Raw genomic sequence first — 224,498 nt, forward strand, 5'->3', positions numbered from 1 at the left:
ATATCCATAAAATTATAGAGTTTTTCAGACATTCTAACATTAAATGCAAAACTGACATGACCTTATACTGCTGTAGCTTTGGTGTGTAGTGTTTAAAGATATGCAACTCCAGTAAATTATCATTTATGTTATGCAAAAAATTCATGCTATGTATACTTGTATAGTTTTAACATTTTGATTGTAAATCATGACATTTGTATCAGTGGTTTTATGGTTCCTATACCAGTGAAATAACTATCACTTACAGATTACTATATGATATTCTGGCTGTGGTTCAGTTCTTATCATACCAACAGATACGTGTGTGCCTCAATGGCTCATATTCAAGTTTCTTACCCATGCATTTTATCAGGCATACCACAAGGAAGCATCCTGGGTCCTTTATTTTTTCTGGTTTACTATACTCTATTTTAATACATTTTCTTTTACAATGCAAAATGCTATAAGCCTACCCTAGATTCTCTCCAACTTCAACAAGATCTTGACACTACAAACAACACTCACTGAGACCTAGGCATTATCTTATCTACAGACCTCTCTATCAAGCACTGTATATCAGAGAATGTGATTAGGGATTATGGAGGTTGGCACTAGGAGGAGGATAAGGTTATATGAGCTTGATTTTTCATCGTTAGATGTTGCTTCAGTATGTCATTGACAGGTGCCTTTTGGCATTGTCTCTATGTGTTATGCTGTCTGTCTCCACTAGGTAGCTTTATCTAGTATCACAGGGGTACTTATATGCATTATAATTAAAAAATGTATTTTTTGCATAAAATACAGCAATTTGCTGAGTTTTGATTCATCAAAATATTGAAAGTCTCTCAGCATTGGGGACTGTACCCCCAGACCCTGCTTCTGGTACCTCACTACTGCTGTTGGAACCCCCTTTCAGAAAATCCTGGCTACTCCCCTGTAACATTCACCCCCAGCTGCACTATATACACTTCTCAGTCTGGGATCATAGTTATTGAAAACTTCCTGAACCTGAAACCTCCTCTGAGAATTTATAGATCTGCCACTGCAATAGGTTTGAAGCCAAAGCACCAGTAATGAATTATAATTTTGTGGATTATTTCAAAACAGGTATAGCATTTCATCTTTGGAATGGCAGATACAAAATAACAGTGTACAGGCTAAGTAGCACAGGTAAAATTAAACTCACACATGAACACTGGAATTTTTCCCTTATAATGTACCAGAGCTTTAAATAAAATCTTCTTGGATGTTCTGTATAGTAGAGTAGTAGTTTGTTTTTATTTATCAATACTGTGAAACTTCACAAATAGAAGGTTATACACAGTTAAAGTTTAGCTATTAATTGCAAAGTAATGATAACGTAGTGTGGATTTGAGCTGGTCAAGTGTCTGCAATTTTGACTGTTGTATTAGAGTATTCCAATTTTGCTTCAAAAGCATGTTTTTCCTATTAACCATCATTAAAGTGCTGATTGATACAACAATATTATAATTGCATTATTATATGCATCATTCTGTAAGTGCTGACTATATTATACTAGCAACAAGTGCGTACTGTAATATTATAAAAGAAAAATGGAAGTGTTATAAATTCATAAAGTTATACCACATTACAGCTACAGCAGTAAAAAGGCATGGGCAAGAGACTACTCTTGCCGAAGACGAACATAATCTGACTCCTCTACAGTCACACCATAACCACTTTCTTCACTAACTTTCCTTTTATTACTATTCATCTCCTCAGCAGTCACAACATAACCACTTTCTTCACTAACTTTCCTTTTATTACTATTCATCTCCTCAGCAGTCACAATATAACCATTTTCTTCACTAACTTTCCTTTTATTACTATTCATCTCCTCAGCAGTCACAATATAACCATTTTCTTCACTAACTTTCCTTTTATTACTATTTATCACCTCTGCAATAACAGCATTATCACTTTCTTCAAAAAATTTCTTTTGAATACTTTTTGGGGTGGTTTCCTGATAAGCTGGATTGGTACTAAGAATTATATCTTCGTAATTGACTAGCTCATCATACAGATGTAATGAGTCTCCATCTGCCTGATCAGTTTCATAAAAAACTGGGTTATGTTTGATTGTGGGTGCTTTAGTCATCTTGTTTACTCTTGGTGTACTACCAGATGTTGGTTTCCTTCTGCAATATACAGTAACCACTATTATCACCACTGTCAGCAGTGTGGTAACTAGGGCAACCATAATTCCTATTATCAGTCCAGTATTGGAAGCTGAAAAAGCATATGTATACAAAAGTAGTAGCACTTTGTTTAAACAAGTATACAGCATAAGTAATGATAATTTATATACAAAGACTTATAACACATTGTCAAACATCAAATTACAGTTGGTATGCTGGAGTGATTGCATTTATAAACCTTTTGTAGCTTGGGATTGTTTATTTATTGCAAGCACAATTCTACTAGCAACACATAAGCCTGTAAATACAGGGAATTAAACCAGAACCTTGACACACTAAAACTCTATTAAACATAGAAAAAAATCCCAGATTGTTTGCATTACAGCATTATTAATATCTATCTACACCAAAACACATGAGTGAGGTATAATAAATAACACAATAACTTCTATTTAAAGTACTTTGTGTTCACGAGATCAAAGCAAAAAGAGTGCTCTATTTTCCATAATGTGCTATATTTTCCATTTGCGTCACAATGGTACAGTTATGGAAAATAAAGAACAGTTATGCATTGATTGGAAAATAAATACGAAAACAAGATCACGTGTGTAACATTTCTAATCACCTAAAGTAGCCAAAAAGATACTATTTGCTTGTATTACTACCACAACTGTACTACATAGACACTTACTGATTGTCTGATGACTGAAAACCGACGCGGTTTGAATTCACGAAATGAACGCTCCAAACAAAACAACAAGACAGCACTCTAAACCAGTTAAAGCACCACTACGCTTGTACAATATGAAAATAAAAGCACTCGGGCATGGTCCCGAGCCTGTCTCTCGCCCACACCCTCGTGCTGTTATTTCCATATTGTACACGTGGCAGTGCTTTAACTAGTATGTATGGGTTAGGAACCCAGCTCAAGGTTCTTCATGCAAGGTTTTAGAAATTGAGATGACGCCACGGTTTCCAAAATTATAAAGAACCAATCACTTGGTTTCTAACCAACTTAAAACATGGCTTGGTGTTTTATTTTAACTGCATCATATTTTTAAAACCTACAATCATAAACAAGTTTTCAAAATTAGGGTTAAGTACATTTTGCTAAATTCTACACAATGAATGTGCTTGAAGTCTGAAAGATTACTTAACAGGTTTCTAGCCAACTCAAGGAGGTTTCTAATATGTTTCTTAGTGATATTAGAGACCTCATTAAATATCAAAGATCAAAGTATACTATGCGTGCCATGTTTAAATGAAAGATAGTACCATCACAAGAACACATAACAAGCTATTAAATTTTAATGATTAAGTGACATTCCATGGTAACAACATAATGATTCCTTACATTGAGAGCTACTAGCTGCACCGCCATCTGGTATTAATTCAAAAATTCCTATAAGACACACAACTTTAACACTATGAACATGTATCATACCATAATCATGGTAGTACTGTATAGTAACTTATTCTTTTGTCAAAATTCCCTGTTGTATGCTACATGAAGCTGCACTTATAAAATAATTCCATGGTTGCACTTGTATTTGCTTGGATAAGTGATCACACAAAGAGGGCTATTAGCCTGGTATGGGTTGGGAATTGTTACATACATACAGTATTAGCTGTAATATGGGTATTCAGGCTTTTTCTGCACTCAGGCCTCAGTCTCTGGAATGTCAGGTATAAATATCAAGCAAAGCTCTCATGCCCCTGTTACAACTATTATATAAATAATAATATTACATATTATATATGGTATGCCCCATACATAGATTGTTACATAACAAATTCTGACAACTATTATAGTATTAAAAAACCCAATATTATTACATTTACCCACTTTCAGTGTGAAATATCCACACTCCAGGTACCCCTACATTGCTGGTCTCATCAATGTTAACAATTTCTGGAGTTCGTGATCCAGGAATCATAATAGACTTAACGCCATCACCAGCATTAATACCTGCTAGAGCTTCATTTCCACCAAGTCCAATAACTCCACCAGACAAATCACCAGTAGTCCATTGTATTCTCCCATGAGCGTATAAGAATATTACAAATGACTTGTATCCATTAGTAGCTAGTACACACTGAAATGTGTTTGTCTGTAGCAAAAGTAATACAGATTAATAATGTGCATGGTGAGGAAATGATAATTTTAGGTAGCTGTATAAATTTCAATGTATAAGTGGTAAAATAAAATATTTTTATGTAGTGTATAGCTGAGAAGGACCCATTGAGTAGTGCAGTGAAGGAAGTTGGTGCTGCTAACTAGTCTGTACTCAATGAGTAGTGCAAAAAACAACAGTTCTACTATATTTAAAAGGTAGCAGGTGATATTACCAATAAAGCTCTTTCAAAACTCCATTCACCAGTAAAACCACTGATTCTTGCCAAGCCATGCCCTTCTGAAACCACCATTCCAGCTCTCCACACTACCCAGAAATGATGTCTGTTAAAACCCATCTACTGTAGCACTATAACATGACCAGATTTTCCAAAACCGTCCAAATTGCACATCAGGCAAAATCAAACTACCACCACCAGTGGATAGCTACACTAACGCACTACCAGATCTATAGGAACATAATATATACATATGTACATAATTAGCTAGCTATATAGATACAGTGTACATTGAGCACATCTTTGCACTTATAAAAATGTATGTAGAGTCTACTAAGGATGGATTCAGTGTTTATTCTAGGGCTGTTAGGGGGGAAATTTCCACCTCTAAAATCTCAGACTCACCCCCTAAAATTGTGAGTGACACTTAAGGTTGAGCTTGTTTTTTAAATGACACCCAAAATTTATCAAAATGCCCTCAGATTCAATCTCAGAGTGTTTTAGTATGTAAAATTTTCCCAGGTTAAAAATTGCAAATGCAACCTTAAAATGCTCTCAGATTTAGTATCAGATCATTAAATTTTTTTAAATCTCCTAGGTTACATAACTACATATATAACCAACAAAAATTCCTACTGACGTGATGGCTATTCAAGACCTAAGAGCCCAAGTTTCTTAGTTTTTTTTCTAAATAGCATGCTTAACTGTCAAAATGTGTGTCCCCTGGCATGCACAGCCAGCAAATATACCCACCGATTTAATCTCAGAAAGCCTCAGTGATTTAAAAAAATTCCATAACCACAAATATTCATTTCAAATATAGCCTAAGTTTCTTGGAAAACATCCATCCATGCAAACCTTTTAATTTGTTAGTGCTTGGTGGTATCATACAATAATGGTCAATACATTATCTCACACAATTTTTTTATTCAACAGTTTCAGCAAATGTAGTGTTTTAGTGCACTACTAATAGAATAATTGTGTACATGAAGTGTACATGGTTGTCCTAAAAATATTACATCATTATGTTATCACTACTACACTCATGCATCAACCATAGCACTGCACCCAAACACACTAAAATCAAAATCAACACTCATGACACAGTCTTAAATGACTAACCAGTTAATTACTATTTCAACCTTTTATGTAATTGTGAACTTGGACAACTATATGTAGGCTTTCACCTGGTCACCCCCCAAATTCCTGATTCTCCCCCCCCAAACAAGAAATCCTAGAATAAACACTGGATGGATTTGCACGCTGTGCCACATAGCAGTAATTAGTTGCATGGAAGTATAAAGTTCTGTAGTTGTGCTCACCCATCTCTGAATGTCTGGCTACCCCACTGATGATTCTTGTATTTCTTAGGCCTCTCTAATGTGGAAAACTACATCATTATGTATTTCCAGCACTTCTTACTTGTTTTGCTAAATAATGTGCTCAAAGTTTATTTTATTGTTGAGCATTAATTAATATTAATTGCAATGTCTCAAGGACACTAGCATACATGTGTGACTGTTATTTTATATCATAGTGACTGTTCTACTAGAGTATCTCAATCTCTAGTTGCCCTTCCTACACTAAGAAAATACTAATACTGTGTTTGACTGTTCTATTAGAGTACCGCAATAATTATCTTAATGAAAAATATGCTAATCCTTAGTGTCCATTTTTCAAGAACTCACAGCATTTTGCTCATTGTTGAGGCATTGCTTGTACCAGCCTATTTTTTTTCCAAAAGTTCTACTGGCAAGATTGGCTCATCCCTAGGCTTTTCACCTCAGTTTGCATATTGTTATGAACTCTTCATATGTATTACCTTGTCAGTACCTCCTTCATAATACCCAACAGCATACCATGTTGCAATAAACAAGTTTGTTATCTCAAAGTCTTCAGACATATTAAGCAGTACTCTTATTTCACTGCTTGCTCTGGCAAGGAGACTAGGATCAGTAGTTTCATGATAAAACACTTGTCCTGTTCCTCCGATGTCAACATCAGCCCAGTATGGTGCAATAAATCGGTGCATTGCGAATGGAAGTTTAGTAGGAGAATGATCATTAAAAGTGTTATTAAAACTAATGACTCCATTGTCCCCAACCTATTAAATCAATAAAGTTTAATGCCATTTTTACACATGAATTAATATACCATTACATGTAAAATATGAAGGTACATACAGTATGCATTGAATATGCTGTGCATGTGTGACTATATTTTAGAAAAGCAGCCTTTAAGGTTACGGAAGTTTTAAAATGCGTGGGCGGAACAAATTACAAAACCTGCTTTAACCCAAGCAGGGATAAATAATTTCAACAACTGTGTTGTGTTAGCAATACAACTAATTGTGTTTGTTTGTTTTTACTACAGAATAACGACTGTTCTTGGGTGTGTGGTCCACAGCAGAGCGATGTTTTATAAAAACGCGCCGCCAAAAACCAGACTAACAGATTACTGAATCCTTATAATTTCAACACAAGTGATTAAACAACTAAAATATCTAGGTCCTGTGGAAGCGATTTTTTAAGTTAGTGGTTGTATAGACGTTTTATTGAAGTTTTAGTAGTTTTTCGAGTGAAACAAACTCTTTGAAGGCTTGTATCTGAGTCACTGGGAAGAAACACGCCAAAAACGCTTCCACAGGACCTAATAAATTTAATATACAGTATCACTATGCCCCAGAAATGCCAATACAGCCTACAGCTTTTGCTGTACTTTGCGGCGGAAAAACATGGTAGTGACAGCTGGAACTGAGCGATGTACGGGCTGGCTTACTTGTGTTACTACAACAATTGTAGTGTTCCACCTGCCTCAAACTAAACTGTAGCTACATAAAAACATTAAATATGAAGGGCTTCACCTTCATTTGAAACTTTTCACGCTGCTAGACTGGTTTTATGATCTTCTCAAAAAGAATCGATAGGCATTCAAAATTTTGAATGATTGCCCGTGACTATACTGTAACCTTAATAATAGTGCTTATTCACTGTTGCAATAGTGTAAAAATTATTCCGTTGGCTGTTCTATCAGAGTAAGTGACTGCTCTGTTAGAGTATCTTGATTTCAACTACGTGAATTTGTATATTATGCCAATTATGCTCTTGAATCACTTCAAAATGCCAGAATAATTCCCAATTCTTTTACCTCATCATTATGCTCATAATTATGCAGGCATAATTCCCGGACTTTTACCGATAATTGGTACCTGCCGATAATTGGCGACTTATGCTATACTGCTTATTGGTTATAGTACTATATAGCGTATTGCATGATGTACATATGCACATACTGTATGTCTGTTAATCTTATGTACAGTATATCACTATAGCATGCATATATACATACACGTACGTAAATTCTGCTTATCCACTCATCATTAAATATAAAGTATCCTGACAAATCTAGTCCATCTGAGACAGCATCATTTTCCACTCTTAATGAATTATCATTTTGAGAATATCCAAAAGGGTAAAACTGTATCAACATTAATATGTATGCAATACTAATGAAACTAGTGGCTTGCACATTTACAATCATACAATGCTACTGCATGCTTGAATATTATTATTGATGATATTAAACTGTAACATAATGACAACTATATTTAAAGAATGTTGAATGAAAGAGATCAAATGAAAAGCATTACTTTAGTGTAGGTTAGAGACCTAGCACAAGGATCTTTGTGGATTTTAAAAACCTTGCTTTGCTTGGTTTTTAAAATCCACAAAGATCCGAGGGCGTGGTCTCTAACCGACTTAGAAAATGTATGTATTATACATATATATATATATATATATATATATATACCATCTTTGATATTGCTTTTTTCATACAAGCCTATATTTTGGAAGGCTGCACCTTTTTTCACAGCTAGGCTGTTTTGGATTAGATATCATTTCTTTTTGAATTTGTACAGTATATGCGAGCTTTTGTCTATCTTTCCACAGGTAAGTAGAAGAACTAGATTTTAAAATTATTTTGATGTAACTTCAAAAAAAGGTGTTACAGTACACCTATTGTCATGTACACATGTAGAATTTACTATTCCCTAAGGGAGTACTGTAGTGTGTGTGAATACCAAGATTGCTATTTTACTCCTCGTTAATAATGGAGTATTTGTGTACACCTTTGCAAAGTGAAACCCACCATCAGATGCTTCTATTGATAATTAAATTATAAGTACATTTTATACTCTAGTACTTTCAAATCACAAAAGCTCTATGCTATGATGGTCAGCCTATTTGCATACTGATTTATAAGCTGTTTCTGTCAGTAGTTTACCATGCAGATGTGTTAAATTGTCTTTAAGTGTTCAATTCTTTTTATTAGGTTATAATTAGGTAATCCAAAGGCTGCAGCACAAGTTGTTGATGGACCTTCAGTGCTGGTCACTGTAAAGCTTTAATAATAGCAATATTATTGTTCTTGTAATTTTTGAATTGCTTGTAACTTTGTACCATTTTTACCAATCTGTACACAAAATTTAATAGAGCTATAATATGCTCTTCATACCCTCAAATTTTCGTAATTTTTGTAAATGTTGCACAAAAAAACTAACAGAAGAAGATAAAGAAAAATATGAAAAAAATAAGATGAACTTTGAATGTGTGTATCAAAAAATGGCTAGACCCATTTTGCTTAATTTGGTATGGAGATATCCCATGATGCATGGATGTTATGTTATCTTGGTTCCTGTAAAATACTGTACATACTTACATACTTATGTCTGGACTCATTGGTTTTCCTTGGCTACACAACACTCAATTGTGTGTCCTGATCATACCAAACTGTAAAATAATTTCCTTACTTATATGCTAAAGCATTGCTGTGAGTGCTATACAGATAATAAAACACAAGGCATGTGGACAAGATGCTAATAAAGCACGTGAGAAGCCAAGTATTTGCCAAGTGCTCTTTTAGTATTGAGGCTAGGGCTGCACCAATTCTAGTATCGGTATTGGTATCGGGCCAATACTGCTGTTTTCATGAAGTATCGGAATCGGCCATTATATTGTTGCAGATACCGATTCTTATCACGTGCGAGAATAAAATAACGTTCGTTTATACTTGCTTATTTTACTAGCACAGTGGATGCCTAAAAGCATCAAGTATAACACTATAGCTAACTACCAGCAAAATTACTGATCTATGCATGCTGAAACCTATACGTGTGAAAACGCTTTACTGAGAAAAAGATCAATATACTCTAATAGAACAGTCAATAACTCTAATAGAGCAATCAGGTAGAAGTGACTGTTTCAGTATTAGAATATTTTGTTTTTGTAAGCACCACTATGATATTATCTACACTTCTCCAGAAGAATACTTGAATATCCACTGGTTTGCATTTCAGTGACTTCCTTCTTTGTGAATCTTGATTGGCTACTTCATTATAAACATGAACCATACTGAAAAAAATGTGTACAAGAATACCATGAAATACACTATATAACAAATGTGTGCACTATATCTATGAAGTAGCTACTTTAAGGTACTTGGTATCGGTACTTGTACTTGCAGATACTTCCCAGCTGAGTACTTGGTATTTGAAGTATCAGTAAAAAGTGGAATTGGTGCAGCCCTAATTGAGGCCAAGCGCCAAGTGCTTTATTATCATACAGTACGATAGTACTTTACATTAGGGATCATGCAGGTTTGGATTTTTCTGGCCAAAATATCACACAAGAACCAGCTTCACAATACCATCCTGGTAGCTTGGCAGTATTGGTTAGGTATAACCAAGCCCAAAAGTGCCTTCAGTATGACCTTAAATGCTTTCAATAAATTGTAGAGAATTTGAAAAAAAATGGAATTTCTACTGATGACTGACTGACTACCTGATTGCCTGATGCGCTCAGAAAAGCATAACTCAATAACAGTTAAGGCTACGAGCTTGATTTTTTACTGTTCGACCTCATTTCAGCCTGACAGTTCCTTTGGTATATATACCGCTGTATGCACATACAATGCACACATCATGGACTTACCTTTGTCCTCCTTTGTGTCCCATTTCTTTTTACTGACAGCCCAAGGTGTTCATTTGTGGTAGTGCAATGGCTTCCCTACATTTGTAAGCTGGAATCATCCATATTTTCAGTGGTGACTGGATTGATTGCAGAGGTGCTTCTCTTACTGTTCTTCATTTGTAATGCTGCACAATAGGATGACCATAGCTGAAAGTGAAGCAAAACGGCCACTTCACTTTCGAGCCATTAATTGATAGTTGGGGCACAAGTTCAGTCAAAAACATTACCTCTGACACTATTCTTTCTTTTGATGCGATATGGACGGGTCATAATAATGTTACAAAAAAGTAAACATAAAAGTATAGGGAAAAATTAACAATTTTAAGTTCGAATAGGGATCATATTATATAGAAAAGTAGGGAAACAAGAGAGGTTGCCTACACCTGCAGATATACTAGTGGACATTTAATCCCTACCTCAGTCATGGGTACAGATTGAATTAGGGATTTAGTGTCCACTAGTATAATCTGCAAGTGTAGGCGGCTTCCCTTGTTTCCTTACTTTTTCTCTGATCCCTAATCGAACTTAAAATTCTTAATTTTGTCTGTATAGCATGAACAAGGTGATGCTTTGATATATAAATTTTATGAAACTTCCTAGTGGATTGAAAGTCAGTACATAAAATTCATTGACATGGCACCTTGGTTGTACACTTACATGTGTTAATGGTAGTCCAGTTAATAATCCAGGTGCACATTATTACTATGTAGTATTTAAGCTTCCTTGCAGGCCTGTGTAATAATCGTAAACCTCAGTAATTTTCTGTGGACTAAGCTGTTGATTACTGAGTTCTGGTAAAATGTTTTCCGTGCCCAGATGGCCTGAGGGTTGCTGACAACAAAACTTCTGGTGCCTGTATTTTAATTACTGTCATATCAGTACGTACTTTATTAAGCTTTGAAGTACAGTTGGTGGGCTATAAAGTATGGTACACCTCAAATGTACTTTATAAAAAATCAAGTACACATTTTTGTTGGATGTTACCCACACAAAGTTCTGTAATAATACATACATAGAAATGCATACAGTATAACGAAATTATGTAGATATTTATACATACATGTATGTGAATTACCTCATATTCACAAGTATATATACTTGACTGGCATACACCTGCGAAAAGATAGAAAAGGATTAAATCAACACATGCTGTAAATAGACACAGTATAGTGTCAATCATATGCTACTTTTAATTTAAAGGCAACTAAATGTATTGCTCTTTGCAGGCATCTAACAACATGAGGTCGTGTAGCAGTAATCTCATTCAAGCTATTCTACTTATCCAACAATAGATGTATGTATCACCATCTGACAGGGTATATCCTATCCATTGAGACTGAATAGAGATCTGTGTGTGAAAGTACTAGGGTTTGACATGTTCTAGATTCTAGAACCACTCAATATAATTATGCTGACTTGTTTCATACTTTTATTATCAGCAATCTTTATTTCCCATATTTCAAGATTTCAAAACTATTTTACACTTCAGTAGTGTATATGGACTATGGACCTTATCTGCAATGATGTCAAAGCACAAAATGGTGGCCAATAGTGTGGACACTTTTGTACAGAAGGTAATGGGAGAGATGGCGGTTCACTATGTAAACGTTTAGCAAGGGGCAAGGTGAGGCATACATTAGGCCTGAGCCTAATATGCTCAAAAATTTACCTATTATTCTTTCCAGAATATCCCAAAATTTTCTCCTATTATTCTTTTTTTATTCTTGTATCTAACCTATTATTCCATAATAATGCTGATTTAGTTTCTGTGGCTATAGTCGCTTAGTTCTCAAGATGCTGATATAAGAAGTAGTTTTACCAGAATTAATTAATAGCTAGCCATAAATGAAGCATTCAACTTTACACATAATTGTTATAGCCATTACAACAGGCTTAAAATGCTATTGGGAGTAATAATTAAAGAGTTTTCAATTATCAGTGTTTTAACTACATGCTATATAAGTTTAGTGGATAATAATATTTATATGTTTGTTGAAAAACTTAAAAAAATACACTGGTATAAGATGTACAAGTTTCAGAATTGCAGATAATCCTGCAGTTAACCCCTTATGCTGTCTGCAGATTGTTAACATGAAACAATCTGACTGCTCTATTAGAGTATTTGAGCGTTTTATTAGAGTATATCGATCTTTTAGAGGCCTTCAGCCCCTTTCAACCAGCACTTGTATAATAATGCCAGCTATCTATCATTCTTAGTAGCTTAGTTCGTTCTTCTAGCCAATCAAGAAGAGGCACGCCCCTTAATTCCATTGATTATTCCCGTGACCGTCGATAATTCTAAAATCATTCCTGTAACCATCCTATTATTTCGGAATTATTCTCATGAAATTGGTGACCTATTATTCTCAAAAGTATGCCGGCATATTAGGCGCAGGCCTAGCATACATACTTAATCACAAGACAAATGCATGCGGTTTTGCATTGATACCAAAGCTTAAGTTTGGTTTCGTCTGGTGAGACTATTTCACATTGCCACATCACACTCTTACCTTTATTATCCAGTAGTTCCATGTTGTGAAATCCGCAAACAAAGCTCATTTTAGTGACTACATACATACGAAGTGCCCACACCAAACACGGCCATTTTATCAATTTTGATGTCATTGCGGATAAGGTCCATTGAGATTGCATATACTGTAGGTGTTTAGAGTTTTTTATTTATAATTTAAACAACCATACCTTTAATAAACTTCCAAAGGAGATTCTATAAAATAATCATGTTTTGACTAAAACTACCTTTCAAAGGTGATTTTAAGAGGGGCATTGCCTTCTCCTGGTGAAAAGAAATTTGAATATATTTGAGAACAGTTGCAACATTATTAATAATATTGCAAATATAGCCATGATTATTTTTTGTGTTTTAGCGTCAACTTAAAATTATATACATAATTCCTTTGTAACAGCTTGTAGATGAAACAGCTGCTGCACCCCTTGAAATTCAACTTAAAAATTAAAATATATTGCAGCATTTACTCTGTGGTCTCTGTATGACAGCTATTAGCTATTACTTCTGCTACAGACTGATAATGATGCACATTTATTAAATTAAATTCAGGAAAGATGATAATCAAATTTAGTCTCAAAATGCGATTTTTTTTTGTGGAGGTATGCCCCTGACCCCTCTAGATTAAAGCACGCTCTGCATGCTGATACTCTGTACCAATTATACAATTGTATTAATCAGTTCTCAATATTATAAACCCCCACTATACATCCCCCTGGTAGATCAACCACTGATTTATGGTTAAAGCTGAGACATTTAATTCACGCATCTGGTGATGGTCTCCCTAATTTCTTTACTTTTATTTTATTATAATGGTCCTTACTAGGTTACAAAATTTCTAAGATTCTTCCACTTGTTATTAATACATGTTGTGATTCCATATAGCTAACAGAAAATACAGCTAATAAATTCTCAATAGTTCAATATTTGGTCAGTGAGTCAGCCAGCCACCCAATTGGTCATTCAGTGAGTCTGTCCATCTGTTTGTTTAGCCATCAGTCAGTCAGTCAGTCAGTCAGTCAGTCAGTCAGTCAGTCAGTCAGTCAGTCAGTCAGTCAGTCAGTCAGTCAGTCAGTCAGTCAGTCAGTCAGTCAGTCAGTCAGTCAGTCAGTCAGTCAGTCAGTCAGTCAGTCAGTCAGTCAGTCATTTAGTCAGTCAGTCAGTCAGTCAGTCTCAGTTAAATATGAAGTAAACAAGTGCAGATATCTACTGTACATTTAAAAATTGGTTCTGCAATTATATAAAAATCATGTCAGATACACTAAAACAGATTTTTGATGGCTTTACAATCTAATGTACGTACAATCTGAGGAGCCAAGAAATTAACTACAGGAATTACAAAAAAATATAAATCAGCTATATATGAATTTAGTGACCACACATACAGTATGTACATATAAAATCAATGTAGGCATGTGTCTATTATACTGGAATAATAATCCAGAGATAATAGGTAGTGAAAAGGATCAAGGAATATTCGGATGAAGTCTAGTACAAAATTATAAATTTTGCTGTCGTGGCGGTATTGGAATTTAGTGCCCCAGTACATTATCTAGAAAAAATATCATGGTGTTACAATTTTATCATGAAACGTATTATAGATGACTGTTATATTAGAGTAGTTGACTGTTCTATTAGGGTATTTCGATCTTTTACAACAAATTTGGACATCCAAGTACCAGGCACTTGTTCCCAGTAGCACCTTGCGATTGTTTGTGGTGCAATATAATAATATTCTAGCCTCTAAAGAGCTGTCACAAACCTTTATCATAGATGAAAACCGTGGTAGTTCTATTGATATCATATGTTCATTTTACTGAAATCTAGATATCGTTTCATTGGAATACCATGGTATTAACTATAATACCGAGATACCGCCCAGCCCTAAGGCAAAGCATAGAAGACAACCCCTCATTGGAATCAGAACAGGCACAAGCCACAGGTGGGTTTGTTATTGTGGCATGAAATGATGACTGTTGTGCTTTATTTTGGCCTCTAGCTTGTGACTGTGGTACGGCTGGAAGACAGGCCAAAAATCAAGTAGTTTTTTTAAAATTCATTATTTGGCCTTCTGTGTTTTCTCACTTTTAATGCTGGATTTGATTATATGACTAGATTTGCAAAAAAGGGGTCTTCCGATGCCACACACATCTAATTTTATGAATGTGACCGGATTTGTGAAAGGGATTTTCCACACACATCCAGTTTATCAACTTTGACAATCCATAACTTGAGGTTGAATAAAGCTATTGACTTGAAATTCAGTTATGAGTGAGCACAACATAGCATAACAATTGGAGAAAAAGTCAGGTTTGCACATTTCTAAATTATGATCTTCCAATTGGATGTGTGTGGAAGACTCCTTTTTGCAAATCCGGTCACGAATTTGGGATATCATAACTTTAGTGTTCAAGAAACAAAAATACTCTATCTTTATCTATTCAGCTATGTTAGTGCTCACTACTTACCAAATTTCAAGTTGATAGTTATTAATTAATGAAGTTACGAATGGTTAAATTTGGTAAATTTGGAACACCCCTATTTGTAAATCTGGTGACAATTATGCACTAAGGCTATTCCACAAAGGCGATATTCATAGCTTATGATATTTCTATGATGGGTTTCATGGCAGAATTTTTGCAGGCTCAGATCATTTGGGTATTAAACAATTTGATATATATTTGCCAAATGTACACTATTATGTAGCAGATTTTGACAATTAAAAAGTTTAATAGTGACAGGAACCTGCAATTACATTCACACACTTTCTCCAATTACAAACATCCATACTCCAGGTATCCCTACATTACTGGTCTCATCAATGTTAATGATTTCTGGAGTGAGTGATCCAGGAATAGTGTAGGAGGTTAAACCATTATTAATTCCTGCCAGAGCTTCCACTCCACCAAGACCATTTACACCACCATTATGATTACCAGTGGTCCATTGTATTCTGCCATAGGCATATAAGAATATCACAAATGATTTATGGCCATTAGTGGCTAGTACACACTGGAATGTGTTTGTCTGTAGCAAAAGTACAATAATACAGATTGATACTGTGTTAAAGGAAAATGGTAGTTTTATGTATCTGCATAAAATAGTGAGTTATAAGTGGTGAAACAAAATATTTTTATGTGGTTAGAGCTGAGAAAGAGGTACAGACACACATTGAGTAGTATAGCCAAGGATGTTGGTGCTACTTGATAGTCTATACTCGCTGTTTAACAGGAAGATTTTCATGCATACATAGCCAGATTCAAAGGATACAGTAGTTCTATTTCCACTGACTTTAAACAATACAACTGCTAGACTAGAACAATCCCATTTTGTATTTTTTGTGATAGAAAATAAATTCTCTTCAGTCATTTTCACTATTAAGGCATACAATTGAGGGCTTTGCAGAAGCAAATGGGATTTCTAAAAGAATGTGTAAAATTGTATAATCAGCATCACGATAATTTATTTTATTTTGTTTTTGCACAAAAGTTCTGCAAATGTAGATTTTGCTGTAAGTAAATGTATTTGCAACTACAACTTATACTTGCCTATGCCATTGAGAGTTGTTAGTACTAACAGTATATATGCGCATAAAACTTATTTTTAGTGTATATATTTGTAAAGGCCCAGCCAGGAATGATCGGTGACAGATCCAAGGGGGTTCCAAGGAGCTCTCCTTTTGGAAGAGCCTTATTTGTAATATCACTTGCGGTGAGCATGTGCTTGCCCAAATGTTCCCTTGACAATGGTGCCTACTCTTTATTGCTGTAATTAAGAATATTACATGCATCAGAAGAAAATTACTGGGGAATTCTATATGGAAGTAGGCTATTCACATCAGTACACATGATTATTTGGTATTACCTTGTCAGTACCTTCTGCATAATACCCAACAGTATCCCATGTTGCAATAAACAAGTTTGTTATCTCAAAGTCTTCAGACATATTAAATGGTGCTCTTATTTCACTGCTTGCTCTGGCAAGGAGACTAGGATCAGTGGTTTCACGATAGAACACTTGTCCTGTTCCTCTGATATCAACATCAGCCCAGTATGGTGCAACAAATTTGTGCATTGCAAATGGAAGCTCATTAGGAAAAAACCATTAAAAGCAGCATTAAAACTGATAACCCCATTGTCACCAACCTATACAGGTACCATATACAGTGTATATATATATGTTATATCAAGGCACACAGTAGTGTTTTGTGCAGCCTAAAAAGCTAAAATGCCACACAGTGAGCATATTGACAGGAAGAAAATTTCACACAAATGTAGTTCTGTGATCCCTTAACTGATAGCAACTAATTTTATTGTAGAGTTGCCTGCCAGGTAGGGGAGTCCACATACTAAATTTGAAGTAAACCACTCCAGCCATTTCTGAGATATGAGCAGTCAAGGTTTAGTTATTTTTCTTGCTTTTTCTTCTTTTGCACACTTTGCAAAATCCGCCATAAAACACAAATGCATATTCCTGTCAAGCTGAAATTTGGCACATTTAAAGGAGTTATTAAAGCAAATTTCAGTACCTATTATGGTGGGAATCCTATCAACATTCATGGAGTTACAGTATAACCAATTGTTTGTGTAATATTAGATCAAACTTCTTTCACACTTACAGAGTAAACCACTTCAAGAAATCATCTTAAAATTGGCTGTAGTTAGAGTAACCATTGTAGGAGTGCCTTTTTGGTGGTTTAAAAGCAATCAAGATTAAGACCACAAAGATACAATGTAAAAAAAACCAACAGTGTGTAATGATCACGTGATCAAGTTTTGTTAATAAAACACTTTTGCCTACTAGGCAAACCACTTATAAGAAGAGCTTTAAAACTGGCATAATTATTGTAGAACAACCTTTCAGTGGTTTAGAAGAATTATCACTGAGTTATATTGCGAAAACCAACTACATATAACAAATGCATCAAGACATCCTATTAGAACATTCAGTAAGTGGCAAGTCATCCTGCACTACAATCAAGTCACTATATTAGAGAGTTCAGCCACAAACAAGTAACCCTGTAGAGATATCAGCTATGGACAGTCATCCTGTAGACATATCAGCTTCAATAAAGTCACCATGTTGAGAGATCAGCCACAAACAATTCACCCTGTAGAGAATTCAGCTACATACAAGTCACCATGTAGAGAGTTTAGTCACAAACAAGTCACCCTGTAGACACATCAGCTACTATCAAGTTACCATGTATAGAGTTCCGCTACAAACAAGTCACTGTAGAGAGTTCAGCCATAAAACAAATAACCCTAAAAATTTTCAGCTACGGACAAGTCACCCTGGAGACAGATCAATTGGCCACAATCAAGTCAACATGTAGAGAGTTCAACTATAAACAAATCACCCTGTAGAGTGTTTGGTGTTGTAAAAGTCACTACACATAACACCCTGTACAGGGTTCAGCTGCGTGAAAGTTCACCCAAATAGATAGTACATGATAATCATTTTATTCTGTTTCAAAGTTATAACAGACACACAGATTCACAAAAGTAGTAGTCTTTTTATTGTTCAATGGTTCCTGTAATAAAGAAAAAACAACATGAAAGGAAGCTGGCCATAGGCCAGCTTTTGGGCTTATTATTACAAAAACAAGTGATGTCTGTAGTAAAAATAACCAAGCTGTAAAAAGGGGTTGTGGCACTTAAAAAACCAAAATGAAAAAAGTGAACTCAAAAGTGGTGGCTGCAATGATGCTAATGCCAATCTTTTTTTTATGATGACGGTGTGATCATTAAAAATGATTGGCCCATTTCTTAGCTGCCATCTTTGATTTCACAACTTGTTTCATCCTGGCCGCTTTGAAGGACTGTACCCTTTTTTGCATCTTGGCTGTTTTGGTACAGTACAGTATATTATCGTATTTATTCATTTATTAATAATTTAAGCCATTACATGTAAAACATGAAAGTGATAACAGAGTATGTAATCAATACAAGTATAAGGAAAAAAATGGGAATTTTAAGTTTGATTAGGGATCATAGAAAAGGTACGTAAACAAGGGAGATTGCCTGCACCTGCAGATATACTGGTGGACATTTACTCCCTACTTCTATGCCCATGACTGAAGTAGGGATTAAATGTCCACTTATCTGCAAGTGTAGGTGACCTCCCTTGTTTTCATACTTTTTTTATATGATCCCTAATTAAACATAAAATTTTTTTCTTATACTTGTTTACTCTTTTGTAACATGATTATTACTGATGAGCACATGCATACTGTGTCAAAGAAAGAATGGCACCAGAAATAATACATGGCCCAATATGAATTACAGACTCAAAAGTGAAGTAACCATTATGCTTCACTTTCAGCAATGTTCAAGGAGAAGTGCCTCTGCAATCAATCCAGTCATCACAGAAAATATGAATGATTCTAGCTTACATATTTAGGGAAGCCATCACATACACTACCGCAAATTGACACCTTGGTCTGTCAGCAAAAATAAATGGGACATAAAGGAGGACAAAGGTAAGTCCATGATATGCATATTGTACATACTGCAGTATGCCTAAAGGCACCTGTCAGGCTGAAATGACATCAAACAGTGAAAAATCAAGCCTGTAGCCTTAGCCGTTATTGAGTTACATTTGTCTGAAGGCATTAGTAAGTTAGTAAGTAAATAAGTTAGCTAGCAAGTCAGTCAGTCAGTCAGTCAGTCAGTCAGTCAGTCAGTCAGTCAGTCAGTCAGTCAGTCAGTCAGTCAGTCAGTCAGTCAGTCAGTCAGTCAGTCAGTCAGTCAGTCAGTCAGTCAGTCAGTCAGTCAGTCAGTCAGTCAGTCAGTCAGTCAGTCAGTCAGTCAGTCAGTCAGTCAGTCAGTCAGTCAGTCAGTCAGTCAGTCAGTCAGTCAGTCAGTCAGTCAGTCAGTCAGTCAGTCAGTCAGTCAGTCAGTCAGTCAGTCAGTCAGTCAGTCAGTCAGTCAGTCAGTCAGTCAGTCAGTCAGTCAGTCAGTCAGTCAGTCAGTCAGTCAGTCAGTCAGTCAGTCAGTCAGTCAGTCAGTCAGTCAGTCAGTCAGTCAGTCAGTCAGTCAGTCAGTCAGTCAGTCAGTCAGTCAGTCAGTCAGTCAGTCAGTCAGTCAGTCAGTCAGTCAGTCAGTCAGTCAGTCAGTCAGTCAGTCAGTCAGTCAGTCAGTCATGTACTATATATACTAATGTGTGATATATGCACATTCTGGACAAACATTATACATACACCTGTATCCTATATACCATGCATTATAGCATGCATGCATGCACATACATAAATTCTGCTTATCCATTCATCATTAAATACAAAGTATCCTGACAAATCTATTTCATCTGAGACAGTATCATCTTCCACTCTTAATGTGTTATCATTTTGAGAATATCCAAAAGGGTAAAACTGTATCAAACATGTATGAAAAAAGGAAAAATAACTAGTGACCTGCACATTTTTTACAATACTTTATGTTTGAATGAGATTTTAAACTGTAAGATAATGAAAATGTCATGTGGAAAATTTCAGTTAAATATTTTAATTAAAGTTGTTGTGTGGTTTAGGACTATTAAAGTGGCGATAAAGCAATGACGCACACAAGAAGCCATAGCAAATACATATGATGTAACATATCATATACTATGCAATTTCTGGTAAATCAGGCAGGGCTAATTAGGTGCTACACCATAATAAACTTACCAAGCATAAGGCATGAGTAACAGGTGAGTTGTTAGCGAAAACGCGAAAACAACAAGCAGCTGCTGTTACACAGTTCAGGTGGAATGTAACTCACCTTTACAACAAATTAACAACCTTGACAATGTGAAAACAAGTGCCGCGAATAATTATTATTTGTTTCAATTCACCTTACAGCCTGTTACAAACATGATCTTTTCTTTGTAGATATGGGTTGAACAGCCACGAAACTTCTTATGAGAATGGTAAGCAGTAGTGCCTAAATAATTCTACGTATCAGTATATCATATATTCATTCTGTGGCTTCTTCGCTTGGTGAGAACGGTGAAACAAGGCTCTCATCATCTGCTTGTAAATGCCATATATTACGACTTGTAAATCGCTTCCACTTATTGATACGTAGAATGATTCTTGTAATAGTATGCTTTCATCATGTGAAGTATTGGAGCTAAAACTTGAGGTTATTGAGAAATAACGTGTCTTCTATGGTCCACTAAGTACCACCGATTTCTTGCTTTGAGAGCAATTCTACACTTTATACTCTCTACGAATGATAGATTCCTATATGTGTAGTTTACTTGCATGCAAAATTAAGTACTAGCTTTCAATATGTCTTAAAATTGCGACCATGTTGAGATACAGCAGATTGTTGTCAAGAATACGCATTATTGCTTTAGTGCCACCTTAAGGAGTTTAAAGGGGACATTGGAAACAGCTGAAATTGAAAACTGAAACTGAAAACTAAAATTGGCCAAAATTTCATATTAACAGGTACCTCTTAACAAAGACCACCTCTATAATAAGACCGACTCTAATAAAACCACTTCATTGTAGTAGTTATTTCAAGTAGGTCAACAAATATGGCTAAGGTGTACTCATTATGTAATAAAGTATCAATCAATCAGTCAGTCAGTACTTAAAGTTAAAATGACAGCTGTGGGGTTGTACAAAAGGATATACTACAGTATCTTACTATGTCAAGACCTAAAGTCCATGGTCATGTCACAAATGAAAATGGAGTAATTGCATGCATAATTTACTCTGCTGATACTGGATTGATAATGGATTTCTTATGAATTGTGCATGATTTAAGAGTCGCATAGTTAAATTAATGATTTTAGACTTTGTGTCTTGGTAATAGTTAGACACTAGTAATAGGCATCTTTGAGAATTTAAAAACCTTGAGGTGATGTCAATAACTACCTGCGCCTTGGTAATTATTGATGTCACCTCAGGTTTTTAAATCTTCAAAGATACCTATCATGAGTGTCTAACTATTATCAAGTCGTAAAGTCCAACACGCAACATGCACAATTCATGAGAAATCCATTACCGAATCCAGTATCAGTGGAGTAAATTATGCATGCAATTGCTCCACTTTTATTTGTGACATGACCATGGACTTTAGGTCTTGGCATGGTAAGATAGTACATTGTTTTGTACAACTGCAGCTGTCATTTTAACTTTTAAGTACTGACTACTTGATTGATACTTTATTACATTATGAGTACACCTTAGCCATATTTGTTGGACCTACTTGAAATAACTACTATAATGAGGTGGCCATATTAGAGGAGGTCTTATTATAGAGGTGGTCTTATTACAGAGACGATCTTTGTTAAGAGGTACTTGTTAATATGAAGTTTTGACCAATTTTACTTTTTCAGTTTCAGTAGTTTTCAATTTCAGCTGTTTCCAATGTCCCAGTTTAAAGTCCTAAAAGGGTAAGCCTTATTTTATTAATAGTGGTTATTTTGTTATTTGTAATGTGGGTGTGGTCTGTTTCAAAAACATGCCAAAGTACTTGTGAATAAGCCACTGTATAGCACTCGTTTTCAACCAAACTTAAAGCCTCAACTCCTTTATATAATCATCTGGCTGAGCTTCATTCAGATGTACAGTAGCATGGACAAGTGGGCTACATTGTGAATGTAGCCCAGGTGGCTCTTTTGGTCCACTCATGAATTGTGTTATATCAAGACACACGGTAGTGTGTCGTGCGGCCCAAGAAGCCGGCGTGCCACCCGTGAGTATATTAACAGGAAGAAAGAAAACACATTTTCACACCTATGTAGCTCTGTGATCCTTTATCCGATTGGAACCAAATTTGCTAGACAGATGCCGGCCAGCAAGGGGAGTCTACACGCCAAATATGAAGAAAATCGCTCCAGCCATTTCCGAGATACGAGCGTACAAAATTTCGTTTTAATTTCTTCGTTTTTTCTTCTTATTCTTCTTCTACTTCTTCATTTCGCACACTTCGCAAAATCCGCCATAAAACATGAATGCGTGCTCAGATCGGGCTGAAATGTGGCACACTTAAAGGGCTCATTAAGGCAGATCTCTGTACCAACTTTGGTAGGAATCCGATGAACGTTCACGGATTTATGACCAATTATTTACGTAAAACAACTTTCAAACAAGTGGGGCGATGATTACTCTGTTGTCATGGGGTGGTTAAGGTGCTGTCTATCTTTTTCTCTCTTGCGGTCCTCCATACAATGCATCCGCGGAGCCCGCTCATCCATCGGTCACTATGTTAAGACTCCCCCAATTGTGGAGCTGATTCGGGCAGAGTCTCAGTTTGCCGTGGACTAAGAAAGTCCCGGTTTGTCCAGCACAGGCCATTTATGTGCTGGGGGTGGTAGGCAAGGGCAGTCCATCAAGCCCGGGTAAAAAAAAAAAAAAAAAAAAAAATTATTTACGTAAAATAAGGTCGAAGGTCTGTCACACCTACAGCGTAAATCCCTTTGAGGAATCAGTTGAAAATTGCTATGTAGATGGAGCAACCATCGCAGGAGTGCCTTTTTGTGGTTTGAAAGGAATCGGGATAAAGACCACGGAGATATGACACAAAACCTGACCTGTATCAAAATTACGCGATCGATTTTTATGAATAAAAATACTATTAGTTTTCTTGTCTATCAGGCAAACCGCTTAGAGCAAAGAGTCAGTGTGTAGCTGGAATAATCATCATAGAAAGTCCTTGCAGTAGTACAGAAGAATCGGATTACAAACCACTGAGTTATCATTCGAAAGGCAACTACGTGTAGCAAATGCGAGATCGAGATACTCTAATAGAACAGTCACCCTAATAAAGCATTCAGCTGCATTTATAATTTACTCAATTATATTACATTGCAAGTTATTCTGTAGGGAATTCAGCTACAAACAAGTCACCCTGTAGTTAGATCAGCCAGAAGAAGGTACCTAATAGAGAGTTCAACTACAAAGAAACCATCATGTAGAGAGTTCAGCTCAAACAAATTGCCCTGTAGAGAGATCAGCTAGAAGAAGTTACCTTGTAGAGAGTTCAGTTACAAAGAAACAATCATGCAAAGAGTTCAGCTGCAAACAAATCACCCAGTAGAATGTTCCGCTACGAACAGATCACACTGTAGAGAGTTCAGCTAGAAGAAGTCACCTTGTAGAGAGTTCAGCTGCAAATAAATCACCCTGTAGAGAATTCAGCTACAAAAAAATCACCCTGTAGAAAGATCAGCTAGAAGAAGTTACCTTGTAGAGAGTTCAGCTACAAAGAAACCACCATGCAGCTGCAAACAAATCACCTGTAGAGAGTTCAGCTAGAAACAAGTCACCCTGTAGAGAGATCAGCTAGAAACAAGTCACACTGTATAGAGTTCAGCTAGAAGAAGTCACATTGTAGAGAGTTCAGCTACAATGAAACTCCCATGTAGAGAGTTCAGCTGCAAACAAATCACCCTGTAGAGAACTCAGCTACAAACAAATATGCCCTGTAAAAAGATCAGCTAGAAGAAGTTACCTTGTAGAGAGTTCAGCTACAACGAAACCACCCTGTAGAGAGTTCAGCTACAAACAAATCACCTGTAGAGAGTTCAGCTAGAAACAAGTCACCCTGTAGAGAGATCAGCTAGAAACAAGTCACTTTGTAGAGAGTTCAGCTAGAAGAAGTCACATTGTAGAGAGTTCAGCTACAAAGAAACCACCATGTAGAGAGTTCAGCTGCAAACAAATCACCCAGTAGAAAGTTCAGCTATGAACAGATCACCCTGTAGGGAGATCAGCTAGAAACAAGTCACCCTGTAGAGAGTTCGCCTAGAAGAAATTACCTTGTAGAGAGTTCAGCTACAAAGAAACCACCATGTAGAGAGTTCAGCTGCAAACAAATCACCCAGTAGAAAGTTCAGCTATGAACAGATCACCCTGTTGAGAGTTCAGTTAGAAACAAATCATCCTGTAGAGAGTTCAGCTATGAAAAGATCACGCTGTAGAGAGTTCAGCTAGAAGAAGTCACCTTTTAGAGAGTTCAGCTACAAAGCAACCACCATGTAGAGAGTTCAGCTGCAAACACATCATCCTGTAGAGAATCCAGCTACAAACAAATTGCCCTGTAGAGAGACCAGCTAGAAACAAGTCACACTGTAGACAGATCAGCTAGAAGAAGTTACCTTGTAGAGAGTTCAGCTGCAAACAAATCACCCTGTAGAGAATTCAACTACAAACAGATAACCCTGCAGAGAGTTCAGCTAGAGTCAAGTCACATTGTAGAGAGAATCCTGTAAAGAGTTCATCTACGTACAAGCAGATCACCCTGTAGAGAGTTCAGCTACATTTCAAGTCACCCAGTAGAGAGGTCAACTGCAAATTATCCTGTGGGGATTAATTGACATGTAATAAATATATGCTCTCTTTTTATATTATGAACTCTTGATATATGCATTATATATATAATTTGTACATTTACTGATAAAATGAGAATGAGTTAAAGTATTTATATTATCTGCTTCATCTTTCTTTTTCCTGTGGTAAAGAAAAATATTTAGGTTAAAAAGCCCCAAAGCTGGCCATAGGCTGGCTTTGGGGTATACAAATACAAAAAAAGTGAAATCTAATCAAAAACAGCCAAGCTGTAAAAAAAAGGAGTGCGGCCCTTGAAAAGGCTATGGTGAAAAAAGATGTGAAATCCAAGGTGGCAGCCAAGAAATAGCTGTGATGGTAGGTTAATGGTAAAAATTTTAATAACGACAATTCAGGTGAATTTTGTGCCAATTGACCAAGGGGCACCAAATTCACCTGAAGTGTTGTTATTAAAATTTTTACCATTAACCTACCATCACAGCCATTTCTTGGCCGCCACCTTGGATTTCACATCTTTTTTCACCATAGCCTTTTCAAGGACCGCACTCCTTTTTTTACAGCTTGGCTGTTTTTGATTAGATCAAGACACACGATAGTGTGTCGTGCGGCCCAAGAAGCCGGCGCGCCACACCGTGAGTATATTAACAGGAAGAAAGAAAACGCAATTTGCACACCTATGTAGCTCTGTGATCCCTTATCCGATTGAAACCACATTTGCTGGAGACGTGCCGCCCAGTTAGGGTAGTCTACATACCAAATTTGAAGAAAATCGCTCCAGCCATTTCCGAGATACGAGCGAACAAAATTTCGTTTTAATTTCTTCGTTTTTTTCTTCTTCATCTTCTTCATTTCGCACACTTCGCAAAATTCGCCATAAAACACGAATGCGTGCTCGGATTTGGCTGAAATTTGGCACACTTAAAGGGCTCATTAAGGCGGATCTCCGTACCAACTTTGGTAGGAATCCGATGAACAATCACGGAGTTATGACCGATTATTTGCGTACAATAAGGTCGAAGGTCTGTCACGCCTACAGGGTAAACGCCTTGGAGGAATCAGTTGAAAATTGATATGTAGATGGAGCAACCATCGTAGGAGTGCCTTTTTGTGGTTTGAAAGGAATCGGGATAAAGACCATGGAGATATGACACGAAACCCAACCTGTATCAAAATTACGCGATCGATTTTTATGAATAAAAAAACTATTAGTTTTCGTATCTACCAGGCAAACCGCTTAGAGCAACGAGCTGAAAATCAGTATGTAGCTGGAATAATCATCATAGAAAGTCCTTGCAGTAGTACAGAAGAATCGGATTACAAATCACCGAGTTATGATTCGAAAGGCAACTAGGTGCAGCAAATGCGAGATCGAGATACTCTAATAGAACAGTCACCCTAATAAAGCATTCAGCTGCATTTACAATTTACTCAATTATATTACATTGTAAGTTATTCTGTAGGGAATTCAGCTACAAACAAGTCACCCTGTAGTCAGATCAGCTAGAAGAAGGTACCTAATAGAGAGTTCAGCTACAAATAAGCCATCATGTAGAGAGTTCAGCTCAAATACATCACCCTGTAGAGAATTCAGCTACAAACAAATTGCCCTGTAGAGAGATCAGCTAGAAGAAGTTACCTTGTAGAGAGTTCAGTTACAAAGAAACAATCATGCAAAGAGTTTAGCTACAAACAAATCACCCAGTAAAAAGTTCCACTATGAACAGATCACACTGTAGAGAGTTCAGTTAGAAACAAGTCATCCTGTAGAGAGATCAGCTAGAAGAAGTCACCTTGTAGAGAGTTCAGTTACAAAGAAACAATCATGCAAAGAGTTTAGCTGCAAACAAATCACCCATTAGAAAGTTCCGCTATTAACAGATCACACTGTAGAGAGTTCAGTTAGAAACAAGTCATCCTGTAGAGAGTTCAGCTAGAAGAAGTCACATTGTAGAGAGTTCAGCTACAAAGAAACTACCATGTAGAGAGTTCAGCTGCAAACAAATCGCCCTGTAGAGAATTCAGCTACAAACAAATTACCCTGTAAAAAGATCAGCAAGAAGAAGTTACCTTGCAGAGAGTTCAGCTACAAACAAATCACCCTGTAGATAGTTCAGCTACAAACAAGTCACCCTGTAGAGAGATCAGCTAGAAACAAGTCATCCTGTAGAGAGTTCAGCTAGAAGAAGTTACATTGTAGAGAGTTCAGCTACAAAGAAACTACCATGTAGAGAATTCAGCTACAAACAAATCACCCTGTAGAAAGGTCAGCTAGAAGAAGTTACCTTGTAGAGAGTTCAGCTACAAAAAAATCACCCTGTAGAGAGTTCAGCTACAAACAAGTCACCCTGTAGAGAGATCAGCTAGAAACAAGCCACCCGTAGAGAGTTCAGCTAGAAGAAGTTACATTGTAGAGAGTTCAGCTACAAAGAAGCTACCATGTAGAGAGTTCAGCTGCAAACAAATCGCCCTGTAGAGAATTCAGCTACAAACAAATCACCCTGTAGAAAGGTCAGCTAGAAGAAGTCACCTTGTAGAGAGTTCAGCTATAAACAAATCACCCTGTAGAGAGTTCAGCTACAAATAAGTCACCATGTAGAGAGTTCAGCTAGAAGGAGTTACATTGTAGAGAGTTCAGCTACAAAGAAACTACCATGTAGATAGTTCAGCTACAAAGAAACTACCATGTAGAGAGTTCAGCTGCAAATAAATCACCCTGTAGAGAATTCAGCTACAAACAAATCACCCTGTAGAAAGATCAGCTAGAAGACGTTACCTTGTAGAGAGTTCAGCTACAAACAAATCACCCTGTAGAGAGTTCAGCTACAAAGAAACTACCATATAGAGAGTTCAGCTACAAACAAATCGCCCTGTAGAGAATTCAGCTGCAAACAAATTACCCTGTAGAAAGGTCAGCTAGAAGAAGTTACCTTGTAGAGAGTTCAGCTACAAACAAATCACCCTGTAGAGAGTTCAACTAGAAACAAGCCACCCGTAGAGAGTTCAGCTAGAAGAAGTTACTTTGTAGAGAGTTCAGCTACAAACAAATCACCCTGTAGAGAGTTCAGCTACAAATAAGTCACCCTGTAGAGAGATCAGCTAGAAACAAGTCATCCTGTAGAGAGTTCAGCTAGAAGAAGTTACATTGTAGAGAGTTCAGCTACAAAGAAACTACCATGTAGAGAATTCAGCTAGAAACAAATCACCCTGTAGAAAGGTCAGCTAGAAGAAGTTACCTTGTAGAGAGTTCAGCTACAAACAAATCACCCTGTAGAGAGTTCAGCTAGAAACAAGTCACCCTGTAGAGAGATCAGCTAGAAACAAGCCACCCGTAGAGAGTTCAGCTAGAAGAAGTTATATTGTAGAAAGTTCAGCTACAAACAAGTCACTATGTAGAGAGTTCAGCTAGAAGAAGTTACCTTGTAGAGAGTTCAGCTACAAACAAATCACCCTGTAGAGAGTTCAGCTACAAACAAGTCACCATGTAGAGAGATCAGCTAGAAACAAGTCATCCTGTAGAGAGTTCAGCTAGAAGAAGTTACCTTGTAGAGAGTTCAGCTACAAACAAATCACCCTGTAGACAGTTTAGCTACAAACAAGTCACCCTGTAGAGAGATCAGCTAGAAACAAGTCATCCTGTAGAGAGTTCAGCTAGAAGAAGTTACATTGTAGAGAGTTCAGCTACAAAGAAACTACCATGTAGAGAATTCAGCTACAAACAAATCACCCTGTAGAAAGGTCAGCTAGAAGAAGTTACCTTGTAGAGAGTTCAGCTACAAACAAATCACCCTGTAGATAGTTCAGCTACAAACAAGTCACCCTGTAGAGAGATCAGCTAGAAACAAGCCACCCGTAGAGAGTTCAGCTAGAAGAAGTTACATTGTAGAGAGTTCAGCTACAAAGAAGCTACCATGTAGAGAGTTCAGCTGCAAACAAATCGCCCTGTAGAGAATTCAGCTACAAACAAATCACCCTGTAGAAAGGTCAGCTAGAAGAAGTTACCTTGTAGAGAGTTCAGCTACAAACAAATCACCCTGTAGAGAGTTCAGCTGCAAATAAGTCACCCTGTAGAGAGTTCATCTAGAAGAAGTTACATTGTAGAGATTTCAGCTACAAAGAAATCACCCTGTAGAGAGTTCAGCTAGAAACAAGTTACCCTGTAGAGAAATCAACTAGAAACAAGCTACCCGTAGAAAGTTCAGCTAGAATAAGTTACACTGTAGAGAGTTCAGCTACAAAGAAACTACCATTTAGAGAGTTCAGCTGCAAACAAATTGCCCTGTAGAGAATTCAGCTACAAACAAATCACCCTGTAGAAAGATCAGCTAGAGAGTTCAGCTACAAACAAATCACCCTGTAGAGAGTTCAGCTACAAATAAGTCACCCTGTAGAGAGATCAGCTAGAAACAAGTCATCCTGTAGAGAGTTCAGCTAGAAGAAGTTACATTGTAGAGAGTTCAGCTACAAAGAAACTACCATGTAGAGAGTTTAGCTGCAAACAAATCGCCCTGTAGAGAATTCAGCTACAAACAAATCACCCTGTAGAAAGATCAGCTAGAAGAAGTTACCTTGTAGAGAGTTCAGCTACAAACAAATCACCTTGTAGAGAGTTCAGCTACAAACAAGTCACCCTGTAGAGAGATCAGCTAGAAACAAGCCACCCGTAGAGAGTTTAGCTAGAAGAAGTTACATTGTAGAGAGTTCAGCAGTTTAGCTGCAAACAAATCGCCCTGTAGAGAATTCAGCTACAAACAAATCACCCTGTAGAAAGATCAGCTAGAAGAAGTTACCTTGTAGAGAGTTCAGCTACAAACAAATCACCCTGTAGAGAGTTCAGCTACAAACAAGTTATCCGGTAGAAGGATCAGCTAAAAGGATCACCTTGCAGAGAGGTCAGCTACAAAGAAATCACCCTGCTTCATCTTTTCTTCTTCCTGTAGTAAAGAAAAAAATGAAAGGTTAAAAAGCCCTAAAGCCGGCCATAGGCCGGCTTTGGGGTATACAAATGCAAAAAGAAGTGAAATCTAATCCAAAACAGCCAAGCTGTAAAAAAAGAGTGCGGCCCTGAGAAAGGCTATGGTGAAAAAAGATGTGAAATCCAAGGTGGCGGCCAAGAAATGGCTGTGATGGTAGGTTAATGGTAAAAATTTTAATAACAACAATTCAGTGAATTTGGTGCCGCTTGGTCTTGGCACAAAATTCACTTGAATTGTCATTATTAAAATTTTTACCATTAACCTACCATCACAGCCATTTCTTGGCCGCCACCTTGGATTTCACATCTTTTTCCACCATAGCCTTTCTCAGGGCCGCACTCTTTTTTTACAGCTTGGCTGTTTTGGATTAGATATGATATTACATTGGCAAAGTGAAACAAAAAAGTCCTCTCTATTATCCATATAGTACAGTTAAGGTGTGAACTGTACTTTATACACTAGTGATATGTACTGTCAGGATGCAAACCATTATAACTACACACAAGGATATTATGTAATGTATATAATTAATTTTGAAGTACAAAGTATGGATGAAATTACATACGTACTTGTTGCTGTAGGCATATGACCAATGAACGTTACACAATAAAGCATAGACATGAATGCAATTCTTGGCAGTCTAGAGGAATTGCCTTCAGGAGAAATAGATCTGAAATACTATTGTAGACTTTTCATTATCCAACTGTTGTTACAAAGAAGTTAGCAGCAACTTAAAAAAGCTGACTTTAGAGTGATTGCAGTATCCATGATGAGAAGATTTCATACCAGTACATTTATGTCAATTTTCATAATTACTGTATTCTCTTGAAATTTTATAGTTTTTGTACCCATACAAAAACAGCTTGGCTGTACAAAACAGGTGCATCCACGTAAAAGTAACTGGTACATGACTAAAAGAGCTGATATCCAAGAATGAATGTTAATACAACTAACTATACGTATGAAAATTTAACAATGATCCTTTTCATTGACATGTGTAGTCTTGCTACATTAGATTTTTGTAAAAAAATAATATTGTTAATCATATTGACTTCATTCTTGGCTGCACCAGATTTCAGCTCTTTCAGTCACCAGCTATTTGTATTTATGTGGATGTGCCCATTTTGGTCAGACCCTGTAGAATTTTCAGCTATGAATAAGTCACCCTGATCACCTGCACCCTGTAGAGAGTCCAGCCATAAACAAGTTACCCTGTAGGGAGTTTAGTAACAAAGTCACCCTGTAGAAATTTCAGCTATCAATGAGTCACCCTGTAGAGTTCAGCTATATTACAAGTCACCCTGTAGAAAGATCAGCTACAATCAAGCCACCATGTAGAGAGTTCAGCTACAATCAATTCACCCTGTAGAGCATTCAGCCATGTAAAAGTCACCCTGTAGATAGTTCAGCTATACAAACACCCTGAGCAAGGGCATGATAATCATTTTATTCAGTTTCAAATTATAAAATAGACACATACTGTAGTTGTACACCATACCCTTTTTCTTTTTCAACAATTCCTATAGTAAAGAAAAATTAAAAGGAAGCCTCAAAGCTGGATTGGAGTTTGCAATTACAAAAAGAAGTGACATCTATACCAAAACAGCCAAGTTGTGAAAAAGGGGTGTGGTTCTCCAAAAAAGCCAGGATGAAAAGTTGGGAAATAAAAAGTAGTCAAGAAATAGCTGCAATGATGTTAATGCCAATCATTTTTTAATAAAATAAATAATGATGGGTGGTCATTAAAAATGATTAGCATTAGCATCATAATAGCCATTTCTTGGTCACCACCTTTGATTTCAAAACCTTTTTCATCCTGGCCTTTTTGGATGGCCACACTCTTTATCACAGCTTGGGTGTTTTGGTATAGTATAGTAAACATGTACAGAATTATGTATGCGTACATACAAAATATGTAACCTGGTCTTACAAAACCAGTCATGCTATAAGACTGGTTTTGTCAGACTGGGCCACATGTAGTAGTGTTACCATACCTCAAATTCACAAGTGTGTATATTTGACTGGCATACATCTGAGAAGAGATGCAAATGGGTTAATCCAACATCTACTGTGTCAAGACACATAACATAGTGTGTAGTGTGATCAAGGAAATTGGTATGTCACATTATGTGTCATTAACAAGAAGAACAATATAATTATAATTCTCCACACACTAGTACATAGCTTCATTACCCTTAATTGGAATTAAGCAAATCATACATTAATATTTATTTATTGAAACTTCACAGCATAAAAGTTGAAGGTCTACAGGACTCAACGATCCTGTAGCCTGAAAAACAGATATACGTACATATGGTACGTGCATGAGTGATTTACAAGTTAATTGTGTTGAGTCATTGATCATAGTTAATTTTGTTGAAAGTGTGGAAGTTTGTTGAAGCTGGAATGGCTGAACATCGATAACAGGGACAAACAGTATGAAAGATGTACTGTAAAATTAGGGTTAAAGTTGATTAAGAATTCTTCCCAGAGATCATTCTTTATTCTTTAGGCAAACAATTTCTTTTCCCTTCTTATCACTAAAAGTAGTTCTGGGTAGAGTATATGGTATTGTCTATGCTTACAAAATTTTCTATGAATTTCCCATCATATACGTACAGCCAAATAATAGCACTATACATGTATATAGATTAATGCATGGAGTATACAGAAAGTAATACACAGCTGACTGATGAGAGGTAATTTTAGAATATGCAAGTTGGATGGAGTATTTACAAATAATAATTGTGAGGAAGTACATATCAAAAGATGTACATACATGTGTAAAGATACATAGACACACATGTACAAATTATTCTGTGTTTTTCGTATTAACGTATTTTATTGTAATTACCATATAGTCATGTATTTAAATGGTTCTAATACAATATACGGTCAGTGATTTTCTCTCTAAGTGTGACTGAATCCTCATCCCTCAACAATCAGTTTGCAGTAGTGTGAGATGACATTGATTATACAGGTATGTAACTAAAAGATTTTTTGTGCTAGTCAGTGTAAAGTATTAAAAGGGCACTACTTTAATAATTCTCAACTGACTGAGTGTGTTTATCTATATTAATGTATCAATGTAGAATCAGATTTACTCCAGCTATTGTAATAACGTTTGCCGCCTTGTTGGAGTATGTATATTGATTGTAGTTTTCACCACAAGCTGATGGTGCTGCCGCACAACAAAGGGATAACCATAATGCTTTTTTCTGTTTCTTATTAATAAATGGTTTTTATACAGTACGGTAGGTATCCATATGTAGATAATTAATTTTCCAACAATGAAACATCCTAATTAAGAAGTGTCTAATACCACTGTGTCTATTCTCTATGAAGGAAAACAATGGCAACAATGGAAAAAAAAGAGATTCAATCAATAGAGGTTGGCTGAAACTCTAAAAAGGTACATACTCTATGGTGTAGGTTGTGGTGTGTTTCCTAGGATCCCACATTCATTATTGTCATGCAAGTTGGCAAAATCAGAGGCAAATGAAAAGCATTTGGCCATTGTTAGTGGCCTTTAATGGTCTTTAGGTTTTTACTGCAAATACTTCATAGTGGTTAACCGCAGTAAAATTTGTGTTGATTTTATCTCACATGTTTTCTTTTTGTCCAGTAACTCTACATATTATTGTACTACCATGGAACAAGAACAAACTGCATATCTTAAGATGGTGTGCAGTAAATCCCCCATTACTGTTGAGTCGTTGTGCCGGGCACATTGTGCAGCGCACATTCTATAATGCAAGTAAATTCGTCACCAATGACAGGAGTCCAAAATGTCTTTGTAAATGTGGTTACCATGTATATCAGTGTTTAACAATGCTTATCCTCTTCCAACACGTACAGTATCAAGTAATTGAAATAAGACCTTTGCCAATTTTATTTTCATGGAAAGCTGCAGTCACAGAAATTTGTGTTGTGCTCTTAGGAATTGTGATAAATAATTGTGACTGGGTCTGCAAAAATAGGGCATGTGGACACATGATTTTTGACTACTTTTTCACACTTTCATCAGTCATAACTTTTTGTATCATTATGCTATGGCAATGCAATTTTTAGCTATTAGTAAGCATTTAATTGACGTTATGATGCAAGTTACAGTATGCAAATATTCTGTCCCAGTACTGAGTATTACCCACAAATTTTATTACCTACCCATGGGTAATTTACACCCCTAGGGCAGGTAAATTCAAAGAAGTTTGCAACTAATAAAAGTAATCATAACTTCAGAATGTATCACCTACTGTATTAGCTTCAAATAAAATTCAAGTTATTTTTGTTCATCAAAACCTTTTAGTTGATACCATGTTTTAACAAGTTAATTAATGCCCCAAACGAGGCAAAAGACAAAAATGATCAATTTTCAGTGCAATAATGGCCATAAAAGTCACCAAAGGTTAAATCTGTGTTAAATGTGCTGCTATATTGTAATTCAATAATGGATATACAGGGCTACAGACTTGACATTTTTACTGTTAGACATTGCTGCAGCCTGACAGGTGCTTTTTGACATACTGCACTAATACATATCATGCATGTATCATGGGCTTACACGTGTACCTTTGTCCTCCTTTGTATCCCATTTATTACTTTTTTGCTCCATGAAAGTGTGAATTTGTAATCAGAGTTGGGGCAACTAGTTACTTTTGTAACTACAAGTTATGTAAAATCAGTTATTTTAAAAGTAACTAGTAATATAACTAATTACAAGCTTTGTAACTTGTAACTAGGAGTAACTCTCTGAAAAGTAACCAGGTTACAATTACAATAGTTACATTGTAACTATAGGTACTTATGCTTTAAAAGCAAGAACACTTCAATTTTTGTGCTACAGCCGCATTAAGTAGACACTTTCTGTGTACTGTTCTTCATGATTCAGCTTCAGTAACAAAAGTAGGTAACAATTGAAACTGTGCTGAAATGGCAACAGAATTATTATTTTCAGAAAGTACACATACATATGTATAGTTCTCTTATTCCTTTGCTAAAGTATATTTGGGGAAAATAATCATGTTACAAAAGTTAACAAACAAGCATAATTTATTTATGAAAATAAATAGATACTTAGTTATATTTTAAAAAGTAAATTACATCAGATTAAAGTAACAAGTAATTAGTTACTTTTCTGAAGTACGTAACTACCTCAACTCTGTAATGGTATGTAATGACTTGTCTCTGCTAACTATCATGAATTATGGTCCATATTTTTCATAGTACGATCTGGAGTGATTGCAGAGGCACTTATTATACTGTTCTGCTGTTGACAGGCTGAACATAACTGCAAATAAAGAATAATGATAATCATTTTTTATGGAATAATATTACTCCATCTAACAACATTAAACAAGAAAACACTTACAGGTGGCTGAATATAAAATTTTAAAAAAAAATTACTGAAATCTGATTTTTTTTCTGCCAGCCTGCTTGCCAGCCTGACCGCAGTTGCAAGGCTGGAGATCAAATGAAGCAGTGCACTGCCACCACTTTATGCCACAATAATAAACTTACCAGTGGCATGTACTTTTTAGGTTCCAATGAGTGTATGCCCTGTGTGCCTCATCTTTTCTTTTATCTTCAATCAGACTGGTTGTCGTCTTCTTCATGCAATGAAACCATATCAAAGTGTTAATTTTCTATATCAACACTTTCCTTGAGCAGCATATTCAGATGCCACACACTTATTTAAAGCACTTATGCTTGGTAGATAGCTGTAACTTCATGATAGGTTCAAGGCCACACACATTAATGATCTTGGTTGATTATTCCTGGTTGGTTGATAACGAATGAGCACCTCTTAACAATCTATTTACCCTATCATGATGATCACATCCCCTTGTTATTAGTCTAGCTGTATTCATAATGCTAGCACAGTGAAAAATATGAAATAGTGACACACCCTCTCATACGTGAAAGGCTGACTTAAGATACTCTAATAAAAATTAAGTAGGGATCCAAATGATAAAAGTAGTGAAACAAGAGATGAATGATGGTATTACAGCATAGCTTGGAGGGAAAATCCCTACAATTCCCTACTTTGGCACTGAACAAAACAGTAATTGTTACAACATGCAAATGCAGACATTTTCCCACTGAGCTATGCTGTAATACCATCATTTGTGACCCAGTCTGAGAAAACCGGTCTTATCGCCCATGTCAGCAGATTCGATTTTTCACCCAGGACACACAGCTACATAATAAAGTGTCTAATTCCACATTTAAAATCAGCTAGACTTGAGTGGTCTGGTTTTGCTGGCTGCTTTTCCCGAGCCCAGTGGCGATCCGTACGTGTGGCGTGGGGCCTTAATGGAGCTGTGGTCAGCCTGTGAATGACTGTATGTGGCGGCACAGCTCTGTGGTGTTGAATAACTACCTCTGCTGTGAATTTCCTTTCATTTTAGCCAGTTTTGAGATCTCAATAGCTCAAAACTTGGCCTAATTCATCCCTTGGCCTTCCTTTCAATTTTTGAACACCATCTTGCCTGCCTTCCAGGGCCCCCGCCTCCCACCCAATTTGCAGCTCGCCTGATACAGTCAACCTCGGTTTAAAAACTATCTAAAATGGCGGGAAACTTAGTTGTTGGCTACTTGCACAGTGGATGCTCTGGAAGGTAAGGAATTGGTGTAAAACGTGTGAAAATTTGGTACACATAGCTTCAACCATTAGCAAGCTACAACACACTAAATGCTTAAAACCGGCATTTCTCGATACTTTTAAATAGGCGATAAGCCCGGTTTTGTCAGACTGGGTCACATTTATGTATTGTCCCACTACTTTTTATCACTTGGTTCTCTGTTGTAAGTTTCAGTATACTAGTATATTCAATTAGGGATCATGTTCTACCTATAGAATAGAAAGTAATGAAACAAGGAAGGTCACCTACAACTGCAGGCACAGTAATAAATAGTACATGTAAGCACAGTAAGGATTGATTTCTAAACTACAAATTTTGCATTAATGAAATACAATGTGTATATGTGGTACCTGTACAACTCTTCAACCAGCCAGGGTGGCCATATCCTCGAACAAAATCAAATCCATACACTATAGCATTCATTAGAGCTCTATTATTAGAATGACGTAATTGAATCAGTCCTTGTGTCACATTAATTTGTGTAGCATAAGCTTCAGTGATATTGTTTCTTACAATAGGGATCCAATTATATGATACAAGTGAACTGTTCATGCCTCCAGCTGTTAAAAAGATTGCTTCAGGTTGATGATATTCTGGAAACACAATGATATTAATGTGGTGATCATATAAATCAAAAAAGAGTTGGATAGTGGATGATGTAATTATGTTGGTATAATGACTAGCAGGTGGTACTAGTGTCATCATTGGACCTCCCTCGTAATCTTCAAGATAATAATTGCTAAACTGAACTACCAAAATTTTTTTAGTTGAATGAATCACACAAAAGTCCAGATTAGTTAATGTTGCAATGCTATAGTCACCAGCATCTAAGGAATAGTTTCTTTGTGTGGTACTACAGTACAATTGACAATCCGTGTCATTTTCAGCTGCAATTATTTTAATAGTGTATCTATCTTGACCAATTAAGGGAGCAAAATAGTATACCTCACCCCACAATTCGGTTGGCAACATTTGTTCCACTAGAAAATCACAAAATGCCACAACAGTTGGTATTGATCCACATTCATGTCCACTGAACACAGACATTGCTTTATTAGCAACAACTTTTGTCCCTGTCATATCTGTACCTGCTTCTGAAGCAGTAATGTATACGATATCTAGTCTATTAATCTGATAAGAGTAAACTATTCCTTCAGTAAGTGAAGTCCAGTTAGCAGTGTTGTTAATCTTAATGCTAGCATTTACTGGAACTGTCAAAGTAAACATTGTTTCATCTCCTGTGCCAACTAATACTACTGAAGTATCAGCACTTAAAAAATCACCCATGATAGATACTGCATAATACACATATTCTTCAAGGCTTAAATCCACTTTGAATAGAGACAAAAATGTCCCAGTGTTGAAAATATTGTTGTCGCTGTTCATTTGACCTATCAAAGTCACTTTTTCACTACTAGTTTTTATGTAGATTCCTTCCTTGTAGTCATTTTGATACGCATTTGGGTAAGAACGTGATATTCCAGTAAGATTAACAGGTAAATTCAAAAACACACTACCATTGAAACTACCCTCAAAGTGGTATCCTGTAACTGGTGCATCGATTGTATAATTTACGACTTCAGGTTCATTTGTCAGTAAAAGAACAGAACTCTGAGCTTCAAGATTTGGAATTAATCCCAAATAGAATTCTGCATCATTTGCACTACATTCTGTGTAAATAATAAAAATATAAACCTTTGGCCATACCAAATTTATCTTATGTTTCATGGAGTGTTTGCCCTCTATGCTGTAGTAGTGACTGGGTAGGTCAAAAAACAAACAAAAATGTATATCATTTCAGCTGCAACTGACTGCTCTATTAGAGTATCTCAATATTTATATACAAGTGCAGGTGTGTTAAAGTTCTTCTGAAATAAAGTAAGAGAGCTCCATTTTCCTTCCCTTAGCTATTACATCTCTTACTACTTGCACAATATTTAAGGGTCTACAGCCATATTTGCAGTTTTTTAAAGAGAACACATTATTTATTTTGCATTTATTTTTTTAATTTGCCAAAACACTGATGCATCGCATCTGTGAATCATAAGATAAATATGTCATGGCCTTTAGTATGTACTGCAACTGGTATAATTAGCATACATCATATCTATACATAATTATCTAGACCAAAATTATGCATAAGTACTGCAACTGGGTTTGCAGGCATGTGTGACAAACTACACTTAATCACATAACAGGCCATATTTCAATACTGGGATAAATTATCTCCACTCTGTAGCTTGTATTATGAAGCTAATTGAATGTTTAATAAGGGCTAAAAATCATGTAGCCATAGCGTGATGTCATAAAAGGTTGTGAGTCACAAAAGTCAGGGCAAATTTCATATGCCAATACACATGCCCTGCTTTCACAGGTCTGATCGCAACTAATGAACACTAGTCTACTTTCATTTGTGAACAATAGCATATTATGTGGTTGAAATTACATTTGAGAAATTCAAACAAGTATACTGCAATATGTGTACGCATAATGATGGCAAACTATTAACCTACAATATTGCTGCTCTTTACAGTTAGCAATGTACAACCAACTATGATGAGTGCTATGTATGTAACTGAAACATCAATGAAAAAGGCTAGAATTTGACCTTGGTGATGCAATAAATGGTACTGCAGAGGCAGTTCTAGGGAGTTACAAGGGTGCCATGGAATCCCCATTTTGGAAAAGCTTTGACCACTTTTGGGTGAACCATTTGAAAGATATTCTACTGACCAAGCAAATCTCATTCACTGTAAATGGCCTCTCTTTGGGAATCACCTAAAACTACTTCTCCAGTCAAGTGTGTTAAGCACCTTTAAAAATAATAGAATGATGTTTATAAATGCTTTGTTAAGGCTTCAGGTCTTTCTGTAGAACCCCAGAATGGTGAGATTTATCTAAGAAAAAAACATTGTCTGTCAATTTCAAAATTCTGATATACCACAGCAAGCTAGACAAATGGCTGTAGTGGCATGCCTCAAAGTGGAATTCCCCTTGTCTGGGTCTGCCACTGTGGTGATGTTTGATGCACACAGCCATACTAGTTGATTGCTAATTTTATGAACAGTTTTTCTCAAGCAGATACTTTAGCAGGCACTTGTAGTGTTTCTGTGACTGGTCATGTCCACCATTCAGGTTGAAGCACTTTCTCCTTTACAGGGCTGATATAACCACTGTACAGCACATACACAAACACTCATTCAGAGGTTTTAGGGTTAGGCCACACCCAATTTAAGTAAACACAACAAAAATAGTTTTAACATGTAAGAACACCAGACCTTCAATACAACCTGTAAACAACCTCCATTTTTGGAATGAAGGTCTATTTTTTGTACCTCGAAGCTTGCTTATTACTTACACACCTGGGTGTATATGCATACACTCGAAAATGCACATGAGCCTCCACCTGTAGCCATTCTTTTATTTTTGATTGATCATGCTCAATATTAACTTGTCTAGTTTGCTCAGAATAAATTACACCTGGACATGGACTTACTTTTATAAAACTACTTGTGCTTGAATTAGCTATTCTATTACCAGCTTAGTTACTCAGGCAACCAACTAAAATTAACAACGTCAACAAGGAAGTGTGAAAAAAAATTCCTTTTTGCTATATCTGTGGTCAGTTTCCTTGGAATCCATACATAAACAAAAACATGGAATATGGATTTCACACCTTGGTGATAGTAACCTTTGTGGTGGTATGCATTTATGAATAAGTAGTTGACTACAGTATATACATGTAATATAAAATAATTAGTTTGATTAGGGATCATAGAAAGAAACAAGTAAGGTTGCCTACACCTGCAGATATACTAGTGAACATTCAATCAATCATTTCTGATTAGTTAGTTAAATTTAGGAAGCTGGCTAGATCAGAAACCTATAAGTGACATCATGCAACCTACAATAACTTGTTTACATAATAAATCAACCAGTTATAACATCATCATCAGTGATTTAGAAAAGAACGCACAGTTACATAATAGCATGGCAGCTATTAAAGTTATGCATGTGTAAAAACAGCACTAACCTTGACATTCAGCATGATTTATTATTGCCAGTAAACTCCCCAGCAGTATTAGCTGCATCAATCTGCTAAGCTACATGTGACAAGGTTAACATACGTGTATACATAACAGTGGTCAACAGCTGAATCTGACTCATGGGACATAATATAATTGACACACGATGTCACACATTAGATACTGTATGCAATTGTGACAGACATTTGGAAAATCACCAGTAAACAATGAAATTTAATGCAGGGCTGCTAAAAGTAGAAAGTACTTCACTTTTTTCTTGTAACACAAGGTGCATAAATAACACTAGACATTCAACAAAGACAATTTCATTTGAGATATCAAATGGACCCATGTGGTTATATATAATAAGTTGGCATGAACCTGATAACATAGGCCACTACACAATATTCATAGGATTTTCAGAGCATGGCACTCTAATCATAGGCTACACAGTAGCTGTTATCTGTGAATAAATTACAGGTCAGATTTTACTGGTAAAATCAGTGCTTAGTTAAACCCTGTAGCTACTGACTCCATCATGAGCAGCTCCAGGAATTTTGGTGATTAGTTTCCAAATTTGTACTACACATGGTGTGGCATGCCGGATTCTTTGGCCACATGACACACTACCATGTGTCTTGATCTCAAGTTTTCTGGAAGCATCCATGTCCTCAGATGCCTTTTTATATATAAATCTATAATTTTCAGGAACCCTTTTTAAAATCCTAAAATTTGCCACTGCTGCAGGCATGGAGCAGGCCAAACAGTTAAAGGGGTGGGGCAATGTTAAGTTGGAAGCATGCAATAGACATGAATGTGATTCTAGAGGAGAGGTGGTGTTACGGAATGCCCCCAGGAAATTTTTCACATTTTAACAGTCTGAGTGATAGGATTTTAGACCATTTTCACCACATTGTTACTGCAACTTCCAGTTTTGAGAAATATAAATTTGTGACCCGGTCTGCGAAAAGGGCTCTTATAGCCTTTCCAATTGCATATATATGGTAACCCATAACTTGACTGGTGAATACGGTACAAGCCTACAATTTGGTCACTCAACAACCCTAACCTGGCAGTAGCTGTGGGTGTAATTACATGGTGATAGCGTTAGTAGATTAGGAGTTACGATTAGCCAAACATGGATAATTGGAAAGGCTATAAGAGCCCTTTTCGCAGACCGGGTCACATTTGACTGTTCTATTAGAATGGCTAACTGCATTTTTAGAGTATGTCAATTTGAACCATTGTAAATCAAAACAAAATATATTCTCCATGGTCACTGACAAGTTTTCAGGTTTTCTTTCCCAATCAAGCAACAAAAAAGTTGCCCCACGTGCATCTTTAGCTGGTTTTGAAAAACAATGTCTTCAGCATCTTATAAAGTGTACTAACCAGCTGGCTACTTGCTAACTCTGTCTCTTTCACCTGAGACCAGGTCTGTTAGGCAACAATAATTACGCACAAAATATCACAGCTACCTGAGGCTGAGTTTAACATATTATGTAGGGTCCGCAATCTGAAAAAATCAGCTTTTACAAATTGACCCCCCTACTATTCAAGAATGTTTATTGTAGTATCCCATTGCTAAATCCACCATGAAACCAGAGGCATGATTATTGTCTTCGCAGAAGTATCATTTTAGTATCTGATGCGATGAAAAATTTATTTTAAAATTTCTGTGCTCCATGCAAAGGACCAGATGAAACTTGCTTCTTAGCCAGATCATATCCAGAGTTGTAACAGTTGTAGTTAAAAAGTACACTGAGCAAAGAGTTGCTGGGTGCCTGGCACAGGGTTGCTTTCTACAAAACTAACAAAGAAATACAAATATTTGATTTCAAGCTTCCCTACCAATCAGCAAACTCTTCCTTATAGTGTTTCGATATAGTTGGATGCATGGTCTGTCTATGCTGTTAATCTGGAAAATATTTGAGGCTTCTCACCAAGTGTCAAAATCTTCTGCAGCATTAAAAAATTAGATCACACTTTTTAGCCGTTTCCAGTGCTTCTGCAGCCACAACAGTGGTCAATTATTGACTATAACTATGGTAAAAAATGTCCCTGGACGTTTGATAGCAGCGGTTCTCAATTATTATTTCATTCACAGCTTCCATGTGTAGTTATAAGGCTATGATCACAGGAGGCAGCTAAATCGTCCAAATTTGACTTCCCCTCTCATGCTCCACAGCAGTTTCAAATCTTTAGTAGATCACCCTACATCACCATCATGTTGTAAAATATCCCAAAACAAACTGACAAAGCACAATATCTTTCATTTTCAATTCGAGCTAGGTGGAGCTGCTGGTGTACATCATATGAAATTACAAAAACACCAACTGCTACTAGTACCAAACGTTTTGGACCATCATTTATCATACAAAATTGGGTGACTAGTGTGGCATCAGAAGTACTGGAAAGGACTTTGGCACCATTGAGAGAATCCCATGAAATGATGCATGAAAATTTTGATGCTTTTAGCCCAGATGGTGAGAAGTGTCAGATCCTTTCCAGACTAACAGCTTAAATAGACTATGCATCCAACCTTATCACATCACTATGAGGAGGAGTTGTCTTGGCAGGTAGGGTGGCTTGACTTCAAAAATTTGTGTTCTGTTTTCTAATTTTAACCTTGTGCCTGGAACCCAGTGAATAATTTTAATTTGCTTATTACTGTGTGTACTTCTTAACTACAATAACTCTAGATAATACTTAGCTAAGTAGGAAGTTTTATCTGGTCCTTTGAGTGGAACAATTTTAAAAACAAATTTTGCATTTTGCGAGATACTAAAATTGATATTTCTGTGAAGACAACAATTGTGTCTCTGGTTTCATGGTGGACCTAGCTATGGAATACTACAATGAACATCCCACTGCAACGGTAGGGGGATTGATTTGTAAAAGTTGATTTTTCAGATTGCGGACCCTAAGGCAGGAAAACTAGAATACTTGTTTCTCATCCACATATTTTGAAATTTGTACATGGGCGTATTATCACTCATTATTGAAGAAATTATCAACAGGTTATCTATTATTATTATAAGGCCAGGCAAACTTAAATAATTGTTTCTCACTACTTCCCACTTCCCACATCCCTTTTACCCCACTGCCTCTAATTTCATTATTGCTGTTATCAATCACATGCACACGTATTTTGATGCTAAGAAGGCTGGATATCATTTTTACAGCACAGCAAATGTCACTTGCACGTCAAAACTGTGGTAAAACATAAGTACTAGTTTTAAAAGGCTTTAGCTAACCTTTATAGTAGCAGACAGCTTGATTTGGAGTATTTTCTTTAATAATAAATACTGAAAAACGACCTCCCACCCATATGGAAATCCGAATTTTTGCAACAAGTAATCAAGTTTGCCAGGCCTATATGTTAGCTAAGATTTCTATAAGCTAATGCTTACGTTTTACTGCCTTTGTTGAGCAGTAATACAATTCCTAGATCCTGTGCTGTACAACAATGGCCAGTCTTCCCAGCATCAAATTACATGCGCACATGACAAATATCTGCAATCATGAAATTTGAGGTGGTGGAGTAAAAAAAAAATGGGTATCACTCTTTTCACCCTATTTCATGTCCCTATAAAACTTAGACAAATAAGGTAACCAAAACGGAAAAAAATGTAATCCTGATCCAGGTTCAAACCTGGGACAACCAGTGTGATAGCCCAGTATGCTACCAGATGTGCTACTGCTGCTAGCTCCCTTGCTTCTGGCCTTTCTTTTCTATCTTATATAAATGTGTCTCAAGAAGTAAGCTGTATTATTATTATTATTATTATTATTTATTGTTAATCAGCAGGACCCTCCAGGGGTATAATGCTGATGTGCAATTACATGTGTACAATTTCAATTAGTTATAATTACTTAACTATATAAGTATGTACAATTATGACAAGTTACTTAATTATATACATATGTACAATTACAATAATAAACTATAAAAATATATACAATTACGATAAGTTACTTAGTACATAGTAAGGAGAACCCAAGGGGTAGGTAACGAGCTAAAATTGTCTACGAAATTTCAAAGATGACTGCATCTTTCAGAAATATGACTACCCATATTTCATCTTTCAAGACAAATTTCAGTTCAAGCATCTCCGTAAAATTCAGTAATTCTAAAATTAGTAAATCCGTAAATTATAGACTAAGTAAAATTCTGTTAATTTTTGTTACATCTTTTCGATTGTCAAATTTCAATTTTAAAACTGCACAAATTTCAGGCAATATGTCATCTTTCAGAAATGATTTCAGAGGTGATCTACGAAATTTCAGGTCGTTACCTACCCCTCGGAAGAACCTAACCCTAAAGGTGAAGAAGAAACCGAAAGTGAACCCTAACCCTAACGCTAATACTACTTGTCGCATCCCCTAAAGTATACTACTCGTGGCAACTACTATACGTGTCCACTAAAGTGGACTACTCGCGCGAGGAGTCCGACACTTTGTGAAATCTCGTACGCTCCCTGCAGAAATCAAGCATCTAACTTCCGTGTTTCTCTGTAAATTGGAGAAGATATTCCGTAAGCTATAGCTTGCGTGGGTGGAAGTCAGCAGAAATCAACGTGGAAATCAGAAATCATGGTAGAAATCTGGAATCTCGTACGCTCTTCATTTCCGAAGTGTCGGACCCCTCGTACTCGCAGCAACTACTAGACGCGTGCCCTAAAGTCAGAGAGAGAGAGAGAGAGCAACCACAGTAGGAAGTCTGGATGCGTTTGAGCTTAATATTACGCCATGAAAGTGGTGAAAAGAGTAAAAACCGGTAAAAAATGAGGGTGGGGAAGAGAAACAATTAATCAAATTTGCTTGGCCTATTACATAGGTGTGACTAAAGGATGTTCGTCCTTTCACTTTTCCCCAGAGCGCTCGCCTTGGTGGTGAAGCAACGTGCTACTGACCGGTGATACCCTTTCTCGTATAATTCGATCGCGATAATTCTGTAAACTAATTGTTGTGTATATACGGAGAAAGTACAAGGAGAGAATGAGGTGGTTGCCAATCTCCCTCGTTAATTATTTCTCGTTAATTATCTATGGTTCAGCAGAATAGCTACTCCTGTGAAAATCCAACTTTTCACAGGAACATGCCTGACATCGCACGTGGTCTGTAGACGAAAGTACTGAATGTCGGATATAGCTAGCTAGCTCGACTTATCATGTGACTGGCAGTAAATACTGAACCCTACAGTTAGCACAAGCGTACAATCAATCTAGAACTTACGTTCATTGCGTTAGCTATGAGCTATCTGCAGCGAGCAATCCACAATACGAAAACCATATACTGAAAGTGAAATATGATTGGTATTTCCCAGAATTCGTTTAATTACGGGGTCACGGGTTCAACTTACAGATCAACCGGGCCTGCGAAAATAGGCACAAACTTCACCCCGGCACAAAACCGCTTACCTCTCAGTACAGGAATAGAATATCTGTATATCACATAACCGATTAAATATTTAACAAGGGCCACTGAAAATTGCAATCATGTATGGTCATAGATAAGCATGATACCATAAAGTCATGAGTCATGAAAGTTTAGGTTAATTTTATGTGCCCACATGCCCTATTTTCGCAGGCCCAGTCAAGTTAATGTTACTGTGTGTAAAATAGTTGTACAGCAACCTATGGCCAATGGGGTAAGTGGAATTCCTCCGGTCTCATCAAATGTTAATGACTTCTGCATGGGGAGAGAGACATTTGTCTACTCCTTGTTTTTCAACTCCTAGTAATCATTCACCAACTCCTACGGGGATTTAGAGAAGACGTGAAAAGGATACAGGAGGTACGTAGAACATGGCTCATTCACACCTTTAATTTTGTCTACAACAGAACTGAATGGATAGCTAAATGATGAATCTTGTGCTTTTTATAAATACTTTTTCTTCCTTGCTGTGTAGCTGTGTGAGAAGTGGTCTGAAGCATACAGTATGCTATTGTGATGGGGCGGCTTTGTTGTCACACTGTTGTGTCCTGCCATCAGATGTGTGAGAGGTTCTTGCTCTTCTGCAGGAAGTTTTTGTCTATCAGTGTTGACGAATTCAGTCAAGGCTGGATTGACTACATTAGTTTTGTGACTGAATTTTGTTTTGTGTAAATTATATTGTATTGCTTTTGATCACAGTGATAGTACAAAAAAAAGTTATGTTATTTATCATAACCCTTGTTCTAAAGGCACTGTATCTTGGGTACGATTACACAAGTATAAGCCTCCTCTATCCAACGAAAACAAATTAAATTGATGCTAAAGTGTTGACAGGTTTCACTTTTACAACAGATGGGTAGAAAATGGCAACATGTGCAAAAGAAAATCCATTGGAGAACCTATCATGACATTCACATTCTAATTAAACAGTGCTACCATGACAATCACAAATAGTCAATTGTAGTCCAGTAGACAGCAAGGTAAAGTTTCCAAAATGGTCTATAGTTTATATTAAAGCAATATTCCACCTGCTGGATAGATGTAAGCATTTGCCATAGCAACCATGCAAATTTAAATATATATAGCTGCATAATAGCCATGCCAATTTTGCAAAAAATAGCAACAAATTTTTACTTTAAAATCTTTCCTTCTGCCTCCTATTTGCTATGCAATATTCCTACTGCGCTCAAGATACCATAATGGAAATGCACAGCAGGGATATATTATATTATAATTATATTATAACACTTCTTATTGTTTTAGATTTAATATTGTGCACTACTCCTGGACTCCAGCTTGTTTCAGTTCTTTTTTTGACATGCTATGATCCCTACTCTAGTTGAAAATTCCAAATTTTTCGTGTCCTTATTAAGTTTAAAGTCCCCTGAGGATTAAGTACTGAGTAGTCCTTACAAGTTTGTATGCATGCAGGCATATATCATACAATTGGTTTCCAATCATTCTAGGCCTTGACTGCACTAGTTTATAGTCTGTATAAAGGTTTTTAATGCTTACCATTACAAATCATGATGTTCTACTTGGACTTGAATTTGATTGAATGCTGGGTGTGACTTGGACCTACCCAAAATAAATGCCCGATCTCATATAATGGCTCTATTCATTTATAGGCCAGGTCAAAACTGCTGATAGCCAGGAAAAGCATTACAAGGAAATATGATATGTATCAATAAATTGTTACTGTAACATAATTATGTGACTGGATTTGCAAAAAGGTACCCTTTCCACACAGTTTACATGCTCGCGGAAATATTATAACACTTGAATCCTTGTACTGATTAAGTTGCTCGTTATATCACAATGTAGCCAGATACTGTAGTTTCACTCATGGAAAATTTCATACAGTTATATGCAATTATAAGAACGTTATGGAGCTTCACAGTATTATGAATCAAGAACTGTTCAAAAAGCACCTCTGCAATCAAAGTAGCCACTATGAAAAATATGAGTGATTTCCGTTACAAAGGGTAGTCATCACATGCTATTGTCAAATCAACACTTTTTGCTGTCAGCAAAGATGAATGGGACACAAAGGAGGACACTGGTAAGTCCATGAAGATTGAAGAATGCATTGTACGTACTGCGGTATACCAAAAGGCACCTCTTGGGCCGAAGTGACGTCGAACAGTGAAAAAATCAAGCCCATAGCCTTAGCTGTTTAATATCTAGTTACACTTGTCTGAAGGCACCAGTCAGTCAGTCAGTTAGGTTACACAGTCAAGTCAGTCACTAGGAAATTCTGTTTAAAAAAAGAATCCATAGCAACTTGTTGAAAGGACTTAGGGTCGATGTGAAGGCTTGTTTGGGCTTGGTTTTACCTAACCAATACTGCTTCATCGCCAGGGAAATGAGTACCAACATTCAGTACAGCACAACAATTTATCATGTAAAGAATTGGTTTCTCATGGATGGATCTACAGAGGGTACATGAACCCTCTTGGAAGTTTTATAAAATGATATATTCTAATAGAGCAGTCACGTATACTCTAATAGACCATTCACGACAGATCTATTAATGGATAAGGAACTTTATTGTTGGAAATGATGTATAGAATGTTGAATTCAGGGTTTTTTCATTGAGGAAGGATTGCTGTATTTCTAAACCAGATATTAAATATAGGTGATGCAACACTGAGTGTGCGCTTCTTGGCAACTATTTTTGGTCATGCATGGGAATAGATAGATCTCATGTATTTATATTATGCACTTGGGTGTATAAGATCCTTGATACACTTTTAATTGTAGTTAGAAGTCATAAAAACCTTATAATTCATTCCATTTTGTCATGCCTGTGTGTGTAGGTCTACTAGCTACTGTACGTAGCTCAGCAGCTGTGTCCCAAGGATTATACAAATATTGTTATTAACTATCACATTAATTCATCCATGAAATATAGGAATCTGTTGAGTTTTCAATCATTAAAATACTCCAAGTCTCTCAGCAGCTGGGGATGTTCCCCCAGACCCCTGATGCCAATATCTTTGTTAGGAAAAATATAATGGTCCTGTACTCTAATAAAGCATTGAAATTTCTATATTTCAATAAACTATAACAACACAGCTTAAGATATTGCCTGTAAACTTCTAAAAGTTTCTGTGTGTGTGTGTGTGTGTGTGTGTGGGGGGGGGGGGGGGGGGGTACATTGATAGCCCCCAGAATGGCATCCAAATTATGTTGTATCCTACAAACTCCACTATAAATAGCTAATTTTGTCCTCCTCCTCTGATCCCCTAGACACACTTTAGCCAGATTTACCTCCTCTGGTTAAGTCTGCTATTAAACTTGGCCCAAATTTCTGGCCTTTTTGAGCCTATTTTACAGCTTGGCTGTTTTGATATAGATATCGATTCTTTTTGTAACTGGAAGCCCCAAAGCTGGTCTATAGTTGGCTTCAAGGCTACCTTTTAATCTTCTTACTAGATACTCTTCTCTATACAGTCATGCAATTCAAACGCTGATGAAAAGATTAGCAGTTTAGCATTCATGTGGGAATTATTAGACTGTGGTTTGTAGTAGGATTTGAATCATGCTATGATTGTGTGGGGTGTGAGCATGATCCTATCCGGCTTTGATCATTACCACAAGAGACTAAGGTTTTACATCGCACTAAACTTGCTATGCATGACACTACACAGTCACATGCAACACCACATGAGTTATAACTGTCAGTAATTGACAGTGGAAGGAAATCAATGTCACTCATGAGAATGGGGCAAATATTTTGGCTGATTCACTACAGTGTACTTCTTGTCTGCTCTGTATTGTTCATGTTACCCAATTCTCTGCCACAAATTAGAATTTATGCAACATGTCACAGTCATTTCACAGTAACGATCTACCAATCAAGTGTGTGCTCATGACTGACCAGTCGTAGGTACATTGTCCATTTCCTAAATTACTTCACACAATAAATTGCATTGTGAATGAGGAAAGAATAGACCATTCGCAAGTGTTTTCTTCCACTACTTATTTCTAATACGGTATCGTATTGTCAGTTGGTTTGAGTCCATTAATATGCTTTAAAATTTACCCACTACACAGTATATGCTTTATGTAATTACCAGCAAAATCCACCAATTATGCATAATAGTTTTATGCCATTTCATTTGGCATATGCTACAATTTTTTAAGTGAAACACTATACCAAAGCTACAACTGTTACATATCTGCTGCAGAATGCATAATTTTAGTAATGATAATATGCACCTGACAATAACATGCTACTCTATCATCAATAAAAGCATCGTAATATTATAACTCAACTTAGTGGACTTTAGAATTGAAATGAGCATATGAGAAATTATTTGTATTAATTCTTACTACAGTGATTGATATAGCATGTTCAATGGGTCAAGTAGCTATGTAATTTCATTACAACTTCATATAGTATTTGTAGGTCTTGAAAGATTCTGCCCATCAGTATTATGCATGCATATGGTGCTTTTGCCTTCCTAGTATGCCAGAAATCAGTTATGCTGAGTCAATAGTATTTCATTTTATAATTTTATTTGATCATTCTCTCCGACTGCTTTATTAAAGTAGTATAGAGAGTTTTCGACTGCTCTATTATGCAAATGACAGATTTTCATACTGTTAATGCTTTCATAATTGCTCCAAAATGCTAGTATACATAATGCTTGATTTCCTCAATCCTCACATACCTAATATGCCAGATTTTATAAAACCAATCCAAATCACACATCAGGAAAAATCAAACTAACACCACCAGAGGATAGCTACACTATTGTACTAGCTACTAGTTTTAACTCTCAGTATTACTCAAACTACTGTACTTGAGGCTGGTTTTAACAGACATCTTTTCTAGGTGGTGTGGAGAGCTCGAATGGTGGTTTCAGGCCTTGTGAAGGACCTGGCTTGGCAAGAATCAGTGGGTTACTGGTGGATGGCCTGATAATGTTGGCGAAACGTTTTTTCGGTTGATTTGTTGCATATCAGCTTCTAAGAAGCCAGCACGGCCCTGTAATCTTGTATCTGGACTTCAATCGTGGTCTGCCTCCATTTTGAAGTCTACTTCTTGCCCACCCTGCCACCCCGCCACCCCACCTCCCTGGCTTGTTGGCCAAACGTTGTTTCAGTTGATTTTGCTACGCATCAGCCACTAAGAAGCCAGCACAGCCCTTTGATATCTCGTATCTGGACTTAATCACGGTCTGCCACCATTTTGAAGTCTATCTCTTGCCCACCCTCCTCCTCTTTGTGAGCATGCATTCATGATATTACTTTGTTCGTCCAACTGCTCAGATTTTCTATCTTATTTTGCAGGAAACTCTACAAGCAGCTACAAGTACTGGAAGTGGTCTGAAAGGTAACAGATTCATACACTACCTCTTGTGTGAATTTCACATGTGTGCTAGTTATCCTTCGCAAGTTAAACCATTTATCTCGAAACTTCAAATGTGCGATTTGGAACATTTTCCCAAAATTCAGCCACGTATTTTCAAAATGGCACATCTCTACAAATGCATAATTGGGATCATGGTTATATTCTGTAATTCAAACTTTTTTTCAAAAATTCTATAATGCTCTAAAACTTATGAATACACAATTCTCAAAATTATACCATGTGGAATTCAGCTTCATGTGAATGTTTTATTCTTGTGTATGCATGCATGTAATAATAGTATACACAAAATCTGATGTGATTACTGCTACGGTGTAGCTAAGGATCACAGTAACCTTTCTTGTAATTTTCTCCATGTATCACCAACAGCATTTACTACCTGTAATACATCTACTGGTACTAATCATTGTGCATTTATATCACTTTAATTTATGACAGATGCAGAGTCATGCTTCACAGATAATGGTAATAATGACAAGATAGCATTTGCTCAGAAGGATGTACTACAGGACAACCTACTCTACTAGCTGCTGACTTGATTTATTTACATGCGTACATACAGTGTACTGCTACTATATTACTCTAGATAAAAGCACATGCATAACATAGCATGCTCAATCAAAACCACATACACAATTGTCATTGATTTTAGACATTGAATAAATAATGTTCTTGCATGTTTTCCAGATTGCAGAATTATTAATGTTGTCTGTACCTAAAGTTGCATAATTATGTTCATTAGTCTCACATGTTATATCAGATGGATGTTAATTTGGTAGGTTATACAGGACTCCAGTGCATGATGGGCAAGAGCTTAGAGCATACAGTACTTATTGGGAAGGCAAGATCAATATAATATACAGACGGGCTACTATTGATTATCTCATACCTCTATCTGTGATGAGCTCACTGAACACATCATACACCATTCCATCAGGATCTGCCTAAATCAAAGCAACTTATTAATTGAAAACCAAAATGGTTTCAGAATTAATCATTCATGCATAACTCAACTGCTTATACTTTGACAGAAGACAAAATATTATCATGTGCCCTAGACCAAATTAATATTGCGCTTATCATCCTATTAGATTTCTCCCAAGGCTTTTGATACAATTCCACACAAACAACTGCTAACCAAACTAAAATATTAAGAAAATAATAGTAGTACATAAATATTGGGTCCAAACCAGCATCAGTTCTCTCTGGGGCACACACTAATACTCCTATTATGCATAAATTTGATATTACTGAAGACAATAATGGAACAACTCTGCTACTCTGTTGATGACTGTCTGCTTTACAACAACAGACTTCAAGATTTGAATAGGCTGTCTGAATGGGCATTGGCTGGGCAGATATCTGTAAATCAAGTTCATAATACACTGTACATTGACTGTCACACTACATACTTTACAGTCACACTCTAAATTTATCTTGAACGTTAAATCACTATTATCCTGGTCACCACACATTTGAAAATGTTGGTACCAAATCATCCAGTGCTACATTTTTTTTGAAAAGTCTAGTGCACACCAGGCATAAATTTCCAGTTTTATAATCAATTGCTTCAGTGTGCAATGGAGCAAGATTCTGTAATACATACAGTGGCTGACTACAGCTAAGTGCTAAGTCTAGTTTATGTATAAGCGGTAAGCCAATGATACAGTTACACTATAACTACAGCAATATGATTAACAGAAAAAAGTGTGTACAAAAGTACAATACTACAATGCAATAAAGCATTATTTTTATATACATTGGTGTGCAACCTTACATATGCAACACCATATCCATCTAAGTTAACAATCACATTAAAACTAATTAGCCAGCTCTAGTCAGTTGCACTACAGGTTCAAATCAATAAAACCTTCATCAGATTTTCCTGTTCATGAAGAGTACGAACTTGTGTTTGTAGAGAAAATGATACATGGGCTATGGATGCTTGTTTACAATGCAGCAAAAAATAAAATTTACAATCATCATTAATTACTTTATTGGAAATGCCTTCTTCTTTGCAGACAGCTAGCAATATAGGAAAGGCTCTGCACCTTGATGGATTTATCTTAAGACAGTGAACAGAATTTAGGCTTGAGCCAATTATGCTTTGAAAATTTCCTGTTATGCTTTTGAGCAGTGCTCAAAAATCCAGCCTATTATGCTCAAAATTATGGTTTCAAAATCAAGATTTTGCTCTAGAGTTGGCTGAATTTTAGAGTGTATCAGCCCTTCCTGACTGCTGTATTAGAGTATCTATTTATTTTAGTTTATCTACCACTGTAAAATCGCGTGACACGAAGTGTGACTAGGGTCTTCCTCTACTGACCAAGAAGGGTGCAAGACACTGGATTAACGTTTTTCACGATTTTCATGTGTCATTTGTACTGTAAAAATTTAGTAGTGAATTGCTCTGCCACAATACTCACTACTTTTAAGTAGTGACGTTCACTACTTTTTGTAGTGAACGTCACTACTTTTTGCAGTGAACGTCACTACTTGGTGATCAATGTAGTGACGTTCACTACAAAATTAGTAGTGAACGTCACTACACAAAAATAGTGAGTATTGTGGCAGACATTAGTAGTGACGTTCACTACATTTAGTAGTGACGTTCACTAGTTAGTTTTTACTGTGTATATTTGTATTGCTATAAGGTAGGTGCTGGTATTGTGGGTTGCTCAGAGGGTTAGCTAAATCCTGCAGATTTAGGAAGAAATGGATGGTACTACTTCAGATCTAGTCTCGCGCAGCCAGACCACTATTTCTCCCAACGGCGCTTATCGATATCCTCCAACGACGCTTATCGAAATTTCGAGCAGGCGCTTATCGATATCCTCCAACGGCGCTTATCGATATCCTCCAACGGCGCTTATCGATATCCTCAACGGCGCTTATCGATTAGAGATTATAAGCGCCTGCTCGAAATTTCGAGCAGGCGCTTATAATCTCTAATCGATAAGCGCCGTGGGGAGAAATAGTGGTCTGGCTGCGCGAGACTACTTCAGATCAACATAGACAGTGATCATTATTATTAGTAATAATAATTAGCAAAGCCCTGTAAGGGTAACACGCTAATGTACAAATACACAATTATAAATTTAATAGTAAAGTGGATAGGGATTCTTTAAATTGTTCAAGAGTCAAGCCAGTAATGTTGCTAATAGGGAGATTGTTCCATTATAAGCCAACCACAAATCCAATTAAGAGATACCATAATTATGTGACCGAATTTTGGAAAATCAACCATATGTAGGGACCCGCCTATTATGCTCAAAATTTTACCTATTAGCTATGTTATGCTGCACTGCTAAATTTTTTTTAACCTATTATAGGGTCTGCAACGCGAAAAATCGATATCCTCCAATCAACTATCCAACTATTGCCATGTGTTAGGCTAAGTGTAATTTGAATAACACCAACGTGGCAGCCAAGTTTGTCGCTTTCTTCTGGTAGAAAATGATACAAATGTCTTAAAATCATGTGATTTTTCGTTACAGCGGTTCGTATGGTTCTTCGTATGCCACGATATTCACTCTCTCAAGTAGTCTATCATCAACTCAAAGTATCGGTGGTCTTATTTTATTGGTCAGTTTCTGGTGGCAGCACGATCTGTGCGACTTTTTGGCGACGAACAAAATGTTTCTTCCTCTGGAGCACAGGACAAGTAGAGCAGCAATTGCGCCGTGGGTCAGCAATCACCAGTACTAGGTAAAGTACCTACATGCGGTGTATGGTTATAGCTAATTGAAGCTTGTTAGCCATCTGGCTGAGCCATTTAGCTATAGACGGGTTGCCTATTTAGGGCGTGTCCCTTGTGTAACGCGAGAAAACGCGACTTTCCGTTTTACGCATGATTACAATGTTGGTCAAGAAGTCAATAAAAAACCCATTTTTAAAAATAGTTTGACAAACGTTTTGATTCTTCAAAGGTACAAGGTGAGTTAAAATCATCCAGTCTATCATTCTAAGTAGTAACAAAGTCTTACAAAGAATGTTTTCAGCGAGTTTTATCGCTTTCCAAAAACCCGAGATTGAGAGAAAATCATCTTCTCGTTCAGCTTTCACCTTACACGCTGGATATGTTATAGCTCGAACCTTTCTCTATAATATACTTTCTGTTCTGAAGGCTGGCTAACTCTTGCTTGCTAAAGTTAACCGAAACGTTCATTTTCTCCATTAGCCGTAATACATTTTTGACTTAGCGAACTCGGAAAGTATGTGGAAAATTTACGGTAAAACGACCACGCCTTAAAAAGGCAACCCGTCTATATGCTGAAATTCGGCCAAAACGACGAGATTTTTGCATACAAATACCAGAATGGTTGATACATCAATGAGACAGTCTCCAACAGCAAGGATACGAAGCTTATAAACACCTAAAAATACGGCTATCTCGCCCAGTAAACGCAAAGAACAATCCAATGCATGAAATAAATAGGCACTCACGTGATCGAAATTCAAATCGCGGAAATACCCATGAAACTGCTTTCCTTTCTGAACAGGGACCATGCAGTGTGCTCCTTTTGTGAAGATTAGTGTTAATTGTTCACTCAGGCGTGGTCTGGGCCAGTGCAGGTGTGTGATGACATCATAGCCTAGGCTAGGTTAAGTCAATAATCAATCAATCAATCATCATCAATAATGAGTTTTACAGTGAACAGCACTGAAAGTCTGACACTGCAACATGTGCTGCAGCCTTTGGATTACCTAACCTGACAAACAGGATTACTTGTTGATCACGTTTAACAGGCTGCATTACCTGTTACTTGTGGATTCGAGCCAAATATAGCATTCAGCGGTTCGCGGTTAGTGTCTCTCGACCACACTCTCGTATTACATTTTCCGTATTGCACTAGCTGCGGTGTTTAACTAAATATAGTACGTATGTAAGTTTCCGCCTTCAGTTGTTTTCATGAGCTAGAGTACTCGTCGACGTTGGCCATGCACGTAAGTTCTGATTGTGAAGTAATTTAGTGACTACTGTAACTTATAGAGTAGCTGTACTAGCATTATGAGGCAGCAGGTATTAGGGACTTTTGTGGATATCCTCACATTTTTTCGTCATTAACGCTCCTTTATGTAGGGATGTCAAACGGATTTTTAAGAGTGCCGACAAGCATCTGTAGAACTAGAAAATTTCTGTAGATTGATACATAGGTTTGCCACGTTTGCTTTTGTATTGCTAAAATCCAGTAGCTAAATATTGTTAAATAAACAAATGGGCGGTTATCCAGGCTTCTCTATTGAGCAAAACCAAAACAAGTGACGTAGTCTATGGGTAAGGCAACACTTTGTATTACCCTATTGATAAACTGGAACGCTGTTCTGCGTGGCGATTGACGAAACTACTGTGCTGTCATCTTCCATACATTTTCTAAGTCTATATAATATTATACACTTTCTAAGGAAGGATCTAACATTGGTGAGGGTCCGCAATTCTAAAAATCAATCCCACTAGCTACTGTTTTGGCGTAGTAGAGCAACCGTCATGTAGCTACTTTCGGACGCGATATTTCCTAGCAACAATACTCAACCAATTATTAGCTACACCGTTTATTATGAAGACCTATACAGTATGACTATAGCCTCCATCTATAAAATATCAAAGGATTTGGTTAGCTATATAGTGTGGTTGCAGCACAGCAAAATTTAATTGTAATGGTCGCTCGTCAGACATTTAATTAAGCTCGAAGATCGCCCACTATTATATATATGCTACACAGCATCATGGGCGAGCCTTAGCTTGACTGTCCGTATTCGTTACGTAAACTTTTGGTAAAGGTTGGACGTACGGTTGAACAAACACTACCATGGGGCGGCTCGCTACGGCTCGCCAATGATTTCTGTTTTTCATCCGCGCCCGCATGTATCAAGACGTGTCGTGTCGTGCGGTCCAAGAATCCGGCGCGCCACACCATGAGTGTATTGAAAGGAAGTTCGCACATATGTAGCTCCTTGTTCCCTCGTCCGATTGGAACCAAATTTTGTTACAATAGTGCCCGCTAGGTAGGGGAGTCTTACATACTAAATCTGAACAAAATGGCCCCAGCCATTTTCGAGATACGAGCGGCCAAAAAAAGTTTCGTTATAGAAAAAGGAATACCAAGTCTGAATTTGATCGACTGGGAGTTTGTTGTTTTTACAGCACAATTGAGCTAAGTGTATTAGGTCACTACCTATCACCTTCTTTGTCATCCCTTCAAAACTATATTAATTTTGTCGATGTGACCACCATGATATCTAAGTCAAGCTGCAGGAGAATTCTTGACTTGGCAGCTTCAGTATCTATTTCTGCTTCCAGAAGAATATTTTTGACTAAGGATTGCTCTGAATGGACTCTTGAATGTTGTAATTTTTCCTTGCCACATCCACTCTTGGGGCATAGCTCCGTGAGTGGTAGTGTGTGTCCGAGGACTCACCTCACGTTATTGTTGTTGTAACACTCAATAAAATTATGGTCTTTCTCTCTTGTAAAATAAGATTGAACTTCTGTCACACCCACAGGGTAAACCCCTTGAAGGGATGAGTTGAAAATTGCTATATATGTAGATGGAGTAGTAACCATTGTAGGAGTGCCTGTTTGTGGTTTGATAGGAATTGAGATAAAAACCATGGAGATATGACACAAAACCCACTGTGTACAACTACGCGATCGCGAGTTTTGTGAATAAAAAACTATTAGTTTTCATGCCTACCAAGCAAACCGCTTAGAAGAATGAAATGAAAACCAGTAGCTATGAAGGTGTAATAATCATCATAGAAAGTCCTTGCAGTAGTATAGAAGAATCGGAGTAAAAGCGACTGAGTTATAATGCGAAATCCAACTACGTGTAGCAAGTGCGTGATCAAGTATAATAGTACAGTCACCCTATTTACTACTGGAGATTTTGTCCATGAAAATCCAATGAAAAATGTTCAACTTGTGAAAAGTAAAGTGTACATTGGGTGGCCCCAATGAAATTTTGTTTTCACAGCATTTTAATTATTATTATAATAATTGCAGGACTCTGAAAGTGTACACATGCAATATGCTAAGTACTATAATAGGTATAAATAATTAAGTATAGTTAGGTAAAAATTAATTAAGTAGTAAGTAAGTTAGTTAATAGTTATACCACGGCTGCAAGGGATTTTGCTGATATATACACCTGAGGGCTGCAGGTGTACGTATATGTCAGCAAAATCCCAAGCAGCCATGGTATAAGTGATATAATTGTGACCAAATTTTGGAAAATCACCCATACGGGTGCATTTGACACTTAAAATATTTAATGACCAAATAACAAGCTTTATAGTGCAAATCTACTTTTTGATGGTTGTAAGCCATTTTCAATACCTTAAATTACTAGAAAATTCTAGAAATATTTTTATAACTCTCCTCTGCTCATAATAGTAGCCCACTAAACATGAAAATTCTAATTATTTCATGCACGCCCATATGGGTGATTTTCCAAAATTCAGTCACGTATATCACTTGGGGTGCACTCATCTAATAGGTGAAAAAACTACCGAGAACTCATCCCGTTTGTTTTATACAGTAGCATCTGAAGATCGATTGTGGTTTTAATAATGTGGGCTAATAACGTTGTCCATATGTTAAAACGTCATTAATACGTTACCATACTTTAACATGCAATGTTAGAAAACTTGCAGTTGTGGGATGGAGTTTATATTGTTATCATTTTTGTACTAAGTTAAGCCAACTAACTTCGCTATTGGGACAGTAAGTAAGTTATTATATTAAGTTAAGTACTTAGGACTGTAAGTTACTAACCTATTTCAACGTAGCAGTGGTAGCTTTGCTGTTCATTGGTCTGTTCAAAGGCTGATATGTGGTGGGTAGAAATACGTATCCATGATTGCCCAAACAATTATTTTGTGCCTTAATTAACAACCAACTAGTCTATCTTAGCAAATATACTCAGCTTAGCAACCACTACAAAAATGAGTCCACAATACAAAGTTCTATGTCGCTCAATATAACGAGTCAAAGCGCATTGTTTCTTTGAACTGGCTGGGTATCAAAGTCATTGAAAAACTGCTTTCCCATGATATTACCTGGGAAATATGCGAGTTAAACTCCGAGCGGCACCTTTGAATGCCCACACTAAAGTGGTATATTTATTGATCAAATCATCATTAACAGAGTTGAAGTTTCCAATTTAACAATTTGATCCAGCATGCTGTTCCATAATCTAGTGGTGGCCTGAAAGAAACTAAAGTTATGAACGTTTATCCCTGAAATTGGTATCTGATATCACCTGTCATAGCCTCCAGTGATAGATGTAAGTGGGAATAATTCAGATGGTAAATCGAGCATTACAAGTCCTTTGAGAATCTTATAAAACATGATCAGTCTGTTTACTTTTCTTCTTACTTCTAGGCTATAGGCCAGTTAAGATGGTTAAGGATACTAGTTATACACTACTCATATAGCCATAGTTAAAAACTATAAACCTAGCTGTGCATCATTGAATTTGGAAATTAATAAAAAAGTCAATGAAAATTCCACGAAAAGCAATTTTACAGAGTTTTCAGTAGTAGTTTTTCATTGGGTTTTCATTCAGAGTGATATTGTCCTATGAAAATGCTATGAAAATAAACATTTCATTGGGGCCACCCAATGAAAACTTTCATTTTCAAAGGCCGAACATTTTTTCATTGGATTTTCATGGAAAAAAAATCTCCAGTAGTGATTAGAACATTCAGTTGGTATGCAGTTCAAATTACTTACATAATTTAAATAGTTTGTTTATTGTGTTTTATTATTACAAAAATGATGGTTTTCATTCATTTGATGCTGTGTTGGATAAAAAAACACATGAAAAGAAGTGATATCCATAGCCTACCAGCAAAATACACTGTAGGATAAGCTGGATGCTGCCTGCATGGAGAGTTCAGCTACAAACAAATCACACTGTCAGGAGTTCAACTACACATAAGTAACCCAGTGGAGAGTTCAGCTACAAACAAGTTATATGGTGAGACTAACAAGTCACCCAGTAGAGAATTTGTAACTGAACTCTACCAGTGACTAGTTTCTAGTTGATTTCTCTACAGGATGGTTTGTTTGTATAGTAGCTGAACTCTCTACAGGTAACTTGTTTCCCTGCAGCTACAAAAAAATCACAAAGTAGAGAATTCAGTTACAAACAGTCACACTGTGGAGAGTTTAGCGTATCTTGTAGAGAACTCAGCTACAATCAAGTTATCTGTACAGAGTTCAGCTGCAAACAAGTCATCCAGTAGAGAGTTCAGCTGCAAACAAGCCATCCTGTAGAGAGTCCAGCTACAAGTAAGTCACCCAGTAGAGAATTCAGCTACAAACAACTCATACAGTAGAGAGTTCAGCTAAACCATGTAGGGAGTTCAGCTACAAACTAATCCCTCTCTAGAGAGTTCAGCTACAAGTATAGGTCTCCCAGTAGAGAGTTCAGGTACAAACAGGTCACCCTGTAGAGAGTTTGGCTACAAAAAAATTACTCTCTGGAGAGTCATCTACAAACAAGTCACGCAGTAGAGAGTTCATGCAAACAAGCCATCCTCTAGAGAGTTAAACTAATCACCGTGTAGAGACTTCAGCTACAAACCAATCTCTCTGTGGAGAGTTCAGCTACACACAAATCTACTGTAGAAAGTTCAGCTATTAGCTAGTCACCAGGTAGAAAATTCAGTTACAAACAAGTCACCTAGTAGAGAGTTCAGCTATATACTTTTGTAGCTAAGTAGATAAAAGTAACTATAAGCTACTTTGAAATAAGGATTAATTGTCCAAATTTGTAACAAGTTGATACTGTTGGCCTGTTGAGAAAAGTTCATTTGCATAAAAGTTTGTACAATTATGAAAAATGTGTGTTTAAATCCACAACTGCTTTACATCTTGTTTGTCTCTCCAGTAGTAAAGAAAAAAATAAGAATGCCCCAAAGCTTGCCTATGGCCTGCTTTGGCGTATACAAATGCAAAAAGAAGTGATATCTAATCCAAAACAGCCAAGCTGTAAAAAAGGGTGCTGCCCCCATAAAATCATGGTGAAAAAATGTGAAATCGAATTTGGCGGCCAAGAAATGTCTGTGATGGTAGGTAAATGGGAAAAATTGTAAAAAATAATGACAATTGAGGTGAATTTGTTGCTGAGTCCTAGTGAAACTTGGAGGAGGCAGTGCAAATTCACCTGAATTGTCGTTACTAAAATTTTTGCCATTACCTACCATCACAGCCATTTCTTGGCCGCTAACTTGGATTTCACATCTTTTTTCACCAGGGGCCACCTTTCTTTACAACATGGCTGTTTTGGATTAGATTTTTACTTCCACGTGTATTTCCCCATTATTAAAATATTAACAATTATTTCATCTAATTAACCAAATATTTAGGATGTGCAGTTCAGTTTTCAAGATTGCTGCATTCATACAGTAGTTTTGTGCATTATAGCTAAGAGATTGTGAAAGATTTGTGCAATGAAGTTTACAAGCAAGAAGTTGATCCTCGAATGGAACTGATGGTGTGATGAAGGTAGCTACATCTAAACTGAGACAATAGTTGCCAAACTAGCTATGTTGAGTTAGCTAAGTTAGTAATTGCCTGTTATGCAGAGAGTATCAGGCCCTGGAGAGTATAGAGAAAATATAAGTCTAGCTACAGTAGCTTATAGTATATTGCGGCAAGTACTATGAATAATGGATAATGGTAATGACCACTTTACATTTGGAATTTTCTGATGAAAAACCACAAAATACCAAATAGTGGCCATACTTGTTAAGGATACTTTCACTAAAAAGATCAGTGTACTTTAATAGAACAGTCAGCTACTCTAATGGAACACTCGAAGTACTTAGGTGCACCTTAATAAAAATGAAAATAAACTTGTCCCATCAGGTAATCGAACCTACGACCTTCAGCAAAGTACATGTTCTACACCTCTCTATTACACGTTCACAGACTCTCTTTCAACCAATTGTTTGATTTCAGAATTTCTGCTACCAATCCAGTCCTAAGTGCCTTCAGCAACCTTTTTAAATGTCCTATAGAATGATCATAATTGCTAGCTACCTAGTTTGACTTCACCTCTCATGTTCCACATCTTTACTAGATTACCCTACAACACCATTATGTTGCAAAATATCCAAAAATAAACCACGAAACCTTTTATTTTTGAATCAAGCTATGCAGGCGGAGCAGCTGGTATACTTCATCATATAAAATCACAAAACCACCGACTGCCACTGCTGCTAAATGCTTTGGACCATCATTTATCATCATTCTAAATATAAGTAGGCGACCAATGTGGCATCAAAAATTCTGGAAAGGACTAAAGAGTCATTAAAAGAATCTTGCATCATAAAGCATGAAATTTTAGTTGGCATTTCTTGTTTTGGCTGGTATGGCAGCTTAAATTCAAAATTTCATGTCTTGCATATTTTATGCCTACAAGCTACAATAACTCTAGATAGGGTCTGGCTAATTAGAGTGCAAAATTTTAAAAGTAAATTTTGTATCTTTTGAGGTACTGAAAGCAATAATTATTTCTGTGAAGACAACAATTGTGTCTCTAGTTTTATGGTGGAGTATTAATGGGTTATTATGATAAACATCTCACAATGGTAGGGGAATTGATTTAGGATCCTAACATTTGGGACTTACACACACCGTGACACACATCTAGCTACTCTAATCATGAGGAAACTCACCAGAAGAGCACTACCTTGATGAGGATCCTGGGCTATATTAATTTTACAACTATCTGTATTCATTGTTTTTCATACAAGCATCCATGATATACAGCTAGTGGTTAAGAAATCAAACAGTGAGATACCACGATATAGTATGTACATAATTATGTATGTATACATACAGTACATGTGTTGACATGTATGTTACCGCTCAAATGCAACATCATCTCGCAGGAGTGTAAGCAATTTAAAAGCTCGGTGATTAAAGGACGTGGCATCCATTTTGTTCGTGAGTGCTCATCCCATTTCGTTTGGGATGAGTACTCGTGATTGAAGCAGGTACCGCACCCTTCAATTAGTGAGTTTTGTAATTGCTCGCACTCTTGCAAGACAACGTTGCATTTGTCAATGAGTGGTACTGTACTCCACCTAGTTGCCTAAACTGCCTGCAGGATGCTCCAACTCATTATTGTGCCCTTTAAAAATGAAATTTACGGGGGAAAATCCATAATTTTTTGTGGGGTTTTGACATTCCTATTAATATGTAGCAAAAAGTACTGTGAAAATATGGGTTATACCAAAAACATTGCAATACTTATTTTTTTTTGTAAAGATAAGCCTAGCTAATGGAACTACTAACGGGGGTCGGGGAATCTACTACATGAGCATACAAAATGGTATGTGCAAGGGTTGCCATGTTTGAAATTAGATTAAAAATGTGTCCATAAAAAAGTCTTGTTAGTCTTGGTAGACAGAGATAAATCAATTGGGGGTAGGGAATTCTGATGTTCTGAACATGATTCATTTTACCACTTGTGGAAAACCTTTTATAAGTAAATAATTTAATTGTTGAAAGTAATTTTTTTTCTTTTAATGGCCACTAGCCCAGGACCTTCAGTATCCCCAATTACCATTGATTGTAATTATCATATAGTTCTATGCAGTACTGTAAAATCATAATCAAATTAAATCAAAGCTGAAACTGATGAGATGAATTCAAGCTGCACGTACATGTTTCTAGCTATATGCAATTTAGCCAAGTTTTCCACTTGTGTGAACACTCTGCATGGCAACTTGTAAATGTAAGAAACACCATTAGTTTCAAACTTAAATTTGAACTATTTGGCTGGTTGAAATCAAGCTCACCAACTTCTGGTAGTAGTGAAGATAGCATGTAGAAGAGGGCATGGCTTAAACATTGCAATTTATAATATCATTAGAGAGCTGAAATATTGTCCCACAATCGGGTCATTGACCACACCATGCTCTACTGTGTAATTTTCTGCTCTAAAAATGATTAATGTGATTATGTGAATAAAACTCATAGATATTAGGATAGATGTACTACAGTATTAGGTGCCTAAACCTTAGAGGTATTTTTCTGGAATAGCATAATACACTGCATGGATTAAAAATTTGTGTCTCAAATGGACCTATAGCAGTTTGGTATGGAATTTGAGTCATGCTAATCAAAGAATCCCACTACTTGCTAGCTATTCATATTTCAAATTTCAAGTCAATACTTAATTGTTTCATGAAGTATAAAGAATTTAAATACAAGAGTAATTTCCGAATGTATGTAACTATACTTGCAAACAGAAATTTACTAAAAATCTATATTACAGTAGGTCCCTTTTTGTATGCCCCTTACTTATACAGGATTAGTCTTGTGCCCTGCATGACTCCTTTTTTTCTTTTGTGTGGTGTGCAGATTACTATTGCAGTATAGCTACATAGCTACAGTATAGCTGTCTCACTTTGTAGGTCAATATCTATAATAGCTGCTAAATACAATTGGTGAATAATTTAATTGAATAATTGAATAATTGCTGGTAATAGCTCCTATAATTTTACTGCACACTTTATGTATGTAGGTACCTAATTGTAAACCAGTGGTGATTCTAGACCTGACCTACAGGGTGGGGCAAGTAGGGAACAGCATGACTATTGTTGTTTGGCAGTTGTAGAATTTCAGGGGGGTCTGGGGGTTGCACCCCCAGAAGCTGCAGAATTTTTACAATTTGAAGGCTTGAAAACAGCCTAAAATTTATGTTAAAAACATAAAAAATGCTAAAAATAACAGTGCCAATCTATACTACTGCAACTTCCCCAAAAGATTTTTAAAAAGTTATTTTTCAGTAAGGGGGGCCAGGGTGGGCCCCCCTTTAGAATCGCCTATGCTGTAAACATACAGTAGATCTTTACAGTAAGCTAGTTCCATTTGCTATATTTTTTGTGAATAGTCTAGCTACATGGCTATATGATAGGGCGTGCCAAATGGAGTAACATACAGTGACTATATACCAGCTATGTAGCTACAGTAACAATTGCATAGTGGAACATTTTACCATAAAAAGACACTTTGTGTAGGTGATATGGAGCATACAACACTAGCAAATCAAGTAAACCCATATTTTTGTTTATTACTCGCATTTACAGTAGTGGGCTAGCTCAGGATAGCCTAAAATAGCTGTAGATGCTATTGTGAGCTTGTACTATTATACAGTGTAATACTGTGGTACTATAGCATAAACTATAATATGTATGTATATTAATTGTGCTTATAGAAGTGTCCTTCACTTTCCCACATGGTGTATATGCATTATACACATTTTGTTACTATGTCACATGTAGGTAAGTAGATCAAAAGTATTGCAGCTTATACTGTTGGGGAGTTTACTGGAAATAATACATCATGTAGAATGCCAAGGTTAGTGTTATTTACAGTACTTAATACCATGATATCATGTAGTAATGAAGCTATATTCTATTTTATTGTTCTATACCACTAAAATGATATTATTCTATTAACTGGTTGATTATGCAAATTAGTTATTTTAGTTAAATAATTATTTTCTGATTGCTGGTTAATACTTGTAGGTAGGGAAGAGAAAAATAACATTAATTATCTAGATCACTTTTTATGACTATTGCATTGATAATATACATATATATCTGGTACTGTAGATTAACCCACGAGAAAATAATGCAATTTTCTCAGCCCTTATCATAATGGTTGTAGCTTACCAAAGTATGACTTACTGGAAGTAAGTACTGTGCATGTAACTACATCCTACATACCTGGTATGACTGTAATATCATACAGTACGATAGTACTGTATAGTAGGGACCACAAAGGAGTAGGCGTGGCCCACGAAATAACATCACCCAAAAACCAGCCTCAATTTTCCCAGATGACAATGAGGCAGTATTGGTTAGGTAAAACTAAGCCCAAACAAGCTTTCAGATCGACCCGAAACGCTTTCAACAAGTTGCAACGGAATTTTAAAAAAAAATTATCTAAATGGAATTTTCTAGTGACTGACTGACTGACTGAGTAACTGACTGATACCTTCAGACAAACGTAACTCGATAATAGCTAAGGCTACGGGCTTGATGTTTCACTGTTTGATGTCGCTTTGGCCCGAGAGGTGCCTTTTGGCATACCGCAGTACGTGCAATGCATTCTTCATGGACTTACCAGTGTCCTCCTTTGTGTCCCATTCATCTTTGCTGACAGCAAAAAGTGTTGATTTGGTGGTAGCATGTGATGGCTTCCCTTCATAATGGAAATCGTCCGTATTTTTCATAGTGGCTACTTTGACTGCAGAGGTGCTTTTCGAACAGTTGTTGATTTGTGCTGCTGTGTAACGGGTTGAACATAGCCGACAATGAAGCGTAATGGATACTTCACTTTTCAGACGATAATTGATATAACAGGAGTGCGAGGCACCATTTCTTTCATTTGGTATGCGGGGATTGCAGAGGTGCTTTTCGAACAGTTCTTGATCCAAAATGCTGTGCAACAGGTTGAACATAGCTGACAACGAAGTGTAATGGACACTTCACATTTCAGACAATAAATTGATATACTGTAGCTGTGGCGTGTGGCGCCATTTCAGATGTGGTATGCGTGGGCTCACCGGTCGTAATAATTATTTGCAAAAAAAGTTAACAAACAAGCACACAAAAAATTGGAATTTCAACTAGAATAGGGACCATAGCACATTGATAAAAAATACTGAAACAAGTTGGAGTAGTCCATATATTAAATCACAGTAAAACAATAAGAAGTGTTAAATCCCTACTGTGCATTTCCATTATGGTATATTGAGCACAGTAGGAATATAACACTTCTTATTGTTTTACTGTGATTTAATATCATGGACTACTCCAACTTGTCTCAGTACTTTTTATCAATGTGCTATGGTCCCTACTCTAGTTGAAAATTCCAATTTTGTGTACTTGTATAGGTATGAGGCATTGATAACTAGTTGTTAATCATCACTGTTTAAATTAAGGCACATTGACTACCATCATATCATTCTATGAACATTACGTAAAATAATGACATCATATTATATATATTTTAAATGTCCGTATAAGCTAGTCCTATTATGTCATGTGGTGAAATCCTTTTTAAATAAATACTTACCACAATAGTCACTATCACCAAGGTGTGAAATTCTGGATAAAAAGATTTAATGCCTTATCAAGCGGTTGCAGAAGCTATCACAGCTAAAATGATATTTATTGTAGAGGCACGTAACATGCTTTGATGCACAGGAGAATCAATTTTGGTCCATTGTGAACTGGAGAGTAGCAATTTATATAATTTGATTGCTAAAGGTTAGTATACGTAATGAATGATCTCTTTAGTAATAAACCTGGTTTTAGACTTTAACTTCATTGAAAGATTTAATTACTTTTGATTTTTGAAAGCTGGCTGGTTATCAGAAACTGGTGAAACTCCCCTAGAACCACACTTGAGTCATTGGTTACTATTGTGGTTATGTCATACAAGGAAATATGAGGTAACTTCTACCACAACACCAAAGATGGTCTCAATTTGATGTTTTCCTGCTTTCCTTAACATCTTGTCTGGACCTCTGGCTATTGTTCTTGCACAATAAAATTATGTTGTTGCCTATATTTTGTGATTATTAACCACATTTAAAATAATTATTATCTCAACACCTACAGTAAAGTACTCCCAAACAAAATTTTTCTATCAAGTGTATGTCCTCCTGAGTTTGATGCTAACAAGATTATCATCTTCTTATTTGTTTAGCAATAACTCCCCATATCTTTTAAAATTCCCATGCCTTGATTAAATCCAACAGAAGTACTTGTGAGGGTGAACTTTTGTTGGGCAGTACCATATTATGTAATGTATGTTTTTACAATGATCCACATCAATACTGCATAATGTAGTGGTGGTGTCTGCCTAATCCTCATAACAATTCCAAAATAGTAATGATAAGGTGTACGGAATAAGGTATCATTAATAGCACAATTAAAGAGACTGCACAACCCATGTAACTACATATTTAAAGTCATGTTTCACTGTATCAGGAGAATACACTGGGTTTTGTCATAATAATTATCCTCTGGCAGGTCACTTGGATCACGTTTTGTTTGGGTCATCTGGCTTCATAGAATATCTGAGTCTGACCAGTCTGGATCACATGATATATATAAATAATGAACGTTATTGTAGATGTAATGATGAAATTTTGGGTGTACATGCTCTAGAATTTTATGAGGAGCCACATCCACCTATTGGAAATGTGTGTTGCTGTCTGTGCATATACTATATAGCACAAAATTTTGGAATGGGAAATTTTTGACAAAATGGACAACCAAGGATTTGACAAGCAAAATTTTGGCGAATTAACTACTCATTACTCACAAGTAGAAGGGAAAATTAGGCATTTTTAGTTGGATTAATGATTAAAGAAAAAAGTAGTGAAACAAGGGAATAGCTAAAAAGTAGTGAAACAAAACAAGTTGTCTATACCTGCAGATATATTAGTGGTCATTTCTTAATCCCTATACTTCAGTCTATAACCATAACTGAATTGTATATCTGCAGACATAGACAACCTCTCTTGCTTCACTACTTTTTAACTATTCCCTTGTTTCACTCCTTTTTTTCTTTTGATCCCTAATCTAACTTAATTTTCCTTCTACTTGTTTGTTTACTTATTTACAACATAATTATGACTACTCAACCCACACATACCACATCAAAAGTAAGAATACGTCATGCAGGCATGCCATAAAATTAATTTTGCATCTGAATGTGCACCCCAACTATCATTTACTGAAACGTGAAGTGGCCATTATACTTAATTTTCAGCTATGTTCCAGTTGTTTGCTGGTTTTGTGGCTATCAATTGCATGAAGATAACAATAGTTTATGGCTTCACTGAATTTTATTCCGTGGCTTACTACTGTTTACACTGGACTAATAATGCTAATAACTGGCTTCTTTCAAAGAATTCATGGCCTATATCAGCTCTTGCTCAACTCCGTTCAATGCACTAATACACCGTCATCTTGAAAGTAATTGATTTAAAGTATCGGTTGGTATCCAGCATTTATAGCTTTACCGATACAAGTCCGATACCACCGAAATAGGGGGTAGCACTAATTTCACAATGCTTGATGCCTTTTGTGACTTTAAATTAAAAACTTGTAAAAAATAAAAAAATATTAAAATGTGAAAATTCTGAGCTTGATCCCGGGACATTTCATAATGAATTAGAGCCATAACCACTGTATCACCGCTGCCAGCTGCCAGAAACCTGAATTTTAGATGTACTTAAATACAAGATAATATAAAAATAGTGATCTAGCATGTATTAAAGAATATGGCTGAACCCAAACCCTACCCGTAACTGGATTTATACTGAACCCAAACCCTAACCCTAATTTTTGACTACTGATTGTGAGAAATCATTCTTTAGATAGTAGAGGGCACTAAAGTGCCCTGTACTATCTTGAAACCTTGTGAAATAATTGTGGTATAATATATCAATATATATGCGTGGGGGTGCCCACGGGCATGAAATGTTGTGAAAGTAGTGTAAACCGAAACAGGGCCAATACCGATACTAGTATCAGTATCGGTGCATCACTAGTACTGTATGATAGCTATTACAGAATTAAAAGAAATAGAAGGGGTATTTTTGACAAATGAAGTCTAACTTGTTAATGGAGTTCTGTTCTATACTACTCTAGCACCATGGTGCAGGTGTCCTACATACATGGTGCATCACCTTAATACTCTCTGATATTGACAAATTATCTCCCTGTGTGTATTATTATATGGAAAGCCTTATGAACTTATGTACAGAAAAATACCGCGTGTATGGGTTGTATTAACTGTGTATCCATTGAAACAAAATCAGTCCCTTCCCCAAACATAGGGTCCGCAATCCGAAAAATCAACTTTCACAAATCGATCCCCCTACCATTGTGGGATGTTCATTGTAGTATCCCATTGTTAGATCCACCATGAAACCGGAGGCACGATTGTTGTCTTCACAGAAATATCGATTTTAGTATTCCGTGAGATCCAAAAATTATTTTTTAAATTTCGTGCTCCACACAAAGAACAGGACAAAACTTGCTGCTTAGCTAGATATTATCTAGAGTTAATGTAGTTAAAAAATACGCACTGTAATAAGCAAATTATTCTCTGGGTTCCCAGCACAGGGTTGCTTTCTCTCAAAAAGCAGAAAACGAAACATGAATTTTCGAATTCAAACTGCCCTACCAGCCAAGACGAGAAAAGCCAACTCTTCCTCATAGTGATGTGATAGGGTTGGATGCATAGTCTGTCTATGCTGTTAGTCTGGAAAGGATCTGAGACTTCTCACCATCTGGGCGAAGAACGTCAAAATTTTCGTGCGTCATTTCAAGGGATTCTCTCAATGGTACCAAACTGCTTTCCAGTACTTCTGAAGCCACACTGGTCACTTGATTTTGTTTAGAATGATGATAATGATGGTTCAATACGTTTGGTAGTAGTAGCAGTTGGTGTTTCTGTGATTTCATATGATGCAGTATACCAGCAGCTCACCACTGGAGCTCCACCCAGCTCGAATAAAAAATTACAGATTTTGTGCTTTTTTCGGTTTGTTTTGGGATGTTTTGCAGCATAATGGTGATGTGGGGTGATCTAGTGAAGATTTGAAGCTGCTGTGGAGCGTGAGAGGTGAAGTCAGATTTGGACGATTTTGCTGCTTCCTTGATGCATAGCTTAGAGCGAGGCGTAGAAGCTGTGGATGAAATAATAATTGATAACCGCTGCTACCAAACGATCGGAGACACATTTTCCATAATTTTAGTTAATAATTTATGATTGTTGTGGCTGCAGAAGCGCTGGAAATAGGTAGAAAGCTCGGTACAATTCTTTGATACCTCAGAAATATTTGACGCTCGTCACCCAGATGGTGAGAAGTCTCAGATCTTTTCTAAACTAACAGCATAGACAGACTATACACCCAACCATATTGAAACACTATGAGGAAGAGTTGGTTTCTCTTGCCCTGGGTGGTAGGGCAGTTTGAATTCGAAACTTCGTATTTCTTTGTCTGTTTTTTCAAAGAAAGCAACCCTGTGTCAGGCACCCAGCAAATCATTTACTTATTTCTGTGTGTACTTTTGAACTACAACAACTATGCATACGATTGGCTAAGTAGCAAGTTTCATCCTGTCCTTTGTGTGGAGCATGAAATTTTAAAAATAAATTTTGCATCTTGCGAGATACCGAAAACGATATTTCTGTGAAGACAACAATCGTGCCTCCGGTTTCATGGTGGATCTAGCAATGAGATACTACAATGGACATTCCACAATGGTAGGGGGATTGATTTGTAGAAATTGATTTTTCGGATTGCGGACCCTACCAAACAGCGTGGAAACCGGGTCGGGTCATCCTGGTCAGACCAGCTTTAAAAAGTATCCAGGTCTGACCTAGTCTGGTACATCGCAGACCCTATCCGCTAGGGCTTATCGCTTCGCTTATAATCTCTAACCGATAAGCCCCAGCGGATAGGATCTGCAATTATTATTATTATTATTATTATTATTATTGATTAGCAAAACCCATTGGGTAAATCGCTAATGTACAAAAACAAAATTTTAGTGTCTATGCAATGTACCAAACTAGGATCACGTGTTAATCAAATTGTTTAGTTGGACGGTACGGAAGTGTATACACGCGTCATAGTCAATTCCTGATGCAACTCAGCTTCTTTCGTGAGCCACGCCCACTTTTGGACAACTGCTTTCAACCATACGTGCAGCCACGCCCATTTATCGGTGATATTAAAGTCTACAGATATGCACGAAACCATGCTCATAGCTGCCTACTGGTTTATGTGGAGCCACACCTACTAATCGATTGCTATTGTACGGTAGGGAATATATAATCTATAGTACGAGATAGGTCAAGGTCAGCTTCTTTCATGAGCCATGCCCACTTTATATCGGGAATGTGTCCTACTTTTTAAAATTATGGTGTGTTAGGTACAGGGCCGCCCAGAGAAATTAAGGGGCCCAGGGCAAAGAGTTAAAGTGGGGCCCTTGACCAAAGTTGTAAGGTGAAGACCAAAAAAAAAAGAAAAAGAAAAGGTCACAACCTGCTGGCAATGACAATAACTACCCATCACCAACCATATCTCCTTATCTATAAGCTTGCTACACTGCTCCTCTGAAGAATACTGTGACTGCTCTATTAGAGTATTTAGATCTGACTGCTCTATTAGAGTATATCGATCTTTTAAACAGGTATTCAGGGGGCCCTTCATGGGGCCTCCTGGGGCCCCTTTCAGGCTGGGGCCCGGGGCAAAATGCCCCAGTTGCCCCCCCCCCCCCCCACCCTGTGGGCGGCCCTGGTTAGGTATGCACAAAGCCACACCTACAGTACTTACAGGAAACGTATCTTTTTTTTGCAAACCGATGTGGAAACATGCCCACTGACTACCATTGTTAAGCAAAGACACCCTCGTACTTAAGGCGCTAGTCGGCACTCAAAACGGAGCAGTTGGCACACGCCTCACTTTAAAGTAATCTGGGTTACATCCGGGTCTGACCCGGGTCAGCGGGTCATCCGGGTCAACAGTAGTGACCCGGTTTCAACGATGTCCCCAAAGCCCGCCCCCAGGACTAGGAGACCATCTTTTAAGAAAATGTACCTCTTGTTCCTGAGATGTTTATCAGCAAATGTACTAGTGCAAGCTTGATTTACGGGTCTCACGCCGAAATGATCTATCTGCTCAAGCAGACTTGCTTTGTGATCAACTGTCTCCACAATTGCGACGTGCCTTTGAAGCTACATCATAGCGTGGCACGTCGTGTTGGTTAACGACGCTACCTATTGCTGAACATGGGTTTGCCTAAGCAAGGGGGAGTTTCATGATGCCCTGTGTTTAAGATTTGGATGGCAACCTGTTAGCTTGCCTCATACATGTGTTTGTGGTAAACCCTTTTGTGTGGAGCATGCCTTTACTTGTCCCTGTGGCGGGTTTCCATCTATCTGCCACAATGAAGTCAGGGATTTAATTGCAAGTCTGTTGAGTGAGGTGTGCAGTGATGTTGGTTTTGAGCCTGCTCTCCAGCCTCTTGATGGTGAGCCTTTGCAATTTGCTACTGCCAATAGTGAAGATGGTGCCCGTCTTGATGTTGTTGCCAGGGATTTTTGGGGTCGACATAGGCAGCGTGCATTTTTCAACGTCAAGGTTTTCAACCCTTTTGTGCACTCTTATTTTCGCTCCCATTTTTCCAGATGTTACCAGCTTCATGAACGTGAAAAAAAGATGGGCATATGATGAGCATGTTAGAAAGGTTGAGAGAGCTTGCTTTTCACCATTGGTGTTTGCGGCTACTGTTGGCATGGGGCCCACTGCTACAACAGTTTTCAGGAAGCTTGCTTCAATGTTGGCTGAGAAGCATAGCATTAATTACAGCAAATGCTTATTCTGGCTGCGATGTAGGCTTTGCTTTTCATTGTTAAAATCTGAAGTGATGTGTTTGAGGGGTCATCGCTCTTCAGTTGGCTGTCCATCAATCAGTAATATTGATCTGGCCTACTCCGAGGGTCACTTGGAGTTTAGTGGCCTTGTTTGATTGCTGGTATTTCCAGCTGTCCAGCACTTTAACATCTAGTGCTGGGGGTGGTGGCAAGGGCAGTCCATCTAGCCCAGGAAAAAAAAAGACTATTGTACATTGGAAATGGGTTTATATAACCAATCACATTAAAAATATAATAATATGAAAAAAAAGAACATTTTTGTATGGTATGGGATTATGGGTTATTCTATCAGGGAAGGAAATGCACAGATTTCAAGGAGTTTTTTGTGTGATAGACTCGAGTCCAGCTTTCCCAACTCCAAGAGTAGCTCTTCCATCCCAAGACTAGCTTTGGTGTGATAGTGCAGGGTTTAACTAGGATTGTTAAGATGGCCTTAGAAACCCCTGTGGCTTCAAAGTTGGGAACCCCCAAGCATTTTTTCTCCTTTCTCCAACTTTTCAAACACACCTCATGTAGCTAAAGCCTTTGAGCAGGCTGTAGGACCAGGTGTCCAACAGACCTTCAACACTTGTGCTGTAAAGCATTAATAAATAAACTAGTGTCCATTTGGTTCTACTTGGGGTACTTAGAGATAATGAGTTACTCCTAACATGAAAATAACAAGGAGAAAACATCCTGACCACCTGGTTGACTCCTGTAAGCGTTTAAGCATAAATCGGATGGCTGCAGGTTCAAGGCTACCTAGGTCGAGTCATGGATTTTTTCTCCTTTCTCCAACTTTTCAAACACACCTTATGTAGCTAAAGTCTTTGAGCAGGCTGTAGGACCAGGTGTCCTACAGACCTTCAGCACCTGTGTTGTAAAGCATTAATAAATAAATAAATTTTGGCCTCAAGCCTCATGCAATCAGGAGCTATGATTTGTGGCTGATCGTATCACTAATCCTATTGCATAATCATATAGGAACTCAGTGGTGTATCCAGGGGGGGGCACAGGGGGCACATGTCCCCCCTTCCTTCATTCTTTTCAAAAAAAAATACATATAAAATCGAGATACTCTAATAGAGCAGTCACTCTAATAAAGCATTCAGTGTAGCTTAACTATGAAGCCATCTTAATATAGTAAGCACATTTAGAAAAGGGCAGCCACTATTGCTGTGACCAATTTTTTTTTTTCTTTTTTTTTGCTCTTCGATTTTTCAACAAAGTGCACACCCCTTCCAAACTCTGGATCCGCCCCTGGAACTCTATCTGGATACCTACCAAACAACCACCATCACTGGACTACGGTTGACAAGTGAACAATATAAATGACTGATTGTGGTACTATTATTTACTGATCAACATTAAAGTGCAAATGAATCATCAAATTCATCAAAAATATTCTTCAGGAAAACTTTTGCACTAGCCATTCCCACTTATATGCAACAACACCCAATTCTAATAAGTAATCATGGTGTAGTATCGTGCACACTATACTTTCCTACAGACAATAATACACAATTTTCATACTTATTTGTAGCCACACCAACTTACACTACCGTATAGTCTAACCTAAATATTTTGAGGAGTAAATTTTTCAAGGTTGAGCAATGTAAATTTTTTGCAGATTTGCAAACACTCCTAAAATGTATTAGACTATATGTGACCAGATCTGCATGAATCACATGTGTTTGCACAAGTCTAATTTTACAGTAGAATGCTAAAACGCAATGGGTGGAGCATTTACGAAATCGTAAAAAAATTCCATAAAATTTTTAAGCGCTTGTTTCACAATGAAGGAAGGTGATAACACCAGAAACCTTGGTAGCATTGCGATTCCCAAAGCAAGAGGAGTTCCAAAATCTTTGCTCCGTGTCAGTACTCACAAGGAGATGAAAGTTATGAGCGTTAGCCTGCCTTACATTGGACGAGTGGTTTATTATTGTTTTTATTTGCCTTTGCCCTGGTCATAGGAAGGACTAACTTACCCAACAATGGATCCGCCTGTTCATGAAGAATCCGATAGTGTAAGTTGCATCTTGGTAGAGGACTGCATTTCTAAGTTATGATTGTTTAATTAATTGCCTGTAGTCAATTTTCTGTATTGTAACTGTACAAATCGATTTTTCTGTTGTTGCCATTTGTAGCACTGTAACTTCAAACGTTTTTGGCTTCTAGAGCTGAAACTTCAGTTGACCATCCCTTTGGTTGTTTAGATTAAGAAAACATAATAAAATGGAATTTGAAAAATGTGCTAAGATATGGGGTTCTTGCAGATCTGGTCACTTATGGAGATCTAAATATTTCAAGGATAAAAGTTTCGCTGTTAACTCCCAAAACCACAAAATAAGCAAAATTTCCCCTCTAAATATTTAAGCTATATGGTATCAATTGTTGATTACTTGTGTTTACAATTTGGTCAGTCGGGACACACAGTAATGTGCCAAGTAAAGCTAGACTAAGTGCAGACGAGTAACAGACAAGTGTGTATTTTACAGGAACCAAGAAAATGCTGTTTTCATGCAACATGAAAATGTCATTTCATTTCGTGTTCCTGGTTTACTGAAATTGTTAAACCAGGCGTGCGAAATTGTTTTCATAAAGGCTGTTGATATCTAGCCAGTCATTGCTGTTTAGAAAAAAATCATGACATGAGAAGTATAAGAAATGAAGAAAAAAAAGATTGACACAACTGAGGTTCAAACCCGGACATCCAGGTTTGGAGTACCCACACCATACCACTGTACCACTGGTGCTTGCTGGCTACTCCTCTTGTTTTTGTACTATTAAAAGTTACAATTATAAAATACTATATAGTCTAACCCATACCTTAACCCTAACCTAATGGCTAAAAACCGTGCCCTAATCCTATTTGCACATCTTCCTAATCCTAAGAGCACTGTTCCTAATCCTAGAAGTGGTGTTCCTAATCCTAGGAGCGCTTTTCCTAATCCTAGCAGTGCTGTTCCTAATCCTAGGGGCGCTGTTCCTAATCCTAGAGGGCACTGTTCCTAATCCTACAACCATGTTTCTTAACTAGAGGGTCGAATTCCTAATGTTTATACAACAAATGACTGGCAAAATAAATATTTTACATCATGACTGGCTAAATATCCACTTTGTTTCATAAAAGTGTGTGTGTACCTACTGTATCTACCTGTTCACCCACGTGAGCAAAATCATTAAATAATGGTAAAAGCAGCTTTTACGTAAGAAGTAAAAGCAAAAATGTGACCCGGTCTGCGAAAAGGGGTTTTACAGCCTTTCCAATTTGTAAAGTTTGACTACTCATACCTCTTCATGTTTTCAACCTGTCACCTTCATATTACACCTAGCCATAGTGCTATGGTAGGGGTATATGGAGACTAAGTTTCAGGGTGATACCACATACACAAGTCAAGTTACAGGTTGCCAAGTAAATGCAATTGAAAAGGCTATAAGACCCCTTTTCGCAGACCGGGTCACAAATGGAATCTGTATTAAACTTCCACACAAGTAAACTTTGCTCTGAGGTGGTTTCTTTTCAGCAGTCTGAAATATGGGTGTGGCAACTCTCCTCAGACTTTGTGAATTACCTTCCCTTCGGGTTTTACAGGTGTTTAACAACTGAAAAACAATGGTGCAGGCCTCAAAGGCTACCAGGAATAGCCTATCCCTTCGAGTTGAAAGGGGCGTATCCACTACGTATGCAAACGAAAATGAAGAACAGCTTTGAGCAGTGGTGGATCTAGAAATTCTCAGACGGGGTTTCAGATTTATACATCTGGGATATTCTTACGTGGGCATTAGTGGAAGTCGCTTGACAAGTGTGCAAAACTCAGCATTTGAAGCATGCTCCAACTAGGAGGGTCTGAGGCATACCCCCACAGGAATTTTTTTTTTAAATTAGTCTTTTGAGATTGAATTTGGTAACACTTAAACACTATTATTGCTGCATGGTGTTATTTTATTATCCAACTGTAGCAGTGGCAATTCTAAAAGTTGACATTCAGAGGGCAAAGCAAACCAACTGAATGCCACCCACCGGAAAATTTGGACATTTTAGCCTTATTTGGTGCTGAACTTGTTGAACAAACATTGTAAGTGATCATGTTGAAAGAAAGCTCATTATTCAGTACCAGTCTCTAGAAGTGCAAGAAAGGCACAGCATAAATAATATTAAATTATAAATGTAGCAGTGTGATTGCATGCATCCTGTAAGGCTGTAATAATAATAATCCAGAAAACTCCTGATTTCATTCCACTTTGGAATGACGTAGTTTATAGGCATAGGTTCTTCTAGGCCTACTGATAGAAATAAGTTTTGGAGAATTTTTCAGAATAGTTGCCAGGGCAGATCCAGACTTTCAAAAATTGGGGTTCCACTCTGGAACATGGTAATTGCCGGTAGCTTCAGTCTAGCTAGCTAGCTAGTAATATTTGATACAAAAATAATCACTCTCCAGCAATGTTTCACTGTTAGATCTTACCATTATACTGTATGAAAGCCTATAGAAAATGCAAGTGAAACCTTTAGAATTAGCGGTAATTAGCTTTAAACCATTAAAACAGTAATTATTTAGAGGCACTTATTGCATATGAAGAGCCTGCCTGCCAACTACTGATAGGGCTGATGCGAAGATGGCATCAAATGAATTAACTAGGTCATTAGCTATTATTATAGTGAACATGAATTACGCACTTGGCTGCTGGTCTCAGGGGTGGTGGAGCAGGTCAAAGAATGAGGGGACTAACTTTGACAGTAAAATTTACACAATGGAGTATGAAGCATACAACAGATATGAACGCTATCTCCATGGGGATCTGGGGGCTGATTTTATAAGATCTGAGAGAGTATTTTAAACTATTTCACTATGTTAATTGTTGTAAATAAATTTAGTAGTTACTTACAAATTTTAAAGCAAATGTAAAGTGACTGATCTATTAGAGTATTGTGATCTTTTCTTCCAAACACTGTCCCATAACAGTGTGTGTGTGTGCGTGTGTGTGTGTGTGTGTGTTCTAAACTGATTTCAAGCATGTGCCTTGTTTTTCAGAGGGGTTTCAGCTGAAACCATTGCAACCCCTGCTCCCCCCCAGCCCCCCCTGTATCTGCTACTGCTGAGGTTTTGTCAAGAGAATTTGTGGGAAAAACACGATAGTCAATCTATAAAACAGTTTAGAAGATACCTCTGCGCGTAATATTGTTAAAAGCGAATTTTTTAACAAGCGCTTCCTTAGTAGTGCATATGGCAATGTAATTGAAGAATTACGAATATTTCATGAATTACGAAATCCGAGAATTACACACTAATAATAATTATGTATTATTGCCCAACCAAAAACCTACAGTAATATATAGTTGGTTAATTCCTAGCTAGCTGCATGGTGCCTGGTTTTTACTATTGTTATCAAGACTCATGGTAGTCAGTTGCGTGGTCAAGAAACTACGCCCATATAAAAGAAGCATGGCTACTACTGTGAGTTATTAATTTTATGTGTAGGGTCAGTTTTGCAATATTAGTCCTGGATTATGCAACATCTCTCAATAGATTTGTATGACGTTACGTGATAAAAAGTCATACAACTAACTACAAAATGAGAACATTGAATCTTAATCATTCAACTGTGATCTATACATTCACCCTTGCTACATCCTAAATTAAGTCTTTGTAATTCTAATTGGCTGGCAATTTGGCCGCCTTTTTTTCTTTACACTGAATATTGAAAAAGGTGGCCAAATTACCAGCCAATTAGAGTTACAAAGAATTAATTTAGGATGTAGCAAGGGTGAATGTATAGAACACAGTTGAATGATTAAGATTCAACGTTGCAAGTTAATAATTGGAGTTAGCTGTATTAACCTAACTTTTATTCTTGGCCACTTCAGATATCAGCTGTTTTGGTTTCCGATTACTTTTATTTGCCTGTTTTACAGCCAAGGTGCTCTTTGGTAATCATAGTCAGTTGTAGTAACATTATTGATTCTTGGCCGCTCTAGATATCAGCTCTTTCAGTTACCTATTAATTTAATTTCATGGAGTGTTTTTCTACAGCTTATCTGTTTTTACGTGGGGTTACAGATACTTGTAGATTCTTGGATGCGTCTTTTTTTACAGCAAAGGTGTTTTTTTTGGGGGGGGGGATTACTATTACTATAGCACTTTTTAGAAGTAGCACAACATCAACTTGTTTATTTAGCCATGCCCACCTTATGCTTCTGCAAGAAATGCACCAGTGCTAAAAGAACACCTCAGAATATATTCCAGAGTTTCGTTCCCAGACATTAAAATATCAACTGCAAACCAGATCAAGCCACATGTTCAGATTAACTGAATTGTTCTGTAATACAGATACCTACAAGTACTCCTTAATGTCATCACCAAGATCATGGAGCTCTTTGCTACACCACATTGTCGAATGCACCACAACAGAATCTTTCAAATTATCATTACAAAACTATTACGATGGACTTCATAGTTAGCTATATTTGTGATGATCTTCATTTTTGAAATTTTCACAATAAAAATATGGTACAGAAACTGGCAAATAAATACCTTGCATGTGTTAAACTGCTTTTTTAAACTTATACCAAGGATGTTTTGTTGGCACACTGTATTTTTAGCTCCAACAAGAAGTAGATGCATGGAAAGTGAAAAAAGGAAGTAATAATAAGCAACCACCTGACCATCCTTATAGGTTGCCCACCACAAATATTATCCTAAAAATGAGAGAATTTCCTTTTTATACCTTATATGGGCACACAAAGTTGCCGACATTCCGCTACTTTACGCACCCATATAAGGTAGAGAAAGGAACACCTTATAATTTTTATGGTGGTATTTGTGGTGGGCCACCTAGACTAACATACGCATAGGGAAGATCAGGAGGTTGCTTCTCGTTACTTCATTGTTTTCACTTTCCATACATCTCCTTCTTGTAGTAGTTAAAATACAATGTGCCAACGAAATATCCTTGGTATTGGCTTAAAAGTACAGTTTTACACATGCAAGTATGTATTTACCAGTTTCTGTACTTTATCATTAGGGAGTTTCTTGCAGAAGCACAAAATATACTGGTTCAAAACCATTTTATGGTCATTGATAGCTAATGAACACAGGTCTATTATATATAAATTTGAAAAAAACTGGGCATTGTTTCTGGTATTAAAAGTCATTGGATAGGTTTGTTCGAACATTGCATTTATCAGAGCAAGCATACTATTAGCTGCAACTCTCATGCTGCCTTTATGGAGGATAACTGCTGCTTAGTGTAGGCTACTTTGTGGTATAATAACCTAAGCTGTTGGATTTCTATGAAGTAAGTGGCAGCTGTTCGAAAATCATATTGCCCGATAATTGATAGTTCACTCTAGTATGGTGTCTATTACTACAATATATAGCTAGCCTTGTATTCTCTTCCTGTTCTGGTAAATTATAAACAGGCTTCAGCATGTATGTACATGTAGGCTAAGCTATATAACTCTTGCTATTAGTCAATCTAGTCTTCATGCAGCACTTATCAATTGATAATTATGAGTACCTAACTGCAGGAGGGTCTGGTATAGTTCGAATAGCAAAGTTGTTCTGACAGCCTGAGCTTTTTCAGAATGATAATGAAACACCTGGTTAACTTTCATCACAACCATGTCATGTTGCGGGTTGTTAGCAAATTTCTTTCTCTGTTTACAGTAATCCACCAGTCCGCAATATGATGTGGTGTAATGAAAGTTAACCAGGTGTTTCATTATCACCCTGAAAAAGCTCAGGGTGTCAGAACAACTTTACTATCCAAATTATTCCAGACCCTCTTGCAGTTAGGCGTTTATAATTATCAATCGGTAAGCACCATGCAAAGAGTAGGGTCTGGCCACGTGAGACTATAGTCAATCTTCAGCTAGTAAGTCATGAGTAGCAACTAGTCATGCTTGATTATCATAACCATTAGGAGTGTGGTTGCCATACTGGTTTGTTAAAGTGTGGCTAGATCATTGGGGAATGGTCATCATACTCCGTTTTCATTGATAAATCTACTGTAATTCAACCTATCGTGTAGCTACAGGTAGAACTGAGTGTCTAGTACCGTTTACAGTAGTGTAAGCACTTCAAATAACTTCGTAACATCTCCTCAAGAATAGTGTTGATATGAAAATGTAATGCCTTAATTAAATATGGTTTCGTTGCATGAAGATGAGGAGCAGCATAATCGAAGATAAAAAGTGAAGGTAAAGCAGACACTCATAAGAACTCCGAAAGGAACATCCTAGATGTGAGTTACGTAGGTATTGTGGCATAAAATTGTGGTTGTACAATGCATTGTTTAGCCTCTAGCCTTGTGAATGTGGTCAGGCAGACAGTTATGCAAGCAGGTAACGATTTTGGTGATTTTTATGAATTCATATTTGTGCTTTTGTAATGGTTTTCTTGTTATATTTGACGTTAGTTAGTAAGACTCTTTCTTTAAGAAGTCGCATTGATAATAACAACGTTGTGGTAGGTTCCCAACATTTCCTACTAACCGCACTATCATACTGTTTGATAACCTTTTCTTTATACAAAGGGTACTTGACAAATTAATAGCTATGCTGAATTTCAAGTATAAAATTGAGTGTAATTATTCATTTACCAGCTTTCCAGCCCAACTCTTTAATTTAAAAAGAATGGTGTACTGTTCTGAATTGAGGCTCAGCCAAATGTACACAGTAAAGTGGTCACAGTCTTTCCCTGTGTATTGGCAAAGGTAAGGCTTAATGAACCCTGGTGCCAGGCCTTTGTGTACTAGCTGTATGAGTCACATTCAAGCTAGTTTAGATGTGCAGGTACAGTATAATTTTGCGTCATTCTTTAGACAAACAGTGAATTTGAATTTCACAAGTGCTATCCAAACAAGTAGAATACAGTGACTCACAAGCCTTGCATTATAGTTACAACTCTACTTTACTTGCCACCCAAACATGTACCCACAAGTATCAAATTTAATTATAATTTAATAAATGTGTGAATATTCCGTAAAGACATAAATTAATATAGATTAGAAACATTATTCTCAGTGTCATTCTTTACTAGATGTAGTCAACAGCATTATGACTAGGGACTACTATTTCGGATACTTTGATAATTTTCAGAATGAAACACCCTCTATTATGTTAATTACCCAAGATACACAATTTGTATTCTACTTAATTGAAGCTCCAGGAGTGGGATACTTTGCAAGCGGTAATTTCACTAACAATCAAGAAATTATTGTCAACCTTCCTACCACTCTGGTGGCAACATCACATAATGATCAGGATAAAGGAATTCATTTGATGATTAGAAGTGATACGGTGACTGTAATTGGCCAGAATTTGAGACCTCCGGGTAATAGCATTGATACATTCCTTTGCTTGCCAATTGTAGATTTGTGTGTTTCAGAATATGTGTACTATGGGATATCTGTACCTAGGACAACACGTTACAGAGCTACCTTCTTGAGTGCAGTTTTAGTAATTGGTACAGAAAATAACACAATGATGAAGTTGACAGTCACACAACCAATCACTATTAGTGTTACTAGTTCTACAGTTAATCTCACTGCTGGTATACAGTACTCATTTATGATCAGGAGGCTCCAAACCGTGTTGATTGAATCCCTTGATGACTTAACTGGTACTAAAATTGTCACAGATAAACCAGTATCTGTGCTCAGTGGTCATGAGTGTGGTAATGTACCAGGACATTTGGGTAATTGTGATCACCTAGTGGAACAAATTCCACCCACCACATTATGGGGTAGAGTATATTATACTGCACCATTAGCCACCAGAAGGTCATATACTATTAAAATACTGGCAGCATTCAACTCCACTGTTGTTGACATTTGCTGTAACAATACAAGGGAGTCTTATAATATTGGTGAAGGAGAGTCTGTTAACAAAACGTTAATGCTACAAGAATATTGTGCAATTTATTCAAATAAACATGTGTTAATGGCTCAGTTTAGTCATGGATATCGGGATGATGATGTTACTGGTGATCCAATGATGATACTAGTACCAGCCACAAATCAGTACAGCAATAAATTTCAGTCCTCTACACTTCAAGGTATATCTGGCTACACACACTATATTAACATCATAGTGTTAGCGCAGTATTATCAACCTGACATGATTTACCTGATATCAGGAGGAGTGAACAGGTCATTAGACACACATCAATGGGTACCAATTATGGTCAATAATGTTGCTGAAGCTTATGGTATACATGTGAATATATCAGAGGGTGTGACTGAAATAACCCATGGCAATACTGCGGCTTTGATGAGTACAATAGTGTATGGATTCTCTCCATCCTTTGCTTATGGCCATTCTGATATTCCTTTGAGCCATCCAGGTAGTTGTATTAATGATGAGGGGTTCAACACTTCGAGAAATCTTGCATACCACTCAGACAAAATCTGAATCTGCCCTTAATGTCCAGTAATCCTGAAGATTTCTGGATATCTGAGAGATTGATCTCACCTCCCACACATTAAATTTGAATCCAAGGTCTAAAATTGCAGAAATCATACAATGGTGATTTCCAGAAATCAGTGAAATAATAGTGATTTCAATATCTCACGTGCTATTTCAGAAGTGGTGGATCCCTTGATTATTTATATAGTTATTTAATAATTTGCCATAATTATTTACATAATATTATGTATATGTGCTAATAATTATGCAACCTGGTTATAGAGCAGGTGCAAAGGGCAGACATTCGTTGTTACCCCAAAAAGGCATATCCCAGATATAAGTTAGGCATTTTTACATAAAAATTAACGGTGGTTCTACAATTAACAGTGTTTAGGCAGACAGTGAGGCAGGCAGACAGTGAGGCAGGCAGACAGTGAGGCAGGCAGACCAAAAATTGGCTTTTGGAATTTTTAAAAATTCTATATTTTTGTGCTCCTGTAATTGTTGTCTTCCTTTAAATGCTATATGCTAGTTAGACTGAAACATAAAGGTGCATGCTTTTTGTTGCATATGATTATTCTATGATTATTATTAATGACAGTCTTTTGGCGGGTGCCCTAGGTTTGGGGGACAGTACTACCATACTGTTTGATGGATCCTTGATGTAATTGCACTAATTTGCTTTGAAAGCTTAGCTTATAAGTAAAGTAGCCATGTTTGTTTGCAACAAAAATACAACACTGAAATAGAATGAAATAAAACTTATTTCAAATAGCCATTATTTGAATGTGACTGGGTATGCATATTGTGTACCTAAAATATGCCTAGCTTCACATCTCATAATGTCTTATTATGTCATTATGCTAAGGTCACACAATTGCTAAACATGTGATTAGTTTTGTAATACGCGTTATACAGGATGCAGAATTCTTGTACTGTGATATCATCCCTATTTTGTATTTTGTGCCCACATGGCTGGGTTACATAGGCTGGGTTACATTTGTATTTCATTTATGTGCAGTTCATGATAGCATTTTAAAGCCGGTAAATAGTGGAGTAGATTGACTGTAATACTGATTATTTTTTACAGCTCTAATGAATGCAAGGAATATAACAACTAAACCTGGTTTCACTAATGTTTCACTGATGTGGCTGCCACCTATACAAACTGGTGAAAATGTATTCTATACTTTTAGAGTTCAAGTTACAGCCACGGGTGTATTGGTTACAAGTGGAATGACAACACAGCAGAATGTTACTATTTCTCACTTAAATGAATTCACAAACTACACAGTTACAGTACTAACAACAGAAAATAGTACACTTTTTTGCCGTCCAGTTTCCATCAAATTTATGACTTTCCAAAGAGGTATGTTATACTCTTTGTTGATCACTGTTGCACTGTTTTTATTTTTCATTTTGTGATGTTATACAGTATATACACAACTATCTGTGCATGTATTGCTAAGTTTGGTATGTGAAATAATGAAGATACCTTTGTCTATAGTGAATCCCTTACTTATAAATCACTAAAAAAACTTGCTTACAATTACTGTATATGCTGTTATGTATTTAACCAACCACTATGAAAGAGCATATGTGATCAGGAATGTGAAAATAGGGCATGTGGGAACAAAAAGTTTTCAAACTTTCATGACTTATACCTTTGTATGCCATCATGCTATGGTCGTGCAGTTTGGAACCCTTATTCAACGTTTCATTGGCTTTACAACACACAAGTTACAGAATGCAAATATTCTATTTCCATACTGAGATATGACCTGTTGTGTGACAACATGTAGTTTGTGCTCATGTGCCCTATTTTTTGCAGGCCCAGTCACATTTAGCCCGAGAAGTATATATGAGGGTACTTATGATATTACCACAATAACTGAGTAAAATATGTCATTTTGTTAGTATGATTTGTTTTGCCAAAGTTACATTGCATGTTAGACTCAGCTACATATGACATGTGACTCTTTCATTAGAGCAAATTACTGCACTGTATTAGAGTAACTCAATAAAGGAGTTACAAAACCAACTTCAGCCTGCTAGTCCTCCTTTTATTATGTGTATTTATACTATAAACTGCAGTACAGTCCACTTATAAGTTCACAATAACACATGTGGCCACCTGTGGTGCCATGCAGCCATGCCATATGTGATATGCAGCCATGCTGATTGTGCTGTGCAGCCATGCTGGGTGTGCGAAGCACAAACATTGCATGTGCCACTGTGCCATGTTGCCCATGTGGCAACGTTCCACGTGTGGAAGCACCCCTGCTCACTGTGTTTACAACCCTGGTCACAGCTATCTCAAGCAAAATTTGTCCAGATGATATTAAGCTACTGTATAAATTTTATGTGTCAGCATGTTATTTTTTAAGCTATAGGGTGATAACTTCGCTTTAGCATTCCCTTTCATCATTGGTGTGGTCATAGGCCAAGCATTCCTACAATGATGAAGGAGACCTCAACTTATCAAGCTGCAGTTCTTATAGCTAAACAATATCACAGTATTATAATTTACCATCATAATTGCACCTTAGCTACTACCATGAGGCCAACTTTCTATTAATTTTTCAACTGACTAAAATCACAAGAAAATGTTAGCCAAGACGATCATTAGCTACACATAATCCAGTACAGTACATGTAACTGGTGGCTATTCTACATTGTTGAACTGTGAATTAAGAATGCATGGTGGTCTGGGTTGTACATGAACTCTGATCTCCATTCGCTGGTAGCTGTAAGTGATTCAGAACTTTGACCTTATGAATAATAATTATTTGTAAGAAATTTCGACCTTACAAGTAGTACTGTAGCAAAGTAAACTTTTACCCATGTATGGTATTTGTGATCATGCATACTTCATGAACGGTACAATTAAAATCGATTGTCACTATTTTATATATCATGGAGAGCTTGATTTGCAGTCTCGAGACAATGCTAGTCCTGTTGCAGCCTTGATGAACACATTAAAACTTAACCCATACATAGCCAGGTAGTTACTGTATGTACACTATACTTAAAGTACAACATGCCTAATAACAATACCATGACACACACATGGAGCTGGTGCATGTGAAGGCCATGCTCTTTTCTGTGCAACATGGAAATTTCATTATCTACACGTGGCTCTGCTTTTGCCCACGAATGGTTCTGCCTTTTATCAGCCTTTACCCATGTATGGTTGCATCTTTTCCCATGTGTGGCTCTAACACTTGGCTATGCCTTTTCCCATGCATGGATATGCCTCTGGGCTGTGCCTTTACCCATGCAGAAAATGCATGGTGCCATGCACAAAATGCCACATGTGTGTGAACTAAATTACTGTATAAGTGATCTCTACTGTATGGTAGTAGCCTTAATGTACAAGGGCGTTTCACTCATAATTCAAGAAATAATTTAATTGTGATAATTCATGGTGAGGGGTCCTCAATTCTTTTGAAATCTTGTACAGTATGTAGAGATTTCAAAATCAAATTGTAGACCCCTATTCATGGCACAACCTTTAAGTATGTAGCTACAATGCAGGTAATGATCAACTTTGCATAAACATTATTATCTTTCCTCATTTTTATCCACCTGTAATCAATCTTCATTCACTGCACATGATAGCAAGGAACAATAAAGTAGGTCACACATCTTTTTCTAACTATTTCACACCCTACAAATGTGGAGTGGCATTGCCAGTAGCAGCAAAGGAGTCACAAATAAGTAAGGTAAAGATTGTATCTATTGGTAGCTACAGAAGTTATCATGTACATTGCTGCTATTGTTCTCGCAGTCATGTAAATTGAAAAACTTGATCAAAAAACATATACGTAGCATAGAAAAATAGCGAAAGCTGGATTTGAACCCTGGACCTCCAGACCTATGAATGGTAACAGTATACTACTGCTACCTGCTACCAACCTTCCTTGGTTTCTACCTCTTGTATATATAAGTGCAGGTCAAGAAGAACAATAATTTTAAGAAGGAACCTACAACCGGAGAGGAAAAAACAAAGTTGGTACATATCTAAGTCTGAAATTAAGCCTGTTAAGCATAATGACGTCTTTCACTCTCTGTTTGAAGAGACGTTATTGGTAAGTTTGAGAAGAGATACTGGTAGGGTTGATTATCATACACCCTGCTGTAGCTGTACAAAAGGGAAGGTTTTGGTGAGTTCAAGTTAACCTAGGGTTGGAGGGTATGAAGCCATGCCAAAGGAGTGGATAGCTAAAACACTACCCCAGCATTCAGATACTGGAGCAATAATATTCCTATCATGCACATGAGAAGTAAGATATTTTTGTGTCCATCAAAAAGCCAGCAGATTGTGCTGCCATCAGAAAATGACTGACAAAATTAGTCCTACATAGTTGATAACAATTAACTGCACAATCTTGAGAGTGAATATAAATACATAGGAAGAAAACTACAAAACACTGCAGTTAATGATTACATAATTTTAAGGTACTTCTATAATTTTCTACTAGAAGGAAGTAGATTAGAAGGTTGAAAGGTATTGATTTTTTTACATTGCAAATTCTAACAGGTTTTAGTTTTATTAGTGTACAGTCAGGTTTCTGGAAACCCCTTTTGAAAATAAAAATATGAAGTTACATACAGCAGCAATTGCAGGTCAGCAGTTACAGAATAACTGTGTGCAGAGTATGTAAAAACTGTTAGTTATTTGGCTGAGCCATAAGTGAGCAAAAATGTCAATACAATTTCAGCAAATAATTTCCAGAGTGAGTGCTGAATCAGTGGAAAAATCTCCAGTAGCAAGGAAATGATGATAATACATATCTAACAATACAACTAACTTACCCAGATCATACAGTACTATCCCAGTAGTACTGTGTAGTAGGGATCATGAAGTTTGCGCTTATCTAGTCAATATTATGTATCAACAACTGAATGGGTATTAAGTATCATGAATCGTAAGATTACAGTTGTGTCCACTTGTAAATTGCTGTTCATATTGCCCAGCTCACATGTCCGCAAAAAAGCAGTGTATTAAAACAGCTCAGTGTACGAAACATAGAAATATCATTCTGGACAGGAGAAATTGGCTTCTCCACATTAATTTTGTTCTGAGCTGCCACCATTGGGGCCACATGAGATTGTCTGCTTGCACATGCAAAACGTTAGTGTGTGCACACTGTGCAAACATTGCATTATTATTAAATAATTAACTTCAGTTTATGACATGTTAAAGAGTGGGGAGTAAGGTACACATTACATGAATGTTAAAGGGAGTATATTGTAGTTCTGTACCATAGCACCTTCATTTGACAAGCCTATGCACACACCCACACCAAGGTGTTAGCAGCACCTCACATGAGACCAAGAAACCTTGATACTGAAACATCAAAATAACAAACAAAATAGTGCTTAACTGTGTACATGGCAGAGCCTTAAATCAAAATGCATGTTTAGTGCTGAGTACTTTTTGCGACTTACTAAATTTCTGCCAGGCTGCATTGCAGCAGTGCAAAGAAGGAAGCACTTTAGATCTACTTGAAATGCATCCATACTAACAAACTTGAATGAAGCACCCACCAGCAGTGACCTATCAAAAAACTTGTATGAGGTGTCCACACTGTACTGACTAGCTGTGTGCATTATTAAAATTAATTAACATTAGCAACATTGCAGCCATTTCTTGGCTGCCACCTATGATATAACAATATGTTTTTCCTCCAGGGTTTAGAAAGCCCTCCCTTTTCTACAATTTGCGTGGATATACTTTTATTACTATGAAGTTGTCTGCATAGGGCCATACAGTGATACAGTAAAATACTGTACCACATACTTGTGACTAGCCCCATGATGTCAAGATTATTGTGGGATTTGAACTGATCCAGACTCTTTTTTCTCTCCCTACCCAATGACAAAGAGAAAAAGCAGTCTGGCCACATAAGGCTTTAAAAGGCTTTACAGCACAATGCTTTACAGCACAAGTGCTGAAGGTCTGTAGGACACCTGGTTCTACAGCCTGTTTAGAGTTGTTACATAAAGTGTGTTTGAAAAGGTGGAGAAAGGAGAAAAACTCCATGACTGGACCTGGGAAGTCTTGAACCTGCAGCCATCTGATTAACGTTCGAATAAGACTATCCTTCAAACAGTTTATCCTTAGGCATGACAACAAATCATTTTTACTTTTTCAAAAATCATGCATATCTTTTAGATCACATATTTTTGAGGGCTGCTAATAGAACACACCTAGAATGTTCTAGAACAACCTAGAATTTCCATTAGCAGATCTGTGAAATCATAGCATTTACCAAGAAGCAGAATTTTCATTTATAAAATAGAAGTTAAGTGAGGTAAATAGTCAAGATAGCAGTGATTCAGTGGTTAAGGATGTGGGTGTTAGGTATGGCGGTCCCTGGTTTTAACCCTGGTAAGTATTTTTCGATACTTTTGTGCATCTTTTTTAGTAAACGCAGAATACGGAATTGCAGAATAAACAAAACTCATCTTTTGCAGATTGTACAACTAGTTGTATACTCTATAGTAATCGTACTTTATTTACCTTGTGACAGTTCTGCATGGCATGCCACGGCGATGAATAAACAGCAGCTGGACAAGCATTAAATAGGACGAGTACACAACCAATCATCCTAGAACGATCTACGTTCGCTAAACTTACTATATATACTTCTTAATTGATATTGCTACAAAGCACTAAAACCTAGTTCTATTCTTAGGTCAAACTAGCTGGCCTTCACCTGCATGCGACCAAATTTATTAAAGTCATACTATCGAGTTAGTGGAGTGCAGTGGTTGTGTGTTGTCTTAAAATGGATTTCAACTCTTCAGGTTTGAATCAACAGTATATATAAGCAAGTTTAGCGAAGGTAGATCGTTCTAGGATGATTGGTTGTGTGATCATCTTATTTAATGCATGCCTAGCTGCTGTTTATCCATTGCCATGGCGTGCCATACAGAGATGTTACAAGGTAAATGAAGTACGACTACTATAGAGCATAGAGTATATAACTAGTTGTACAATCTGCAAAAGATAAGTTTTGCTTATTCTGTTATTCCGCAATTCTGTTATTCCATATTCCGCATTTTACTAATTCCCTCTTTTTTACCCTAAGGTGACTGCTCTATTAGAGTATTTCAATCTTAAAATTTTACACTTGTTTAGTTTTTGCTTTATAACTCTTTAGCTGTAACTTCATTGTTTTTCAAACTATCAAAAAGACACTGCTATGATGATAAGCCTGTGTATACACCGATTTTCAAGATATTCCAATGCTAGGTTTACCCTGTTGTAGCCATGGCAAAAACATGACAAATGCTTTTATATGATTACACATTCATAATTCCAAGGATATTCGTAGCAAACTTAGAATGTTGATATTCACATCTCATTTGCGCCAATGTTAATGGCAACCAAGTTACATGTTTGTATACAGTATATACATTTTAAACAATTTTTGTAAGGTGTGCGAATAGAAATTGAAGACAACATAGACACCCTATGGCTTAAGAAGAAAAAAATCAAAAATTTGAATGTTCATATCTCATAAGTGGCTTGAGCAAATTATCTGTGTGGCCTACTCTGTCTAGCAGACAGCTATAATACAAAAATTATGTGTTTTGGAGAAGAGGCCATGGAGCTACGCATGTGTGAAAATGCCATTTTCTTTCATGCTGTCAATACCCATGGTGTGGTGCACCGATTTCTTGGCCACACAACACACTACCATGTGTCTTGATAGCACAAAGCACACTATAGCTTTGTAGTCATATTTTTATACTGACAGTCATTTAAGAACTATCACTTTAAGTACATGATCCACTTCTGCAATTTAATGTTACAGTTGTTCCAGAAATTTTATTTGAGATTGGTGATTCAACTGATGAGGGAAGGGATTTGGCAAGTTTCACATGTCAAGCTACTGGTAAACCAGTTCCAAGCATCAGTTGGTACTTTAATGGTGTTATGATAAATGTGTCAGATACAAGCAAGTACATGATAATGTCAACATCAATAAACACAACTACTACTGAGAACACACTAACAGTGTACAATGTAACATCAAGTGATGTGGGAACTTACACTTGTAATGCTACCAACACTTTAGGTAGTGCTACCAGTCATGGTAAGGGTGAACTTCTGTTCAATATAATTATTCAATTCACAATACTATTGTATGTACAATTCAGGTTGTTTGGCTGGTATGGATTATCGGACATGTGGTTATCAAGTAAGTTGTAATGACCTCAGGAGCACTGACAATTGTATCAATGTAACTTGTGAGAGTGGATGTTTCTGCAGTAATGGAAATGTATTAGAGGATGGAGTCTGTATACATCCACACATATGTCCAAGTAAGAATCTTAATACTGTAGTAGTTTACTGTGTACCATTGGTTTATACTTTATCTTTTAGTTCCACCAAGTATCACTGATCCAATGAACAATATCACAATAGTTATCACTGAAGGAGACACTACCACAATTACATGTGAAGCATTAGGTTATCCTCCACCAACAATAGTATGGAGTAAGACTAATGGAGCTTTAAGTGATAGAGTATCAATGAGTGATAGTGTTAGTGTTCCTGTTAGAAGTGGAAATGTGACAAGTGTCAGTGTAAACTTGACATGGACAAATTCTTACAGAGAAGACACAGGATCATACAAGTGTACTGCTAGTAACAGTATTGGTAATGATACTGGAAATTTCAGCATTACTGTACAGTGTAAGTGCATGTACAGTTGATTTCTAACCATTTTACCTGTTATGTATGTATCATACTTCAGCTTCACACAATTAAAATTTATAACTGTGAATTACTACTGTGCTATATGGATAATTACAATATCTAGTCACATTATTTTTAAACTACAAAAAGTAGAGGTCACAACAAAAGATTCATTACAATATCCTAGATAGTTGATAGCTACAAATTTAGCTTTTTTTCCACGACTAATCACTCAATGGAATGCTTTGCCAAGTGATACTGTCTCTAGAGCAATTTTCAACACCCATACACCAGTGATCACTTTACTTAATTAATTATTTACTGTAACTAATTACTTATTTACTCAGTACAAATCACTAATCATTGTAGCTTATGCATATGAGTTTTACAATTATCATACAGTACGATAGTACTGTATACGTAGTAGGGATGATGGGCATGGCCCATGATAAAATATCACCCAAAAACCTGCCTCGATTTTTCTTCACAATGACATGACAGTATTGGTTGGATAAAATCAAGCCCAAAGGTACCTTCAGATCGACCTGAAACGTATACTACAGAATTTTAAAAGATATTTATTTGATGGAATTTTCTACTGCCTGCCTGATGTGCTCAGTCAAGCATAGCAGAAAACTGGGTACAGCTACTGTACTTCTTCCACAAAAAGGTTTCAAATTCACTTAAGAAGAAACCTTTGGCATATTGATAAATGCTATTGTCTTGCCTTTTATCCTGCTATGCTGATCAGATCCTATCAACACCTGCTTTAAACTACACAGTTATTCCTAATGATGTTGTATCTGTCACACTATCATTCAGTATTAACAAGGTATGTAATGGGAAGGGAGAGTGTCAAACTACACTATATGCTGTGAAAATGAACCCGTAAAGTCCTATGGCATCATTCAAACCCTTGGTTCAAATGACTCGGTGATTTGTGTTGATTGGTGACTACTTATAAGTGCAGTGGGCACACTTTGTATATGTGACTACTGAGTGAAAGAATAGTGTACTCGAGAAAAATATGGTGTATTACGCAGAGGAACTCGCCATAAAAAGAGAAATACACAAGCAGCTAGCCTGGAAAACAAACATCGAGGTTTCATCATGGTCGAGCAAGGTCGAGATTTCATTTGATATTTCATCATGGTCGCCATCCAAAGCCTTGACAATTCTACTAGCTAAAGCGACATGTCTAGATGCAGTGTTGGGGGTAACGCATTACTTATGTAATGTGTTATGTAATAATTATTACTTTTGTGGTAACCAAGTAATATAACAACATATGCTTCGAAAACCAGTAATACTAGTGGGGCAAAAAAATTATTAATTTTCAACAAGTAGAATAGGGATCAAAGATTTGATTTTGAAAAAAACTGCGTAAACAAGAAGTAATAGGGATGATAATCCACAAAATTCTATGCATCATCAGTTCAAAGCAAGTTATTTGAATAGTGTACACTCAATTTGCGATTCCTATTTCAACATTTTAACCACAAGTTGAAATAGGAATTGCAAATTGAGTGTACACTATTCAAATAACTTGCTTTGAACTGATGATGCATAGAATTTTGTGGATTATCATCCCTATTACTTCTTGTTTACGCATTTTTTTTCAAAATCAAATCTTTGATCCCTATTCTACTTGTTGAAAATTAATAATTTTTTTGCCCCACTAGTTTCATGATTTTTTTCATGTCCATGCACATGGACTACTTCTTAAATATACGTTCAACAGTACATGATTGTTTAATAAAGAAACCCATTGTAATATCAACTGGCAATAAACAATTACATAAATAAGTTTAATAAACAATTACATAATTAAGTTTAATCATTGTCCTCTTCCTCTTCCTCAACACGAGTAAAACACACGCTTGACAAAACGTGGTCGACTCCAATTAAAGTGCTGAGTATACGGAGTATCCCGCTTTTTATTTTTCAATCGCGTACGAAAGGGACACACCCCTTTTCAATTCGAAATTTACCAGTGTGTTCCAATAGCTTACAAGCCTTGTTATGTCGACTCTTAGCTGGTAAACAGCTGAAGAATATAATAGAAAGTATACACGAAAGGCGTACAGTAATAGTTTAAGTGACGAGGTGCGGGCCACACCCCCTTCACTGTCTCGTAATGAAGGAAGTCTAAAACCCGAGTTTCAGTGAACAATAGTTATGTTTAATGTTTAGTGTGATACAACTTGATGCATTTTAGTCCTGTGAGCTAAAGCAATGGAATTTTAAACAATTCTATATTATCATCTGTATGGCTTCTCGATCAAATGGCGTCTCGAAGAGTGATTCTTGCTCTATATCTCGCAATCGCATTAGAGAGGGAAGATTTTAATACCACACAGACCTGGGTACGAATGTTTTTTAAATACGCCATACGTTTTTAGGGCTGATATCTACTTCCTACGAGCTGTAGGCGCGCGAAACAAGAAAGAAAGAAAGAAGAAAGAAGAAGATGGAGAATCTAACCATTTTCAAAATTTTAAAAAACACCTAAAACCATTTCCCTTACTTTTAATACTTGTTGGCTAGTGTTGTAAACACAAAAGAAAGGTCTAGAATGTTAAAATCTAAAGCCCGGAAGGCTGCTTTTGGCGTGCGTTCTATTAGAGTGTTTTGAAAAATTTCTGCCTGATCCCTATTATGTACCACTACCGTGGTACATGATACCACTACCGTGGTACATGATAACTCAAGTTACTTCACTTACAAATGTAACATGTTACCTATTAAGTAATGAAGTTACTGTAATGAGTCTAACATTAAGTAATTTTATTACTACAAGTAACGAAGTTACTAATCTAGCACCTAGCCACAACAAAGTAATGAAGCCACCTCAAATTAATGAATGAAGCTTATTTGCCATCTTCTTAAGATTATAACCAAGGTTTACACATTGTCCAACAACACAATCATGTCACGTGATAAGGTGGTAGTTGCAAACGTAAGGCTGTGGACACAAAGTAATATAATATGTAATATTATTATAGTTACTTTATTTTATGGGTAATATGTAACTGTAACTAAATAGTTCAGTTGCAAGTAATATGTAATATAATTATACGAGTTACTAACAAACAGAATAGTGCTTAACTGTGTACATGGCACAGCCTTAAATCAAAACGCATGTTTAGTGCTGAGTACTTTTTGCGACTTACTAAATTTCTGCCAGGCTGCATTGTGCAGCAGTGCAAAGAAGGAAGCACTTTTTGAAATGCATCCATACTAACAAACTTGAATGAAGCACCCTCCAGCAGTGACCTATCAAAAAACTTGTATGAGGTGTCCACACTGTACTGAATAGCTGTGTGCATTATTAAAATTAATGAACATTAACAACATCGCAGCCATTTCTTGGCTGCCACCTATGATATAACAATATGTTTTTCCTCCAGAGTTTAGAAAGCCCTCCCTTTTCTACAGTTTGCGTGGATATACTTTTATTACTATGAAGTTGTCTGCATAGGGCCATACAGTGATACCGTAAAATACTGTACCACATACTTGTGATATAGCCCCATGATGTCAAGATGATTGTGGGATTTGAACTGTTCCAGACTCTTTTTTTCTCCCTACCCAATGACAAAGAGAAAAAGCAGTCTGGCCACATAAGGCTTTAAAAGGCTTTACAGCACAAGTGCTGAAGGTCTGTAGGACACCTGGTCCTACAGCCTGTTTAGAGTTGTTACATAAGTGTGTTTGAAAAGGTGGAGAAAAGAGAAAATATCCATGACTGGACCTGGGCAGTCTTGAACCTGCAGCCATCTGATTAACGTTCGAATAAGACTATCCTTCAAACAGTTTATCCTTAGGCATGACAACAAATCGTTTTTACTTTTTCAAAAATCATGCATAACTCCTCAACATGTACAAAAATTGGTTTATAAATGTGCTGTTTTATGCTTTACCACTCTCTAAATTTAAAGTAAATCAAATAAAACATGTGCAAGTTCCAGCATTTTTTCTAAGTGGTACAAAAGAAGACCAAGAGGAAGATAGTGAAAAATATGAAGAAAAATGAACTTTGAAGGTGCATATCTTTTAGATCACATATTTTTGAGGGCTTCTAATAGAACACACCTAGAATGTTCTAGAACAACCTTAGCTAGAATTTCCATTAGCAGATCTATGAAATCATATAGTATTTACCAAGAAGCAGAATTTTCATTTATAAAGTAGAAGTTAAGTGAGGTAAATAGTCAAGATAGCAGTGATTCAGTGGTTAAGGATGTGGGTGTTAGGTATGGAGGTCCCTGGTTTTAACCCTGGTAAGTCGTGTATTTTTCAATACTTTTGTGCATCTTTTTTAGTAAAACGCGGAATACGGAATTGCGGAATAGGCAAAACTCATCTTTTGCAGATTGTACAACTAGTTGTATACTCTATAGTAATCGTACTTTATTTACCTTGTGACAGCTCTGCATGGCACGCCACGGCGATGAATAAACAGCAGCTGGGCGAGCATTAAATAGGACGAGTACACAACCAATCATCCTAGAACGATCTACATTCGCTAAATTTACTATATATACTTCTTAATTGATATTGCTACAAAGCAATAAAACCTAGTTCTATTCTTAGGTCAAACTAGCTGGCCTTCACCTGCATCCAACCGAATTTATTAGAGTCACACTATCAAGTTAGTGGATTGCAGTGGTTGTGTGTTGTCTTTAAATGGATTTCAACTCTTTAGGTTTGAATCAACAGTATATATAAGCAAGTTTAGCGAAGGTAATGTTCTAGGATGATTGGTTGTGGGATCATCCTATTTAATGCATGTCTAGTTGCTGCTTATCCATTGCCGTGGCGTGCCATGCAGAGCTGTTACAAGGTAAATGAAGTACGATTACTATAGAGCATAGAGTATATAACTAGTTGTACAATCTGCAAAAGATAAGTTTTGCTTATTCTGTTATTCCGTTATTCCATATTCCGCATTTTACTAATTCCCTCTTTTTTACCCTAAGGTGACTGCTCTATTAGAGTATTTCGATCTTAAAATTTTATACTTGTTTAGTTTTTGCTTTATAACTCTTTAGCTGTAACTTCATTGTTTTTCAAACTATCAAAAAGACACTGCTATGATGATAAGTCTGTGTATACACCGATTTTCAAGATATTCCAATGCTAGATTTATCCTGTTGTAGACATGGCAAAAACATGACAAACGTTTTTATATGATTACACATTCATAATTCCAAGGATATTCGTAGCAAACTTAGAATGTTGATATTCACATCTCATTTGCACCAATGTTAATGGCAACCAAGTTACATGTTTGTATACAGTATATACATTTTAAACAATTTTTGCAAGGTGTGCGAATAGAAATTGAAAACACCATAGACACCCTATGGTTTAAGAAGAAAAAAAATCAAAAATTTGAATGTTCATATCTCACAAGTGGCTTGAGCAAATTATCTGTGTGGCCTACTCTGTCTGGCAGACAGCTATAATGCAAAAATGATGTGTTTTGGAGAAGAGGCCACGGAGCTACGCATGTGTGAAAATGCCAATTTCTTTCTTGCTGTCAATACCCATGGTGTGGTGCATCGATTTCTTGGCCACACAACACACTACCATGTGTCTTGATAGCACAAAGCACACTATAGCTTTGTAATCATATTTTTATACTGACAGTCATTAAGAACTATCACTTTATTAATAAGTGCATGATCCACTTCTGCAATTTAACGTTACAGTTGTTCCAGAAATTTTATTTGAGATTGGTGATTCAACTGATGAGGGAAGGGATTTGGCAAATTTCACATGTCAAGCTACTGGTAAACCAGTTCCAAGCATCAGTTGGTACTTTAATGTTGTTATGATAAATGTGTCAGATACAAGCAAGTACATGATAATGTCAACATCATTAAACACAACTACTACTGAGAACACACTAACAGTGTACAATGTAACATCATCTGATGTGGGAACTTACACTTGTAATGCTACCAACACTTTAGGTAGTGCTACCAGTCATGGTAAGGGTGAACTTTTGTTCAATATAATTATTCAATTCACAATACTATTGTATGTACAATTCAGGTTGTTTGGCTGGTATGGATTATCGGACATGTGGTTATCAAGTAAGTTGTGATGACCTCAGGAGCACTGACAATTGTACCAATGTAACTTGTGAGAGTGGATGTTTCTGCAGTAATGGAAATGTATTAGAGGATGGAGTCTGTATACATCCACACATATGTCCAAGTAAGAATCTTAATGCTGTAGTAGTTTACTGTGTACCATTGGTTTATACTTTATCTTTTAGTTCCACCAAGTATCACTGATCCAATTAACAATATCACAATAGTTGTCACTGAAGGAGACACTACCACAATTACATGTGAAGCATTAGGTTATCCTCCACCAACAATAGTATGGAGTAAGACTAATGGAGCTTTAAGTGATAGAGTATCAGTGAGTGATAGTGTTAGTGTTCCTACTGGAAGTGGAAATGTGACAAGTGTCAGTGTAAACTTGACATGGACAAATTCTTACAGAGAAGACACAGGATCATACAAGTGTACTGCTAGTAACAATGTTGGTAATGATACTGGAAATATCAGCATTACTGTTCAGTGTAAGTGCATGTACAGTTGACTTCTAACCATTTTACCTGTTATGTATGTATCATACTTCAGCTTCACACAATTAAAAACTGTGAATTACTACTGTGCTATATGGATAATTACAATATCTAGTCACATTATTTTTAAACTACAAAAAGTAGAGGTCACAACAAAAGATTCATTACAATATCCTAGATAGTTGATAGCTACAAATTTAGCTTTTTTTCCATGACTAATCACTCAATGGAATGCTTTGCCAAGTGATACTGTCTCTAGAGCAATTTTCAACACCCATACACCAGTGATCACTTTACTTAATTAATTATTTACTGTAAAATTTACTTAGTACAAATCACTAATCATTGTAACTCATGCATATGAGTTTTACAATTATCATACAGTACGATAGTACTGTATATGTAGTAGGGATGATGGGCATGGCCCATGATAAAATATCACCCAAATCCTGCCTCGATTTTTCTTCACAATGACATGACAGTATTGGTTGGATAAAATCAAGCCCAAAGGTGCCTTCAGATCAACCTGACACGTATGCTACAGAATTTTAAAAGATATTTATTCGACGGAATTTTCTACTGCCTGCCTGATGTGTTCAGTCAGGCATAGCAGAAAACTGGGTACAGCTACTGTACTTCTTCCACAAAAAGGTTTCAAATTCACTTCAGATGAAACCTTTGGCATATTGATAAATGCTATTGTCTTGCCTTTTATCTTGGTATGCTGATCAGATCCTATCAGCACCTGCTTAAAACTACACAATTACTCCTAAGGACGTTGCATCTGTCACACTTTCATTCAGTATTAACAAGAGTATGTAATGGGGAGGGAGAGTGTCAAACTACAGGTAATATGTAACTGTAACTAAATAGTTCAGTTGCAAGTAATATGTAATATAATTATAATGAGTTACTTTTAAAAAGTAGCTGCCCCAACACTGTCTAGATGGAATTTCAGCCATTGCGATTCCATACGAGCCACCCGTTAAAACATTTAAGGTGTTAAATCCAAGCAATCAACAGCGGTTAGGTTTACAAGAAGAAACAAAGGTATGTGGGTTACTTTACGAGCTCATTTTTCACAGCCTAAAGCACAGTTCAACACTCTCCCTCCCCTTTATATTATACTCTTGGTATTAATTATAATTGACAAGTGTGGAATGTTACATAGCCTTTATACTGATAGCTGCTGTACTTTCTGCAGTATTTTGATGACTTCAACACCCTCACATCTTAGGCCACTATTTAATGATTTTCTGTTTTTCATCAGCGCCAGCATGTATTTGTACTGCCACACATATTTCCCCATTATTAAAGGTTTAAACATTATTTCATCTGATTAACCAAATATTGAGGATGTGCAGTTCAGTTTTCAAAATTGCTTCACTCATACAGTAGCTACCTTGTGCATTGTAGCCAAGAGAATGTGAAGGATTGGTGCAATGAAGTTTACAAGTAAGAAGTTGATCCTCGAGTGGAACTGATCACAAGACGAAGGACAACTATACGTAGCTACATTTAATGGGCAAACTAGCTATGTTGAGTTAGCTATGTTAGAAAATTGCCTGCTATGCAGCGAGTATCATAGTGTAGAGGTATGAAAATAAGTCTTGCTGGCTATTTTATGCAAGCAGTAGGGATAATAGGTAATAGTAATGACCCACCCGTCCGCACTCTACATTTGGAATTTTCTGATGAAAAACAGAAAATCACCAAATAGTGGCCTTATAGAGTTCGTATTGTTAAGTATACGTATATGCAATAAGAGTGGGTTGTTATTTCAGCAAATTGCAATTTCATAGACTTCCTTCTTTAGTCAATGTCTTGCATCTGTTGTATTCTTGTGATCAATATGCATCGCTACAGAAAGTATAACAATCCAATTAAATATGTCACATAAAACACAGCTCAGGCTCGCCCCAACATGCCTTAGCATCTACCTAGTTATGCAATATAATAGTGCGTGATGTTTACGCCCGTGGACACATGTTGTAGACGTCGCAGTGCTGAGTGAGCTGTCCAATATCATCAGAGACAAGTGTTTGTTTTTAGCAAAGTTAACCCTACTTGCATCTCTGAATGTTCGCTGTGACCAACACTGTTCACTATAGGCATGGATCTAGATGAGAAAGTTGCACTCTTAATGATGTTTCACTGTTAAAATCTTACCAGTTAGGCCTTTAGAAACATAACTGAAGCCTTTAACAGTTGTTGTAATAGCTTTAGAAGATAAAGACTATAATTATTTTTAGAGGCGCCTATCACAGAAAAATGATAACATTTCAAGTGATTTTTGTAATAAATGTTTCTTGGACTGAGAACTGATTTTAGTTTTATTAAATTGAAGAAAAACTTGTGAGCAGTCACAGTCAGGCGTTTGCTATTGCTAAAGGGGGTTCCATTTGAGCCCCCGCAGGATCCGCCCTTGCATTAATCGCTTCTCTTGCTTGCTCCAGACTGATAACATTCTTTCATGAGTTTTTTTGTGTTTCTTCACATGATGCATCAAGCAAACCACATATAACTACAATACCATGTACATAAACAAACATGAGTGAACCTTGTGTTAAGTTAGACAGCTTGACGAACTTCTAAATGAATACAGTTTAGCAATAATATGTGGTGTGTTATACTTTTAGCTAATCGGCAGATTTTCTGACTACTTGCATATACCTGTATAATTATATTGCTATCAGTAACTATAATTGTGTAATATTGTGACCAGTTTTGTGAAAAGGGGTCTTCCCATGCACACATCCAGTCTGCCAACTTTATAGCTTCAGACAGATGGAAACTAATGACTTCAAATCTGGTCAATAGTTAGCACCAACATTGCTAAATGGATGAAAAATTTTAGGGCCATTATACAGCTCCTATATGGATGAGTGCTAAAGACCTATATTAATTTGCAATATTATACAGTGCGTTCAGTATTCATGAACTTGCAGAAAAAGTTCACATACAAGTACAAGAAAAATTAGGAATTTTACACTAGAGTAGGGACAATGTAGTAACAAAATAAAAAGTACTGGATTGGAGTAGTATGTAATGTCCGATTGCTGTAAAACAATAAAAAGCAAATATATATCACTACTGTGCATTTTAATCTTAGGGATATTTGCTTCTTATTGTTTTACAGCAATTGGACATTACTTACTATTCCAATCCAGCTTGCTTCAGTACTTTTCTATCATGGTACTACATTGTCTCTACTCTAGTTTAAAATTCCTTATACTTGTTAAATATAATATAATAAATTACTCGTTCGCTGTATGTCATTTTGTTTATAGTTGCACCAGAGATTTTCTCAGACATTATTGATTTGAGTGGTGAAAGAACAGACTTAGCAAATTTTACATGTCAAGCTACTGGTGAACCAGTTCCAGAAATCTCTTGGTACTTTAATGGAACTATAATAGATGAATTGGATACAAGCAAGTACATGATAATGTCAACATCAATAAATACAACTACTGCTGAGAGCATGCTAACAGTGTACAATGTAACAATAGCTGATATGGATGCTTATACTTGTGATGCTGCTAGTATGGTTGGCAGTGACTTAAGCTATGGTAAATAATCTAACAAGCTATAATAAGTAACAAGATTTTACGTAGACTTTTTTTAACTACAAAATTTAATGTGAAGAAACAAAGCAATATAACAATTTAGTACATGACAAGTGACCACAGCTAGATACTGTATATAGGTATAGATATCAGCCATAATAAAATCAACACACATGATAGTGTGCCATGCAGTCCAAGTAGCCAATGCAACAGAAAACATTGTAGCCAAATTGTAGCAATTTTCATGTGTACATAACTCCATGTTCCCTTCCACTCATAGGTCCATATCAAGATACATGGTAGTGTGTCGTGTGCATGTGGTCAAGGAAGCTGGCACGCCACACCACTGTCCAATAATGTGATTTCACACATATAATATGCTCTGTACTGCCTTTATGAAACCAGTCAAATTTTGCTATGAAAATGTCCTCTACCTTCAGCAGTCAACATACCAAATTTGAGTACAATCGTGCCAGGCATTACCGAGATATGAACCTTCAAAAAATTGGCTTAGTTCTTTTATTATTTTCTTTCTTATTTTTCTTTGTCTATTTGCACACTTACAAAAGCTGCCATAACCCAAACATTTTATCCAACTGCCTTGAGATGTGGCACGCAGAATGGGGTTTATAGGCACATCTTAGTACCAAACAATCAAGGAGACATTAGCAATTATTGACAAAAAATAACACCAATATTTTGTCAAGCCCACAGGATAAGCCACTTATGGGAAGACCTTTCTGTGGTTTAGAAGAATTGGAATTAAAGCCATTGAGTTAGGCCATCATTGTATTATTCCTTGTTTCCTGTCACTGCCCACATCAATTTTTAGGTGTCCACGCCAAATTTTAATTTGATTATAGATTACGTGAATGCGCTCAGAATGACAAAGTGTCAAGCTAAATGTGATAGCTGTGCATATAAACATAACAGAAAGGTAACTAAAGGTTTGAGTGTCTTCACTCTTGTTCAACATGGTGCCATAGTCTTTGCACCTTTGAGGATTGAAATATTCTAATAGAACAGTCAAATACAATATACAATAAATAAATTAACTTAACTCATTATTTCTGTCTTATCAGCTATTTTGGTACTAGGGTGATAAATTACCAAAAAATCTTAAATTCCCGGTGGTAACCTGGAAATATTTCATTAAATAATTTTAAATTAGCTGTAGATAATTATTTTCTGATTTAAGATTTATGTCTCATATGTTTGCAGGAGTAGAATATCTTAGTTACTGGCATGAGTCTGAGGCAAAGCCAAGGACGAGTGTTGATAACTAAGATATTCTGCAAATGCTGTGATATATAACTGGCTTATTTCCAAGCAAAAGACTAGTACTTTTATGGTTTCACATACAGCCAAGGAAAGCTGTTAATATCTACCACTGCTGTGATATAACTGGATAAAAGGTTGTGGGCACTTATTATATGACTTCATATTCACCTTGCATAAACAGGCTATGCTGACACTGTATTTTGATTGCCAACATTACACATTTCACGTTTAACACCTTACCAGACAATATGGTACTGGGCACTACCATATTGTCCAAGTAAATCCTTTGAATTATGATATAATTAATCTTCTTGTATTTGTTATATCTATTGCATGTATGTAAATGAACAGATGTACAGGATTTTCAGTCTCAAAATTGACTTAATGATAATCATACACTCAAATAGAGATAAGGACATAATAGACTCTTTCCAAAAATACGTCACTGCTTAGCAACACCTTTCCAACATTTTGATTGGGGCCACAGTCAATAATCACAATTGCGCTACATAGAAATATGGTGGTGGAAACAGCTCGAGCAGAGTAGTATTGTTAAAGGACAGGCCATAGAAGTCTTTGAGGTTGCAAATTAGTGTTCTGGTTAGAGGCAGGTGGTTATCAGGGCTGAACAAGGAGCGAAACATCGACAACACAAATTTTCTTGTCTGCCCGTACAAGAAGCTGTTGAATAGCATGTGGGAGGTCAGCCGCTGTTACAGTTACTATTACCAATACAGTACTAATGATTACCCAGACTAAAATGCTATATAATAGCTTCTTGTATGGGCAGGCAAAGAAATTGGTGTTGTCAATGTTTCGCACCTTGTTCAGCCCTGATAACCACCTTCCTCTAATCAGAACACTAATTTGCAACCTCGAAGACTTCTATGGCCTGTCCTTTAACAATACTACTCTGCTCGAGCTGTTTTCACCACCGTATTTCTATGTAGCGCAATCGCGATTATTGACAGTGGCCCCAATCAAAATGTTGGAAAGGTGTTGCTAAGCAGTGATGTATTTTTGGAAAGAGTCTATTATTGTTAGTAATCAATAATCATCTCCCACCTACATCAGTTTTTGCTGTACTGTGTAATGGGAAACAGGCAATTATACATAATGATGGCCTTACAATATGAAAACCAACTACGTGTAGCAAGTGTGAGATTGAGATACTCTAATAGTACAGCCACCATAATAAAATAGTCCATTGGAAATAAATAACTCCATTAAAGCATTCAGCCATGTTACAAGTCAACTTGTATTACAAGTCACTCTGTAGAGAGTTCAGCTAAATTACAAGCCACCCTGTAAATAGTTAAGCTACATAGTCTAAAATTAAGATTTTTATTAATCTGTTTGTTCTTTTCAGGTTGCATAACTGGTATGGAGTATCATTCATGTGGTGTACATGTCACTTGTCATCACCTCACCAGTATTGACAATTGTACCAATATAAACTGTACCAATGGGTGCTTCTGTAGTAATGGAAATGTCCTTGATGGTGGATACTGCATACACCCTGCCATATGTCCAGGTAAGCATGTACTCTACTACAATTATGCTAACATGTAAGTATCAGGTACTTGCCTAGACTGCAAGCTGTCTGTGAATCAAGTCACCACCTTGTTCAGGAATTATCTTCTGTATTCAGCATGGTTTTAGTGTGCTGTCCTGGTTATAGATATAGGGATAGTTACTAATAGTGTAAATACCATACATTATATAAAAATACAGGTACGTACAGTGTACAATGTGTAACTACAGAGCTACATATGTAGGTACTTTAAGTTATATGTTTCTGACTCCCTATATTCATAGGCTTAAGCCTTCTCACTGGTCGATAGCATTTACAAGCTAATCATACTGTATGGTATAGGGATCATTGGTTTGCATCTTCTCACGAAAACAAATTATGAACTACCATAATTAGCTTTTTTTTTGTAAAATAATTTTCATGTGCAAAAAATTAATTGAAAATTTCTTTCTTATACAGCATTTTTTTTGCACAACTAGCTATAGAAAGTTCCCAAGCATTAACTGTGTGGCCAGCTTTAGCTGATATTGTAGCTATTGACTAGCTTTCAACTACAGTAAGACACAATAAGCATCAAGAACGTGGAAAATTCTTTTACCATGTACAGTATTACCACTGCTTCATGAGTTTGAGATAATCTAATAAAGCAGCCATTCACATAAAATAAGCTTAGTTCAATGTAAATCATGCAAAAATACAGCATGTTTAGTAATGCATGAAAATTTAAGTCACTAAATTTTGTTTCCTGGAAATAAAGTGAATAGCTACATTGTTTCATTAGAAAGCCTACAAACAAGTGTATAAAAATTTGGAATTATACAAACTATTACAGTAGTTCAGATCGTTACAATAAAAGTAAAAAAAGGACCATCACGTGAAGTCCAAATTTCATCCCTCCTTTAGCCATGCTTACATCATTAGCTACAGTATGTTTTTTTTTGCACTTGTGCCGATGATCCCCTTTGTTTAAGCACTATTTATTGTAGTGGTCCCTACTATTTGTAATTTTCCTTACACTTGTATGACTAGAGATTATGCTTATTGTTGCATTCAGTTCTACCAACTATTACTGGTCCATTGAAGAACACCACCATAGTAACTTCTGAAGAATACACCATCACAATTACATGTGAAGCATTAGGTTATCCTCCACCAACAATAGTATGGAGTAAGACTAATGGAGCTTTAAGTGATAGAGTATCAGTGAGTGATGAAGTTAGTGTTCCTACTGGAAATGGAAATGTGACAAGTGTCAGTGTAAACTTGACATTGACAAATTCTTACAGAGAAGACACAGGATCATACAAGTGTACTGCTAGTAACAGTGTTGATACTAATGATAGGGATGTGGGTATTATTGTTCAGTGTGAGTTTAGCATATACGTATGTACTCTTTGTTACTATGTATTTTAGCAACTATTGATTTGCATAATAGCTAGCTAGCTATTACACTGTATGTTATCTAGTAAATCATTGGGGTTTTACCAAATTGTTAAAGAGTCTGGTAGTAGTTCATTAACACTGCTGATTGGTGTAGTAACACACCCTGGGTGGTGTGCACTTGGTAGGCTTGCGTACACCCCCAGAGTGTGATCATCACTTTCCATGGATTTCATATATACATGAGCACACATAGAGAAGCATAGAATGACTATAATTTGGTCATAGTTACTAAGCTATACATACTTTTTACCCTAATTCTAACCACATAACAACAAAACCGTGAAATTCCTGTTCATAACAACACTTTACAAATGACACTCCTGCAAATACATTTATGCACACATTAATTTTATCAAAGCCATGTAGTGTATACAATAAATAAACACTCATGCAAATATCTATGTATACTCAAATTACTGCAGAAATCATTGGGCAGGGTGTAATAAACTTCCACACAAAGCTGGGTGAATAAACATCGTGTATATGGCACATTACGTAACTAGATTAAGCAGTTGATGATGAAGCAAATAGGTCATCCAACAGCATAGTGCTCACTTAAAAGATTAAATAATAATTATTTCTGTACTATACTGTACAATGGGTAATTTTGAAGGGTGGATATTTCGAAGAGGCCTGTCTCATTGAAACTAAAATCCCACAAGTAAAAGCACATAACTTGCCTTCACATGATCTAACAGTTTGGTGATTGTATTCATGTATCAAGTTTTCGCTTAGTGTTAATGATGGTAATGGTTAAACTGTATCATTACTGCATCAACAGCCAGTAAACAGCTGATTCAAAACAGCCAGTGGTGGATATTGATTGTGTACAGCTTTAGAATCTACTCCATTCGAGACTCCTCCAGTCTTCTCTGTAGTAGTGCACAGTTGTAGAGGATTATTCCAGGTGTTTAGGGTTATTCCAGGCCACAAAACTGCTGAACAGCTACTTTTATGGGGTTTTGGGAACATGGACAAAAGGAAGTTTTTGATGTGGAGTTGTTCAACTCTCTGGCTCCCATGTACTGTTCAACATTTCTGCCTCAGTGCTACAGGCATGGGGAGTTGGAGAAGAAGGGGATGTATGAAGAGAGGGTATGGGATGTAGAACTCGAAACTTGTACTGCTTTAGTTTATTTATGTACAATACAGAAGGAATGGGTCCAATTACTGTGGTATTTTTCAAGCACATTGTTACTTTACTGTACAGGAATTCTGGGCAGTCTTACGGTAGAACAATTCACTGGCTGAGGTGCAAGTTAACTTTCTCCACTCAGCACTAACTTTCCTTGGGAGGGCTCTACTGTAGGTCATCATATATACAATCGTCATCATTCTTTTCAGGAGTGTGCAGAGAGCGATTTAGATCTGACTGAATAATTATTGTGTATGATAATTTTTGGATGATTGTATGTTTGTTATGTAAGTATATTTTTTGTTATCAATAAGAAGAAAAATAAAAGGGGGGTTAGCATTGGTATATTTGTGGTCCCTCCCTTGGTTTGCAAGAATGTAGCATCACCTAGCAACCAACTGGTAGTTCAAGACACATGTCATGTGGCCCAAGAAGCCAGTGCGTCACACCGTTCAAGACACATGATAGTGTGTTGTGCGGCCCAAGAAGCCAGCGCGCCACACCGTGAGTATATTGACAGGAAGAAAGAAAACGTGCACCTTTGTAGCGCTGTGAATCCTCCTCCGATTGAAATCAGTTTCGCTGCAAAGGTAGGCCACTCAATGTACCAAATTTGAAGGAAATCACCCCAGCCGTTTCCGAGATATAAGTGACCAAAATTTCATTTTTATTTCTTCATTTTTTTCTTCTTAATCTTTTCGCACACTTTGAAAAATTGCTATAAAACACAAATGCGTTAAGCGATCGAGCTTTGTGAATAAAAAAAAACGCTGTGCCTAGAGTCATGGCACCATGACTGGACATTTTGCTGCTAAAGTCACGGCACAGTAAACCAGAATTCACACACTAGTTGTATGAAGGTAAGTTTTTGTTGAGTTTGAAGCGAGCTAGGGTTGGCATGCGTCTAGTATGCCCGGAGTATTCGACTTTAGGGCACGCATCTAGTAATATGCCCTGAGCATTTGACTTTAGGGGACGTGCCTAGTAATATTCCCCAAGTATTCAACTTTAGGGGACGCGTCTTGTACTTTAGAGTTTGGGAGAGAGTTCAGCTACAAACAGGTCCCCAAGTAGAGAGTTCAGCTACAAACAAGTTACACAGTAGAGAGCTCAGCTACAAACAAATTACCCTGTGGGGAGTTCAGTTACAAACAAGTCAGCCAGTATTGAGTCAGCTGCAAAAAATCACCCTGTAGAGAGCTCAGCTACAAACAAACCACCCTGTGGAGTATTCAACTACAAAAAGCTATCCTGTAGAGAGATCAGCTACAAGCAAATCAGAGTTCAGCTACAAAAAGCCACTCTATAGAGATATATGTCAGCTAGAAATAAGCCATCCTGTAGAGAGATCAGCCAGAAAGAAGTGTAAAGTGGTGAACTGTACAGTCCACCCGCAAGCAGGTCACCCAGTAGTGAGTTCAGCTACAAGCTAGTCACTCGGTAGAGAATTCAGTTACAAAGAAGTCACCTGGTAGAGAATTCAACTAGAAACAAGTCACCTGTAGATAGTTCAGGTTTCCCAGTGGAGAGTTCACCTACCAACAGGTCACCCAGAAAAGAGTTCACTTACAAACAAATCACCCTGTGGAAAGTTCAGCTACAAACAGGTCACTAAGTAGAGAGTTCGCCTACAAACAATTCAACCTGTAGAGAGTTCAAATCGCCCTGTGGAGAGTTCAGCTATATACAAACAATCACCTTGTAGAGAGTTCAGCTATAAACAATCACCCTGTGGAGAGTTCAGCTGCAAACAAGCCATCCTGTAGAGAGTTCAGCTACAACCAAGTCACCCAGTAGAGACAAAGAAGTTACCTGTAGAGTGTTCAGCTACAAACAAGTCATACAGTAAAGAGTTCAGCTACAAAAATTCATGCTGTAGAGAGTTCAGCTACAACTAAGTCACCTGTAAAGCGTTCAGCTACAAAAAAAGTCACCTGTAGATAGTTCTGCTACAAATAGGTCACCCAGTACTAGTAATTTGTAACTGGCATTAATCAACTGTCCAAAATTGTATCAAGTGGGATAGTTACATACTGTTGGTCTGTTGAGAAAAGCTCATTTATATAAAAATCTGTGCAATTATATATATAATTTGTACAATTATAAAAGATTAAATGAATGTATCCTTTGCATCTTGTTTCTCCGTCCTGTAGTAAAGAAACGACAGGTAAAAAGAGGCTCCAAAACTGACCTATGGCCTGCTTTGGAGAATACAATTACAAAAAGAAGTGATATCTAATCAAAAACAGCCAAGCTTTAAAAAAGGGTGCGGCCCCCAAAAAGCCACGGCGAAAAAATATGTGAAACCCAAGTTGGTGGCCAAGAAATGGCTGTGATGGTAGGTAAATGGCAAAAATTTTAATAACGACAATTCGGGTAAATTTGTACTGCCTCCTCCAAGTTTCACTAGGAGGCAGTACAAATTCACCTGAATTGTTGCTATTAAACATTTTTCCATTTACCAACCATCACAAAGCGAATGCTCACTGCCTCAAAGCTCAAAGTGAATGTTTATCTACTGGAAAGGCTTATACTGGCTCTGTGCAGCCTTCATTTCTCACATACATTTAGCAAAAGCCACTTTATTTACGTGGGTGCGGAAAGATAAACAAACTAGGCGCATGCCCACAGCTGGCCAAAGGCTGTGGGCATGCGCCTGGTTTAAAACTTGTGCTCCAAAATACTATCAATTATGCATGTTTTAATTACTTCAGTAAATAATTAAACATCTAATAGACCACTGGATTTGTCTCTTCATGGAGCGTACAAATATTTTTTGTATTGTTTCTGTACCATGAAGTACACATGAGTTACTGTATGTATGTTTGTTTTATACTGTACATAGTGGTAAAATATAACATTATCATCACCATTTCTTAGCTTGAACAGCCTTCTTGCTTGAAAGCATGGGTGGATATGGGCTAAAAACTGTACTTTAATGGATTCCCCCAGTTCATGGTACATGTGTAGAGACAAGTCCCAACTCCATAGCCTGTTGCACTCATGAGTCATGTTTGATTAAATGAGCGCCTGTTTTTTTTTTCCATATAGCAGCTAATCACTGTACAGACTGATTGTTTTGCCATTCCTGCTGTTTATTGTTATAACTCCAAATGTTCTCACCAAATAACGCTGAAATTTTAAAATTCCATTGGTTTTTTCCTCTAGACAACAAAGAAGTCATAAAAATGGAGTTTGAGAAAATGCAAACTAGTTGGATTTTTGCTCAGCAGATCACAAAATATTGAGCATAATTATGAGCATAATATATTATAGAATATTTGATCACTGTTACAGTAGCATAGCATAATAAGTAAAACATAAAGGCATAATAGTGTGAACCTTAGCCAATTAAGGTTGAGGAACCATGATGCTGATGATAATGGAGTAGCTGCCAGAGGGAGTATTCCTTGCACTCATAGGTGTGGGTTAGAGTGTCAGTTTAAGTATTCGAACTAGAAAAATTTATAAAGTGACTTGTGCTGAAACCATTCCTAATGGTTTTTACTTACGTAATTCAGTGTTAATTAGTTTAATGTATTTATTTATTGTAGATATACCAAGTATTAGAGCACTATCAGAAAACACCACATTAGTGACTATTGAAGGGAACACCATTACTATTACATGTGAAGCTGTTGGTTATCCTCCACCAACAACTGAATGGAACAGAACTGATGGATCTTTAAGTTATAGAGCATCAGTGAATGATAGCGCTGATATTTCTTTTGGAAATGCAACTGTGACTGTAAACTTGACATTGACAAATGCTTACAGAGGTGACACAGGATTGTATCAGTGTACTACTAATAATGTTATTGGTACTGATGCACAGAATATCAGCATTACAGTTCAGTGTAAGTACAAACATTATGTAATGTACAGTGTTTTACTCTGCTGATTATCTTTCATTTACTAAGTGGTTTCAAACCCTTACCTGATACAATATGTATGTACACAAGGCAAGCCACTGAAATAATGTCCATCGTGTGCAGGTTTATTTTATTATGATGACATCTTGAAGTATTGCAAATATACATTAATAGTGTTGCAGTGATAATCAAAAAAAACACGATTTTCCAACACTCAATAGCCGATAATAGCTGATGCCAATAACCGATCCACTAATCAACACTCACGTGCTATTGAAGTTATGCACATGGCCAAAATACGTGTGTATAGGTGCATGTATAGATGTCTACACTGTTAACAACTATAGTGCTTTTTTGATACAAAGCTATATATATATTAGTCTGATATGGTAACTAAATAATCAGGTGAGAAGTTTCTCACATGGCTGAAGTCATGAGATGAATGAGTGATAGTAATAGTGTTAGGTAAACTGACAAAACTCTTGAGATGGCCTTGAGTACATCACATTACTGGGTGAAGCTGGAGCCATTAATGATTTGACTTTAGCTTTACTTTCATGTACATTAATTTTATTGTAATATCATTTTATGTTTTTATAGCCAAAAACATATATATTAAATATGATCAAATGACAAATACTTAGTTTGTACAAAGACAATGATGTTTAATAGTTGTATTTTCCATGTATTAAAGCATTTCCATTCTTTCTGGGGCCAATCTACAGTTTATTTTGTTTTTCATCACATATATCTCCAGCTGTGGAGAAGAGTCTTTCTGATACAACTGAAGTTGGAGGAGGTGCAAGATAATGCTTTGCTAATTGTGACAGTTGTATGAAACGATGCTTGTTTTCTTTCCTCCACAGAAAACAAAATTGGCCCTGTGAAATGGAATAAGGGGTTTTTGTAAGGTTCAATATGCATGTTATTAGTTACTACAGTTGCATCAGACTTTTCAATGATTTCATTGAAACAACTCCATATGGCTTTGCTTTGTCTTGATCATTTTGAGGAGATACAGTACTATCAAAATGCCATCATCATTGTTCATTTCAGCATAAATATGATACGTAGCATGGATTGGAAATGCACATATAAATGGGTGTTAATAAATGTATCCTATCCTCATTATGGTATATACGCAAAATAAATTAGGTTATTTTAGCTGGAGTATCTTCTTGTAAGCTACTAAGTGGTGTTTGTCATTTACAGCTGGGTAGATTGCCGCGTACATTAACTGGAGGCTAGCCTGGTTAGACATATTGGCTCTTGGTGAACAGAAAAAAAACAAAAAACGTACCTCATGATGTGTTGTACTTTCGTATTACTATTAATAACTACTTTGGGGGAAATTGGGCGCAAATTGCTGAACTTAGCTAACACCTAATATAGTCCAAAGATGTGTGTGTTATCACTGTTGCAATCCACCATTAAATATTATGTTCAAACTATGGTTATGGTTGCTGCGACTAAATGTGCCTAAATGGGGTTATGTGTCGCGATTATATGTGCTTATATGTTGCGATTATATGTATGATGTTTTGTTGCGACTAAATGTGGTTGCGTGTTGCGATTACATGTGGTTATTTGTTGCGATGTGCGTAACGTTTGTTGCGACTGAATGTTCGTAATGTTTGTTGCGACTAAATGTTTGTAGTGTTTGTTGCGATTAAATGTTGGTAATGTTTGTTGTGACTGAATGTTTGTAATGTTTGTTGCGACTGAATGTTTGTAGTGTGCGTTGCGACTAAATGTTGGTAATGCTAAAGTGTTGTAATGTTGGGTGTAGGTACTGTAGGCTGTAAGTACTGTTGGGTATAGGCACTGCTGGGTATGGTTACAATTAGGCACAGACACCTTTGGGCGTTGGTACTGTTGGGAGTAAGCACTGTTGGGTGTAGGTACTGTTGGGCGTTATTAATGTCAATGTTAAGTTACATCAAAGATGGCACCAAAATTAATATAGTTTGCATGGCACAACTGCGACAGTGATAACACACGTTGTCCCTTCAAGCAATACACGCCTCACCTGCGTTGCCCTACCTCCCCCAAAGAGTTGTATGTATGTATATACATGTATGTTGATCAAGTGAAGTGATGTTTCTATGTAGTTATCACGTGTAGTAATGTGAATAGAGCTCGGTGCGGTGGAAGGGTGGTTTGTGTAGGGCATGCCGTAATGTGCCGTGATGTGTCATGTAGGTAGCATGTTAACTACTCAGATATAGTTGTATTACTGTATAGCTCTTCCGCTTCAATAAAACAAAGCCAAAACAGGCACTACATTTTGTAATTATTTTACCCTAGCAGAGTAAGACTTCAGTTAAAGCTTTATTATAACGTACCAAGTATTTAATAGACAATACAAATATGGCCATCATTAATTGGCTAATAGCAACGCTGCTGAGATATTTGCTGATACTCACCTGCCACTATCCACCTGTCGCAATGGTATAACCTCCGATATCAGTGAACACACCTGTGTTCTTGTTCAGTACACAACATAACATACTAACAATGTAAAATATAATGTCTACACTACTAAATAACCAAGAAAAAAGCCTGTGAACAGACTGTCAACATCTTTACAACTAGCACACACCATAACGAGGATAGACGAAAATATTTTATGTGCATTTCCAATCCATGTTTACGCATAATATTTACAAGTAGAAGGAAAAATTAGGAATTTTAAGCTGGATTAAGGATCAAATAACAAAAAGGCAGGGGAAAAAGGGAACAACTGAAAGTTGTGAAACAAGGGAGGTTGCATATACCTGCAGATATACTAGTGGACATCTAATCCCTACTCTTCAGTCAATAACCATGACTGAATTAGGGATTACATGTCCACTAGCATATATGTAGGTATAAGCAACCTCTCTTGTTTCACAACTTTCTGCTGTTCCCTTTTTTCCCTGCTTTTTTGTTATTTGATCCCTAATCCAGCTTAAAATTCCTAATTTTTCCTTCTACTTGTTTGCTTACTTTTTAAATAACACAATTATGACTACTGAATCCACGTGTACCACATTAAATGAAAGAATGGCGCCAGGCATTCCAGAAATATTTTGCATCTAAACGCGTGCCCCAATAATCAATTACGAACTGAAAAGTGAGATGGCCATTACGCTTCATTTGTAGCTATGCTCCGCATTACAAACGAAGAACAATACAAGGAACTTCTTTGCAATGAATCCAGTCGCTATGGAAAAAGCGGGCAAAAAGCATGACACAGTCAGAGGGAAGCCATATAGCGCTATAGCAAACCGACACCTTGCATTGTCAGTGAAAAAAACTGGAACACAAAGGAGGACAAAGCTAAGTCCATGATACGTGCATTGTACGTACTACGGTTGGTGAAAAGGCATGTCTCGGGATGAAGCAACGTCGAACAGTGAAAAAATGAATCCCGTATCCTCACCCATTGTCAAGTTAGGCTTGGCTGAAGGAATCAGTTAGTCAGTTAGTTAGTTAGTCAGTTAGTTAGTTAGTCAGTCAGAATAAAATTCTGTTAAATAGAATTTTTTTTAAATTCCATAGAAACTTGTTGGAAGGGTTTGGGGTCACTCTGAAGGAATTTTTGGGCTTGGCTATGTCTAACCAATACCGCCAGGCTGTTATGAAGGAAATTTGAGGCTGGTTTTAGGGTGATATTTTTGGGCAAGAAAGCCAAAAACTGCATGATCTCTAAGGCCATTCCAAATAAATTTTCTATTTCCTGTCCACCGCCCACATCTGGTTATTGTCAACTCTAAATAATTAGTGACTGGATTTGCGAAAAAATCTTGTCCTTGAAGTGTGGATCAAGGAGGGTTGCTATGGTTAATGTAGTATTTGCTTCGATATCTGCACAACGCGAAGCCAGCTTATCCAGTTTCATTGTTCAGATACCCTGGTCACTAAAACCATTATCTCAGTTTAAACAAATCATATTATTAATGATACTGATGCTGCTTCTGTTGAAATAGATGTAGTTATTTCCTCAATGCATCTAAATACTTTACAGTATCTATTTTCCAGCAAGTTCCAGTTGATTAGTTGTAATTTGTGACCCAGTCTGCGAAAAGGGGTCTTATAGCCTTTTCAATTGCATGTACTTGGCAACCTGTAACTTGACTTGTGAATGTGGTATCACCCTGAAAGTTAGTTCCCTTATACTCCTAATATAGCACTATGGCTTGGTGTAATATGAAGGTAAAACATGATGAGTTATAATTATAGTCAAACTTGACAATTTGGAAAGGCTATATAAGACCCCTTTTTGCAGACTGGGTCACATTTGTTGAAATCCCATAATTATTCTGTTGCATATGCTGCTAATACTATCTTTTGTTCTAGTGTCATCTGAAGCATGTAAAGTGTACTGCTCCACCTGGTAGAAATGTCCTGCTTCAGTCGATTCTTGTATTGATATTAGCTGATCATTTACAAGTGGTGAATCCTTGAATTGCCCTACTATTTGTGACCGGATCTGTGAAAAGGGGTCTTATAGCCTTTCCAAATTCTCAAGTTTGGCTGATCATAGCTCCTAATGTATTTAACCTATCACCTTCAAATTACACTAAGCAATAGTGCCATATTAGGGGTATTTAGTAACCAAATGTCAGGTGGTACCATTTTCACAAGTGAAGTTATGGGTTGCCAAGTACATGCAATTGGAAAGGCTATCAGACCCCTTTTCGTAGATCCGGTCACATTTGTCGGCAAATAGCTAAAAGATTTATAACAACTCTCTGTGAAAAAATCCCATCATTTATGACTAGTTGTAAAGTGTAAAGTATGGGAAAAACATCCAAAATTCTAGCCTTTACCATATTGCTTGCATTATCTCTTACTATTACATGTAGATGAACTTGGTCTTGGTTAATGTACCAATTGGATAACATAGCATTGTACTCATGACTCATCATCTCTCCACTATGTGAACTTGGTAATGGATAAGCATGTACAGTATTACTGCTTCTTTCTTTTCAAATAGCTCTGTAAGCCAGGGACAGTAAGACTGAGTAAGGAGTCATTACTAACTTCAGTACTCCAGTAAAACTGTATCACTGCATAGTCTTTCTAAACTTCTGCTTCAATAATATTATGCTAGGTAGAACAACATCAGTTATATGCTTTCAACTTGGCACCAAATATTGAGGCTTTATCTCATTCATCAATCAATTGAGTGGTCTGTTTTTACTGGCTGCTTTTCCAAGCACAGTGGCAATCTGTACATGCAGTCTGGAGCCTTAATGGACCTCCGGTCAGCCCAGGGATGGCTGCATGTGGCTGTACAGCTCCATGGTGTTGAATAAAGACCTGTGCTGTAAATTTCCATTCATTTTATCCAGTTTTGAGATTTTAATGGCTTATAACTTGGCCTAATTCATCCCTATGCCTTCCTTTTAAATTTTTTAAACACCCTCTTGCCCTCCTCTGCCCCCCACCACCCACCCCTTTTGGAGCTCACCTGATACAGATTTAAAAGGTGGGAAACTTAACTGTTGGCTACTCAGTAGAGTGGATTCTCTGGAATGTAAGGAATTGGTGTAAAATGTGTGAAAATGTGGTACAAATAGCTTCAACCATTGGCAAGCTACAATGCACTAAATACCGAGGGGTCTGCAACTAAGCAAAAATCCAGTGAATTGTGTACGAGATTTCGAAATCTTGAGATTTCAAGATTTCTAGGGATTTCCAAGATTTTTGTATTAAGTACAGATTTCTTCGATTTCTTCAAATTTCAAGATTGATTGATCAAGTTTTAATGAAAAGTAGCCCCGGAGGGTTCAAGCTGGAGTTTACTCTGGCAGTATGACATCTATTATAAAGCTATATGTTTAGCATTGTTTGTGTAGGTGTGTGCCATCTTCTCTGCCGTTGGTAAGTCCTGTCAATTCGAGTGTCTCGAGTTTAACTAGATCAAGCTAGGTGGCTGTCTAAGTGAATGTATAGCCCACTGGGATTTCAGCCTAGACTCCTTGCTGTATAGCCAAGGGTATTAGATGATGGATTCACTCAGTGACTCAGAATCTTGGTGGGAATACAATAACCGTGACTGCACTACATAGCCAGCCAGTACTCGTATTGCCATCACACCTTCCAGAGTAGCAACCAGTGGCGTAGCTAGTATTGAAGGATTAGTTGGGCACCTACAGCAATCATGATGTGCAAAGCTACACAGCAGCTTTACATGCTAATGCTAGGGGGGTCTGGGGCATGCCCCCCAGGAAAATATTTGGAGTTAGACCATCTAAAGTTGAATTTTAGAGCAGTTTAAGCAGTTTATCATTTACTATCACACTATTATATATGCTTGACTGTTGTAGAGTGATTGCTCTATTAGGGTGACTGCTCTATTAGAGTATTTCGATCTCGCTTGACTAGTTTCTGCAAACTGAGTTGGTAGGGCACTGAAACTGATTGGCTGGGCCTGTGCCCTACCAGTCCCCACCTTAGCTACGCCTCTGGTAGCAACTTTCGAGCTACTTTTCTAACTTATTAGGTACATAGCCCAGGAAACTTCTCCTTCAGAAACAGATGAAAGAATCGTCAATTCGTCATCATAACAACAATGTAGGAGCAGTTCGAGATTGATGCGAGGTAATATGGATAATTTGATTATGTTTTGCCGTCCGTTACATAAGATTACATCATAGATTACTAACGTAACCTAAAATATACGGCAACAAAGATGCTAAGGATTTCAAGATTTCTTGAGATTTCAAATGTGGCATACAAGATTTCAATGGAGTTGTGGACCCCTTGTTAAATACTTAAAACCAACATTTCTCGATACTTTAAATAGGATATAAGATCTGTTTTCCTAGACTAGGTCACAATTTTGAGAACAGCTACTTGTAAAATCCAGATGTCCATGAAGTTAATTTCTAGCTAAATAGGCAGTTACGTGTAATTAACCATATATATATATACGTAATTTGATTTTGCTCACAAGGGTGCGGAAAGACAAACAGATATACAAACATACATACATACAAACACACAGGTTTTTTTAGAAACCAGATGCTTGCCTACAGACGGCTGCAAGGATACCTTGGATATGTAGGTACACTATAAGACTATTGGTTGTCAACCTTAGCTGTTATTCCTCAAACTACAACATGAGGTTTGTTGTTAGATTTCTATTTTCTGGGATTTGAAACAAGTTAGTCCTGACTTTGGCAAAAACCTGGCTTAATAGGATACTGTGAAACACTCATCACTTTGTAAAACTGTTTCTTTGCTGAAATTTTTACATATCTACCTCTTTAGCTCATATACTGTAACTAGTCAGAATAGCTGCTACTCTTGATGAGTTATAAACAGTAATGTCAAATCATCTTTCTCCAAGCTACTGACATGATTATAAAGCTACATTATTTACTTCACAACATTATGTGCATACAATTTGTTTTTTTGTTTTGTAGTTTCTCCAGAAATTTTATTAGACATTGTTGATTCAACTGATGAGGAAAGAGACTTAGCAACTTTCACATGTCAAGCTACTGGTGAACCAGTTCCAAGCATCAGTTGGTACTTTAATGATGTTATGATAAATGTGTCAGATACAAGCAAGTACATGATAATGTCAACATCATTAAACGCAACTACTACTGAGAGCACACTAACAGTGTACAATGTAACATCATCTGATGAGAGAACTTACACTTGTAATGCTACTAACATATTGGGTAGTGACTTTAGTCATGGTAAGTAGCTATATAAGTTTGATTTTACACTGCTTGTAAGCTCCACCTACTGAATGAGAACAGCTACTTTTAAAATCCAGCTACTTCCATCTTGCGCATATGGCAACAACTTTTAATGTGTAAATTGTTCTCAGTATTCCTTTGATGAGTATATCTCCTTTGTTAAGGAGTACATTTCTAGTAATTATGTTTGACTAGATATTTTAAAAGATTATTAATACAGACTATACTTGCACCCACAAAAAACTGTAACAAGATTCTTTCTTAATAAGTTAATGGAAATCTTAGCTATGCATTTTGGTTTTTGTGGAAGAGGTGGCCACTCCATAGATTTCACTGTGTTATGTAATAAGTCAGTTATTCTTCACACAATTCAGGTTGTTTGGCTGGTATGGAATATCAGCTGTGTGGTTGGCACATTAGTTGTGATACTCTAAGAGGTGTCACAAGCTGTAGAAATTCAACCTGTGTTAGTGGGTGTTTCTGTACCAATGAAAGAGTCCTGGATGGTAGATTCTGTATACAGCCTCAGTATTGTCCAAGTAAGTTATAGCTGTCATAATAAAATGCATATGGCATAGTATTACTTCGCTCACTATGTGGTGATAATATAATTAATTACGTACATGTTTGCTTCATGCTATTTTATTTTAGTTCCACCAAGCATCACTGATCCTCTTGAGGATAATTCAACAACAATTCTTGAAAGACAATCCTTAATCTTTACATGTCAAGCATTAGGTTATCCTCCACCAACAATAGTATGGAGTAAGACTAATGGAGCTTTAAGTGATAGTGTGTCAGTGAGTGATAGCGTTAGAGTTCCTGTTGGGTATGGAAATGTGACAACTGTCAGTAGAACATTGACAATAACACATGCTGATGTAGATGACAGGGGAATATATGAGTGTACAGCTATCAACAGTATTTCCAGTGCTTCCAGACTCCTTACACTTTCTGTACATGGTATGTTTCTACAACATTATATGGATGCATATTGTTAATTTTGTGAAAAAATATCTTTCACGTGCATCAATTTTAGCAACTTTAGGTTGAAATTACATGTAACCTGAAATTTGGTTGCCAGTGTTCAGCAACATAATGTAGCCTAAAAGATGAAGAGAATTGTTAGATCAATTGCAAGCCCTATGGCAGTGTGTCATGTGGCCCCAGAGAGCCAGCAAACTAAAACCCTAGTTATATTGACAGGAAGAAAGAAAACCTGTTATTCACACATTTGTACTTACTGTAGCTCGGTTATCTCTTATCTGAATGAAACAAGTGTTACATTGTGAAAATACTTATTGCAGCAGCTTTCCATTTTACTATGGACAAACATTGCACCTATGATTTTACAATACTAGACTTTGCAGTGTCAAGACAATGATTTTCCTCTTCCTTAAGCCCCTGTTGTTGTAATTGTGCTTTTGCTGGTTGTATGAAGTTGTAATTATTTTTCTTAGTTATACAGTAATTTGTTTATTTGTGCATTGCTTTTTCTATTTTTTTTGTGCTTTTTTGTACTGTCATTCCTATCTTAGTTACTCTTACATCAATTTTACAGTGGAATTTCCTACCTAATAAGACAGTTTACATGCCAAATTTAAAGGAGATTACTCCAGTCAATCATAATCAAAAAATATAGTATGAGTGATAGGCTTGAGTCAATTATGCTTTGAAAATTGCCTATTATGCTTTTGAGTAGTGCTCAAAAATCCAGCCTATTATGCTCAAAATTATGCTCTCAAAATCAAGATTATGCTTGAGAGCTGACTGTTTTATTAGAGTATATCTGCATTTCCTGACTGCTGTATTAGAGTAAGTGACTGCTCTATTAGAGTATATTGATCTTATTTCCATAACATGTGAATAATCAGTCAAGAAATAGTAAAAATAATAACACTGCAAGGTTTTTGATATGAAATGCAGTAATAATGCGCAGTGTGTTCATGTTGTGCTGTATTTTTGGTGTGCGCATTGCATGTTTTAACTAAAAGTCTTGAAAATTGTCCAATTATGCTGGCATAATGCTTGATGCTTTTGCTAGCCTATTATGCTCGAAATTATGCCGGAATAATTGGTGCAAGCCTAATGAGTGACTGAAGTTTGCTTTTTTGAAAATTTTTTTTTTCTTTTTCGTGTTTCTTCTTTTTTGTACGCTGTGCAACAATCTCTATAAAATGTAACTGCACAATTCAATTGAGCTGAAATTTGGCACAATTAAAGTAGTTCTAAATGTGAATACTGGTACCAATTTTGTGCAAATTCAATGAGCATTTACAGATATATGACCAATAAAAGAATATTGCACCTCACAGGGTAAACGACTCCAAGGAATCAGTTGAAAATTGCTTTGAGGATAGATTAATTAACCATTGTAGGACTGCCTTTTGGTGGTTTGAAAGAAATTAAGATAAAGATATAACATGAAACCAAATGTGAGTAACTATTGTGCAATCAAGTTAAAACTGAAGCGTTACTGACATCATTGAATTAGTTTTCACATCTATCAGGTGAACCACTTAGAGATTAATCATCATAAGCCGTTTCAGTGGTATGAAGAATTGGATTAATACCTACTGAGTTATCATGCAAAACCAATTACATGTAGCAAGTGCTCGATCGAGATACTCTAATGGTACAGTCATCCTATTAGAGCATTCAGTTACCTCAATGTATTACTGTATTATAAGCATTCAGCTACATAATTATAAGGTCACCCTGTAGACACAGGTTTTCGATAAGTGGGTCACATATCAATAAATGTACTGCTGCTGCGGAGTTGCACTTCTGATGTACAAAGATTGTTGCTCTAACAAAGTAGTCGAACACTCTATATCAATCTAGCTAAAGTTTAAAACCATTTAATGAGAAAAGCCTAACAGGCTATGAAGTAACTAATAGTCTGATGCAAATTTCTAAACTACATGCACATAAACAAATTGCTTTCTAATGGTTTACATTGGAACAATACAAACTTCACTTGTATAATCACAAGTATGCAAGTCTCATATTAACAATGGGTGTAGTATCTCCCTCATATGTACATATTTGTGTACTATCTTTACTTTCAAAGTAATTGATGATCTCAGAATCTATATCTAGTTTGTGTACTGATCCATTATGGATATGTAAATTGAATAAAGGATACTGTACACCAACATTATCACCTGTCACCATTACAAGATCTAATCATGAACAAAAATTCCTACACTATCATACATCAATAGACAACTATAAGTACTCATTTTTTTTCCAAAAACAATACCAAAATGGAATGGACTACCACAAGACATCATCAACCAACAAACTATTGACAGCTTCAAACAATTATTATACAATCACTTTTAATTTTGATGTACATTAGCACTTATTCCCCAGGCGGGCTCTGCTAATTAAACAATATAATAACAATATTGCATTCTACATAGAAAACATACTTTATGTTAAACAGTCAATCCTGTAGGTATCAACTTTTATGTCTGTCTTTGTATAAATGTCCACAACTTGATTGCCATTATACACCACCATATACAGTAAAATCCTTTGCTACAACCACATTGCTCATTGTAAATTCCCAAGTGAATCCAAAACGCTGCTTACGTATATCTTCTTGTACACCATTTCTTTTTACTAGTGTAAAGCAATAACTTTAGTACAGTATGCAGTTATTGTGTATTAAACAAGCTTTTGCACACTTAGATTGACCCATAAAATAATTAGGCAACTTCAATACAGCACTTAGGTTGCTGTGCATCAGTAACCAGCTATGTATATCATGTAATATATTATGCAAACCTCCCTATGGCCAAATGTATACACTGTAGTATCCATGTAATTTCACAGCAATCGAGATACAAATTTTCATTTTACACTGGCTTTTGTCCAGTGTGCAAAAAGATGAACAAATACTTATGCCCTGGGAAAAATTATGAAAAACAATGAAGAAATTAATCCAAATTTTACAGTTTGTCTATTACCAACACATAAGAGGTATGTGGGGTACTGAAGGTAGCAGAAACTATATTGCAAAAATGGAAGAAGGGATCATGGAGCTATGAAAAACTTGTTTACTTCCTGTCAGTGTGACGTGCCAGCTTTCTTGACCACACGAGACACTACTGTGTGTGTGCCTTGGTGTTGATTTTTAACAACTGTACTGTTTTTATGCCTGTATTGTAAGCACACAACCATTAAGTAAATATTTTGTGATTATGTTGAAATCTTTCATCTACATTGTTTCAGTTACGTATGAAGTGTGTACATGGGGTGTATGTATTATGTATAATTATACTAATGTTTATCATACAATAGGTAGTATGTTGATTATTCAACTATTTACACATGTAGGTGTGATCTGCAATAACATCACTGCACCTGAAGGCTCAGTAATATCAAACTGCACATCTGGTGTATTGGGATTTGGCCATGAAGGAGATGAATGCATTATAAAACATTACGACTTTAGTGAATTGTGGAGCTGTCAACAGGACAGAAGTTGGACGATTATCACAAGTAGGCATATACTGTACACAGTGTACAATGAAACCTCAGTGATGGGGCCACCTATGTTACGTAAATATGTATGTGACCAGCTGCTGGCTTGAATGGGTGCATCTTAGCCATGTTTGGACCTACTGTAATAAAAGTGGCTGTTAAAGTGGTGGTCTCTAAGGGTTTCTCTGTACATAATACGTGCATTCTATTCTGTAATTCATGTCTCTATATGTACAAATGTAAGTGCACATTAATTTTGTTGCTGCTAGTGCTAGTTAAGCTCCTCTGCTACAATAAGTACTGTATAGTACATTATTAAAATGCATCAAATTTCCCATGCAATTTGTAATAGCAGCGCAAATTAAACAGGTTGCTAAAGCAGTAACTTGCTGTAAACAGAACAGGTTTGTATAAACTTATCACAATACTGCTGTTTTTTCATAATTTTGCCGTTTTCAAATGCGCATGTGCGGATTTTAAAACAGCCATGCGAGCTGTTTGAACACTGTGATGTAAATCTGGTCAGCCTTTCAATAATGTACAGTTCTGTTATGCAACGAAAATTGTCAACCTGGATGGCTTGAACTTATGTGACGACTAAAAGTATATGCATGCCAATATTCATAGGCAGATCTAGGAGACACTGCTGGGGGGGGGCTGAGGGGGACAAGAAGTTATAGGATAAAATATTTATTCCACTAAGAGGAGAAGAATGGAACTCTAGCACACAAGTTAATTTGTTAGTATATCTGCATGAATGAAGGGCATACTCTTTCTAAAACTCTTATTGGATATCTTCTGAGAAAATTTAAAAAAAATAGATCTACTAAGTTTGAATTTGGGAACATTTTTGATAGCTATTTCAGTAGCTAACAAAATAGATGCTTTACTACATTAAATTGGTTAGATAAACCTGTATAAAGTGTACTAAACAAAATATAAGGTTGTATTGTTATAATTTACTAAAATTGTCAGTTAATGACACATGTGACTGGATTTTGGAAAAACGATCCAAATCCCACATTAGGAGTTTCTAGATAATGGTTTTAAAGAATTCAAGTCAGCATAACTTGCCAAGGATAGCAAGCATGTGTATGAAATTTACACAAAAGATGCATGAATCTATTACTTTTCAGGCCACTTCCAGTACTTGTAGCTGCTCGTAGAGTTTGCCAACAAATTAGATAGAAAATCTGAGCAGTTGGACAAGCGAAGTAGTATCACGAGTGCTCACAAAGGGGTGGAGGGTTGGGGGTGGCAGGGTTGGCAAGGGTTAGACCTCAAAATGGAGGCAGACCACGAGTGGAGTCCAGACAAGAGATTACAGGGCTGTGCTGGCTCCTTAGTGGATGATATGTAGCAAAATCAACACAAAAAAAGACCGGCCAACATTATGAGGCTGTCCACTAGTAAACCAGTGATTCTTGCCAAGCCAGTTCCTTCACAAGACCGGAAACTACCATTTGAGCTCTACACACCACCCAGAAAAGACGTCTGTTGAAACCAGCCTCGAGTAGTTTGAGGGTCAAAACTATTAGTACGATAGTGTAGCTATCCACTGGAGGTGTTAGTTTGATTTTGCCTGATGTGCGATTTGGATCGGTTTTGTAAAATCTGGTCACATATGATTGTGACTGTTCTATTAGAGTATTACTGCTCTATTAGAGTATTTCGATCTTTAGCACAAAAATTCAACCTTTTTTTGTCTCATTTTCATAACTGTAAAGCGTATTAAATTTTATACATTGTCTTCTATTAGCTTGTTGGCTTTCTGTACTTCTGAATACAGTGTGAATGCATGATTCCTATTCCTGGTGCCAATATAGTCCTGTAAGTCCAAGGAGGGAAAGAGAAACCCCCCTCAGATCCGCCTATGTATGTATTAAAAATGGCAAGATTACAAACAAGTTGATGTTGTGCTACTTCTAAAAACCAGGTGCCATACAGCTAGCCAACTCATCTGAACTATGTATTGCTATGTTATTATTTTAGCTAATTGGTTTTTGGTTTTGCAATGATACATCAATTAAGTTATTGTAATTTTGGATTTTGTAATTCATGAAAATTCCCATAATTCTTTAAATTTCCATAATTCTTTGATTAAGTTGCTATGCACTGCTAAGGAAATGCTTGTTAAACAAACCATGTTTAACAATAAGTTACACACAGAGTATCTTCTAAACTGTTTTATAGTTTCACTATTGTGTTTTTCCCACAAATTCTCTTGACAAAGCCTCAAAGCTGCTCTTCATTTTTGTTCACGTACGTACATAGGGGATACACCCCCTTTCAACTCGAAGGTATTGGCTATTCCTGGTAGTCTACAAGGCCTGCATTGTAGTTTTTTAGTTGTTAAACACCTGTAGAATACGGGGTAACACGTTACTTATGTAACGCATTATGTAATAATACTTTTGTGGTAACCAAGTAATATAACAAAATATGCTATAAAAAAGTAATATAACTCACTTACAAATGTAACACGTTACCTAGTTACTGTAACAAGTCTAATAATTTTTATTACTACAAGTAACGAAGTTACTAATCTCATTAGTAATCCTCTGAGTAATGCCTAGCCACAACGAAGTAACAAAGCCGCCTCGAATTAATGAATGAAGTTTATTCACTATCTTCTTACAATTATAACCAAGATTTACACATTGTTCAACAACACAATCATGTGAAGTGATAAGGTGGTAGTTGCACACGTGACAGCTTAAGGCTGTGGACACAAAGTAATATAATATGTATCTAAATAGTTCAGTTGCAAGTAATATGTAACGAGTTACTTTTAAAAAGTAATTGCCCCAACACTGAGAATACGAAAGGAAGGCAATTCACAAAGTCTGAGGAGAGTCACCGCACCCGTATTTCAGGCCACCAAAAAGAAACCACCTCAGAGCAAAGTTCACCTGTTCGGAAGTCGGAAGTTTAATACAGACTTCATTTCACTTTTAATTTTTACGTGCAAGCTGCTTTCAGCATTAACAATTTTGCTCACATGGGTGCATATGGACAAACATAGGTAGATAGGTACGTACGTACATACACACACACACACACACACACACACACACACACACACACACACACACACACACATACACTTTTACGAAAACAATTTCAGTAAACCAGGCGCGTGCCCACCGCCGGTTGTGGGTGTGTACCTGGTTTTAAAAACCGCTGTAATGAGTTCAAGTAACAAGATTCTGAGGTGATCAAGCACATGTTATGTATACTTTAACTGCACAAGATATCAGCTTTTAAGTGGGGTTACCTTTATATAAAAAATATTGTTTTAACCATGTAAATAATGTTGTCACTAAGTAAACAACATAATTTAAACTTTCATGGCAGTCTCAAATTATTTTTGAGCAAATATTACAATAATTCAATTATGTCACAAAATTCTGTTTAATGCCCACTACGTGTTCACCTGAATTTTCAAATGGCACTTGTCTCCTTTTGCCGCTGGCCCCTTCATTTATTCTGATGTGACCCCAATCTTGGTGGTAGAATTACTATAAGTACTTTCTACTCCTAATCTCTTGTTTTGTTTTGACAATAACATTATGTGACTGAGTCTGGGAAAACCGGTCTTTTTAGTCCATGACAGCAGGCTTGATTTTTCATAATGAACACACTATCTAATTTCACTGTCAAAGTCAGTCAAGCTTGAGTGGTCTGCTTTTGCTGGTTGGTTTTCCCAAGGGGCAAGCCATATGAACAGTCTGGGACCTTGATGGAGATCTCACCAACCTGGGGGTGACTGTGTTCTTTTCATTTTAGCTGGTTTTGATACCTGAAAATGGCCCATAATTTGGCTTAATTCATCCCTATACGTTCCTCTTTTGTTTTGCAAACAATTTCTTGTCCTCCTTTACACCCCCACCCACCACCCCTATTGGAACTTGCCTGATATAGTCATCCTGGAGTTTAAAACTATCTACAATGGTGGGAAAGTTAGCTGTTGCCTACTTGTACAGTGAATGCTTTGGAAGGTAAGGATCTAAAGTAGCATAAAGCATGAGAAAATTAGCACACGTAGCTTCAACTATTAAAACCAGCATTTATAGATATTTTTGATAGGTAATAAGACCAGTTTTCCCAGAGACAATCATCAGTTGCAATGGTTACTTTTAGTACATCATTGATACTTACATTAATCGAAGCATAAATTAATAAGCTTAATGTATATTTTTTGCTATGAATTGACCAGCTTTACCTCATAAGGCAGTAAATTTCCAGTGCTATTTGGAAGATTCATGCAGGCTATAGCATGGCAAGAGATGTTCCTGTATTATAAAAGGAATGTACATATATACCATCCTATCATTCTAACAGATTCAATTATTTTAAAGTGAGTCCGCTAACCACCAGCGTAAATTACCAATAATTCTTTATAGTTTATTATCTGTTGAGTGCTTACCACTCCCTCATTGGATATTCATACTGTACATGCTATTAAGTGACTGAGTTTGACAGAACCTAGCTTCAACACACAAGCTTTATTAGTAGATATGACAGTTATTGTGTAGTAACTTCATGGTGCCTAAAGCTGTGTGAACAACTATTGCACCAATTATTCATCTATTTATTAGCTATCACTGTGTGGGTGTGCAAGTTTCTGATGCCCAAAATGTGCCCAGCTTTTTTTGTGCTGGTAATAATACATGTATCACAGTTGGCAGTAATAGGGGTATTGAGAGCTTAATATATGTAGGGGTATTAAATGGAGCAAGAAGACAAGTGGAATCCAGAGGTCCAATTTGGCAAGTTATAATAACCGAAACCGGAATCAGGAATGGAACAGAATAGAATGACTTGACCAAACTTTAGTGCGTGATTTAGCTTATCAGTCATGATGCAGCTGTGTATGTTTAATTGAGCTATACTACCCCAAGACTGCTGTTTGTTATGAAGATAAAACTACTCTAATAGAGCAATCAGATAGTATTATTATTTTATTATTTAAATGTACAGACCACAGAATTAAGTATAGCTATGGTACGTACACGTAAATGTTTGAATCAGATGAATTTCTAAAAGTGTTTTGAAGTAAGCAGTCACTAACTGCTGCACAGTATTTTTGGATTCTCCTCCAATCAGTGTTTACTGACACATTAAAACTAGCTAGTTATGTCAAAGAATACTTGAGCTGGGTATTCTGCCTTTAGCATAGTAATGAACTAGCTAGTTTTAATTAGGAGCCATATTTACTATGCCAAGGAGTGTTACAATTTGCAATAAATAACTTGGTAGGCACAATATGTCCAATAGCTAATTACTGTTCTTACAAGTGAGTCAGAGCCAATAACTTGTAGAAGGACTTGTCATTCCATTCGCTTATTGCTCTAGGGAAGTAGCTAACTGCTCATGCAGGCATCCATATGAAGTTGTATATACCTAGGATTGATTATAATGATGATGTGACTGTAATAGTGGAATCATTCTTATCCATCAATAAGCTCTTTTTTGAATTTTTTTTCTTGAAGTCCATGTAGTAGCTAATATGATCATTATGGTGGGGATCCTACACATATATTAGTCATACCATAGATGAAATAGTGATACTGTGTGAACAGTAACAGCTACAATCATAATGAAGTATAGGAGGAGAATCTAACAATAAAGAAGTACTACTGCATAGCGACTGCTCTAGCTGACTGCTCTATTAGAATAATTCGATCTTCAAAACTAATAGCGTGTCTATAAGCCTCACAGTCAGTCTTGATATTTAAACACATGCAGCTGCATGACTGACACTATACAAGGAAGCTAAATTGTGAGCATAAAAGCTTGGTCATTCCATTCTGTTTCCATTCCTGATTCCGGTTATTATAACTTGCTGTCCAGTTTGGCTCTCCATGGACTCTGCTTTTATTCAAGCCACTTTCAAATGAAGCTCACTACATACATTATTCCAACAAAACCATGGCCACTGAATGATGTCAACCTCCACCCATGACTTTCACAGGGTCTGATAAAAGTTGCTGCAGTAACCAGACTCACCAGTTCTGAATTCGAAGAAAAGATAGAGTGGAATATGATAGGGCATTAGCCACTTAGGGTAAAAATGTGGGTTTAATATTGAGTCCAGGTTATCTCACATTTTTAGACATTTGTGCCACATACTGTACATGTAAAGTACATTTGTACATATATGTATGTAACTGTGGATGCTATCCACTTTTCTTAGTTCCTAGCATACAAGCAAATGCTCAACAAATTCTAGTATTGGATGGGGATGAAGTTAGCTTGAGATGTACTCCATCATCACCTGATATATCAATAACTTGGTTATTTAATGGAGCAATAATCTCAGATGGTGGAAGAATCAGTTTATCCCCATCTAACCTAAACCACATGTTAACAATCAGTAGTTCTACTGTTTCTGATAATGGAGTGTACAAGTGTCAGTTTGTTACCACTGTGTTCCAACTTATAATCAGTAGGGAAATATCTTTAACTGTCAATGAAGGTACGTGACATACAACATATCTGAACTAGTAATGCAATCTAGTATACTTGTAATAAATTTTGCACTTATTATATATTGGGATGTTAGCTTGTTCTGTCAAGCCTGTTTACTTATAAAGGCATCATGAATAAAAGTTTACAAATGCCAAACTACATGCACCAAACTGAGACTATGTTTGTTATACAGTATTATTTATAATGCTGACTGTATTATTAATATTACTGTATATTAACTCTCAGTGTTCTTGTCCTATATGATAATTATTTCCACTACTTTCTGTGGTAATGTAAGCTTACACTACATGTTTAGTTCATTGTTATTAAGTAATATTTTATATTTGTCTACAGCATGTGATTCAGAATATAGTGGGGGAGTAGTGTGGCCTAGAAGACGGTCTAATAATTTGGTCAGGATTAGGTGTTCAGCATTGTATTCAAGTTTCAGATCAGGAGTTTACATTACTCGCATGTGTTATTCCAATGGAGAATGGGGTGATGTGGATATGTCAGCTTGTACTATGCGATCAGATGCCAATCCACTTGTACTGGTTGAGACAACCAGTGAAGTAGATGCTACAATGTTAACCAATCAGGTACTTAAGTGCCGGATCTGCAAAAAGGGGTCTTATAGCCTTTCCAAATTTCCAAGTTTGACGAGTCATAACTCATCATGTGTTTAACCCATTGTCTTAAATTACATCCAGGAATAGTGCTATTGTAGGAGTGTAAGGTAACCAAATTGTAGGCTGGTACCATTCACACAAGTCAAGTTATGGATTGCCAAGTACAGTACATGCAATTGGAAAGGCTATAGGATCCCTTTTTGCAGGTCTGGTCACATATGTTGTCCTACTTCTAAAGCTAGGTTCCCAGATAATTTTACAGTATATCTAGGGAATTCAACAACTTTGTAAAAAATTTAGAACCATATAACACACACCATGCTATTTTAGTTAATTTGTTTTTGTTTTTTGTAATAATGGATGCAAATTACTTACTTTAAATTGATCGTATTTCAAAATTCACCAATTATTTCATAATTCATCATTATGCATTGCTAAAAATGTATAACTCAAACCAACCACTTTAAACCACAAAGTATCCACAGAAGTATCCTTTCACTGTTTCATAAATAGTTTGTCTATCATGTTTTTTATGCAAATTGCCAAATTCTCTAGACAAAGCCTTAATGCTGCTCTTTATTTTTGTCCACATACAGGTGTACAAAGGGAAAATGCCTCCTTTCAACTCAAAGATACACTATTTGTGGTACACAGCTTACAAGTCCTGCTAAATATTTTTCAGTCATTAAAAGCCACAGGACATAGGCAACAACCACTCAATAAGTAGTTAAAAATCAGTCTGTGCATGAAGTAACTATTGCATAGTTTGCGGTTTAAAAGTATTGAGCGTATTAACTAAGGAAATATAAAAAAATGTAAACAAGTGTGATCAAGATACTCTAATAGAACAGTCACCGAGAAGTAAAAAAACATACTCAAGAAATTTTTTTTGTCCAGGTTTCAAACCAAAGACCTCCATACCTACCTGTACATGTCCAAACCCTTTACCACTCCACCACTGCTGACAGTTGCTCACCTCACTTAATTTCTACCTTATAAATATTAGAGATGGACCGATACCACTTTTTACCGATATTTCCGATACGAGTATTTGTACTGAAATTATTTGCCGATACCGATACCGATACTATACATTGAAGCCTAGACAAGTTTATTATAGAAATTTCTTGTTGTGATACATAGCTAGCTATTAAAATATCACAGTAATTGATTAATCTCAGTTCAATCAAGTTTTAAAATATTTATTGTATAACAGCTAAACATGATAAACATCATTGTGGATTACTAATTTCTTGATTTGAGGTAGTTTTCTTGTAAGCTTATTGATAAGGCAAGTAATTGCGTGGGCGGCCGATAATTATACAATGTTTTTTACAGCTTTTCAACCAAATTTTTTCATGAAAAAGAAGCCAAGTAGTCATAAACTTATTTCTTGGGGAACAACTGCACTACCATTTAATTACAAAGGATTCATGTGCTCTAATATATTAGAATACACACGGAGCAATTGCAGCAATACTTGGAAAAGAGTAACAAAGGCTGCTTTGTTAAGTTACTGATTAGCTCAACTAAGTTATTGGCTACTGGAAACTTAGCTAGAGATGGTTTAATAAAAGTGGTGTTATATTAGAATTAATATATGTCTGTACAATGCGCATGCGTGGAGAGTCCAAATAATAAGAGTTATTAAGTCGTTTGGTCGTCATCCTGCTCTGTCTAATCCGTCCTGTAACAGATTTGGGGGCTTGTCCGGGAGCGGAAAAGGAGAGATACTTGTTAATCGACTGTTCCTGTGGTCTTCGAGTGTTTGGTGCTGTATCTCTTCCTGCGGTTCGAAAACCGCTAAGCCTTAATCCTTGGTACCGGGTTAATGGTACCTGATAAGGTGACGATCATTTGTTAATAAGCGACCTTGTTGTTTCCTTGTTGTTTTCGTGGCAGGACTCGTCGAGGAAAGGTGCTGCATTTATTTGGTAGTGAGCACTAATTGGGACCAATTTTCTACAAACATTGTGATTGTACTGGGATGTCTCTGGACATTGAATCATTCGTTAAGGAGCCATCACTTACTGTGTTGTCGAAGTTGAAACGAGCAGAGCTGACGCAATTGGCGGAACACTACAAACTTACTGTTGCGAATGGCGCGAAGAAGGGTGAGATTCGGCAGATTATTGTAAAGTATTTACACGAAGAAGAACTTATTTCGGATGACGAGATAGAAGAGCCGTCCGCCATAGCAATTCGTCGGTTGGAATTAGAAGCGAGAGCTAAGGAAAGAGAAGCGGAGCTGAAAGTAAAAGAGTTACAACTGAGGGAGAAAGAGTTGGAAGTCCAATTGAGACTGAAGGAGCTAGAAGTGTCGAAATCGGCGGCAGTGTCACCCCCAACTAGTTCAAGGGAAACAGGCGGCAGAGATATTTTTGATGTAAGCAGACATATGAAATTTGTCCCTAGCTTTTCTGAAACGGAGGTAGATAAGTTTTTTCTACATTTTGAGAAGGTGGCACAGAGTTTAAAGTGGCCGAAAGATTCATGGACGCTGCTCCTACAAAGTGGCCTCGTGGGAAAGGCCCGAGCTGTTTATTCAGCTTTGCCAATAGAGGAGAGCTCTGAATATGAAACTGTGAAGACAAGTATTTTGAAAGCCTACGAGCTGGTCCCGGAAGCCTATCGGCAACGATTTAGAGACTCTAAGAAAACAGATAAACAAACCTACGTAGAGTTTGGAAGGGAAAAAGAAATGTTGTTCGACCGATGGTGTCTATCTAAGAATGTTGATAAGAACTATGTTCAGTTACGCCAGCTGGTACTGGTTGAGGAATTCAAGAATTGTCTGCCTACAGAACTGAAAACTTATATAGATGAACAGAAAGGTGAAAACCTTCACCAAGCCGCGGTACTGGCTGATGATTATACCTTGACCCATAAGCCTGTGTTCAGACACCAGTCTCGAGACTTACCACCCCATGCTGGTAACAGGGGATACTCTAGTAACCCTCTGTCTGGTGGTGGTGGTTCTCAAGCTTCTGGCCGTGCGAGTGATCCTCCAGTGCGACGTAGTCAACGGTTCACAACGGGCCCAACCTGCTACTACTGTAAGAAAAAGGGTCATGTGATGTCGGAATGTAGAGCCTTGGAGAGGAAGAATCACAGAGTAGAATCTGATTCACTAATTATACCGAAGATGGTGGACGTAACTGATTCAGTTAATGAAACCAGGAATCAAGGAACATCAGAGTCTGTAGGAGGTACAGCAGATGAGGTATTGTTACCGTTTGTGTCGAGAGGGTTTGTGTGTTTGGAGGGAGGTACCGAGAAAGTTCCAATTAATGTGTTAAGGGACACTGGAGCCACACAGTCACTATTGTTGGACAGTGTGTTACCATTTTCTGACCAGACCTCAGCTGGAGTTAGTGTGCTATTGCAAGGAGTAGAGATGGGAGTTATCAGTGTACCCTTACATGTGGTTAGCCTACAGTCTGACATAGTTTCAGGTGTTGTTGCTGTAGGTTTACGCCCCTCCCTACCTGTAAAAGGAGTGTCAATGATACTAGGCAATGATTTGGCGGGGGACAAGGTCACAGGTGAACCATGAGTGTCGGAGGTTCCTTGTTCAATTACAGAAGAAGAGCAATTCAGTTGCTTCTTTCCTTCATGTGCTGTAACCCGAGCAATGGCAAAAGCGGCTGAGAAGGCTGCGGATGAGAACAACAGACCAGAGGAATTTTCCAATGGCTGTAGAGAAGAGTCAGTGGTTATTAATTCTGGAACCCCTTCCTCACACGGTGTGCCAGAAATGAACAGTCAACCAGGTGGTAATCACCCACTAGGGTTGTCTCCCTCGAGGTTAGTTGCAGAGCAAGAGAGAGACTTTGAGATTATGAACATTAAGAAGAGGGCATTAAGTGAGAGAGAAGCGGAGAAAGTTCCAGTGTGTTATTTTTTGAATAGTGGTAATGTTGTGATGAGGAAGTGGCGACCGCCGAATGTTCCGGCATCTAACGAATGGAGTGTGGTTTACCAGGTTGTGGTCCCACCACCCTATAGGAAAGACATTTTAGTTTTGGCTCACGATACACCTTTAGCAGGTCACCTTGGTATTGCGAAAACGTATCGTAAAGTGTTAGGTCACTTCTATTGGCCTGGGTTGCATGGTGACGTTAAGAAGTTTTGTAAAACATGTCATGTCTGTCAGCTCATAGGGAAACCCAATCAGCACCCACCAGTGTCTCCCCTTATTCCTATACCCACTATGGAGGAACCCTTTAGTCGTATTATTGTGGATTGTGTGGGGCCGTTGCCCAAGACTCGTGCAGGAAATCAATACCTCCTTACCATTATGTGTGCTTCAACTCGGTTCCCGGAAGCCATTCCGTTGCGTAATATTAAAGCAGATAAGATTGTAAAGGCTTTAATAAAATTCTTTACATTTGTAGGGCTTCCGAAAGTGGTGCAGTCAGACCAAGGGTCTAATTTTATGTCTGGGTTGTTCCAGAGTGTTATGGTCCAACTGGGTATTCACCAAGTCAAATCCACAGCATATCACCCACAAAGCCAGGGGGCACTGGAAAGGTTTCACCAAACCTTGAAGTCAATGATGAGAGCCTATTGTATGACACAGAAGCATGACTGGGATGAGGGTATCCCTTTGCTGTTGTTTGCAGCCAGAGAGTCAGCACAGGAATCCTTAGGGTTTTCCCCATTTGAATTAGTTTTTGGTCATCCCCCTCGAGGTCCGCTTAAACTGCTTAAGGAATCTTGGCTAAACAGTGACAATGATTCGTCACACAGTGTTATCACGCACATTACTGATGTGCGCGAGAGACTTAAGGTGGCTAATAAGTTAGCACAGAAAAACTTGAGATCCTCACAGAGTCGAATGAAACAGTGGTATGACAAAAAAGCCAGATCCCGCACCTTTCAACCAGGAGATCAAGTACTAGTCCTCCTACCTATACATGGTCAGCCATTACAGGCACGTTATTGTGGTCCGTACACCGTAGAACAGAAGGTGAACGATGTTGACTATTTGATTCAGACTCCTGGCCGGCGGAAGGAGAAGAGACTATGTCATGTGAACATGCTCAAGCCATACCATGGTAGAGAAGGTAACAACGATCCAGTGTCTGTTGTTTCGAATTATGTTAGTGTTGGTAAGAAGGAGCTGAATGATAGGACACTGGAGGATGAGGAGATAGGAAGGAGCCTAAGGTTGAAAAATTCGGATGTGCTGTTGAATTTAGAGCAGAAGCTGAGCCACTTGCCACTACAGGAAAAGGAGGTGTTAACGAAGCTGTTATGTGAGTTTACTGATTTGTTTCCTGATGTACCAGGGAAGACCACAGTTACAGTACATGATGTTGATGTGGGAGAAACATCCCCTATTAAGCAGCACCCTTACAGGGTTAACCCAGTGAAGTTAAAATTAATGAGGAATGAAATAGAGTATATGCTACGAAATGGAATTATTCAGCCTAGCCAAAGTCAGTGGAGCTCTCCTTGTGTTCTCGTGCCAAAGTCGGATGGCACATATAGATTTTGCACTGACTTTCGTAAGTTGAATGGAGTTTCTAAGACGGATTCCTACCCAATTCCCAGGGTGGATGACTGTATTGACAGAATTGGTCATGCTAAATATGTTAGCACATTTGATTTACTGAAGGGGTACTGGCAAGTGCCATTAACCAGGCGAGCTCAAGAGTTGTCAGCGTTTGCAACCCCGGACGGTTTATTCCAATACTGTGTCATGCCCTTTGGCATGAAAAATGCACCAGCCACCTTCCAGCGAATGGTGAATGGTGTAATTCGTGGGCTGGAGGGCTGTGATGCTTATATAGATGACCTGGTGATATATAGTGACAGCTGGGAAGATCATATACAGCTATTGCAGAAGTTCTTTAGCAGGTTGCGGGGTGCTCACCTTACAGTCAATCTGTCCAAGAGTGAGTTCTGTAGAGCACGAGTTAAGTTTTTGGGGCACATCGTTGGCCAGGGAGAAGTTGCTCCGGTAGTATCGAAAGTAGAGGCCATTTTGAAATTCCCTACCCTAGTAGACAAGCGTGAAATAATGCGGTTCTTAGGAATGGCGGGATACTACCGCAAGTTCTGCTATAACTTCTCCACCATTGCTGAACCACTTACCACTTTACTGCAGAAACAGAAGAAGTTTGTATGGAGTACAGAATGTCAGCATGCTTTTGAGAAGATTAAATCTTTGTTGTTGTCTGCACCTGTGTTAAAGGCCCCTGATTTTAAGAAGCCTTTTAAACTTCAAGTTGACGCCAGTGACATTGGCATTGGTACAGTTTTATTACAAGAAGGACGTTGTAGCATTGATCACCCAGTATGTTACTTTTCGTACAAGTTTAACAAACACCAAGTTAATTATTCGACCACAGAGAAAGAGACATTGGCTCTTTTATTAGCGTTACAACATTTCGATGTGTATTTGGGCACCACCATAGCTCCAGTTGAAGTTTATACTGACCACAATCCTCTTGTGTTCATTGAGAAAATGAAAAACAAGAACCAGAGACTACTCCGGTGGAGTCTGGCGTTTCAAGAATACAATTTAAAGATCCGCCATATAAAAGGGCGTGATAATGTAATCGCTGATGCTCTGTCAAGAGCCACTGTTTAGTTGAACTGGACTCCTGTGCATTCACTCCCATGTTGTATTTATTAGGTTTTATTGGTCATTTTACTTTTGTTCTTGTAAGTCACAGGCATCATCCTTTTTGTAGGGGGGGAGTGTTATATTAGAATTAATATAATATTATGTCTGTACAATGCGCATGCGTGGAGAGTCCAAATAATAAGAGTTATTAAGTCGTTTGGTCGTCATCCTGCTCTGTCTAATCCGTCCTGTAACAGTGGTGAGTGTCTACTGTGGTATCTGTACCTTGTATTACCGATACCGATCCGATACCGATACCACTGGTATCGGCATCGAATCCGATACTGGTATCGGTATCGGTCCACCTTTAATAAATATGGAAGTTCTACTTTAGTACTCTGGAATGGTAAAGTTATATAATCTCATAGATCTATCAGTGGAAATTCTAGATTGTTCTAGAGAATTCTATGTGCATCATACAGTACTCTATAGTAGGGACCACAAAGGTGTAGGTGTGGCCTATGAAAAATATCACCCAAAAACCAGCCTCACTTTTCCCAAGTATTGGTTACGTAAAACTAAGCCCAAACAAGCTTTCAGATCGACTCAAAATGCTTTCAACAAGTTGCTACGGAATTTTAAAAAATATTATAAAATTTTCTAATGACTGACTGAGTAAGTAACTGACTAACTGATGCCTTCAGACAAGCGTAACTCGATAACAGCTAAGGCTATGGACTTGATTTTTTCACTGTTCGATGTCGCTTCTGCCCAAGAGGTGCCTTTTGACATACAGCAGTATTTACAATGCATTCTTCATGGACTTACCAGTGCCCGCCTTTGTGTTCCATTCATCTTTGCTGACAGCGAAAAGTGTTGATTTGGTGGTAGCATGTGATGGTTTCCCATCGTAACGGAAATATTTTTAGGAACTTTTCGAACAGTACTTGATTCGTACTGCTGTGTAATGCATTGAACATAGCTGACAACGAAGCATAATGGATACTTCACTTTCAGATGATATTTGATATAACTTGGGCATGCAGCGCCATTTCATTCATTTGATGCTTTATGCGTGGATGGATTGCAGGGATAATAATTATTATTTACAAAAAAGTTAACAAACAACTGCACAAAAAATTGGAATTTTCCAACTAGAGTAGGGACCATGGTCCATAGCACATTGATAAAAAGTACTGATTCAGAAACAAGCTGTAGTAGCGCATGATATTAATTCACAGTAAAACAATAAGAAGTGTTATATCCTTACTGTGCATTTCTGTTATGGTATCTTGAGCACAGTAGGGATATAACACTTCTTATTGTTTTACTGTGATTTAATATCATGCACTACTCCAACTTGTTTCAGTAGTTTTTATATATGTGCTATGGTCCCTACTCTAGTTGAAAATTCCAAATTTTTTTGTGTACTTGTTGTATTAGAAGAGCTCATAAAAATGTGTACTCTATTACAGTACAACAAAAATATTGACAAATAGTCAAATAGAGTAGGCTATATACTAAAGATATATGCAACAACGACACAGTCATGATTTAATTGTTGTCAGCTAAACGCTTATGCAAACTGTTAGTGAGTCAGTCACTAGAAACTTCATTTAATGATTTTTAAAACTTTCATAGCAACTTGTTGAAAGCATTTCGGGTCAATCTGAAGGCTTGTTTGGGCTTAGTTTTACATAACCAATACTGCTTCATCGTCATTAGGGAAAAGTGAGGCTGGGTTTTGGGTGGTGTTTTATCATGGGCCACGCCCAATTCTTTGTGGTCCCTACTATACAGTACTATCGTACTGTATGATACGCATCTTGAAATATACCCTGTACTTGTTACACATATGCATGCATATACGTATAATGATTCAGAGTGGCTTTTACCTATAGCTCGTTGATATTTTAACAGATTTCCAGCACATTACTGAAGGTTTGTACATTGATAGTCTACTGAAATGTGCAAGAAATGACTTGTACAAGAAAATTCGACTAGAGTTGCTGGCTGAGTAACTGACTGATGCCTTCAGACAAGCGTAACTCGATAACTGATAAGGCTATGGGCTTGATTTTTTTGCTGTTCAACGTCGCTTCAGCCAGACACGCGCCTTTTGGCATACCACAGTACATACAATGCAATCTTCATGGACTTACCAGTATCCTCCCATTCATCTTTGCTGACAGCAAAAGGTGTCAATTTGGCGGTAGCACATGATGGCTTCCCTTCATAATAGAAATCATCTGTATATTTCATAATGGCTACTTTGATTATTTCTTTGTTTCATATTGTTTCATAATGGGTTGAACATAGTTGACAACAAAGCGTAATGGATGCTTCACTTTTCATATGATAATTGATAGCTGGGGAGTGCAGCGTCATTTCTTTCTTTTGATGTGGTATGCGTGGGTTCACTAGTCATAATAATTAATTTTACTAAAAAAAGTTATTACAGATAAGTACACAAAAAATTTGGAATGTAGGGACCATAGCACATCGATAAAAAGTACTGTAACAAGCTGGAGTAGTGTACGATATTAAATCACAGTAAAACAATAAGAAGTGTTATATCCCTACTGTGCATTTCCATTATGGTATCTTGAGCACAGTAGGGATATAACACTTCTTATTGATTTAATATCGTGCACTACTCCAGCTTGTTTCAGTACCTTTTATCAATGTGTTATGTTCCCTACTCTAGTTGAAAATTCCAAATTTTTTGTGTACTTGTTTTAATAGAGCAGCAATGCAAAAAATTCAACAAGTTACTATAAAATCATACAGAAGTAATTTCAAAATAGTACACTATGAAGTCTAGTTCTACTGTTTACCTGCAGAAAAAGACAAAAGTCAGTTTCAAAGCCAGTTGCTGCAGGCTGGCTTTGGTGCTTACATATACATTTACAAAAAGAATATCTAATCCATAACAGCCAAGCTGTGAAAAACAGGTGTGATTTTTCAAAAACAGGCTGGTGTGAAAAGATGGAATACTGAAGGTGGCAGCCAAGAAATGACTGCAATGATGTTATGTCAATTAATTTGTAATGTGACAAATTAATTGACATTATAATATCATTGTAGCCATTTATTTGCTGCCACTTTTTATATCACATATTTTTCACACCAGCCTATTGTTGAAAGGCCACACCCCTTTTCACTGCTTCAAAATATTTGCATTAGATATAGTAGTCTTGTAGTATGTAGTAACAGAATTTTCAGACAAACACTTTAACATCTTTTAATTCTATCTAACTATAACACAATGACTGTTCCATTAGAGTATATCGTTCTATACTTTCATCATTCTATGGCTACTGCTTTAATGGCCATAGTGCTTATACCAGTCCCGTAACTGAACATTTTCAATACCATAATTAAGTTACATATGACCGTACTAAAGAAATTAATGTGATAACTGTTATTGTTTTCAGGCTATTGACATACTAGAAGATAACAACTACAATATAGCAGCTACCTATTCTCAGATACATAAATCATCAAACATCCTGGAGATTTTGGTGACTATCAGTGATAACACAGTTACTAGTAACATCACTAATGTTATTCTGGGGAATCTTACCTACCAAACATCACTTATTACAGTGTTTCAACCATCATGTGAGTTGATTATTCATAATACAAGAAATGATTATATGTATTGTATACATCCATGTAATTTAGCTGTTCAGGTAAATTAAGTCATGAACACACATACTGTTAACAAATAAAACTCTCGGTGGAGGCCATGCCATCAGACTACAGCAACACAACTGAGTTCATTCAGCTGATGAATTGGCAGATGCATGAGTATAAAACTGTGGCATGTCTAGACTATCTGGATAGGTAGAGTACAGGAAAGTTACTGCCTGCCAAGCTCTTTCTCTTCCTTCTGGCTAAAACTTTCAGTGGTTGATGTCACAATAAAAAAAAACTTTATGTACAAGAAACAATTTTCAAAATGACAATCCCAGGAGCTGTGGACATTTACAATCATTACAATACCAGTTCTGCTATGACTGTTCTATGTATTAGAGTATCTTGATCTTGTATGCAATAACCTCTGGTAGAGCACCAAGTTTCTTTATTAGGGCCCAGGCCGGCCCTACCAAGCCCACTCTTAGATATGCCAAAAAGGAATTGATGCCATGTAATGTTTTCTGCCAATATCATACAGTACGGTAGTACTGTATATTAGGGATCATGGAGTATTGGGTTTTCCTAGCCAAAAAATTCACCCAAAAACCAGCTTCATAACTCCATCCTGGCACCTTGGCAGTATTGGTTAGGTATAACCAAGCCCAAAAGTGCCTTTAGTATGATCCTAAAGGCTTGCAATAAATAGTTACAAAATTAAAAAAAAAAAAATTCAATGGAGTTTTCTACTGCCTGCCTGCCTGCCTGCCTGCCTGCCTGCCTGCCTGCCTGCCTGCCTGCCTGCCTGCCTGCCTGCCTGCCTGACTGCCTGCCTGCCTGCCTGCCTGCCTGCCTGCCTGCCTGCCTGCCTGCCTGCCTGCCTGCCTGCCTGCCTGCCTGCCTGCCTGCCTGCCTGCCTGCCTGCCTGCCTGCCTGCCTGCCTGCCTGCCTGCCTGCCTGCCTGCCTGCCTGCCTGCCTGCCTGCCTGCCTGCCTGCCTGCCTGCCTGCCTGCCTGCCTGCCTGCCTGCCTGCCTGCCTGATGCCTTCAGACAAGCGTAACGCAATAATGGCTAAGGCTATGGACTTAATTTTTTTTGACTGTTCGACGTCGCTTTGTCCCGAGATGTGCCTTTTGGCAAACTGCAGTATGTACAATGTATGCATCATGGACTTACCTTTGTCCTCCTTTGTGTCCCATTTCTTTTTGCTGACAGCCTAAAGTGTTGATTCGCAATAGCACGATGCATGGCTTCCCTACAGTACATTTGTAAATGGGAATCGTCCGTATTTTCCATGGTGAACGGACTGATTGCAGAGACGATTCTAACACTGTTCTTTGCTTGTAACACTGTGTAACTGGCTGAACATAGCTGAAAGTGAAGATTAATGGCCGCTGCACTTTCGAGGCAGTAATTGATAGTTTGGGGTGTGCGAATCGTCGTATTTTTGATGTGACTGGATTGTTGCAGAGGCACTTCTTCTACTGTTTTTCATCTGTAGCATTGTGGATCAGGCCAAACACAGCTGAAAGCGTAGTGTAATGGCCACTGCACTTTTGAAGCAGTTTTGATAGCTGGGGTGCGAGCTCATATTAAAACATTAATTCAGGTGCCATCCTTTCTTTTAATGCGTTATGCGTGGGTTCACCAGTCATAATAATGTTACAAAAAAAGTAAGCAAACAAGTTAAAGGAAAAATTTGAAATTTAAAGTTCGATTAGGGATCATAGAAAAAAGAAAGTAAAGAAACAAGGGAGATTGCCTACACTTGCAGATACACTAGTGAACATTTAATCCCTAATTCAGTCTTGGTCTTGGGGTATAGACTGGATTAGGGATTAAATGTTCACTAGTGTATCTGCAAGTGTAGGAGATCTCCCTTGTTTCCTTACTTTTTTTTCTATGATCCCTAATCGAACTTTAAATTTCAATTTTTTCCTTTAACTTGTTTTAATAAACAGATCAGAAAGTTAAGTATTATTATGCATGAGATTAAACGAGCTAATATTTGCTGGATAGTATATGCATCACTTACAAATATACATGTACAAATAATTGTTTTATCATTACTGAATAATATTATAGATCAATGTAGCTGTAATGAGTCAATTCCACTAAACAACTCAGTGAACTACATTTGTATTGGACCAAGTATTAGACCTTGTATCATGACTGGTGAAGATTTCCAGGTAGAATTTGTGTTGTGTAAGTTTTAGACTTATAACTGGTATTTGTAGTAAACCTAATGGTAAAATATGGTGCAAGACCACAGCAAGATATACAGTAATACTCAAATTTCATTGGCTACTTACAAGTATCTAAATCCTGTAGATCCCTTGCTTTCATTTCAATAGATCCCTGTCTCTAAGGCAATACAAAACATGGCAATTACATGCCTGTAACATTGGATAGCAAGTTCCATACTAAGGTGTAATGGGATTTGTTCTATAAATTAATGCTACATTTCTCATGTCACAAGCAGCTGTGAAGGTACAACAATGAGCTGTGGTCTAAAAAAGTTAGACATCGAAGCACAGTGTTCCACATAATTTAGAAACCTTCAGGCCCTTAATAGCACCTTTGCTTTGTTAAGATGCCACAACACAGGGCCTTTGGGTTACTGAATTCTGCAGACCCTGTGTTTCAATGTATAACTGAGATAAATATTATATACAAAGTGCAGAATTTTAATTTCATGGTGTGTCATATTTCACACAAATATAGTGTAATAGAGATACGTATGCTGGTAATGGGGAAATATGTGGATTGGATTCAGACAGTGATGGATACCCCGATGTTAAGTTGGACTGTACAACCCCAAACCCAAACTGTGTAATGGTAAGTATTAATTGTACTGTGTACATAATATGCAGGTGTGTACACACTTACTGTTCTTACAAAAGTACAGGTGTACTGTAGGAAGTACATACAATACTACATGTAGTATTGTACAACAATGGAATGGAAATTATTTAAATGGCTGCATTTAGATAGGGTACGTATTTCAATTTTACATAATTTTGTGTATTACTGTATTTGGTAACATCCATGTATTATTTGTACTACAGGATGCTTGTCCATTTATCTACAATCCTGGAGATAATACTGACGAACCTTGTACTGTGGATGGAGAGATAGGTAATAATCTATATGTGTATCCAGTTCCATGTGGACTAACAATTTGCCTGATATATGTACAGTGGTCCCTTGATTATCCGGCCATTGATTATCCGAATTTGCAGTTATCTGAACTATGGGGGTGACTGTTCTATTAGAGTATTTTGTCTAAAATGTGTGTTCTATTAGAGTATTTGTACAGGGCTCTGTATATAAATGAATGGGATTCTATTATTCTAACTTTTCAATTATCTGAACATCCTCAGGGCCCAATGAGTTCAGATAATAGAGGGTGCATTGTATGTGCAACACGTAGTGTGATAAAACGGTGCAGTCTACAGGTATGCACTATTTGCACTATGTACAGAAAAATAAATGGGCCACAGCCTGACAATATAAGAATAAAAAAATAATAATAGTATGAAAATAAAGTAAGAATTTTTTTTGGGAAGAGTATATAGTCAGTACATTTTTAAGCATAAGAGGTTCAAGCCTAAACAAGGCATGCACAGTACCTAAAATGGGATCTTTGTGTTGCATGAGAGTAATATATACAGGGTCAATGATTCTACATACAAACATCAACAATATTTAAACATAATAGGCTTAATAGTAAACAATTAATAGTGCAAGTTTCTTTTTGTATTGTTTCATTTCCAGTGCATTTACCTAGTACTATGCTGTGTTTTAGTAGTACACAGTTTGGCTCATCTACACAACAATGACATTAGGCACTGTCACAAAAATATTGTAATACTGTTAGTAACTTGTTAGTTTTGTAACTTTGTCTGTATGTAGAAATAGGACAAAGATATGTACTTATATCCCAAACATACTACAATTTCTTGGTGTAATTTCAAGGTGATGGGTTCAAAACTTGATGAGGTGTGATTATAGTCAAACTGGGAATTTTGAAAAAGCTTTAATACCCCCTTTTGCATACCCGGTCAAATATGCTATATACTGTACCATATTATTTGTAAACTAATATAAATACTCTATACACACTATATAAAGTAATGTTTTGCCAGTTACAGAAGTACATGTAAACGTGAGGCTATAAGACCCCTTTTTTCAGATCCAGTCACATATTTGAGCTCAGCTCTTGATCAATATTTAGCATGGCAAACTGCAATCATTTGTGGTTCATACTATTAATAAAATAATTTCTTACAGTGTATATTACTTACGTATAGTTGAAGTGTGTGAGGCAGAAAATGATAAAGTGTGGAATATAGCTTGGCCAGATACTCCTTTTGGAAGTAGTACTTTACAAAAGTGCCCTGGATTATCTGAATCAGTTGGTGAGTAAAGCAATAGGCCATATAGTTTGTATTGCCGTAAATACACAATCTGGATACATATTATGGTGATGTCACTACAAGCAATAGTGTTTATTGATTTGACTTGGGATGCTACAGTTTTGTGTCCAGTAGTGATGGAAGTTTTGGCCTCAACACAGTTCACATATTATTGAGCACTGTTCCTCAATGATTATGCCGCCACAATTAATATATATAGTTGGTGTCATTTCTGGGTAACTGTGGCAGTGATATTCCATTAAATTGGCTATAATTATATTTTTGTGGTTTGATAATATAATCCAATAGTGAAAAAGGAATCTACAAGATACTTTATAGATAACTGTGTAGAGGTTTCAAATGTAGTGACTTGAATTGTAATTTTGTAATGATTTTTTGCTGTTTATATTTCTCCTTGCTTTAATCCTCCTCTGTCACAGTGCATGGACATTGTACAGTCTCTGGATGATGTTAGCGCCCAGTCAAGTGATTGGGTAGTGGTTTGGTAGGTGTACAGGAGGTTTGAGCTGCAGGGTAGCCTACTGAATGGGAGCATGGCAGATTTTGCAGGGTGTATGAAAAAAGTAGAAGAAAAAATTAATAAAGAAAAACTTGGGCTGCTCATATCTCAGAAATGGCTGGGGCAATTTTTTCACAGCAAAATTTGTTCCAATCACTTAAGGGATCATGTAGCTATATGTCTGTGTAGAAAATGCATGTTCTTTCTTCCTGTTAATACACTGTATACCCACAGTGTGGCATGCCAGCATCTTGGGCCACATGACACACTACTATGTGTCTTGATTTTAAGTTAAAAATTTTAAAAATATAATGAAGAATACTTTTATTCAAAGAGGGTCTTAGTGTATTAAGCTACCTCTACTTGCTAGCCCATCTGCCCAACCACCAACCACCAACCACCTTTCCCAGCTACCCACCTGCCGGCCTGGCCTCAGTCAAAAGGATACCTGAGAGCAAACGTGAACTGTGTGTGTTTTGTAGCTCCCACACAGAGAGTGAAACAGAAATACTTATTGTGTAACTCCTAAAAATTAAAATTTTAACAATAATTACTATGAATTTAAATACTGCTTTGTAATTCTATTTGCTGCAGGATTAGCATCAAGGGAATGTTTGGAAGACTCCAATTGGAGTGATTTCATCAATACTAGCAACTGCCACAATGTAGAACTAGTAATGTTGAATGATCGAGCTGGTCAACTAGAGGATATCTTAATGAGTACTACCAGTTCTGACATAATGGATCTCACTGTGTCTTTTGACATTGTTGAAGTACAGAAAGTTAGTGAGGAGTTAACAGTGTTGACTAATGTATCAGAGAGACGTCTTGTACCAAATGACATCAACACCACCAATGAAGCTCTTAGTACATTAATAAGGTTGGTATCAACAAGAAGTCATAATGTGCAAGGGAGAAATGCCCTGCTGCCAATGTGCAGTAGCCTATACAAACACACCAAGTGTCTAAATCGCTTGCAGGGGATAAAGAATAATATTGATTTTTGTAAATATGTGACCAGATTTTACAGAACCGATCCAAATCGCACATCAGGCAAAATCAAACTAACACCACCAGTGGATAGCTACACTATCGTACTACAAGTTTTGACCCTCAGCACCACTCAAACTACACGAGACTGGTTTTTACACACGTCTTTTCTGAGTGGTGTGGAGTGCTCAAATGGCGGTTTCAGGCCTTGTGAAGGACCTGGCTTGGCAAGAATCAGTGGTTTACTGGTGGACAGCCTTATAATGTTGGCCAGACGTGTTCTCTGTTGATTTTGCTACATATCAGCCACTAAGGAGCCAGCACAGCCCTGTAATCTCGTGTCTGGACTCCAATCGTGGTCTGCCTCCATTTTGAGGTCTATCTCTTGCCCTCCCCACCACCCCCCAGCCTCCACCCCTTTGTGAGCACTCGTGATACTACTTCGCTCGTCCAACTGCTCAGATTTTCTAAATCTTATTTGGCGGGAAACTGTACAAGCAGCTACAAGTACTGGAAGTGGCTTGAAAGGTAACAGATTGATGCATCTTTTGTGTAAATTTCATATGCGTGCTTGCTATCCTTGGAGAGTTATGCTGGCTTCAATTCTTTAAAACCGTTTATCTCGAAACTTCTAATGTGCGATTTGGATCGTTTTTCCAAAATCCAGTCACATATATTTTGTGAGCTAGCTGAGGCGTTACTTAACTCAGTGTGTTTCCTGGTAGTATTTTAGTTAGACACTCTGATTTACTGCAGTGTATCATTTTTTATATTTTATATAGCATCACAACAATTACAAGTAGTAGAGAGAATGTAGAAAATGATACTGTTGAAGATCTTGAGCCAGTAATGCAGGTAAACAATCATATATACCAAAAATGGGCTCACAGTAATAAAATTTGTGCATATTGCTATTAGGATCACTGTGGTAAATATATATATTGTACTGTATATGTATCTGTACCACACATTGTACTAATTTTCTGACAGTTGTAGCTATAGAATTGTTTAGATATACCTAAATGTGACTGGCTGAGTAAAAACCAGTAGTTTTCACACATCCAATTTATTTCTTTACTGTTAAAAAAAGAGTGGACAGCCAAACGTTCAACCTTTTCTGATGAATAGTCTTGGAGTTATAGTGCTAGACAGTTGGAACAGGAATAAATTCAATTTGTACAGAAATACGGCAAAGGCACTTATGTAATCAATCATAACGCATGACTGAAACAAGCTATGAAGACAGGGTTTGGCTCAGTCTGTTCACCATGAACTAGCATATCAACCAAGGTATAGTGTTTTCCCTGTACATCTTCATGTGGATAAAAATGAAGGCCATTCCAACAGTGAAATGACAATGGTAATCTAAATTTCTATATACTGCATCGTAAATAAGTGCCTATAACCCATGTACTTTATGCTGTACAAACATGAAGCAATGAGTTTTGTACTCCCCAATGAGCAGGAAAATCTGATGGTGTATAGGTTTTGTTGATCTGAGCTTTTACAGTGTATACCAAAGTGATTAAAATGTGCATAAGTTTTTAGTGCACTGTAGCATGCATATTTTTACCCAGCTGCAAAATAGAATATTGTAAAATGGCCGGTTTTTGCTCAGCGGGTCACATAGTGTAGCTCTGTGAAGGTCAGGGCTGGCTAAAGACAATCATTTTTATTCCATGACTATGCCAGTACCCATGAAATACTCATCTTAGGGAGTTGTTTTCTTTGGGCCAGCACATAGCTACCATTCCCATCTATTTTGAAGTCTACACAGCTGGTATTCCATCAGATATGTTGACTTGTGTTGGACATACAGTGTACTGTAACTGTAATCTCAAGAAGGAATATACTATTTTTAACTTTGAATACCATGGATAGTGTCATAAGATAATTTCATATGTGTATCTGTCAGGGATAGTAAATTGTTAGAACCTAAAATAGTTTTAAAATTCATAAATTACTACAATAAAACCTGTATATTATGGACACCTTGGAACCAACCAAAAGTGTCCTGATTATTAACTAAGGTGTCCTGATTATTAACTAAGGTGTCCTGATTATTAACTAAGGTGTCCTAATTTTAAGGGCCAATTTACTTGCTAAGGGATACTTTGGGACTATTACCGGGTGTCCAGAGTATACAGGTGTCCTTATTTTCAAGTGTTCTGATAAACAGGTTCCACTGTATACTTGTTTGAAGGTATATACTTAAATGATTGATTTGTAAGGTCCAGTTACTATGTAAATGTGTGAATGTACAGTATATGCTGTAGATGTGGCAATACCTGTAATAAAGTGCTAAAGATTGTAAAAGTGTTTTGTTTGCTGTGATCCCTGCTATACTACATCTTTTATGACATTTCTTTTCAAAGTCCAACTAGCGATAATTATGTAATGTTATAAAAGAAGTGAAATTATTATTTTCTTTTACTGAAAGCTGTCACCTGAGTTAATATGGGGGACCCCTTCGCATTAGTATCTTGATAGCATTGATTTACAGCATATCTACAAAGAACAGTTTCATTGTACAGTACAGTATGTACCACAGTGCAGCCTAACTCCACTATTACTATGGTTGAGTATTAACTTTGCTGCATTTCACTATTTCAATTTTAGAACATTACTACAACCATTGACAATTTATTGAGCAGTTCGAATAAGGATTCTTTTGAAGCAGCAAGAGAAGTAAGTAAGACAATTTATAAACAGTTGTATTATGTTACTATGTAAGTAACTGAGCAAATGAACAAGATAACAGAATTTATTCTAAAATCAAGGATCACAAATACTGAGATTGGATTTGCACTGTAGCTAACATATTAAAATTATTTAGCTTCAACCATCATTTGGTTACTACCTAGCCACTGCATCGCAACAAGAACCACCCAAAACCGTTGAATTTACGGGTGTGTTATTATGCTAGATTTTTACTACCGTATAGTAAAAAAACTGTATATAGCGGTAAAAAACTTTGGCAAATAGCGTTCAATTCACCAAAGTTTTTTTTCGCAAATTATTTTAGATAATCACATGTCGAGAGCACATTGAGTAACTAGAACTTGAGATAAAGGTCAGTTCGTACCACCACGCAATAAAGATCGAGCTGACTTTGGAGATCTTGATCTTTCTAGGAATGTGTCCCACAGTTGTAAGCACTCCTTGGGACAGCATTTCCAACTGGCTTCCCGTTCTCATGTCAGTTAGTTCATCGTCTCATGATGGATCGTGATGGATTTGGCCAAATACTTTGTTATACGTGATAACCTCTGCTACTGGAGTTCACTGAAAAAGCAAATACAGTTGCTCTCGGCATCGCAGGAGATAGAGAAGCACACCTTTGCTGGCTCATCGTTAGATCAGTAGCTACAAAGGTACTGCTACAACAACAACACTAGCTACCTATACACTTACTACACTGCTTAACTGATGAGTTGACACTTTGTCGTTTTATCCGTACATACTGTACAGTAAAATTTTTGGTGGTAAAAACTTTGGCAAATATTATTTCAATTGCCAAAGTTTTTCCCACCAATGTTTTCAACAAAGGGGCTTCGTCACACTTTTTACCACTAAAGCTTTTTACTATATGGTATACAAGTCTGTTGCAGTAGCCATTTCTTTTTGTATCGATATGTACTGTAAATTGGCTGGTCATATGAACCTGAACAACATTATTCTATCAAGAATACATAGCATGTATCTTTGTGGTCTTAACCTTGATTTCTTTCAAATCACCAAAAGGCACTCCTATGATGGTTAATCTAACTATAGACCAATATTCAACTGATTCCTGGAAGCAGTTTACTTTGTAGATGTGACAGAAGTTTGATTTTATTTCACATGAATAAGAATAATTGATTGTAACTAAATTCATTTTAATTGATAATGCATAACCAACAGTTTGTAACAATCATGCAATAATCAAGTTACGTTAATAAAAAAACATTTTGTTGCCACGCATACAAGGCAAACTGCTTATAGGAATGAGTTGAAAATGGGTGTTTTATTTATCAAGAATTTATTTTTAGTGTGTTTGAAAAGTTGCAGAAAGGAAAAAATTATGACAGGATCTAGCTAGGCAGCCTCAATCCTGCTTCAATGGTTAGAAGAGTTTACAATACAAATTACTGAGTTAAACTGCGAAAACCAACTGGTGCTCAATTGAGATACTCTAATAGCACAGTCACCCTATTAGAACAGAGAGTTCAGTCATAACAAGTCACCCTGTAGAGAGCTCAGGTTAAAAAATTCACCATAAGAAGTTCAGCTATGTTACAAGTCACATCATAAAGAGATTAGCTACAATCAAGTCACCATGTAGAGAGTTCAACCACAAACAAGTCACCTGTAGAGACAACAGTTACAATCAAGTCACCGTTTAGAGATTTCAGCCACTTATAAGTCACCCTGTAAAGAGTTCAGCTGCATTACAAAACAAATCGTCCTGTAGAAGGTTGAAATACAATATACATACGTGCAAAAAATGTTTTAAATGTACACACATAGCCAAATGCACATCTTTACCTTATTCCTGTAGTAAAGAAAAAGACAATCAAGTAAATATGGCTAGCTATGTTGTATGCAGTTACAAAAAGTAGTAATATCTAAACCAAAACATGAAAGCTGTGAAAAGGTGTAGCTCCCCCAAAAAACCAGGGTGAAAAAAAAAGTGAAATCAAAGGTGGCGGCCAAGAAATGGCTGCAATGATGTTAATGCCAATCATTTTTATGATTACTCACCATTAAAATTGGCACTTATGATTTCAAATCTTTTTTCACGCTGGCTTTTTGGGGGCTGCACCCTAGCTTTATTCACAGTTTGGCTGTTTTAGTTTAGATTTGAGGGGCGGGTCCAGGAACTGGCAAGGGAAGGGGCACAAACAGGCTAAGTTGGTAGGTGATAAGGAGAGCCAGATTCTCTTGTTAATTAGTTGCTGCATTTTTGAAGCAGCAAATAATCACCTCTTAGTAAACTAAGTGTATCACTGTTGATTTTTGCCATTTTGGTCTTTGCAGATGGTTGTGAAGTCTTAAAAGTTGTTTAAAAGGTTCTGAATGTATTAATAACAGCACCACGATAATTATTTTTAGAGGCGCTTAGTATGCATGAAGGTGCTGGGTGACAATTTCACAACTAGTTTGACTTTGGCTTGCGTGAATTTGTAATAAATGCTAGCATAGGTGGTGGAGATGGGGGGGCCAGGGGCCCCCCCACTTTTATGGGACACTGTTTGCAAGAAAAGATCGAGATACTCTAATAGAACAGTCAGGATCTGGATATTTTAAAAGAGAAGTCACAGTCTTCAGAGAAGCAGTGTAGCAAGTTACTTAGCTATGTATGTGTAATTATAAATAAGGAGATAGAATTGGTGGAGAGCAGGTATTGTCAGCAGGCTGTGACCTTTTTTTTTTTTTGGTCTTCAACTTACAGCTGGCCTGGCCCCCTCACTCTTTGGCCTGCTCCACCACCCCTGAAAGCTAGTAAAATATGCATATTTTCATGAGTTCTATAAACTGATCTTGGCCTTAGTATTTACTAGAAGTATGGCTGGCTCCTCCACAAGGTCAGTGGGGGGGGGGGGGGTAATTGAACTGTAAAGCGGCCAATAAAAAGCAGAATCACAAAAGTCATGTAAGTGCAACAAGAAAGTGATATAATAATAAGCTAGTTAAATTGGGTGACAAAAGAAGTGCACTGAGTAACATATGAAGCATTTTAGATGCAACAACTGGTGATATCATATCATACAGCAGGTTATGTGTCCACATTTTAGCAAAATTTGCAAATTGAAGTTTAACTTAACTTATTTCCAATGGCAGACTGAATTTTTTATATTATTTTCAAGTGAGCAGAGTTTTGCCCAAACTTTCTTAACTTTGCTGTAGTATCCAAAGACATACATAGAATTACGGAGAAATTATTCATGTCTTGCAGATGTCACATTCACAGAAATTAAACTATTCTGGAAGCTATTATTATAATGCAATTTTGGCTGTTACTCATACAATTATTCCATAATTGCACTAAAATGATTACATATGCAAATTAATTAGATTATATATTGCAGTTCTTTGACCTCCTATTCGTCCTAAAATATTTCTGGCATAACAGGATTCATGCTTGAACTAAGAAGTTATCATTTAAAAGTATTTTAATGTAACTTTATCTATATGGATACTTCAAAAACTTGCAATTTTAATTTATAGGAGGAGTTGTCAGTGGGAAAAGACCTACTGGAAAATACTGAAATTTTTGCCATAGCTGTTGGTAATTTATTGACTACATCCATATCAACAAATTCAACCAACCAGTTTGTTGAAAACAGAACAATAACAATAGAGAGAGAAAACATAAGTTAATAACAATAAACATGTTCAACCCTTCAGTATATTGTATTGTACCTAGACATCAGTGCTCAGTTTCCTCCAGATGAAGAAGAACTTATAAGAGATATTGTGTTTCCAGAAGATGGTGATACTCAAGTTACGATACCAGCCTTTGCTATAATTTATCAGAGAAGCATTCAAGGTAATTTGTAAATGTGTAATTGTACAGTAATAGCAAGAGTAAATGACAAAAGAGAGAGTGTAAATAACAAATGAGAGAGTGTCTAACTCCACTATTCAGGGACAGATTTAGCCCCTCCTTTCTTGTTAACTAATACTTAGCTATCATAACCCAAATTCTTCTAAGTTTAATCAAAAGCAGACCTATTTCAGGAGCTACACGTTACTATCAGCACAAATTATGTCTATGCTAGTGTGCTTCAGACACTAATGTATACCATAATGTGATTGTAGAACTGATGCTAGATCACCCATGTCCCCATCTAGCTCAGCCCCCCTTCGGAAAATCCTAGATCTGCTCCTGGTATGGGCATAAAAAATGGGAGCCAAAAGTCCACAGGCTTCCCTTGAATTTACAGGAAGAGTATTAATATGATTTGGCTTACATACAATAACTTTCAAGGGGCTGGCTACTAAAAGTCATTACCTCCTGAAGTGTTAACTCACTCATTAGCACTTATATCATAAATGTGAATTACTGTAATATCCAGAAAGACTTGTGGCATTCACTTTTGATGGTCCATACTGGAGTTTGACACTCTCTCTTTTATTACTTTCTCTTGGTAATAGAAATAATGTATTTTGTATGCAATATTATGTGATGAACATTTTACATGGATAAACTACTTTCTATAGTGACTATAATTATATTATTACAGGCATCAAAGTACCAGTTGTAAATTTCATTGCCAATAATTTGCAACGATATCTTGATGATTCTCAGAGGTAAATCATTATTCCACATATTATGTATATTGCGTACATTGTATCAATGGCAAATAAATGAATCCATAAGCATTGAGATATTAAATTAATGTTTTACATACGTAATTCATAAACCATACAGAATAGTATAGGCTTTATTGGATTAGGTAGAAGTAATTACAAATTAACCATGTTATAGAAAGAGCACCTACATACATACACTTGTAGATCGACAGTTTTCCCAAATTCGGTAAGGTATTATGGAATGATAAATTATAATATTATTTGAAATAAAATTAGGCATGAGGCTATTATGCTCATAAAATTAAACATTATAATACTCTTAAGCAGTACTTAGAAATTCACCTGTTGTGCTTTTGAGAAATGCCCAATATTCCCAGGAAGTCCAGTATTATATTAGACTTCTGATATGGATATTGGACATCCGATATACATATAGTATCTAGTCCCTAGAATATATCATCATTGCATCATTGTGTTATTGTGCAAGCAGTAGTGTATATATAGTAACAGTGGTAACACTGTTAAGAATGATATATATCATGGGTATATCACTGATATCTTGGGTAGCACTAGGCTTGCACTAACTATGCTGGCATAATTTCAAGCATAATAGGCTAGCAAATTATAAAAGCATCAAGCATTATTCCAGCATAATAGGACAATATTCAAGAAATGCACAATACGCATATCAAAATGCAGCAAAACATGAACACACTTAATGCTGCACATTTCATATCAAGGAAATGTTCGGTGTTATTATTTTTATTGTTTCTTTACTGATTATTAACACTTTGTGGAAACAAGATCGAGATACTCTAATAGAGCAGTCACTTACTCTAATACATCAGTCAGGAAGGCTGATATAACAACCAACTTTAGAGCATAATCTTGATTTTGAAAGCATAATTGCTTGGTAGCACCAGTATCTTAGGCAACAATGGTATCATGGGTGTCACTGGTATTGTGGACATCATTGGTGGGGCATAGGCACCGGCCTATTATGCCCCAAAATTTTACCTATTATGCTTTTGAGCATTGCTCAAAAATTAAGCCTATTATGCTCAAAATTATGCTTTCAAAATCAAGATTATGCTCTAGAACTGACTGTTTTATTAGAATATATCAGCCTTTCCTGACTGTTCTATTAGAGTATCTCGATCTTATTTCTGCAAAGTGTGAATAACCAACAAAGAAACGGTTTAATACTTTATATTACGTGTTTTTAATTATGAAATGTACTAATAATACTATTGGCAGTGAATATTTGCTTTCTTTCAAGCGCGCGTATTGCGCATTTAATTAATTTTTCAAACATCGTCCCTATTATGCTGGCATTATGCTTGATGCTTATGGTCACCTATTATGCTTTAAATTATGCTGGCATAATCGGCCGGTCCCTAGTGGGGCATGATATCAGTGTTACCACTGTTATTATAAACTACATACTACTTGCACAATAACACAATGATGTAATGATGATGTATTTTAAGGACATAGGACCACCCAATACATACATGATGCCCAATATCTATGTCAGATTGCAGATGTCCAATATGTATATTGGAGGTCCAATATAACTTTTAGAGATGATCCATGGCATTCGAATAGAGCAGTAAAATTGTGTGACTGTTTTATTAGAATTTAAGATGGCCTAATGTATTTCGCGAACTGGACTCACGGACTGGACTCACGCACTGAGCTGGAAACAACTTTTAAACTCTTCCTTACAAGTTAACAAACTAGCGCTTGCACTAGTTTATTAGAATACACTTACGATATACGAGTACTAGCAGTGATAAAGTGTGATAGAGGCTATTGTTGTAGCTCAGCTGTTTTTCCTTTGTTGCTCCAGTACTTAGCACTGGTGTTAGGACTGTAGTGATGAGTCAGTTTATTTGCATAGCCCCATCACCTCGCTGGGCAGTGCCACCTATAGTCTGGCGTAGCCAACCCGCGCGTAGCGCGAGGGTCTGGTGACAGCCGCATTCAGTACCTGTGCCAGCCTTACGAAAAACTGGTGCGTCCAATCAGATCGCTTAGTGACCAATTAACAACATTCTATGACGTTATTCCCGATTTACCCACTGATTATGGTGAGCTTCTTGTGTCTTTTCCATAACCAGCACAAATGTAAGGGTTTGTAGAGGAAATAGACGTCATTCAAGAGCAAGTACAGTAGCTGTCGCGCTCTGTTACCGGAAATTGTCCACGTGTTTCGTGCATATTTTCAAATTTAATTGCATTCCATCTGCACAGGTACTGAATGCGGCTGTCACCAGACCCTCGCGCTACGCGCGCGGGTCGGCTACGCCAGACCATGCCACCTATAGCTACCCTGCTAAGAATTATTACTGGCTCATCTCTACAACCCTAGTACTAGTGCTAAAGCAATAAAGGAAAAACATCTAAGCTACAACAATAGCCAAACAAACAAAAAAAAAAATAGCCTCTACCATGCTTTATCACTGCTAGTACTCGTGTATCGTAAGTGTATTCTAATTAATTAGTGCACCGTTAGTTTGTTTACCTGTAAGGAAGAGCAGTATCAGCAGTTGTAGCTCGATAGTGGTGTCTCCAGTGTTGCAAGAGATGGATAATTCCTGGATTATTGTTTAAAAGCTGTTTCCAGCTCAGTGTGTGAGTCCAGTCCGCGAGTCCAGTCCGTGAGTCCAGTCCGCAAAATACATTAGGCCATTTAAGACTACTCTATTAGAGTCTTTTATACAGAATTGTGCAAATTGCAGATTTTCTCACTGGTAATGCTTCAAAATGCTAGCATAATTTCCTATTCTCACACTCACCTACGTATTATTCCCAAAATTATGTTGGCATTATCACCACATCCCTAATATTATTGATCGTTATACAGTATATGCTGTACAATTTCCTTTGCACTATAGTGAAGACAGCAGTTCTGATAGAAGTATGATCATTTCTAGTCAAATTTCAAAAGGGTACATAGACCTGCCAGCCAATGGGACTGTGCTGCTAAAATATGACAAAGTAAGATTTATAATTTACTGTTACTAATAACTAATAATGCATTTGATATTATGCGCAACTATAGATGTAAAATGTCCTTAAGTAAAATGTGTGTATATATATAATAGTGGTCCCTCCATTATGCCACTGATTAACCAAACATTCCAAATCCAAACAGTGGTAGTGAATGTTCTATTAAAATATTTTGTCAAAATTGTGCATAGTATTAGAGTAACTTGCACTACATGTGTAAATGGATGGGCTTCATTTATCATAGTCTGAAAGCACTCAGGGTCCAATTAGTTTGGATAATAGAGGGACCACTGCAATGTTTTGTCCTAGTAGAGAGTAATTAATTAAAATTATAATTCCAAGTTACTATTATAGTAAAAGCAAAACTTTTAGAATGAGGCATGAGTGGATCAAAGGCTGCTGCTTGTGATACAAATGTAAACCGGTTTACAAATGGTTGTAACATGGTTAAGTATCACCTTTTGGCCACAGTCTGGCCACTATTTAGTTCAAAGCCATCAAAAGAAACCATGCGCCGCACCACCACAGGAAGTCACAATTTACCAGGTTATGAATTTGACCAATACATCAAACTAATGAATCACTCTGGAATGAATATCTCACACAGCTTCAGTTTTGCACATACTCATGAATGAATGGGAAGCAGTACAACCGCTGGGCTGAATTGCTATATACATGTACCACATGCTCATCCATCAATAAATTGAGTTAATGTAGACTATTACTGTAGTATCAGCTTTATCATTAAACCACTCAGCAAAGAATATCTCAGCAACATGTGTGAATGTGAAGCAGTACAAAGGCTGGACTAATTGGCCATGGAGTCATTGGGAACATGCTACCAATGAACAAACTAACAAGCAATGGATTAATAAACCACCAAGACAGTAATTGGTGGGTAAAATTGTTCCTTGGGCACAGCACACAGCAATAACCAGGCTTTCTTGCTTCTTCCATGTTACAAATGGGCACCTTTGATCTGTGCATGCCCCATACCACAAATCAGTTATACCACACCCTATTTGTAAGCACTCCACCTTGGGCCAGCAGCCCTCGGGTGTATATTTACAAAGAAAATATAAACCTCATGGGTGTGTTACATCTGTAACATATAAAGAACATATACCCCTCTATAATATGAAAATATATTAATGATTAATCTTTGCAGTTTATTAATGACAACAACTTTACAAGTTTCCGATGTGCATACTGGAATTACAATCTTACTGACAAAAAGTAAGTGCATTACCCTTTAAACACCTGTATGTAATCACTACAGAGAAATGAAGGAAAGGTTAATGCTAATTTCTTATGTACAGTAGTTGACAGTAGTACCATGCGAGGCACATGAATAGGGGTATATGAAACACATTATACATCAACTTTGTCCTGTTATGCAGTTCACTGCGTACTTCATATCACAGGAATACAGAAAAACCTTTTACTAGCAAAGATAATCAAAACAGTTTACTCCTCATCTACAATTTATATATAATTATAATAATTTCAAATGGACCATTATATACATGGTACTGTAGACCATGTTACAGTACAATATAATGAATATGTGGCAGCATTCCAAAAATAATTCTATTGTTTTCTGATTTTATCCCTTGTCTATTTATTTAACCAGCAATTTTAAACTGTGCACCATAATCATTCATCACTTAAAAGTAAATTTTCAGGTATTATAAATATGCATATCATGTTTGGGGTCAATGCATAGCTGGGTATTGTATACTGTAGCTACTACATGTGAACATTTTTGCCTCATATATAGCAATAAAACTGTTGGAGGGTGGGCATTTGATGGCATCAAGCAGGACATCACTCCAGGGCTTCCTGTAGAGTGTTATACTGAACATCTAACCAGCTTTGCTGTTCTTGTTGGAACTCAAGAACCGGTAACTTCATGACATATTTGTAATTGACAATTGCGATTGTACGTACAAAGGGATAAATATGTATGCATTGTTGCTCAAAACTTTTGCTTTCAATTTAGTCCTTCAATGTCTTGAACAATTGCATGATTTATCACCTTTAGCAAAACAAATTGTGACATCAATAATTACAGACTCCATTTCTTTTTTCATATTCACTATAAATGAATGTATCAGTTATATTATAAGATGTGGTAATCCATCTTACTGCATGCTTTTTAATGGTATCTTCATCACACAATTAGCCTCAGTCCATATAGTGTGTAGTGAGGAGTGTGATTATGATATCTCATTTGTTGTATCACAATGATTATAATAATTAGCACTGTTGTTAATTACATCCTCCATGTTAATCTCATACTTTGGAAGGCACGTAATGGTCATTGTGTTATTGGATAATCAATAATTATGTTCACTTTTTACCTCTTTAGGCACCATTCTCACTTCGTATTGCCAGCTATGTTGGTTGTTTTATATCTATGGTCTGTCTTTTTATAACTATCACAGCAATCATATTTCAAAGGTAACAATACTGTGAACAACTCTGTATAATACAGGACATACATAATAATATAATTTAAACTTGCACCACATGATCTTTTCAAACCACTGATACATTATACAGCATGCACATAACTACTGTATTTGAATAGCAAGAGAAGGTCATATTCACAGAAAGCTTAATAGTGCATGCACAATGCGATAGTACTGTATATTAGGGTTTGGGCTTTTCTGGCCAAAAATATCACCCTAAACCAGAATCACAACACCTTCATGGTGCCTTAGCAATATTGGTTAAGTGTGACCAAGCCCAAAAGTGCTTTCAGTATGATGACCTGAAACGCTTCCAAAAGTTGCTATAATTTAAAGAAAAGTTATTCAGTGGAATTTTCTACTGACTGTCTGATGCTTTCAGTCAAGTGTAACTCAATAATGACTAAGGCTACAGGCTTGATTTTTCACTGTTCGACATTGCTTCAGCCCGACTGGTGCTTTGGCAAACTGGAGTGCATACAATGTTTGCTTCATGGACTTACAGTACCTGTGTCCTCCTATGTGTCCCATTTATCTTTGCTTACAGTACAAAGTACTGATTTGCAGTAGTGCGGCATGATGGCTTCACTACATTTGTAAGAGGAATTGACCGAGTTTTTCCATTGTGACTGGATTGACTTCATTTGTATCACTGTGTAGCGGGCTGAACATGATAGCCACTTTACTATTTCACTAATTGATAGTAGGTATGTGAATTCAGATGAAAACAATAAGTCTGGCATCATTCTTTCTTCTAATGCGGCATGCATGGACTAAACAGTCATAATAATGTTACAAAAAGTAAGCAAATAAGTAGTAGGAAAGTTAGGAATTTTAAGCTTGATTAGGGATCAAAGAATTAGTAGTGAAACAAGTAAGGTTACCTACACCTTAAAATATACTATAATCCGTCATTGGTATAAACTGAAGTAGGGATTAAATATCTACTAGTGTTTCTTCAGGTATAGGTGACCTTACTTGTTTCACTATTTTGTATTTCTTTGATCCCTAATCGAATTTAAAAATTCCTTTTTCCTTGTACTTGTTCATTGAAAACACTAAAAAGACACCTGTATACTGTGAAAATACTCAGGACTCGTATCACATGGTTCCATTGTAGGTATATATGCATCTAAAACCAGGCCAACTTACCTTTAAAGTGGTGTATTATAGTAAATTGCTAGCATTGATTATTATTGCTGCTTGTTTCCTTCAGAACAAAGATATTTAAAGGAAAAGTGTACAAAGTACATTTAAACCTCAGCATTGCCCTCCTCATTGCATTACTTACATTTGTTAGTGGAGTTGAGACTGCCACAGGAAACACAGTAAGTGTGCTCATATATTACATGCATGCCACCAGATATTTGTACACTAGGTTTCACTGTAGCTTAATTTCAACTTAATCTTTGTAATTTTGAACTTGTGAGTAACGCGTACAGTAATTACATGTCAGCACAGAATGATACACAATACTGCATCATTTGCAGCTGTTTTGGATCATTGGGAGTCTTGCTGAATTGTACTACGCAATGAAATCTGTGACATTAACAGTAATAATCTTATGATAGTTACATAAATTTATACATGCAGTACACAATAGCTTTATATGACTTGCATAATGTTTTAAACAACCGAGATGGCCATATCTATAGATATGCATGTACATACTGAAGCATGTTTGCTGTTTTACATTTGCTCAAAATCAGAGTATAGAACTTCAAGGTCAATGTATTTGGATATCAATGTACCCATACCATTGAAACATTTGACAGCGTTTTTTTAGTGTCTCTCAACACTACCTTTCCATCTTGGGGACTTTCCCCCCAAAACTGAACTATTAATTTTTAATGATGAAACTTACTCATAAAAATTTTTCAAATTTCAATACACATTATACTGTGTATAATACAGTACTATTTACAGTACTATTTACAGTACTATTTACAGTATAATGTATAATTACCAGTATTTTGCTTTGTGCTAAAATTGTGCATGCATACATGCACATCTCACTCAGGCAAAGACAATGGGTTGAAATTTGTCAAGTGCACGTTACATACATAAATATGCTATTAATGTTGCTTTACGATGATAATACTATTTCATGTAGATTGGCTGTGCATTTGTTACACTGCTACTTCATTACTTTTTCCTGGCTGTGTTCTCTTGGGGATTATGTGAGGGAATAATGGTCTATACAATGTTTGCGGCGCCATTCTATAAGGGAAAATTTCAAGGACTACCATTTTATCTACTGGTCGGTTGGGGTAAGATAGACTAGGGTTTGTACATGTACTAATTATGCTTTATTGTTGTTCCACAGGACTGCCAGTCCCAGCAGTAATAATATCAGCTGCAGTATCAAATGAACATTATGGATTAGAACACGACAATGAAATAATTGCGTATGTTTGCATAGATAATGTATCTGGGAAAACTGGTCTTATTGCCCATGACAGATTATTCACCTCAAACACAGTGCTACATGAGTAAACTATCAAATTTCACTCCCAAATTAGAGAGGTTTAAATAATATGCTTTTTGGCTGCTTTTTCCAAGCCCAGTAACCAGTTGCACACTCACTATACGTATTAAAGTACTGAAGCCATGATGAGTTTCTGCGAATCAACAACACCTACATGGTAGTGGAGAAAGAAATGGGACACAAAGGAAAACAGTGGTACTGTAAGTCCATGATGCATGCATTGTAGCTGTTGCAGGTGGTTAAAAGGCACGTCTCAAGCCAAAGCAACATGAACAGTGAAGAAATCAATCCAGTAGCCTTAAGCTATGTTTGGCTGAAGGCATCAGTCATTTAACTAGTAGACAATTTTGATAAATAAAAAAAATGAAAATTTTTATAGAAACTTGTTGGAAGGGTTTTGGGGTCACTCTGAAGATTTTAAGGGTTTTTAACCAATACTGCCAAGCTGTCATGAAGGAAGAGTGAGGCTAGGTTTTTGGGGCAAGAAAGTTCATACCTCCATAATCTCTATTGTACAGTGCTATCATACTGTATGATAATAATGGATTTCTACTAACTGACTATACAAGTGTTTGACCAACCACCTAACTGAATGATACTGTCATACAACAAGCATGCGTAACTCAATAATAACAGATTTTTTAAAATTTGCATTTAGACATTGTTTTGGCTCTAAACTTGCCCATTACCACAGTGGGTACAATGCATGCATCACAAACTTTTCTTTGTGCCAATTTCTTTTTTGCTTGCATGCAACACAAAAATGTCAATGCGTCAGTATGCATCAGTGGTTCAATGTATTGTCTGTTATGTAAGAATGAAACAGAGATCATGTTCACATGCCTCCAGCAGTCAGGCTAAAATACAACGATGCTTCACATTTTGTTTTCTAAAATTATGTAGAACATATGTACAATAGCTGATGTGGAAGTGAAACAGTTATTGTGCTTGCCAGTAGTTACAGTAGTATAGCTAGGTGGTATGCGTTTGTTCTTGCCTTGTTTTTGTTAAGAAGGTCATTTTGATGGTCTTGAGAATTGAGATTGCTGGAGAAGTATACTTTGCTACCACTTCTAGTAAAGCTTTGACAATTGGATGACCTCAATACATAATACTGGTGCAATTATAAATTTAAAAATGAAATATTGTTTTGGTGATAAAATGATGGTATTACAATGTAGCAAATTATGTGGACACTAGCATGTTACCACCATCTGTTCAATGCAAAGTAGAGGTAGTGCGACACAGCTATTTGTAATACCATCATTCATATCTTGTTTCACTACCTTAAATCACTGGAACCCTTTAAATGAATAATTTTTAACTGTCCTACTTTGTTAACAGTTTTGTTATAGCATAGCTGTGATATAAATGAGTGACTGTTCTATTAGGATACGTAGCTGTGAATGCTTTATTCGAGTATCTCAATCTTGCTGCTTATCTCAAGTAAGCTATGCACTAGATTATGGGGTGTAGCTACCATGTCTAGTTTTCTATACAGCAAAACTTCAAATGATTACAGTTAGATCACTATAGGGTATGGTCACCCAGTTCTGATTGTTTAAAGCGTGGTCACTGTGATTTGATTTTAAGGGTGTGGTCATTGTCCTCAGTTTTCAGTAACAATCTGATCACTTTATAAGTGTAACTGCAGGCCTCTTATTGTACGTAGTGTATAAGCACTTCAAATAGTTTTGTATAATTATTCTCTTCTTAAGAAAGTGTTGATACAGACAATTAATCTTTCAGTATGGTTTCCTTGCATGAAAAGAAAACAATAACCATGCAATTGAAGATGAAGGAAAAGTGCAGAAGACATACACTGGTGGGAACCAGAAAAGCACATACCACACATGAATTTGTTACTGTGGCATAAAAGGACATGTGCTGCTTTGTTTAGTCTTGTTGCTGTGGTCAAGCAGCCAGGCTTGCAGGAAGGTAGGAAAGGCGGGCAGGCAGGCAGGCAGGGCGGTCAGGCAGGCAGGCAGGGCGGTCAGGCAGGCAGGCAGGCAGGCAGGGCGGTCAGGCAGGCAGGCAGGGCGGTCAGGCAGGCAGGCAGGGCGGTCAGGCAGGCAGGCAGGGCGGTCAGGCAGGCAGGCAGGCAGGCAGGCAGGCAGGCAGGCAGGCAGGCAGGCAGGCAGGCAGGCAGGCAGGCAGGCAGGCAGGCAGGCAGGCAGGCAGGCAGGCAGGCAGGCAGGCAGGCAGGCAGGCAGGCAGGCAGGCAGGCAGGCAGGCAGGCAGGCAGGCAGGCAGGCAGGCAGGCAGGCAGGCAGGCAGGCAGGCAGGCAGGCAGACAGGCAGGCAGGCCAAAAAGCGGATTTGGTGATATTTGAAAATTTCAATATTTGGCCTTCTGTGTTTTCTTGTGTTTAGGCCACATAAATGTAATTATTAGTTTCTCATCCCTGCCTGCATGGCCGTTTTTCTTACCTCATCAATGAATTTTTACACCACTGGTGGCTGAGTGCAGCTATCCAGCACCTTCTAAAGTTGGTACCTTGCTAGAGCAGTCTAAGAAAACTGCTTTATGAGTCATTTTAGCTGGCTAATTCAACAATCTAGTCAGTAAAAGATAAAACAAAAAATCTGCCCTCCCGCACTGTTTTTTTTTAGTACAGGAGGATGAGAAACTAATAATCAAGTTAATGTGGCCTTAATGCTGGATTTTATGCTAGATGCACTAAGACTCCTCTGTAAAAAGTGGTTTTCATCTCGTATGATTTTGCAGGTGCTATTGTGAACCCTACTAAACAGTACATCACTATATTTTTTATACTCTAATGGCAAGCTGATGTCACTTCTTGCATTTGTAATTGGTCGGTTTTGTTTCATGACTGAGGTCATCATGTTTTGGTAATTTTAACTTGTTTCAGGTGTTGGATATCGAACAAGGATGGTGCAACATGGGCCTTTATTGCTCCTATGGTTCTCATAATATTGGTGAGCTGCATTATTGTAACACAGAAACCATTATTGAATGTGTATACATATACAGGTGAACTGTTTCTTTCTTACTGTGTCAGTGTATAAGATTTACAAAGTCAGAAAATATGGACAGCAAATGTCTGGTGCACAGCGATCTAATTTTGAACTAGCACAGTATGTATTATAGTATTGAGATGCAAACTTGTCAACTACTGTGTATTATTGTTCAGTGTTAATACTTCTTGTTAATGCCACAAATAATGGCTTTTAATGCAGAACATGATGATTTTATCCTACAAAAGCAATGTTACATAAGTACCATGCCAGTACACATTAGTCTCAGGTCAGCATCACCTACAGTAGCTACAGTACAGTATGTCATCTTACACACCTGTATGAATGCATTGTTAATTAACATTATTTCTGTAGTACTGTTCTGATGAGCATTCTGACATTGTTGCCCTTAATGGGAAGTACCTGGATACTGGGGCTGTTCTTTGTGATTGACAGTGATTCAGAAGTATTGGCATGGATATTCACCGTGTTGAACTCATTACAGGTACTGTATATTGTATAACTGTTGCATTGATACTCTGCATGCATGTATTCTCTATGTACAGTATGAGTATCATGAACCATGGTAGTGGTTCATAATAAGCAACGCTTGTGTTTTTTTGCCAAAATCGTACTCACCTAAATACTACTTTAGAAATCTCCCCCAACCACAAAATAAGCCTTAGAAGTTTGAATTATACCTGTAGCTAGCTGCCTTTACCATGTCTACTACTTAAATGTGGTATACATTAGTGTGTGTGTGCATGCCTGCGTGTGTGCATTTGTGCATGCGTGACAATTTCATTAAAGCATTTGACATGCTTTATTGTAGTCCTAGAGTAGCTTAACATGCTGACGTGTTTGATTTTTGTTTCTTTTGTTTTTTTCAGTGATCTCTATTTTTCATATTAAAAAAAATTTTTACAATGTGCATATATTTGCATTTAGAAAAACTTGTAGTTGTCAAAATTTTCACATAAATGCATCTTGCTTTCATTCATAACTGTATTGTACTGCAGCTGGGCTCAATGATTATTACAATAAGTACAGTACATACATGGAATTTACATGATGTCAAAAACCAGGGTTCTATGAAGGCCCTGGGTTGTAGCGCCTTCGCTAGCTACTAAGGGCCTGAGGGTTTTCTAAATCCCATAGAACCCATTAGTTCTTGACATTGATCTGATTTAGACTATAACTCATTATTGTATCCTGAGTTGACAGCTACTTGTAAACCAGAAATGTATCATCAATTAGTAGAAACAAGCCCTCTATACCTCCCTCGAGTTCAGCTTGGCTGTTACCATCCATTTAATTAAACACCCATGCATTGCCAATGTTACAGGTGTGTGCTTGCCATGTTATGTTTCAAAGTATATGGTAACTAATTGGACTGCAACTCATTGTTGTGCTTGACAGCTGCTCGTTAACAAGAAATGTAGTTAGCATTGATTAGTATAAACAAGCCCATTACACTTCCCTCTACCTGTAATTTAGTATGGCTGTTACTATCCATTTATACACCCATGCATTGCCAATGTTACAGGTGCATAATTGCTGTGTTTTGTATTGCCTCAGAGCACGGTCTCTATAGGACATGAGCATGGCATTACAGGATTCAGGGACAATGTTTTCAGCCAATCAAATTTCAGTATCAAACTTGTTGTAGTCTAAGTTCGATTAGGAATCATAGCCATAATAAGTAGTGAAAGCCTACACGTGCAGATATACTAGTGTACATTTAGTCCCTAATTCATTCTATATCTTTTAATTAGGGGTTAAATTTCCACTAGTATATCTGCTGATGAAGGTGACCTCATTGTTACACTATTTGTTATGGCTATGGTTCCTAATCAAACTTAATATTCCTTGTACTTGCTTGTTTAATTTTCATAATTATGACTTCTGAACCAGCAGACACTGTATTAAAGAAAGAATTGTGGCAGTCTTAATGTTTTCATCTGAACATATGCCCAACTACAGTATCAATTATAAAGTGGCCATTATGCTTCATTTTCAGCTACAGTATGTTCAGTCCGTTACACAGCGTTACAACCAAAGAATGATACAGTCAGCACCTCTGCAATCAATCCAGTCACTGTGGAAAAAAAGGATAATTTCTGTTGCAAATGTACATAGGAAAGCTATCATACACTAGTTACCACACCTTGTACTGTAAGCGAGAAGAATGGGATACAAAGGAAGACAAATGGAAGACCATGACGCATACATTGTACGTACTGTGGTGTACCAAAACGGACCTGTCGAGCTGAAGTAATATCTAGCAGTAGAAGAATCAAGCCCATAGCCTTAGCTGTTATTGAGTTACATTTGTCTGCTGGGCTGAAGCAATGTCTAACAGTGAGAAATCAAACCCATAGCCTTAGCTGTTATTGAGTTTCGTTTGTCTGAAGGCATCAGATAATTAGGCAGGAAGACAGTTAGTAGGGACCCATGGAATATACTTTTAAACCCACTATTATTCTTTCTAACAATTCTTCCCCTATTATTCCCAATCAATTATTCCCCAAAATTTCCTGGAGTGATTCCTGAAGTATATCTGCTTTCTTCTGCAACTATAAAGGAAATCGCTAGCAAGCATTGTAGCTTGAAAGATTGAGATACTCTAATAGAGCAATCACTTTACATCTGGGTGTACCCATATATATCAGGGTAGGTGAATGCTATATTAGAGTATGTTGATCTTTTACTGCAGTTTTATGCTAACAGGGTTTGGGAGGTGTCTCCAAGAGAATTTTATGTTATACTGCAAGTAAAACTTATGTGGTTTAATTAATTATTCCTCCTATTATTCCATAATTATTCCTGATTCTTTTTACCACCTATTATTCCCAAAATTATTCTGGTATATTCTGCAGGTCCCTAGCAGTTAGCCAGTAGAAAATTCTGTTAGATAATTTTATAAAACTGCTGTAGCAACTTGTCAGAAGCATTTTGACTATGCTCAAAACACTTTTGGGCTTAACAAATACTGCCAAGGTAGTATTGTAAGGCTGGTCTCTGGTCATTATGTCAATAATTTTTGTGAGAAAGTGCAAACCTCTATGATCCTCACTAAATAGTACTATCATTCTGTATGATAAAAATGTTCTTAAGCAAGGAAGATCATCACCAGAAGTATAACTTTAGCAATGCTGACTTATTGCTGTTGTACATTATACAGGGATTAAATTTACATTTCATGTGATGATCTCCCTTGTTTGTTGTAATGATCCCTAGCTTAAATTTTCCTTATACTTGTTTGTTAATTCTTTTGCTACATATTTCATCATTACTGCACTCACATTCTATAACACCAGATCATAGGAAAATTGATGCCAGATGTACAAGGCTTCATATAATTGCACGACAAAACATGCCCATTATTAAGAAGTAAAATGACCACTTTTGCTTGCTATGTTCTGCCAGTTACATAGTCCTCCTACACATGGAGTATAATACACAAAGCTGTATCATAAATGACTAATGCTTGGTGCAACTTAAGTTTGGTGAATCAGCTTCTGAATTACGTAGGTTGGTGGGTGAAAGTTTGGCAAATTTATCATGCAGCCAATCCTAGCTATTGGCAAATAAAATTGACTAATTTCTGTCGATTTGCCACAAACTTTAGTCACACCAAACATTTATCATTTCCGGTAGCCTAGAATCAATCTACCTACATTGACTTGAATACATGATGCAACAATATGGATGATTCCCAATGTATCCTTTCTTGATAGACTGCACATGAAGCCTTTAATGCACTACCATGTATCAGCACCTTAGCTACACTGCAAGCAAAATTAGGAGGGCAACGGTACATAAGACCATGATGTGTGCAGTGTGCATACTGCAGCATACCAAACACTTGTTTGACTATAAGACAAATATCAAGCATGTAGTATTAGCCATTATTGAGTTCCGCTTATTTGAATAAATCAGTCAGTCAGTTAGTCACTAAGTCAGTCAAGCAGATAGTTAGTTAGTCAGTCAGTCAGTCAGTCAGTCAGTCAGTCAGTCAGTCAGTCAGTCAGTCAGTAGACTATTCCACTAAACGTATTTTTAGATTTTGTTATCGGAAACACTTTGGGTTGCACTACAGCACATTTGGGCTTGATTGCACCTAACCAATACTGCCAAGGCATCATGATAGTTTAGTGAAACAATATTACAGTAGCTTTCTGGAAGTGAAAATCATCATGATCCCTACTATATGGTACTGCATGGTAAATTCAATGTTTGTATATATTAAGCATGTTTCAATACACTCTATAATATCTGTCTCCGTCATGAAACATCAATTACACAATGCATATGTGTATTTGTTCTCTTTAGGGAGCTACAATATTCTTTTTTCATATTTTAAGAAACAAAGAGGTTTGTATGTTTGCTATACAGCACTACATATTGTTTAGTTAATTACTGTATGCATGTACGTTTTGTATGAGGGGTGAATAGGATATCACCAGGAAGAAGAATTTTGGTGAATTTATAATGATTAAAACAATTTGGCAACATTTGAATGAATGAAACACTGTTCATTTGTAGGAATGCTGGCATAATTTTGGGAATAATAAGTAGTTGAAAGAATTGGGAAATATTCCAGAATAATCGGATGAGTTCTAGGAATAATCGGTGCAAAATTATGTTTTCCTTGTAGTCTGATGCAAAAATCTTTTGAATAGTTACACCAATGAAACAGTGCAAGCTTCAAAACATCGAGGTACCCTAATAGAGCAGTCACTTACTCTAATAGAGCAGTCAGCTTTGAGCCTATAACTCTAAAATAGCAGTCACTTATATAAACCATAATTAATATGCTTATATCTGGCACAAATTTCAGGAATAATTTTGGGAATAATAGGTAGATAGGGGATAATTTTGAGAGTAATAGATGAAAAAAGAATTGCCAGAAAGAATAATTGGAGGATTTTGGAGCATAATAGACTTAAGCCAATTCGTTTGTCAATTCTACCATTTTTTTCTTGCTAAAGAGTAAATAATAACTGTGTACTGTGGTACATACACTGTATGTATGCAGAGCTTCAGTAATCGCTCTTTATTGTCTTCAAAATTTAAATATATATTTAATGGGTGCATTCACACCCCTTTGCATGTTAATGGTAGGTTTTGATAAGTGTGCAAGAGATAAGAAAATCTAATCAAAACAGCCAAGCTGTAAAAAAAAGGTGCAGCCCCCAAAAAGGCCATGGTAAAAAAGATGTGAAATACAATGGCTGGCTTTGGAGTTATTTTAACCTGTGCTTTTTTTTACTACAGAGAAAGAAGAAACATTCAAAGCAGACTTTTTTATATTAAATATTTTGATTTTATCATTACCATAGATTCCCTAAAAATTCGGCAGAAATAAATTAATTCTGTTCAGGTCTGGCCGAACAATTAGGAAAAAAATGTACCGACCCGGTGCTATTGTCGAATTTTTAGGGATCTATCTCTAATACAGTCTGCACGCTTCATGGCTATGTTAATTGCGATCCGTTTACTGCTTACTTTCTAGATTTCTTCTACAGGGACCAACAGGAACGCCTCAAGTCAGAGCTGACGATACCACCGCAACACTCACTTGGCCACAGCGCTATATACTATGATTGCCTACATTATCCAGGAGGGATGGTCAATGTCATTACTACATCGCTTTTGAATACAATCACCCAGACGTAATATTAAAGATTTCAACAAGTAATAAAAAATAGAAACCACAATCAATAATATTATTAAACTATCGTGATAAATCTTGCTAACAGATGCTGCATGAAGTGCTCCATGGCTTAACAAAGTATTATCTGAGGGTGTATCATGTGGGGCCAGGAGAGATTATATTCTGTGAACTGAAACGAAGATCATTTTGCTATAGCCGGCCATGATGTCACATGATGATATCGTTGGGTATTTTCCCTGAACAATTTCACACTTGGTGCTTCATACAGAATCGAGGTAACATAATATATTGTGTGAGGTTACTGGGAATCCTCAGTACTCAAGAGACCTTCGTCAAACTAGTACTCCAAGTGCCAAATAATTAGTGCATTTATAATTAAAAACTTTCCTACGCTTGCCGAAACTTAGAGCACATTGCGTTCAAAGCACAGGGGGTGCCGAATATTTAGAGATGCCGAAATTTTAGGGAATCTACAGTAATTATACAAATTTTGAATTATTACATGCCATTTCTTTTCTACAGGATGACTTGTTTGTAGCTGATCTTCTGTGGGTGACTTGAAATGTAGCTGAACTCTCTACATGGTCACATATAATGTAGCCGAACTCTCTATAGAATGATTTGTTTGTAGCTGAACTTTCTACATGGTGACTTATTTAATTTCTAGCTGATTTCTCTACAGGATAACTTGTTTAAAGCTGAACTCTCTACAGGGTGATTTGTATGTAGCTGAACTCTCTACAGGGTAAATTAGCTGATCTCTCTACAAGGTGATTTGTTTGCAGCTGAGCTCTCTACAGGGTATTACTTGTTTCTAGCTGATCTCTGTACAGGGTGACTTGTTTTTAGCTAATCTCTGTACAGGGTGACTTGTTTCTAACTAATCTTTCTACAGGGTGACTTTTTTGCAGCTGATCTCTCTACAGCATGGTTTGTTTGTAGTTGAACTCTCTACAGGGTGGCTTGTTTCTAGCTGATCTCTATAAAGGGTGACTTGTTTCTAGCTGATCTAACACAGTGATTTGTTTGTAACTGAACTCTGATTTAACTGATCTCTCTGATTTGTAGCTGAACTCTCTACAGGGTGCTTTGTTAATTGTAGCTGAACTCTCTATAACATGATGACTTGATCTCTCTACAGGGTGACCTGATCTCTCTAAGGGTGATTTGTTTCTAACTATAATGTGATTTGTTTGTAATCTACAGGGTGACTTGTTTCTAGCTGATCTCTCTACAGGGTGATTTGTTTGCAGCTGAACTCTCTACAGGGTAACTATTTCTATTTCTAGCTGATCTCTCTACAGTGTGATTTGTTTGTAGCTGATCTCTCTACAGGGTGATTTGTTTGTAGCTGAACTCTCTACAGAGTAACTGTTTCTAGCTAATCTCTCTATAGTGTGATTGGTTTTTATAGCTGAACTCTCTACAGGGTTATTTGTTTTTAGCTCAGGTTGGCTTGAAGTATTATAGAGTGACTTATTTCTAGCTGATGTCATAGCTGATCTCTCTACAGTATGATTTATTTGCAGCTCATCTCTCTACAGGGTGATGTGTGTGTAGCTAAATTCTCTACAGGGTGATTTGTATGCAGCTGTATTCTCTACAGGGTGATTTGTTTGTAGCTGAGCTCTCTGCACGGTAATTTGTTTGTAGTTGAACACTCTATAGGGTGACGTTTTTCTAGCTGATCTCTCTACAGGGTAAATTGTTTGTAGTGGAACTCTCTATAGGGTGATTTATGCATAGCTGTGTTCTCTATAGGGGGATTTGTTTGTAGCTGAACTCTACAGGGTATTTTGTTTGTAACTGAAATCATTACTGGGTGGTTTTTTGTAGCTGAACTCTCTACAAAGTAAATTCTTCTAGCTGATCTCTCTACAACATGACTTGTATCTACTGTACTGTAGCTGAACTCTCTACCGGGTAATCTGTTTGTAGCTGAATTCTCTACAGGGTGATTTGTATGCAGCTGTATTCTCTACAGGGTGATTTGTTTGTAGCTAAACTCTCTACAGAGTGGTTTCTTTGTAGCTGAGCTCTCTACAAGGTGACTTCTTCTAGCTGATCTTTCTACAGGGTGACTTGTTTCTATCTGATATCACTAGGGTGATTTGTTTGTAGCTGAACTCTCTACTGGGTAACTAGTTTCTTTGTAGCTGATCTCTCCACAGGGTGACTTGCTTTTATCTGGACTCTCTACAGGGTGATCTGTTCGTAGCTGAACTCTCTAAAGGGTGACTTGTTTCTAGTTGATCTTTCTACAATGTAACTTATTTCTAGCTAATGTCTCTACAGTGTAACCTTTTCTAGTTGATCTCTCTACAGTGTGACTTGTTTGAAACTGATTTTCTATAGGGTGGTAGCTGAATTCTACAGGGTAACTTGTTTCTAGCTGACTTCTGTATGGGGTGAGTTGTTTCTAGCTGACCTAATAGAGTAATTTGTTTGTGGTTCAACTCTCTACAGGGTGACTTGTTTCTAGCTGATCCCTCTACAGGGTAAATTGTTTCTAGCTGACCTCTCTACAGGGTGACCTGATCTAACAGGGTAATTTGTTTGTAGCTGAATTCTATGCAGGGTGACTTGTTTCTAGCTGATCTCTCTACAAGGTAAATTATCTCTAGCTGATCTCTCTACTGGGTGACTAGTTTCTAGCTGTTCTCTCAAGTTTGTAGCTGAACTCTCTGCAGGGTAATGTGTTTGTAGCCGAACTCTCTACAAGGTATGTAACTAGTTGTTTCTAGCTAATCTCTCTGCAGAGTAACTTGAATTCTCTACAGAGTGGTTTGTTTGTAGCTGAACTTTCCACACTACAGGGTAACTTTTTCCAGCTGATCTAACAGGGTGATTTATTTGTAGTTGATCTCTCTGCATGCAGGGTAAATCATTTCTAGCTAATCTCTCTAGAGGGTGACTTGTGTCTAGCTGATCTATCTACAGGGTGATTTGTTTGTAGCTGAATTTTCTACAGGGTAATTTGTTTGTAGCTGAACACTCTACAGTGTGATTTGTTTGTAGCTGATCTTTCTACAAGTTGAGTTTTTTCTATCTGATATCACTAGGGTGATTTGTTTTTAGTTAAACTCTTTACAGGGTGACTTGTTTGTAGCTGATCTCTCTACAGGGTGAGTTTTTTCTAGCTGAACTCTCTACAGGGTGATCTGTTTTTAGCTGATCTCTCTACAGAGTGACTTATTTCTAGCTGTATTCTCTACAGGGTGACTTAATTGCTTGTAGTAGCTGAACTCTGTACAAGGTGATTTGTTTGTGGCTTAACTCTCTACAGGGTGAATTGGTTTCAAGCTGATCTCCCTTCGAAGGATGACTTGTGATGGTCTGAATCGCTAGAGCGATTTATTTGTAGCTGCATAGTGACTGTTCTATTAGAGTATCTCGATCTCGCTTTTGCTACACGTAGTTCACTTTCGAATCATAACTAAGTGGTTTGTAAACTTTCTATGATGATTAATCCAGCTACATACCAATTTTCAGCTCGTTGCTCTAAGAGGTTTGCCTGGTAGGCGTGAAAACTAATAGTTTTTTATTCAGTCATAAAATTCAATTGCATCATTGTGACACAGGTTGGGTTTTGTGTCATATCTCGATGGCTTTTATCTGGTTTCTTTTCAAACCACAAAAAGGCACTCCTGTGATGTTAACTCCATCTACATAGCAATCTACATAGCACTTTTCAGCTCATTCCTTCAAGGGGTTTACCCTGTGGGAGTGACAGAAGTTTGATATTATTTTACGTGAATAATTAGTCATAACTCCATGAATGGCCATCGGATTCCTACCAAACATGGTACTGAGATCTGCTTTAATGAGCTCTTTAAGTGTGCCAAATTTCAGCCTGATTGTAGGATGCATTGGTGTTCTATGGCAGATTTTGCAAAGCTGCAAAATGAAGAAGAAAATGAAGAAATTAAAACGAAATTTTGGCCGCAAGTATCTTGGAAATCTCTGGAACGATTTTCTTCAAATGAGGAATGTAGACTCCCCTGCCTGGCCGACACTTCTGTAGCAAATTTGGTTCCAATCGGATTAGGGATCACAGCAGGGGCAGTGGAGCAGGCCAAAACATGAGGGGGCCAGGCCAGCTGTAAGTTGAAGACAAAAAAAGACTGCTCTATTACTAAGAGTATCCAGATCCTGACTGTTCTATTAGAGTATCTCGATCTTTTCTTGTAAACAGTGTCCCATAAAAGTGGGGGAGCCATGGCCCCCTCCCGTCTCCACCGCTTATGGATCACGGAGCTACATATGTACAGTATGTGTGAAAATCGCGTTTTCTTTCTTCCTGTTAATATACTCATGGTGTGGCGCACTGACTTCTTGGGCTGCACGACACACTACCGTGTGTCTTGGTTTTTTGACAAAATATGATGATGCATACCTGTATAATACAGTATCCTTACTTTTTAAAAGAAGCATACACCTGTATATATACCTATTCAGCTTGACTGTTTTGTATAGCTACTGCAATATACTGTAGATGTTCATCTATCCAGAAAAATACACAAGCCAAACAATTCTTACAGCATTAATTTTGTTATCTGGTTTCCTACATATTCAGGTGGTTAAGTATTTGCAGCACATCTGGAAGCGTATGACAGCAAAGAAATCAGATACAACATATAAGGTGTGCAAGGAAATACATTCTACTGTATATAATCACATTAGGGAAGAAAACATAAAGATTTTAATTTAAGCTATTGACATGTGTTTGAACACTTATTACGTACTACTTTAGCTAACTGTTCAGAGCAATTATCGCTAATGAATTTCAATATGACATTTTATTATTTACATATACATTAGGATACCATGAGAAGTAATATCATCATGAAATCAACATCAAAATCACAGTCAACTGCTGGTACAACTGGTAAGGACACACAAACACAATGTTTTGAGTGATGTATGTATGTACACAAAAATTGGAAATGCAGTGATTTTTATTGTTTAATATATCATCTGTATACATAGATGACATCCTTGAAACTGCATTATCCAATAAAGAACTTGATGACATCAGTAAGATTGAATAGTGATAAGGAAAAATTATCCATTGCCCCTAGCAAACTGAATTTTACATGATTTGTAGTTGTGAATGTCTAAAGTAACTTGTCTAATATCTAAAACAATGCCTTATAAAAATAGGTCATGAGATAATTATATTTTGAAGTTAGTAGTTTTCCTATCTATATAATGTCTATATGAGGGGGAAATACTGTAGTTGCTTCTTCTGGGTAATCACGTACATGATGTAATGGAATTAAAATGTCATATCTTATGACCGTCCATTTTGGAGAGATTGTTTTTGGTGTTTACACCTACAAATAATGTGAAATTTAGATATTTTCTTTTAAATTTGACAACATGGTTTTCTTATGAATGGGTAACTGCTGCCCCTCACATATAGTAGACAATGTATAGGAAAACCATGAACTTAAAAAAATGTCACATTTCATGATCTGTACATAGCTATATGCTATCCCCTAAAATTAAAGAAGTTACTTTAGACATTCACATATACACATAATGTAAAATTCAGGTTGCTAGAGTGTAGGAGCTTTAGTTATTGTTATGTGTTATTATGAAATTTATCTATTACAGTGCCCATTATTATGCTCATGCTCTAGCACATGTACTCACTATAGAACAAGTTCATTTGACAGTAAACTACATACTGTATACAAGCAAATATTTTCTTGCCAAGTACAGTACGTACACAGTATGGCTGTACATACAGTACAATAATAAGACAAATGTGACCGGATTTGCGAAAAGGTACCTTTTCCACACATTTTACATACCAGCAAACAAAATGGTGTAACATTTGACTCCTTACACTGATTAACTTGCTCTTAGTTTCAAAATGCAGCTAGATACTGTAGCTACACTCATGGATAATTTCAAGCAATTATATGAAATGATCGAAAAGGTATGAAGCTTCAAAATTCAAAAAATGGGTCAAATTTTGTGTGTGAAAAAGTACCTTTTCGCAAATCCGGTCACAAATGTGAAATATTCATAAACATGATTACCACATTAGTGTAATAATGTAATCTAGAATTCAACAATTGGATACTTAGTTTTAAACAGGTCTCAATATTATTTCATATAGTGAAAGAGTCAGTGTGCAATGTTTGTTCCATACTTTATAACCTTCTGGTATACAATACCACAGGTGCTACAACTCAAAATTTTCAACTCCTCCCATTTATAAATAATTTACTGCGTAGATTTATAATAATATTGTACATCACTGAGATATACATAGAGATAGCAAATACTATGTAGTTATAAAAGAATGTGCTGTTGGATTAGATTGTTGGACATATTCCGAGTGGGAAACAGACGTTTCTGGTGTGGTGAATAATGAGTTGCAGCATGCTGATTGGATTAATGCTGAAAAATCAACTGAAAATCCATTATTTACAACTGCAGGTAAATTTACAGGTACAACATGCACAGTGGTGGAGGAAGTAGTTGATGTAAAGGGGGCTGACCAGAGTATAGAATCTCCGGCAACAGGGGGGTCAGTTGTGTGTGCCCCCAGATACTGTAGCCATTTTAACTTCACTCTCAAAGTTCACCAAAATCAATTTGTAGGTATAATTTGAAGCATTTCAACTAAAACACCAACTTTTTAGTCAAAAGTATTTATTTGCAGTCAATCAAAAGCAAAGATTTTAGAATAAAAAACTGTTGTAATAAACTTAAGCAGTACGAAACAATATTTAGACACTTGGAAACACCTGGTACAGTGGTGAGATATCAACTCTCAGCTTGCAGGTAAGAGGTCAGTGGTTCGATTCCTGCAGTAGAAAAAGAATTTTACTATAGTATATGTGACTGTCTCTGGGAAAACCGTTCTTATCGCCCATTTAAAAGTATCGAGAAACGTCGGTTTTAAATATTCTGTGTGTTGTAGCTGGCCAATGGTGGTAGCTACGCATACCAAATTTTCACACGTTTCACAACAATTTCTTACCTTCCTGATCATCCACTGAAGAAGTAGTCAACAGCTAAGTTTCCCGCCATTTTAGATAGTTTTTAAACCGAGGTTGTCTGTATCAGGCGAGCTCCAGAAGAGTGGGAGGCGGGGGCCCTGGAAGGCGGGCAAGATGGTGTTCTAAAATTGAAAAGAGACGTGCTGGGATGAATTAGGCCAAGTTATAGGCCATTCAGGGCTCAGAACTGGCTAAAATGAAAGGAAATTTACAGCACAGGTCATTGTCCAACACCACAGAGCTGTACAGCCACACACAGCCATCTCCTGGTCGGCCAGGGCTCCATCAAGACCCCAGACCACTCGTACGGCTCGCCACTGTGCTCTAGAAAAGCAGCCAGCAAAAGCAGACCACTTTACTCTGGTCGACTGTGGCAGTGAAACGTGATAGTGCATTCATTAAGCTTTGTGTTTGTGTGAAAAAATCAAACTTCCTGTCTTGGGCGATAAGAACGGTTTTCGTAGATCCAGTCACATATACTATTAGAACATGTTTTATGAAACGCTTTGACTACTCTATTAGAGTATTTGTGCATTCTATTAGAGTATATTGATTTTTAACAGTTTCAGCCCCACTCCAAGAAGGATAATTTAGTGGACCGAGGGCATGTACAGTGTATTGTATTATAGATAATATACCCTCCTGGATTGGCACCACTGGTTACAGGCTGGTTTCACACCCCCTTCAATTACAAGACAAGTTTCTCTGGGCGAAACAAGACTCACCACTGGTAAAGGGTTCTTTCTCAAGATATTTTGGAAGCCAACAGTGAGTTTTGAGGCAAATTGGCTCTATATTGTGTGAATGGTAGAAGCGAAACTAAATGCTAGATGTGATGGTTTGGACACATTCAAGGAAAACACCAAAACCCTGTACGCTACACCCTTCGCACCCAGACCATACCACAGAGCAATTTTTGATGACTTCGTAGTATAAATTGTGTAGTGATACTGTTTAGAATCACAGAGAGAATGTGCTTCCTGTTTTGCCAAAAAATACCATCTCAAAAACCTGCCACAGAAGTTATGGGATGACATATTATTTAGCCGAGGCCATTCTTTATAGCATAGTTAACCTTGTGACACTTTCTTTTTCTACCTACAGCACTTAGTTTAGCCAAGAATGTGCTTCCCCCAAAGCATGTAATCTGCCATTGTAAGATGTCTAACCAATAGTGACGCGAAGTAGTCAAACTCACCAAAACAATTATTATAATAATACCACAAGTCATTCTTGTTACAAAATAAGGTCGTTAATGCCATGGTTCAGCTTTAATAGGATTAAATTTGTTGAGGTGCAAACCAGCCTAAGGACACCTTACAAAGTACAGTATTATCTATGATTGTATGTATAAAACTACAAGTATTTATATATGAATGTATGAATTTTGTAGATGGAGATAATGATTTTGATAAAGTACTAAAAATGCTGGAGAAAGCTAAATATGATGATGCTGTGGACACTTTCTTTTAGTTGTGTGTGTATTTAGTACTTTATGTATAGCTGATGTATAATGTGTGTGTACTCCCTATAATAGCTTTACATGTATTTGTATTGTCACAGGATGGCATATGTAGGTTAACAAATATGCATGGGCATTCAAAGGTACAGTCAAGGTCAATACGCAAGGTAGTGAGTCACGCGGCCAAGGGCATTATTCTATTGAGCAGTGTTCAAAAATCATCTGTTTTGCTCATGAGAAATACTTGTTATTTCCAAAATGTGCCATCATCTTTGGCCAAAGAATGTTTTATTTAAATGACTTTCTTGCATTCTCTTATTTTGACCGGGCCAGGGCATGCAGGCACATATAATTTGCATATTTTTTTCAAATTTTCATCACCCATAACTTTTTATGCCATTGTGCTATGATCATGCACTTTTCAGCTTGTATTAAACATTTAAAATGCAAATATTCTACTCCACTACTGAGATATTATTTGTATAACGGGAATGATTCGCGGAAGAAAACATTAGCGATTTTAGGTGCATTCGCGAATGTTTTCTTGCAAAATTTTTCCTACAATTAAAATAATTTTTCGGTTGATGTAGCATTCATGTAAACGAGTGCATAAGCGGGTAGCTACTCGCCTTGCTACTCGCTAAACTGCTCTGCTATAATATGCGTGACGGTATAGCCAGTGAGGAACAGGACCGTGGCTTGTGATTCGAACAGACGGATGCAAACTTCTGTTAGTATCTATGAAAAATCAGTGATACTAAATGGGGAAAATACAACTGCAGCCCAGCGATTTTCACTGTGCCGGAATGGCGTGTCTTAGCCTCGGTTTTAGTGCCGCCCCCCAAGGCGGCTGCTGCTATAGGTGTGCCTATCGTCCGCGCTCTTGTGAATGCCTACTTCTCCAGCGAAACAGCGATCATGCATGGCTACTTGTATGCGTAGTACGCAACATGTCAGAGTCAGCCATACCGGGGATTTCAGTTCCGTTTGAAAACAGGCGTTTTGCGTGATGATGTAATCACGTTGTTTTGAACTAGGTGACGTCATCACGCAAACAGTAGAATTTTCAAACGGAACTGAAATTCCCGGTATAGTAGAGCGTTCCCTATCCATAGAAAAAAAGATTAATTTATTGTGGGCGCACGCACAATAATTAATTACTTTATGAGGAAATAGTAGATCATTCGTGAATGTTTTCTTCCGCGAATCATTCCCGTTATTAACTGTACATTAAAATTTGCAGAAAAAATAACCTTCTGTATACTTCAATTTATGTAAATGGAGTTTTATTTATGATAATGATAATATGTGAGCTCCGTGATTTACAACTTTTAATGTACTGTTATAGTCTGGTAGATGAAGCTTATAACCTGAAAAATGGTACAAAAGAAAGTTTGGTATCACTTTAAAACATACGATATCCAAAGTCTCAAAAAAAACCCCTCTTGGTTTTATATCAGTTCATGTTTTTTTTTTCTGTTGGCATATTCATTAATTCATTTCTCAGTAGAATTGTACAGTAAAAGCCGCCACAATTTACACATTATGATACATACAGTACATACAAGGTGCAGTATAATCAAGCAATAAGAAGTACATGAGCTGGAAGAACCCATCACTCAACGAGTTATTAACACCTGGAACTTACTTCCTAACCATGTAGTGTCTGCACCCAATATAGCTATTTTTCAAACACCAACTGAACTGTTACTGGTAACATCTAGGATATGGATATGAACAAAGCAGTGACGAATCTAGACATTTTCAGAGGGAGTTTCAGGTTGCACTCAACTTCAGCCTAGCTGTAAGTCGAAGACCAAAAAAAAAAAAACAGTCACTGGCTCACTGCTTGCTGTTGAACTCTTTCAGAGGCAAAAGTATGAAGTTTCGCCAGCCAAAGCTGATATTCTCTGCTTCCCTTCATCAAGGTGCCATCCCACAGATTTGGAAACAAGCTATCGTGACACCCTTATTTTAAAAAGGTGATAGATCCAACCCCTCAAATTATCGACCAATATCACTTACGTGTATATGCTGTAAAGTTTTGGAACATATGGTATATACAAACATCATGTCTCACTTCTCTGAACACAGTGTACTCTCTGAATCCCAATTTGGATTTCATAAGAATTATTCAGCTGAACTACAATTAATAAAAACATCTCATGATTTTGCTTCTAGCTTAAACAACAAAGGCAAAACTGATGCCATGTTACTAGATTTTAGCAAGGCTTTTGACCGAGTTCCGCATCACTTACTGCTCACAAAGCTTCAACATTATGGTGTAAGTGGCAACATCTTGAACTGGATTACTGACTTTTTGGACAGCCGTACTCAGCGTGTGGTATGTCTGTGGTGGTGCCACCTCTAAACCTATAAACATAACTAGTGGCGTACCTCAGGGAAGGGTGTTGAGACCACTATTATTTTTAGCATATATCAATGACATCACTACCAATTTATCATCTTCCTGTCGTTTATTTGCTGATGACTGTATTTTGTACAGAAAGATAGATACACCGGATGATGCTAAAATATTTCAAGAAGACTTGAGAAAACTGGAAATATGGGAAGAGACCTGGGGGATGAAATTCAATATAGAGAAATGCATGATATTAGCAATCACATTAAAACATAATCCTTACATTGCAGAATACACCCTCCATTGCAAAAAACTGAATCCTGTTGCAAGTGCTAAATACTTGGGTATCAATTATGATAGCAAGCTTACATTCAACCATCATGTGGACACTGTTTGCCAAAAAGCTAACAACACTTTAGCATTCTTATGAAGAAATCTGAAACACTGTCACCAAGGAGTTAAGCTAAATGCCTACAAGATATTTGTTCTACCAATTTTAAACTATGCTGTGACAGTTTGGTCCCCACACACACAATACCACATCAATAAACTAGAAGCTGTTCAGAAACATGCCGCTTCTTTTATTGTGTCCGATTACCGCAGATAAAGTAGTATATCACATATCCTAAATTCATTAAAATTAAAATCCATAGCTAGTGTACCACCATACAAGGCTTCGTCTCTTGATGTTCTACAAGATTGTCAATCACCTAGTAGAGCTTCCAATCCCCAGTTATATTTTACATTGTACAAGATGTTTAACAGGAAACCAGGATAAGTTCATCAAACCATCTGCTACTGTTGATGCATACAAATTTAGTTTTTACCCAAGATCAATTATCCTATGGAATCAACTACCAATAAATGATATTTTTTCCCTAAATGATTTTGATAGTGTTCTTCAATCAACACTGACACATTCAATGAAAAACAGTAATTAACAATCTAAAGACATTGTGAGTTTTACAATCATAAATATATATGTGACCGGATTTCATATAACAAGGCTTCCACACACACAAAATCAAACTTAGGATTTTACCAGAAATGGATTGCTGGATACACTATCATATTTCACACTGTACTTCCTTCAGCACTGACAAGTCTGGTTTCTGTAGCAGCTTTCTTCCGACCCTGTCAAAGCTACGAGTGTAAGATTGGCACCATTAAATGGCCATGGCTTTGTGATAATGGTGTGTAGTGAGCTGGGACTTCACAGAGAGCTCGCCAATAGTGTTCTCAGTCAATTTGGAGTAATTTGAGGGCCATGGAGGGCCATGGAGAGCCCAAACTTGGCCTCTGGATTCCAACCGTCTTCTTACTTCATTTTATACCCGTATATTAAAACCTGCTCAAAACAGGGCAAATTTTGGGTATCAGAAATGTATACACCCACTCAGTGATAGCTAGTGAACAGATGAAAAATTGGTGCAAATTTTGTTTGCACAGCTGTAGTCACTGGGAAGTTATTACACAATGATTCCTTAAAACCGCCATATCTCCTAACAAAGCTTTGTGCGTCGAAGCCTTATTTTGTCAAATTCAGTCACATATAATACAATACACTATGTACAACTCGTCAGTGATTTTATCACTAACACGACGAGTCGTAAGTAATTAGGGGCGCGCGTTATTTTCAGAGGGGTTTCAGCTGAAACCATTCAACCCCCTGTATCCGCCACTGCAAATGCCCAATGCCTAAACATATTTTTGTATATTAACTTTATCCTGTGTGTGTACATCCATTACCAATAATGATAATAACAGGGGGGCTGAAGCACCCCTCTCTTCACTTTTAGGCTTTACTTGATCAATATGCTGAGGATTGTAATGAAATTTTGTCTTAGCATAATTATATGATCACTAATAAGACAAATACTCATAAAACCACCTTATAAACATCTTTTCAAGGCATTATCAGTGGATTTAAGCTAAAGGTATGCAACAAGGACCCGGATCAGCATTTGAGATGTACAAGATCGAGATACTCTAATAGAGCAGTCACCTAACTACTCTAATAGAACATTCACTGGAAGCATAAAGTTGGTTCTGTTATGGATTATTTCCAATCTGCCTGCACCTATACATACAATGAAGTGCATTGGTCTGTTTAAAAGGCTTGGTTCATCTACTTGTGTAGTTATTATGTATGCCAATACTTACAGGTACACAATTTCCATTCAAAATGCTCTCATATTTGATTCAATCTTGTATCATTCAAATTTCAAAATTTCCTAACATGCACATATTGTTGTGCAATTGTGAGAGGGTGCATCATGTGCTTGGTTGTCTGGACCTATCCAAACCTTTCCATTAACAAATGCTGCAGAGAGCATTACCTATAATCTAAAGGCAGTATATAAAATATCTACTGGCAGAAATATGTATTTTATGTGGAAATGTCTCCAAATTGCAGTATTTTAGTATCTAGCATTAGCATTAAAAATTTCCTGGGGGGACGTGCATCCTGATCCCCTAATTCCACATGCTTTGCATGCTGGAAAGTATGCTTCGCACACCTCTACCCAAGAGATTAGTACCTTGAGTTATGCATAGTCCTCCCTTTTATAAATCCTAGATCTTCCCCTGGTATTATGATAAACTACTTTCACAAACATTACTAAGATGATGATCCCTTCACACAATGTCCAACAAAAAACAGCCAGAAAGTAGTGTAGTAGTACAGTGACCACTATGCAACCTAATAGACCAGACTGAACAGTAAATGTACATAAGACTTTAACTTCATTAAGGCAATTGTAGAGGTGACACAAGCATCCTTCCTACAACAAGGTACTGTTACTACAAAATAATTCCGTTAACAACTAAGATACACTACTATACAGCATGTGTGTTGGCACATAAAATTTTACAAACTTTCATAACTCAACAGTTTTTATACCATTTAATTTAGTTATGCTGTAATTCCTATAAAATGCAATTTCTGACCATTTAATTAACTGTAATAAAGGTTCAGGTATTCTATGATACTGAGATATGATCTGTTGTGGGATAGGATGTGGTTTGTGCCTACATGTCCTGTTTTCATAGGCACGGCTGCATGTAGAGCAGTCATCATCTCTAATAGTACAGTCATTTCAATACTAGTGTTTGATCATGACTTTTGCTACTTGAATTAATGTGAAATCAACATTAATATTTTGGAACTAGTGAGATAGTAATACTATTTGAGTATCTCATTGTAAAAAAAATGATTGTACATTTACTTTCTTCCTGGCCATCTGCATCTTGTGCCTCTCCCATTGTCAGTTCTCCGTATCTGCCTCTGGATTTTACTTTAAACTTACTTAAGTGTGGTAAATAAGTGACATACTAATAGTAAATTGGATATGTTTTTATTATTCAGCCTTTAATATCCAATAGTATAGATTCCATTTGTGACTGCATAGAGTAAAAACGGAAGCTTATGCACATTTTGAATATGTTTAGATTTTAAATCCTGTATGCTACATGTATATTTATAAAAGCTTTTTAATATTATCAAGTTATGTTCAATCCTTTGTCATGGAACTAGTGTTCATTGTGTACCCTATATCTGTTTCACGTGGTTGTAATCAGTGATTAAATCAGTTTTTCTTCAAAAATTAGGCGTGTTTAATCTTCCGTTTTTACTATATGCAGTCACATTTTAAAGCAAATCAAGACACATTAATTGTCACACATAGTGGTGTGTGTTGTGTTGCATGTGAAATGCAAGCCACATCAGTGGATTATTACTTTCCAGGCATATTACACTGCTTCTCCTAATTACTAATTTTGCACTGAAGCTGCCTGCCAGTTAGGGTAGCCTACACTCAAGCTCAGAATTCTCTCTCTCTCTCTCTCTCTCGCTCGCTCGCTCGCACGCACGCACGCACGCACGCGCACGCACGCACGCACGCACGAACGCACGCACGCACGCACGCACGCACGCACGCACGCACGCACGCACGCACGCACGCACGCACGCACGCACGCACGCACGCACGCACGCACGCACGCACGCACGCACGCACGCACGCACGCACGCACGCACGCACGCACGCACGCACGCACGCACGCACGCACGCACGCACGCACGCACGCACGCACGCACAACTTATTCTCGTACTTATTTTGACCATATAGTTCAATAGTGCACAAGGCCTTATTTTGAACTATATGGTCGAAGTGTCTGGTAGAGGATATACGGATACTATCTGGGCGCTTGTACTGTTGTAGATCAGGATTCTCTAGCGGACACTGATCAGTTCAAATGTTTTCGTGATGACCGGGTGAACAGTACGTGGTAGTGATTGTGGAGAAGTGAGTCAGGGTGACTATGACAATGATTGTTCAGTTGCTGAACCAGACCAGAAGCTGAGTGAAGGTGAATTCTCACTATAAAGGGAATGAGGGGTACGTACCTTGGTACGTACGGTCCAGCTTTCATGGGTATAGCTCCTAGCCTCCATCCTACCCATACAAGTTTATGCCTTTCAGTGAGCTGGTCTATGGTGGCTAGATCATTTACTAGACTGATGAAAATTAAGAAGCACTCCCATTTCCCCGCTTGTATTGTGTTGGAACATGAATCTATGGTTGTAACTTCTGAACTTTGGGTACAGACAAGAGTTGCTTCATCAGTCTGCAGCTAGTAGTGGCACAGGTATATCTGCTATCACTGAGGTTGGCTTCCACATTAGCAGATAAATAGGGTATGGCTTATAGCTAGTTGATACTTGAAGTGTAGCCTTTTTTTTTTCATTGTTGAGAGCAATGTACCTGTCATGTGTTATGCACCTATCAGCATAGGCGGCGGAAAGGGGGGGGCTAGGGGGCTAAAGCCCCCCCTCGGTCTGCTGAGGGGGGGGCTTAGCCCCCCCTCAGAATGATATCACACCGAAATTATCTTTCTTGGAGTGGGGCTGAAAACCGTGATAAAGATCGAGATACTCTAATAGAGCAGTCACTCTATAAAGTAGTCAGTGTGTAGCGAGCTATGTAAGGATTTTTATGTAGTTTATCAGCTAGAAATGGTAGCTGGTGAGGTGGAAAGCTCTTGTCAGTTGGTTGTGACCTTTTTTTTTTTTTTTTTTTTTTTGGTCTCACCTTACCAAACTATAGAAATAAGTCTGGGTCAGCCCAGCCCCCCCTCATATCAACTACTTCCTCCGCCGCTGCCTATCAGTGTCCACCTCCCCACCTTGGAGTAGGGTGGGGCAGGGGATTTAACAAACTCTAGTGTCAAATTTCCTAGTGATGTGCCAATAGAATTTATCCCATTAGCCGATATTGAAATCAATGGCCGATACCGATCCGATGTTTGCTAAAATTTCACACATTTTTGTTATTTTATTTTTGATGAAAACAATGGCAGTAAAGTTAATCAACTAAGTAATCTGCTAATAATTACTGTTACTGATATTGCTGAAATTTGGGTGATAAACTGATTTCTGATTATTTACCAATTAATTGGTGCATCACTAAAATTTCCCAGTGCTGGGACAAAGAAGCTTGTTGAAACCCCACTACGTCCCTACCTTTAAAGAGGGATGTTTGAGTTATCTGTAAAATTAAAAGGCTTACACTAGACTGATCCCAAGTCAATCACACAGTAGCATATGGAAAAATTGCAGCCTCAGAACCTCAAAAGAAGCAGAAAAATGTTTGTGAGGTATGCTTGACCATACCTTTTATATTACACTTGGGGCGGTTTTTATAGTGTTTAACATTAGTGGCAAGTGATATGTACCCTTTGCTTCCTTATATGTTTAGTATCCATGACTACTTATGTGTCTAGAATTGGTATTCCATAGCAGAAAGCATGGACTTGTTTTTGCACAGATTGATGGCTTACATGTGTGCTGTACTATAGTAACAGTTGTACTATCTTGTTGTGCTCTCTTGAAAGTCTGTGTATGTGTGTTTTCCGCACAGAAATGTTTTCAACAGTTTTGCAATGCAGGTTACTGCAGTCTGCTACATAGCTATAGAATCTTAATTTTTTTGTAACCTCTTCCATGGCCATTTTGTGTACATATATGTAATGATATATGTATCAAACACACACACACACGCATGCAATGCACACACACACACACACACACACACACACACACACACACACACACACACACACACACACACACACACACACACACACACACACACACACACACACACATTTTATTGCTGTACTTTGTATTGGTGAGGTCAAACGGAAGTGTGTACTTTATATCCATATTGTGCATCCGGCTGCACACTTCAAAGCTGCTAATCTAATCTGTGTTTGTTACACCTACATCTGTAGGAAAAGAAGTGCTGTATTAGCAGATCATGGACCGGTGGATCATGGATCAATGGATCATGTGAAAGGTAAAAGTGCATATAATTATTTAGTGTGTGTTTATGTGGCCGTATATTGTCATATGATCACTTAACAGCTGGACATCCCTTTTTCACTGAATCTTCACAATTGTTCACCAACGCCTTGTGTAGGCACTTTGGCAAATAATGTAACGTTATGTGCTTGTACCCAATTTCTTGCTTGTTTGAACAAAAAAATTATTGTGCATATCTACCCAGCTGTATTAGTGGGACCTGGCATTAACTGCAGCAGTAAATTCCAACTGTTATGTCACTAACTTAATGGGTTAATACCCATGCGTGTCTTCACCTATGTGACATGTTATACATAGCGTCCTACTTATTACCAGTCCTACCCTTGATGCTGGCATCTGAGCAGTGCATCCCCAGTATTCCGGTGGGCAGAGACAAAGGAACCTTACTTGCTTTAAGCGTGAATAAGCTCTTCCAACCCACCAAGAATTACCCAGAACTTACATGCACACAAGTTTAGCAAATAAAGTTTGACTAATTTCGTATAATCATTATTGAACATATTGTAGCTAATAGGCAAAAAAAGTTTTGGCAACTTAGTCCCTCTAAACTCCCATTGTTTATGTCAAGTATACATGTATATATCTGTACTGTGTGTGTGTGTGTGTATGTGTGTGTGTGTGTGTGTGTGTGTGTGTGTGTACGTGTGTGTGTGTGTGTGTGTGTGTGTGTGTGTGTGTGTGTGTGTGTGTGTGTGTGTGTGTGTACGTGTGTGTGTGTGTGTGTGTGTGTGTGTGTGTGTGTGTGTACGTGTGTGTGTACGTGTGTGTGTACGTGTGTGTGTGTACGTGTGTGTGTGTACGTGTGTGTGTGTGTGTGTGTGTGTGTGTGTGTGTGTGTGTGTGTGTGTGTGTGTGTGTGTAGTGTGTGTGTGTGTGTGTGTGTTTACACGTGTGTGTGTGTGTGTGTGTACACGTGTATGTGTATGTGTGTACACGTGTATGTGTGTGTGTGTGTGAACATGTATGTGTGTACATGTGTGTGTGTGTACATGTGTGTGTGTGTGTGTGTATGTGTGCGTGTGCATGCACATGTGTGTGTGTACACATGTGTGTATACGTGTGTGTGTGTACACGTGTGTGTGTGTACACGTGTGTGTGTGTGTGTGTGCGCGCACGTGTGTGTGTGTGTGTACAAGTGTGTGTGTGTGTGTGTGTGTACAAGTGTGTGTGTGTGTGTACCAGACATGGGGCCAAGTACATGAGTACTTATACTTAAGTACACTTAAGTACAAGTTTGAAAGTACTTGTACTTTACTTAAATACTTTCTTAATTACCCCAGTGTACTTGTACTTATACTCAAGTATTTTTGCCAAGTACTTGAGTACTTAAAGTATTTTTAAGTACTGCAAACATTGTAGTAAGAAATTATCATTTATAGTGCATAGTATCCTTCTACGTCAGACACCATCCTTCCCTTTCCATTGTGGCAAAATAGTGCTTGTATTATTTATCCCATTTAAGTGGTTATTTAGCATTGCAGGAAAAGAATTTAAATCCGAGTGTAGTAGACCTAGAAATGATTATTATGCAGTATAATAATTCTGTGAATATAAAAACTGTACCTTGCATGTTTGTACCTCAAGCTTAAGTTATTATGCATGGCTGTTGCTATAGGAAAATGTACTGTACTTGTACTTTACCTAAGTACTTTCAGTATGTACTTGTACTTTACTTAAGTACTCTTGTGATTTCAGTTGGAGTACTTGTACTTATACTTCAAAAACTCAAAAGTACTTGTACTTTACTTAAGTACTTTTAAATGTACTTGGCCCCATGTCTGGTGTGTACAAGTGTGTGTGTGTGTGTTTGTGTGTGTGTGTGTGTGTGCATGTATCTCTTGTGGGTTACTTACTTGTCCTGCCCCAGGAGGATTTGTCTGCACTGATTCATAGTGCCTGAGTACTCCCAGTGCTGGTTAACTGGATAGGCTTGACTGCTGAAGGCTTTTTGTGTGTGTGTGTGCGTGCGCGCGTGTGTGTGTATACGTGTGTGTGTGTATACGTGTGTGTGTGTATATACGTGTGTGTGTACACGTGCGTGTGTACAAGTGTGTATGTGTGCGTGTGTGTGTACACGTGTATGTATGTGTGCGTGTGTATGTATCTCCTGTGGGTTACTTACTTGTCCTGCCCCAGGAGGATTTGTCTGCACTGACTCATAGTGCCTGGGTAGTGTACAAGTGTCCCAGTGCTGGACAACTGGATAGGTATGACTGTGCTAGCACAGTAGGCGAAGGATTTTTGTGTGTGTCTGTGTCTGTGTGTGCTCACCAACCTGGTAATTGCTATAGCTTCAATTCTCACTGATGCTTGGTTGTTGTCACTGTTGTTGTTTTCTTGAGAAAGAAACTTTGCATGTTTCGTATAATAGTGAAACTTTGTGCACCCACACATTTGCTTGTACAGCACTCCTGTGGGGGCCCTATCGTGTACATGAATGCTTATACTGTAGCACCTGATTAGTGCACAGGGGTATCCCAGTGCTGGTACCTGGGCCAGTAGGTGTGACCACACATACAGCAACCCAAATTATTTTTGGTTTTGCCTGCATGTTTTAGTGTAGTCTGTTTATGTGTGTTAGTATGTGACAATGTGAGTAGTGAAGGGTAAATGATGTGGCTGTGAAGTTTATATGTGTACTATGGTACAGTAGTTGTTACTGGCAAGGTAACTACCATGTAGTGTTGCATATAATACCATCAATTTCACCAAATTATCAGTGTGGGTGTTGCTATAGTAACTGTTGAATACTCATTCAAATAAGTATGTACATCTTTATTTAGTAGTGCAGTCCCCTGCGTACGATGACTACTCCAGGTAAACAAACATGTCAAGGTGTGTTAAATCATGGTGTTTGGATGCCTTTACTTCTATGTATACAGTTGTCCAAGTAAAGTGACAAGAGGTTGTCTCGGTCAAGAATCCCAAAGAGTTTGTTCAGTTGGTGAGCCATTGACTGGATATGTGACCAAGTCTGACAAAACCAGGCTTATAGCCCAAAAAATGCATAATGCTTAATTTTCTTTATAAGTTATAACAATTCTGTAAAGTTCTCACACAAGTGGTCGAAATGTTAATTTGTTATCATGTTCGGCGAGAAAGTTATTATTATACATATGTCAGACTTTTGAAAAGTGATCAAATTTTGACAGGCTATAAGCCTGGTTTTGTCAGACCTGATCACATTATATTGTAAATTAGATGTGATCATTAATACCTACCATTGAAAGTGATTTGTTACTATTCAATGTGATCAAAAATTTCTTTGATGTTCTTGCTAAAATAAAGTTTCATTGAAAGTAGCTAGCAGGCTTAACACTTGTTATACTGATTCCTTAAAATGTGTTAAATCATACGTCAAACATTTACAGAGCACCTTAGATTTCTAGTAATATGGTATTCTGAACTTTTGTGTCACATCATGTGAGGTTGAGGCAGCAAGTTGATGTACGCATGTGGTACTGACCTTATGTAGCACTGACAACTTTCTTAATTGTTTATTATTATTGTAATGCCTGCCAATCTTGGGTCGTATAGAAAGTTTGCCTTATGCACACTGTAGCTTCAGTCACACTCTAATGATGTAGTTGAAGTGCGACTTACCTGTATGTACCCCAATAGTACATGGTATTTTACTGTCTTACTATATGCCAGTTGTATGTGTGCCATAGAGAAGGCTACTAACAGGATTGTGAAAGTGTGGCTTGGAGAAAAGTCTCCTACATGTGTACATGTGTACTTTGTAACGATTGTGTGCCATTTTCATGTGTATTTTTTTTTGAGTGTGTCCCTGCATGCATTATCTGAAACATAAGATTATTAGTTAGACGTCTTGAAATTGGTATCTGTACATTAAGAATTAGTCGGTCCAAATGGATTTGTACAATACACTAGTGAACAAGAAGTCTGCTAGCATGGAGTGTACCATCATAAAGACGTCTGGCTTACCAGTTGTTAGCCTGAGTTTGTAATGAAAGTGGCTAACAAGTTATAAGCCTTATTTCACCACATAGCTGTATTTTGAGACACCAATTGCAATGTATCAAAAATTCATAATAATCATGCATGGTAAGTACATACTGGAAATGTTTTTTAGAAACTGTCATGGCAACAGTTGCTAAGCAATTGTTGGCAGGGATTACCAAATTTATGAATTTTGCTTTTTTTTTCCCTTACAGTTAATTGTGGTCATGTCACAAACTGAAGACTTGCAAGGAAAGATTGATGCAATTATTAGGTAAGCTGATGCAAATAATTGCGTATGTAGACTTTAGCTTATTGTCATTGTATATTGTATAGGAGGAGAATAGCATACTCAGTTTCAAGTACCATCCGAGTTCTAAACAAAAATTGAAAAATATATCATTATACAGTACTGTTACTGTCATTGTACTGTATGACTGTAGTACTTTTTTACTATTATATTATACACAAATCAATGTCACACCCCATGCACCTACCCCAGATTGGGCAACGGGTAGGAATTTGCAAGGGACTAACTCATCCCCAGGGTAGGGGCATTTGCAACACTAATCACCATATTGTTAATGATTCCCGAGATAAATAATACGAAGTAGTAGAGATTTAGAACTCGAAGTTGTCCCCAGGGTCTCGGTGAGTAAATTGCCTTTGCAATTCCCTTACCTGGGGTAGGTAGGGAATAACATTGATAGGTACATTATTGTACAGTTGGTGGCTCAATATTTTATATTCATACTTATTTTTATCATGTCACTACAGCAGAAAATGCATGTGCCAGTATGTGTGTAGTCTTCAGTCTTTCATCAGCTCATACACTTGTATTTATTATAATGTGACACCTACCCAATTGTAACTCATATTACTATGTACTTAATTTGCATGGCAGTATTTCTGCCTTAGCGGGAGGCATACACAATAAACACTGTAATGCAGTATTTCAGATAGAATAAGCAGAATTTCACAGTATCTTCCCACAAATAAAAAAGTTTGCAGTTAAATTCATATATAGAAGAACCAATCCCAGTATATAAGAATTTATAATTATCATAATGATTGTTCTGGTATTGGGCTCTGGCCATGGGTTGTATTTTCAAACAACAATATTTATGTAAAATTGTGTAATGCATATGTGACCGGATTTGCGAAAAGGGGTCTTCCACACACATCCATTTCTATGAACTTGGAAGCCCATAGCTCAGTGTTCAAGGAAGGTACAAACTTGCAATTTTCTACATCTATTAACTGACGTTGGTACTCACTACTCTTCAAAGTTCAAGGCAATGACTTTTTCCAATCTGAAGTTATGAATAGCCAAAGTTCACAAATTGGATGTGTGTGGAAGACCCCTTTTCGCAAATCCAGTCAATTTTTCTTCTTTTTTTAATGTTTAGCTGTATTATTGTACATGTACAGCATGTGTACATGATAATTGAAGGTATATAGTGGGCTGATTTTGCTGGCAATCCCATAAATCATAATGGGTAAATTTTAAATCATAATAGACTGAATGAAGCCTATTGGTTTCGTGTTAATGGATTATAATGTGAAATTTCAAATACAAATTGTGCACTTATAACTTGACATGTACAATATTTATCCACTGCAGTGATACAGAATATAGAACTAATGGGGTAATATCGGCTGGATTACTTTGTTATCAGTGAAACAGTCAATTATATTCCAATAGAACAATCACTAGCTAGCTAGCTACCATCCATTATGTCTCTTGTACACAGTATGATAAACTTAGTAATACAACTTACCATGCAATGCAATGTGTGTTTTGTACATGTGCTAGTATGCGTGTTAATTTTAATGTACCACATGAACACTGCAGCTGTTTAATAAAAAAAGTTGAGCAAGTATTGACAACATACAGTATAGATAATTATCACACAATAATCAAACATAATAAATTCAAAAATTAGATAGGAATCATAATTAGGCCACTCCAAGTCATACCTTAGTTTCTGGTCACTCCCTAGCCAACAAAAAGGATGCGGACGGACGGATGATCAGGACTATAAAATCTTACATATACACCAGTAATATAATATACTGTGATAACACACTGCATAGTATTATTATTTGCTCAATTTATCTTGATTTTATTAATCAACATTCTTATAGTCACATACTTATGCTTCTGCAAAATGCACTAGGAAAATTGTTGATGGCTAGTTAAACTGCTTTTGAGCACAACAATGTATAGCTAAGCACTATATTATAGGAATTAAAGGTCTGCTGATGTACGTATTGTATATAGCTATAACATGTTTTTACTTTCCAAGTGTAATGTCTCATTAGCTACGTATACGCTAGGAAAGTATCTAAGTGTTCAAATGACATTAAACTATTATATACGTACACACCAGAAAGTCTCCATTCAAATGTGAAGTCTTAGCCCACTATCTGTTTCCAGCCTTCTTTTCAGTGAACCTAGAGAAAAGTAACTGTCAAAGTTTGAATCATTGAGTGCTCCAGGCTATAGTGTTTTTCAGTTATCATGTGGGAAGTTAATGTTTAAACTAAGGATTGCCACTTGTCAGTGTAGGACTATACAGTTATTTGGTCATGGAAAAGTTGAAATTTGAGCTCATCGAATGTTACCAGCTTTCAAATCAGTGTACCTGTGTTCAGTGATAAGGAAGTTGAAATTTAGAAAAGTTACTAGATTAATCATTAGAGGACTACGTACATCTGAATTGTTAGGAAATTGAAGCTATCTGATGTTATAGTTAATGCTACATATTGAAGTTACTTTGGTTACTGGTACCGGAAGCATTAATAATAGGACAAAACTACAGGGTGTATAGTCAGAAACGTAACGTTTAGTAGTGCGGCATAATTATACCTAATATTAGAGTTAAGGGTAGAGTGACCGTCCTATCAGAGTATCTCAATATTTTGCAGTGCTAAAAAAATTTGTGTCCTTGGTTTTCACATGCATTTAAGTACCTGTAAATAGTCCTCATGAACTGGGATTCCAGGTTTTCCATGCAGGCGGGTGACCAGAAACTAAAGTTTGACATGAAGTGGCCTTAAGGAAACTGCAAGGCAGAAGTTAGAACCAAAAGTTAAGGTAGCACTATGTATTATATTGAGGAATTTTTTTAATTTTGTTAACTGTATTGTAGTAATATTCAAATTCATTGCAGGTATATACCATGTATACACTAGTCATGATCAAAATTTCAGATGCTCACCTGAGTCACCTTATAAGTATTAGGCTAGATGATGTAGATTATTATTCACAGAGGATTATACATTTGGCTCATGGGTGGCACAATTTCAGCAGATGGTGACCTGATCAGACAGACTTCACTGTGTGTACTATTACAATAGATTATGGATAACTAGTTTTAAACCCATTATAGAGCCAAGTAGCTGCAGTTTAACATTTTAGAATCCATGTGAGTTTTTTTAGCTGCTTCCGTGTGTATAATGAAGGAATTGAAGTTGAGACTGAAGTGTTAATGTAGACCTTATATTGTACGTAGACCTGTATGCATACATGTAGACCTTTTATTTTTAGAAACAAACCATTTGGCTGGTGACCAAAATTAATGTGAATCACGACATCCGTAGATCCAATAACATGCAATACGATTAACACCAAGTTAAATATTATAAATGATGTATAGTAGGCTAGGTAATTATATGGTTAACAGCGGCGTTGAGAATCTTGCTTAGCTTACGTGTACAACACTATACAACTTTATTGAATTTCAGATTCCTTACAACTATTTTAACATACAGTACATGAAAAAGTACTACAGTCATACAGTACAATGACAGTAACAGTACTGTATAATGAAACATTTTTCAACTTTCTTAGAACTCGGATGGTACTTGAAACTGAGTATGCTATTCTCCTCCTATACAATATACAATGACGATAAGCTAAAGTCTACATACGCAATTATTTGTATCAGCTTACCTAATAATTGCATCAATCTTTCCTTGCAAGTCTTCAGTTTGTGACATGACCATAATTAACTGTAAGGGAAAAAAAAAGCAAAATTCATAAATTTGGTAATCCCTGCCAACAATTGCTTAGCAACTGTTGCCATGACAGTTGCTAAAAACATTTCCAGTATGTACTTACCATGCATGATTATTATGAATTTTTGATACATTGCAATTGGTGTCTCAAAATACAGCTATGTGGTGAAATAAGGCTTATAACTTGTTAGCCACTTTCATTACAAACTCAGGCTAACAACTGGTAAGCCAGAGTTCTTTATGATGGTACACTCCATGCTAGCAGACTTCTTGTTCACTAGTGTATTGTACAAATCCAATTATTAATGTACGGATACCAATTTCAAGACGTCTAACTAATAATCTTATGTTTCAGACAATGCATGCAGGGACACACTCAAAAAAAAATACACATGAAAATGGCACACAATCGTTACAAAGTAATTAATTCATGTACACATGTAGGAGACTTTTCTCCAAGCCACACTTTCACAATCCTGTTAGTAGCCTTCTCTATGGCACACATGCAACTGGCATACAGTAAAATAGCACATACGCACACAATTACCCAAACACACTGTGACACTACCAAAAAGCTACCATTACAATCCCCTTAACATATGTAAGCCAATACTCCAACAGTAAAATACCACGTACTATTGGGGTACATACAGGTAAGTCACACTTCAACTACATCATTAGAGTGTGACTGAAGCTACAGTGTGCATAAGGCAAACTTTCTATACGACCCAAGATTGGCAGGCATTACAATAATAATAAACAATTAAGAAAGTTGTCAGTGCTACATAAGGTCAGTACCACATGCGTACATCAACTTGCTGCCTCAACCTCACATGATGTGACACAAAAGTTCAGAATACCATATTACTAGAAATCTAAGGTGCCCTGTAAATGTTTGACGTATGATTTAACACATTTTAAGGAATCAGTATAACAAGTGTTAAGCCTGCTAGCTACTTTCAATGAAACATGATTTTAGCATGAACATCAAAGAAATTTTTGATCACATTGAATAGTAACAAATCACTTTCAATGGTAGGTATTAATGATCACATCTAATGTACAATATAATGTAATCACCCAGGCTTATATAGTCTGTCAAATTTTGATCACTTTTCAAAAGTCTGACATACGTATAATAATAACTTTCTCGCCGAACATGATAACAAATTAACATTTCGACCACTTGTGTGGGAACTTTACAGAATTGTTATAACTTATAAAGAAAATTAAGTATTATGCATTTTTTGGGCTATAAGCCTGGTTTTGTCAGACTTGGTCACATATCCAGTCAATGGCTCACCAACTGAACAAACTCTTTGGGATTCTTGACCGAGACAACCTCTTGTCACTTTACTTGGACAACTGTATACATAGAAGTAAAGGCATCCAAACACCATGATTTAACACACCTTGACATGTTTGTTTACCTGGAGTAGTCATCGTACGCAGGGGACTGCACTACTAAATAAAGATGTACATACTTATTTGAATGAGTATTCAACAGTTACTATAGCAACACCCACACTGATAATTTGGTGAAATTGATGGTATTATATGCAACACTACATGGTAGTTACCTTGCCAGTAACAACTACTGTACCATAGTACACATATAAACTTCACAGCCACATCATTTACCCTTCACTACTCACATTGTCACATACTAACACACATAAACAGACTACACTAAAACATGCAGGCAAAACCAAAAATAATTTGGGTTGCTGTATGTGTGGTCACACCTACTGGCCCAGGTACCAGCACTGGGATTAGAGCTGAGCGATAGTGGCAATCAATCGATTATCGTGATAGCTATTAACAATCGTGATCTTGATAGTATACTATCGTGCTATCATGATTACTTATTCATATCAGTGCTTAGTCAAAAATATGGATAACAAAAGCAAACATAATAGTGTTGAAGTTCAGAAAACTGTATAAGACTGGTAGCTTGAATGTGGACAACAAAGATAACAATTGTAATACTGACACATAACATTTATTAGTGGAGTGTTAGAAAAGCAGATAAGTGGTGTGTACATAATTGGAGTATTCATGTGCTGTATACGTGAAGTTGAGTGTCTTTAATAACTGCTAATAACTATCGTGATACTACCGTTACCGTGATATAAAAGTTACTATCAATCGTGATAGTGATAGTTGTACTATTGCTCAGCTCTAACTGGGATACCCCTGTGCACTACTCAGGTGCTACAGTATAAGCATTCATGTACACGATAGGGCCCCCACAGGAGTGCTTTACAAACAAATGTGTGGGTACACAAAGTTTCACTATTATACGAGACATGCAAAGTTTCTTTCTCAAGAAAACAACAACAGTGACTACAACCAAGCACCAGGAGGATTTGTCTGCACTGACTCATAGTGCCTGAGTAGTGTACAAGTGTCCCAGTGCTGGACAACTGGATAGGTATGACTGTGCTAGCACAGTAGGCGAAGGATTTTTGTGTGTGTCTGTGTCTGTGTGTGCTCACCAACCTGGTAATTGCTATAGCTTCAATTCTCAGTGAGGCAGGACAAGTAAGTAACCCACAGGAGATACATACACACACACATGTACACACATACATGTTCACACACACACACACATACACGTGTACACACATACACATACACGTGTACACACACACACACACACACGTGTAAACACACACACACACACACACACTACACACACACACACACACGTGTAAACACACACACACACACACACACGTGTAAACACACACACACACACGTGTAAACACACACACACACACACACACACACACACACACACACACACACACACGCACACACACGTGTAAACACACACACACACACACTACACACACACACACACACACACACACACACACACACACACACACACACACACACACACACACACACACACACACACACACACACACACACACACATACACACACCCACACAGAGTACAAATATATACATGTATACTTGACATAAACAATGGGAGTTTAGAGGGACTAAGTTGCCAAAACTTTTTTTGCCTATTAGCTACAATATGTTCAATAATGATTATACGAAATTAGTCAAACTTTATTTGCTAAACTTGTGTGCATGTAAGTTCTGGGTAATTCTTGGTGGGTTGGAAGAGCTTATTCACGCTTAAAGCAAGTAAGGTTCCTTTGTCTCTGCCCACCGGAATACTGGGGATGCACTGCTCAGATGCCAGCATCAAGGGTAGGACTGGTAATAAGTAGGACGCTATGTATAACATGTCATATAGGTGAAGACACGCATGGGTATTAACCCATTAAGTTAGTGACATAACAGTTGGAATTTACTGCTGCAGTTAATGCCAGGTCCCACTAATACAGCTGGGTAGATATGCACAATAATTTTTTTGTTCAAACAAGCAAGAAATTGGGTACAAGCACATAACGTTACATTATTTGCCAAAGTGCCTACACAAGGCGTTGGTGAACAATTGTGAAGATTCAGTGAAAAAGGGATGTCCAGCTGTTAAGTGATCATATGACAATATACGGCCACATAAACACACACTAAATAATTATATGCACTTTTACCTTTCACATGATCCATTGATCCATGATCCACCGGTCCATGATCTGCTAATACAGCACTTCTTTTCCTACAGATGTAGGTGTAACAAACACAGATTAGATTAGCAGCTTTGAAGTGTGCAGCCGGATGCACAATATGGATATAAAGTACACACTTCCGTTTGACCTCACCAATACAAAGTACAGCAATAAAATGTGTGTGTGTGTGTGTGTGTGTGTGTGTGTGTGTGTGTGTGTGTGTGTGTGTGTGTGCATTGCATGCGTGTGTGTGTGTGTTTGATACATATATCATTACATATATGTACACAAAATGGCCATGGAAGAGGTTACAAAAAAAATTAAGATTCTATAGCTATGTAGCAGACTGCAGTAACCTGCATTGCAAAACTGTTGAAAACATTTCTGTGCGGAAAACACACATACACAGACTTTCAAGAGAGCACAACAAGATAGTACAACTGTTACTATAGTACAGCACACATGTAAGCCATCAATCTGTGCAAAAACAAGTCCATGCTTTCTGCTATGGAATACCAATTCTAGACACATAAGTAGTCATGGATACTAAACATATAAGGAAGCAAAGGGTACATATCACTTGCCACTAATGTTAAACACTATAAAAACCGCCCCAAGTGTAATATAAAAGGTATGGTCAAGCATACCTCACAAACATTTTTCTGCTTCTTTTGAGGTTCTGAGGCTGCAATTTTTCCATATGCTACTGTGTGATTGACTTGGGATCAGTCTAGTGTAAGCCTTTTAATTTTACAGATAACTCAAACATCCCTCTTTAAAGGTAGGGACGTAGTGGGGTTTCAACAAGCTTCTTTGTCCCAGCACTGGGAAATTTTAGTGATGCACCAATTAATTGGTAAATAATCAGAAATCAGTTTATCACCCAAATTTCAGCAATATCAGTAACAGTAATTATTAGCAGATTACTTAGTTGATTAACTTTACTGCCATTGTTTTCATCAAAAATAAAATAACAAAAATGTGTGAAATTTTGGCAAACATCGGATCGGTATCGGCCATTGATTTTAATATCGGCTAATGGGATAAATTCTATTGGCACATCACTAGGAAATTTGACACTAGAGTTTGTTAAATCCCCTGCCCCACCCTACTCCAAGGTGGGGAGGTGGACACTGATAGGTGCATAACACATGACAGGTACATTGCTCTCAACAATGAAAAAAAAAAGGCTACACTTCAAGTATCAACTAGCTATAAGCCATACCCTATTTATCTGCTAATGTGGAAGCCAACCTCAGTGATAGCAGATATACCTGTGCCACTACTAGCTGCAGACTGATGAAGCAACTCTTGTCTGTACCCAAAGTTCAGAAGTTACAACCATAGATTCATGTTCCAACACAATACAAGCGGGGAAATGGGAGTGCTTCTTAATTTTCATCAGTCTAGTAAATGATCTAGCCACCATAGACCAGCTCACTGAAAGGCATAAACTTGTATGGGTAGGATGGAGGCTAGGAGCTATACCCATGAAAGCTGGACCGTACGTACCAAGGTACGTACCCCTCATTCCCTTTATAGTGAGAATTCACCTTCACTCAGCTTCTGGTCTGGTTCAGCAACTGAACAATCATTGTCATAGTCACCCTGACTCACTTCTCCACAATCACTACCACGTACTGTTCACCCGGTCATCACGAAAACATTTGAACTGATCAGTGTCCGCTAGAGAATCCTGATCTACAACAGTACAAGCGCCCAGATAGTATCCGTATATCCTCTACCAGACACTTCGACCATATAGTTCAAAATAAGGCCTTGTGCACTATTGAACTATATGGTCAAAATAAGTACGAGAATAAGTTGGCACGCACGCACGCACGCACGCACGCACGCACGCACGCACGCACGCACGCACGCACGCACGCACGCACGCACGCACGCACGCACGCACGCACGCACGCACGCACGCACGCACGCACGCACGCACGCACGCACGCACGCACGCACGCACACACACACACTACGTACTTTAAGTAATCATCATGATATATTCAGGACTAGCTCTCTACATTTCAGTGACCAATTGAGAACATCAGTGTGATCATAGAATAATCCACTTAGGATTGTGATGGATTTAAATGCAAAAAACCATTTTCACAAATTTTAAACCAAAACTATATTAACAGTTTTTAGTATTTTATTGGATAGTGACAACATTCAGCTACAAGCTGAAAAAAAATTGGAACAGAAAAGAATATTCTGTGATGAGAATAAGATTATTAGTTTCGAATAGGAATACAAATAACACAATGTCATGTATTGAGATAATCTTGTGTAAACAAGAGCCTTTTTATGGAATTTATTATATTTCTAACTTTTGCTAAGAGACTAAAAACGGGCAGTTTAGACAAAGTACTTTCCATCCAGCTACAAAAAAAACAACATTTCAACTAGATGAAAATGTATGGGAAAATATATGCTGGGAGATTAAGGTTTAGTGAATGCTTATAAAGAGCAGTAGTTCTGCAAGATCAGAAAGCCACATTCACTGAGCACCAATGTATACGTACGTAGTGTGGCAGAGGCCAACAATTTTCATCCAGTTTGTTTAACTAATTTATTGTGATATGTGATACAGTGTTGAAGTTGTGTGGAATATGCAAATTATCTCTCCAAAAAATGCTTTCATCCTAACCAGCATGCTTGTTGTACTCTTAGCAGCTACAGGATGCTTTATTATTATACAATCAGACTCTCCTGACAAAATATTCTCTTCATCTTCAACAGTTTTTCAAATAATTGACAGTGTCTCACATGCCAGAGCTTTTAAAAAGTCTCCTAACAATTAGATGTCAATGTGCAAAAATTAAGTGATTTGTCATCTTAGGTACATGTGTCCCGTGTAGTCTCAGGGCTCTGTACTTGAGCCCAGTATTATTTTCGTTGTGCATTGACAAAATATATTTTAAAAGCTTGTGAGCTTCTGGTCCTAGTCAATAGTGCCTTATGTCATCCAAGATTAAATGTGCATGGTGCGAAATTAGCTTTTAATGCATTAATCAATTATTATCACCACATGACTATAAATGGAATAAACCATGTTATTTACATTGAACATGTTATATAATCGGATAACTTTTAAGGAGTACGTAAATGTTTCCAGTTACACTGTTAATAACATGCTAACTACCAGATAAGTACATAAATTATGTATTTTGTACATGACTTTTGTCATTCATAGGGAGATCCCAGCAATCACAACTAAACTGTTGTGCATGTTTTAATGGGAATACTGTAGGAACACTTATAATAATATTAATACATGACTAATATCAGTACAGTTTCCATGCACTAGATTAGCTGATGGTGATACATTCTCCTTGTGAACAGACAGCCCTTGCTTCACCAGGATTACTACATGGTGTCCCATCTAGTGCTGGTTGAGTGTACACACATCTGCCATTATCACTTTGAGATGTGCACAACAGAGTTGAGCAGACATTCTGAAAGAAACATAACCATTTACACATTTATTACAGTACAAAAGAAAAGAAGAATAATAACCTAACGTTTGGAGTTCAATATTTACAAGAATTATAGCCACAAATGTAGGGTCACCCCTACCCTCCAGAAAATTTTTGTAATGTACGTAGCTCATTGTACATAGCTAGGCACTTTAGACACAATTCAAACATTTTGATGAAGTTTATACCTGCATATTTATATCCAAATCTGTCCCTACCAAATTGCTACCCATACAAGCATAGCACAAGGGAACATGGGAAACTAGGTGGGTTACAGGTCCTCTACATTTAAACATTGAGATACTCCAATAGAACAGTCATATACTGTAATAAACAGTCAGGATTAGTATGTTGAATATTACAAACACTGTTTATCAGTTTAAATAACTAAAATACCTATTACTCTGGAGTTGCTGACTCTATCACCCTAGTTAGAAATTCTCTGGAGATGAAAGATCATGCACACCACACATCAGCAGTGTCTATATTACATATATTCTATCATGCTTGTGCTTTAGTATAGCCTAGACTTTAATGCTATTAGTTTTTTTGTCTAGTTCAGCAGAATTCAAACTTTCAATAAACATTTACAACTTTTGGTAAAAATTCCACCAAATTCAATCACGGAAAGAAAATCTCTTTGTAGAGCTATTATAGCCTAACTGTATAGACCTTATACTACTAATTCTGTTAGAGCTCAGTAGCATTCATACTACCAGTGTTGAGTTTTCAATACACACATTTACAAATTTGCAACTAAGTTCAATCTCGTAACGTAAAATTTCTTTTGGGGAGTATAGCTTAGGCCTTATGCTATCTAATTTCTCTTTACTAGCTTAGTATACTGAACTAGCTGCAAATTTCAGTCAAAATTGCCACCAAATTTAGTTTCAGAATGCTTTTTAAAACTTTACTGGGGGTATGCCTTCCAGACCCCATAGAAAGTTCATACTTCGCATTTTGCACAGTGTTGTGTGCCTTGCACACTGTATGGTATCTTTTACCAGAGTGTCCTTCTCATTAGCAAAACCCGACATCTGCCCCTGAAGTATGTACAATGTACCTGTTGTGGACAATGTGTTGATAATTCTTGACGTAATGCAATCTGGCATTGCTCATCAAGATCCTCATATGTTCTAATGATGGTAAGACACAAAGTACAATAAAACTCTACATTAATTTGAGTCAAGCAATATTATGCATATGCATGCATTTAATAGCATAATATTCTTCACACGTGCAATAACATACGGTGATTGTGTAGTTACGGTTATGCTTGTTACATAGGTATTATAAGGAATCTGTTCTACAATCCGTTGTTCTTCATCTTCTCTCTTAATGATTGTATGAATTTTAGCTACTTGAATCTTCTGTGAATTATGTGATTCTGGAGTATCACCTACATAATTATATATAAAATTTAAGGAAAATAGCATGAGTGCAGAGATTATAGAAATAAAAAAGCAATGAAACAAGGTTGGTCATCTATATCTCAGCTATACTTAGTAGATATTTAATTCCTACTTCAATCATATACAGTACAGCCTGTTAATAATATCCACACAAAAACACCCAAGTTGTGAAAAAATGGTGCGGCCTCAAAAAGACTATGCTGAAAAAGTTGTGAAATCAAAGGTGGCAGCCTAGAAATGGCTGTGATGGTAGGTTAATAGTAAAAAAATTTAATAACAACAATAGACACAATCCAAAACTACGTAATCGTCATAGCAACAGCTTTCCGCCATTTTGAATGGGGCCAGTATCAATTATTACGATTGCGCTACATTGAAATCCGATGATGAATAAAGTTCGAACTAGGGGGTATTGTTGAACAATTGGCCGTGGAAGTCTTCAAGGTTGTAAATCGGTTAGGGGCAGGTGGTTATCAGGGTTGAACAAGGCGCGAAGCATCGACAGCCCAAATTGCCTTGTTGACCCACACAGGAAGCACTGCGAAACAAATAGATATTATTTTAGTATCCATTACTGCGGTAAATTATTAGTGATAGTAACCGTAGTAGCGGCTGACCATCCAGGTGCTCCTTGTACAGGTAAACAAGGGAATTAGTGTCGTCAACGCTTCGCGCCTTGTTCAACACCTGATAATCACCTGCCTTTAGCCAGTACAAAGAATTTACAGCATTAAAAGCTTCTATGGACTATTGTTTGACAATACCACCAGGGGCGGATCCAGGAGCTGGCTAGGGGAGGGGCACAAGTTGTAGGTGGTTGCATGTTTGGGGAGAGCCATATTCTCTATAGCTCAGTGCTGCTTTTTTGAAGCAGCAAATAATCACCTCTTAGTGGTGTCTCACTGTTAATTTTTGCCATTTTGGCCTTTTCAGATGGTTGTGAAGTCTTAAACTGTTTAAAAGGCTCTAAATGTCTTAAATAACAGCAACACGATAATTATTTTTAGAGGCGCTTAGTACGCACGAAGGTGCTGAGTGACTATTTTACAATTAGTTTGACTTCAGTTTGCTTTGGTTTCAGGTGAATTTGTAATAAAGGCTAGTAAAATGTGCATATTTTCATGAGTTTTAAACTGATCTCGGTTGGCCTGACAAAATTTACTAGCTATTTTAATCAGAAGCATGGCTGGCTCCTCCACAAGGTGGAGAGGGGGGGGGCATTTGCCCCAAATGCCCCATCCTGGATCCGCCATTGACCACTTAGTTCGAGCTTTCTTCATCGCTAAATTTCAATGCAGTGCAGTCAGTGATTATTGAAATCGGCCCCATTCAAATGGCGTCCGAAAAGTGGGCGTGGTTTTGGATAGTGTCTATTCAAGTGAATTTTGTGCCACTTAGTCTTGGCACAAAATTCACCTGAATTGTCATTATTAAAATTTTTACCGCTAACCTACAGTACCATCACAGCCATTTATTGGCCGCCACCTTGAATTTCACATCTTTTTTCATCATAGCCTTTTTGGGGACCCCACTCTTTTTTTACAACTTGGCTGTTTTGGATTAGATTTTCCTTTTACTGGGAAAAAATTTCAGCTCGCCATTAAAATTGCAGTCCATTGCAACTAAAATTCAATGAATCTATACATCTCATCAATCTTCACATTGGTGGTTTGAACATTCTGAAAGTGATACCTCACTCACTCAGCCATGTAGCTATTATGCTTAAATTAGACTGAATAGTCATGATCAACTAGCCTTTTCCTTAGTCTGGTGCCGCCCGCCCCTTCGCAAAAAGTAAGGGTCTGGTGAAATATAGATACTGAATCATTTCTACCACCCAGATATGGCGGTAGCCAATTAATGCGTGCCAATGACGTTAACACATAAATCGCCTTGGTAACGCAATGCGTTTGTTCGAATTGAAGGGCAATCATCTGACATCACAAACAGTTAAGGTGACTTCTTACATAACTGAACTGTAGCTGAAACTCTCATTGTTTGTAGCTAAACTCTTTTCAGAGTGATTTATTTCTAACTGAACTCTCCACAGGATGATTTGTTTCTACTGTAACAGGTAGCTGAACTCTCTACAGGTGATTTGTTTGCAGCTCAACTCTCTACATGGTTTTTTTTTGTAGCTGAAATCTCTACAAGGTGACTTGTTCAAGCTGAACTCTCTACAGCGTGGCTGAATTCTCTACATGGTGATTTGTTTGCAACTGAACTCTCAGATTTGTTTCTAGCTGATCTCTCTATAGTGTAACTTGATTGTAGCTGAACTCTCTACAAGATGGTGACTTTGTAGCTGATCTCTCTACAGGGTGACTTGTTTCTAGCTGATCTCTCTACGGGGTGACTTGTTTCTAGCTGATCTCTGGATGACTTGTTTCTAATTGATCTCTCTACACAGTGACTTGTTTCTAGCTGAACTCTCTATAGGGTTATCTGTTTGTAATTGAACTCTCTACAGGATGGTTTCTTTGTGGCTGCTCTCTCTACGGGGTGACTTGTTTCTAGCTGATCTCTCTACAGGGTGAACTTGTTTCTGGCTGAACTCTCTACAGATGATTTGTTTGCAGCTGAACTCTCTACATGGTGGTTTCTTTGTGGTTGAACTCTCTACAAGGTAATTTCTTCTAGCTGATCTTTCTACAGGGTGATTTGTTTTCAGCTGAACTCTTTATATGATGGTTTCTTTGTATGTACAAGGTAATTTCTTCTAGTTAGTCTCTATAGGGTGACTTGTTTGTAGCTGAACTATCTGCAGGGTGGTTTGTTTGTAGTTGAACTCTCTACAAGGTGATCCTTCTAGCTGATCTCTCTACAGGATGACTTTTTATAGCTGAACTCTCTACAGGGTGATCTGTTCATAGCTGCACTCTATACAGGGTGATATGTTTGCAGCTGAACTCTCTACATGGTGGTTTCTTTGTAACTAAACTCTCTATGAGGTGATGTCTTGTAGCTAATCTCTCTACTGCATGACTAATTGTTTCTAGCTGATTTCTCTATAGAGTTATAACTTTCTCTATAGAGTTATAACATGTTTGTATAGCTGAACTCTTTACAGAGTGGTTTTTTTGATTGGTTGCTGAACTCTCCAGCTACACAGTGACTTGTTTGTGCTACAGAGTGACTTGTTTGTAGCTGAACTCTCTACAGAGTGACTTACTTGTAGCTGAACATTGCGTAAAGTAACTTGTTTGTAGCTGATCTAGATGAACTCTCTACTGGGTAGCTTTTTTTTGTAGCTGAACCCTTTGCGCAGTGACTTGTTTGTAGCTGAATTCTCTACAGAGTGACTTGTTGTAGCTGAACTCTCTGCAAGGTGACTTGTTTATAGCTGAATTCTCTTCAGTGTGACTTATAATGTTCTGAATCTCTACAGCAACATATTTGTAGCTGAACTCTCTACAGGGTGACTTGCTTGTAGTTGAATTGTCTATAAGATTAACTGTTTGTAGCTGAACTCCCTACAGAATAACTTGCAATGTCATATAATTCTATAATGGAATAAATTATAAACGTAGCTGAATGCTCTATTAGGGTGACTGTTCTATTAGAGTATCTCGATCTCGCATATGCTACACGTAGTTGGCTTTCGAATCATAACTCAGTGGTTTGTAATCCGATCCTTCTGTACTACAGCAAGGACTTTCTATGATAATTATTCCAGCTACACACCGATTTTCAGCTCACTGCTCTAAGCGGTTTGCCTGGTTAGCGTGAAAACTAATAGTTTTTTATTCATAAAAATCGATCGCGTAATTGTGACACAGGTTGGGTTTTGTGTTATATATCGATGGCCTTTAACTGGATTCCTTTCAAACCACAAAAAGGCACTCCTACGATAGTTACTCCATCTACATAGCAATTTTCAGCTCATTCCTTCAAGCGGTTTACCCTGTGGGCGTGACAGACCTTCGACCTTATTTTACGCAAATAATCGATCATAACTCCGTGAATGTTCATCGGATTCCTACCAAACTTGGTACTGAGATTCGCCTTAATGAAATGAGCCCTTTAAGTGTGCCACGAATTCGTGTTTTATGGCGGATTATGTAAAGTGTGCGAAAAGAAGAAGAAAAAACGAAGAAAAAAACTCCAACTTTGGCCGCTCGTATCTCGGAAATGGCTGGAGCGAATTTCTTCAAATTTGGAATGTGGACTCCCCTACCTAGCCGGCACATCTGTAGCAACTTTGGTTTCAATCGGATAAGGAATCACGGAGCTACAAAGGTGTGACAATCGCGTTTACTTTCTTCCTGTAAATATACTCACAGTGTGGCGCGCCGGCTTCTTGGGCCGCACGACACACTACCCTGTGTCTTGATTTTAAAGGTTTAATAAGTGCTGAAAAGTTCATGGTCAAGCAGTAATGGAATACAAAATTATGACATATTAAAGTAGTATGTGGCTACATGCCCTATTTTGCAGGTCCGGTCACAAATATTGCAACAACATTGTGGAAATTTAATAATCTACACGCTTTACTACTATGTAATATATGCTGTGTTCATATACAGTCAAGAAGCAAGAGTGAAATAACAATGGTAACACTTTTAACCCAAGTTTATGCCACAATGTTTCGATATACTGTACATATCAGGTATACCATTTAATGCATTTTACACAGCATTATTTACATTTAATATACTTGAATTATGTAGCTATGTGGGATATTTATCTCACCTTTCATGCTGTCAATGATCTTGTGCAGAATTGGTGCTCTCTGAAAGTAGTGATATAATACACTGGTAGATCTTATAGAACTAACATTTACATACCTGTTTGGCAGGAGCTGAGTAAACCACATTTCCTGTAAGCAGACAGAACAAGAGTAACACTATGATCATCATTATAATCTGTATTCTTTACGTCATTGCTATCATATAGGAGTTAGGCTGCTTAAATAGTCATAAAAATGTATTGGAATATACGTAAGTATTCTTCTAGGAAAGGAAATGTAATATTATACACTGATGACCTAATTTGACCACCCACATAGTAGCATACTAGCAGGTTACCATAATGACAGTTGTATCTGCACACTATAGAGTTGCATGCATACACGAGTATGTACAGTTTTATACAATACATAACACCCTATACATACATATATGTAAATAACATGGCTATAATATGGTAGACATAGATACCTAACTGAATACTTTGGAAGTTTTTCAGTTTCATGCTTTCTGTGTAATACAGAATGAGATTCCCCTCCATAGAGAAGATGATGACTAGGAAGATCAGACGCAAAAGGTAAGGGCAAGGTGCATTGGGTAAACACTCCTAGGAACCCCAAAAAGGCACGGCTACTCATGAGTTAGCTGTTGTGGTGTGAAATGGTGGTCACACGATGCATAGTTTAGCCTCTAGCCTTGTGACTGTAGTCAGACTTGTAAGAACCTGAAATAATTTTTAAAATTTAGTATTCATGCTTTTGTAATAGATAGCTTGATTTTCTTGCTTTATTGCTAGATTTGATGTTTGACAAACCAATATTCCTCTGTTAAAGGTAAGACCAATTAAAGGACCACATAACACATATTGAACCAAACCTGGAAAAAAGACATGTAGATATAAACTACACACAATAGGTCATCAGTACCTTACCAATGGAATGGAATATTTCCATTCTGTAACATTGCATTATAAAGCCAATTAAATATGAATAATAGCTGAAAATTGCAGATGAATATAGCATAATGACATAGACAGTTATGATCCATGAAACTTCAGAAAAGCAGACAAATGTCCTAGTTCCGTACACATATTATATACATAATAATATTATGCCATATAGTTATATCAGCATCTTAGTTATTGACACTATCCAAGGCAAAGCCAAGGATGAGTGTTAAGTAACTAACTAAAGATAGTCTACAACTGCTGTGATATAACTGGAGTGAAGGCTTGCAGGTACTTTGATGTGTATGACACTTTAAATAAGTTATTAAAATTGTCTTGTAACAACTACCGGCAATCCAGTATACACAAAAAGTATTTATTGCAAACAGAAATTGCAATAAGCACCTGATGTTCTATGTTGGTACTTAAAATACAGTGTCAGTACAGCATAACTTGTTTATACAAGCTATGAAGATATGAAGCAGCTTTTAATATGGGATATAAATTATATTGATTAATAAAGTTCAAAAAAATGGTCAAATTAATTTCTGTGTTTTACACTTGTGATTATTACAATTCATATTATACATCAGAAAATGTGACCGGGCCTGCGAAAACAGGGCATGTGGGCACAAACTACATCCCGTCACTCTACTGGTTGTACCTCAGTGCTGGAAAAGAATATTTGCATTCTGTAACTTGCATCATAAAGCCTATCAAATGCTTCCAAAGCACAAAAAATTGCATTGTCATAGCACAATGTTACAAAAAGTTATGAGTGATCAAAGTTTGCAAAAGTAGGCAAAAATTATGTGCCCACATGCCCTATTTTCATAGGCCCAGTCACAAATGTTATGTAAATCTACGTACACTAGAGATCTGAGAGTTAGAAAACTCTAAAGCAGTTGCCAGTGTTGTTACCCCATGCATAATATTATTCTTATAGAAATTCTTCTGACAAGGGAGGAAAACTTATGCTGCTATTAATTTAATAAGATTCCTTGGAAAAAGCATTATCTCATCAAGAGGCCGTCTATGACTATGTAAATATAATTATGTCGTGATACAGTAGAAGTGAGATATACTACATAAGTATCAGATGTCACACTTTGCACATGCAGCCATAAATGTTATCCCTCTTTCCTTGTAATCTATATAAGGTACAATGTACTTTATGGCTTCACTATGGAGTTGAAATTTGATTATTACAATTAATTTACACTGCTTATCTAATCATGAAGTTCTCAGATTACAGTAGCTAACTACAACTTTGATGTTACACACTTGTGTACAGTAACTACCTATGCACATACATCACTAAAAAATCAAGTGATATACCTATATGCATCATTATGTCACTTGATATTGCCGATTTTCTACAGAAATATGAATTACGTTGGAAGAGTGTAAATCACATGACAGCTAACACAGATATCCTTAAGCTAGCTCAGTGATTGTAAAAACTAAAAACGCATGCTGCAAACTTCTCAGTGACTGAATTACTCACAAACACATAATAATTAGAATTTATGATCTAATTATGACAGATCAAATCATATCTTGTAAAACCACCTAAAGGTGCTAAGTTATCATTGTTCTAAATATCACAGCATAATTCATACACAAATACTAATTGTATTTATTCTGTCTATGTTTACTGTTTAGGTGTTGGAATTAATAGTCCAAAATTTCTACCTTGGCTCAAACAAAACAGACCACAGCCCCCAATATAGTCAATAGCATTAGAGTCATTATAGATTTGAGGTTTGTTTTGTCTCGTTATAGGGAGTTTTTTAAAATAGTTGTTCCAATACTGAATAAAGACGGGGTTAGAATAGGTACTATTGCAACACTATTTTTGCTGTGAAAATATTATGGTAAAATTGAGAGATAAGAAACTGGCATAATAGACTGGCTGATTTATTTTGCTCAAAAGTCATAGTGGCTAATCCTATATATATATACATTACAAAGCCTATTTAATCCAAGATGTACTCATGTTTGTGCTAGCTTAATAGCCAGTTATATATAATGTGAGGTGACACTTGTTAGTGCAACAGTAGTAACACTGTAGGTGTGCATACAACCCAACAATGAAGGCCTGGTTATCTCAATGACTTTAACAGTCATTAGGCATGAGGCTATATGCTCTAAAAAATTGAGCATTATTCCTTTGAGCAGTGCTCCAAAAAATTAACTATAATATATATATTATGCTTAAAGAAATGTCCATTGTCCCAAACCTTCCATGGCCAACAATGTTAGTTTTATTGAATCTTAATGGAATTGTACAATCTGATAATTTTCCTACCATTAAACCTTTATAATCACCTCATAATGCTATTGTATAATTTATGATTCCCACACATACTTTTTATGCCCAAAAATTATGCTGACATTATCACCGCATCCCTAGCAGTCATCCTGTGGAAATTCCTATGGAAGCATGTTCAAACATTCCACTTCTCCAGATTCCTTAAGAGAAATGTGTGTTTTGTCTACAAGGTTTGAAATAATAGTTTTATTTTGGTAGTAACATAGCGATTTTTAGTTACATATTTACTTGCACCGCTGACATTACCTTGTAGCAAAATTTTTAAAAGACAATTTTTTTACAAACATCTGCAATTTTTCCTCATTTTAAACTGAAAAAGTACAGTATAATCATTATTCATATGTTCATAGAAATTCCTTTTGTGCACACAGACAACTGAATATACGAATACACCTACAATACAATGTGTATACAGTAATTGTGTATCTAATAAACACAAAATTATATTATGCATGTACATAATCAAAGCATCAATGTCCAGTAAGTAGTACAGATACAACATGCATTGTAAAACTACTATTGTAGTGAAAAAAGTGCACTAGTTCAATATATATTAGTACAGTTGACTATCTGGGATGCATTCTTTATCAGCAAATGAAGCTTTGTCATCATCTGTTACAAATGAGTCTCCAACTATAGTAGACCATATTATACAATGTAATTGTACTATACAGTATATATATATACGATATTTACTTGGTCAGATGTTGCAGCTAATATTAGTCTAGTGTAAAAAAATCAAGGGCAGTGATTATAGCATAGGCAGCATTTATGCTTTATCTTTAAGGGCACAATGTGGCCACTATTCAAATGCAGTGAATATTATAGGTGCGAAGTTTAGCCAAGGAAATATGATACATGTAAAAGGTTATGATCCCAAACAGTTGTATGTAAATTAGGTGTATAAACACATACCAGTAAAAGAATTATAACCTTCAAAGGGAGATATGAAATACTTATGGTTAGGAGGTACGTAGTCCAGTACTATTAGTTCCAACACCTGTAAGTAAATGATGTACACATAGCTATGCATAAATGTGACTGGGCTTGCAAAAATAGGTCATATGGAGATTAAAATTATTTGTATACAGTAATGTTTTCATAATTTTGTAATTTATAACATTTTACATATGTCGAGGCCTTGCAATAGTCACATTCTTTATTATTAGACTCTTGATTGGCTTCACAATTCTAGTTGCAGAACTTGCTATGTAATGGGATGTAGTTTGTTCTTGTATGCCTTGTTTTCATAGCCTCAGTCGTAAACGTTGTTACATGTAAATACAGCATACATCATGAGTAAATTTGCATTACTGTCTTACTGGTTTCCATAGTTTTGCTCTTTAATTGAAAGTTTTGATTCCTATCCAGAATAGAATCCTAAAGAAATGAAATGGTCACCATTAACTTTGGGCTGAATTGACTGGTTATCACAAATAATCAAGCAGCTTATTTGAGTTTAAAAACTTCACTTTGTATACATGTCAAACAGCCAAGCTGTGATAAAGGGTACAGCCTTTAAAAATTAAAATGCCAATGTCTATAAGTTACTGTGTGAAATCAAAGGTGCCAGTCAAATAAAGCTGCAATGATGCAGTTTTAATGACAACATTTTGTATGTAATAGCGTGGTATTGTGATTGCATAATAATGGCCAACCTTTACTGAAGTCTTTAACAATCTATTGTGCAATCTCCTTCCTCCATTGTGCAAACTTTTGGTTTATAGCTTGGGCTACCTGTAACGTGCACAAGATTCAGTTACTGTTAGTCCATGCATACATACCTACACATATGTTGTATATCAAATACATTATACTGTAATAGGAGGTATATAATCTCAAATATACAGTGTGAGATACAGATATACTCTTTGGCTAGCCAATGTTATGTTGTTAACCACAATGTGACTGCAATCTGGATCACTTAACTTGGGTTAAATCATGAATAATATTAATATTAATAATAGACACAGACAACTGCTAGCAAGCCATGCTAGCTAGCCCCAGCACTGCACATGCAGTGACTTACAGTTCGGTTTATTATAAGCTGTAGGGTATAAAGTTGATATAAAACATGTAAATTTAGTTACAGTACCAACATAAATCTCTTACCTCTTTATCTCTTATCTCTCATTTACCTCTTTATTCCTAACAGTATGGAAAAAGAATATTGCTGCTCCCTGTGTGCATACAAGAAAAAGAAATAAGTTTAAAATATGTATAGCATCAAGACACACGGTTTTTTTCTTCCTGTTTTCGCACACTTGCAAAAATTGTTATAAAACGCAAACACGTACTCCGATCGCTTTGAAATTCGGCACACAGAAAGGAAATCCAAAGGCGAATTCTAGCTTCAAATTTGGTACACATCCGATGACTGGTTCAGGAGTTATGGCCGATTATTTTCGTAAAACAAGATCGATTTGTTGTCACGCCTACAGGGTAAACCGCTTCATGGAATGAGTTGAAAATTGCTATGTAAATGGATTAACCATCGTAGGAGTGCCTTTTGGTGGTTTGAAAAGAATCGAGATAAAGACCATGGAGATATGACACAAAACCCAACCTGTGTCACAATTACGCGATCGATTTTTATGAATAAAAAAGTATTAGTTTTCACGCCTACTAGGCAAACGCTTAGAGCAATAAGCTGTAAGTCGGTGTATTACTGGAATAATCTTCATAGAAAGTCCTTGCAGTAGTACAGAAGAATCGGATGACAAACCACTGAGTTATGATTCGAAAGCCAACTCCGTGTAGCAAATGCGAGATCGAGATACTCGAACAGTCACCCTAATAGAGCATTCAGCTAATGTATTTACTCCATTATAGAATTCTATTACATTACAAGTTATTCTGTAGGGAGTTCAGCTGCAAACAGTTAATCTTATAGACAGTTCAGCAAGAAGTAAGTCACGCTGTGGAGAGTTAAGCTACAAATATATCACTGTAGAGATTCAGAACATTACAAGTCACACTGAAGAGAGTTCAGCTATAAACAAGTCAAGCACCCTGTAGAGAATTCAGCTACAATTAAGTCACTCTCTAGAGAATTCAGCTACACACAGGTCACTGTGGAGAGAGTTCAGCTACAAACAAATTACCCTGTAGAGAGATCAGCTACAAACAAATCACCTTATAGATAGTTCAGCCACAAACAAATTACCTTGTAAAGAGATCGGCTACAAACAAATCAACCTGCAGAGAGATCAGCTACACACAAATCAACTTGTAGAGAGATCAGCTAGAAACTAGACACAATGTAAGGAGTTCAGCTACAAGCAAATTACCCTGTAGAGAGTTCAGCTACAAACAAATCAACCTGTAGAGCGATCAGCTAGAAACAAATCACCCTGAAGAGAGGTCAGCTACAAAAAATCACCCTGTAGAGAGATCAACTAGAAACAAATCACCCTGAAGAGATGTCAGCTACAAAAAATCACCCTGTAGAGAGATCAGCTACAAACAAAACACTTTGCAGAGAGTTCAGCTACAAACAAATCAACCTTTAGAGCGATCAGCAACAAACAAATCAACTTGTAGAGAGATCAGCTAGAAACAAATCAACCTGCAGAGAGATCAGCTACAAACAAATCAGCTTGTAGAGAGATCAGTTACACACAAATTAGCCTGTAGAGAGATAAGCTAGAAACAAATCACACTGTAGAGAGTTCAGCTAAAACAAATCAACCTGCAGAGAGATCAGCTACACACAAATCAACTTGTAGAGAGATCAGCTACAAACAAATCACCCTGTAGAGAGATCAACTAGAAACTAGACACAATGTAAGGAGTTCAGCTACAAGTAAATCACCCTGTAGAGAGTTTAGCTAAAACAAATAAACCTGCAGAGAGATCAGCTACAAACAAATCACCTTATAGATAGTTCAGCTACAAACAAATTACCCTGTAGAGAGATTGGCTACAAATAAATCAACCTGCAGAGAGATCAGCTACACACAAATAAATCAACCTGCAGAGAGATCAGCTACACACAAATCAACTTGTAGAGATATCAGCTACAAACAAATCACCATGTAGAGAGTTCAGCTAGAAACTAGACACAATGTAAGGAGTTCAGCTACAAGTAAATCACCCTGTAGATAGTTCAGCTAAAACAAATCAACCTGCAGAGAGGTCAGCTACAAAAAATCACCCTGTAGAGAGATCAACTAGAAACAAATCACCCTGAAGAGATGTCAGCTACAAAAAATCACCCTGTAGAGAGATCAGCTACAAACAAAACACTTTGCAGAGAGTTCAGCTACAAACAAATCAACCTTTAGAGCGATCAGCAACAAACAAATCAACTTGTAGAGAGATCAGCTAGAAACAAATCAACCTGCAGAGAGATCAACTACAAACAAATCAGCTTGTAGAGAGATCAGTTACACACAAATTAACCTGTAGAGAGATAAGCTAGAAACAAATCACACTGTAGAGAGTTCAGCTAAAACAAATCAACCTGCAGAGAGATCAGCTACAAACAAATCACCTTATAGAGAGTTCAGCTACAAACAAATTACCCTGTAGAGAGATCGGCTACAAACAAATCAACCTGCAGAGAGATCAGCTACACACAAATCAACTTGTAGAGAGATCAGCTACAAACAAATCACCCTGTAGAGAGATCAACTAGAAATTAGACACAATGTAAGGAGTTCAGCTACAAGTAAATCACCCTGTAGAGAGTTTAGCTAAAACAAATAAACCTGCAGAGAGATCAGCTACAAACAAATCACCTTATAGATAGTTCAGCTACAAACAAATTACCCTGTAGAGAGATTGGCTACAAATAAATCAACCTGCAGAGGGATCAGCTACACACAAATAAATCAACCTGCAGAGAGATCAGCTACACACAAATCAACTTGTAGAGATATCAGCTACAAACAAATCACCCTGTAGAGAGATCAGCTAGAAACTAGACACAATGTAAGGAGTTCAGCTACAAGTAAATCACCCTGTAGATAGTTCAGCTAAAACAAATCAACCTGCAGAGAGATCAGCTACAAACAAATCACCTTATAGATAGTTCAGCTACAAACAAATTACCCTTTAAGAGATCGGCTACAAATAAATCAACCTGCAGAGAGATCAGCTACACACAAATCACCCTGTAGAGAGATCAGCTAGAAACTAGACACAATGTAAGGAGTTCAGCTACAAGCAAATCACCCTTTAGTGAGTTCAGCTACAAACAAATCAACCTGCAGTGAGATCACCTACAAAAACGTACCTTGTAGAGAGTTCAGTTATAAACAAATTACCCCATAGAGAGATCAGCTAGAAGAATTCACCTTGTAGAGAGTTCAACAACAAAGAAACCACCATGTAGAAAGTTCAGCTGCAAACAAATCACCCTGTAGAAAATTCAGTTACAAACAAATCGCCCAGTAGAAAGATCAGCTAGAAGAAGTTACCTTGTAGAGAGTTCAGCTGCAAAAAAACCATTTTGTAAAGAGTTCAGCTGCAAACAAATCACCTGTACAGAATTCAGCTACAAACAAATCATCTTGTAGAGAGATCAGCTAGAAGAAGTTACGTTGTAGACAGTACAACTACAAACAATTCACCCTGTACAGAGATCAGTTAGAAGCAGTTTCCTTGTAGAGAGTTCAGCTACAAACAAATCACTCTGTAGAAAGATCAGCTAGATTAATTCACCTTGTAGAGATTTCAGCTACAAAGAAACCACCATGTAGAGAGTTCAGCTGCAAACAAGTCACCCTGTAGAAAATTCAGCTACAAACAAATCACCCAGTAGAAAGATCAGCTAGAAGAAGTTACCTTGTAGAAAGTTCAGCTACAAAGAAACCATTCTGTAAAGAACTCAGCTGCAAACAAATCACCTGTACAGAATTCAGCTACAAACAAATCACCCTGTAGAGAGATCAGCTAGAAGAAGTTTCATTGTAGAAAGTTCAGCTACAAACAAATTACCCTGTAGAAAGATCAGCTAGAAGAATTCACCTTGTAGAGATTTCAGCTACAAAGAAACCACCATGTAGAGAGTTCAGCTGCAAACAAGTCACCCTGTAGAAAATTCAGCTACAAACAAATCACCCTGTAGAAAGATCAGCTAGAAATCCAAGGTGGCAGCCAAGAAATGGCTGTGATGGTAGGTTAATGGTAAAATTTTAATAACAACAATTCAAGTGAATTTGGTGCCGCTTGATCTTGCACAAAATTCACCTGAATTGTCGTTATTAAAATTTTTACCATTAATCTACCATCACAGCCATTTCTTGGCCGCCACCTTGGATTTCACATCTTTTTTCACCACAGCCTTTTTGAGGGCTGCACACTTTTTTTACAGCTTGGCTGTTTTTGATTAGATATATATTACAGTGCAAATACATACCTACAAAGAGTTCACCATAGTGAAGATCCATGTTAAAGCTACAGAGTCATTATCAATCAGAAACAACAGTCCCAATATCCAAGTTCCTCCAAGTAATGGTAGAAGTACAATAATACTTATCAGCAATATTCTGTGTACAGTCATTGGATAAACTATCATAATTTATCATTACATAAAGCATGTGGATTTATTGCCCTTAGGAATAGTTTAATAAAAATATCCAGTTTTAGTATTGTCTTAAATTTTTAATTAGTAATTTTTAATTATGTTCATCAGAATTCGATTCTTCAGGACTCTTTGGGTGAAAAATGCACATTTAACATAAATCACATGCAGGTACACCCAAGTACATTTTCGGAGCACTCTAGTGCATCTGTTAATTATTGCACACTCCATGGCGGGAGGCTATTATTTATTTAATATAATATTCAACTGTACAAGATATACATACTTGGCTGTGTCAAGTGTTGCCTTCTCAGTAGTAGTCATTGCAACATGTAACTTCCTTGCTTGATAAATCTTCACCAGTGAAATTATCATGTTGAAATTGTTTATCTGTGTACACAACAATAATGGGTTTTCAACAATATCGTACTTTCTTATTAAATTTTAAACAGTACTAAAAGACACTACTTTTAAAGAATCTATATACCAGGTATTTAAACATGACATGTTGTTTATAGACACTTTTACAATAGGTTTTACAATATAATTATACAGCTAATTAGGTGTTTAATAAAGAAGTACATTATTATGTAACCAGATTTGTGAAAGAGTACCTTTTTAAACAGATGTGTTAAATCTCCCCTTTTAATCGCAGTCAGCTAAGCTGTCATACTTTCTGGCTGTTGAGCGGTCAGTTGACCCACTGATTGTAGAACTGCGATATTCTGTTCTAGCCAACAGTCCAGATGTCTCTCCAACTGTCCTTAACTCTCTATCTGCTGCTAAAGCTTCAGTTGTCATTGTCACCCTGGAGCAAGCTTGTTCTTTATGGAAGAGATTGATGTATGGCCTCCCTGAGAAACAGCTGTCCTTTTTGCTATGTGCTAGTTGTGATACTCTCTGCCAACTCCTATGAACCTGGCGAGGTGGAAAATCATTACTAGCCCTAAATGTGCCCTTTGTCAAGCTACCCAGCCCACAACAAACCATACTGTATCTTGATTGGATGTCCTGTTGCTCTTGATCAAGGCAGGTATACCTGGAGACATGATTCAGTCCTACAGGTTCTCGTTTATGGACTCCAACAGCACTTACCTGACAGTTTTAAACTCTATGCTGACCTTCCAGGATACCTTGCTAGTGTCTGCCCTCCCAGCACTATTCCAACCAATCTTTACTCCACCCTTAGCAGACCTGACTTGGTTTTAGTTTCCAATAATTCCATCTGTTTGTTTGAACTAACTATTCCCACCAATACCCAGCAACATATTTTGGTTGCTAGAGCTAGGAAGTAATACCGCTATAATGGTTTACAATATGACCTTCAGCTTTCTGGCTTATCTGTCAATCTCATATCCATTGAGATTGGTTGTTTAGGCCAGACACAATTGCCCAAGTATATAGCCAATGCTTGTGAAATGGCAAAGAAGACCATAAGTTCCCTGTTTGAGCAGGCTGCTCGTATTGCTGTCTCCTGCTCATACAGAATTTTAATTCTAGAGCTTCCCCAGAATGGGATCTATCAGTTTGCCTAAACTGAACTTTTCTGCATGCTATAATTATTATTTTTGTATTGTAATTTAATAGGTGTAAGTCTTGCGAGGGCTCCTGTACTGTCCATCCAGTGCTTGGTACCCTTGAGTCTGGACCCCTGTACTTAGTTGTATTTTGTCTTAACAAAACAAAATGTCTCTCTCTAATATATGCATTATAATTATTTTGTAGATGGAGCTAAAGATTTTCATTAAATACTAAAAATGCTGGAGAAAGCTAAATATGTGACTGGGCCTGCAAAAACAAGGCATGTGGGCACACAAAATTTGCTTACTTTTCCAAATGTTCACCACTCATAACTTTTTATTCCATCATGCTATGGCCATACAATTTACAGCACTACTTAAAGTTTTAATTGGCTTCATAACAAAAGTTACAGAATGCAAATAGTTTACTCCAATACAGATATATGACCTGTTGTGTGACGAGGTGTAGTTTGTGCCTACATGCCCTGTTTTCGCAGGCCTGGTCACATAATATGATGAAGTTGTGGACACTTTCTTTTAGTTGTGTGTGTATTTATTTAGCACTTTATAAGGCAATTCTGTGTAACTGATGTGTGTACTCCCTATATTAACTTTACATGTACATATTTGTATTGTCACAGGATGGCATATATAAGTTATAAAGTACTCCTTTTCTGTGTGTATTCAAAGGTAGTGAGTCACGCCGTGACTCATTCATTATGCTATTCAGCCTTGTTCAAAAACACCATCTGTTTTCCTCACAAGAAATGCCCATTATTTCCAAAATGTGCCATCATCTTTGGCCAAAGGATGTTTTATTTAAGTTTCTTGCATTCTCTTATTGTGACCAGACAAGGGCGTGCAAGCACATAAAAATTTGCATATTTTTTCAAACTTCATCACCCATAACTTTTAATGTCATTGTGCTATGATCATGCACTTTTCAGCTTGTATTAAACATTTAAATGGCTTTATAGTGCAAGTTACAGAATGCAAATAATTATTCTATTCCACTACTGAGATATTATTTGTTTAATGATGGAGTGCCCACATGCCTTGTTTTTGCATGATCAGTCACTACTGTCTGCTATATTAGAATAGTTTATTTCATAGTTTGTTCAACATATCTGACTGTTTTGTTATAATAGAGTAGTAGTAGTACATTTAGTGTGACTCTTCCCACAGTTATTAGAATTTTAGCTGCATCTTTACAATATCTTGGAAATTGTGTAAATGGCAGATTGTTATCATATCAAAAACTCTGATGTATTAACTGTACATTAAAGTTTTTACGAATTGAATTTGTAGAAAAAATAACCTTCTGTATACTTTAATTTATGGAAATGAGGTTTTGTTTATGATAATTATGTGAGTCACGTGATATATAACTTTAAATGTACTTTAGTTTGGTAGATGAAGCTTAGAAAGTTTAGTATCATTGTAAAACTATTTTTGTAGAAACACATACAGTATCTGAAGTCCCAAAGAATCCCTCTTGGGAATTTTGTTTTCTAAAAGTATAAAATTTTCATGTTTTTTCTGTTGGCATATGCATTGTACAGTAAATGCTGCCACAATTTGTCAACATAATCACTACAAATCACTTCTTAATTATGTAAATCTATTATTGTGTTTAGAAAGAGCCCTTATATGCATACTTGAAAACTGATGTGGACATACAGCAATTTTACTCAATAGAACCCCATGCTCTGCTGCTGGTAGTTAACTATCAGTTTAAAAGTTACTTAATTGTACCTCTTCATGGAGTTGAAACAGTTGGCTTGCCTATCTATAAGGAGCAAAATGATGTTACAGCTGTCACACTGCAGGCTACATCTTATTCTCCAAAATTACAGGGAAAGTGTTTACTTTGCTAAGTCCAACCTTTGTTTTGTAGCAACAAATAAAACTTGCTTCTTCACAATGATAGTTATTTCTGGCTATGTGCAATACAATAATAATTATACAGTGTAGATAGGTAATCCTACAAACTAACGTGTTACAGTAAGTATACAATGCAAGTATAATTATACAGCCTATAAGTATCAAAAACCTAATGCCTCCCATTCAGTGGTAAGAAGCTACTGTTGCTGAAACCTAGTTCAATGCATTGTGCTCTGCCTTTAATTTCTTGTATATATAAGGCTCCAGTGTATGTGTCAAGCAGTTATTTTTGATTTCATGGCGTTCGTCACTACTGTAACAAAGCTGCCAAAACACCAGTTCCTAATCTCCTGATTACTTAAACTCCATATAGATCATGGGATTTCCTTATACATACACAGATCTCTGAAATGCAATACAAGTGTTTGGTTCTTCAGAGTATCACACCTGGCTTACCGATCAGTTTTAGAAACTACATATATACAGTATAGCTCTGTCTACGTTTTCCACCTATTGTACTCTTCGGTGCTCCCATTATGCTTACATTATTTATGCTCCTAGGTTACAGTAGCAACATTATTTATTTAATCAGTGAATGTTCTATTAGAGTATTTGTGACTGAATTTGACGAAACAAGGCTTCGACGCACAAAGCTTTGTTAGGAAATATGGCGATTTTAA

General features: G+C 37.0%; 4 protein-coding genes and 2 long non-coding RNA genes across 10 annotated transcripts; 2 read left to right on the top strand and 4 right to left on the bottom strand.

Moving 5' to 3' along the window:
• Positions 1–1,454: 1,454 nt before the first annotated feature.
• LOC136263142 (alpha-tectorin-like) lies at positions 1,455–12,139 on the bottom strand. 2 transcript variants are annotated; one of them, XM_066057652.1, is made up of 6 exons: positions 11,595–12,139; positions 7,845–7,967; positions 6,313–6,594; positions 4,108–4,249; positions 3,493–3,540; positions 1,455–2,229 (listed from the first exon to the last, which is right to left on the bottom strand). In XM_066057652.1, the coding sequence occupies exons 1-6, from the start codon at positions 11,697–11,699 to the stop codon at positions 1,625–1,627; spliced, it is 1,305 nt and encodes a 434-aa protein (XP_065913724.1). In that variant the 5' UTR covers positions 11,700–12,139; the 3' UTR covers positions 1,455–1,624. The 2 variants fall into 2 exon arrangements, with proteins under 2 accessions (XP_065913724.1, XP_065913716.1); XM_066057644.1 differs by having other exon boundaries at positions 3,985–4,249.
• Positions 12,140–14,344: 2,205 nt separating this feature from the next.
• Positions 14,345–46,261, bottom strand: LOC136263155 (uncharacterized). 3 transcript variants are annotated; one of them, XM_066057668.1, is made up of 8 exons: positions 46,207–46,261; positions 40,977–41,046; positions 37,294–38,613; positions 32,294–32,331; positions 20,293–20,415; positions 16,908–17,188; positions 15,809–16,070; positions 14,345–14,369 (listed from the first exon to the last, which is right to left on the bottom strand). In XM_066057668.1, exons 1-6 carry the CDS (start codon positions 46,210–46,212, stop codon positions 17,003–17,005), a joined length of 1,743 nt encoding a protein of 580 aa, XP_065913740.1. In that variant the 5' UTR covers positions 46,213–46,261; the 3' UTR covers positions 14,345–14,369; positions 15,809–16,070; positions 16,908–17,002. The 3 variants fall into 3 exon arrangements, with proteins under 3 accessions (XP_065913740.1, XP_065913733.1, XP_065913748.1); XM_066057661.1 differs by having other exon boundaries at positions 15,809–17,188; XM_066057676.1 differs by lacking the exons at positions 14,345–14,369; positions 15,809–16,070; positions 32,294–32,331 and having other exon boundaries at positions 17,050–17,188.
• Positions 46,262–66,097: 19,836 nt separating this feature from the next.
• On the top strand, positions 66,098–180,832 carry LOC136263173 (uncharacterized). Its single transcript, XM_066057685.1, has 44 exons — positions 66,098–66,167; positions 83,309–84,613; positions 85,766–86,044; positions 92,505–92,786; positions 92,851–93,015; positions 93,077–93,388; positions 103,289–103,570; positions 106,218–106,382; positions 107,437–107,748; positions 112,515–112,817; positions 120,251–120,532; positions 120,910–121,074; positions 121,187–121,498; positions 124,883–125,047; positions 131,229–131,510; positions 131,858–132,102; positions 142,147–142,333; positions 144,434–144,537; positions 145,073–145,186; positions 145,417–145,486; positions 146,662–146,769; positions 147,881–148,166; positions 149,059–149,131; positions 150,896–150,964; positions 154,487–154,634; positions 154,686–154,808; positions 155,506–155,572; positions 158,476–158,578; positions 159,759–159,826; positions 160,371–160,494; positions 160,962–161,053; positions 162,281–162,392; positions 163,178–163,334; positions 163,391–163,472; positions 166,426–166,492; positions 166,548–166,651; positions 166,907–167,036; positions 170,867–170,908; positions 176,788–176,853; positions 177,033–177,099; positions 177,201–177,248; positions 178,545–178,664; positions 179,860–179,998; positions 180,624–180,832. The coding sequence occupies exons 2-44, from the start codon at positions 83,326–83,328 to the stop codon at positions 180,631–180,633; spliced, it is 7,719 nt and encodes a 2,572-aa protein (XP_065913757.1). The 5' UTR covers positions 66,098–66,167; positions 83,309–83,325; the 3' UTR covers positions 180,634–180,832.
• A 6,322-nt stretch (positions 180,833–187,154) lies between these two features.
• Positions 187,155–194,256, top strand: LOC136263219 (uncharacterized). The gene is made up of 6 exons (XR_010704503.1): positions 187,155–187,423; positions 189,347–189,411; positions 192,221–192,254; positions 192,320–192,381; positions 193,616–193,674; positions 193,737–194,256. It is a non-coding gene; the product is annotated as an uncharacterized lncRNA (long non-coding RNA).
• Positions 194,257–197,111: 2,855 nt separating this feature from the next.
• Positions 197,112–202,839, bottom strand: LOC136263225 (uncharacterized). 2 transcript variants are annotated; one of them, XR_010704505.1, is made up of 6 exons: positions 202,570–202,839; positions 201,002–201,066; positions 198,854–198,887; positions 198,727–198,788; positions 197,359–197,417; positions 197,112–197,296 (listed from the first exon to the last, which is right to left on the bottom strand). It is a non-coding gene; the product is annotated as an uncharacterized lncRNA (long non-coding RNA). The 2 variants fall into 2 exon arrangements; XR_010704506.1 differs by having other exon boundaries at positions 198,836–198,887.
• Positions 202,840–204,053: 1,214 nt separating this feature from the next.
• LOC136249917 (uncharacterized) lies at positions 204,054–210,786 on the bottom strand. The gene is made up of 5 exons (XM_066042053.1): positions 210,704–210,786; positions 210,609–210,648; positions 205,756–205,903; positions 205,568–205,640; positions 204,054–204,483 (listed from the first exon to the last, which is right to left on the bottom strand). The coding sequence occupies exons 1-5, from the start codon at positions 210,773–210,775 to the stop codon at positions 204,337–204,339; spliced, it is 480 nt and encodes a 159-aa protein (XP_065898125.1). The 5' UTR covers positions 210,776–210,786; the 3' UTR covers positions 204,054–204,336.
• Positions 210,787–224,498: the final 13,712 nt, after the last annotated feature.

The sequence above is a fragment of the Dysidea avara genome, chromosome 1 (genome assembly GCF_963678975.1).
Source record: "Dysidea avara chromosome 1, odDysAvar1.4, whole genome shotgun sequence".
In the NCBI taxonomy this organism is placed as follows: Eukaryota; Metazoa; Porifera; class Demospongiae; order Dictyoceratida; family Dysideidae; genus Dysidea; species Dysidea avara.

Bases quoted from the DNA above. Each gene is read 5' to 3' on its own strand.
- LOC136263142 (XM_066057644.1), bottom strand. From the start codon at position 11,699: ATGATTGACACTATACTGTGTCTATTTACAGCATGTGTTGATTTAATC. The intron at 7,968-11,594 runs GTAATTCACATA...ATGTTGATACAG, and splicing joins TATATACTTGTGAATATGAG to TTTTACCCTTTTGGATATTC. The intron at 3,541-3,984 runs GTGGGTAAATGT...TGTGTCTTATAG, and splicing joins GTGGATATTTCACACTGAAA to GAATTTTTGAATTAATACCA.
- LOC136263155 (XM_066057668.1), bottom strand. The intron at 32,332-37,293 runs GTACCACATATA...ATCTCTTCTCAG, and splicing joins CTGGTTGAAGAGTTGTACAG to ATGTATGCCAGTCAAATATA. The intron at 17,189-20,292 runs GTATGTGCATGC...GTACCTGTATAG, and splicing joins AATGGATAAGCAGAATTTAT to GTTGGTGACAATGGGGTTAT.
- LOC136263173 (XM_066057685.1), top strand. From the start codon at position 83,326: ATGACTAGGGACTACTATTTCGGATACTTTGATAATTTTCAGAATGAA. The intron at 92,787-92,850 runs GTAAGGGTGAAC...TGTACAATTCAG, and splicing joins AGGTAGTGCTACCAGTCATG to GTTGTTTGGCTGGTATGGAT. The intron at 154,809-155,505 runs GTAATTTGTAAA...ATATTATTACAG, and splicing joins TTATCAGAGAAGCATTCAAG to GCATCAAAGTACCAGTTGTA.
- LOC136249917 (XM_066042053.1), bottom strand. From the start codon at position 210,775: ATGATGATCATAGTGTTACTCTTGTTCTGTCTGCTTACAGGAAATGTG. The intron at 210,649-210,703 runs GTATGTAAATGT...CACTACTTTCAG, and splicing joins ACTCAGCTCCTGCCAAACAG to AGAGCACCAATTCTGCACAA. The intron at 204,484-205,567 runs GTACATTGTACA...TGTTTCTTTCAG, and splicing joins CAACACATTGTCCACAACAG to AATGTCTGCTCAACTCTGTT.